The sequence below is a fragment of the Eulemur rufifrons genome, chromosome 12 (assembly GCF_041146395.1).
Source record: "Eulemur rufifrons isolate Redbay chromosome 12, OSU_ERuf_1, whole genome shotgun sequence".
Lineage (NCBI taxonomy): Eukaryota > Metazoa > Chordata > Mammalia > Primates > Lemuridae > Eulemur > Eulemur rufifrons.
Genome location: NC_090994.1, coordinates 25,546,496 through 25,834,853, shown reverse-complemented (window position 1 = coordinate 25,834,853; position 288,358 = coordinate 25,546,496). Strand labels below are relative to the sequence as shown.

The following is a 288,358-nucleotide window of genomic DNA, read 5'->3' as shown; positions in this document are numbered from 1 at the left end:
ACTTTGTTTTCTCCCAGGCCTGCAGAGACAGGACTCTGCAGGTCAGGACTTGCTCCCTCAACAAACAAAAGCTCCTCTGCCAGAAAAGTTTGGAAAAACTAGTTTAGTTGGAGGACATGGAGAGGTCTACCTTTGTTCTGGAGGGTTGCTGGGAGGAAGGGGTGGCTGGTGGAGACTGTGCAACGTGGAGCTGGCTGCAGAGGAGGAAGGAAAGAAAAATGCGGCCGTCTGTCTCTGTGACTCGACCTGGGCCAGTGGTCAAACTTCTAGCGGAGCAGGGCCCGCCAGGCCATCGTGCCTGGTACTTTGGCGGAAACACTGACAGCCCAGGATTTGAGGCTCTGAGTCACTCTCCCTGGAGGAATGAGAGCCCGGGGACGAAATCACTTTACGAGTGCCCTTTACTTTTACACACACAGTTGTATTCCAGTAAATTCGAATTAGAGAGGAAGAAGTCGCTGAAGGGCAGCTATCCCCCGCAGGGCTTGGTGACGGGAAGGCCCGGACAGGGGCTGGGTGTTTCCCAGGTCACCTTAGCTCGGAGCTCCTGCTTTTGCTCCCTAGGAACAAAGCTTTTGTTCACCGTGGCATCCCCAGTGCCTGGTCCATTGCCCGTGCTCAGTAAGAGTCTTACCATAGGGACGAGGGAATTGGCTGGCACACACTGGCCATACTGCACTCTTCAGCCCTGGGTTCGATATATTGTCTCTGCAGTCTGAGAGATACGGGTTCCGATCCTGGCTCTGCCTTTCCTTGGCTTTGTAAACTCAGGCAGTTTACTGAACCTCCCTGAGCCTCAGTTTTCTCTTCTGTGAAGTGGGGGTGAATACAGCCTTCTCCTCATGATTATATGGTATAACTGAGATAACACATATACAAGTGGAGAGCCTGTTGCTTATTAAACCCTCTTTGAATAGGAGTTATTAATGCTGGGTTTTTTTTTGAATGCAGTAACCCAAAAGTCAGCTGAGCTCCCTATCCTTTGTGATTCAAGAGAAATGAGCTCAGGGCTCCAAGCCCACCCCCTTGCAGCACAAGGCCCCCGTCCTTTCACCTTCCCTGTCTCCCCAGGAACTTGGTGTCAGAGGGGGTGGTGAGCGAAGGCGGTGAGGCAGGTGGGATGTTTCTTGGCTGCCTGACTCTGACCTCCTGCTTTTGCTAAATTCTCCTCCCCACTCCAACTGGTCACTTTGCCACTGCACTCTGTTCTAATCACGCGTAGCACTTGTCAGTAATTCAATATAACATTTGTTTATAGTTTACTGCCTGCCTGCCTGCCTCCCCCCTCCTGGCAGCTCCCCGCCGGTGTTTTGTGCCCTGTCCAAGCATCACCTCACACTGGCCACAACCAAGTAGTAACCACAGCAGCAAACATTTATCGGCCACACACTGGGTGTTCTGTAATGATCCATCAGGGGGATTTGACCAGTTTACGGATCATTTTGCCCTCCTGGGCTTGTCAATCCTATTCCTTATCCAGACACAGGAATCAGTCCCTTCCCTTGATTTTCTCCAGTGATCGTTCCTAGAAGAATGTGGTGTTTGACAGATTTCATCAAAGATTTGGAGAGGCAGAAGGATTTACATTATAGTGCCGCAAAAAATTTAAAAGTAAACATCAGGGCAGTGCGGTGGCTCACACCTGTGATCCTGGCACTCCAGGAGGCTGAGGCGGGAGGATCGCTTGAGGACAGGAGTTCAGCAACCAGCCTGAGCAAGGGCGAGACCCCTCTACAAAAAATAGAAATAATTAGCCAGGTGTAGTCGTACCTGTCTGTAGTCCCAGCCACTCAAGAGGCAGAAGAATAACTTGAGCCCAGAAGTTGGAGGCTGCCGTGAGCTATGATGACACCACTACATTCCAGCTCGAGTGACAGAGCAAGACTCTGTCTCAAAAAAAAAGAAAAGTGAAAATCAGACAACTTCTCTTCCAAAGTCCCTGTCTCCATAAGCTGGTCCTCACCCCCATCCCAGCCCTCAGCTCTCCTGCTCCTGAACAAACAACCAGAGCCCTCCCAATTTCCCGTGCAGGGCAGCCACGAAGCCCAACCTCACCTAGAGCTAGGATGTGAGCTTGCACCCAGGGTGTCTAACATGGCCAGGGCAGCCGCTGAACTTGGATTTGGCTGCCGGGCTATGTGCCCAAAGCCAGTCCTGTCTACAGGCTGACTGCCCCATGCTCTGGGCAAGGCTGCTGCTCAAGTTGACGTTCCCTACCCCAGGCCCTGCAGACCAAAGTCCTGGGCTGAGCAAGGGCCACCTCCACGACATCTAGCTTCTTTCTCTGTCTCTGCCCTAGCCACCACCCTCTGCAAGAAAAAGGGACCCGCAGTGACATGATTCGAATTATGCCTCCCCTTGGAAGACAGAAACATCGGACAGTTGGTTTTTGCTACTGAATAACATTTTTTTCTTCTCTGCTCTTGCTACTTCCAGCCACTAACTGCCAATTGGTGTTGATTTGTACTGGTCGAGTGGATGTGTCAGCAAAGCAGACAGAATATGGCAGGACCCAGAGCGATAATTCTTAGGGGGAAAAAATTATAGACCCCTACTCATGTTATTACTGGAGGATGTTAGATAATTGAAATACATAGATAATCTCTCTACTTCATTTTGGTCATTTTTAAAAATCCGATTTGTAGAGGAATAGTTTGCATGTCATAAAATTTACCAATGTTAAGTGTACAATTTAATAGTTTTCTTACAACTTCACACAGCCTTGTAACTGCCACAAGAATCCATGTGTAGAACATCACGTCAAAACGTTCCTTCCCGCCTCTTTGCCACCTAAACCCCAGCCCCCGGCAACCCCGGATCTGCAGTCACTATAGTTTTGCAGTTTGGCCGACTTTTTTTTTGTAGCGCAAACGCAGTCCCCACCCCCACAGATGGCGCGGTCCCACCCCCGCAGATGGCAGGGTCCCCACCCCCGCAGATTGCACGGTCCCACATTTCAGGAAGTCACAGGGGTTAGCATATCAAGAGCCCTCGCCTTGGGAAAACCACCTTCATGATCCTGGAAAAACCCTGCCAGGTAGGACAAAGGCAATTTTAATTTAACTTCTTACTACAATTTCTAAAAAACTTCTAAGGTGTGGCCAGACTGCTGGGGTGGGCTGGATTTCTCATACCAGGGAGTCAGAGGCCAGAGATGACCAGTGGCTGACCCGGCTGGGCAAAGCCTGGATCAGTGTCCTGCATCACTCTGCGGGGGCCTGGGAGAGGACTGCTAATCACTGAGACGGCAGAGCCCACGCCAAGAATGAGGAAGAAACGGCACAAAAAAAGAGGGTGGCCTTGGAGGGAGGAGGTTCCCTTTGTAGAAAAGGCCACAAAGCCGGCAGAGTTGGGAACTTTATTTGAAGGCCTGAGCTCTGTGTCGCAATTCAACTGTCAGACCCAAATCCCTCCTGAGCCCAGGCTTCTCTCGGCACTTCCCGTTGTCAGTGGTGTCTGTCCCTGCTACCTGTCAGTCCCAACTTCTCCTTTCTGCAGGAGGCTGCTGGTGACTCTCAGGGAGGCCGGATCACCCCAAAATATGCCTCTTTGGCATGGGGATTATTTTGAAAAACAGCAGCCAAAGAAGAAGCTCTTAAAACAAAGTAGAAGGTACCTTCTTGCAAGGGAAATTTACATCTATTAAAAAATCCCTCAAACAGATGAGAGGGCTGAAAAGGAAATAAAAATAAGAAAAAGCAAATAGTATGAAGAAAGACAAATATGCAAAAAAGGCCAAGCTCGGTGGCTCACACTTACAATCCCAACACTGTGGGAGGCTGAGGCAGGAGGATCACTTGAGGCCAGGAGTCCTAGACCAGCCTGGGCAACATAGGGATACCCCGTCTCTACAAAAAGTAAGAAAAATTAGCCAGGTGGGGTGGTGTGCACCTGTAGTCCCAGCCACTCGGGAGGCGGAGGAAGACAGTTTGAGCTCAGGATTTGGAGGCTGCAGTGAGCTATGATGGCACCACTGTGCTCCAGCCTGGGCAACAGAGAAAGACCCTGCCTCTAAAAAAATATATACACACACATCACAAAAAAAAAAAAAAGGAAGAAACAATCTCTATCTGCAAGGGAGTCTCCTCTCTACACCAGGAAGAGGAGTAACACTGGACACGCTAACAAATGGAGAAGACACTGACACACACGTGCACGGCACACCTTACCCTCACTTCCAAGCCTTGCCCGGACAACTGCCCACGCTGCCCACCTGACACCCTTCTGTCTTTGTCTCAACTGGAGGTAGTGTTTAAGCCTGAATTCTAAGCCTCCTCTCTAGAATTTACTCACTCGCTGGCTGTCTGCTATGTATACATGTGATTAAACTTGTTTGTTTTTCTCTTATTAATCTGTCTTTGCCAGGAACACAAAAAGGATAGAGGGAAAATTATTTTTCCGCCCCTACACTTCTGGCCATCCATATGGGACCTCTAGGATGCCCCACTTGCTTTGGAGCCTGTGAGTGGAACCCCGAGAAAGCTGGCAGAATCTGGTGAAAGGCAAGAGTGTGTAGCGGGCTCAGCTCTCCTGAATCTCTGTCTGTTAGTGCCCTGTCAAGCGAGGAGGCAAAAATGTCTCCTTGCCTCTTCCATTTCAAATCCACGTTAGCAACAGAAAAACATTTGTAAGAATCAGTTTTTTGGATTGTGACTCTGGTTAAATTTGGTTTGGGGGTAACCATTGGTTATTGCCTCTGTTATTCCCCAGAGTGGCTATTGCATTCCTTTGCGACCTAAATACTTAGCTTGGCTTTCAGACTGTTGGGGTGCCCAAGTAGCTGGCCTGCCTGTGCAGGCAGCCCCCCGTTAGCCTGGGGACGCCCAAGAGCATGGTGACAGAAATGTGGGTTGCACCCCATTTGTGACCAGCGTCTGTCAACCTAAAATAATTAAAAAGGTCAGAATGTAATTTAAAGAGTTAATTCACGCCCAAAGACTGAGGACTGCAGCCCGAGGACACACTCAAGCTGCCTGGGGAGTGCTCCAGAGAACAACAGAGAGGCTCAGCTTTTTATTTATTTATTTATTTATTTTAAGTGGGGGTTTTTTTTTTTTTTTTTTTTTTTTTTTTTTTGTTGAGACAGAGTCTCACTTTGTTGCCCAGGCTAGAGTGAGTGCCGTGGCGTCAGCTTAGCTCACAGCAACCTCAGATACTCCTCGGCTTAAGCGATCCTACTGCCTCAGCCTCCCGAGTAGCTGGGACTACAGGCATGCGCCACTATGCCCGGCTAATTTTTTCTATATAGATTTTTAGTTGTCCATATAATGTCTTTCTATTTTTAGTAGAGACGGGGTCTCGCTCAGGCTGGTCTCGAACTCCTGACCTTGAGCAATCCACCCGCCTCGGCCTCCCAGAGTGCTAGGATTACAGGCGTGAGCCACCGCGCCCGGCCTAAGTGGGGGTTTTTTTTTTGGTTTTTTTTTTTTTTTTTTTTTTTTTTGACAGAGTCTCACTCTGTTGCCCGGGCTGGAGTACGGTGGCGTCAGCCTAGCTCACAGCAACCTCAAACTCCTGGGCTCAAGCGATCCTCCTATCTCAGCCTCCCAAGGAGCTGGGACTACAGGCATGTGCCACCATGCCCAGCTAATTTTTTCTATATATATTTTTATTTGTCCAGCTAATTTCTTTCTATTTTTAGTAGAGACGGGGTCTTGCTCTTGCTCAGGCTGGTCTAGAACTCCTGAGCTCAAAGGATCCACCCGCCTGGGTGTCCCAGAGTGCTAGGATTATAGGCGTGAGCCACCGCGCCCGGCCGAGGCTCAGCTTTTTAAAGCGGAAAAAGGACAAATCAAGAGAATGGTGAGGACAAAAGTTGTTCCTCAAGAATTCTCATTGTCTGCAGAAATAATGTAGGTCGGTGATCGGCTGTACGCTGCTGGACTATAGGGTCTGTGGCATTGTGTGGCTTCGTGGCCTCAGTCTAAAGCCCACGTTGCAAATGGCTCCAAGAGGTAAGGGTTTAGCTCTGGGGAGTGAGCCCTGATGGCTGGTACGTTTTAAATGCCTTTCTGGGCCTGATGATTTAAAGGGGCTCACATTCCTTAGATAAAATGCTTTGCTCTTTCTCAGGGTGTTGAGACTTCCTTCCTTCTGGCTGCTGGGGCCGGGGCTCTGGGTCTCCGGAGATCGGTACCTTTGCGTCGTCCTTGGGGACACCTCTTGCATCTGCAGTTAAGCCATAAAAGGCTTATTGGTTTTAAGGCATATGAAGCTTATTGCTTTTGGTCTTCATTCGGTAAGTATACCTTTGGTGTAAAAGAAAAAGGAGAAAAAAACAAAACAAAACACTTAAAAGAAGTTCAATACTGCCAGGAATATTTACTGTTTGTCCCAGCTGAACTCGATAATAAGATTTTGTACAGGAGCTCCACGATCAGAAGTTGGTCTGATTGGAAGCCAACGTGCAGACCCTGAGAGGAGTTAGTGTCGTCGTAAGGCCTCTCTGTTCTCTGTGTCTGATCCTGCTGCTCCCGTGGGAGCCTCTCAGTCACCCGAAATCCTCTCCTTGAGCCCCTGCGGACTGTGCTCTGCCTGCTCTGTCCCCTTGCTGCTGGCCTGCAGTGCGGGGGACAATGTGCAACCTCCCTGGCTTCTCCGGGGACTCTCCCCACACTGGCTCCGCTGGCAGCTCTTCCTTCCGTTGCTCCGGCTTCTCCCTCCTCCTTTGGCACCCTCCCTCTCCACTCCCGTTCTCTCAAATCGTGACATGTCCCCTGCAAACCCCACCTCCTCCAGCCCTCTGTCCGCCCTGCAGGTCTCTCCCTCATGTGAACATGAGGCCCCCGATCTCAAGGGTCTCAGGGTCTCTCAAAAGCAGCCACCTGAGGCCGAAAACGAAAGAGTAATTGGAAACAGACTGGCTCTTTCATCCACTCAGATGGGCTCTGGAAACACTCACATGGCGCCTGGATGTCTCCTCAGGCACTCGCCTAAAATTTAGTGGACAGCTTCTACAGACTGACCTCAGATCACAGCAAATATGCCCCCAAGCCCTTTCCGGGGAAAAGTGTACACCCTTTCTCGGTGCCTGCAAGATGTATGTTTTCTACCCTGCCTTCTCCAGGATCTGAGAGCCATCTCTTTGCAAGGCAAACTTCAGGGAGATGACTTTCTACAGAAAGAATAAAGAGCTACAGGCGCGGTGGCTCACGCCTGTAATCCTAGCACTCTGGGAGGCCGAGGTGGGCGTGATCCTTTGAGCTCAGGAGTTCCAGACCAGCCTGAGCAAGAGCGAGACCCCATCTCTACTAAAAATAGAAAGAAATTATCTGGACAGCTAAAAAATATATATATAGAAAAAAATTAGCTGGGCATGGTGGCACATGCCTGTAGTCCCAGCTACTCGGGAGGCTGAGGCAGGAGGATCGCTTAAGCCCAGGAGGTTGAGGTTGCTATGAGCTGGGCTGACACCATGGCACTCTAGCCCAGGCAACAGAGCGAGACTGTCTCAAAAAAAAAAAAAAAATCTTTGAGAAACAATTTGAATCCAGCCACTCTTTAATAAATTAGTGAGTTTTGTATTATCATGCCTGGCCCATGGCTAAAATTTCAAAACAACAGCAAGAGGATCTGTTTCTCTGTATGTTTAGATTACCAAAGAGATTTGGGAAACTGTTTTTAAGTAGAAATAAATAATAATTACTGTGGAAAAACTCATTTATAAACATAAAATATGTTTGTCTATGTATGTTTTGGATATGTAATGTTTTTTGACTTCTGTATGCTATTGCCAAAATTAATTCATAAAAGAGCTCTATTTAATTGGACTAAAGAATAATCAAGTGTTCATATAAATTATTCTCTCAGACCAGTAGGAATGGCCCCAAATGCTTTATAATTCACATGACTTGAATAACCTTTGGTAAATGAGAATAATATTGGTTTAGTGAATGGATATGCTTTCAGAGTGGTAAGTATTAAATATAATGAAGACATACAACTTTTACTCTACCTAGGTTTACCAGTCAAATAAGCTCATGTTATCTCTATGTTAAAGAATTTGTCAACAAGAAAAATAACTTAACATTATGGGTAGGTGTTTAATGTGTCATGAAATCTTCATAAGTAATCCACACATAATTGTTAGGAGCAAATGAATTGATATAAATAGGATAAAAGTTTATAAATGAATTTTTCAACAGTTATTATTATTTATAATATGTCTTCTTAAAAATAGTTTCCCAAATCTCTTTGGTAACCTAAACTCTTAGAGTTTTGCTAAGTTGAGTTAAATTATGGTATTCATTGGATATCTAGATCTTTTCCAAACGAGATAAATTACTGAGCCATGAATTGCTGAACGTAAGTTTATTCTAGTTTTTACTAGAAATGAAAGTTACTAAGAGTTAAGGCCAGATGCAGTTCTCCTGCCTATAATCCCAGTACTGTGGGGGCTAAGGAGAAAAAAAAAAGAGGAAGGAAATTCTGACACATGCTACAATGTGGATGAACCTTAAGAACTTTGTGTTCTGTGGTTCACCTTTTGATGTAAAGAGTCAGTTTTCACTACATTTTAATGCTAAAGCCCCACCCCAAAGTGAACATGAGATGTATGTTACACATGTTTACCCACTGTGCATGCACTCAACTCCCCTCGTAAATATGCATTGCTTTCTCCCCAAACCTGCTGAATACATATGATTCTATTGTGTGAGGTGTAAAACCCAACCTGTCCTGTCCCTCTTCAGAAAGAAAGCACTTTTAGTACAGACCAGAGACTGCCTCTTCCTGGTTTGCAAGCTGATGTCACCAACAGAGCTCCCCTTTCTACTATTTAGCCACCCTGGTGGCTTGTGGGCTACACTTACATGCTAGAACTGCTCCTGCTACTGCCCAGGAAGCAGCCATTTGTGATTTTTTGGTCTCGTTATAAATATAGCCCACACAGGGAGTATTAAAAATGGGTAGATTCTTCTGCTTTGGGGAAGATGGAGTAGATGCGCTTTTCCCCATTTCTCCTCCCAAGTAGAACCAGAAACCCTGGACATTTTATATAACACAAACATAAAGACTCTGAAAGGTGGATGGAAGGAGACCAACTGGTCAGGGACCTCAAGCCCAGGGAACAACATGGTGGTGAGTTCCCTGAGTTTTCTTCCCGGAGTTAAGAAGTGAGCCACTCAGAAATGCCAGTGGGCACAGACAAAACAAAAACAAAACAAAAACCATCTTGCTTTCTCTAGCCGAAGGACCAGGGAAGGGGCAGCCCAGCAAGACACTATTGCTCTGCCCTAGCCAGAAATCACAGAGAAAACTCTGAACTAACACCCCGCTACTCCAGTAAAGGCCAAGGGGGAGCCCAGACTTCCGCCCTCCCCAGGCTATGATGAGGTTCACCTGCTCTTGTCTTCCAGGGGCTGACAGAAGAGCCCAGTGAAGAATAAGGGCTTTTACCACCACCAGGTGACAACAAGGCCACCCCCAACTCAGTGTTGGATGAAACCAACCGGGAGCAACAACTAGGAATCCCTACCCCTGCCAGCCAGAGAGTATCTGTCGGTGGACAGCACTGACCCCTCAGCAGTAATGAAACCCACCCTTGGGTAGCGACAGTGGTCTACACTCTTCCCACCCGGCTGTAATGAGGCAGCTCCCTCCTCCATCAGAGTGGTCAGAGGAAGCAAGCCAGAGTACAAGGTTTAAATAAGACGCAGTGGCTGCTGGCAGTGGCTCACGTCAGTAATCCTAGCACGCTGGGAGGCATAGGCGGGAGGATTGCTTCAGGTCAGGAGTTCGAGACCAGCCTGGGCAAGAGCGAGACCCCATCTCTACTAAAAATAGAAAAAACTAGTCAGGCATGGTGGCGCATGCCTGTAGTCCCAGCTACTCCGGAGGCTGAGGCAGGAGGATCACTTGAGCCCAGATGTTTGAGGTTGCTGTGAGCGAGGCTGATACCACTGCACTGTAGCCTGGGCAACAGAGTGAGACTCTGTCTCAAAAAATTAAAGAAAAATAAAAAAATAAAATAATAAGACCCAGAGTCTCATAATATAATGCCCAAAATGTCCAGGTCTCAATAAAAGAATCACGAAAAGCTCAAACTGCATGAAAAAGATGATACACAGATGCCAGCACAGAGAGATATTAGACTTATCTGACAAAGATTTTAAAGCAGCCATTGTAAAAATGCTGCCCTGAGCAATTCCAGACACACCAGAAACAAACGAAGAAACAGGTCTTGGCCCTTCGTGGTAGAATACGGTGGAATTAACAGTGAACTGTAAGCTCACGTGCTTATAAGAAGCGGTAAAAGTCACGCTGCACTCGCTGGCGGGAACAGGAGGAGGACCGGCAGACTGCGCAGTGTGGCGCTCAGGCTTCGTCAGAGACGGGGAGAAAGGCCGATGACATCACAAAAGGTGTCATTAGCGGGAAGACAGCCTGGGCATCACGCTGGGGTTGGAACAAAGATTCCTAGCATGGAAAACCCGGACTTTGCACAGAACCAATGCTGTGGGGGTCAGATGCTGTCATTTGCAGGCCTCACACCTTACAGCAGCAGTTCACACTGAAACCGGAAGGAGACTGGCGACGGCACGGAGGAGCTGCAAAGCGCATGTGCGAAGGAAGCGGGCCTATGGTGGGTAGCGGCAAGGAGGAGCTGCAGAGCGCATGTGCGAAGGAGGCGGGCCTATGGTGGGTAGTGGCAAGGAGGAGCTGCAGAGCGCATGTGCGAAGGAGGCGGGCCTATGGTGGGTAGCGAAGGCTCAGGGAGCACAGGGTCCCCGAATTCACTGCGGCTGAGTCTGGCGGGGGTGGGGAGCGCTCTGCTCCACGTGACCTTTGCACAGCGACTCCCCCATTCTGCCTGGTCACTGGTCAGCGACCTCACTCCCTTCCACGGCCTCTGCCTTATAAAGCCAGGACCTCATCTGCTGAGGGTGTCCTTTCATCCATGGTGGGACACTCCTGCCAGTACTCTGAGCCGCTCCCACTCCCTTCTGAGGGACACTGGCCAGTGGACACACCCAATCGCCACTTCCACGTGGCTGCCACGGAGCCAGCTTGCCGCAACAAGCAGGTCACTCGGGACAAAGGCACAGGTCTTCTGTGCTCTCAGAACCTCAGAACGTCCCTGGGGGGTTTTATGTCCCACCACTTCCCTGAGTTGTGGTTAGGATAAATAATAATAATGACTTTTTTTCTTTTTTCTTTAAAAAAAATAAACTTTTTTTTTTCTAGAAGCAGGGTCTTGCTGTATTGCCCAGGTTGGACCCAAACTCCTGGGTTCAAGTGATCCTTCTGACTCAACCTCCTGAGTGACTGGGTCTGCAGGTGTGCGACACCACACCCGGCTAATAATGACTATTAATAACCACCACAGACAAGAGAAGAAGATAGCACAGCTGGTGCTACTGCTTGTAGCATTCCATAAGGCCACTTCAGTTTGATCAGTAAGATCATAAAATGGAGTTTAATTTAGGCAGACAGTACTTGCAGGAACCAAGTTTGTGACTGCACATGAGTAAGGCGATGGTGTTCAGAACATCAAAATAAGAATAAACAGTCCTGGAATTTTGGCTAATAATTTTAAGAGCCTCTGCATTTGGACACAGGGCCACATAATATTTGAGCTTTTAGAATTGCTTGTGGTCTAGAATTTTGTTCATACTGGAAAAATTAGAATATAGGTAGAAACTGGGCTGAACTCAGATGATATAGGATCATTTGAATAGATGTGGATTTACGAATCCATTAGGGAATTCTAATCTGACTTGAAGCCTGTATGTCCAATTGTCTACATAAGCTCCAAAGAAGTTCCCTGTTATCCTTGGGGTAACTGTTTCTGGAAATCAAGCTTTGGTTCCCTTGATTGTATTTATGAAAACTTTCCACAAAATGTATTCATCATTTTCTTTGGAAGTTTTGTCATGCTTCGAGGTCATCCAACCAAAATGTGAAAAACCAGGCCCATGCATTTGTCACATGGGTGGGGTAATTTTATTTGAACGGATTAATCATTTTTATAGTATCTTCAGAGTCTTCTAGTCTTACCCCCATTTGGCACAAGGTAGTCGATTTCCCTGATTGTCAGAAGAAGAGAGTAAAACAGAGCCCATTCTGTTTCCTTTTAAAGTAGGAGAGGAAGCTTCCTGGACAGTCCCAGCACCGTGTTGTGGCTGGATGGACGCGGATGGCGCACTGGTTTCGTCTTGGGTAAACAGGCCTAATTTAAGCTTGCAAGTCCCTTTTAACTTCTTTCAGCTTCCTTTAATGTATTGCTGTGCTGATGAGCAATGATCTGAAACGGGAATTTATAATTTAACTTTGTTGTTAAGCTGTTAGCTACCAGCAGATCACCCAGCCGCACCGGGTCGTTTCCTAGGATCAGATCAGGGTTGGAAGACCGGAAGTGCAGACAGGACAGGAAGTAAGGACGGTTCCCGCAGCGCAGGAGGCGGGGCTGCGCGTGCGTGCTGGCTTTGTCCTGTTCGCAGCCTGCTAAAGGTCTCCTGTTGATCCGAGAGACGGGTCTGAGTGTGCTGTTGCCAAGGTGATTTACTTTCGAAGTTCTGAGATAATTTTTATTTGCATACTACCTTAAAACAGAGTTTGTATGTATTTGTTATTCCATCCTCACGCCAAACTAGTGAGGCGGCTCTTACTTCCCCAGTTTAGGGGTGTGGAGAGGATGCGCTCACGTGAGAACCGAGACTGGGTCTCAGGGCCGGCGAGCGAGGCCCGCTGTCAGGATGCACTGACCGTGCGTGAGCGGGTGTGGGCAGGAGCTTCCGTCCGCACACTGTGCCCGCGGGGCCAAAGCAGGGGGATGCTGGTGTTTGTCTTGTTTCAAAGCCCTTGGTTTTCCGGTGCAGACAGGTGTGTGGTGGAAAGCCTCGTGTTCCCCAGGTTGTTCGCGTGGTTCTCGAGAACAGGTTCTCAAACTCTGGTGGGGGCCGGCCTGTCATCCTAGCCCTCTGGGAGGCCGAGGTGGGAGGATCGCTCGAGGTCAGGAGTTCGAGACCAGCCTGAGCAAGAGCGAGACCCCGTCTCTACTAAAAAAAATAGAAAGACATTATCTGGACAGCTAAAAATACATATATAGAAAAAAAATTAGCCGGGCATGGTGGTGCATGGCTGTAGTCCCAGCTACTTGGGAGGCTGAGGCAGGAGGATCGGTTAAGCCCAGGAGTTTGAGGTTGCTGTGAGCGAGGCTGACGCCACGGCACTCTGGCCCAGGTGACAGAGCAAGACTGTCTCAAAAAAAAACAACAAAAAAAACTCTGGTGGGCTCAGGAATCATCTGGATGTGTTAAAAGGCGGAATACTGGGCACCCCTTCTTGATTCTGACTCCACGGCTTGGGGTGAGGCCCATGAATCTGAGCTTTTAAGAAACTGATGGTCTATGGGGCACACTATTGAAAAACAATGTAGGCCCTACCTTGTAGGGGAACTCCCATAGGCTTTTTAAAAGAAATTCAATAGTGGTGAAATACATAATATAAAACTTACCATCTTAGCCATTTTTAAGTGTACAGCTCAGTGGCGTTAAGTACATTCACATTTCCATCTTTCCAAACTGAAACTCTATAGTTGTTCAACCATAACTTTCCATTTCTTCCTCCCCCGTGCCCCTGCAGCCTTTGTTCTACTCTTTGTCTTTATGGGTTTGACTACTCTGGGTCAAACAATCACCTCTGTCTTGCTCCTCTCTCGCCATGTGAGCTCTGCACACCAGCTCCCTTCACCTTCTGCCAGGAGTGGGAGCAGCCTGGGGCCCTCCCCAGAGGCAGATGTACAGCCTTGAACTTTCCAGCCATCAGAATTGTGAGCCAAAGAAACCTTTCATCTTTATAAATTACCCACTCTCAGTCATTCCTCTATAGCAGCACAAAACAAAGTAAGACAGGGGAAAAATGATTTTGTGTCTTATCAAAATAATTTCCTGTTTGATGTTGTATTTATCAGGTCTGTAATTTTTTTATATAACTATGTAACTTTCTATATTTGCCTTTGAAATCTTTTATCGCTTTGGTTAAACAGATAACTAAGTATTGTTCCATAGTGATCTGTGACTTTTTTAATTAAGAGTTTTAAACCTTTTGACAGTTTTGACAACTTTCCCAAATCAAAATCTGAATGAATTTTTTTTACCTCAAACTAATTTTGTGATTATCCAGAGAGATGTTAAGCTAATTAGGCTTATTTGATATGTTAAATTACATGGGGAAGCATTGTCCAAAAAAAAGTTCAACCTTTTAAAAGTTATATTTGTGTTGATACATGTTATTAATATAAATGTTCTAGAAATTATATGACATTCCTAGAGATCTGATATGTCCTGGTATAGTGCTATCAGCCATAATTCTAGTTATTGTCTTAAAATATTGTATGTCACCAAAATAATCAAATTTCCTTGTCGATGAGACTATAATGACTTCTCATCAGATCTTTAACCATGGCTATTTTAAGCCTTTTATCATCCAGTTAATTGCTTTACTCTGATGCTTTCATGAAAGCTTTCGTAAGCAGCTATAATCTGAAAATGATTTGTCTTTGGGGAGATTCATGGAAATTACTCTGACAAATGCAGCTTTCTGATAACTTTAAGATCATATTATTGGATTGGGTAAAAATTTCCAGACCTTTAATGAAGAAACTAGTGGGTTCTTAAAGCTGCTACCCAAGGTCAAGCGGAACAAGAATTAATTACAGAGGACTCAGTAAACCAATGGGGGTGATTATAGTTTTTATGACTTCTGGTTTGAAACATTGCTGGTTTTTCAATGTTTTGTTTTTCTGGATTTAAGGGAACTTTTTTTTCTCTTTTTGTCTTGAGCTAGCTGTAACTTGCAGCAATCTGGTAAATTATACCTTTGCAAACAGAATTGAAGGATTTATCTTTTCCTCCCTGCCTGATCCCTCTAGAATTCAGAAGTCTTCTTGAGCATTCTTATTTTCATGGCAATATAGTTATTTGCATAGGTTCAATTAGCATCTGTTCTCTTTATGACAGAACACAACTGGAAATGTGGGTTATGTTACCAAGTCTTTGGCTGGAGTCACATTTGAGAACAATGTGCATAGAATCAGATATGATCTAACAGTTTTAAGGAACTGAGGTTGACTTTACGGACCCAATAAAGCCCTTTGGAAAAATTGCCCTGGTACCTGGCTTGAGCCTTACAGGTGAGTAAGGAATGTCATTTCCTGGTAGGCTCAGGACCCTCAGGATATCTTGGGGAATTTGAGAAGACAGAAATTCACCGAAATCTATAGGTATTACAGGCAAAGTCTGACAGCAAGTCCTTGGCTTCCTAGCTTGCAAATGCTGTAAAAGTCTCATTTGAGATTCCTTATTAAAAGTTCCAGCAAAGCTGATTTAAAAAGAGCCTGTATGATTAATCACTATTCTTGTTTCACTTATGTAAATAATGAGGCCATGTTTAATAAGACTAGATTTATTTTGAAAACAAATTTGTTATATTGTAATTTTAATTGGTAGAAATGGGGGTTATTCCAGAGAGAAAAATTATGTTTCAGGAGAAAACTACAGTGCACATGTTCTTAGTTTCTAGTTTTGTTCATTGTCTTGGAGGTTTTGTTATCTAACTGCAAACTGGACTGGATCCTGAAGTCTAGTTTCCTCCAGTATCTGGCTACAACTCATCAAACTAACATTTCAGTGTTTTTCCCCACCCTTCTGACTTAAAACCACTACGAACAAAACTACTCTTTCCCCAAAGCCTTGTAAGCTGAAGCTGGAAGACGTGATGTAAACTTCAGAGGAATGACCACAATAGCTCGTGAATGGACAACCTTCATGTCTGTTGCTGTGGGGCCGCCTGGAGAGTTCACCACAACTCCCGGTGACATCACCAAAGACGTTCAAACTGGAAGAAACACTTCAGGCCCAACATCTGGAAATCTTCTCAACTGGCTGCCATCTGAACTCAGAAACTAAGGTCACAGTCAGCTCCAACTATGACTCTTTGTCTTTCTTTTGTTTCCGTAGAAATGCCTCTTGTGAAACACGAGATTGCTCCAGACAGAGGCCTGACTTAGGTAGAAGCCCACCTGTGACACCTCTCCTCAAATGAGCCTTGATTGTTTAACAGAACGGGTCTCCCGACAGTCCTGCTTTGGGGCGCACAGTCTGGTCTCCTACACCAGAATACACAGACCTACACTGCCACCCCAAAAGATGCGTCTTTAGCATAAGGGTTATTTTGAGCTGATTATTTTGAGAAACTGCTCTAAGAAGAGAAGCTCTGAAAATAGTAGAAATTATCCTTTTGTGAGGGAGTCTCCCTTAGTACCAGGAAGAGAGGAATGGCTTTCAATTGCTAAAAACTCTTATCAGTAGAGAAGACACAGACTTTAGTCTCCACCATAAACCTTCCCCTTGTGTCCTGGGCGTTTCCTGGTCACCTCCCCATTGCTGGTCCCCTCAACACCCTTCTTTCTTCACTCTGGCTGAAGGTGACGTGGAGCCTGATCTCAAGACGCCTCTTTGTAATGTACTCATTTTTCTAGACTCCTCCTGTGTGTACATGAGGTGTACGTGTAATCAAACTTCTGTTTCTTTTTCTCTGGTTCATCTGTCTTTTGTTACAAGGGTCTACCCCAGCTAATACCTTTGAAAAATAGAGAGAAAAAATTATTTTTCCTGTTCTATGTAAGCATTACTGCTTTATTGATAGGTCTTAAGTAATTACAGCTCATTCTAATATAGAATCATTATAAGAGAATGTAGCAAATGCATACATCATTTTAATTGCATTAAACCATCTTTTATATATAAACATACCCACATAAATTTATATGTAATCTCTCTTCTGCTTCTGTTATTTAACCCTAAAATTTCCTTGGGTTCAAATACTGTAAATACAATTTAAATTTAAACCTTAGATTGTGATTCTACTAAGAGAAGCTAATTACTTATTTACTAAGAAAGATTTTAAGAACTTTTTTTTTTTTCAAGATGGGGTTTCTGAAAGCTATCACGGAGGCAGGTCTTGAACTCCTGGCTCAAGTAATCCTCCCACCTCAGCCTCTGAGTGGCTGGGACTACAGGAGAGAGCCGCATGCATGGCAAGATTTTAAGAACTTTTAATTCCTGTTGCTTTATGTGACAGTGTAGCTTTTTTTTAGCTAATGGTAGTTATTTTTCAGTCTTTGGAGCCAAAAACTGGGTGATGCTCCAAGTTAAAATTATTAGTATAGTTAACACTTTAATACTTGTGATGATCCCTTTTCCTACATTATTCACACATCCACACATGTCATATCAATATTCAAATTATCTTCAAATAGATATTCTACATGTCTGTATTACCAGTCTTGTCTTTGGTCTTAAATTTACTATTGCAGATCCAATGACTGCATTTCAAGACTTCATTGATCAATAATATAAATATTTATGCTGATCACAAATGTTTGAAGAAAACCAAAATATTTCTCTCCAATATATCGAGGATTGTTAGGTTAAAGACATTGAAGATGCAGGGGAGACGGTGCCGCAGCTCTGTCTGCCCGCCGGCGGGACGGAAATCCCTCTTGGCTGGAGCCAGCACTTGCCCATCCGCCCAGGGAGGGCACCGGCAGGAACCAGAGGAATCTGCGAACGGATTTTACTACCTTCCCACATTTTTCGGCCTTTTAAAAGACTAGAACTGCTCTCTCCTTTGTCTTGTCACTATGTAGGATTTGTGGGTCTTTGTTACAATACTATTAATATTTAAGCAAAGCCCCTAAGCCATTGCCTTGAGAGAGACATATTAATACTTTTGAACTGAGCCCCCCCCCACATGTGTTAATAAACTTCTGCTTGTTTTTCTTTTGTTAATCACACTTTTGTTTTCAAGACAGTGTCTCAACGAAGAACCTAAAAAGGGGGGAAAATTATTTTCTCCTATACATGTTAAACTTGGGTATATTTCAGTAATCTTTATTCTTATTGCCTTTTTAATAACATGGTCAATTCTGAAATCCTCAAAAATTTAAAAAATGAGTGCATGCTTACTCAAACATTGATCAGTTACTTAAAAAATATATCCTCACTTATGCTTACAATATTACATTACCCCAGCAATATCGTCAAGCTTTTTATTGGGTCAGAAGCAAATAAAGCATAGAAATCATGTCATATGATTAATTAATTAATGATATGGCCAAACAGATGTAGATAGCACCCCCTTGTAAGCAGTTCTCTGTCATGGCGTTGAAAAAAATCAGCTTTGAATTGTGTTTGAAAAATTTATAGCTAACTCTAATTCATAAGTTTTTAGCTAATTTTTATAATCAACCCGACTTGGCTACCCATTTTAGGATTACTCAAAGCACCTGGGAACTCACCCCAGGTGGCCTCTGGCCATGACTGCCTTGTATAGCAGAAGCCTTCCATACCTGCCTGACCTCCAGGAAAGGGTAGGCACAGGGCTTGTTTACACTAATCTGAATCTGCCGTCTCCTAGAGAAAACAAACCAAAATGAAACAACATACTTAAACCCTAAACCTCTGTTCAGGAGCCCAGACAATACTATTTATGGCAATCTAAGCCTATGAAAAAATTATATTTTAAAAATTGTTATTTTTTTCAATGTTCAATCTACTAGGACTAATAAAAGTACCAATTGGAATCAATCAAACCTACTTAAGAAATATACAAAGAACTCTTAAAATTCCACAATAAGAAAACAAACAGCCCAAATAAAACATGGGCCAAAGACTTGAATGGACACTCATCAAAGAAGACAAAGAAGCACATGAAGGATGCTTAACACCACGTGTCATCGGGAAAAGCAAAGTAAAACAATAATGAGATGCCCCTACACACCTATTGGAGTGCCCAAAATCCGAGATACGATGCCACCAAGTGCTGACAAGCACATGGAGCAACTGAACTCTCCCCGACTGCTGGTGGGCCACGTGGTGCGGCCACGTGGGCAGGCAGTTCAGAGGTTTCTTACTAAATGGAACAGTCTTATCACATGGTCCAGCAACTGTGCTCCATGGTATTTCTCCAAATGAGTTTAAAACTTATGTCCATACAAAAACCTACACATAGATGTTTATTCATAATTGCCAGAACTTGGAAGCAACCAAGGAACCAACACATCCTTCAGTAGGTGAACGATAAACTGTGATACATCCAGACCGTGGAAATCTGTTCAGCACTAAAAAGAAATGAGCTATCAAGTTCATTCCTCCATGAAAAGGTATGGAGGTAGCTTAAATGCATATTACTAAGTGAAAGAAGCCAATCTGAGAAGGCTACGTACTGTATGATTCTAACTAGATGAAAATCTGGAAAAGGCAAAACTGAGGAGACAGTAAAAATATCGGTGGTGGCTTGGGATTAGGGGAGTGAGGGATGAACAGGTGGAGCACAGCAGATTTTTAAGGCAGGGAAACTCTTCATGACAGAGCGATGGTGGATGCATCTGTCTGAACCCATGGGATGTGCAGCCCCAAGAGCGAACCCTCATGTAAACTGTGGACTTTGGGCAATAATGATGTGTCACTGTGGGTTCATCAATTGTAACACGTGTGCCCTTCTGTTGGGGGGCACCGGTAGTGGGGGAGGCTGTGTGGGCAGGGGAAGGGCGTGTGTGGGAACTCTGCCTCTTCTCAACTTTGCTTTCAGCCTAAAACTGTTCTAAAAAATAAAGTCTGTTTTTAAAAAAATTTTTAATTGTTGCTTTTTCAACTTCTGGCCTATTAGGAGTAATAATACCAATTGGAATTTTACTCAAAAATCCTTTCCATCTAAACACATATTTTTTTCAAAGCAATTTTTTTTATGTGCTTTGGTTCTACTAATCCCAGCTTTAACAATAAACAAGGTATTTGTAAGACGGCATATTCTCATCCTTCCCTTTTATTCTGTCATCTTTAGTAACGGAAAGCCTCTCTTTAGTTGAATGCTCCTCCTAATATATTTAAAAAATTTTTAAATCATTAAATATTTCACCTTTACAAAAGTAGAGAAAATAATAGACAACCACATATCCAGCACTACTTTAAAAATAGATGGTAACATTTTGCCCTATTTGCTTCATTAGATTTTTTTTTTTTTTTTTTTTTTTTTTGACATGGTCTCACTCTGTTGCCCAGGCTTAAGTGCAGTGCTATTGTCATAGCTCACTGTAACCTCCTGGGCTCAAGAGATCCTCCTGGCTCAGCCTCTCAAGTAGCTGGGACTACAAGCGCATACTGCCACGCCTGGCCAATTTTTTCAATTCTTTATAGAGACGGAGTCTCACTGTGTTGCCCAGGCTGGGCTCGAACTCCTGGCCTTAAGTGATCCCCCTTGCCTCTCAGCTCCCAAAGTGCTGGGATTACAGACATGAGCCACCAGGTCTGGCTGATTAGCATTTTTAAAAGACAAGGAACAGCCGGGCGTGGTGGCTCATGCCTGTAATTCTAGCACTCTGGGAGGCCGAGGCGGGTGGATCGTTTGAGCTCAGGAGTTCTAGACCAGCCTGAGCAAGACCAAGACCCCATCTCTACTAAAAATAGAAAGAAATTATATGGACAGCTAAAAATATATATAGAAAAATTAGCCAGGCATGGTGGCGCATGCCTGTAGTCCCAGCTACCCGGGAGGCTTAGGCAGGAGGATTGCTTGAGCCCAGGAGTTTGAGGTTGCTGTGAGCTAGGCTGACACCACGGCACTCACTCTAGCCTGGGCATCAGAGTGAGACTCTGTCTTGGGGGGTGGGGGAGGGGAGATTAGTATATATAACACCAATGGCTATTATCCTGTATCAAAAGACTAACTGTTAAGTATAAATAATGTTAAAATTAATAATGGTCCTATAAAACTTTGAACTTGGATTTACACTTATGTAAATTAAGATATTGTGCTTTAACACAGATGCAGCACAGAAAGCCTCCTGAGTTAGTCTGGCCCACGTGGAAGCTGGGCCCGGCTCCACGGCTGGCGGCCGCAGGGCTGGCGGCGGGTGAGCACACCGTGGGGAGGGCCCCTCGCTCCCCAGAAGCTGAAAGGCCCCAGGGCCGAGCGTACCACGTCTTGTCTGATCGTGGCCCCACAGAGTCAGTGAGATTTTTAAAAATCAAGCAAGAAACGAGGGTTTGACTAAGCTACCCTCAGAACGGTAAATCTCCTCTTAGCAACTGAGTTCATATCATTGGCTTAAACCAATAGTCCCCAGTCTAAAATATGTCTAGGATTTAAAAAGTGAAGTTAAGTTTCAACTAAATTGTGACTCGCCCCAGCTGAAATAAAAATGAAGATAAAAACTGTTTTTCCATTTTTGGAGGGGGTGGTTTCAAACACACATAAATGGTGAAAGATTGGTGCAAGGAAAAGCCATACACCTTCCACCCAGATTAAATAATTGCTGGCATTTTGCCATATTTGTGCACGCTCTCTCTTTCTCTCTCAATCTCTTTCTGTCTCTGTTGGATAGATAGATGATAGATAGATAGATAGATAGATAGATGGATGTAGATGGATACAAAATTTCTGTTTATATTTATGTCATTTGAAAATAAGTTGTAGACGTTATAACAGATGACAGGGTGTCCCTAAATATTCCAGCATGAGTCTTGTAAGAATAAGGACAATCTCCTCTATAACTACAGAACTACTATCAGACCTAGAAGGGCTGATCATAATTCCACAAGAGCATCTACATATAATCCATATTCAGATTTCCAACATTGTCTCCAAATGTCTTTTTTATAGCTGCTTTTGCCTTGCAAATGCTTGCTACGTGTTGTCCTGCCCCCGTTGGCTTAGCAGTACTTCCAGCCTTTTTTTTCCCTCAATGACCTTGATTTTTGGATGAGTCCAGGACAGCACTGGTCCTGTGGAATGTTCCACATGTTGGGTGTGCCTAGATTTGTTTAATTGGTTTCTTGATGCCATTTAACTTTTTCTCTGTCTCCTGTACTTCCGGGCAACTGGAAGTTAAGTTTACAGTCTTGATTGGACTCGGGTTAAACATTTTGGCTGAGAAATATTTTGTAGATGACATGGTGGACTTTTTGCATCACATTAGGAGAAACACCCAGTGAGGCTGTCCCACTCTTTGTGAGGCTGATCTTCATCACGCAATCAAAGTGGTGACCGCCAGGCTGCTCCGTTACAAAGGTACCTTTCCTCTTTGCAATTCAGTTAATCTGTGACTGATTTTTTGGTACCATGAGAATTTCACCATAACCTTTCACCTGATGATTTTAGCATTTATTGATAATCCTTGACTGAATAAATTATGACATTGAGGGTTGTAAATTGGTGGTTTTAAGAAAATGACTTTACTATCAAAGAACACAGAAGTCAAGACCCTGACAAGAAATAGATACCTCACCATGCTTTATCCTAAACACAGCCAAAGCATTTTTGCCAGAGAAGGGCTAGTCATGGCTTAAAACTCAAATAATGTGTGGTGCTCATGTCTCTCGAGTCTGTTCCGTAACTGGTATTCTATCAATCTCAGCTTATTGACCCACCGTATCAGCAAACCTCAATTGCATAGAAGAGTAAACACAGGTGTGGTTATAAAACTGTTAGGAAAAGGTACAGCACTGTTACCAAAAACTTGGCACTTGTCCACGAGGCCAAATAACGAGGACAAGCGGTTTGAGGAGGAAGGAAAGAGAGAGTCTACTTTGCCCGGAAAGGAGGAAACATGGCGGATCTCGTCTCAAAAAAACCCAAATTTCCTGAACATTCGCAGAAACAAAGAGCTTTTAAAGGATGAGTTCGCAGGCAATTACAGGCAATTACAGCTGATAATTCTGATCACCCATCTCGCTGAAGACACTCTCCTGACCTCCACCCAGGATTTCCCTTTACCCAGCCATCTCCTGTTGCACAAACAGACAAAAAGATTGATCCTGCCCTCCCAACCGCTGGCCTGAGCCAGGATGCAGCTTTAGAGACAGAAAATACTTTTGCCATTTTTTCCAGGCCATTCCCTCTGTTACAGCATGTCAATAGAAAAGAAGCCAAATGCTGTAGAATAATTTAAAGAGGTTTATTCTGAGTCAAATTTGAGGATCTTGGCCCAGAGCCACGCACAAGAAGTCTTGAGCAAGTGGACTCGCTGTGGCTGGGTTACAGTTTGGTTTTATACATTTCAGGGAGGCAGGGGTTACAGGTAAAGTCATAAATCAATACGTGGGACTCATACATTGGTTTGGCCCAAAAAGGTGGGCCATCTTGAAGGGGGGGAGCTTACAGGTGATAGGTGGGTTTAAACATTCTTTGACTTGTAATTGGTTGAAGACATGAAGCTTTGTCTAAAAGCTTGGAATGTCAAGAATAAAGGGTCTGTTAATCAGAGACAAACCACCAGACATATATTTATTGTTTAAATTGAGGACCTGCAGGTGTGTCTTGCATACCCTTAGGCCTATTAATGAATTACAAAGGATATCTACAAGAAGGGAGGGGGCATAATGAGGCATGTCTGACTTCCCTCCTCCTGGCAGGCAATTTAGTTTTAGGATATTTCTTTGGCCACGAGGGGGTCCATTCAGTCAGCCTGTGGGGAGTGAGCCTTAAAATTTTATTTTAGTTCACAATTCCCTGCTTTTGGCCAAGATCTCCCAGAGGCAGCATCTATGGCTAAACTCTAATTTTGTCCCATCAGTTGGGGGCTGGTGTGGCTACCTGTCCCGGGTCCATCCAGGCCCTCAGTGGGACCCTTGTGGCCAAGAGGACTTGTTAGGTAAACAGCGAGGGATTCCAGGTGTCCTAGGGATGAAAGTGGGTGCTGTTGCCCCCATCTTGGTCCTGCCCAAGCCTAACTCTCCATGCCTGGGGAGGAGGGAACACCCTACGAATCTGCCAATCAGAACTTGGCACGCCAGCTGCAAAAGAATGCGGAGGACTCTCTAGCTCACAGGCCAAGCACCATGGGTACCATAAAGTCTGGAACATGACCTAGAACCCACATGCGTAGTTAAGGCTCAGGTCATGTGACTCCCAACTGTCCAATCAAAGTGGTTCCATGGTGACCTCTGAACCACAGGGGAGGTCCCTATGCAGGCACTATAAAATAAGACGCCGACCACAGCCAAGCTCTCTCTCTTTGCGTCGTTCCTTTGGCTCTCCCTCTGCTGCGACAGTGGGTCTGGTCATCATCTGTGGCATATGTACCACGCTCTGTAAACCTATACCTTGCTCTGGCCCTATAATCCTATCTCTCTCTGCTCAATAAACCTCATTTTCATGCTTGTCTAACTTTGGTGTGTCTGGTCATTCTACGGCCATGAGCGCACCAAGAACCAACAGTTTCAGACTAAAACCTGACAGACTGAGTAGCCAAAAGGGCTTACAACCAATTAATGTTTTAGGCCAGACAGGACTGGAGGTAGACAGGCACTCATCAACCCTTTAAAACCTTCTAGACAACAGTAGAGTAAAAACCAAAATGTCAAAGGCAAGGCCACAAAATTAATTCATCTACAAGTCTCTTTAGTAATTTATACTAAGGTGGCTCATACGTTACCTATTACATCTCCTTTTGCATAACCCCGTAACTAAGAACAATTATGCTCAGGAAGTTCTAAGTCTGCAGGAAGCAGGGAAAATTTTTTCATGATTGGGATGGATATCTGCACCATGTGGCCTGAAAAGACAAAGTTTTTCTGTTAGTGTTTGTTTAGGCTTCTGTGTGTCCCTCCTTGATCTGGAGGGTTTTAACTAATTCCGTTCCTTCGAATCGGCCCTTACAGTCTCACACAGCCCCTCTTTCGAGATAGTCTGTGGGCCTAGAGGGAGGATGTTTGAAAAGGGTGTTGATAGATTCAATAATTTTAGGTCCTGGAGATATCAGGTAAACTTGTTCTTTACTTAAAACTTGTCAGGACTCTGGAAAACAAAACAAGAGAATCAGTAATGTTTTAAATAAAAGGTCTTTTTTACAAACGTGGTTCGGTCTCATGAGGTTAAGTTAGCAATACTCACGGACATATCCACTTTCTAGTGAAAGCCCTGGCAGCTTGTTTTGTGTCAGTCCAGTGGTATATAATCTCCAAGTTATCAGAAGCCTGTGTTCAAGAGAGCTTGTCAGTCCTTTCTGTGACTTTCCTTGAAGTAAACTTTGGACTTAGCCAGTTTAAAAAAAACACTTTCTGAGATGAATCAAAGTAAAATAAGTCTTAGACTAGCCATGGTTAAAGAGACAATTGACAAAGCTGGTTATTTTTTTGGCACACAGCAATTTAACATAATAACCATAATTATTACTGATAGCCTACACCAAGAAATATCAATATTTTACAATATTGAAACATATATCAATAACGTACTTATACAAATATAACCCAAAGAGGCCAGGTGCGGTGGCTCACGCCTGTAATCCTAGCACCCTGGGAGGCCAAGGCAGGCGGATCCTCTGAGCTCAGGAGTTCGAGACCAGCCTGAGCAAGAATGAGACCACATCTCTACTAAAAAAAATGGAAAGAAATTAGTTGGACAACTAAAAATATATAGAAAAAATTAGCTGAGCGTGGTGGCGCATGCCTATAGTCCCAGCTCCTCAGGAGGCTGAGGCAGGAGGATTGCTTAAGCCCAGGGGTTTGAGGTTGCTGTGAGTTAGGCTGACGCCATGGCACTCTAGCCCAGGCAACAGAGTGAGACTTTGTCTCAAAAAAAATAAAAAATATATATATAACCCAAAGAAAGTTAAACACCATTTCATATTTGACAATGATTCCTATATGGTTTTAATGCACCAAATAAACCTAATATGTTTGTCTTAGACTTTCAGTTGGCTTTAATATATAAAAAGCTACTGTAAGGTCAAAAGGCTGGATTTAGAATTTGGGTTTTGGAAAGTTTGTCAGATATCAAAGGCTTATAACATTTGTTCAAATACAATCACAAGTCACTATAAAATACGGGTCATTTATTTAACTGAGAGAGACAGTCATCAAAAGATTCTAAAGGTGATAAAGGAAGTTATATGGGTGTAAACTATAACCCTTTTAAAATTTAGTTTTTCTGGTTAGTCAAAACCTAATAAAGAGAGCACAGGGATTATCTTGACAAGTATAAAATCTTTGTTTCTTTTTAGGCCAATTATGGAAAAGTGAAGAAAAACTTTCTGTACTGTGATTTTATTTTAATTAAAAGGAAACAGGTTATATTGTTACAGCCAGTGTTACAGTGGGTGGTCCCGAGGACAAACCGAGCGGCACACGGAGAGTCGGAGAATCCAGGTTTATTCCCCAGCAGGCTCAGAGGGGTCTCGCCACCAAATTCTGAGCCACGTCCACCCAATTTTTCCCACTTTTATTAGGTTGGGGTGGTCCGAGGGGTGGGGTCTCAGGTGGCTAATGCGCCAGGTAACAGGTTAGTATTAAGGTGATGAGGGTCTTCCGAGGGGTGGGGGGTCTCAGGGGGCTGATGAGCCAGGTAATAGATGAGGGTCTTCTTTATCAATAGAATCAAAATGACTACACCATGTAATTTCATTAAGAGCAAATTAATATCTACAGAAAACTTTTTTTAACCAAAATTTCTTAATAAATTTGTTATGAACTTTATCCCAACCTACATAGACCATAGACTATCTACAAAACATGCCTAAAAACTTTCTGTTTAGCCTTTCTTATCAAAAAAATGTATTTCTATATTCATTGCCTTTTTACATCTTTCTCTTACTCTCAATTTACTTTCTATTTTGTTTTTATTTTCTTTCTAAATCCACATTTTGATTCAACCTTTAACCTCTGAATTAGAAAAAATTATATATATTTTAATAAGAACACATTTCACACTTCTTTTTTTTTTTTTTTTTTTTTTTTTTTTGAGGCAGAGTCTCACTCTGGTGCCCGGGCTAGAGTGCCATGGCATCAGCCTAGCTCACAGCAACCTCAAACTCCTGGACTCAAGAGATCCTCCTGTCTCAGCCTCCCAAGTAGCTGGGACTACAGGCATGTGTCACCATGCCCGGCTAATTTTTTCTATATATTTTTAGTTGTCCAGCTAATTTATTTCTATCTTTAGTAGAGACAGGGGTCTCGCTCTTGCTCAGGCTGGTCTCGAACTCCTGAGCTCAAGTGATCCTCCCGCCTCAGCCTCCCAGAGTGCTAGGATTACAGGCATGAGCCACCACGCCTGGCCCACACTTCTTTTATGATTTCTTTGAACTGTTATCACTCACCAATTTTATTAGCATTCTTAAATATATTTAAAAATAAAATATCAAGGTTTATAAACTTAAACTTATGTTTGAAATATTTTAGTATTTTGTAAATGATTCAGATATTTCATGATCATCTTAACTTTATGATTCTAAATAATGTGAAAATTTCATTTGTGTTTTTCCCATTGATATTTACCTAATCTAATTTGTTTATTTATCTTAGCAGTTCACTTAGATTCCAGTTATTGCTTTAAGTTATTTTTTGCTAACTATTTTCATACCCTGTAAATTTGATATATAACACAGAACAGGGATCAATATAGTTTCAATTGTTTTTATTCCAAACTCATAAATATTAACCATGAAAAACATGAGTATTTTAATAAGACTTGTTATTTTAAACAATGTAACATCATTTCTAAATTTTATAAACATAGTAGACATTTTAGAATATATCTTGTTTAAAAGGTATTAGTTAATTAGATCCTTCCAAAACACCACATCCCAAAACAAAATCTATTGGCATCGTAGGGATCAGTGTCCCTGGCCCCCAAAGTTTAGTCAAACTGTTAGGAGCAAAGGCCACTCTTCCCATAAAGATTTGCTGAAAATTTTACTGACATGAAGATTAATAGGACAAAACTAAAAACTTACACATGGACGCCTTCAGGATCAACACTCAAAGATGCAGGGGAAAGTGTCCATTTTTATGTTTAAAGTATGGACAGCCATGTAGAAATATGATTGGACAAAAAGGCCATGAGCTAATTCTAACAGGCTGAGTGGGAACTCAGCAAGGCCAGTCTGTCTAGTCTGTTTGGCCTGAGTGTGCACTCCTTCCTTCTGGGTGGGGGGCAGGACACTTTCTGGAATGGGGATTTTATAGTAAAACAAATTAGATCAGATCATTACTTTATGGCCAGTTTTTCCATAGAATGATTTTAAGTTTTATGGGTAGCTTTCAGAAAAAGGGCTTCTGGCCTTTGTGACCTGCCTTGGGGAAGCAGGGTTCTGATTTCTGTGGCTAGCTTCAGGGAAGAATTGGAAGAAGAGGGAGGCAGACAAGGCAAGGTTAGAGAATTTTTGCTTGTGAAGCCTTCATTTTAGGATAGTTTTCTCAGCCCCATCAACATGGTATCACTTGACTTTAGACTGAAAAAAACCTTCGGCATCAATCCGTAACACCTCAAACAACGACACAAAGTTGTAACACTTTTTTTTATATGAGGATCAAGATTAAACTATTTTAAAAGCAATGTAAATAGTCTCAAAACATTTTTTCTCAACTTGGGTGTAAATTTGAATACATGCACTATTTACAAAGAGTAAGACTGTTTTGAGATTCTCTTTGGATTTGAATAATCATTTACTTTTTTTCTTAAAATAAATTACTACATAAAAATTAACAGTTTAGGAATTTCTTCCTAGGCAAAAACTTTGTTATAGCCACATAATGTACATGTAACTGGCTAGCTAGTAAAGAGTAGACAAAAATGGACAAGACCAGGTCAGGCGTGGTGGCTCACACCTGTAATCCTAGCACTCCGGGAGGCTGAGGCAGGTGGACCTCAGAGTTCGAGGCCAGTCTGAGCAAGAGCAAGACCCCGTCTCTACTAAAAATAGAAAGAAATTATATGGACAACTAAAAATATATACAAAAAAAATTAGCTGGGCATGGTGGCATATGCCTGTAGTCCCAGCTACTTGGGAGGCTGAGGCAGGAGGATCCCTTGAGCCCAGGAGTGTGAGGTTGCTGTGAGCTAGGCTGACACCACGGCACTCTAGCCCAGGCAACAGAGTGAGACTCTGTCTCAAAAAAAAAAGACAAGACCAAGGGAAAACTAAAGCTTCCAATTTAAGCTCTTGTAACTACAACTTCTAGGACAGCTTTGAATCCTTAACAGCACTGTTACTGTCAGGTGGAAGTGAGTTAGAAACATGCTGACATTGAAATCAGTGGACATAACTATATCTGCAGTTAGGATTAAAAGACCAAAACCAAAATATTTTCATAAACCTTTGACCATAAGTTTCTGCTTTTGTGCTTTCTCTACTTGGTGTTTTATTGATTCTCATTTGCTGACATGCACATCTACATTTTTACCTTAAAGTTAAACACACAGGTATTTTTTTGGTAACTCAGGAGACTCAGCTATTGTCAACGGAAAAAAGCCAAACTCTGTAAAATGATTATATATATATATATATGTGTGTGTATATATATATATATATATTTTGAGACAGAGTCTCACTGTGTTGTCCAGGCTAGAGTGCCGTGGTGTCAGCTTAGCTCACAGCAACCTCACACTCCTGGGCTCAAGCGATCCTCCTGCCTCAGCCTCCCGAGTAGCTGGGACTACAGGCATGCACCACCATGCCCGGCCTGTAAAATAATTTTAAAGAGATTTATTCTGAGCCAAATTTTAGGATCATGACCTGGAGCCACGCCTAAGAGGCCTTGAGCAAGTGGACTCAGTGTGGCTGGGTTACAGCTTGGTTTTATACATTTCAGGGAGACAGGGGTTACAGGTAAAGTCATAAATCAATACGTGGGACTCATACATTGGTTTGGCCCGAAAAGGTGGGCCATCTGGAAGGGGGGGCTTGCAGGTTATAGGTGTGTTTAAAGATTCTTTGGCTTGTAATTGGTTAAAGACATGAAGCTTTGTCTAAAGGCTTGGAATGTTTTAACATAGTTGCTGTTTATCAGAGATAAGCCACTGGGACATAGATTTGTTGTGTAAATTGAGGGCCTGTAGGTTTGTCTTGCATACCCTTAGGCTTGTTAATGGGTTACAAAGGATGTCCCCAAGAAGGGAGAGGGGCATGATGAGGCATGTCTGACCTCCCTCTTCCTGGCAGGCAATTTAGCTTAGGATATTCCTTTGGCCACGAGGGGGTCCATTCAGTCAGCCGGTTGGGGGGTGGTTAGCCTTAAAATTTTATTTTAGTTCACACTATTATTAGGCCAACAATATTAAATTTACCTTACTTATCAAAAATCATATAAACAGATCATTTTGTTTTGGGCTGAGTTTGTAGTTTTATAACCTTTATGTTAAATCTCAACACCTCAAGAACATAAAAATGTTCAGTAAAACCCAGGCAAAAACAATGTATGCGGACAATTTGAAAACATTTTTACTCTTACTTAAATGATAAGGCAAACCCCCATCTATTACTTGGCACAGCAGCCCCCTGAGACCCCCACCCCTCACGGAGGACCCACATTAGCATATGACTAACCTAACACTTGGCACATTAGCATCCCACTAACCTAACATCTAGCACATCAGCATAACACTAAGCCTAATTACCTGGTGCAAGACACTAACCTAACACCTGGTACATTAGCATAGCACTAACCTAACTTGGCACGTCAGCATAACACTAATCCTATTGCCTGTGCAGACACTAAACTTATTACCTGGCAGGCATTAGTCACCTGAGACCCCTTCCCTTGGATCACCCCAACTTAATAAAAATGGCAAAAATTGGGTAGACGGGGCTCAGAATTTGGTGGCGAGACCCCTCTGAGCGCGCCGGCGAACAAACATTGATTCTCCGACTCTCTGTGTGCCGCTCGGTTTGTCCTCGGGACCACCCGCTGTAACACTTGCCGTAACATACCAATAATACCCTTTTTAAAAATAATAATGTCCCAGCTTATTTACCAAAGATTACTAAATTCACGTGAATCTTTTGGGTTTGTTTAAATAATTTATGAATGCTCCCTTATTTTTAAGCCAGTCCAGAACCACGTAAGCACAAACATGTAATACATGAACATACACAAAACACACTTAAGCGCACACACACACACACACACACACACACAAAATTCTAATAGGTTTTACCCTAGAACTCTAGCCATGAGATGGTAACACAACTCACCAGTCTGTAAAAAAGACAACTGGACCCAAATTCCTTCTGACAAAACTGGAACTTGTTTTGTCGGACTTTGGTTGCGCGGATAGGTAACCTAATTAGGCCTGTGGACTAAAGTTTTGGGTAAAGCAGTTTCCATGGCAGTTTGATTTTAAAAAACCTCTTTACCCGCCCTTTTTTTCCTTTTGTTCAAAATGAGTTTTCAGTTTGCATTTTAGCTAGAACTGGGCAGGATCTCCAGGTAGCCTTTCAATTGCAAATACCACAAACAATGAGTTATCTTAACACCAATAGAAGAAGTTAGCAGGTTTTAGAGTAGCCAGAAAAGAAAAGAGACATGTGAGAGACATTTTAACTCCATAGTGGTAGGTCGACCATTTGAGCTCTGAATTTTCCATGATGTAATTTGCCGTTTAGTAAAAACTTGCGCACAAGAATTGGCCATAACCAGCTGGAGCCCTAGAAATCCCGGCGTGTCTTTGAATCTGTCCATTCACACAACTACTTGCAAGTAGAGGAGCCATAAACCAACTGGGGTGCCTGAAGGGCGTCATTCTCCTTGTCTTTCCTCATTTTTAAAGCATTTGTTTCCCATTTTTCTTTAAAAGAAGCAACCGAACTGTAGTCCAGGGTTTAGTGTCATGGATGAGAGTGTGCTGCTTGTGGGTGGGGCTCCTCCATGTTTGACTACTGAGTCGGTCCCACCCCCTTATGTGTCTCAGTTTCTCTCTTTGGGGGTCTAGTACCTTCAAGAGGGCTCAAAATGAGGAGTGATCAGCTCTTATATGTGTCTCCTGGACGAGCCTTCTTTTAATTAATTTGTTCCTTATTGGGCCACTCTTGCCTTGATGAATTGCCCCAGGCAACTCCCACTCGGGACCCCAGTCACCCAAGGGTGCCTTTCAGGGGGGAGGAGTAAAATGCCCTTCCTCTTCGGAGCTGAGGAACTCAGTCTCTCACTTACCTACAAACAAGACAGTTCAGTTTTCTCTTTAACAAATGCGCAGAAAAGCCAACTGAGATTAATTTTACGATGAAAATGCAATGGAGAAAACCCTTTAGAATGCACCTCCAAATCTAAGTTAGGATCTCAAACAACAATTCCTAGGAAAAGAACCAGCTCAGAGTAAACGGAGACCATCAACCAAAAACAGGAGGTCCGGAGCTCAGGAGGGCTTACCGGTTCCACCAAAGGAAAAGCTCGGAGTGGAGTTGGGGAGGGGGGGCCAAAAGGGCCATGCCGGTACCTGGTGCCCAGTTCGGGCTTCTCCTTCAGGAGTCCTGAGTCTACTCTGAGCTCCATGTCTGGGCACCAATCTTGTTAACAGAAAAGAAGCCAAACTCTGTAAAATAATTTAAAGAGGTTTATTCTGAGTCAAATTTGAGGATCATGACCTTGAGCCACACCCAAGAAGTCTTGAGCAAGTGGACTCACTGTGGCTGGGTTACAGTTTGGTTTTATACATTTCAGGGAGGCAGGGGTTACAGGTAAAGTCATAAATCAATACATGGAGGGCTACACTGGTTTGGCCCAAAAAGGTGGACCGTCTGGAAGGGGGGGTGCTTACAGATTATAGGTGAGTTTAAAGACTCTTTAACTTGTAATTGGTTCAAGACGTGAAGCTTTGTCTAAAGGCTTGGAATGTTAAGATTAAGGGGTCTGTTAATCAGAGACAAACCGCCACACATATGTTTGTTGTGTAGATTGAGGAGCTGCAGGTGTGTCTTGCACAGCCTGAGGCCTGTTACTGGGCTACAAAGGATGTCCCCAAGAAGGGAGGGGGCACGATGAGGCATGTCTGACCTCCCTCCTCGTGGTGTCAACTCAGCTTTAGGGTATTTCTGGGGTCCCTTTGGCCAAGAGGGGGGTCCATTCAGTCAGCTTCGGGGGGCCTTAAGATTTTATTTTAGTTCACAGAGAGTGGGGAGCAGAGGAGGTAGAAAGGGGACACAGTGGCCTCTGCACCTGCAGCTTCATGGGACTGGGTTCCGGCGCGGGAGCCATCCCTCTGTGCTGGGGGGTTGGCAGTGGGGCGCGGGAGCCATCCCTCTGTGCTGGGGGGTTGGCAGTGGGGGGCTGCAGGGTGGGGGTCCACAGTGCAGGGAGCAAAAGGGCTGAACTGCACCATGTCCCCAAGCCCTCTGGCTGCTAAACAGGACGTGGTGCCTGAGTGCTGAATTCCCCGATGATTCAAGGTAAAGCACTGAGCAAACACATCCCAAGTGGTCCTGCCAGCTGGGAGTCGGGCGGAAAGTCAAACACAGCTGTTTACTCCCGTGCTGACGCCACTGCCCTCCCGGCTGCGGAGAACGTGTTTCCCTGAGCTGCTCCGGGAGACGTGGAGGGACTGTGGGCACGCACGGGCCCGTCCCGCCGGGGAGACCACTTCGGGAACCAGAGGTGGCGAGCGCAGGGCTCCGTGACTCTCTGGGGACCTGCCTCCCGCTGGAACCAGCAGAGCGACCCCCGCTGCTGTTTCCACCTTCAAACATTCCACCATCGCCGGCTCCCTTGACGTAACGTGAAAAACACTTTTTATAGTTTTAGTAAAAGGCGATTCAGGTTACCCGGAGAATATTAGCAGCCACCGCCTCTCGGACAGCGCTGCCCTGGGGTTACTTCGCACGTGTTCAGTCCGCAGAGGCAGACGCCACGACTGTCCCCGTTTTGCAGAGGAGGAAACAGAGGCACGGAGAGGTGGTGTCATCCGCCCAGTGTCACAGGACTGCGAAGCAGCAGAGCCAGGACTCGGTCCAGCCTGACCGCGGAGTCCTCCTCCGTGAGCAGGAGGCGGCAGCGCCTGTGTCCACAGAAAAGAAGCCAAACTCCGTTAATTTAAAGAGATTTACTCTGAGCCAAATTTGGGACCAGGACTCAGAGCCACGCCCAAGAAGTCTTGAGCAGGTGGGCTCGCTGTGGCTGGGCCACAATTTGGTTTTCCACATGTCAGGGAGACAGGGGTTACAGGTAAAGTCACAAATCAATACGTGGCAGGCATACATTGGTTTGGCCCGAAAAGGAGAGCCACCACGAAGGAGGGGCTTACAGGTGATAGGTGGGTTTATAGACTCTTTGACTTGTAATTGTTGAAGGAAGGAACAAAGCTTTGGCTAAAAGCTTGGAATGTTTTAAGTTCAGATAAGGAGCCCTTTATCAGAGACGAGCCAGGGATTTGTACACAGACTCAGTGATTTGCCTTGGAGATTGAGGACCCGCGGGTCTGTGCTGCCAGCCTTGGCCTGTCAAGGAGCTACAGAGGATGTCCCTAGAAGGGAGGGGTGTGAGGAGCAGGTCTGACCTCCCTTCCCATGGCAGGAAAGTCAGCTTTGGGGTCTCCCCCTGGCCAAGAGGGCGTCCACTCAGTCAGCCGGTGGGCGGAGCCTTAGGATTTTACTTTAGTTCACACCTGGTAAAGACAGATGAGCTCCCAGATGAGACTGTCCTGGAGAGAACTGAGGGCATTGAAAAGGGAGGCGCTTTGGGCCCAAGGTGGGCAGGGGCTGTGCCAAGGCTGGGACTCCTGCAGGTGCTGGTGGCAGGTGCCACGTGAGCTACCTTTAGCAGAGAAGGGTCTTGCTGGGCTGGGTAACCAGGAGGCTGCTCTGACGGGTAGCAGACCTGGGTCTTTGCGCTGCGCCTGTCCCCTCCTCTCTGACCGTGATCAAGATGTTCATGGCCCAGCCAACCTGCTGTATTCCACTGTCTCACTCTGGTCTTGTCTGGGGCCCAGGAAACCTCGTCTCAACTGAACAGATCCTGTGCCTCCAATTCAGGTGACACAGTGGCTCCTCGCCCCCAGAAGTAGGGGCAGGGAAGAGAACACACGCGACATTACTTACGTGTCGTCCTTCACGCCCGCAGAGCGCCGTGAGCGACGCCCACTCTCTGCTCCCGAGTAGCCCCCGTCTAGTGCGGGGGGACGAGCCCGTGCCAGGGCACGTGGTGAGCAGAGCTTCCTGCAAAGGGCCAGCAGGGGAACAGTTTGGACCTCAGGCTTTACAAACTGCACAGCCTCCATCAGAACTGCCCTGCCGACAGCCGCGGACCCAGGGCGGCTGCGTTCCGAGCGGCTGCATCCACCGAGTGAGGACGGGGCTGGATTCAGCGCCGGGCGCAGTTTGCCACCCCCACCCTAGGACGTAGATGCACAGGCCAGGGGCTGGCACCTGGGACAGCAAACGGGGGGCCGGGCACTTCAGCTGAGGATGGGCTTGGGATGGAAGAGGCAGCTCTTGCTGAGTTGACCCAGAGAAGCACAGATGTGCCCAGCGGGCGGGGGCAAGGGGGCCCTGCTGCGGAGGGCTGGGCCAGGGCCCTGCCGAGGGCACCGCTGGGCAGCCACCGCCCACCAGTGTGACCGGAGCCGGCGACCACGGAGGAGGCTAGACGGGAGGCAGGGCCGGCTCGGGGAGGCGCTTTGGCCCTGCTGGGGACTTTGGTCCTTGTCCTCAGAGCGGGGCAGTGGAGCAAACGTGCGCTGAGCCTGTGTTCCAGCTGCCGTTCCAGACAGTTTACATAAACGACCTCATTTTCATTCTCCCGCCATTATGAATCCCGTTTTGTGACAGTGACACTTGCTCAAGGTTCGTTACTTCCCTAGGGGGCAGAGTCACGCTCCCACCCAGATCGGCCGGCACCAGAGCCCCGCTCTCTCCACGCTGCCGCTCCTGTTGGGCCCACGCCCCGGGAAAGGAGCCTTTTTGTCCTTTTCCTCCCTTGTCCCGCCGGTGGCCTCCCCTGCCCACCAGGAGGGTTTAGAGCTTGCCAGCGTCCCCCTGAGTTGGACGGGGCTTCAGCGGTTGTGAGGAAGAAAGTTGAACGCTGGCCCTGGGTGGCGCAGGGAGGGGACCCGAGGGCGTTGGCCGGTCACCGCTCGCAGCTGCCGGTTCCCCTGCGGGAGAAGGGAGGGCCTCCGTGGTGTGGTGCCGCCTGCTCCCTCTCCTCCCTGAGGCCCGCCTGGCTCGCACACAGGGGCCGTGGCTCTGCTGATAGCTGAGGTCACCCAGAGGGAGGAATTCCAGACTCCTGCCCGGGAGTCCCCCTGGCTCATCCCCTCCCTGCGCCTAGGTGACTTGGTTGCTTACTTGCAGAACATTTGGGTTCCTTGAGCCCACCCTTAAAGCTGGAGTCATTCACAAGAGCAGGTCTCTCTTCCCTCTGTCGTACGTGCCAGGCGTCGGTAGGTTCCGAGCAAATACTTGCTGAGTCGAACAATGAATATCCAAGTGCACCGTCTGCACGGACGCCTCTTATTTAGCTCTTCACATTTGCGTCACACCAAGCCAGACCTGCTGTGGCCACTTTCCAGGAATTTGCCCTCTCAGAAGTGTGGCTCCATGCTCCTCAGAGCCCAGCCGAGGACCAGCCACCCCAGCACGGGGGGCTTGCTGGACACGCGGGGTCTCAGGCCCTCCCAGACCCGCCGAGTCAGAATCGTTACTACAGTAAGATCCTCAGGCGGTTCACGGACACATGAGAGACTGACAAACACTGGGACGTGATCTCGCAATTGTACCCAATTCCATGCCTTAGGTAACTTCCCATATATTCTTTTTTTTTTTTTTTTTGAGACAGGGTCTTGCTCTGTCACCTGGGCTAGAGTGCCATGGTGTCATCACAGCTCACTGCAGCCTCCAACTCCTGGGCTCAAGCCATCCTCCTGCCTCAGCCTCCCGAGTAGCTGGGACTACAGGCGAGCGTCACCACACCTGGCTAATTTTTCTATTTTTTGTAGAGACGGGGTCTCCTCTTGCTCAGGGTAGTCTTGAACTCCTCCTGGCCTCAAGCGATCCTCCCGCCTCCACCTCCCAGAGTGCTGGGATCCAGGCCTGAGCCACCACGCCCGTTCTAACATATTCTTTATATGTTCTGAATCCAGCTATATTCTGAGTCCAGTAAACATAATTAGGCCCTACAAATTCTTCCCCTTGAGTGTCTCTGCCCGACTACTGGTTTTAGCAGCAATGGAAGTTTTCAACAGGTAAGAAGGAGCGAGAGTAGAGAACCGTTTAAATGACGCATTGAGAATGAGAACCAAACACCTCACCCGTGCCATTGCTGTCCTGCGCAGGCTGTGTGCACCCTGTGCCTTGCGCCTGCGTTCCTCTGCCAAGCCTTTAGGGCTGCAGAGTGAAGATAGGGTGACTTTTCCAAGGCCTCACACTTTTTTTTTTTTTTTTTGAGACAGAGTCTCTCTCGGTTGCCCGGGCTAGAGTGCCGTGGCGTCAGCCTAGCTCACAGCAACCTCCAACTCCTGGGCTCAAGGGATCCTCCTGCCTCAGCCTCTCCAGTAGCTGGGACTACAGGCATGCGCCACCATGCCCGGCTAATTTTTTCTATATATAATTTTAGTTGGCCAGATAATTTCTTTCTATTTTTAGTAGAGACGGGGTCTCGCTCTTGCTCAGGCTGGTCTCGAACTCCTGAGCTCAAAGGGTCTGCCTGTCTCGGCCTCTCAGAGTGCTAGGATTACAGGCGTGAGCCACCGCGCCCGGCCCCAAGGCCCCACATTTTACACAGCTAGTAAATTAGGGGTGGGTGGAGAGGAGAGGGATGCGTAGGCCCAGAGGACACCCCAGTTGTGCCCCTGTGGGGTCTGCAGTGTCGGGCACATACCAGATGCTCAAAAGTTAGTAGTTACCATTTCTCAGAGAGCTGCTCCCAACTGTGCCCTCTTCGCGCTGCTGCCTTGCTCCGGGACAATCACTGACTCCCTGCTACCCAGGGGAGAAGGTGCGGAACCTTTAGAACTCAAGTCCTCCCGCATCTGGTCCCCATCCCACCTTTCCAGCCTTCCATCCTACTGATCCTTTAAATGCAAGTATGCCCAGAAATTGGATTTTCTTATTTCCGACTTATATAATGTTATTTCTTCTACAAACATTTAGATTAGTCCAGTCGGTTGTTAAGGGCTGGTTGATTACAGGAATTAAGCCTCTTAACTGACGCCATCTCTTATGCCTCCTAGAGGTTTTTGGTATTTTTATTTATTAACAAAGAATATTTCCTGTTTCAAAAGAAGCTGTACTTCCTTCTATTAAAATAAGCTTAAGGTTATTATTGCTAAATGTGTATTTAAAGTTTAACCTAAGTTTCATTTAGACAACTATCTCTGGGCAGAGCTGGCCTCCCCTCTACCAATAAACCCTCTCCCTATTTTGCAACATAGATGACTTCATTGTTACTAATTATTCATGAGTTGTTCCTTTAGTTACGGGATTTTAAGCTGATAAGATTTTGGGTATACAGTTCTAGTGAACTTCTTGTGCTGAAGATGTAACTGTTAGTCTTTGCTAACTTTTATAATTACTTTGTTATTTTCACATAGCACTTTGTTTATGTCAGACGGATAACGTGCTGACATTGACATTGTAACAAGATTTGGGGAGGCGCAGCACACCCGTGCAGGTGAAAACCCAATCGTCACACTTAGGAACTACAACAGGATCATAAAGCACTTTTTCTAAATCCCCAGCGTTTTTTACTTCAATGATTGAACATGAATATTTTGGGAAATGTTAAACACAGTTTCATTAGACCTAGGAAAGGACTAGGATGAATTCAGAGTGACCAGGTGTCCCCACAACTGGCCCTAGTAAATTGGTTTCTTGGACTGAGCTAAATTTTGATTCATCCGGGTATACCCTTTAGTGTCTTTCCCGTGTTCTGACTCATCTCCTCTAAAAGTTCCAAAGAAAGTCATCGAATTATGAATTACGGATTTTTCACTGAGAGGAAGTAGAGGCGGCACATACATAAGTGCTTTGTAGACTGTTTTGTTAATAATTAAGTCCTCCTTTGGACTACTTACCCATGGAGAATTTCATAAACATCATGCTCCGAGCAGGAGAGCGTGGTGTATCTACTTTTAATCCAGATGCTTGTGAGTGCAAATAAAATCTTAAGGCTCCGCACACCGGCCCACTGAATGGACCCCCTCTTGGCCAAGGGGTATCTTAAAACTAAACTGCCTGCCAGGAGGAGGGAGGTCAGACATGCCTCATCGTGCCCCCTCCCTTCTTGGGGACATCCTTTGTCACCCAGTAAAGGCCTCAGGCTGTGCAAGACACACCTGCAGCTCCTCAATCTACACAACAAACATATGTCTGGCGGTTTGTCTCTGATTAACAGACCGCTTAATCTTAACATTCCAAGCCTTTAAAAGACAAAGCTTCACGTCTTTAACCAATTACAAGTCAAAGAGTCTTTAAAGCCACCTATCACCTATAAGCCTCCCCAACTTTGAGATGTCCCACCTTTTTGGGGGAAACCAGGGTAGCCCTCCATGTACTGATTTATGACTTTACATGTAATTCCTGTCTCCCTGAAATGTATAAAACCAAACTGTAGGCTGGGCACGGTGGCTCACGCCTGTAATCCTAACACTCTGGGAGGCCGAGTCAGGCGGATCCTTTGAGCTCAGGAGTTTGAGACCAGCCTGAGCAAGAGCGAGACCCCATCCCTACTAAAAAAAATAGAGAAAGAAATTATCTGGACAGCTAAAATATATATAGAAAAATTAGCCAGGCATGGTGGCGCATGCCTGTAGTCCTAGCTCCTCGGGAGGCTGAGGCAGGAGGATCGCTTAAGCCCAGGAGTCTGAGGTTGCTGTGAGCGAGGCTGACACCACGGCACTCACTCTAGCCCGGACAACAGAGGAGACTCCGTCTCAAAAAAAAAAAAAAAAAATTGTGCTTGCATAGCAATGTCCCATAAATGATCATTTGATCCCCAAGACCCCTCTGGAAGTCCATCTCTTCAGGTTGCGTCACCGTCTTACAGACGGGGAAACTGGCTCCCGGAAGATAGGTGGCTCGCTCGGTAGCCCGTGGCAGATGACCTCGGCCTGGTTTGACCGCTGGATTGTGCCAGTGCTAATACAGGATTCCAGAGCCCTTGGGCAGATGTGTTCCAGATGTGGACCCCTCCTGGCTCGCTCAGCTGGAGAGCGGCTTCCCCGGCGGCCCTGTGAGCGGGCAGCCTGCTCCCCCCAAGCACCCCGCCCTCCCGCTCTGACACCCTGACGCCGAACTCAGGCCAGGAGGCTCCCGGGCTCCGGCCAGGGGACACTCTCGGCGCGTCTGAGGATGTGCCTGCCCGACAGAGCGGAGGCAGCTGCAGTTTCCCGGTCGATGCCCGCCCTCCGAGCAGGAGGCTGCGGCTGCTTGCCCTGCGCCCGGTCTGGGGGATCCTGGCTGGCGTGAGAGCTGAGAGGCCCATGAGGAGACATGTGGCAGTTGCAGGAGTCGGGAGGGGTCTTCTGTTCCCACCAGGGAGTAAGGCAAGCAGGAAGAAACATCATACAAAGACTCAGGAACGTTCTGCAGAGACAAGAGCCCTGCTGGCTGGGCTCGCAGACGACAGGGGTGGCATGTGCTCCAGGATACCACACGCACGCCCCCTGCCACAACAGGAACCAGCGAGTTTCTAACGTGGTGTGGGGTCGGTGGGCAGCAAGGCAGACAAAAATCAACAAACTGCCTTCCCTGGAGCCTCCTCCTGGCGGAGCCCGCCTTGGCCCTTTGTGCCGCCGGCAGGGGGCTGCAAGGCGGAGAGCACCCTGCTTCGCAGCACCCTGGCTGGAGCCCAAATCCTTTTTTTTTTTTTTTTTGATATGGGTCTTGCTCTCTTGTCCAGGCTGGAGTACAGTGACACAATCCTAGCTCACAGCAGCCTTTAACGCCTGGGCTCAAGCAATCCTCCCACCTCGGCGTCCGCAAGTGCTGGGACTACAGGCGTGGGCCACCGCGCCCGGCCTGGAGCCCAGATCCTATTTTGGTTGACACTGTTGGGTCCCCTGATGTGCTAGTGAGCAAAGCTGTGGCCACAGGCAGGCCAGCGGACCTCTCCGGGACTCTGTTTCCTGTTCTGTGAATCGGTCTGACCCTGTCCCTGTCCCTTTCACAGGATATGATATATATATACATATTTTTTGAGACAGAGTCTCACTCTGTTGCCCGGGCTAGAGTGTCGTGGTGTCAGCCTAGCTCACAGCAACCTCACACTCCTGGGCTCAAGCGATCCTCCTGCCTGAGCCTCCCGAGTAGCTGGGACTACAGGCATGTGCCACCATGCCCAGCTCATTTTCTCTATGTATTTTTAGTTGTCCAGCCAATTTCTTTCTATTTTTTTTTTTTTGTTTGTTTGTTTGTTTGTTTTTTAGTAGAGACAGGGTCTGGCTCTTGCTCAGGCTGGTCTCGAACTCCTGACCTTGAGCGATCCTCCTAGCCTCCCAGAGTGCTAGGATTACAGGCATGAGCCACCGCGCCCTGCCAGGATATGACATTTGTGAAGCACGGACGTGAGGTGTCTATGAAAGAGCTTTGTAAAGACAGCGTGCCGCATAAAGGCCGTCGTGAGCCGCAGCCGTGTGGTTTTCCTTCCTCTCTCCAAATGCTGACTGTCCTCTAGGCTTCCTAGCAGTGGTGTGGCCACTTGGAGGACCACGCCATCAAGAATTAGGAATAATCTCCACCTTCCTCGATGACTCAGAACACCACCGCTGCCCTCCTGCCCAGCGTGGAGTCACAGCTGCCCCTCCCCCAGCCCGGCTTCCCTTTCTGTGGTTTCAGTTACCTGTGGTATGGGACAATGACATATTTTTTTTTTTTTTTTTTGAGACAGAGTCTTGCTTTGTTGCCCAGGCTAGAGTGAGTGCCATGGTGTCAGTCTAGCTCACAGCAACCTCAAACTCCTGGGCTCAAGCGATCCTCCTGCCTCAGCCTCCTGGGTAGCTGGGACTACAGGCATGCACCACCATGCCCGGCTAATTTTTTTTCTATATATAATTTAGTTGGCCAGATAATTTCTTTCTATTTTTAGTAGAGACGGGGTCTCGCTCTTGCTCAGGCTGGTCTCAAACTCCTGACCTCGAGCGATCCACCCGCCTCGGCCTCCCAGAGTGCTAGGATTACAGGCGTGAGCCACCGCGCCCGGCCAATGACATATTTTGAAAGAGAGAGAGTGACCACATTCACATAACTTTTGTAACAGTATATTGTTATAATTGTTCTATTTTATTATTAGTTGTTATCGTTAATCTCTTATTATGCCTGACTTTTAAATTACTCTTTATCACAAGAATGTGTGTGCAGGAAAAACCACAGTGTAAATAGGGTTTGGTGCTATCCATGGTTTCAGGCATTCACTGGGGGTGGTCGGATGCATCCCCCATGGCTGGGGCGATGACTGTGTGTGACAGGCTCCTCCTCGTGTCCTCCCAGCACCGCTCCTCTTACGTCCTTTGCCAGCCTGGACTCAATGACCCATTTTAATGCACTAGAAACTCAAACCCTCTTATTCTAAACCCAAGACCTGCCAAGCCTGGCGGCTCAAGCCTGTAATCCCAGCACTTCTGGAAGCTGAGGCGGGAGGATCACTTGAGGCCAGGAGTTCAATACCAGCCTGGGCAACATAGCAAGATCCCATCTCTACAAAGTAATTAAAAGATTAGCGGGATGTGGTGGCATGTACCTGTAGTCCCAGCTACTCAGGTGGCTGAGGCAGGAGGATCACCTGAGCCCAGGTGTTTGAGGCTGCAGTGAGCTGTGATTGGGCCACTGCACCCCAGTCAGCCTGGGTGACACAGTGAGACCCGTTTCAATAAAATGAGTAAATAAATCAATCCAGGGCTCTCCCAGTGCTCTTTCCTGGGGGAGTGCACCTGCTGCCTTGGTTTTAAGTACTATTGCGGAGCAATTGCCTTTCAAACCTTCAGCTACAACCTCTCTTATACTCTTAACCCTTGGGGGAATGTGCATTTTTTAAAAGTTGGCATCAAAGTGTTTTGTAGCCTGATCTGTTTCTTCACATTACAAAATAATTTCCGGGCCGGGCGCGGTGGCTCACGCCTGTAATCCTAGCACTCTGGGAGGCCGAGGTGGGCGGATCGTTTGAGCTCAGGAGTTCGAGACCAGCCTGAGCAAGAGCGAGACCCCATCTCTACTAAAAATAGAAAGAAATTATATGGACAGCTAAAAATATATATAGAAAAAATTAGCCGGGCATGGTGGCGCATGCCTGTAGTCCCAGCTACTCAGGAGGCTGAGGCAGGAGGATCCCTTGAGCTCAGGAGTTTGAGGTTGCTGTGAGCTAGGCTGACGCCACGGCACTCACTCTAGCCTGGGCAACAGAGAGAGACTCTGTCTCAAAAAAAAAAATAAAATAAAATAATAATAATTTCCGTATGGGCCCCTACACATCAAATGCTAACTTAATTTCCATATAACGCCCCCAGCAAATGGTAAATTTAGAACAGGTGGGTCTGCGCGGCTGACCCGGCACAACTGTGCGGGTGATGGCGGGCAGGGTTGGGGTTGGGGCTGGGGTTGGGGTTGGGGGAAGCAGTTGCTCACAAAGGGCCTTTCTTCCAAGGTGGAGGTCAGGTCCGATGATTCAGGTCCACCGTGCTCACTCAGCCCTCTGCGTCCGGGGGCTCCCCCTCATTTCTAATAAAAGCTGTGGACCGAGCCGCCCCTGCACACACAGTGCCATAGGACAGGGGACATCTGAGATGTGACTAAGCCCATCAGTCCAGTCGGTGACCAGAATCAGACAGGAAGCCCTGTGCCCTTAGATAAAGGAAGGGCTGGGGGACAGTGAGCTCAGGTCCGTTTGGATTGGCGCAGATACCTCACTGGGAAAAAATGCACAGTTCAGTTGGAGCCAGCGTCTCTGTGACATTCGCATCGCTTCCCTGGGCGCAGGCGGGAGCGGTGGGGAGCTGTGCTCACTGGGCAAAACTGCCTGACTCCAGAAGGACGGGGCGGGGAGCCCTGTGGCGCTGTGGCCGGGAGGCAGGCCCACTGGGGACACCACGTCACCCGGAGCACGTGCTGTCCCCCCGTGGTGATCAGAACTGATAGCGGAGTCTGCGTAAGTCACAGCGCTTGCCAGGTACACACCCCGCTGGGTTCTGGATGACCTCACTGCGGAGACGAGGTCCCTCCCCAGAGCCCGTCCCAGACACAGCCACGGCCGGGCACTCTGGGGTCACCCTGGAGTCAGAAGGGATTGGGTTGTCTGTGTCCACTGGCTTTGGTTATTGTTGGCATGGTTTTAATACAGCAGCAAAAAAGAAATGACCAGAAAGGCTGAAAGGAAACAAGCAGAGTCCCCCATATGAGGCCACACGGTTTGGTGGCCCAGCAGAACAGGGGCCCACGCAAGCAGGGGGCCAGCGCTCTGCACCAGCCCCGGGGCCCCTGGCTGCGACTCAAGGCAGCCACTCCTCAGTGTCCTCAAATTTAAAATAAAGGAACTAGAATAGCTCAATTTTCCTAAACTTAATTGACCACAGATACCCTTAAAATTATGAGATGCTGACAGAATCCCTGTAGATTAGACACAATATCCTTGGATATAGTTAGTGAATAACAGTGAATGGTCTCACAAGCCAATTAATCTGTGCAAAGAATATTAAATTCTTATGTATAATATACACACATAAATATATTGTACATATAATTTTATAATATCAGAAATGGTCATATTTTGCCTTTTTTTTTTTTTTTTTTTGGGAGACAGAGTCTTGCTCTGTTGCCCAGGCTAGAGTGCCGTGGCATCAGCCTAGCTCACAGCAACCTCAAACTCCTGGGCTCAAGCGATCCTCCTGCCTCAGCCTCCCAAGTAGCTGGGACTACAGGCATGCGCCACCATGCCTGGCTAATTTTTTCTGTGTATTTTTAGTTGTCCAGCTAATTTTTTTCTATTTTTTTTTTTTAGTAGAGATGGGGGTCTCGCTCTTGCTCAGGCTGGTCCCGAACTCCTGACCTTGAGTGGTCCTCCCACCTCGGTCTTCTAGAGTGCTGGGATTACAGGCATGAGACATCGCGCCAGGCCAAGTAAATATATTTTTAATTAAGAGACATTCCTTTGAGCAGTTTTAGGTTTACAGAAAAACTGAGCAGAAAGCACAGCGTTCCCACATACCCTTCTCTTCCCCTCCAGTTTCCCATGTTATGATCTCGCATCTAGTGTGGTAATATTGTTTTTAAAAGAAAAGATATTATTAGCTTTGATTTTTGTTCATGTGTGTGATGCTAAATGTTGCTTAGAAGACAGTTTCGAAAATTCAAGGTGGATGCTCCTTAAAGTCCTTTTTTGCTTCTCTGAAAAAAAAATAAGGGTCTGAGGCTCCCTAGGTTCCCATGTGAAGTTAGATCTAGGCAAAGGACAAAGGCACAAAACATGTTTGTAAGACGGTGTATGAATCACTAGTAGCATGACATTTGTCTCAAAGTATTTTCCTTCCCGTGTTATCCTGTTTGAGTCAGATAATAATCCCGTGAGTTTCTTGTTCTCACCTGAGACACAAGGAAGCCCCACAGCTAAGCGCAGGCAAACGGACTGGCCCATAGCCACGCACCAACTTCAGAGAAAAGGAAGGAAACTTCCTGATTTCCAGCCCCAGGCACCCTAGGGGGCATGCCCAGGTGGACACCTGCTTATCTGGAGATTGAAACCAGGGTTATACGTGGAGGCTGGAAAGAGGTAGCTTCAGGACCAAGGAAAGGAAAGTTCTGCTTTAGAGAACCAGTAAACCAATCTAAGAAACTCAATTCCCTCCACAAAGGAACTGATAAAAAATGAGATGTGTTTAAAAATAATTTGAATAAATTCATAGATGGCTCCATAATAAGTTATTAAGGAAGATTCCTAGTCTTCTGATGTGCTCCCATGGACAATCGCGCCCTCCCAGCGCAGCGGAGCGGCCCCCGGGCTGGACACACCCAGCCTTGCCTGCATCCAGCGTAGGAAAGCAGTTTAGAAGCATCCCAAAAGGAATTGACACAAAATTCACTAACAATGACAGCACTCAATTACTTAATTTTCTCTTGATCTTTATCCACATATCTATGTAGTATTTGCATAGTTTATATCATGGTTCATATACAGATTGTTTCTTGCTTCTTTTGGGCAAGATAATTTTATGATTGATTTTGATGTCTATATAATTATGTTATTAAGCATCACAATGGCTCCACAATTTTGTACTATACTAACGTGTCCCATTATACTATTCCTCTACTTTTAGCCATCTATTTTCAGTTCTTAGATAGTCAAAACAATTCTTTAGACCTATCTTTATCTCATATGGGAATTTAAAAAATATATTTTATTGGGCTCAATATTCAAAAGAATTACGGCTCCAAGAGAATTTCAAACTGACCCAATAGTTTCAAGAATAATGCAAAGGCCAATCGTGGCGGCTCACACCTGTAATCCTAGCACTCTGGGAGGCTGAGGTGGGAAGACCTGTTGAGGTCAGTGGTTCGAGACCAGCCTGAGCAAGAGTGAGACCCCCCCCCCCCACTAAAAGTATAAAAACTTAGCTGGGCATGGTGGGGTGCACTTGTAGTCCCAGCTACTCGGGAGGCTGGGGCAGGAGGATCGCTTGAGCCCAGGAGTGTGAGGTTGCTGTGAGTTCGGCTGATCCTGTTAGGTCGGAGCCGACAGGGAGACACACGGAGCCTCATGTGTAGCAAATGCTGTTTTATTTTGAGCATCTGGGTGCAGATGGGTGGAGGCCAAAGAGTGTCCACCCCGAGGGAGGGGAGAGCCTTGGGTTTTGCAGAGGGTTTTGTGGGGTGAGTGAGTAGCACATGCAGAGATGGGGAGCAGGCAGCTTCGTCCTTTGGGGGGGACAGGAATGCCGGCTGCTGCACAGTGGCTGCAGCTGTCTGTGGCCGGAGTTAGGTTTATAACCTTGGAATCTCCTGACTCCTATGGCTTTTGTTTCACAGACTTTAGGGTATTTTGGGGTTCCCACTGGAACAAACCTAACAACGCTATGGCACTCTAGCCCGAGCAACAGAGCAAGACTCTGTCCCCCCCCCCCCAAAAAAAAAAAAAGGAATAGTACAAAGACCGCCCCGTACAACCTGGCAAACAATTCTTAACAAGAGTGGCCGTTGTTAGGGGCTCTTCCCTTTCCTTCAAGCTAGTCCGCTTTGGTGTTTCTCGGTGTTTGTGTGGCATTAGCACAACTGGTGGGAGTCTCTGGTCTAGACGAAGGTGGCATGCCACAGTAACGACTGCGAGCCCATCATGATAGTTAACCCATTCCCTGAAAAGCCAGATGGCTTCCAAAGTTAAACCTTCTTAGTTTGTGTACAAACCTTTTGCCTTCTGGTCCTAAACCCCCTCGTCGTAAGCCTCTTGCCCACTTCTCCTTTCCCCGGGTTTCCGCAGACAACACACCAATTCCTACTCTGCTGATCAGGGTCTCAGCGTGGTCCTTGTCCTGCCGCATCCCGCCGTCTGCCCAGTGACGGGTCCCGGCACCGCCACCGCCACCGCCACCGCCACCGCCACCGGGGACCCAGGCCTCCTGCTGCAGAAACAGCGCTGGGAGAGCCCCGCAGGAATTCTTCTGCCACTTCCCTGTGCCCACTGTGTCTCCGTGTCACCGCGGCCTGGATTTTATTTCTCTTTCTTTAAAATAAAGGGCTTTGATGCAATGTTCCCAGGAGATGCTGTCACCAAGATCTATTTTCCTTTCTTTTTTTCCCCTTGACTAAAATTAAGGCTCCCATTGTCACTGTGTCGGCCTCTGGGCACCCTCCACCAGGGGCTGGGCTCCCCCGGAGCCTATCAGAGGAAACCAATGGCACAGTCAGCAGGGACACAAAGGCCCCAGCTTCTGGAGCATTCGCTGGTCTGAGTCATCCTGGTGTATTTCCGCCAAGCTCAGGGCACCTGGTGGGGACCGGCAAACCCTCTACTCTCCACCTCCTGCCCTGTGTCTGCCCCGCCCTCGCTCAAAACCAGCAGGTGCCCCGCCCCCCGCCCCCCGCCCCCCCCCCAGGTTCTATGTGGAAGGTGAAACTGATCAAGTTTGCATTTTCATCGCTAAAAACCTGAAGGGGCATTGTGGGCATCCGGCAGGCTGTGGGGACAGCCTGATTCTCCCCCGCCTCCAGTCGCTAGTTATCTCAACGTCCTGCCCCTGGGTGTCCCTGCCAGGCTGCAGGAGCCAACGTCCAAACTGCGGGCTCTGCCGGGTGTAGGATTAGATGTGCCCATTCAGTGGAAACCGTGGTCTCCAGGAGCTGACGTTTCCTGGTTCCCCGCCTCCACCTCTGCCCCGCCAAGCCTCGGCCCTCATTGCAGACCACCCCGCCCCCCAGGCAGGGCCACCACCGCGGGGGCTCAACTGCGTCCCGCCTCCGGGCTCTGCGCCGACTCACCCCCATCGCCCCTTTTCTGTGGCCGCCATCGGCGGGCCCCGGCTGGATAAAAATGTGAAAAAGCGGTTTGGCCAGGTGGCATTATCCTCCAACCGGAAAATCAGCTCTCACGCTCGACAAACATGGCTCTATTCAGGGTCATAGCACATGAAATGTGGCCTCCCCTGCAATAGCGGGTCACCCGCCATCTCCTCCAGCGACCTCCTCTTCCCTCCGCGCCTTCTTTCTCTCAGCCCTCTCTCGCTTCCCGCCTGTGCTGACGACGCCACTCCGAGCCCCGGCCACGTGCCGGGGACACCTGCTCCTCTCTGCCCCCCGCCCCGGCCACGTGCCGGGGACACCTGCTCCTCTCTGTCCCCCCCCCCCTCCGCCCCGGCCACGTGCCGGGGACACCTGCTCCTCTCTGCCCCCCGCGGCCCGCAGAGCAGGGCGCAGGGCTCCGCGCATCGGAACCTGACTGCGGTCAGCCCCCAGTCACCGGCAGAGCGGGGTTCAAACTAAGACTTTCCCTGCACCCCGCCTGATCTTCCTCCTCGGTCCCTGCGAAAGCTGTCAGCAAGGCGGACAGTCTGTCTATTTCCAGAAGCATTTGCACACTGCAGCCAGGGGCGCCCCGAGGGACCGCTCCTTGAGGCTGACCCAGGCGCTCCGGGCCTGCCTCTGCCGCGGCCACTCGGTGCTCAGGGGCCGCTGGTGCAGCCTGCACTGCACAGCGCGGGGAACTGGCTCTCCCTAAGCTTCTGGAGCGGGCGGTGGCAGGGCAGAAACCCAAGCCTGGTTCCCACTGGAGCAGCCCACTCACCGCTGCAGGTGAGGCCGGCCCTCCACCCCCAGGTGTGCTGGTCCCCCCAGCCTCCGTCCCCAGGGGCGATCGACAGCCGGCGGCCTCCCAGCCCCTCCCAGGGTGTGCTTGTTCAGAACTGCAGACATGATTGTCATCCTGTCCTAACAGGCGCTCGGAGCCAGCTGGTCCTGAGAGCCCCTTTTAGGCCTTTGAGATTAGGCCTGTCCAACTCCCAGATTCCTGTGATCCGATGACATCAGGACTGTGAATAATCGGCCTGGCCCAGGGCCAGGATGGCTGTGCTGCTTCCCCCGTGAACTTCCTCCCCCTTCGGGAAACAGGCCCGCCCGGCCCTCGCGGCCTGTCCACTGGGCATCCTCCCCCGGCGGAACCGCCCCCAGCGCCACGACCCCACCCCCTGCCTTGGGACTTAAAGGAGGCGGGAGCCGGTCAGGGACACTGCAGCTGAGCTCCCGGAGCCCAGGGCCGGAGCGAGCAGCCAGCGGGCCAGAGGTAGGTGGGGTCCCTGTGCCTGTCTGTCTCCTTCTCTCTCCCCAAAGCCCTCCGGCAGATGCCGTCATTGAAGGGTGCCTGAGTGAAAGGCCCACTGCGTAATTCAGGCAGCAGGAGGATCCGCTAGAATCCGCTCCAAAGGGAGCTTTCTTCTGGTATCTGCGTGGAACTGGGGCGGACCGCAGTGCTTTGGAGGGGCCGGGGGTGCAGGGGAGAGGACGGGAAGGGACGCCTGTCTTGGAGAAGGGGGGTGCAGGGGAGAGGACGGGAAGGGACGCCTGTCTTGGAGAAGGCTGTGCTTGCCGGGTGGAGGGAAAGTGAAAAGGATCACACAGCAATGCTCTGAATAGACAATGGCAGCAGCTGGTGACTACAGGGCAGCAAATGTAAAGTCAGCTGCCTCGGGACACATGGCAGGGAGAGCAGGGGGTCCTCTGGGGTCCTCCCTCCCACAGTGAACCCAGCAAGAGACTGAGGCTGCCGGTGGGTGGGCCGGGGTGACCTGTCTCCAGGGATGGCGACCTGGTGGGAGGCCCTGGGAAGGTGCAGGGGCCTCACTTTTGCCCCAGGGAGCCGGGCCCAGAAACGCTTTGATCTCAGCAGGCCCCTCCACGCTCGGTAACCTCTGGCTTTTTGCCTGGAGGACATCAATCAGGTGGGCAGTCCTCTTTGAGGACTTTTCAGTTACAGGGGGGAAAATGACATCAATGTCTTTCATCCCTAAAGCACTCTGCAGGAAGCTCTCTAGGCTCTCTAGACTTTCACTGTCATTATCTTTATTTTCTTAACCTCCCGGGGAGGGGGGGAAGGAAGAAGGGAGAGAAGGAGGGAAGGGGAACAAGCTGAGCTCCCAGGTAACTAATGACAAACTCAAGCGCAAAGAACTGTGACAACAATGAGTTATTCAGTGGCCAATTTGGAATAATATGGTGGTCTCCTGCAGTAACTGATGACAGACAAAAATTGTGTGTGCACGCAGGTGTGCATGTGGGTGTTTGTGTGTGCATATACATATGTATGTGCATGTGTGTGGGGTGTGTGTGCATGTGCACGTGTGTGCGTGTGTGCATGTATTCATGCATGGGCGTGTGTATGTATATGTATGTGCGCGTGTGTGCATGTGTGTGTGCATGGGTGTGTGCACGTGGGGGTGTGTGTGCATGTGGGGGTGTGTGTGCATGCGTGTGTGCGTGGGGAGGGTGTGTGCATGCCTGTGTGTGTGCGTGTGGGTGGGTGTGTGCATGCGTGCGTGCGTGGGGAGGGTGTGTGCATGCCTGTGTGTGTGCGTGTGGGTGTGTGTGTGCAGGGGGTTGTGCGTGCCTGTGTGTGTGCATCTGTGCGTGTGGGTGGGTGTGTACATGTGTCTGTGGGGGGGGTGCATGCCTGTGTGTGCGTGTGTGCGTGTGGGTGGGTGTGTACATGTGTGTGTGCGTGGGGGGGTGCATGCCTGTGTGTGCGTGTGTGCGTGTGGGTGGGTGTGTACATGTGTCTGTGGGGGGGGTGCATGCCTGTGTGTGCGTGTGTGCGTGTGGGTGGGTGTGTACATGTGTGTGTTGCGTGGGGGGGGTGCATGCCTGTGTGTGCGTGTGTGCGTGTGGGTGAGTGGGTGTGCGCCTGCAATCCCAGCAGGAGACCCTGCAGATACAACTGTCACACGGGGCTCCCCCGCAGGTGACTTCCCAGCACTGCTGGCCCGTGGGTGGGAGGATTCATCCTGAGATGGAGACACTGGCTCGTCTGGTCCGGAATCAACACATGACGGCGACAGGAGCTGCCGGGGGCGCGTTTCCTGCAGGGCAGCGTCAGACCCCGCAGGCAGGGGCGCCGTGAATATTGAGATATAAATAGCTCCATCCTACCCATCAATTTATTCTCCCGAATGTTCTCAGAGACGCCAGCCTCCAATCTCTGGATCACGTCAGGAGCAAATGATAGCTGCCCTCTCTTGAGGCGGCTCCTTCTCCATCTCAGTTTACTTCGCAACGCCGAGTATCACAGTCCCATCTGTGCCGCTCTCGGCGAGTCCCTGCGGGCCCCACGCGTCCTGGAAGCAGCTGAGGAATAACGGTTAGGCGTGCGCTGCTGTGTAGGCTCATCGAGGCAGGACTGTGGCTTCATTTGCCCAGGGCCTGACGTGTTGACGAGCACAGCTATGACCAGTTTCAGACTCGCGTTCCAAGCAGCCCCGGTGCCCCTTTGGTGGTGCCATTTGAGGCCACCGTAACCAGCCAGGCTCCATTCTGGTAAACGAGCAGCCGGCAGGACGCAGCGCACCGGGGAGCTCGCTGTCCAGGGGAGGCCTCGTCTGCCAAGAGGCGTTTCTCAGTCACAGGGTTTTAGAGCAGCCGCAGGTGGGTTCGGTTTGGGAGGAGCGGCTTGAGCTCCGGGCGTCCCAGCTTCAGGAACGTGTGCGCTTGTTCTCAGCCAGCCCGGGGGCGACGCGGCTCCCAGGCCGTGGTAGTGGCCCTCACTCCACTCGGAATTCAAGGTCCATAGACTTCTCTGAGCTGCCGAGCATCTGGCAATGAGAATTTTGAATTTTTGGTTGGAACGTTGAGTTTTCATTTGATTATTTGGCATTGTGCATCTGTAGTCTCAGAATGCAATTTTTATTTTCGGTGAGTAGTTTTGGCTCTGTTTTGATAACATGATCAGCACAGGCAGTGAGGGACAGGCACGTTCTGCTCATTCCTTCCTGGGGCCATTCACTGTGTGCAGGAGAGAAACTGCGCACGGCCCCAAGCGCTCAGCCTCGTCCTGGCCGAGCGGCTCACGGAGCCACGTGGGGGCCTCAAGCCAAACCGAGCAAGAGGGAAGACGGTTCAGACTCGCACAAAATTAGAGCTAGAGAAAGTTACCTGTGGGGTACAGTGTGCTCTGCTTGGGTGAGAGGGACCCCAAAGCCCAGACTCCATCACTAGACAATGTATATGGAATGGAATTCGTAACTCTATTAAAATTTTAAAAAATTGAAAAACAACAAAATATCTTAAGGGGCTAGTGTCTATCTTTAGTGAGGTCAGTAAAATTTGATTGTGATTCTTTGAGTTTTCAAATGTTAAAATGATGTTCATGTTTAAAAGCAAACAAACAAGAATCTTAAAGGTCACCTGCCTGGCGACCAACCAGCCCTGAATCAAGCCGCACGGGCTGCTGAACGCGACTCCGCTGTCTGCTTACATATAAGAACAGCACGTCCTCTTTGTGATGCTTTGAGGATTTTGTGTCCTATCGCCCTGCCTGTGAAACGGGCTTCTCTAGAAGCGGGTGGGACAGATAAACTCAGTTCTCCATCACCTGAGAAATAACACCTGTGACGGGGAGAACGAACCCGGTGCTGGTGCAGAGCAAGCATTTCAGAAACACTTTTGAGGGGACAACTCAGGTTGTCAAACTTACCCAACTGGGAGTCTCGGCAGCTGCCCAGCTGTGGGTCACACCGCCCGGGGCCACGGCCCGGAGGCTGCCTCTCCGCCAGCGACTGTGAGCTCGGGCGACCGTGCCATGCTCCGGACACGTGCGCCGGGGGTGGGGGAGTCTTTGTGGGGAGCAACCTAGAAGACCTGAGTCCACCTGGAGCTTCCGGGGTGGTCACTTCAGGGGCAGCTGAGCGCAGAGACTGGGGGACCTTCATATTAAGAGCCTTTTCTGTTTATTACATAGTCACAAATATTCGATTCACTTACGACTAGGCTTTAGAGAATCCACACTGAACTCCCTTGAAGGTCCCTGTATCCTTAGGACTCTCAGAGATTCCAAACCACACGTCCTCCTGGGGCCGCCCTTGAAGGGAGAGCCTTGGGGTGCGAATCTCACCCCTGTGCCCGCTGAAAGGTGTTTGCTCGGAAGAGCGAGGGGCCCTGGCTGCCGCTGCCGCTGCCCTGGGCCCCAAGCCATGGTGCTGCGCTCTGTAGGGAGACCCCTCGTCCCGGCTAAGTCCTACTCTTGCTCAGTGCACAGCGTGTACGTTACGCATTCCAGAAAGATTGCCTTGACCACCCCCGCCGCACCAAGACTGAAGCAGGCACCCTCCTCCACATTCCTCACCGTGCCACCCCGCCTCCGGCCCTGATCTCACCGTGCTGTGTCCAGTTATCCGTCCCCTTCCTAAACTATGAGTTCTCTGGGGACAGCGTGAGGTGCCTTTAGGTCCCCGGGCTGTGCTGCTGCCTGGCCGGCCTCGGGGGACACTGGGTGGTGCAGAGGTAGCAGGAGTAGATCATCACCTGTGAGGCAGGGAAAGAGGTGCTGAGGCTTGAGGTCTGCGGGGGTCTTCTAGGTGCTGGAGGATGTCGCCCTTGGAGCTTCTCGAGCCCTTTTCGCAGAGATCTTTAATGAGCAGTTTGATGTCAGCCGAGTTTCCCAAAGGCAGGGGAGGGGGGCTTCGTGGGGGCGCTAAACCCAGCGACCCACCATGAATAATCTAAAAGAGAGAAATTACCGTCGCCTTGGTCTCTGCTGGCTAGTCGCGTCTTGTCATGTCCACAGAAAAGAGAAGCTTGTTTTATTTTTGCCTTGTTGGCGCAAGAGCCGTGTCTACACCTGGGCTGCTGAGACAAAGGGAAGGGTCTTTTGTTCTGGGACGCTCCCGTTTCCTTATTTCTCCCGAGTGGTGCCTCTGGTTTCCAGATACGTTTCCAGATACCTACGTGGGTGCCTGTCACGTGGCCTGGTGTCCATCTGTCCCAGCTTCCCTGGAGAGTCCAGAGCGGCCCTGGCATGAGCAGTGTAGACAGGCCCGAGAAGCGCAAATAGAAAAACAGATTACAGATGGGATAAAAGTCACACCCTTTGTACAGGAAATAACGGGTCCTGTTACTGCTCCTCCACGAACACAGGTGACGGGCACGGCATTTTATTTCCACCGTCGAGATTCCAGTTCCAGGTTATCTCAAGGCGTCCAGATGGTCTGGGAAACAGGACTCGGTATTAGCCCGTGAACACGATGGGGACCCGCCGAGCTCTGGGCGTCTCCTCTGCCTCGGCAGCTGCACGTGGATCCAGGGCAGCGTCGCCACTGAAGGACGTCAGGACAGTAAACGCAGCCGCCCCCGCTGCGCAGCAGGCTGGGCGTAGGGGCTCCACCCGCTTCCCCTCTAATTGCCAGAACAATTTAGCGAGGTGCAAATGATCAGCCCCGGAGACAACTCAGGAAACTGAGGCTCAGAGAGGCTAAGTGGCCCCCACGCAATCTGTAAGTGGGGTTCCAGGCTGGGGATCCGGAAGTCATGCCCCGTGTGCGCTGGAGCACATTAAGAGTTGCAATCGAGTGTCCCAGAGAGAGGTGCAAGGGTGTCGGGTTTGGGTGGAGGAGCCGGGTGAGTCCTGATGCCAGCCCTCACGGGGTGTGCCAGCTTCGGGTGGATCCCTCATACTTTTCTGCAGTTCAGTTCCCTCCTCTGTACAAATGAGATAATAATATTGCCTTAAGTGATTTAACAGATGTGAAAGGGCTTTGTAAACTCTGTGCCTGGAAAGTGGCAGGTACTGAAATACCTGTCGGGTGGGCGGCAGTACCCAGAGCGCATTTCTCACGCACGATGACGTCACTTGCACGTCAGCCAGTAGGATGCAGAGAAACTCATGGAACGACACCATGAAAGCTTCTGATCGTCATTTCCTGCTTCAGTTGTGTTGGAATCCAGAGGTGGACCGAAGAGCTATCAAATTACTGCATGCTAAGTTACCTTGTCATGATGCTTGCTTCAGGGAGTGGCAGGAACACAAGGAACTTAACAGGACACCTGTTTAGATTAATGTTAGTTTCAGGGCTTGTTTAGATTCAGACTTTGGGGCTAGCATTTTATTGCACTGACTAATTGAGTTAGCATTTGCCAGCTGAACCTTGTTTTCTTTCTTTAGAAGAATCTAAGTTCATTAGGAAAGGGTTTCTCCTGTTTCTATTGCAGGAGGAGCAGGACAGATTTCCATTCTCCTAGACCCACAACGAGCACTCCCTTAGTTCCTCCAAATAACCAGGATTTCCTGGCAGACGGTGGAGTGTTGAGATGACACCTGAACATACTCAGTGTAGCTTTTTATGAGTTTGATTTCATACAGCTTAGACACAGGCCATATGGCTATATTTTGAAGATGATTTGGAGAAAATTCTACCCTGATGGGGGGAGGTAGGGTGTGCCAGGAAAGAAGTCTATTCTACTCACCTCATCGGAATTGATCAAATTAGATAAGAAACAGGTTGTTTTTCTCTTCTCTCCTAGTTATAAAAGAGTTCTGTTCAAGAAAGAGGAAATAATCATCTGGCCTATAGAAAATCCTCATTTTGAAAAGTTCAGAATTGCTTATGTAGTTTTTTTGTTTCTTGAGACTGAGTCTGGCTCTGTTGCCTGGGCTAGGGTGCCGTGACGTCAGCCTAGCTCACAGCAACCTCAAACTCCTGGGCTCAAGCGATCCTCCTGTCTCAGCCTCCCGAGTAGCTGGGACTACAGGCATGTGCCACCATGCCCGGCTAATTTTTTCTATATATATTTTTAGTTGTCCAGCTAATTTCTTTCTATTTTTTTTTTTTTTTTTTTAGTAGAGACGGGGTCTCGCTCTTGCTCAGGCTGGTCTTGAACTCCTGAGCTCAAACGATCTGCCTTCCTTGGCCTCCCAGAGTGCTAGGATTACAGGCGTGAGCCACCGCGCCCAGCTGCTTATGTAGTTTTGAGAATGGTTTTTGCTCTGAGAGTGTGGCGTCTTTAACGGTCAGGACCTGCCACCAGGCTGTGACTCTGGCCTGAGCAAAGGGGAGCTTTTGTGAGCACTCACCACCCTGTGCGAGGCCAGGTCCTCCTCCCCCCATCTCACCTGACTTGTCCTGACTCTACAAACATGCCTTTGCCATTCCAAGGGGTTCTGACCATTTCTTCTCTAGTTTGTCGGCATCCATTCTGGCCTACGGTGGTTGAGGGCAGGGGTGTGTGTTGGGGGGAGCGTGTTGTTTGTCTTAAAGCCGTGAGTCATTTCAGGGTATTGGTACTCCTGGAGAATGACTCTCTCTTACTCAGCTTTCCAGAGAGAAGTTTTACAAAGCACTAATAGAAGAATCTCCTCGACCAAAGATAAATGCAGCAAACCTTGCACATGGTGCAAAATTTGATAATTTACTTTTGTCTTTCCCTTGCAATTTCTACCCTCCTCTAGCTTGCTCTTGTTTCTGCCTCCTCTTGCTGGCAAGAGCACAAACTACCAGCGCTGCCGTTCACTAATACCTGGGGCAGTTGCATTGTTTGCAGTTTGATGGATTGACTGCATGTGTATAGTTCCTTTATTGCAAATCACTTTCCTATAATCTAAGAAACAGAACTCCAGTGCCATGTATACGAGTTTCACAGTCTACATAGCAGGCCCACGCATTTTAGCATTTGTTCTCACAACAACAGAAACCACAGGATGTTAGCCCCGGAGGAAACTTGGGAGCATCCAGCCCACTTGCTTTTGCGTTGCTGGGAGCAGATTTTATGTCTCCAAACATAGATGCTTCTTGGAAGGACAGCACATTAATTTGTGTTCAGCCATTTTTTTATCTTATGTGCATGAGTTTATCAGTTCCTTTTCTGAGAGCAGATTGTTATGGGGGGAATGTGGAGAAGGTGGGGACCCTGAGAACACCACTTCACTTGCTGTTTCCCAGGGCCTTCCGCTAGCTGGCTCACGGCCTCTCCAGCGGCTTTGTTCATCTAGAGCCAAAGAATTATTAACGGGCTCTCATCAATCCTCATCCTCCTCTGTGACCACTGCAGAAATCAACACCGAGTTTCTCAGCCAGAAGGGCACACGTCCTCGGCTCTGGGAAACCGCACATCTCCCAGGAGAGCAGCTGTGGCAAGGTTCCTCTCTCCCTGGCCACCAGACCATGGTTCCCATTCCCCCTAGAGCAGCCATCATGCACAGGTTGTTTAGAGGGGCCGGTGAACAGAGTCGCCTGTCACTGTGGCCAGCAGGACCGAACACCGCTTCCAGGCAGGAAGGTCAGAACTGGGGTTGCACACGTATGTGGGAAGCAGACAGGGCCTGCCGAGCACAGATGTGCATGCTGTGTACTGCACAAGGGTGCCTGCCTGCCCATGCATCTTTGAAACCCAGGTGCCACTTAATTTGCCAAGCCACGTCTCCTGTTTTTTCTAATTTGCACAGATTCTTTGTTAACTTGCCAAACTCTGGCCCTGCCGAACCCCATCCACCAGAGAGGATGCCTTTTGCAAATCTGTAAAAATCAACTTTGTGTGCTGGGGTGGGCCTGCCAGGGCTGGGGTCCTGGGGGCTTGGGGACCACGGGCCTTATGGCCATTGCACCACTTCTCATACAGTGATTCAGGGGTTCCAGCCCAGCGAAAGTCAGCCCCCTCGGGGCCTGCCTTCCCCCTTCCTTCCCTCCCTCGCTCCCTCCCTCCCCCCTCTTACTTGCCTGCCTTTTTAGTTCTTTGATGATTCTGGGAAACTATTAAATATAGCAAAAGAAGGAAAGCTCAGACTGTCTCTATAAAGTGGGCCTCTGAAGGCTTCTCACGCCTACCCCTCCAGTCTCCTCTCCCACCCTGGCCTCCCCGAGCGCTCGTGGGTGTCCCTGTGGCGGGGCCTGTGGCCTGCTCCTGTGGCCCCGCCAGCCCCGGTCTGCGTCCGCGCCCTGGGTTCACTTCGCTCTCTGCCGTCACTGCCCCCGACCTCCACACCCACCTCTTTGAAGGCAAAAAAACAAGGACCGTTTTCCCTCCCTCTCTTCTCTCTCCGTCGTCTTCAGACTGCACTGTTTTCCTGCTGGCCGGATGACTAATTTCCTTGTCATCTCCCACCCGACTTGGCCTGTCCAGCCGCCCAGCTGGCCTCTGTGCGGTGCAGGCGGAGCTGTCACGCTCACACTGGATCAGCTCACGGCCCACGAAGGCCCAAAGCGGCCAAGGACAAGTCTCTAACTCTCCCCACAGTAGAAGACAAAAACAGGGTCCTGCCCTCTTGTGCAGATTGTTCAGCTGCCAAAGGGCTGGCCCTGGGCAGTTGCGGGGTCTGCGCACAGCCCCAGGCCACTCCCCAACCCCCCACCGCCCGGCTGGGCCAGGGGCTGCTCCCTCGAGGACAGGAAGGACCGTGCAAATACCTCGCTTTTCACTTTGCAGCCTTCCAGGAGGGCCTTGGAACCAGGCAGTAACTCAGCAGGCGTCTGGGGAAAAAACTAAATTGACCCCCAGGCTCGGTACGTGAGCGCGTTGCGAGGGCCGGGTGGTTCGGTGCAGGGTGGAGGAGAGCGAAGCTGCCCGTCCTGCGGAGGTTCCTTCACCGGTTCCTTCACGCTCGATCGCTGTCGCGTTCCGGACCCTGGGGAAGTCCCCAGGGCCGGCCTCAGAGAGCTGAGGGGACAACCTGCCCCCGTGGGCATCAGGAAGGAAGAGGGGAATCAGGTTAAGAAGATCTATTTTAAGAGGTTGTAAGTAATGGGGTAAAATTAAGAGGGGAATGGAAGAGCAATTTGGGGAAATTCTGAGAAAGGGGCAATTTGAGGGAGGCTGAGAAGGGAAAGCCCGGAGAGGTTCCCTGTGTCCAGGAGGCTCCACCGGGCGCTCCTGCTCTGGGCTGTGGGCGGCCTCGCCCTGCTTCCTCCGCCCTGGAACCGCCAGCCAGCGGTGGCAGACGCCCCGGGCGTGGCAAGGGCACTGAGGACAAAGGCCCGAGGCTGCCCCGCTGTTTCCTTCAGGAGGGGCCGGGGCAGCTGCTTCTGGAGCACAGGACTCCCCTGAGCGTTCTCAGGCTGGAGCCGCTGTGGCCCCGGCTCCCCGTGGCCCCTGCCCACCCTCTGCCCCCCAGCAGCCCAGGCAGGACCACCAGGCACATCGCGTCTCCCGCCTCAGCCTCCCGTTCTGTTTGAGGCATGGGAGGATGAACCACACTCCCAACAGGGGCGTCCCTGTCAGAGGCACAATCGGGAAGCCAGAGCCGACCCAGGCGGGGGTGGAAAGCCCGGAAGCCCCTGCGCCAGGAGGCCCGGGGACCCTGGGGATGGGGGAGGGCTGGGATCAAAAGTTGCTGTGGCCTCAGGGCAGTGAGTCAGGGGCAGAAGCACCCTGCCTGACGCCGTGACAGCCACAGAACAACACCCGACCCACTAACCTACTTTACGCTGCCGAGGGCAAGATCTCCGGGAAGGGCAGATGGAAACTGGGAAGTCCGGGTCCAGGAAGACGTGAGTCTAAGGACCCCAGATGCCCGCCTCCCTCCATGGTGCAGATCTGCGTTTTACTGGACCCGGTCGCAGGCTATAAAAAAGGAGACAGGCACCAGGAGGAGCAGTGGGGAGGGCAGGGTGGAGGGAGCCTCTCCTGTGCTGGGCACGGACCCTCAGACCCCGCTGCGTCCCCAGAGCACACCCAGTCTAGGCAGGCTGGCTCTGCCGTGCGCCGGCAACGATGTCACCACAGCTTCCTCTGGAAACTCCGGAGAGGACATCACTGTGGCTCCATGGAGTCAAGCCCAGGGCAGGAGTTCCCTCCCAGGAGACCACGCCAGGGCACTGTGGCCCCCAAGTGCCAAGCAGGGCCAGAAACGGTCCACCCTTCCGCCCACGGAAACCTGGGGCCAGATCATCGGCCAGCAGCCCGAGCGCCCGCTGGCGACGAGCAGATACACGAAACGGGCTCTGTGCAGACAGGGGTGCCGTGCGCAGGGAGGACCTTCTGGCATGAGCCGCGGCCCGGGGGAAGCTCAGTGAGATCAGCCAGTCGCAAAGGGACACACACTGTGTGATTCCACCTCTGTGAGCCGTGTAGAGTAGGCGGATTCGCAGTGACAGGAAGTGGGAGGGCAGGTCCCAGGGGCCGCGCAGAGGGAGGCAGGAGTTAGCGTCGCCCCGGGACAGTTTGAGCTGGGGAAGAAGAAACGTCCCGGGGTGGAAGGTGGTGACGGTGGCACAACAATGGGAAGGGACGTAATGCCACAGAACAGCACACTCACAAGTGGTTGGAGTGGTACATTTTATGTCACGTACACTTCACCACAGTAAGAATATTAAATACACACACACACACACACACACACACACACATTCTTCAAAAATCCCCCTGCAGGCGCCGCCCTGGCGCTTCTCCCTGCGGGACCCGGCCGTGATAAAGTGGCAGATCCGTGGTCTTCATTGTACTCTGACCTCTCACGTCACACGATTACGCTCTTTTTTCTCTTCTTCCAGGATTTAGGGGACACTGAAGAAACGACGGCTAAGATGAAGACAGAGCTCTTGTGCGCGCTGCTGCTTTGTGGAGCAGTCTTCGCTTCGCCCAGCCAGGTGGGTGTCCGGCGTGTCCTGCGAGCCCCCTCGAGGCTGCCAGTCGCCCCTGGTGCAGCCCGAGTCTGTGTCCAGCCAAGCCCCCGCGGCGGGGATGGCGTCCCGGCGCGGAGGGCGTGGGGACAAGGGTCGGTGTGGCTGCAGCGCGCAGGCGTGCACACGCCTCTCTGCACAGGAGACTCCGGACCCAGGGCCCCGCGCAGCCCTGGGGCTCGGTCTGACTGAGGGAACGGTTCTCAGTCCACTGCCTGGGTCTGCCTTCTGCGGAGCTGCTTTTAATCCACAAAGTGCAGTCGTCCCTCAGCATTTGTGGGGATCGGTCCCAGGACCCCTCAGATGCCAAAAGCCAAGGATCGCCAGGCACAGTGGCTCATGCCCCTAATCCCAGCACTCTGGGAGGCCAAGCCGGGAGGATCCTTTGAGGCCGGAAGTTCAAGACCAGCCTGGGCAACATAGCAAGACCCCGTATCTACAAAATAATTAAAAAATTAGCTGGGTGTGGTGGCATGTACCTGTAGTCCCAGCTCCTCAGTAACTGAGGCAGGAGGATGGCTTGAGCCCAGGAGTTCAAGGCTGCAGTGAGCTATGATGATGCCACTGCACTCCAGCCTGGGTGACAGAGTGAGACCCTGTCTCAAAAAAAAAAAAATTCGCAAATGTTCAAGTCCCTGATATAAAATGGCATGAGTATTTGGTTATAACATATGCACATCGTCCCCTATCCTTTAAATCATGTCTAGGTCACTTACAATATCTAATATAAAGTAAATGCTATTTAAACAGCTGTTATAATGTATTTTTAATTTTATTGTTTTTTATTGTTGTGTTATTATTTATTGTCTTTTCCCCAATATTTTCAATCCATTGGCTCCCCGAGGGCCAGCCGTATTTATAAAAGACAGTGCCGGCACGGGGACCCCCAGAGGCCAGCAAGCTGCCCTCACGCTGCTCGCAGATAAGCCAGGCCTGGGCTGGACTCACCCTCTGAGAGGGGCTGGCGGTGAAGGGGATCTGCTGAGGCCAAACGAGCCGCCCCTCTGTGTAAGACTTCAGGGAAGGGACAGCCAGGATGGAGGAGACACACACTCCGCTGCCCAGCATGGTGGCCGCTAGCCACATGGAGCTCTTTCAGTATAAAATTAATTAAGATGAGAGAAAATTAAAAATTCGGTTTCCCAGTCACACTGGCCACATTCGAAGGCTCAGTGGCCACATGTGACCTGTGCTGTGTTGGACAGCACAGATAGAAAACATTTCTGTCGTGCAGAAAGTTCTGGACAGCACTGGTCCAGAAGTCGAGGAAGAACTAGACCAGGAGGCAGGGAATGGCCTCCCCCCGGGCCGGTTCCTGAGGCGGCTCTGGGCAGGGGCGCCTGACGGGCAGGTGCACGGGTGGCTTCTGGCCCGGCCCCGTGTCCTCAGGACGCCCGGCCTGTGCCGACCTGCCTCCACGCCCGCTCTGTTTGCAGGACGTCCGCGCCCGGATCCGAAGAGGAGCCAGGTCTTCCCAAGGTAAGGCGAGGCGGCAGACGTGGGTCCGCAGAGGTGGGGCTCAGGGTGCTGGGGGTGCTGCGGGGCCGGGCGCTCATCCTCTGCCCGTGCCCTGCTCCCTCTGCGCGGGCGAAATCTTTCAGGGCAACTCGGGAGGACGCCTGCCCGTTCGCCATCCAGCAGGCAGCCGAGGCTAGACAGGCTCTGAGAGGAGTAGGAGCCCTTGTCCTCTCGAGGGACAGGCGATCAGGGGTCACAAAGCTGGGGGGAGCCTGCCAGCTCAGTGGCCCCAAGTCCTGGTTATACAGATGAGAAAACGGAGCCCGGAGAGAGAGCGACTTGCCCGGGGCCACACAGGGGCCAGCAGCTACCACGACAGCACTGGCATGGCCGTGGGTCCCGGGTCTTTTCCTGGGCTCAGCGCCTCTGCTAACACACCCGTGTGTCTGCGCTGCCTTCTGCTGGCCAAGGAGGGACAACTAAGCGGGGCCGCCCCACAGATGGGTGTGGCCTGTGAGCCACCTCTGGCGTGGACTGGAGGAGGCTGAGGACCGTCCCATCGGGGTTCCGACAAGATAAACACGCTGACAGCGGCTGCCTTGACCCCGACGTGGAGAACTCTAGGCCCAGCTTCAGGCCCCAAAGCACCCCTGGGCCCCCACCTGTCCTCCCTCGTGACCTAGTTCCCCTGGGTCTGGAAGGCTTTTCAACCCCCTTTTTTTGGTGGAGGTTTCCCCAGACTGAGTCACAGCTTAAGCGTGACGCTTGTTTGCTGGCGGGCTCGGCGTTTCCTACAAGGGTCTCCCGTCCTCAACAGACCTTCAGAAGCAGCAGGGACATTATTTACAGCGAGCATACGGTTACTTCTTTAAGTAGGTAAAAGTAAAAACTTTTTTTTATTAAGTTGGCGTTTTGGTTGGAAAACAGAAAACTGGCAAGAGAATATTGGGGGGGTGCTTCAACTTTTCATGATGCCAGAGACACGAACGAAAGCGGCACATTTCTGCAGAGCCTGAAGTGCCAGTTTCCTTTGTTTGGCCCCAGATGTGGCATCTCTGCGCGGTGATGCTCACGCAGACCGAAAGCTCTGATGGGCAGTTAGGAACAGACGGATATTTTTGATGAATTAAAGTGAAAAATTAGAGAACCGCTTAATAAATGTATTTTGATAGATAGATTTTTTTAAAAAAACAAGGGCCCATCAGAGGAAAAACAATCAAAGGGGTCTTTGGTGACAAAATATTCAGTATTTGCTGACTTCCAGTTGCGAGGGATCCACGACGGCATGCAGGGAAGGCGAGAGAGTTGTTTCTCGGCAGGTCCGGGGCAGCAATCTGGGTGAGTTTTTGGGTCGTGTTCTAAAGAGGCCAGCCTGCCTGTCGTTGTAGTGACCTGCAGAGACGAGAAAACACAGACGCTGCACCAGCAACACGAGTCGTGGCTGCGGCCCGTGCTCAGGAGCAACCGGGTGGAATACTGCAGGTGCAGCGGCGGCAGGGCACAGTGCCACTCGGTGCCCGTCAAGGGTAGGTATGCACGCCGGGCTGGGTCCCGTCCCCCGGCCCGCACTGCTGCGGGGCGCCAGCACGTTCCAGTCTTCACAGGGACATTCCAGGCACGTTCTGCCACAAGCAAAGCTGAAGGTGCAGAGCCAAAGAGGAGACTAAGTGACCGTAGGCAAAAGCCTCCACTCACTGGGCCTCAGTTTCCTCATCTGTAAAACAGGGAGAACAATGGTACATACTCTGTGGTTTGCTGAGAGGAGTAAATGAGTTAATTTTCTAAACTGTGTAGAATAGGGCCCGGCAGGTAGAGAGCACTCTTAAATTTTTAAGCCATGGCCGGGCGCGGTGGCTCACGCCTGTAATCCCAGCACTCTGGGAGGCCGAGGCTGGAGGATCACTTGGGGTCAGGAGTTTGAGACCAGCCTGAGCAAGAGCAAGACCCCGTCTCTACTAAAAATAGAAATATCAGCCGGGCATGGTGGTGCATGCCTGTAGTCCCAGCTACTCAGGAGGCTGAGGCAGGAGGATCGCTTGAGCCCAGGAGTTTGAGGTTGCTGTGAGCTAGGCTGATGCCACGGCACTCTAGTTGGGGCAACAGAGTGAGACTCTGTCTCAAAAAAATTATTTTAGCTCACATTATTCTTGGAGCTGCTTTGAAAGTCCAATTGATCTTTGAACAACACGTTTTTTGAACTGTGCAGTCCACTTTTGTGGATTTTTCCAACCAAAGGTGGATGGAAATGCAGTATTGATGGGGCGTGAAGCCCACGTCCGTGGGTTCTGCAGGCTGCCCGTGGGCCTCGAGCGCGCTGATTTGGTAAATGGGTCCTGGGACCAATGCCCGAGGGTACCGAGGGACAACTGTAACTCAAGGTTTCCTTGTCCGTACTTGACAGGTTGCAGCGAACCGAAGTGCTTCAACAGGGGGACGTGTCTGCAGGCTTTGTATTTCTCAGATTTTGTCTGCCAGTGCCCTGAAGGCTTTGCTGGAAAACGCTGTGAAATTGGTGAGTGGGTGGGCGGGCTGTGTGAGAGAGGGGCTGAAATCCCGACTCCCGCATCTGCCCAGAAAGGAGAGCAGGTGTGGCGGGGGCAGGGTGGGCCGGGGACTGGGCCGCTCGTCTGCTGTGGGTTAGGAACCACAGTGCCAGGCCCGGTGGGCAGAGCTCGATGCGACCCTGGGGTGTGGCCGGCACCCCTTGTGCCCAGTCTGCCTCTGGACCCCTGCGGCTTCCGCAGCCAGCCCGCCTCGCTGTTGGGGGTGACAGGGCAGAGGTGGGAGCCTTTTGAAAGGCTGAATGAAAGAGGATTCCCACGAGATGTCCTGTTCCCCCTCAGATGCCAGGGCCACATGCTACGAGGACCAGGGTGTCACCTACAGGGGCATGTGGAGCACGGCAGAGAGTGGCGCCGAGTGTGTCAGCTGGAACAGCAGCGCGCTGGCCCAGAAGCCCTACAGCGCGCGGAGGCCAGACGCCATCAGGCTGGGCCTGGGGAACCACAACTACTGCAGGTGAGAGGTGGCCGGAGCCGCCACAGCCGGGGAGGCCTGTGCCAGACCAGTCCGGGCTCTCCACCGGGACAGAACCAGGACGACACGGGTGTCTACAGACACAGACACACATAGGTTTATTTTAAGGAATTGGCTCGTGTGATTTTGGGGACTGGCAGGTCTGAAACCTGTGGGTGGCAGCAGGCTGCGTCCCCCACGCAGAACTGCTTTCCAGTGTTTGCCTGTAAGGCCGCCCGCGGATGGGACGAGGCCGCCCACTGCCCAGGATAGTCTCCTTTACTGAAAGCCTACTGACTGCAAATGTTAACCACACCTGCAAAACACCTTCACAACACTGGCATGAGTGCTGCATTAATAACCGGGTACTGTAGCCACGCCAAGCGGACACGTGAGACTGTCACAGCCCTTGTCAAATTGGCACCCACACACATCGCCTTAAACCACACTCAGTCTCCAAGCACAGACGGTAACTGGGTCTGCTTCTGCCCAACGCGATACAACTATCCAGCGCACAGCCCCCAGCGCACTAACCCTTTCCCTGTGTGTACAGCCCGTGGGTCCATGAGGGAGGCTCCACTTTGACCTCCCCTGCCTCTCCCTGGCTGATTTTTCAGAAACCCGGACCAAGACTCAAAGCCCTGGTGCTATGTCTTCAAGGCAGGGAAGTACAGCTCGGAGTTCTGCAGCACACCCCCCTGCTCCAAGCGTAAGTGGCAGCCCTCCCACCCCACCCCACCCCACCCCTCCCCACCTTCCCTCAGTGTCCTTGCCGGAGAGGGTCTGGGAGGACAAGGCTGCCTGTCCTGCAGCTGAGGAGAGACACAGGCAGGCAGGAGTTGGTTCTTTGACCACAGAGGGAAGAAAGTCAGGAGACTTAGGTCTGCGCCCCACTTCACCTCTAACTGCTGTTTGACCTTCACCTCTCTGACCCTCAGTCTCCTCATCTTACAGAGGAGAGGATGGGACTGAATCAGTGGTTTCCAGCCCTTCTGAGAATGGATGGAGATTTTCACTTTTTTGATAAATGGGCCCTTCTCTCTCTCTCCCTCTGAAGACTTTTTTTTTTTTTTTTTTTTTAAGACAGAGTCTCACTCTGTTGCCCTGAGCAGTGTGCCGTGGCATCAGCCTAGCTCACAGCAACGTCACACTCCTGGGCTCAAACTCCTGCCTCAGCCTCCAGAGTAGCTGGGACTACAGGTGCACGCTACCACCACTGGCTAATTTTCCATTTTTAGTAGAGACAGGGTCTCGCTCTTGCTCAGGCTGGTCTTGAACTCCTGACCTCTAGTGATCCTCCTGTCCCCGCCTCCGAGAGTGCTGGGATTACAGGCGTGAGCCACTGTGCCCGACCCCTTCTCAAGCCTTTTGATGAGAAAAATCTTCCGAGATTGAAAAAAATACTAAGTAACAAAAAGGGACTATGAATTCAGTGGTGCTTTTACAACTAATTACGCTATGCATCACAACAGTATGAAAGATATTGTTTTAAGTTTAAATATGTGCACACAGAAGTCGTGTGCATTCAGTGTCGGGTCTCCCAGTAGCGCCTGTGCACCGTGAGCTTGGGGACTGCAGTGCCAGGAGCTGGTCTAAGTCAGGATCTGCTGACCTAGAGTGTCTTAAACATCCCTTCCAGCTGGGGTCTCCATGCACAGAGATCAGCTTCACGTGGGGAGGAAAGAAATGGGGGATCAATGAAAGCAGGCAGTGTTCTAAGGCTTCTACTCCCTCTTCCTTCCAAGCCCAGCAAACCCCTCAGCACTCCGGCACCCCAAACCTGAGAGGTCAGGGCCCCGACACGCCCGCCCCCAGTGCAGCGCCTCGGTTCGCTGTGGCCTGGCAGAATAAACAAGGACACTGCTGCTAACTCTCAAAGCAGCTCCCGAAGTAGCCTCCACTGATGGCCCGTGGCACCCCTCCTGCTGGCCCTCTCCGCACAGCCACCTGGAGGCCACAGCCAGGGGTGGAAGTCAGAACCGGAGATGAAATCGTGCTCCGTGTCCGTGTGACCGGGCTTGAGGAGGGCGGGGGGAGGCGGAGCTGCCGCGCCCCTCTGGGTGCCAGGCTGGCCACCGCCGGCTTCCCTGGCCGGACTTTTGCCTGCTGCCGCATCTGGTTGGTTCAGTCTCAGCTTGAGGTTTCTTTTCCTCCAGGAGAAAATGGGGACTGCTACTTTGGAAAAGGGTCAGCGTACCGCGGCAGCCATAGCCTCACCACGTCCGGGGCCTCCTGCCTCCCGTGGAATTCCGCGAGCCTGATAGGCAAGGTTTACACGGCCTGGAAGAGGAGCGCCCAGGCCCTGGGCCTGGGCCAACACAACTACTGCCGGTACCAGGACGGGGTCCGAGGCACTGGGCCTGGCCGAGGGCGGGGCTGGGCCGTCGGGTGGGACAGGCTCAGTGCCTGCAGTCCGGCAGACCCGGGCTGGGGACCACGGGTGCTGTCTAGCCCGACCCACTGGTTCGCTAGAATCCCAGCCACCGTGAGAAGCAGGTGCGCAGCGTTCCGGCCAAACCCCCAAGTCAGGGTCCTGTCCTGCAGCCACTCAGCCCTCCTCCGCTGCGCGCACATGGCACCTCTGTTCCTCCCGGCAGCCGGGCAGGGCAGAGCACCGTGGGGACTAACCGACAGGAAGGCAGAGCGAAGTCGCTGTCCCGGGGGGTCTGCCGCAGAGCCGCCCGAGCAGCGCTTTGCCGCGGGGCCTCCCTGCGCTCCCACGCAGCCTGTGACGCCACCGGAATGTGACCGAAACCTTCACCTCCTTCCCCCTTTAGGAACCCAGACGGGGATGTCAAGCCCTGGTGCCACGTGATGAAGGACGGCAAGCTGACGTGGGAGTACTGTGACATGCCCCAGTGCTGTAAGGGCTGGTCCTGCCTCCCGCCTGTGGCTGGTGTCCCTTCTTAGCGGTCTCCTCGCCACTTGCTGTGTCTTCACCGCTGTCTGTGCGGACGGTGCTCACTGCCGGCTTCGGGGCCTCGGTGGGGCGGGGGCTGCGGGGGTCCGCGACTCAAGCAGCGGTGGGCGGCGACACTCGGCGGGCGGGTGTCCCCTCCTGGGGTGGGGGGAGGGGAAAAGAAGCAAAGGAGTGCGCCAGCTTCTCTTAGAATCCTGCAGGCTCGAAAGCTTTCTGGACGCCGCTGGTGACGATTGTGGCGGCTCCTTAGACAACCTATAACGTGGGGGGCGGGGGGGGTCGTCTTCCTGTCCGCAGTCACCGAGCAGAAAGGATCGCTCGGCACTCGCGTGGCCAGCCCAAGTCACCGGGCCTGCTCCCCTGTCCTCCGCCTGTGGCCTCTGTCACATCTCCCACCGCGCCCACGGGTCGCAGGGGAACCGGGTTAATGACGGGTGCCGAGAGACAGAACATGCGAGTTGGTGCACATTGGGGAAAAGTGAAATTTTAGTTTGAAAGTTGTCACTCGGTTCCTGTGAACGCGTAGTTCAGCCAGAATGTTCCTCAAGGAACACAGAGCCTTACCGGGAAGGGTGGGAGGGAACCACCAGTTAAGGCGCAAGCAAGGTCGCTGGCTCAGAGCGGCAGGCTGCGTGGACGGAGCCACCGGCAGACGTCGCTCGGGAGGAGGCTGTAAGGCTTCCTTATTCCTGAAGCCAGGAAATGGCTGCGGGGAAAAAATCAGGAGGAGGGAAGCATCGCAGAAAGACCCCCAGACTGGGAGTCAAACAGAGCGGGGTTCTAATCCAGGTGCCACCGTAACCACGGGCACAATGTCTCAGCCTCCCGGAAACGCAGCGTCGTGAGAGTTAGAAAGTGGTGTGCGATACTCGGCGTGTTGTACCCAACAGACCAAGTTGCGGTCTTTGTCACCGTGGAGACTGTGCTGCTGCCCTGCAGCCACGCGGGTGCAGTGAGCCCGCGGGAACTCGGGGTTCCACGAGGGGAAACGGGGCGAGAGCCCGAGGGCCGCACCCAGGGCCGCGGGTCTCACCCGGCCTGTCTGTCCCCCCAGCCACCTGCGGCCTGAGGCAGCGCAGGCAGCCGCAGTTCCGCATCAAGGGCGGACTCTTCGCAGACATCGCCTCCCACCCGTGGCAGGCCGCCATCTTTGTCAGGAGCAGGCGGGCCCCGGGGGAGCGGTTCCTGTGCGGGGGCGTCCTGATCGACTCCTGCTGGATCCTGTCTGCCGCGCACTGCTTCCAGGACAGGTGGGGCTCGGAACCCGCGCTTCTCTGCCCGCTGCGGCCGACCCAGGCCCGCGAGGGGCGGCAGCGAGCCGGCGTTCGAAGGCTGCTTCTCCCGCAGGTTTCCTCCGCACCACCTCGCGGTGGTCCTGGGCAGGACGTACCGCGTGGTCCCCGGAGGGGAGGAGCAGAGGTTTGAAGTGGAAAAATACATCGTCCACCAGGAGTTTGATGATGACACTTACGACAATGACATCGGTAAGAGCTCGTCCTTCTGCGCTCGGGTCCACGCTCCATGTGCGTGACGCACACGCACGCGCCCGCACTCGCCCAGCCGCGGTGACACCCGCGGGACCCCTCCTCCCAGACTCTCGCCCCCTCCTCTCGCGCCGGAAGCCGCGCCTCACCCTGGGCGTGTCCCCTCCCTCCCCGTCGCAGCCCTGCTGCAGCTGAGGTCCGACGCGCCGCGCTGCGTGCGGGAGAGCAGCTCCGTGCGCGCCGTGTGTCTGCCCGAGGCCGGCCTGCGGCTGCCCGACTGGACGGAGTGCGAGCTGTCCGGCTACGGCAAGCACGAGGCGTGTAAGTGGGGGACGGCGCGGCCCGCCCGCCTGTCTGTTGACCAGACAGAGGCAAACTGGGTCACGAGAGTGGGTTCCAGCTCCCCGCCCCCCTCAGTCGCCAGGACCATCTCTGCCTCGCAGGCCACTGCGCGCAGGGCGAGGGTCCCAATGGTCCAAGTGCTTCAAAGGCCTTGAGGATTCAGGAAGGTTTCTGTATAAGAAGCGGAGTGCAGAGGCTAAGGGTGCGAGTTCTGGGATGCTGGAGGGGTGTAGACCTGACTTCAAATCCTGCTTGCTTAGCTGTGTGACCCTGGACATGGGGTTTTACTTTGAAAGGCTCCAAGCCTCGGTTTCCCTGTTGGTAAAGTAGAGAAAGAACCTAATTAGAGTATGACGATTAAATGAGATAATATTAGATTAAACTAGTGGTTGTCAACTGGGGCGATGTTGCCCCCCAGGAAACATCTGGCAAGTCTAGAGACATTTTGGTGTTACAACTCAGGGCGGAGGTGGGAACGAGCACTTAGGGACGCTGCCGAATGCCCACAGCGCACAGGACTGTCCCCCACTGTAAGGAACCATCTGGTCCAAAATGTCAACAGTGCTGCTACTGAGACCCTGGGTCAAGTCCTGTAGAACTGCTGGTTTTATGGGTCAAAATGATAAAATATTGGCAATGTCATAGGATTCAACCTAGTAACACATGTAAAATCTTGATAAATGTTAGCTATCAGAAAATTTGGCCTTCTCCTTCTGAAAGGTTTACCAACAGCTTCCCCTCAAACCATAAGATGTCCCCCTTCTCTTTCAGCTTCTCTTTCCTATTCGGAGCGGCTGAAGGAGGCTCATGTCAGGCTGTACCCGTCCAGCCGCTGCACGTCACAGTACTTGTTCAACAGAACCGTCACCAGCAACATGCTGTGTGCGGGAGACACTCGGAGCGGAGGGAACCAAGCCAACCTGCATGACGCCTGCCAGGTAAACGCGACACCTCCGCAGACTCTGGGCACACCGGGGACGAAGATGCCCCTTGGCCAACAGGTCCTTAGCGCAGGGAAACCGGTGCAGCCAGCAGGCAGCGATTTCGTCTCAGCGAGGCCCTGGGGGTCCCCGACGGGGCCTCAGAGAGCAAAGCAGTGGGAGAATGATCACAGTCACCTAAACTGCAGGAAACCTCCCCAACATCTGCACAGGAAGCTCCGCCTGGCACAGGGTTTCCTTTAAGTGCAGGCGGTATTGACTAGTGAAGTGACAGATAAAGCAACACAATTAAGAAATCCTCGACTTCTGTAGGTGCCAGAGCACTGGCGTCTGCCACGTCGCAGGAGGAGGAAGGCGCCGCACTGGGAAAGAGGCCGTGGTAATAGGTGGTTTGTGAGAAATGAGTTTTAGAAACTCGCTTTCAGCCCTAATGTCCTAGGAAAGGAAACCCTTTTGGGTTCTCTGTGTGGCATTCTCGTCAGGGTTGGCCCGTACATTTCGTGATTAACAAGATACTGGGGTCTGGGGGACAGACCGACCTGCTGGTATTGAGACCTAAATAGAGCCAGTCCAGGCTCTTCCGCTGCAGACTGTGCGGGCTTCGTTCTTAATCGCATCAGTGATTTTTTCCCCCCTTGGTTCCTTGACAGTATTTGGTTTCTTTTTGAATGGTCTCTTCAGAAACCTCAACTGTACCACGTACCTCACAGTCAAAAACAGGTTGTATCAAAGTGAAACTGTTCTATCTGCATGCTCGAAGTTAAAAACAAAAAGTCATTTTGATCCAATATGGCAGCAGCCCCCCCATGATCCAGTTTGGCTAGACGGCGTGCGGTGTTGCTGGCACTCGCCCGGTTGGTTCCCGTAACCACCTGCGAGAGGGCTAGTGGCGTCCCCGTCTCACAGATAAGGAAAGCCCCACACAGCCAGCTGAGGCCACACGGCTAGTAAACGGCAGAGTTCAAAGTAGGGTTTTCGAGGCCTGAAGTGTCTGGGCGATTATCTCAATTCTACTTTACTACAGTAGAAACAGCCTAATCCTCTAGAGGATCAAGATAATTGAGATATAAGATTTTTCCTTTCTGAACTAGATACAGTAAGTCTGCACTTAACATCGTATCTGGGAAAAATAAGTTCTTAGAAACTGCGACGTTAAGAGAAACAAGTATAACGGAACCAATTTTACCGTCAGCTAATTGATACAAACAAGAGTTAAGTTCCCAGGGCGAGTTTCTGGTCACAAAAACATCACCAAACTTCTAAAGACCCCAAACACTTAATATTAAACATTGACATGAAGTGTATACATACATTTAAGAAAGACGAACACCAGCAAGGCAAGCATTTACCAATGTTTCCAGTTCTGGGTCTCAGGAGGCGGGGGCCTGTCCCGGAAGCTCAGGGTGCCAGGCGGGCGCCAGCCCTGGCCGGGCCGGATCCCTGTGCAGAGCACTCACACCCGACACGCACTCGGCCGGGACCGTGTAGACACGCCAATTCACCTGCCGCGCACAGGTTTGGGGTGGGAGGAGACTCGAGCAGACGTGGAGCACGTGCACACTCCAGACAGTGGCCTCGGTCAGGAATCAACTTCTTTTTCTCATCAACATTACAGCAAACGACATTAAATATTTATCAAGGACCTGCTGTACTTTGAAGGATACAATGTTCACACTACAAATACTAACCCTAACTTTCCCCCCAAATCGTCTGCCTTTTTGCAAACAACTCACCTGTTCCCTCCTTTGCAGGGTGACTCCGGGGGCCCCTTGGTGTGTTTGAAGGACAACCGTATGACATTGGTGGGCATAATCAGCTGGGGCCTTGGCTGTGGGCAGAAGGACATCCCGGGGGTGTACACCAAGGTCACTAGCTACCTAGACTGGATCCGAGACAATACGCGACTGTGACCAAGAACACCAGCTCCCTGAAACCACACGAGGTCCTGCCTTCCTCCCCCCGAGAGGCTGCTGCAGACGTGCTTCTCTGCACGGACTTCTCCGCAAACCGCCGTGCGGTGCAAGCGGGAGAGAACCCACAGAAGGAGAGGGAGAGTGTATGTTTTCACAGGCGCTTCCCATTTGGGAAGTTTTCAGGGCTAAGGTCTGACTTCAGAATGTGTTCTGTCAGACAAGAAGACGGATATGTAAATGCCAACCCCTCCAGGAATGCCACCATCTGGAGCAGAAACTGGGTGAGCCAACCCGTGTTCAGCCAAAAGCCCAACCTCTTGATCTGTCGCCGTGAGCAGCTTTGGAAATGGGACCCCAAAGATAGAAGCATGTTTCAATAGTAAAAAACTGTAATAACAATAACTAGATGCTTCAGGAAAGACTTGCGTTAGAAACAGACGTGTATTTATAGTCACAAGAGCCCGGCAGGACCTCCAGAGAAGTGGGCTGGCCAAGCAGGTCCTGGTTCTCAAAACCACCCTTCACACTAAGTCCCCTTCCCCTCCCCACGGCCCCTGGCAGCTACTCCCTGTGTGCAGCGTAACCTGTCCTTACAAGCTTTACAGCAGAATGGAGAGTCGTGCCATTGTAACAGCTAGGCCTCAGCACATTTATAGCAATCCATCTCGGTTCTTACTTACCATAACCCTGTATTATACTGTACTTAAATAATAAATCCAGATATATTTTTCACAAAAGCAGAGTGGAGTGGTTTTGTTACACATGTGGCGTCCCAGTGTTTGTTTTTATCCGTGTTGTTCACGTTCACGTTTTTTAATCATTTGGAATATTTGCTTCATTCCCTCGACCTATGTGGAATCGCGGCTGCCCGCAAAGCCCCGGGGACACCAAAACGCGTGGGGCGGGGAGGCCGGGTGTGGCGGGAAGATGAGTGACAGGCAGAATGGGGACGGCCACACCATGGCAGAAACTTGTAGTGGAATCAGGGGCAGGAGGGGGGGGACCCGGAGGAGCACCCTGAATGAGGGAGGTGTGCGCAGGCGGGCAGGTGTGGGCGTGGGCCGTGCGGAAAGGCGGTCCTGACTGACACAGTGTCCCTGCACGGAAAGGCAGTCCTGACACAGAGCGTCCCTGCACAGAAAGACGGTCCTGACTGACACGGAGCGTCCCTGCACGGAAAGGCGGTCCTGACTGACACAGTGTCCCTGCACGGAAAGACGGTCCTGACTGACACGGAGCGTCCCTGCACGGAAAGATGGTCCTGACTGACACGGAGCGTCCCTGCACGGAAAGACGGTCCTGACTGACACGGAGCGTCCCTGCACGGAAAGGCGGTCCTGACTGACACGGAGCGTCCCTGCACGGAAAGGCGGTCCTGACTGACACGGAGCGTCCCTGCACGGAAAGACGGTCCTGACTGACACGGAGCGTCCCTGCACGGAAAGGCGGTCCTGACTGACACGGAGCGTCCCTGCACGGAAAGACGGTCCTGACTGACACAGAGCGTCCCTGCACAGAGGCATAAACACCCGGAGGCGCAAGACAGAGCCAACGGAGGCCGGTCTGCAGCGAGCCTCGTGGGCGGCGTGGGGGCTTTGAGAGCCGCGCCGGCCCTGGATTCCGCAGCACTGGGCCACCGAGAGCCTTGCTGGGGCCCCGGGAAAACCACCCACGCGGGGGCGAGCGGGCGGACGGGCGGGGAGGCCCCTCAGACAGCCACCGCGCAGGAGAGAGCAAAGACAGCGGAGGAGGAGGACCTGGCACCGCCTTGCCCGCACGGCCAAGTCCCCCGTGGCAGTTCACACCAGAAGCTAGTGCTAGGGACACCTGTTTCCCATCGTGTCACTTTGCTGCGCATCAGCAGAATCAAACCGCAGAGCAGCGCACACAAGTACGTCACTAACGTCAGCAGCTCTCTGCGTCTCTGAACCACTTTCCTGCTCCTGCCTGCTGCCCGGCAGCTTTGGTTGTCGCCGACACCCGAGTTCCAAGAACCAACCCGGTGGCGCACTGCCGCGCTTGGCTATGTGCCGACAGTTTCCCAGAGAGGGGAGAGGTGGTCCTGGTCATCTCTGTTTCTTGAGGGGTTGCCAGAACTGCTCGGTTCAGAGGTTCTTGGAAGAAAAGTAGTTTAAACTCACCACATAAAGAGATTCTCTAAAGCCTAATAGCTGGACTTAGGGGGAGGGGAGCGTCCCTGAAATGCTCAAGTCCCTGTGTCAGTTAAATAAATGCAGGTCACAGAGACTTCACAGATTTCTTTTCTTTTCTTTTTTGAGACAGAGTCTCGCTTTGTTGCCCGGGCTAGAGTGAGTGCCGTGGCATCAGCCTAGCTCACAGCAACCTCAAACTCCTGGGCTCAAGCAATCCTCCTGCCTCAGCCTCCCAAGTAGCTGGGACTATAGGCATGCGCCACCATGCCTGGCTAATTTTTTTCTATATATATTTTTAGCTGTCCAGATCATTTCTTTCTATTTTTTTTTTTTAGTAGAGACGAGGTCTCGCTCTTGCTCAGGCTGGTCTCGAACTCCTGACCTCAAGCGATCCTCCCACCTTGGCCTTCCAGAGTGCTACGATTACAAGCGTGAGCCACTGCGCCCGGCCTTCACAGATTTCTTGACTTCAGACTGCTGGCTTATGAGTTCTAACATTTTATTCTAGACAGCTGTATACCTCAGCCATTCCAGGGGAACGTGGAGGACAGCTCTAACCAGGGAGCCCGGCTACTGCACCAGGCCGAAGCTCGGCTGGTCTCAACCCCTCCCCCCCGCACGCCAAGCTTTTCTCCAGACAGGCAGGGTACTGAAGTGCACCGCAGCAGCCAGGCCCCCTGGGTTCGGAAACTGCACAGTTTGGCCCCGGCATTCCTCTGAGTGGAGTCCTGGAAACCACAGATAGATGGAGATGACTCTCAGAAGAGGCCAAGGAGGGACAGGGCGGAGTCCCGCCGCTGCAGGACAGATTCACTCGATTTATACTGAAATGTGCTGGAAGAGCAACACATTCCTCAGTATGGGACAGGAAACCCAGGACCAGATGTCTGGAACTTGTTGGGGAAAGGAATGGATAAAGGGGGAATGAAACGTGATTTCCTCATTATCCCCAGCTGTTTAATAAAACAAATAGATGCTAAAAGACCTGCAGAACAAGAGAGATTCCCAGGCAACTTGTGCAACTCATCTTGGTGAAGACCCCGAGAAACACAAGGGGGAAACTGCATCCTTCCAGAGCCCAAACATGTCAGTCTATCAAAGAGTGCACAGACTTATGGTTCCCCCATTAACTTCAAAAACCAAAGACTCACACAATCCCCAGTACTTAGCAGCTGGGAGGAGGTTAAGAGTTTCTAATTAAATTCCCTTTTTAAAAGTCTTAACAATTAAAAACAAAATGAGTATTGATAGCACGGAGTCGCCACCTGCTGGCCACAGAGGAAAGCACAGGTATACAACAAGCTGGCTGACACTCCCAGGGACAACACCCCCACCAAGCCCACAGTCACGGCTAAGAGGCAGACAGGGCTAAGCACTAACGCTAACACTTGCGGTTAGCAAACAGAAGGCTTACAGTCTTTTCACAGAGTAACAATCAGCGTCTACCCTTTACAGACTCCCGATGCCTTACCTTCCAAGAAACCTCTGCTGCAAGAAAGACTTCTAGTGACTTGAAGCCCCTTTTGTGCCTAAATTAACCAACCTGAGAAGCAGGTCAAGACAAAGGGGAAAGCACTAGAATAGACACCTGTGGCTTTAATGGTTTTGTCTTTTACACCTCAGGGAAAAATTTCATTGATCTGGAACTTAGTTCTTACAACCTTAAAAATGACGTTACTGGCCGAGCACAGTGGCTCACGCCTGTAATCCTAGCACTCTGGGAGGCCAAGGCAGGAGGATCGCTCGAGGTCAGGAGTTCAAGACCAGCCTGAGCAAGAGTGAGACCCCGTCTCTACTAAAAATAGAAAGAAATGATCTGGACAGCTAAAAATATACATAGAAAAAAATTAGCCAGGCATGTTGGCACATGCCTGCAGTCCCAGCTACTTGGGAGGCCGAGGCAGGAGGATTGCTTGAGCCCAGGAGTTTGAGGTTGCTGTGAGCTAGGCTGATGCCACGGCACTCTAGCTTGGGGGACAGAGCGAGACTCTGTCTCAAAAAAAAAAACAAAAAACAAAGATGTTCCTATCAACACCCCCTCTCTTCTAGAGGTGACTAGAGAATCAGTCACACTCCACGCGTGGCTCCAGATCTCCCGGCTGAAGAGGACCGACGCAGTGAGACCCTCCCGAGTAGACCAGCTCCGTGCTGGTGGCTCCCATAAGGCATGCGCGGCGTCGCATTACTCTTAGTCCTGTTAACAAAACACTCTGGACACAGGACTGGTAAAACTCAACTTTACTGCAGTTTAAACAGACACGCTACTTCTGCACATGTTAAAATAACACACAAGGAACTGACCAGCTTGCGGAGACCCCTGCACTCCTCAGGCCGGTCCACCTGCTGCAGGGTGGTGGTGGCAAGGTCTGCAGCACACGCAACGTGACGGTTACTGCGTATATGCTTAGACGCGCAGGCCCCTCACTCTATAAACATTTTATTTCTTCCTACATACTTCCCTTGAAATAGGATGAGCTGACCAAGAGGAAATACAACAGCTGCACTTATAAAGCCCAAAATATTCAGGAATCGAGATTAGTTGTTTCCTGTGACCTAGGAAACCTTAAAATCCTCCAGAGCCCACAGAAGTGATTCCAAGTGCGCGGGAGTCCACAGCAGAGATGTTTCCCTACCACGGCAGGGGTGCACCAGGGCCACAGTAGCCCAGGACCAATTCTGGAGGGACGGAGCGTGCAACACCTCTGGTTGTATACAGCAGTTTATCCCAGAGGGAAATCACAAAGCAACACTATTCTGCAGCAAAAACTAGTCCCACATATAGCAAAAAATTCACACAAGCGTTTGGAAACAGGGCTTTAGAGAAAGGTTCTAAGGTTTGGAGAGTATAGGTCTTCCTTTTTCTCCATGCATGAAGCAGAGCACAATATCATTCCCTAAGCTATAATTTCTTATAAAACATTTAACGTTAATATTTAAATAGTAATAGACACACTGAACTAGAATAAAAATTAGCCATTGGGAAAGCTTGAGGTATTCCTTCAGTTGCCATGTTTCTTAGACTGGCTTGGTTACACTCACAACCAACATAGCCCATCTGCCTACATTAATTTCGTTCAAGGATTTAAGGGATTTTTTTTTGGTCTTGAAAAGGGACTGGTAGATATCTATTGTTAATAAATACATAAGGGCCAGGCGTGGTGACTCACACCAGTAATCCTAGTACTTTCAGAGGCCGAGACAGGAGGATCACTTGAGGCCAGGAGTTCGAGACCAGCCTGGGCAACATAGTGAGACCCTGTCTCTAAAAAAATAGAAAAAGCAGCCAGCCATGGTGGTACACACCTACAGTCCCAGCTACTCGGGAGGCTGAGACAGGATCACTTGAGCCCAGGAGTTTGAGGTTGCAGAGAGCTATGAAGACATCACTGCACTCCAGCGTGGGTGACAGAGCAAGACCCTGTCTCAAAAATAAATAAATACATGATGGAGTACAAAACAAAAGACTGTGAGGAAATGATAACATTACCAAGCAGCTTCAAGGATCAACCATACCCTCAAAGGTAAGCGTTCTTTTTACTCAGGGCTACTGATGGAAGTTTCGGACAGGATCATTTAGGATCCAGGACTAGGCCAGCACTGACAAATGTTAAGTATGAGATCACCGTGATCGCTGTGATCTGCCTTCATGGGAAATGAGTCGGCCACCTCTACTCCAAACTATGACACACGAAATCTGGCTGCACTGGGGGTTATGGGATTGGCTTTTCTGAAACTCTCCTACTTTTTAGAAAATCCTGTGGAAGGATCAGGTAACAGGAAAAAGGCAGGTGAAATCTGCCAAGTGAGTAGAATTGTTTTGGGTTAGGGAAAAAAGGATTTTAGACCACCACCATGGGAAGAAAGCAGGTCACCTTTCACTGAAGATGAGACCCAGTGCTAAGCACCAGCCGACGGTACCTAAGAGCTGGTCAGATATCATCACGGTCTTCAAGGGAAAACCTGATTCTACTGGGCTTTCCATATCAATAGTGGCTGTGAATTTAAGAAGTCTCCAGCTCATTTCTAGAAGTACAGATTGTTTTTTATGTAAGAGTAGAGGGATCAGAAAGAAACCAACTCAACTCTGTTCTCCCCAACCCTCCCCAGTGTAGTCTGATCACCCTCCCTGCCAGTCTGTCACGTGAGTCTCCTCCCAGCTCTTCTCTGCTCCTCTCCCTCGTCCCTCCTAGATCAGATCCTCAGCCAGCCTTTCTCTAACATTCATTGTTTCTCCCAATCTTTCTTCTTTCTGATCTTTCTACCTTAGGAAAAAATCAATAAGTCTTTCAGTGGCTTTCGATAATTAAAGCCAACCAAGCAGCAAGTTGTCTTTTTCTATGGTAACTGTGTTAAAAATAGTTCAATATGGCATCAAGCAGCTCCACCTCCATCGCACGCCACTTCTTGGAGAACTGAGCTGGCGCTGACTGAGTTCCGGTTCTGTCCAGTTCTCACGGGTGACCCTTCCTCCCTTGATCGTTCCTCGGCACTGCAGGTTAAGGAAAAAAGGGAGCGGGCAGGGCCAGGAAGGGACTGACCTAGGGGACAGGCTGGTATGTTTTACTTTTAATCAAGTAAGAAATTAAAGTGTTCATGACTTTTGCCTCTGTAAAACTCTCCCTTCAGGTTCGAACTTGGAATTTTCCAGCTTTGGTCATGTATTTTATGCCCTTAAAGGGTTTGTACTTTTCTCCATACATATCCAGACGATTCACTTTGAGTCCTGGAAGGCAGGGAGGGAGGAAAAATAAGATGTATTATTTAAAAGAAGTAGGTAGCGTAACTGTTTCCATTTGTTTCAATTTACAGAGATCCGTGGGACAGAGATCACTGTGACAGGGGACAGCTTATTCAGAAGTGATGGATTCTCCACTCTTGGGACAAACACTGACAGCAAAAAACGGCTCCAGGACAGGTGTGGTGGCTCACACCTGCAATCCCAGCACTGTGGGAGGCCGAGGCAGGAGGATCGCTTGAGGTCAGGAGTTCAAGACCAGCCTCAGCAAAAGAAAGACCCCATCTCTACTAAAAACAGAAAAATTAGCCGGGCATGGTGGCGCATGCCTGTAGTCCCAGCTACTCGGGAGGCTGAGGCAGGATTGCTTGACCCAAGAGTTTGAGGATGCTATGAGCTAGGCTGACGCCACGGCACTCTGGCCCAGGCAACAGAGCAAGACTCTGTCTCAAGAAAAAACAATGGCACCAACAGAAAAGCTATCCTATGAGAAAACTCGTCCCTAGAATGGAAAGAGCAGAAAGTGATGTGCAGACTTAAAACAAAGATAAGGAAAAAATAGGGCCATTGTAATTTTCTCAAGTTATTGAACTGAATAAGTGAATTAATAACAAAGTATATGAATTAATAATGAAGTAAATTATAACTAAATGAATAATGAAAAGTAATGAATTAATAAATATCTAATGATATTGTTTCCTTCTCATTTGTGTCTTAGACACTTTTATTCAGGTTACTTACTTGAGTCAACTTCAAAATAAGGATTGCAAACTGTCCCCAGAAATGTGCAGGAAAAGATTTTACTAAAGATTACATATCAGGTAACGAAACCAAACTTTGTAAATAGGGAATGACAGGAAGGCTTTCTGATTTCTGTGCCTTCTGTGACAAAGCCATTTCTGTTCCCTTCAAAGCCCCTGAGCTCCGGTCACTTACCAGAAATGGCGAGCTGCTGGATCTTAAACTGTAGGTTAATCGTGGGGTTTTCATCTGGTTTGGAAGCGCCAGCCTGAAGACTCATGGTCCCCTTCAAACTTGGTAGCTTTTGGGGATTTATTTTGCCTACATCCCAAGTCAGCATCTGCAAAGAAAATGACATGGAGAAGTGGTCATTCCAATAAAATAATTAATTACAGCGGAACCCTTCATTTGAGGTGGCTGGGCTCTAACCTCGGGGCATCTGTCACAATATTATAAGCTGCCTCGAGGGTGTTTTTCAATAGAGAATCCTACTTGTCACCCTAAGTTATCTCAAAGGAGAAAACAACGTCCCTTCGATCAGCCTCCCCCGTGGAGAGCCCTGCTAAGTTACTTCTGCGTGATGTCTGCTCGTCCCTCACCTTTGTGACGGGGTCGAACGTGTGCGTCCCCTGAGACGGAGTGAGGCTCATATTCAGGACCCCTTTGGGCATCTGGCTGGTGACCATCACGCCCTCTATGGTCTTGCCCATAGTCTGCTTGGGTCCCACTGTTATTTCAAAGCGTCCAAGGGAACTACTGTCCCGGAAACTGATGTTATGTTTGACGTACACTGGAATTGCCACCAGGCTGGAAGAGAGAGAGGCGGAAAGCCCGCTGCGTCAGTGTACCGGACAATGGCAGAAGTTCCTCCTGCACACGGCGCTTTGCCTGCCCTGTTGGCAGCTTCTCTCTTACCTCTGTCCTTACTCTTTATCTTAAAAAATAAAGAAAAAAAAAACCCCTCAGTAATCTTTTTCCTTTTTGAAAAGCTACGATGCTATTAAGTAATTTAACTCTTCTAATGACTCTCTGAATAATACAAACAAAATCAAAGAGTATATGAAGCTTACTATGAGAAAGGCATAATGAACAAAAGTGAAGAGCCACTAAGTAAGTCTCTATGTTCTAATTTGTGACATGTGACCAATCATGATTTGTACTGGGGACAGTGATACTCATACCTCATGGACCTTTTATAATTTCCTGAGGGTGCTTTTATCTGACTCACTGGTCCTCATGAAAACCCTGTGAGCCAGGGGAGGCTGTCATGATTTCACAGGGGAGGAAGAAGTCACAAAATGACCCTGAAGTAGTAACAGTTCCCTCACATCTACCGAGTGCTTCCTGTGTGCCAGCCACCGTGCCAGATGCCATCTGTCCCACTTAACCTGGTGTGACGCAGGTACTGCTACCATATGCTACTGCAGAAGGATGAAGTAGATACTAATTTTATGGATGGATAGCGAAGTCCTACTTAACTGAGGTCAAGGAACCTGCCCAAGGTCACAGAAGTACTAAGGTTGGGGTTTAAGTCCAGGCAGTTGAATTCAGGGGCTTTGATGTCAAGCACTCAGATATATTCCTAAATGATTTACTCCAAATCACACAGGAAGGTTCTGGTGGCTCTGAGGTCCCTGGCTCTCTTCAGTCTACATACCTCTACCACACAATAGTGCTTCCAAAGCCGTTAGCCCCCAAATTAAAGAGAATGTTCAAGATCAAAAATTTTATACTTTTCAAAGTATCATTTAATGCTTCTTTTGGGTTGGGGCTATTAATACAGGTATGCTCAGATTCTAATTTGAGAAAAGAATGTTCTTGTTTAGGCATGTAACAACAAAAACAGCAGTGAACTTAATGAGCACTTATTTGTGTTAAGCACTAGATTCTCTTACGCAATCCTCGTAACAAGGTACTTCTATGATTTTCAATCTACAGATAGGAAAACAGAAACAGAGAGGTCAAGCAACTCACCCGAGGTTACCGAATTAGTAACTATAGACGCTGGAATTTGAACCTAGGAAACTCTAGAGCCTCAGTTCTTATCACTACAGATACTGTTTCCACACGCACATGTAAACACAGATTCCAGCCGTAAGTGTAAGTGCGCTTACTTCTGCGCGCTGACGTGGTAGGAGAGCAGGCGGAAGCTCCCGTCAGCAGGGATGAAGGACAGGGTGCGCTCGGATTCCCAGCGTTTGAACCGGACACAAGGGTGAAAGCTGACGTCATCCAACAACCTGGGGTTCTAGAGTCACCAGGCGAGGAAAACCAAAAGGCAGAGATTAAACACCCGTATTTCTTTCATGAAAGTAATTTAGATGCTGTTTTCATTAAAACACACACACACAGCAATTCTGTAGTTACTTATAGAAAATCCAAGCCTGATACAAGCTTTGTTGCGGTCCTATTTCTTCTTGCTCTACTCCACTCTCACCACTCTGTCTTTCCAGAAGCATTTAATTTCTCAGCCCAAGAACTCAAGCTCTGCCCGGGATTTACCATGAAGGAAAGCGTGAGGTCCGGCATGCCAGTCAGCTTCACACAGGCGTCAATCACCCCCTGGATCTCAGCCGTGATTGTGGACCCTGAGACAGGAAACGCACAAAAAGAATATTGGAGATCACCGAAGGCTTCTCTGCCCTTCCCGACTCACTCACTTCCTCTGTCCTGTCCTCCTCCTTTCCCTCCCTTCCGTCTTTTCTTCCTTCCTCCTTCCCTCTCCCCCTTTCTTCTGTCCATCCATCCATTCATACAACCCATCTGTCCTTCCTTCCAGACATTTATCAACTGCATATCAAGTATGAGGCACTATGATCAAGTAATGGGATAAAGACATGAATGATAGTTATTAGCCTAAAGTTTTCAATCTAGTGCCAGAATTAAACAGAGCATCGTTATCTTAGCCAATGGTTCAGAAAATTTCCTCTCAGCAGCTGCTCTCCCTGAGGTCACCAGTGAGCTGTGCTGCTAAATCAAATGGACACTCCTGGTCTCTATCCTGCAGGCGCTCTCTGCAGTGTCTGTCGCCGCTCCTCACTTCTCCTTGTCAAATCCTCTGCTACTTCCTCCAGCTCCTCTTCCTCGGTGTCTTCTGCAGGCTTCTCTTTCTTTGCACATCCCTTAAATGCTTTTTCACAGGTCCAAACTTCTCTTCCTTTCACTCTACACACTCTCCTGGGGTTATTTTATCTTCAGTGTTCATTTATGGCCAATTATTTCCTACTCTTTTTTTTCTTTTTCTTTTTGAGACAGAGTCTCACTCTGTTGCCCAGGCTAGAGTGCTGTGGCGTCAGCCTAGCTCACAGCAACCTCAGACTCCTGGGCTCAAGCGATCCTCCTGTCTCAGCCTCCCGAGTAGCTGGGACTACAGGTGCAGGCTACCACCACTAGCTAATTATTCTATTTTTAGTAGAGATGGGGTCTCGCTCCTGCTCAGGCTGGGATTTCCCTCTCTCTTTTCAAGTTCAGCCCCACGCTTGCCTGATGGACATCTCCACGTGGATGTCACCGAGGCACCTCCAACTCCGTATGTCAAAAGTGAATTCGCTGTCTCACTCCCTGCACCTGCTCCTCCTGTTCTCCATGTCTGTGTGACGACACCATCTATCCTGCTGCCTGAGCCAGAAACAGACGCATCGTGACTGGTTCTGCTTCCTCAGTCCCCACAGCCAGCCAATACTCAGTTCCCGTCCTGTCTGGGACTCACGTCTCTCACCTCCGTGCATTCCTCTCCCCGCTGCGCTACGGACGTCTGTGTTCTGGACTGCAGTGGCCTCCTCCTGCCCCCGCCCTCAGCCTGAGCCCAAGTCACACTTCACGTGGCAGCTGGACTGATTGCTCTAAACGCCACGTTTGACCAAGTTACCCTCCAACTTAAAACTCTTCGATCGCTCCCAACTGCCCTCCTTAAAATGGCATGCAAGGCTCTTCGTGATCTGGCTATCAATTTTCTTTCTGTAACTTTTTCATTGACATAAAACAGTAAAATGCAAAAACCTTAAGTGTACAGCTCAGTGAATTTTTAAATATGCAGCCGTGTATGCAAATACCACCCACAGCAAGATGGGGAGCCTTTCCAGCATCCCAGGATGCTCCCTCTTGCACATCCCAACTAATCTGCATTCCTGAAATTCTGACTTCTATTCCCTTGGATTAACTGCACCTGTTTTCGAACTTTGTATAAACGTATCACACTGTATGTAAGCTTATGCGTCTAACGTCATGGCTCAATGTTGCAAGAGTCATCCCTGCTGCGGGATGAACCGGAAGTCCATTTGCTCACGACTGCAGAGGACTCCACTGTACAACCACACCAGCATTTATTTAGCCTTCCTGTCGCCACTTGACACTCGCGCTATTTCCAGTCTGGGCCAATGTGAAAGGCCGCTATGCCTGCTTAGTTTTGAAGCCTCATCACCTACTTGTCTCTTAATCCTGTCAGACTGAACTTTATTTCCCAACAGTATTTCTCTCATTTGAGAGTGTCCGTATTTTGCTCCCAAAGCCGTGCAAGTCATAGTAACTTCCATTCATCCCACTGATGAAGCATACACACTGTCACCTCTGTACCTGTGCTCAGGATGAGTGGGGTGCCTCCCAGGTGCTCCACCTTTTGACCTTTCTCTCACCCCACTAGACTTTAATTAAGCTTTCTGCAGCCACAGACTACATTTTATTCATCATCAAATGCCCACTATCCAGCACTGTGTCATAACGCAAGTTTTCAATAAACATTTGTTGAATGAATAAGTTCATGTTAGAGACGGGGTCTTGCTGTGTGCCCAGGCTGGAGTGCAGTCGCTATTCACAGGTGTGATCATTGTGCACTGCAGCCTGGAATTCCTTGGCTCAAGTGACTCTCCTGCCTCAGCCTTGCAAGCAGCTGGGACGAAGATGCGTGCCACCAGGGCTGGCTTCTGCAAATTCCTAAGCTCTAGGACTTCTAGTCTTATTTACCTAATTCAGAATAGACAGAATAAAAGGCTCTCTGAAATTTAGTGATGACAACTTTAGTTCTGCCATCAGAATTAGGCATCAAATACTCTCAAAAAGGAAACCTAATCAACAAGAGATCAGTTTGTTACTTCTCTTTTTCATTCAAGAGGATAAGATTTATAAAACAAGTAAAAGTGTGAGACAAACACTGCTCTGCATGACATTAAAGTCCATTCCCACTGCCTCCCTGGCACAGTACCTGACACAAAGCAGGCACTAAATTAAAACGAACACTCTTGAAAGGAGGATAATTCTGATACTAGCAAGCATTATATGAAAGGGGCCTCTTTCTATTTTCACATTGCTGAGAACATATTAAAAGCACCTACCTGACTTATCAATAATGGCATCAATCTCTTCGATCACATCAAAATAGGCCTCATTGTTGGTGTACTTCACCCCAGTCCGTCGCCAAGGCACCACTGACAGCTGCCCAGTGGGAAGTTGGTCACCCACATTGGTGCTTCCTGAGACAATATGATTGTACTTTAATAACTAATTTGATTGTAATAACCACCGAACACTTCCTTGGAAGTTTCTATGCTCCCACTATTCATGCATTGGATGGAAGAGTTTTTCAAACAGAAGATGAGAGTTTTCCCTACTTCTATATATAGGGTAACCTAGTCTATTTTAAAAACTCCTTGCCGCCATCTGGTCTGCCTCCTCAAGCAGAATAAAGGTTAAGAAAAGTCACCTGAGAAACAGATATCATATTTTGGTTTTGAAAGTAACCTGAACTTAGTATCTCAAATTCCACAATAGCTTGCAACTTAAATAATGTATTGGCTTTCAGTAGGGTTGGTGATCTACATATAGATACTAAATTTTCATGGGTTAAAAGACAGTATTCTGGTTTGAGGTAGGTTCTTAGGTAGGTTTATGGCAAGTATTAAAATGTATATATCAATATGATGTCTCATACCAATTCTGAAACTTAGGAAAATAATACAAATTTGATCTTTCCCTGTCCTTAAGAGTTATAGATCAATTCCTTCACTTGTTTTTCCCTCCACAGGCATCAAAAATTTATTAATTCAAAGGTTTTATACTGAAATAATAAAATACTACAATTAATTTAAATTCTATTTTCTCCTTCCATTGCCTGGATCTTTTTAATCTAAGGAAACACTAAACATACATATATTTAGCATGTTTACAAAACATTTCAGCTTTTCAAAAGTGGTCCTCAGATACCTTTTTCTAGATTGGACTGAAATACAGACTTAATTAACTTCATAGTATTCATAAATGATTTAGGTACCAACAAAGCTTTTAAGGCTTAAAATGAGCTCAGAATATGGAAAAACCCACGAAATTTGTTTTCTTAAAAAGAGGTACTATGTATTAAAACATATCACCAAGATAGAATAATTAAAGCCATGTTGTGACAAGGCAGGAAAGTCTAAAAACAGATCAAGAACCCATAATTACGGTATGAGATAAAACTCTCTTTTTTTTAATGTACTTGGTTTGAGAAAAAAACTATGATTTTAAAATAGGGACAAAGAACAAATTATTCAATAAATGGTACGAAGAAAACTAACAACTTTGGAGAAATAAACATAGAGCCTTACCTTGTTTTGTACACCAAGATAATTTTCAAATGGACTAAGAAATTAAATCCAAAAATCAAACCATAAAAGAACTAGAAGAAAATACATCTTTAAAAAAGATGACTTTCCCTTTTCTGAGATCAAAAAGACATTCTCCTGTATTTTCCTCTAATAATTATAGGGTTTGTTTCTGTTTAACTCCTTAATCTAGATGGAACTTATTTTATGCATCATATGAAGGGGAGGAACTTAATTTTTTTTCCATAGTGAAGTTTACTATCCAATACAATATATTTAACAATTGGCTCCTGGTCCACTGATTTGATAGATGACCACTTCTATCTATACCAGATTCCTATAAAATCAAGAGTCTGTTTCTGGACTTTCTATTTTATTCCAATGATCTATTTTTCCATTATTGGACCAATATCATATTTTTGAAATTACCAAAACTTCATACAGGTTGAGTACCCCTTAGCTGAAGTGCTTGAGACCAGAAGTGTTTCAAATTTCAGATTTTTGAATATTTGCCTCATACCAGTTGAGCATCCCAAATCTGAAAATCTGAAATCTGAAATGCTCCAGTGAGCATTTCCTTTGAGCATCATGTTGGTGCTCAAAAAGTTTTGGATTTTTGGCTGGGCACAGTGGCTCACGGCTGTAATCCTAGCACTCTGGGAGGCCAAGGCGGGAGGATCACTTGAGGTCAGGAGTTCGAGACCAGCTCTCAGCAAGAGCGAGACCCCGTCTTTACTAAAAACAGAAAGAAATGATCTGGACAGCTAAAATTATATATATACAAAAAAATTAGCCAGGCATGGTGGCGCATGCCTGTAGTCCCAGCTACTCGGTAGGCTGAGACAGGAGGATTGCTTAAGCCCGGGAGTTTGAGGTTTCTGTGAGCTTGATGCCACAGCACTCTAGCCCAGGCAACAGAGCGAGACTCTATCTCAAAAAAAAAAAAAAAAAAAAAAAAGTTTTGGATTTTGGAGCATTTTGGATTTGGGATTTGGGATGCTCAACTTGTAATATATCTTGCATCTGGTAGGACACATTTTCTTTCTTGCTCTTTCTAAAAAATTTATTTTCAAAACTGTCTTTGCTCTTCTAGTATGTCTACTCCATGAACTTTTGTCGTGTGTACTATATAAACTTAACATGTCTTGATATCTGACAGGCCAAATCCTTCCAACTCCTTTGTAATTCTTTTCCAAAACTGTCCTGGCTATTCTTGTTTATTTATACTTTTTTAAATGTATTTTTCAATCAGTTTGTAAAACTCCATGAAAACCCTTGTTTATGCATTAAATAAGACCCCAAATGTAAAACCTTAATGAAGCAGAATGATTAATTTGACTAAATCAAAACATTACAACTGTGGCCAAACAACACCATGAACAACATTAAATGACAAGTGACAGATTGTGACAAAATATCTGCAACACAATATTCAAAATATATAAAAACTCCTACAAACTATCATGTTTATTTCCAATATACACGATAGTTTAAGATCTTAAATGAAAGGAATTCTTTTAAATCAATGTGAAAAAAGAAAAACATTTCAACCAAAAAAAAAAAAAAATGAACAAAGGACACGAAAAGGTAATTCACGATAGAGAAAAAAACACTTGACCGGGTTTTAATCTCCTTAGTCACAAACATTGAGTGTGTAAATAACAAGGTATCGATAAGCTATCAAATTGCCAAAGTTTCTAAAACATTAATAACAATAGGGTTGGCTCTAGTGCATAGAAAGGACTTGCTACTCAAAGGGCAAACTGGTGCAACTCTCTGGAGGGCACCTTGGCACAATGCATTAAAATGTACCCAGCCCTTGACGCGGCACCTCCATTTCTAGTATCATACTGAAAAGAAATCACTCTAGATGTTAACCCCTTGTTATTTAAAAAGACAAAAAAATCAGAAACATCATAAACAGGGATTGAGTAAATAACTTAGGGTAATTCCACATGGAAGAAAACTATAAAGTCATTAAAAATGATACAGAAGAATATCATAATGGGGTAATGTTCATAAAATATTGATAAAAGGTAAGTCTAAAGAAATATGAGAGTTGTTTAGGCTGGGCACTGGGGCTCACGCCTGTAATCCTAGCACCCTAGGAGGCCGAGGCGGGAGGATTGCTTGAGTTTAGGAGTTCGAGACTAGCCTGAGCAAGAGCAAGCCTCCGTCGCCACTAAAAATAGAAAGAAATTAGCTGGGCAATTAAAAATAGAAAAAATTAGCTGGGCACGGTGGCGCACGCCTGTAGTCCCAGCTACTCGGGAGGCTGAGGCATGAAAGATCACTTGAGCCCAGGAGTTCGAGGTTGCTGTGAGCTGTGATGACACCACGGCACTCTAGCCTGGGCAACAGAGCAAGACTCTGTCTCAAAAAAAAAAAAGAAAAAAAAGTTATTTAAAAAAATTCTATCCACCCATCCATCCTTGATCCAACTAAAAAAGAGAAATATATACAACAGTACGTTCAAAGTGTGGTGGGATTAAGAGTGATTTTGACGTTATTCATTGTGCTTTTCTGTACAATAATCATGTGTTTCTTCTGTAATCAGGAAACAATTATTTTTAAAGGAGAACACTTCATTTTGTCATTAAAGTCGGGCCATTTTCTACATAACAAAAATATTATTTCAGGTTATACTCAAAGACTGCAAAGAGCAAAATTAAGGCACCTGGACGCTTGAGATCCCCAAAGACAAACACTCAAAACAACGCCCAACAGCAGACTAAGCCACACCCAGGACGGCAGCAGCTTTCTGTGGGTTCACCCCCTCTGCCATACCTGTGATGGTGTTGACAACTGTGCGAAGGATAGTGGGAGGCTTTATCAGTTCTTTGAGGATGTTCGACTCGGTAGCCAATGGAAACCCATTGTCAAGCATCTCTTCTAATACCTCATAAACCACAACCACATTGTCTTTGATCACTGGCTCTGAACACACTCCAAAATAATCCTGATGAAGATATAACATACACATTTATCACTCAGACTGTAAAAAAATAAAAGGATGTTCCTAGAGAAAAAAGATCTGGTTGGTCCCCATGTGTTTACACAGTGTTTCTGGGGTGCTCTTTTATAATAAGGGAGTGCCCCTAGTTCTCTTAGGCAGCCTGGTTTGGTAGAGGACACAGGACTAGCTTATGGTACTAACGCCATTACTAGCTTTTTCTATAAACTAGAGGAATTCAGTTAATCTCTTTGGGTCAATTTCCTGAACTTGATAAAATACATAGAATAGAAACTTGTATCTTTATTATACATGTTTATGAATAAGAATCTGAAAGAATTATGCAAAATAACACTATGATATGGCATAGAGTTGTACATGAAAATTTTAACCGCTACTGTTTTGCTATTGCTTTCTTTTTTTTTTTTTTTGGTAGAGATAAGGTCTTGCTATGTTGCCCAGGCTGGTCTCAAACTCCTGGACTCAAGTGATCCCCTCACCTCAGTCTTCCAAAGTGCTGGGATTACAGGTTGAGTCACTAGGTCTGGCCAATTGTGCTATTTCTTAATATTCATGCAGTGCATGAGGGAAAAAAATGAAATGAGAGGGATGAAGGAACACACCCCAAAATCTCTTTCGATCATCCCCAAGATGCTAGGATTCTATGAACTCTTTGTCCTGTTATTAAAAAGGCTAAACTTCAGGTGCTAAATTACCTGGATTGTGGAAAAAGTACTGGATTTAAAACCAGAAGACCTGGATTATAATCTTACTTGTCACCTGCTAGATAAGTCATGGTAACTAATTTGGGTCTTGATTTCTTTAGTGGTATAGTCAGGATAATGGCACTGGAGGCACAGGGACGTGAGAACTAAGCATGATTGATGAGATGATAATGTGTGTGAAAGTACTTTGCAGGCACTATGTCAAATGGAATGCCTGACGATAATGATTTGAAAAGAAATGTTTGTGGTCATTCAATGTTCCCTTCAAGCAATGTCAGTCACATCTTTTATGGGACCTCTACGAGGGCCATACAACCTCTGGAATTTATCCAATGAAGGGAAATTTACCCCTTTGGAGAAAGCCCATTCTACTAAACAGCTCTGATTATTACAAAGTTCTTTCTTTTGCTAAGCTGAAATTTCCCTCCTAGCTCTGCCTTACAGAACGAGTTTAAATAACAGCACTGTCATTATTTGAAGACAACTACAAGCTTTCACTTCAAGTTTTTTTCTTCTCAGGGCCAAACTCCCGAGATCCTTCCATTGTTCATGCTATAGTATAGTTTCCAGATCATTTCACCTTCTTTCACTGACATCCAAACTTGAATGGACTCTACTGGATGTGACCTAAATTACATCAGATAACGTCAATTCTCAGTGAGATTCCAATATCCAAGTCACTGAGGAGTCAGGGGTGTATTCCTAAAAGATTTCCTCCTAAAAAATGAGGATGTAAGGAGAAAAAAAATCACACATTTCCTTTCCAGGAGTGATTTTATTTAAAAAAAAAAAAAAAAAAACAGGCCGGGCACAGCAGCTCACACCTATAATCCTAGCACTCTGGCAGACCGAGGCGGGAGGATTGCTTGAGGTCAGGATTTTGAAACCAGTAAGAGTGAGACCCCCTCTCTACTAAAAAATAGAAAAAAAAAATTATCCGGGCAACTAAAAATAGAAAAAATTAGCTGGTGTGGTGGTACGAGACTGTAGTCCCAGCTTCTCAGGAGGCTGCAGCAGGAGGATCGCTTGAGCCCGAGAGTTTGAGGTTGCTGTGAGCTAGGCCGATGCCACGGCACTAGCCCAGGCAACAGAGTGAGACTCTGTCTCAAAACAAACAAACAAACAAACAAAACAAACAAAACACTCCATTAGGTTTTATAAACCGGGCATAACGTGAAAGGAGCAGTTAGAAAGGAGACGTGCAATCTGACAAAGAGCCACAGTGAAAGTCTCTGTGATTCTAGAGCTGGACCTCTTCTGGCATAGTCTAGTACTGGGGGGAAAATGCTGCCAGAGAGGGCACACATCAAATGAGACATTAAAATCAGGATATGTCCTTTACTTTTAACAACTGTTTCAAAAATGACAAGCTCTGAAGTCCCATACTTCCAAATTAGCAACTATAGTCTGCTTTCCCAAATTGCTCTGTGGTTTCAACTACATTAAACAACTTTTCTTACTTCCTGTCTCACAGTAAGTTATGTGATATTGGTTTGGCTATACAAAGTAGCTGTGGAGTTTCACCAGTGGGACTCTTAATCTCAGAATAGGTAAAGTATCATATGCAGAAATACTACAAGATCCAGTTAAAGTGGTTTAAGATCTTAACTACTGGGTTCTTCTACTTCTAGTTCTTCCACGTTCTGGAACTTGTAATGCTTGGGTTTTCACCATGCAGAGGAGCTAGTAAGCCCCACGAGAACTGGAATCCCAGGCAGCACTACCAGAGAGTATTTGTGGGGAAAAACTTATGTAACACATTTTAATTCTCTTGGGAATGAAAGCTGCTCTAAACATGTGATGTAGACATGAGTGCAAATGAAAGGACTCTTTAGTGTGCTTTTTAATTTTTATCATAATGTCTGGGTCCTTGTTCTCTTCTCCAATTCCACAATTCATGTGACTAATTCCAGACTTCACATGACATAGAAGTTAAACCAAACTAGGGTCCTTCTAGCAAAGGGCCCTTACTTCTCATTTATCATTTGAGTTATGCAAATAACCACAAGAGTTAGAAGTTGAATGATTCTGTTAGGGAGAGGATTCCATTGTTTAAATTCAGAGTTTGGGCAGTCTAAGATTCTGTGTTACAAATGATGTTCATATCCTAGTATAACTTACATCTCCCATACCCCACTCCCCTAAGATCTTTGAATCTATTTCCAAAAAACAAAAACAAAAAAAACCCTCAAAATGAAACTGTACCTTGTAAAATGTGTCACTTAAATTCTTATGGGTACAGGAGATTTCCCAATCTTATGTTTGCAATGAGAGCTCATCACGAGCACTCATATGCTATGGATAACTACCCCAAACTCAAGAGGAAGTATAGCTTCACAAACTGTCCCAGCCAGGGACAATTAAAGCATTACTTACCTTTTTCTACCTCTTCTATAAAACGTTACAGACATCACTTTTTGATGCAACTCAAAGCAATGTAGCTAACAACGGCTAGCATTTAGTCCACTACACAAAAACGATCTAAACTCCTCTAATTTATGAGCAAAAAGTTTTACATAGAACTAAAAAGACTACATAGTTGTACCAAGTAGGATAGTTTTCCCATGTAAGAGGTTCAAAAGTATTCCATTTGTCATTTTGGATGCAGCCAATCCAATAAACACACACAGGAATCTTATGGTCAAATGGGAGAAGTAGTGAGCAGTATCAGATTTTTTTAAAAAGTTTCTTAACTGAGGCTGAATACAACAGAAACAGGACTATAAAGACACCTTACAGCTTACATATATGAACCTTCCCACATTCACCAACCTGAAATGTGTCCACTACTCGGTGAAGAAACTCAATGACAAACAGAGGTGGGACCTCCGTCTGGATCACAGCCACAAAAAAGATCTTGTGGCGATAAACACTTAGGAGGTAATGGTGAGGGGTAGGGATGACCGGAGGCACATTTTCTGCCTCAGTAGCTCTCTCTTGCGCCTCAAAAAAGTAATCACAAACAGAACGGCTGACCACACTTTTCCAATGTTTCTCCAGGAAAATATCTCCAGAGGAGTTGATCAAGAAAAGACTATGAATCATGGTGGAGACTGTCAGTGAGAGAGGAAAGCCTTTTCACTCTGAATGCTTCAGGACTCTGCAAGTTGCCAACCCTAAAAACAAAAGAAGCCATATTCAGTTCCACTGCACCCAAACGCCCTCCCCATCTTTTCTAGCAGCCCAAGACTTACGCATGTTTCAAGACCAGGCCCAAGTTTTCCTCTACTGGATGAGTCTGAAGTATCCCCTGAATTCCTAGGCATAATTATCAGCCGTTTCATTTGTCAGTCAATCATACATTCCCCCTTACCTTTAGTACTGCTTTACTATTATGTCCACTTAAAACACTACTCAGCCTTTGGATGTCTATATTCTCAACTGAACTGTAAGCTCCTTGAAGAAAAGGACGATGCCTCCTGTTTTTTGTTGTTTCTTTGCACAGTACCTACTTGCACACAGGAGGGCTGAAAGAATACTGAAGTTGATGTCACGTTTCGGCCACAGCTCATACATATACTAGACATGCGCAGCTTCTTACGGTACCCCCTAGCCAAACGAGGCCAGCTAGCATTGAAAGGTGGTTGGTGACAGTGAGATGTACTAAGTGCAAGATACATGACAGACTTGGAAGACTGTGTATGAAATAAATAGAATTTCAAATACCTCACCAATATCTTAATATTGAATGTGTTATAATATTTTAGATATATTAGGCTAAATCAAATATATTAAAATTAACTTAACCTGATTTGTTATTTTAATGTGGTTATCAGAAAATGTGCCATTATGTACGTGGTTCACCTTCTATTTCCGTTGGACAGAGCTGGTCCATGCAATGGAACAGACGCCCCTGTGGTCCTCATTCACCCGGGCAGACCCCAATCTCTGAGCGCCTGTTGTGCACAAGGCCCGTCGGTGGGTGCCTTTAAGCAACAATCCCTCTGGGCGACACCCCACGTCCCTCAGGCGGCGGCGTCTCTACGGTGCCAGGTGCGGCAACTCGACCTGGCCCAGGTGGTCCAACCGCAAAGGCCTGTGGCACCCAGCGCGCCGGGCGACAGCAATGCTCCGCAGGAGCAGAGCGGCGGGGAGGGTGGCTGCGACGTGCGGGAGGACAGGCCCGCGACGACGGAGGCCGACCCGGCGCGGGTGGGCACCGGAGGGTTTGGGGCGCACACGTCCGGGGTGCGGGGGTGGAAGGCGCAGGGGCGCCGGCCCGGCCGGGTCGCGCCCACGTGTTGCCATGGCAACAGCGTACCCTCCTCCCTCCGGAGACCACCTCCCCGAACCCCACACTCGGTCCCTCACATCTCCCCGCAGCATCCCGCAGCTCCCAGGGTCTGTCTGGCGGCATCCCGCGCCCCGCCCTGGGCCTCGCGCGGCCCCACCCCCACCCAGCCCCGGGCCGGGGTCGCCAGCCCCCTCACCCGGCCTCGCTCCGCGCAGCGCCCACCGCTCCGCCGCGCACACAGGCCCAGCCCGCCGGCCCCCGCGCGCTCCGGCCGCCGCACGCCCGCTGATTGGCCGCCCTGGGCCCCGCCCCGCGCCGTCCGCAACTCGGGCCTGAAGGCCGCTGATTGGCCCTTGGGGAGCCGCTCCTGCCCTCGGATGGATCACTGTTGTCGGCTCGCCTTGTTGTCGGGCTCGAGCCCCCGATTGGCCCTGGTGAGACTCCGGCAATCTCTGATTGGTGTAGCCCTGAGGCCCCGAGCCCTGATTGGAGGCCGAGGACGGTCTGCGGGCCGCTCTGGCCCCAGCGGTCCAATCGCAGTGGGCTGGGGCGGTAGTGGCGGGGCGTGCAGTGTGTGTGGGCGGCGGGGATTTCTCCAACGGCACGTCGCGGACAGTGAGTCCCGAGGGTGACAACTGCCCGATTAGATAAGTGCGCCGGAGAAGGGACGCGGCGGTCCGTGTGCGCGCTGGGCCTGGGGCCGCCTACGCACAGCCCCCGCGGGGGCTTCCCCTGTCGGAATCTCAGCCCCCCAGGCCTGGAAACGAAGGGGCCGGGCAGGTCTCCCTGCAGGTTGCTGTGGCGCGTTCGTGACTCTGACACTGGGTTTGTGTGGTTCGAGGCTCTGTGATCCAGAGGAGCGTGGAGAAGTCGGAAGACAAGGTAGGTTCGCCGCAGGCAGACCCGCCAGGTTGGGCTCAGGTTGAAGGAGCCGAGGCGTGGGAGGCTTTGCCGGTGCCTGGCGCGCTGCAAGTGCCGGGTAGAACGGGAAGCTGCGGTGGCGCAGGCACTACTGGGAACTGCGGCGTGGGTGGCAGCTCCTCCACGCACAAGAGCTTTGTTGAAGGTGGCGTGGGTTGTTCTTGGTCACACTTGCTAAGGGCAGGTATTCGGCTAGTTTTGAACTAAGTAGAGGGGAAAACCCAAAAGCAAAATGGCTGAACGACTAGCACGGGATGGATACCTTCGGGGCTCCTGGGTCTGAACCTGCTCTCCAGCACTCGCCACCTGTGTGACCTTGAGAAGATACTTAATTTCTCTAAAACTTCAGATTCCTCACTTCTCAAGTAAGGAGACTCACAGTACCTAATTATGTCATAGGGTTGTGAGGATGGCCTAAGAAAAGTGTTAGCAATTGTTACTACCTAAGAAACCTCACAAGCTACAATTACACATGGTTGCTAAGTCATGTCTATCTAAGGTGCAGAGGGGCAATCACTGCTGTGGGCATTTCTCCTTCATTCACTAAATTAACATTAACTGAAAGCTTCCCATGTGCCAAGCCCTGTGCTGGCTGCTGCAGGTGCTGCCATGACAGGCATACTCCCTGTGGCCACGGAAGGGAGCAGGAAAGACAAATGAGAAGCAAGTGATTGCAATACAGTGTAATGAACAAGGAGCAGGAAAGACAAATGAGAAGCAAGTGATTGCAATACAGTGTAATGAACAAGGAGCCCGGGGGGTGGGAGGCGTGCTGGTGAGGAGGCTGCTGAAACCTGGAAGTATGGATTCCTCAAATGAAGGCATGGAAAGACAGAGAAAAAAGTATGTTTGGAAAGCTCTAGAAATGAGAGAGTTAAGTATAGTTGAGCCAGAACAGGAGAAAGAGTGTAGGGAGATGAGCTTAGGAAGGTAGGTAGGAGCCAGATGGTTGTGAGCCTTGTACTAGTTGTTAATATTTGTAAACACTGTGTGCCATGCACTGTCCATTTGTTCCATAAATACTTAGTGAGGACTACTATGTACCAGGTGCTGTTCCAGGGCTTGGATACACAACACTAGTAAACAGAATGCAAAAATCCCTGCCCTAGTGGAGCTTATATTCTAGTGGGGGGAGACAGAAAAATAACCAATAAACGTAAGTAAAGTATATAGTATGTTAGAAGGTGGTAAGTGCAATAAAAACAAACAAACAAACAAAAACAGAAGGGAGATCAGGAGTATCATGAGATTGGAGGGAGAGTTATAATTTTCCAGAGGGTAGTGAGAGTTAACCTCATTGAGAAAAGACATAAGAGCAAAGACTTGAAGAAAGTGAAGGAGTTAGCTATAGAGATGTCTGGAGGAGGAGCATTCCAGTAAAGGGAATAGGCATTACAAAGCCTTAAGGTCAGCACATGCCTGGTGAGTCCCAGGAGCAGGAAGGATGACAGCGTGGCTGGAGCAGAATGAGCAAAGGATACCCGAGGAGATGAGGTTATAGTGTGGGGGGCTGATTACACAGAGTCTTGAAAGAGATTTTAAAGATTTTGGCTTGTGGTTGTGAAAGGGAGAGCCAATGGAGGGTTTGAACAGAAGAGTGGCAGGATGTGATTCATCGGTCTACCAGGTTGAGAAGAGATGGTGGGATAGAAGGAGACCAGTCAGGAGGCCACTGCAGTAGCCTAGGTAAGAGGTGACAGTGCTTGGACCTGGCTGTGGCCGGAGGCGGTGAGGAGTGTCAGACTGTGTGCAGAGGAGGAACCTGCAGGAATCCCAGGTGGATGGGATGTGGGAATGAGAACGAGAGAGAAGTGGCAGGCTGAACCGGAGCTTCTGGAAGGACAGTTCCGTCATCTGTAGCTAGGAAGATGATGGGTGGAGCAGTTTGAGGGGGAACATCAGGAGCTCAGTTTTGGATGTGTTCAGTGTGTCTGTTGGCTCCGTTAGCTATGCAAGTGGGGCGCTGAGAAGGCAGCTGGATGCCTGAGTCTAGGGTTCAGGAGAAAGGTCTGAGCTGGAGGTGAAAATTTGGGTGTTTTCCATTTACGGTTATTTAAAGCCATGGAACCCATCCAGATGGAGAAAGTGAGTGTGGAGAGAGGAGAGGAACAGAGTCCAGGGACACTCCAAATTTAAGAGTCCACGGACAAGAGGAAGATCCAGAATCATACGATCCTCCCAACCACTCTAAGATGAATTAGTTATGATCCCTTTTTATAGATGAGAAAATTGCAAGGACTGCTTAAGTGACATGTCCAAGGTCAAATAGCAGAGCTGTGATTCAAGGACAGGCAGATCTAAGCAGTCTGGCTCAGAATCTACACCTCCTACCTCTCCTATAAGCCCTGGATCCCATTGAAGAAGTGGGAAGAAGAGAGTGACATGGTTTCAGATTTCCATTTCAGAAAGACCATGGCTGGATCAGAGCAGGCCAAGCTTGGGGATTGAAAGGTCGTTTAGACCATCGCAGCAACCCACAGGAGAGATGCCAGTGACTGCAACCAGGAGTGGGGATTGGAGAGGTGGGCAGATTCCGGAGGTATTCTACTGGCGGTGCAACCATGGGGATTGGGGGTTAACTGAGTGTGAGGGCTGGGGGTGGGGGGCAGTGAGAAATCAAAGATTATTCATACATTTCTGATTTGGGCAACAGTTTGGATGGAATTACCATTTGTCAAGATGGGGATCCCTAAAAGAAAGGTACCTGGATAGTGCGTGATTCTAGTCACAGCAATGCCCAGAGTCCCATACACAGTTGATTCTCAACTACTTCTTGAATTGAATCAACGTGGAATTTGGAAGCTTGTATAGTACAGTCCCATGATTTTAAGACAGGCCACAGGAAATCATTGATAAATGATAAGTCTATTTTATCCACAAAAATCTCTAGGGAAAGATTTTCTAAAGCTGCCACTGACAAACCACTCTAGTGTTTAACTGCTCTCACTGAGAAATTTTTCTACCATAAAAAAATTAATCCCAGCTATCAGGGTTCACTGGGAATGATTTATATGTTTATTTATTTGTTTGTTTATATTTTTATTTTTGTTCCAAGACAAGAGAGGCCTTGCCCACTGAGAAAGACGTTTTTTTTTTTTGGGCTCTGCAGTGGGGCTCCAGCACCCCTCTCTGGCATTGACTCTTTGTCCTCTGAAATCCTTGCAACAGGCCTCACTGCTGGTCATGCATTGAAGAGACAGAATGCCTCCCCCCGCGCCTCTGTTCTCACTGACCCCTCTACCTGGCACATATTTCTCTCTTACTCATCCTATTTGTGGAAATTCTCTCTAGCCTTGGAGGCCCAGCCATATGTTTCCTCCCCCATGAAGTCTGTTCCAAGCTTAATGCTCCCACGCTGGAAGAAATTTCTCCCTCCTCTGTGATCAAATAGCATGTCACAGCTCTTTCATGTAACCCTATAGTGCTTTTGACACTCTGCCATGCTTTTGTGTATGCATCTGATCGTCGTGTCTGGATTGCAAACTCCCTGAGGAACCAGCGTGTGTCTTGCATACGTTCAGTCATCTTTTAAACTACCATTGATGGGTGCCTACTATCTCCTGGACACTGTGGGTACAAAGACAAAATCCTGTGTGTTACTTCAGGGAGCGTACAATCAAATTGGGGGGGGGGTGGGCTGTAAAGAAATACCAGCTCCCTTTAAGAAATCAAAACCAGCTCCTTTAAGCCGAGCCATGGAAGGAGCCTGGCCACATGGAGAGGACAGACTGATGTCCCTGCCCTCGAAACAGAGACCCACCTGTAACTACCAACTGCTGCTTCCGCCATGCTGGACTTGGGAGGCTCTCAGTATCCCTTTAACTCTTCTACGCCAGTGTAGACATACTACTTTTTTGTTTAATTTCCCATAGTAGAGCAGAGACCAGGAATGGACACTTATACACAGCTTGTCTGGCAACTTGAAGATGACAAAAGAGAAATGGACAGAAAGAGTAACATGCAATTAATAATATTAGCTCTCAAAATGTGATGTAGGCCGGGTGCAATGGCCCACGCCTATAATCCCAGCACTTTGGGAGGCCGAGGTAGGAGAATTACTTGAGGCCAGAAGTTCAAGACCAGCCTGGGTAACATAGCAAGACCCCGTCTCCACAAATAAATAAATTAGCTGGGCATGGTACCTTGCACCTATAGTCCCAGCTACTCAGGAGGCTGAGGCGGAAGGATTGCTTGAGCCCAGGAGTTCAAGCTATGATTGTGCCACTGCACTCAGCCTGGGTGACAGAATGAGACCCCATCTCCAAAAAAAAAAAAAAAAAAAGATGTAATCAGGGTCCCCTAGGTCTCTGTGGGCTGCACACCTGTTTCCACGTGGCAGAGGTTCTCTGTAAGTCCCCTCACCCTGAAGCCCCAGCAAGCCATCTCAAGTTCCTGAAATCCAAACCCTGTCTGACAAGGAGACAGCACCATCCCTCTCCTGGCAGCCTTGGCCTGGCCTTCTGGTGCCAGTCTCCCAAGTGAAGAAACTATTGTACCCAGTGGCTCCTTCCCCACATGACGGACCCCAGGAATATCCAACTGTGAGGTCCTGCCACACCCCAGGGGCATGGCATTACTTGGTGCCTGTTATTAGAACACCTCCATTCTTTCTCCACACTCTGACCGGTGACCTCAGGAGTGGAAGGACTCTCAATGTCTTATCTCCAACCCGAGCTTCTTCATAGATGTCCAGACCCACATATCCAATTACTTATTTGACATCTCCACTTAGATGCCTCACAGACATCTTTTGGACCTTAACAGGTCCAAAAGGGACTTGCGTTTCCTTCCCAAATCTGTCCCTCCCTCCAGTCCCTCTCACCTCCAGTTTGCCCCATCTTAGTAAACGATACCTCTGTCTATCCAATTACTCAAACCTGTGAATTGTCCGCTAGGCCCCCGTCACCCTCGTTCCTCTGATCTGGTGTCAGCTCCGCTGATGCTATCTAACATGCCTCAGGGATCCGGCCTCTCTCCAGCTCATTGCTGCTGCTCCCCCAGGCCACCGTCGCATCTTGTCTGAAGGGCAGTCACCACCTCCATACTGGTCTCCCAGTTCCACCCTTGCCCTCCAGTCCATCTTCTATACAGCAGCAGAGGTGAGCTTTTAAGTCTACAAACAGTTATTTGCAGCTTGGAACCTTCAGTGCATTCCCCTGGTAGTCAATCCCAAAATGCCTTTTCCACCTCTTCTCTTTCCTCTTCCATCTCTCCAGTTGAATCTCTTGCCACCCCCTTCTACCCCCTCATCCCCACTCCAGCTTCCAGGCCTAGAATATTCTATTTCCTCTGCTTGGAAAGCTGCTGTTCTTCCTTTAGTCTTCCTGCTATGTTACCTTTTCAGGGAGTCCGCCATTGCCACCTTGTCTAAATCTGTCCCCCATCTTCCTCTGCCACCCCAGGTGCTTACTCTTTACAACACCCATCGCAGCTTGTAAGCACTGTGTCTGTCTGTCTCTGGTTGTCCCCAGTAGGCTATGCGCTCCTTGAGCCCAGGCACTGCATCTGCCCTGCTCACCATCATAGCCACTGTCTAGCACAGTGTCTGGCACCCACGGGACCGCGATAATGTTTGTTGAGTACATGAACTGTGCTGATTGATCGCCTCCTGTTCACCTCTCGGTGAAGGTCAGATCGCTGCCCTGGAAAGTATGGGCACAGGATACCTGGCACTGCACAGATGAGATTGACAGCATTATCAGGGACATGAACCCACCGCCTGGAGGAGGAGGACACCGACCGCCAAGCCGAGGCACACGGGGGCTGCACTGCGGAGTAGAGGAAACCATCAGACGCCATGGGAGGGTGACAAGAGGGTGGGACAGCCCTTGGTTCCTGCTGGAGCATGCGCTTGGCTTGTTTGAGTAATTTCACGGGCTGACAGGATGGTGAAGCCCTTTAGGTTGGGAGCTGCCTGGGGTGCAGCTAGTCCAGCGGAGGGGAGCTAGCAGGCGGTGAGCTTTCTTGCTGGGTGAGTATCTGGTGAGAGTAGGGGATCTTAAAGTTAGGCCTTTGGGCCCTGTGATGTTCAAGGGTGTCAGGCAGCACTTGAAAGTTTAGGTCTTACAATGTATGGATCTAGCGTCTGGACAAGAGACACACACATACAGTAGCCAGCGATAGGGAGTGAGGGGAAGAAATTGTTCCATACACGACTAAAGGAATGAAGTATTAAATATAAGACCTGTGATATATGAGTAGCTGGTAAGTGTTAAAAAAATATCATTAAATAAAACTGAATCCTAACCCACTTTGTTCTCATCCTAAATGGGAGCCAGTGGGGATTATGGTCAGCTGCATATAACAAGAAAGCCAAATAACACTGGCCACAGGACAGGGGTTTATTTTTCTGTCACATCACAGGAAGTCAAGAGGTCAGAAAGCCAGGGCTGGAATGGCAGTTTCCATCAAGGACTCAGGCTTCTCTTAGCTTGTCCTTCCACCCCTCCTGTGACAGAACTGTCCCTCTCATGCTCACAGCATTGTTGCTGTGGCTCCAGTCATCAAGCCAGATTCCAGGCAGAAAAAAGACAAACTGCAAACGGCCATGAGCCAACTAGCTCCCTTGGTGAGCTTTCCCTGAAGTCCCACTGGTACTCTGTTGTTCAGAATTGAGCTAAAAGAGGTCCTGGTGTTGTTTTTAGCTGGGCACATTACTATCCCCACCCTCACCCCCAAATGGGACTCTGTGAATAAGGAAGACGGGAGAATGGATATTGGATAGGCACCCAACAGGCCGGCCACAGCCGGTGGGAGTGAACAGGGCAACTGCATCAATGAATAGACTGAATGTTTTCAGTAAGGTCTGGAATTGGAGGGCTTTGGGAAAGCAGATTGGAAGACGAGAACATGTCCATAGTACAAAGGTCTGGTACATGGGGATGACAAGCAGTGACAGGGCCATGGGCACAAACTGAGGGTGTCATCTCCAGCAGGTTATCTAGAGAAATTCCTTAGGTCTCAGTGGCCTCATCTGTAAAATGAGAGGATTGGACTAAATTATCTCTAAGATCTTTTTCAACTCTAAAGTTCTATTATAACAGTGGTCCTTTTTTAATTAAGTGAAATCTTTTAGACAGATGAAGGCTCATATAGAAAGCAGATGAAGCAGAGATGCTCTAGGTGACGTACGGATCAGAATCCTGGAGTTCCGCCTACTGGACCTCAAACTTAATTCCCTGGTGGCCGGAGCTCCATGGAGCACACTTCTACCTGGTCCCATATGTAACCTCAATAAACTAAAACAACGCATTTATTGGTAAATATCAGACTACAGCTATAACTGCATATTGCTGTCAGAAATGGAATATTGCTTTTACTTGGTAATAACAATCTTAAGCACTTTTAAAAAGCTATCAAATAACTAGAGTTTCAAATTGTGACACTGCATTGTAACTCCCATTTGAAATGACTGGAGAAATATTCATCAGATCTCACAGAATGACAGAATTTTCTCCAGACTGTACTGGGGAGGAAAAGAGCTTGGATGTGAAGACGGGAGTTTTCAGAGTAACATACTTATTAGTTTCTAGATAGCGATTTAGATAAAAACTGTTCTCAGAGGGGGAAAAACCCTTTGCTTTGCAAACACTTGTTTCCTGCTTGCCAGACTAAGCTGCTTCCTGTTTATCAGATGTGATTGTCAGTAATTGGAAGCAAAGACCAGAAAAATTTACTTCTCATCAGTCACCTGCTGAACTGGCTTTTGTTTGTCATACTTTTAGCATTCCCAAAGTTTTTTAAATGTCCTTTTTATTATTTAATAATAATTTTCAACTTTAAAAATTAAGCACAGATTCAATGAGATCTGAACCAATTATCCTCAAATTTCTTCCTCTAGCATCTACCCTTTTGAGTATTAGTAAAATTTTATGAATATTCTATTTTTCCCACCCACATAGCATCTAAAGTATGTCTTTATCTTCAGGATAGTTCCATGACCCTGGCTTTACGTTCCTTTCTCTGTGCACTGCTGTAGCGACACCCTCCTGCACTTCTCTCCCCGCAGCGCGGTGCCGCCGCCGCCTCGATTCCGCCTTTTCTCTCAGCACTGTGACCCTTTTTATTTCCAGATAGTCTTGAAAACGCCATCTGTTTCAATTTTAGGATATCTGGGGCAGATTATAGGTGCAGGGGCTATATTCTTTGAACCCTAATCCCAGACATATGGCAACAAAAGATTTTTTTCTGACTTTTTAAATTTGGTTGTTAGTTGTTCTTCCACAAAGTAAAGTGAAATCATATTTAGGTATTCCTGAAAGGTAATGCAAAACTTTAAGACGCGTGATAGTACATCTGCGGTGAGGACTGTCCGGGAAGCGCACGGGTCGTGCAGTCCACACGGTTCGCCCGGAAGCGCGTGGCCGCGCGGGACGGACGGCAGCGACATCGCGACGGTGAGCGCCCCGCCGCGGAAGGTGGTGCCGTCGGCTCTGCCGGGTCGGGGAAAGCCCGCGGTTTCTAAAGCGAGTCCCCCAGCGTGGACGCCGCCTCCGAGTGACCCGAGTCCGAGGTGAGCGCGGAAGCGCGTCCGCGGGGCGGGCGGGGGCGGCGAGCTGGGGCGCCCCGCGGCACGAAACCTGGGGGTGCGGGGCCGCGCGGGTGGCTGCAGGACGCCGGGTGGCTTCCGCCCCGAGACAAAGCGGAGCCGCGTAGGCCCGCGGCCGCCGGAGCCCGCGCCGCGCGGCGGGGGCGGGGCGGTGGTTGCCGTGGCGACGCGCCGCCGCCCGAGCGCGGCTGAAAGGACCATTGTTCCCGCGGCCGCGGTCGCGCCGGCTCCGGGGACACCTGGAAGCAGCGCCTCCCCGGGGCCGCGGAGCTGCGCGCGGCGAGGAGTCTCCCGGGAGGGCCGCGCCGGACCGCGAGGAGAGCAGGAACCGGGCGGGACACGGCGGACTCGGGGAGCCCCGCGGAATCTGGCGTCGCGGTGCGCGGAGCGGCGGGAGCAGCCGTGAGAGCAAGCGGCGGGACAGCCCGAAAGTGCGTCCCTCGGCTGGTGGTTAAACGCGGGGCGTCCCCTGGTGGAAAACTGAACTGCCGCCGGGAACCCCAGGCCGCTGCCGGCGACTCTGGGTGACAGGCGGGGGGGCGGGGGGCGCAGCAGCGCGTGGCTCGCGTCTCCGGAGGGCTCGCCCCTTGGAAGGGCGACCGTGGGCCGCAGTGTGGCGTCGGGCGGTGGAGAAAACCTCCGCTCCCCGTGCCGTCATCGCTGGTACCGCGTCGCTTTTGCCATGGCTACTACGTATTACCTGTGAATTAAAAAAAAAAAAAAAAAAAAACTTGGAAAAGAACTTTAACATGAAATGGCACTTGCTTGGACATTAGTGAGATGCGGAACTCCCCTTAAGGCGTCTGAACTTTTTTCAAATGCTTTAATAAATATTTTAAAGCTATACACGCACAAGCAGTGGGAAGTCAAAGATGGAAATACACCAACTCCCTTCTTGCCTTCTGCTGCAGAGGTGGAAGGAACCGACTGGCATTGGAGTGCACTGTATAACCCATCTGTTACTATTATTCTGTGAAATTAATCGCAGGGCCCCCAAACTAAACAAATATGGCATCATATTAGGACAGTTTTCCTAATTACAAAATGGTATCTAATCAAGGAACCGGGCGATCGAGCCACAATATCGTGGATGATCTTTCTACACAGCTAAAAATCAGGGCGGGACGGTGGCTCGCCCCTGAAATCCGAGCACCTTGAGGCCAGGAGTTGGAGACCAGCCTGGGCAACATGGCAAGACCCCGTCCGGTACCTAGCAATGACTTAACTGAATAATGATAATGAGTTAACATCTATTGGGCATTGCCTTGTTGAACACTGTTAAGAGTTTGATATGCGTTATTTCTTTTAATCTTCAAAGCAAGCTATTTCTCTATTGTACAAATGAAGGAACATGTAGAAATATTCTTCCATTTGCCCACTATCACATAGCTAAGAAAGCTTCAGAGTGTGGATTTGATTCGCAATTGACTCACTCTAAAACCTACGTTTTTAACCTCTGCGTGTTACTTTTTTTTTTTTTTTTTTAATATTACTGCCAAGCTACTGTTTATTCTTGAAGTGGAGCGTCTGGTTTGAATTATTGCTAAACTTCCGTAGAAAATTCTTTACGGTGTTAGACAAACAATATGTAGTCATTTTAGATGAGAAAGTGCTTGTACCATGAAAGAACTGTCTTGTTGAATGTATATATATCATTTGCCCAACAGGTACGTACAATTAAGGAAGAAAATGAATTACACGATAGCTTAGGCCTTTGCAATAGTACTTTCCAAAAGAATGTTTCTTTAATAAACTGAATACTATAATTATTTCAAAAGAGTTACTTTTTAAATTATGGTGAAAATCTTGGCTCAATATGACTCTCCCTAATCCTGTGGTTCACAAATTGAATAAAAGGTGTCTAAAAATTGAGAACTAGATTACGTTTGAGTAAACAGTTGCAAAGAGTGTAGCAGGACCTGTAAGTTTTAACTCATGTTACAGCTTGGTTGTGCAGAGTAAATATGAGGGCTTTGTTTTGTATATGGCTAATGTTGTCTTTATTTCAGTGTCCATAAATAAAGTTTTATTGGAATACAGCCAAGCTCATTTGTGTAAGTATTGTCTGTCTGCTTTTCTGCTGCTCTGGCAGAGTAGAGTGTTTACAAGTAGACGGTGTGGCCCGCAATGACAGCAGTATTTACTAGCTGGCCCTTTACCAAAATACTTGCTGACCCTTGATCTAGAGTGATGGTCATATATTCAGAAAGGCAAAAGAGGGAGGACTTTCATAATTTAAAAATACCAATCCCATTCTAAAAGTGTTATTTTCATATTCACCCAAGTGCTCCACCCCTGTTCAAAACTGTACATTTAGTGCTATCCCAGAGGGCTTTAGCATTGAGAAAATGGCATCGGTTTATACAGCATATTGCCATAGGTCTCATTCAGTTGTTTGCTTTTTTCTGTGAGAGGAAGCCGGCTTACTGATGAGCACACATCCTTCTCTCTGGATGCTGTTCTTAAGCAAGACCTTCCAGGAAGAGAAAGAAGCCAAGGGGAGAGAATGCTGTGCCAAAGTGAAGCAATTATTATGAGTTGAAATACGTAGCTTCTGACATCACATGTGGCAGTTGGAACCAGCGTGGAGAGATGGTTGCCATTGTTTCCCTTGGATTTCAGGGAATTATGTTCCCCTTTTAACAGCTTTAGTGGCTCTGGAAAACAGATGGTTGTATGAATTTGTAGAAGAGACACGTGGGGAACCAGCTATCTGTGGGGACAGTGGCCACGGCCACAGGGTAGACCTTTTAGGAAAATTGGTGTTGAGGGGCTATGAATCCCAGCCACCCCCTCCTCTTCATCAAGGTCTCTGTTGCTCCTTGTTGCACAACCAGAAAGTTCTAGGTTATGCCTATGGACATCAGCTGCTTCTAAGAGTCAAAAGCTGTAGGTGTCTTTAGGCAGCAAGCCAGATAACTTTGAAATGTTGTTTATTTAAGCTGGGAAGAACTCTCCAGAAGCTCCTCCACCCAGCAACAGCTGACCTGTATTGGCTTGTTTAGAGCACTTTGGCCACAGTACAGAACTCTCAGGAAGCACTGGACTTGCCAGTGGGAACAGAATACTTCCCTGTAATTACGGTAGAGCTGTCACTCTATTCAACATCACTTGTAGGTTTAGGCAAATGCTAATTCTAGCTAATAAAAATTAAATTCTGATTATAGAATCTAGGTGGTGGGTATATGGGTATTTATGTTTTGCTCAAATTTTCTGTATGTTTGAAGTTTTTTCTAACCAGATGTTGGGAAAAATTAGATTCAGATCTGAAAGCTCCATTTTCTCCAATTTTCTGAGGAACAAAACAAGACTGATATTTGAGAAAATATTAGAACTTCTCATTTAAAAACATTATCCTCTTCCTGAAAAAAAACCTCAATTAAGATCATAAAGATACCATGAAAAATAAAAATGCAGGATGGGATTCAGAAGCTGTAATGATTTCAGGGATCTTTTCCTAAGGCTTGAAAACTTTTTTTTTTTTTTTTTTTTTTTTTTTTTTGAGACAGAATCTCACTCTGTTGCCCGGGCTAGAGCGAGTGCCGTGGCGTCAGCCTAGCTCACAGCAACCTCAAACTCCTGAGCTCAAGGGATCCTCCTGTCTCAGCCTCCCGAGTAGCTGGGACTACAGGCATGCGCCACCATGCCCGGCTAATTTTTTCTATATATATTTTTAGCTGTCCATATAATTTCTTTCTATTTTTAGTAGAGATGGGGTCTCGCTCTTGCTCAGGCTGGTCTCGAACTCCTGAGCTCAAACGATCCGCCCACCTCGGCCTCCCAGAGTGCTAGGATTACAGGCGTGAGCCACCGCGCCCGGCCTTGAAAACTCTTTTGGAAAAATACTTGGACATTTTCTCATAAAATAATTCCCAGTATTATCTTAAAATTATCAGCGAATGGAAATAACACTAGTTATGTGCATGAGTGGAATGTTCTCTGCCCTCTTTCAAATTTAAATTGCCATTACTTGTTTCTAACTCTCCAATTGCCCTTTGAACACTTTTAGCTGTCAGAAGTTCCCAGAGAGCCTCAAGACAATGCAGTTGTCAGGGTCCTCTCTGCCATTTTCTCTCATCTCCTTCAGAAGCATCTGTTGCGGCCTCTCCCCGAGCTGCCGGAGCGCTCTCTAGCTCCACTCAGTCCACCTCGCAGCCCTCAGCACAGACAGAAAAGAACAGAAAGTGACTAATGAACGTTGTGCATTTAGCTAATTAGACTTAATGAATTTTCTTAGCTTACTATTTAATGTTTCCATATTAGTATACTGATATAGCACCCTAACCCCAATCTCCCACGCCACAAAGAGTTTCTTGATTAAGTACATAGGGAGCTAAGTATTTATCTTACTAAATTAGAAAAAAGAAAGAAATTGAAGAAGAGAAAATGAAAATAACAATGAGATGAAACTGAAAACCGATCAAGAAAAAAAAAAGTAAAAATAGAAAAGAACAAGAAAGATATAATCATGAATACAGGAGAGATTTTAAAATAAAAGTTTTCCTCTTGAAATTATGGGACAGCAAATGTGCAAATCTAGATAAAATGGATAATTTCCAAGTAGAATGTTAATTACCAAAAGCAGGCCAAGAAAAAGTGGAAAATCTGAATGGTCCCTAATCACAGAAGAAATTGGAAAGGTAATTAGACATCTTCCCTTACAAGAAGAGGAAAATAAAAACTATTATTGGTAACTTTAGAGAGAGCTCTGTGGAATGAGAACAGGATACTATGAAAAAGCAGCAGAGGACAGAGAATAAGAAAGAACTCTCAGAAACTTAAAATGTCTATCTACGTAAAAGATTCAGTAACACATTTGGGAGAATAAGTCTAGGAAATCTCCCAGAAAGCATAGAAAAGACGACAAAATATAGGAAACATAAGAGAAAATATAGGAGACATAGAGGACCACTCCAGAAAGTCTAATATTTTACTACTAAGGATGCTATTATGGACAGAGAAGATGGAGAAAAGGAAGTTATTTTTTTATTTTATTTTATTTTTTTTATTTATTTATTTATTTTTTTTTTGAGACAGAGTCTCTCTCTGTTGCCCAGGCTAGAGTGAGTGCCGTGGCGTCAGCCTAGCTCACAGCAACCTCAAACTCCTGGGCTCAAGGGATCCTCCTGTCTCAGCCTCCCGAGTAGCTGGGACTACAGGCATGCGCCACCATGCCCGGCTAATTTTTTCTATATATATTTTTAGCTGTCCATATAATTTCTTTCTATTTTTAGTAGAGATGGGGTCTCGCTCTTGCTCAGGCTGGTCTCGAACTCCTGAGCTCAAACGATCCGCCCACCTCGGCCTCCCAGAGTGCTAGGATTACAGGCGTGAGCCACCGCGCCCGGCCGGAAGTTATTTTTTTAATCTAGTAAATTTCCCAGTACTGAAAGAAAAGAAATCACCGAGTGCCAGTCAAACAATGAAAACCAACACACGGTAAAAAAAAAAAAGAAATATCTAAAACTTAACATGGATTCAAACTTTTTAAAATGGAGAAAAGGGAAGAGGAGGAATAGAGGAATTGAGAGGTTACTGGTAGGGAGAGAAGCTATATGCTATAGTTCTATAAGAGTGAAAGAAGAATGATTTAGGTACATAGAAACCCGAGCCAACAAGAAACAAAAAGTAATTATCAGCTTTGGGAAAAACAGCAAGTAGGACCAGAAAGAAAGTGCTGTCCTCGTATGTTACTTGGCTCCTCAGTGAACATATTTTAATGAACCGTTACAAACGCCATCAACGCTGGGACTTTGTTTTGATTACTAAGGAATCTCCAGCACCTATGAAAGTGCCTGGCACATAGTATGCCCTCAACAAATATTTGACGAAAAATGAATACTGAATAACAACTTAACATTGACTGTGGTATAACTAGACTCGAAGGACGGCGGAGGAGAAAGCTTGGGAGGGTGAAAGAGTATGCAGCCTTCATCCTCCATGATAGAAAGTCCATAAAGTTTAAAAAAATCGATGAGTCAAGAAAGAGCAGTGAAAGAATAGGGAAGTATAATCCTGGAACAAATAGCTAAAATAGTTGCAAGTAGTTGACCTTGTGGGTTTGGGATTCTGGGAATGTGGATGGGCAGAAAATCATGGTTTTTCATTATAATCTTTATAATATAAAGAGAGGCAAATCGGAATGGCCCTGGGGCTTCCGTCCCCCACCTCTGCACCCCTTGGGTAATTTATTAAGACGCTAGCTGAGCAGGTCTAAGCGCAGCAGAAGAACGAGAGGCCTCTGGCTTATCCCAGGAGCTCAGCCCAGAGGCTCCCCATTCTCTCCCCCGGCAGGTTCCCACTGTTACCTAAGTGACTTGCCACTTTCTCACTCCCCTGGAAACATGTAAAACAGCACAGGTTGGAATCCTTCTCCTGGAGCCCTTCCCGCACTGGGAATTGCTGTGCCCAGCCCGAGCACACCTCTGGATGGGAAATGAGAGTTGAGGCAATCAGTCGGGTGAGCACTGAAGGTTCTCAGCCTGACAGTGTACCAGTGAGCCTTAAATGTATATATGGTGTGGCACTGGTAGTGTGGGTCACTCTGTGCCCCTTAGGACACCATTGCACTGTTTTACTTTGTAGGCTCAATACATTGTATTAATATTACTTTAAGAATAAAATTAACTTATATTGGAAAAGCTTCGTACACATGCAAAAGAATGAAGTTGGACCCTTACCTTACATCATATACAAAAATTAACTGAAAAAAAAGTCTTTCAAAGACCTAAATGTGAGATAGAAACTATAAAATGTGTAGAAGAAAACATAATAAGTGAAAAGCTTTGTGTCATTGGATTTAGCAAGGATTTCCTGGGTATGACACCCAAAGCACAGGCAAAAAAGAAAAAAGATAAATAGGACAACATGAAAATTAAAACTTGCGTGCATCAAAGAATACAGTCAACAGAATGAAAAGGCAACCCATGGAATAGAAAATATTTACATATCATATGTCTGATAAGGAGTTAATATCCAGAGTACATACAGAACATTTACAACTCAACAACAAGAAAACAAACAACCCAATTAATAAATGGGCAAAGGACTTGAATAGATGTTTCTCCAAACAAGATATACAAATGGCCAATAAGCACATGAAAAGATGCTCATCACTAATCATTAGGGAAATGCAAATCAAAACCACAATGAGATACCATCTCATATCCATTAAGATGGCTACTATTTAAAAAAACACAGAAAATAACAAGCGTTGATGAAGAGAAATTGGAAGTTTTGTGCATTTTTGGTCAGATGTATTAAATAAAATGGCTCCGCCACTATGGAAAAACAGTATGGTAGTTTCTAGAAAAATTGAAAATAGAATTACTATATGATCCAGCAATTCTACTTCTGGATATATACCCAAAAGAATTGAAAGCAGGGACTTGAAGAGATATTTGTACACCTGTGTTCATAGCAGCACTGTTTACACTAGGCAAGGTGGGAGCCACACACCGGCCCATCAGCGATGAAGGGATGAACACAATGTGGTACAGACATACAGTCAGATCTTATTCAGCCTTAAAAAGGGAGGAAATTCTGACAAATGCTATAAAATGGCTAAAGTTTGAGAACATTATGCTAAATGAAAGAGGCCAGTCACAAAAGACAAATACTGTCTGATTCCACTTCTGTAAGGTATTTAGAGTAGCCAATTCATGGAGACAGGAAGTAGAATGACACTTGCCTGAAGGTGGGAGGAGGGGAAAGTGGGGAATTATTTAATATAGTTATAAAATTTCAGTTTTGCAAGAGGAAAAAGTTCTGGAGCTTGGTTGTACAATGATGTGAATATATTTAACACTAGTGAATTGTACACTTAAAAATCATTAAGATGGCAATTTTATGTTATGTGTACCTTTCCATAATTAATTTTTTTTTTTTTTTTTTTTGAGACAGAGTCTCACTTTGTTGCCCAGGTTAAGTGAGTGCCGTGGCGTCAGCTTAGCTCACAGCAACCTCAAACTCCCGGGCTCAAGAAATCCTCCTGCCTCAGCTTCCCAAGTAGTTGAGACTATGGGCATGAACCACCATGCCCGGCTAATTTTTTCTATATATTTTTAGTTGGCCAGATAATTTCTTTCTATTTTTTTGGTAGAGACAGGGTCTCGCTCTTGCTCAAGCTGGTCTCGAACTCCTGAGCTCAAACAATCCACCTGCCTCAGCCTCCTAGAGTGCTAGGATTACAGGCCTGAGCCACCGCGCCCGGCCCATAATTAAAATTTTAAAAAATTAACTCAAAATAGATCAAAAATCTTAATGTAAAAGCCAAAACTATGAAACTCTTAGAAGGAAACATAGACGTAAATCTGTGTGACTTTGGATTAGGCAATAATTTCTCAGGTATGACACCAAAAGCACAAAGAACAAAGAAAAAATAGATAAATTGGACCTCATTAAAAAATACAGACACTGGTTGGGCACAGTGGCTCAGGCCTGTAATCCTAGCACTCTGGAAGGCCGAGGCAGGAGGATTGCTTGAGGTGGGGCGTTCGAGACCAGCCTGAGTGAGAGTGAGACCCTGTCTCTACTAAAAATAAAAAAATCAGCCAGGCATTGTGGCACATGCCTGTATTCCCAGCTACTCAAGAGGCTGAGGCAGGAAGATCACACTGCACTCTAGCTGAGGTGACGAAGTGAGACTCTGTCTCCAAAAAAAAAAAAAAAAGACACTATCAAGACACTGAAAAGATAACCCAAAAAATGGGAAATAATATTTACAAATCACAGATAAGAGACTGGTATCTAGACTATACAAATATAAAGAACATTTGCAATCCAACAAGAAAAAAGATAACACAATTTTAAAATGTGCAAAGGATTTGTATAGACATTTCTCCAAGGAAAATATTCAATGGCCAGTAAGCACACGAAAAGATGTGTCAAATCGTTGGTCAGTGGGGAAATGCCAATCAAAGCCGCAATGAGATACCATTTGACACCCACTTGGAAAGCTATCATCATAAAAAGAAAGGAAAAAATAGCAAGTGTTGGTGAGAATGTGGAGAAATTGAACGTTCATATATTGCTGGTGGGACTGTAAAATGCTGCGGCGCTTTGAAATCAGTAATCCCAGCACTTTGGGAGGCTGAGGTGGGAGGATCCCTTGAGACCAGGAGTTTGAGACCAGCCTGAGCAACATATTGAGACCACCCTATCTCTACAAAAAACTTTAAAAATTAGTGGGTATGGTGGCGCACCCTGGGACTAGCTATTCAGGAGGCTGAGGCTGGAGGATCGCTTGATTGGAGGCTGGGAACTTTGGTCTGGCCTTCCCTCGGTAGAGGGCAGAGTGGCTGGAGATTGAGTTCAATCATGTGGTGACCACAAACCAATAAAGACTCTGGACACCAAGGTTTAGAGGAGTTTCCTGGTGGGTGAACGCACTGACGTGCAGGAGAGGGCACGGACGCCCTGGACTCCCTCCAGGATCGCACCCATGGGTCTCCTTTGTAATAAACCCATAACACTAGTAAGCACGGCACCTGTGGGGAGCTCTGTCAGTCATTTGAGCCAATTATGGAGCCTGAGGGGGTCATGGGAACCCCCAGATTTATAGCCAGCAGGTAAGAACTGCAGGTGGCCTGGGGACCCTATTTATGGCTGGTGTCTGAAGTCAGGGACAATCCCTTTAACTCATGGAGTCTGACACTAACACCGCGGTTAGCTTCAGAGATGAATGGTATTGCAGTACTCCCAGTCACTGTAGGACCAGGTGGGGTCGGAATGGGCCAGGTAGGTAGTTGGCATTTAACTCGGGGGTCCACGGAAGTAGTCAGAGCTGGAGAGAAACCTGTGAGCTATGAGGACATAGATAGTATTTAAGGCCAGGACGGGATGAAGTTATCTAAGGAGTGAGGACAGACAGAAAGACAAGGCCAGGCCAACACTGAGAAGTGAGGAGGATGAGGAGGAAGCAGCAAAGGAGACTGAGAGAGAGTGGGGCGGGGAAGGGGGGCAGGAAAACCAGACAGGTGTGGCTCCTGAAGAAGGTACACTGTACCCACGGCCAAGGTCAACTGAGATGGGAACTGAAGATTTTTCATTCGATTTAACAATGTGGAGGTTATAGGAGACCAAGGTCAGAGAGGTTTCGGTGGAGTGATGAATTTCAGGAAAGAACAGGTAGTGAAAAATTAGAGCAGCTCCGGCGATGGTTTTGCTATAAAGAGAGGAAGAGAAAGAAGGCACAGGCCGGAGGCGGCTTCGGTCTGTTTTCTAAAGAAGAGAATCAGCAATAGGTTCCTAGGCTGATGGAGACGAACCAGTAGAAAGGAAACATTTACACAGAGGGGACTGTAGCAGGGCCAGCTAGGTGGGTGTCAGGTGCAAGGGGAAGCCAGCCCTAGGGAGACCCAGCCACGGTTCACCCGTCGTAGCAGAAGACAAGGTGCCGTGCAAGGGCGGGCCGGAGGCAGCTAGGGGGGCGTGGTGCCAGGTGCCGTCCCAGATGGGCTCGCCCAGAGGCGGACACCGAGACAGGGGTGCTTGGTAGTGCTCCGCACCTACGGACGGAAGGCGGAGGAAGCAGGATGAGGCAGAGGAAGAAGGTGAACTGGAGCCAGGCCCCGCTCAACCTTGGCCAACCCGGTGGGTGCTCCGGAGGACAGAGGCCCCCAGAGTCGTCCGCTGTGGGCTGTCCTCTGAGCACCACCTGCCTCGCCCCGCCTGCAGCCTGGGTGTGGTGGGATCCTCCCGGCTGTCCCAGCAAAGGCTGTCATCCAGGTGGGGCCGTGCATGGTGCAGGCTGTGACCCCCAGGGCGGTTCTGACGACCGTGCCTGCCCCAGTCCTCTAGGTATTGTGTCTGGCCTCAGGGACTGTGAGTCCAGGGCCAGTACCTCGGATCCAGGGAGAGGGATGTGTGGTGTGCAGGCTGGGGATCTGGCGGGCCACATGCAGGAAGAGCAGAGGAAAGACAGAAGATAGAAGGTGGAACAAATTGGATGAACCACTCCACATACTAAGAACAGCCTCGAGACTGCAAGTGAGATCATTCCCAGTTCTCCATCCGAGTGGCCCCTTTCAGGGTGGATTTGGCCGCTGTCCGCAGCGTGGAGTGCTCATCGGGTCGCCTGGTGGGCCGTGTGTGTGGGAAACCGCTCCCCGGCGCTGTGCGTCTCGTCTCGGGCCCTCCCAACCCACTCTGCGCTCGTCCCTGCCTGGGAGGCTGCCCTGGATCATTGAGCCGACTCCCTGTCTCCTCTGGTCGGGCTCAGTTCAAGGAGGAGAATGAAGCCAGAGTTTCTGTCTGTCCTGCTGGCCCCCCCGTGCCGCCGCCTTTGACAGCAGGTCGCAGGTCCTGTCACAGCAGCTTGTGTAATCACAGGCCTCTCCTTGCGGCTACAGCCCCCTTTTGGGCTGCATGCCTCGGGGTCCTGTCTGGTCTCCTGTGGTTTGCTTGTACTCTCCCACATCTTGGAAATTAGTTGCTTTAAGAATAAACCCTTCTCAAATCTTGCATTTCTTGTCCCGAGCGAATCCACCCAAGTCTTGTTCTGCTGCCGGAGCAGCCGGGAGTGGAGGACGGAGAGGACCAGGCACAGGCCCTACAGTCAGAGAAGAGTGTGCACCGGTGAGGACCCTTCTAGGTGCGGTGGGCTAAACCCAGGCCCTGACCCAGGCGGGAGAGGGAAGCCACCGACAAGCACAGAAGCACGTCCTCAGGACTCCAGCTCTCGCTTCACCGACTGCTCCTGCTTGCCTTGGCGTTCTTTTCATCTGGACAAGCTCTGTCTTCCAGGAGCCAAAGACAGCCAAAGGCAACGCTGTGTTCAGATCACGCGTCAGCTGCTGGTCCCGCAGAAAGGAAGCACCTCTCTGCTGCCAACACCAGCAGAAGTCCCAAGTCTTTTGCTCATTGGCCTGGTTTGGGTCACGCTCATTTCTGAGCCAGTTGTGACGGCCAGGGGATGGCGTCCTAGAATTCTCCAGACCTGGTTCATCTGCCCTGCCCTGTGGTGGAAGATGGCGGAGGCCAACGACCCTTGAAACAGTATGAGTTCTTCACAAGAAAGAAGAGCTCTGTCACCAGCAGAGGGGGCGGGAAAATCGTCTGGGCAGCAGAAGCTAAACTGTTCCATGGGAGTGACTTCAGGCTCGAGGTACAGATAGCAGCTATGGAGAATCCCGCGGTGAGGACCCGCTGGCCCTCTGCTGGGGCTGGGAGGTGCAGCCTCTCGGCGCCCCAGCACTTGGCGAGCCTCATGTCGTCACACTGGGGAGGTAGACACTAGGGGATTGCTTCGAAGTTTGACCATCTCCTGCGATGAAAGGGACCTGGGCCTCCAGGTCCGTTTGGAGAGCTCATGGGCAATGCTCCGGACAGGGCGAGGTTCTGAGGGCCGCGGCCAGGGAGAGCTGAGTTGTGCGCACCCTCAGCCGAGCAAGGAGAGCCGGGCCGAGAACTGCGAGGCTTGGGGGGCTGACGCCAGCCTCCACCAGGCAGGAGCTAGTGGTCCAATTGAATGTAGCTCTCCAGTTTTCCTAGCACCGTCTGTTGAAAAGACTATTCTGTCCATTTCCCTATTGAACTGTCTTACCACCTTTGTCAAAAAACAATTAACCTTAAATTTGTGGGTTTATTTCTAGATTCCCAAGTCTGTTCCATTGATCTAAATGTTTATTCTTATGCCAGGACCACACTGTCTTGATTACTGTAGCTTTATAGAAAGTTTTAAAATCAGAACACATGAGTCTTCCTACTTTGTTCTTTTTAAAGATTGTTTTGGCTATTCTGGGTGCATTGCAATTCCATGTATTTTAGGATCAGTTTGTCAATTTTTGCAAAGAAGCCAGCTAAAATTTCGATAGGGATTGCACTGAATCTGTAAATCAATTTGGGGAATATTGTCATTTTTAAAATATTCAGTCTTCTGATCCATAAACATAGGATTTCTTTCCATTTATTCAGTTCTTCTTTAATTTCTTTGAATAATGTTTTGTAGTTTTCCGAGTATACGTTTTGCACTTTTTTGTTAAATTTATTTCTAAATATTTTATTTTACTTTCTCGGCTTTACGTTCATATCCATCACAAGTACATGGAAATATAAATTTTTTAATATATTGATTTTGTATCCTGTAACCTTGTTGAATTTATTAGTTCTAATAGATTTTTTAATGGATTCCTCATCAATTTTTACATTCAAGACCATGTCATCTGCAAATAGAGATACATCTACAAATAGAAATAGTTTCACTTCTTTCCTTGTGATCTGGATGCCTTTTATTTCATGTATTGCCTAATTTTCAACCTCTACTACAGGTGAGAAGGGAGGTCCTTGTCTTATTCCTGATCTTAGGGTGAAAATATTCATTCTTTTATTTTATTTATTTATTTATTTATTTTGAGACAGAGTCTCGCTCTGTCACCCAGGCTGGAGTGCCATGGCATCAGCATAGCTCACAGCAACCTCAGACTCCTGACCTCAAGTGATCCTCCCGCCTCGGCCTCCCACAGAGCTAGAATTACAGGCGTCAGCCACCTCACCCGGCCCCCAAATAGTCATTCTTTCACCCTTAAGTATGAAATTAGTTGTGGAGTTTTTGTAGCTTTCCTTTATCAGCGTGGGGACCCACGTGCTTTTCTGCACTCTAATGTGTCATAACCCGTGGAGAGAGGCAGAGGTGACTGACTTCAGTGACTTGCTTATGACCAACAGAATGAGGTGGAAATGAAACTGCCTGGCTTTGGTGGTGAGATCAGCCTCTCCAGGACGCATGCTCTGCAGAATTGCTTTCTCAGGATACTCACTTTTGAAACCCAGATCCTACGTGTGATAAGCCCAAGTGAGGCGGTTGACCGTCCCAGCTGAGCCCAAGCACCAGACGTGTAAATGAGGGAGCTGCCGAATTACTCCGGCCCTCAGCCACTCAACTCCTCCCGCCAAGGTCCCAGACGTGGTAGAGCAGCATCCCCACCGTACCTTGGCTGAATGCCTGACCCACACAATCTGTGAGCATGATAAAATGGGGGTTATTTTAGACCTGAGCCCTGGGAGGGTGAAAAACATGTATTTCAAGCTTTGTGGGAACAGTGGAGGCTGGATCAATTGCTCTAGAACCATCTGAATGGATTGGTTGTCGACATGGATTTAGATATTGTCCCCTAAATGTGGACTGGAAGTGTAGCTCCTGTGGTCTGAATGTTTGTGTCCCCCCAAAATTCATGTTGAAGCTCAATCCCCAATGCAGCAGTGTAGAGAGGTGGGCCCTTTAAGGATGATTAGTCCATGAGGGTTTTTAGTGTCCTCATAAAGGGCTTCAGGGAGTGAGTCTGGTCCTTCATTCCTTCCTCCATGTGAGGTCAGAGCAACAAGAAGGAAGCAGAGAGCAGCCTTCACCAGACACTGCATCTGTCAGCGTCTTATTCTTGGACTTCCCAGCCTCCAGAACTGTGAGAGAAAAAGTCCATTATTGATAAATTAGCCAGTCTGCAGTACTGTGTTGTGGCCACAGGAATAGATTAGGACACCAGCGTTCCATTCGGCATTTAATGGAGCCTCACCAGATTGAAGGTCTTTGCGGCAGCCTTTGGACCAGCCCAGGCTCCCAAAGTAGGCCTAGGAGGTTGGGGAACACCACTGGCAGGGGCAGACCCCCACTGAGCACTGCAAAACATGCACAGAGTTCCTAGGATCTTCACCAATAAGATGGTAGCCCGGGCAGGCAAAGTGATTAAGAAGATACATCCGACTATAGAGTTTTTCCTCAAGGAGTGCTTGTAGGATTTGTGTTCTTAGATCTACTAGGAAGAGATCTGTGGCCCCAGGAATTGGGGGGACACCCAGGCCGGAACGAGCACATTAAAGTGATCCTGAGGAGGTACTTATGCCATCTTGACGTAACAGGTGTTTGAAGCAAGATTGTAAATCAAGCACATACAGAAGGTGTCGGGGTAGAAGGCAGGGCAAGGGGCCTCCAGAGATCCGCAGGGCAGGATAAGCAACTCTGGCCAACAAAAGCAGGGCAACCGAGTGAATGAGAGGGAGTTCCTGCAACTCTCCCGTCCTGCGACCTGGGCGCTTCTGGTAGAGATGAAATACCCACAAAGAAATTGGCCAGGGCCCAGTGGGTTCCCCAAAGTGGGGGCTGAAGAGCTCACTGGCAAACTCACAGGAAGGATGGCCTGTGGGAGGAGATAGGACCTCTGGGTAGAATAAAGAGAGTTCCCAGAAGCTTCCACAAGTTGATGCCTAGAGTGGAATCCTGGAATTGCCTGGAGGTTTGAACATAGAATTCAGAACCACTCAACGTTTCTCATGTCCATTTAGGAAGGGAACTCAGGTTGTCTGTGTCTAAGTCGAGCAACTTAACCTCAGGTGTATGTGTCTTAAAGTATTTTCCATTGATTAAAACTATTTGTGGTCACTTGGTCCCATAATTTGTAATTGCATGTGGGATTTCATGAGAAATGGATTAAGGTGCTACATAAGTGCGGAAATAAGGCCCTTGGGAGGAAGTTCGGGGTTTTCAAAAGGGGCTTTCGGATGCCACCCAACAGGCTGACGGCAAACCACGGAGGTGGCAATTGGCCACCGTCGCTGTGGAGTTGCAAGAGGCATCCACATCTGGAAGGCCGGTTTTCTTTAGATGAGAAGGGACCGCACCTCTTTGAACCTGGTTGCGCAGGTTGCGTTGCTTCCGTGGGTCCCCTGCGGCTTGCTGCGGTTCACTCGGAGCCGGCTACGCTAGGGTTAGGGTGCGCGCGGACCCCACTTCTGCGCTGCAGTCAGGTCTAACGAACAACTCGGGCGCATCTGAAGGATTTCACCCTTCATGAAGATTAGTTGGCTCAGGAATGCTAAATTTCATGGGATCTCCAACAATTACAGTGGAAACCCAAAAAAGGCGCTGTGGGGACATGATGAAGACGGGCAGGTACTTGACAGGCTCTTACGTGGCTCCGTTTCCCGGCGCCACCGAGCAGTCGGGGTCAGAGTTGCTTCCGGTGCCACGTGATGGCTTCCGGAGCCACGTGATGACTTCCGGTGCCACGTGATGGCTTCCGGAGCCCAGTCGGTGGCGATCACGGCGTCCGCGCTCCAGAGAGCGGCAGGGGAGCGGCGCGGAGGCCGGAGAATGCTCTCAAGGGCTCATTCTTGCCCATGTCCTTCCCCATGTCACGTGGCCCAGGCGGGTGACTAACTCCTAAACGCTTTTTGCGTCTGTCCTTTCCTCTCCATCCCCGCCACCAATGGCCCCGTCATTTCTCCTCTGCTCTGTTGCAAACGTCAGCTTAACGGATCGCTCTGCCTCCGTTTTTACCCCACGCGAGTTAATCCTCAGCGTTGGTCCGGTCACTCCGCCCCCGGAAATCCTTCAGGAAAGCTCCATTGGGTACCTACAGTACGATAAAATTCAAACTCTTGTTTTTCACTGAAATATTTTTTTAATCAAGAATTTTTTCTGATTATATGCTTATTATAAAAACTGGGCAATGTAGATAAGCACAAAGAAAAAGCTGAATCACCCGTAATTATAGCATACACAGGTAACAACCTCAAGTATTTTGTGATCGAATATGAATGTGCTGTGGGAACAACGCACATCACTGCGACACGAATGCCTAGACACGGCACCTGGCAGACTCATCTCACGGCTGTAGGGCGTCTGTCTCCATCCTTCCCTCAAAGGCTCCCCCAGTTATTTCTGCGAGGCCAGGAGATGCCCCACGTGCTCAGGAACAAGTCAGCTCTGGGCCTTCTACATTAGTCTCCTCCTGGGAATTCCACTGCGTCCCAGCCCTCTGGGAGGGGCCCTCAGCTACAGGTGTGCACCGTAAGGACAGTCTGCTATTGCTTGCCCCGGGCTCACCTGGCCCCACTGCCCGGGTGCCGACACAGAGTAGAGAGAACCTTCTTCCCCTCTCCTCTGGGAGGACTTGCTCACTGGATCTTAAAGAGGCATTGCTTGTATTCAGAGTCTTAAAGTTTGGCAAGAAGGGACAGACCACATCATTTCCCCATATTCATCTATTTTCTAAACTCCTCTCAGGCACCCAGAGCTCACATGAACAGGGAGGAAAATAAAACCACTGTATGCCAGGTGCGGTGGCTCATGCCTGTAATCCCAGCACTTTGGGAGGCTAGGGTGGGAGGATTGCTTGAGGCCAAGAATTCAAGACTAGCCTGGCAACATAGCAAGATCCCATCTCACAAAAAATAGAAAAATTAGCCAGGTGCAGTGGCACATGCCTGTAGCCCCGGCTACTCAGGAGGCTGAGGCAGGAGGATCACTTGAGCACAGGAGTTTGAGGCTGCAGTGAGTGAGCTGTGATGATGCCACTGCACTGTAGCCTGGGCAACAGAGCGAGACCCTGCCTCTAAAAAAAAAAAAAAAAGCAAAAAGCCCACTATAACAACAACAACAAAAATACCTTCCTCCCTCAGGAAAAGGCCCACAAAAATCTCCCTAGCATATAGCAGCAGTGACAACAAACACCTACATTGAGCTCTCTATATGGTAGGCATCATTCTGAACCCTTTCCATATAATAGTTTATTTAATCCACGACAATCCTACACGATTGGTATTGTTGTACCATCATTTTACATATGAGAAAATTGAGGCACAGAGAGGTTAAGTAACTTTCCCAAACTCTCAGAGCTGGGACTTGAACCCAGGCAGGGAGGCTTGAGTGTCCGTGATCAAAGGGGTCTCGCCCACCAGTTCTGATAACAGCAATCCAGTTCGACCCTTACTGGGCACCATGTTACAGGTGTATATCCTAGTTTTTTCCCAGCGTATATATTCGCGACCATAAATCCAAACTTCTCAACATTGCACCCCAGGCTGAGATGACACCGACTCCCTACAGCCATTGGATTCTGGCTCATTGGGCACGTCTCGGTCTTGGTCCAGGTACTTTGTGTTCTCAGGCCCACCCTGATTTCCCCAGGCAGATGGAAGCTTCTTCCTCCTGCTCTCACGCCCACAAACCTCCGTTGGAGGACCTCCCCGGGACACTGAGTGCTCCGTGTGGACGTCTGACTTCCCGTGGGGCTGTGAGCTCCCCACGGGCAGGTGCTTTGTTTTATTTACTGGACCCCTGGTCCCTGCTGTAGCATTAAGTAATTCATTTTAAGAAACTCTCTAACTTTTACAAATGAACATTTATTGCATTTTTTAATAGTTTCTAGGAAAGGTGATTTCCTTGCTTTTCTAGCATTGATTCTAGTCTCTAACACCTTCTACCTAGGCCTTTCTAGTTAAATCTGTATACTCTCTTTTCTGTCTCCACAACAGTGACCACAACCTTAAATTCCTCCCCTTGGCAGAATTTTTGTGGAGTATACAGACCCCAAACGACAGGACGTCATAAATATCCGTAAATACCGACGTGCCAAGACACAGCGATCGAGAAATGCTGCCCAATCCCACTCCGCCCTCTGGAAGGAGGACCAAGTTCTGCGTTTTATGATGAACAGTACAGCTAATTTTAAGTCCTCACTGATCTGAGGGTGGAGTCTTTGGACCTGCAGTGTCTTTTAAACTCTACTGCACAGACGACATCATGGAAACACTTCTGATTAGACTCAAAGAAGAATTAGTCCAAAAATCTTGACTCTCTGAGATTTTGGGCAGGAGGTATGAGATCATTCTCTGTATGGTATTTTTTTATATGCTTAATCATTTGAGTGGGAGGGAGGTTATTGCCTTCAATCTTTTTATCATTAAATAATTCCAGTTCCTTTAGCCTTTTTGGACCCATATATGTTTTTCCTAACACGTGTTGTTTCCCTGAGTCTGAGCCCGTCTCACGATGTGGATTTGTCAGCCCCACCTGGGAGCTGCCTGTCGGGACCTTCCCACCCGGTGGGTGCTGGGGAGGTGATGCGCCCAGGGAGTTCACAGGCGCAGAACTTGTGTTCGTGTTAGCAATAGTTCCTCACTCTTAAATACACCCCATCAAGCAACAACAAAACGCAGCATTCACTTGCGAAACCAAGGGCAGCAGGAAGCCTCCTGACCTGGACATGGCACAATCTAATGAGCGACTCCTCTAAGCCAGAGGCTGCTCTCTGTGCAGAGATATCCAGACATAGGACGGTCTAGTGGGCTATAAACCATGCATGCGAGTCTGTGCTACGGAATAATGACCAAATTCTGTGGCCTGGTTTCGCTTTGTATCGAAACCCTGCACGACCTGGCACAGCCAGCCTGGACATCCTCACTTCCCACAGACTCCTAGTACCGGCCCAGCGCGGGCACTGCCTGCACAGCCCCTGCTGCTGCCCGCCTTGGGGTTTTGCTCCTACCCTCCCTGCCGCTGGAATGTCTTCCTCCTCTGGCCATATCCTATTATAAATAATCTGTCATCTAAATTAATTGATACTTTCTGCTTTCATGCCTTTGCTGTCCCTTGTCTCCTTTACCCCATTTAACTAAAATATGAAAAACCCACCCAGGCCGGCCGGGTGCTGTAATCCTAGCACTCTGGGAGACCAAGGCGGGAGGATCGCTTGAGCCTGGGAGTTCAAGACCAGCCCGAGCAAGAACGAGACCCCGTCTATACAAAAAATAGAAAAATTAGCCGGGTGTGGTGGTGTGTGTCTGTAGTCCCAGCCACTGGGGAGGCTGAGGCGGGAGGATCACTTGAGCCCAGGAGTTTGAGGCTGCAGTGAGCTGTGATAAAGCCACTGCACTCAAGCCCGGCAACAAGAGCGAGACTGTCTCAGAAAAAAAGAAAAAGAAAAACCCACCAAACGTACGCCACACACAGATGTGCCAGTAACCATCATTTGCTGGGCGTTTATTTTATCCAGGCACCATGGGTATCTGCACACTCTAATAACACAAACCTTAAAGAGTAAGTATATTTATTTTATATTTGAGGAGACTGAGGTTCAGAGAGATCACATGATTCCCAGAGTCACAAAATTAGCAAGTGTTAGAGCTAAGACTGGATGCCAAGACTAACTCAAAGCCTATACTTATTTTTCTATTATTTTTCTGTGCAATAAATAAGCTAGTGTCTATAAAATAATTTTTGAATGTAGAAATGTAGTGTTTATCGACATGCTTAATTTGTCTTTACGACTTGTAAATATTAAGGTTACATTCTTTGAGGAAAAGCTGCCCAAGTCACCAAGTTATAACCGGATCTGAAGCTTTTCCTCTGTGGACACATCTCTTCTCCGATCTCTCATCAGAGGGGTCGCCACGGTGTCAGGGTGCGGCGTCCCCAGACCTTCTCGGTGGACAGAGCTGGGGAGCGTGCGTGCCTGCGCGCATGCGCATCGACATCTGCGTTCATTTCATCGTCCGTCTACACACACTGAAAACCGCGAGTTGACGCCAGTACCGCTAATGCATTCTCATTTTCTCCCTTGTCATGTTGTAACTCCCTTTTCCAGCCGAGAGAAAGCTGGCTCCTGTTTTCCCCAATAGGTATGTTTATTAATACCTTCTGAATCCACCCCCACCCCAGTGTGTGTTCAGTTTCCTGTGACTCACCCCGCCCCCCAGCCTGCCGGAGCTTGGGGACCAGCCCAGCCCCTACACCGTGGGGAAGCCAAGAAGTGTCCGGGCTGGGGCTCGAACCCAGGCAGACGGGCTTCAGCGTCTGTGACCTTAGTTTGTGCAGTGAAGGAAAAGAAAAAAGGTAACTATGTCTCTACTTGACTTTTGGAACATATGGAATGCAGATATCATAACTGTAATAATAAATGTCTTTGTCTGCTAATTCTGGCTTTTGTGTCGGTTTTGATTGATTGATTTATCTCCTGATTATAGGTCTTGTTTTCCTTCTTTGCATGATGTGATATTTTGCTGCATGTCAGACACAGTGGGTTTTACTTCGTCGGGTGCAGGGCATTTCTGTATTCGTATAAATATTCTCGAACTTTGTTGGGGGATGCAGGTAAGTTTGTTGGAAACAGTTTGATCCTCCGGGGTCTCAATCCCGGCGCTGTTGGAGGGCGCGGAGCTGTGCTCAGCCCGGGGCTGGCTGCGGTGCGATCTCCGGAGTTCTCGCTCCGTCTCTCTGTGCGGCCCTCTCCGCTTTGGCACTTTGCCTTGAGCACTCAGTCGCCTGGGCCTCTCCTCTCTCTCAGCGCCAGCCCCGCCGGCCAGGGCGCCTGGGCTCGGCTTGGGCTCTCCCGCCTGTGCCAGGCCGGGGACTCTCCCAAGGCAGCGACGCGCGACCCCGCTCCCTCCCATCTCGCCGTGTCACTGTCCTCACTGCCTGAGGCCCAGCGTCTTGGAAAGCGATGTTTCATGTCTCTCGCTTGTTGTGTTACTGCTGTTTCAGACAGAGGTAGACCATCAGGTCCCGTCACTCCATGCGGACTGGAAACGAGGTGACAGCAGGACTATTTCAGACAAAGACAAAGTTTTCGTTCTTAAACTCTTAACCCTCCATATATTTCTCAGTTCAGATTCCCGACAACCAGCATGTTAAAGGTCCCCTGCTGCTTCCAAGTCATGAGATCATAAAATGGTCCTACAAAAGGGCCTCTGAGATCCTGGCTGGAGCACTTCTGACTCTGTTTCTCACAGTTAGTTAGACTTACTTTTAAAGAATGCTTAATGATTCTTACTGAATATCCCCAAGATGCGCAAGCATTATGGGAGTACACAGTCCGTCCTTAAAGAACCTGCTGCTTCCCAGGGAGACGAGACATGTACACGTGTGACGTGAAATCGCAGGGTGGCATTGCTGATGTTTAGACGACCAGTTAAGACGATGAGCATAAAATCCCATGTGCCAGAATCTATCTTCTTCCTGACAATGGACACTGGCAGCGTGTTCTGTCCCTCCCGCCTTTCTTTTCAAAGCGCTTCCACTCAAATAGATTAACATCCCTTCCTTGCCTGCTTCATTTGACAAGAACAAAAAGTTTGCATGCTATAGCAGAAACAGGAGATTGGTTCTCTCAGTGCTTATTTCATCCTCTTTCTAGGGTACCTTCTTGCACTGCCAAAACCCAGAAAAGCTGAAAATGACTCTCCCCAGACTCCCTTGCAGCTGGGGGGTCTGGATATGATTTAGGTTCCCCAATCAGATGCCTTCAAGAAGTGAATCTGGGCCGGGCGCGGTGGCTCACGCCTGTAATCCTAGCTCTCTGGGAGGCCGAGGCGGGTGGATCGCTTGAGGTCAGGAGTTCGAGACCAGCCTGAGCAAGAGCGAGACCCCGTCTCTACTAAAAATAGAAAGAAATTATATGGACAACTAAAAATCTATATAGAAAAAAAATTAGCCGGGCATGGTGGCGCATGCCTGTAGTCCCAGCTACTCAGGAGGCTGAGGCGGGAGGATCACTTAAGCCGAGGAGTCTGAGGTTGCTGTGAGCTAAGCTGACGCCACGGCACTCACTCTAGCCTGGGCAACAAAGTGAGACTCTGTCTCAACAAAAAAAAAAAAAAAAAAAAAGAAGTGAATCTGAAACTGGATCGACTGGGAAGAGAGGCACAAGGCTCTGGCTTTGCTGATTCAGATGGCGGCAGGTGCGGCGGGCTCTGGGGCTGCCTGCGCAGTGGTGTCGCCGACGCGCAGAGCACAGCCCGGGCAGATTGCTCCTGCCGATTGCAGAATACGTGGAAGCAACAGGGCGGCAGCCGCGGGGACCCGACAGGCTACGGTTATGATATGCTAGAGCAGCGCTTCTCCGGCCGGGGCTATTTGGCTTCCAGGAGGGCATTTAGCAAAGTCTGGAGATATTTCTTATTGTCATGACCGAGGCCATGCTATTGGCATCTAGTGGATGTTGTGAGACATCGTGCAATGCACAGGACAGCCCCCTCCACAAAGAATTATCCTATCCAAAATGTCAACTGTGTCTGTCCTAGAGCCTGCATTTTGGGTGGTTGTGTCCAGATTCCTGAAGGTCCCAGTAATAGCAAAGTGGCTATGCTCTCAGAGGGTCTTTTGTCTTTTTTTTTTCCTTTTCCTTTTTGTTTGTTTGTTTGTTTTCTGACACAGGGTCTCACTCTGTCGCCCCAGGTAGAGTGCAGTGGTGCGATCACAGCTCACAGCAACCTCAAACTTCTGGGCTCAAGCCATCCTCCTGCCTCAGCCTCCCGAGTGGCAGAGACTACAGGTGCACATCGCCATGCCCGGCTAATTTTTCTATTTTTGGTAGAGACGGGTTCTCACTCTTGCTCAGGCTGGTCTCGAACTCCTGACCTCAAGTGATCCTCCTGCCTCAGTCTCCCAGAGTGCTAGGATTACAAGGCATGAGCCCTGTGCCCAGCCTTTTGCTTTTACTTTTATTTGTATTTACTTAATGCTGGATATATTCCTAAACCATAACTTTTTGTTTCTTCAGTTTCTTTCGGGATATCTTTTTCTTCTGTGCAACCTCCTCTTCTTGTTTAGGAACAATTTGTTCTTTTTCAGTAAGGACCATCTCAAAGTGTCCAGGGGAGCGCGTGTGTGGGTAAGTCTGACTGTGCGCTAAGTACGACGGCGCACCTTGGTGCGTGTTCACCTGGACGTGCTCAATGACTCGAGAATCTGCGTCTGAACCCTCCGGTCGGCATTATGCTCTGCATTTTTAAGCATGTGCAGCAAAAATTTAGCACTCTTTTTGGGCCACCCACCTGGTATCAGCCCCAGTTTGGCCTGGGCACACCTACCAACTCCACCCTCGTGACATCGGAATGGAACATGCTGCTTCTGGAAAGTGACATCTTTCAGATACTTGGCGGCTTTTCGTATTTGCACAGCCCTGATGGCCTAGGCAGTTTCACAGGTGTTCTGGCAGTAAACATGAAGATTTGAAACTCTTGATTTGCACAATTTTGTGGGGTTTTCTTGGTCAAGTGAGTAGTGAACCATTTTCAGAGATCACCTCGGGCCACATATGGGAAACACAGAGGGTCACTTCTGCGCTGTCATTCTGAGACTCGTTCCTGAAGGTCCAACCTAAAGCCTGCTTTTCCAGCCATCAAACATTTTTATAAGCACCTAATTCCTTGGATTAAATTCCTTTTCTGTTTAAGATACCCAGGGCAGTTTCTAATCTGCTATTGAATCTGCACGTGCCATTGCACAAACAGATCCTACATGATCCCTCCATTGGAAAAATGCAGAAAATGTAGTTTTGTGCTAATGAGCCATGAGAAGCGTTAAGCGCGTGTATCCTTTTTTTGTTTTTCTTCTTTTACCCACGGAGACGTCTGTCAATCTGTATATAGAATCATGTGTAACATGCTTGCTCCAAGGATTTTAAGATACAACAAAATGAAGATGCCCAGAAAGTAAAAAGAGAATTGGCCTGGCTCAGTGGCCCACACCTGTAATCCCAGCACTTTGGGAGGCTGAGGCAGGAGGATCGCTTGAGGCCAGGAGTTCGAGATCAGCCTGGGCAACATAGCAAGATCCCATCTCTACTTAAAAAAAAAATTTTTAAAAAAGAAAGAAGAGGATGAAAGGGACTTTCATGACATGTCAGGAAGTAAATACCTGCAAGTTATTCTTAATATAAACAAAAGGATAGACAAGAACCCACTGTGGCCTGCAGTGGGTGTGAAGGCTTGCTAGACACACGCTGGGGGCACAGATTGGATCAAGAGCAGCTGTGTGGGTTCAGACCCTGGCTCTGTGCCCTGGGAAGTGGGCTGACTCCACCCGGAGGGCGGCAGTTGGTAACTGTATTCATGTTGCAGGGACGTCGTGCAGATTGACACAGTCACACACATAAAGTACTTAAATAATGCTTGCTGCATAGTCATGCTACCGAAATGTGTATTAAATAAAATAGAAACAGACGCAGAACTTCAGTTGGATGGGATGAGCGTTACTAAGGGAGTGAAGAGATTTCCGAGGTGGGTAAAAGGGTAGCAAGGCTGGAGGACAGGGAGGAAACTGGCTTGACTGCTGTACCAGCTGCTATTGAGGAACAGTGATATCCAGTGTCGGCACAGCAAGGCAAGGGCGAGGGTGGTGGGTCCTGAACAGCTTCCTAACCTGTAAAAATTGGGACACTACGGAAGGGTGTTCTGCAGGCACAGGACGTGGAGACAGTGATGTTCTAGAAAGAGAGCTCAGGGTGATTTTTTGGTTGTAATCTGACACCTTCATGCCAACCTGACGCACCCATGAGCCTCCTGCCAGCTGGCACATAAAAGGACGCTCTGACACCCACAAGTATTCTGCAGCCTGAAATTTCTGTCCTGCCCAAGACAGCTTCCATGGCCCCTGCAGTCGGTGGAGGAACATTTGGAATTTAGTCATTAACTGATCAATGGTAGTCTTAAAAATGCCATAGTTATTCTGTAAGATTATGTTTCAGTTAAAAATTATTGATATCCCTTGGCTGGTCCTTCCCTCCCTTCCTCCCTCCCTCCCCTCCTCCCTCCCTCCCTTCCAGGTCCCGAGTGCTCCCTGGCCACGGCTGGTCTTGCAGACATTCACAGGGTTCTTGGACAATGTCTCCCGAGGTCACCCATCTGATGTCATTCCCATAACCAGTCACCTGAAATGACGGACTAAGCAGAACTGTTGTTTGTTTCTTTTCTATACGATGAAAAAAAGTTCTTTTGGGTGGTTTAATCATAAATGGGATAATTTTAAATTTCCTTTAGGCTCTGAACTGAGCTCATGGCATTTGGAAACAAAGATGCTGAAATGTCTAGAAAATGAACTGTAGCGTTCTGGAGTGGGGGGTGGGATACAAGAGGAGGAAGAGGCAAGGATAACTCCCGGGCTTGGCATTGGTGACTGGACTGCTGGTGTCATTGGCTGAGGGAAGGAAAGAGGTGGAGGCGTCAGGGCCACCTATATTATTTACATGGTCCAATGCAAAATAAAATGCAGGGCTGGGCACAGTGGCGCATGCCTGTAATCCCAGCACTTTGGGAGGCTGAGGTGGGAGGATCACTTGAGGCCAGGAGTTCATGACAAGACCCTGTCTCTACAAAAAGTAAAGTAAAAAAATTAGCCAGATGTGGCGGCGCATGCCTGTAGTCCCAGCTACTCGGGAGGCTGAGGCAGGAGGATCGCTTGAGCCCAGGAATTTGAGGTTGCTGTGAGCTAGGCTGACGCCACGGCACTCTAGCCCGGGAGACAGAGGGAGACCTGAGTCTCTAAAATAAATAAATAAAAATGAAATTAAAATGCAGGACCCTTTGTTGAAAATGCAGGAAGAACTCTTTTTCCTTTCGTCCATGATCTCTTTCTCAAGGTGGTTTCTAATTCCCATTTAAGATCACGCTCCCTTGAGCACAGAGATGTGCGTAGGGTGAATGAAGACCCTACAGCCCCCAGGCGCCTACCCCATGACCGGGCACAGAGCTGCCAGGCTCCCAGCTTCTGCGAACCAGGGACTGGCACTTTTGTACATCAAGCCAGATATCCCCTTCCCCAGGGCCCACAGTCCTGACACACAGCAGACGGGTGACCCCCCCCCCCCCCCCCCAGGAATCTTGTTACTTCTGTGCCAGGACAACACTGGGAACCTGGATTGGGACGGACAGGAGGCTTGCCCCTGCTGAGCTGCCCCCGAATGTGCCATGGCACTGCCACCCGGGGCCGGGGCAGCCACTGCTACGCCCTGCCCTGCCATACCACGGTGGGAGTAGGCCCAGCCCATGCCCTGGACCCCACCACTGGGAACAGAGGTGGCAGTGATCACAGGGGATGAGAGGAGGTGGTGTGCTGGGGGTAGGAGTGGTAGGCTGAATGCCTGTCCCAAGGTGCGGGGAGGCCTTGAGAGGCGGGTTGGGATAGGAACCAACGCCCCAAGCATCCAGCACACACTCCGTGGTCCCACAGGACATCACGTCACTGATGAAACATAAATTCAAAGATAAGGAAGTATTAAGAATTTCAAAAGAGTGATCAAGGAGCATTACAGTGCGCGCACAGGGCCCTGTGCAACTGCGCTGGTTGCACACTCCTGTTGTGGACTCAGTCCATGTCCCCCAGAATTCACACGTCGAAGCCTAACCTCCCATGTGACTGTATTTGGAGACAGGTCATAAGGGTGGGGCCCTAATCCAACAGGACTGGTGTCCTTATAAGAAGAGAGAGAGGCGCAGACTTCCCCCTGCCACCCCCTCCAGGAGCATGCACCGAGGAGAGGCCGCGTGAGCACACGAGGAGGCGGCTGTCTACAAGCCGGGAAGGAGCCCTCACCAGAGCCCAGGCACGCTGGCACCCTGATCTCAGGCTTCCAGCCTCCAGGATTGTGAGAAAACAAATTCTGGGGTTTAAGCCACCCAGTGGCATTTTGTGATGGCAGCCTGAGCAGGCTAACACCTGTGGTGAAGCCAGACCTGGCAGCAGTTGTCTGAGCAAGGTCATGAATTCCATTACGGACCTGGTGAGTTAAGGGACCTAAGTGATACTCAACTGGCGATTCCTCCTGTATGAACTTAGAGATCCAGAAGCCAAGAGAAGCTAGAAATACCAGTTTGGGTGTCATTCCTACATAAACAGTAATTAGATCTGTGGGAGGGGAGGGGATCACCCAGGCGCAGTGTCCACAGTGAGCAGAGAGTGAGCTTAGAAACCAAGGTGGGGAGGGCCAATGCGTGGGAGGTGGCTGGAGGCTGACAAGACAGACAAGGAGAAGGAAAGATTAGAAAGAAGGAGGGAAGCCAAGAGTAGGGTCTGGGGCTCTGGAAACCAAAGAAAGTTAGAAATTAGTCAGCCTGTCAAGTGCTGTCAAGAAATCAAGCAAGATAAAGATTAGAAAGTGCCTGGTGGATCTAGCCATGGGGAGGTCTCGGGAGCAATTTTTGAGGGGTGAGACTCTAAGCCAGATGGGGATGAGCGGAGGAAGGTGTGGGTGAGAGACAGTGGGGTGCCCTGTGCCCACGTGGCCGGGTTGACTCACGAGGGAGCTCTCCGCATACAGGTTCCCGGGCTCTTCGTCAGGAGAGCAGGATATGGTAGGACCTAAGAATCTGTATTTCTTAAAGTCTCTAGATGTTGGGAAATAGGCTGAGAGATGTGAAAAGATTTCAGGGGGTTTGCAGGGCTTTGCCTTGAAGGAGTCTGTGGACGTGTTAGTTCACAGAATAGAAGCTGCTTCCAACAAGGGGGGGATTGTCAGAGGACGTTTGCAAAGCAACATTTCTTCTTTGCCGCCGGCCATTGCCTTGAGCTTTTTTGCAAGGCAGAAGCTCGGTTTGGGTCCTTGGCGGAGAAGCTTATTAAAATGCCTGCCCAGCAGATAACGTGCAGCTGGAACTATCCTAGACTTCAGGGCTGTTCTTACTTCACTCCTGACTAGAAAAAGTAGAGTAGAGTAGTACAAAGACTCAGTGTTCTCATTTTATACGTTTTATCTTTAATTTGTAGGCTCAGCTAGGTCTGTTTCTAACTTAGGGCTTAACATGCTTATCTTAGAAAAATTGTGTAACTCTCTATTCTTGTAGACAGAATTAGGTAAAGTTCCCCTGGAAGCCTCAAAAAATGTACTGTCGGCTGGCTGTGGTGGCTCACACCTGTAATCCTAGCACTCTGGGAGGCTGAGGCAGGTGGATTGTTTGAGCTCAGGAGTTCGAGACCAGCCTGAGCAAGAGTGAGACCCCGTCTCTACTAAAAATAGAAAGAAATTATCTGGCCAACTAAAAATACATAGAAAAAATTAGCCAGGCATGGTGGCACATGCCTGTAGTCCCAGCCACTCGGGAGGCTGAGGCAGGAGGATCGCTTGAGCCCAAGAGTTTGAGGTTGCTGTGAGCTAGGCTGACGCCACGGCACTCACTCTAGCTCGGGCAACACAGTGAGACTCTGTCTCAAAAAAAAAAAAAAAAAATGAACTGTACACATAACTCTCTAACAAAAGACAACTATTTGGAGTAACAATACTGATGCGGGACTTCACTTGTGGCTTCACAGCTCACAGGAATGCTGGAGGACCCCTGACTCCCCCATCATTTAAACTGCACTTTGTCTCCGTCTTAATCATTTCTCTGTCTATATTCTTTCTTTTTTTATTTCCTATTATTTCCAAATCCTTTGTGACGATCCTGCCTTGGGACCTGTTTTGCTGGGAGAGTAGCTAACTCCCGGCATCCAGATGATTCTGATACCTTGGCAGTTTGGGGAATTCACGCAAATGACATGAGTTGTGTTCAGAGAGGCCCAGGTTCCAATCCCAATTCTGTCATATTTTAGCTGTTTGAACCAGAACAGGATACTCAGATCTCTTTGAGCCTCCACACCTCATTTACAGAAATGGCAGTGATAGTTCTATTTTGTGTTATTGATTTGGAGATTAGAAATCATATATATTAGAGAATATAAATGTATGGTTCTTAAGTATGAAATGTCCAGTTTCTTTAAGTACTAAATTTGACAGTTGATATCTCTGACACTTCATTTTGACAGCTCTTGTTTTATGTTTATTCTGAAGGTACCTCCTCAGTCTTTTAAATGCACACTTTGGCTTATGAATATCTTTCAAAAATTTTTTAGAGCAATTTTTTGAAACCATGGATAAGTCAAAAATGCGTGTTATTTTCAAATATGAGTTCCATTGTGGAGCCAATACAGGACAGACAGCTCAAAATATCAATAAAGTGTTTGGGAAGGATGTGGCTATGAACACAGAGTACATCAATGGTTTGAGAAGTTGATTTCTGGTGATTTTAATCTTGAAAATTAGTCACGTGGGCGACCTGAGACCAAGGTGAATAATGATGAGCCTCTCAACATATGTGTGAATTAGCAGCAAGGTTTGACGTTACTAGTCCAACAATATTGGACCATTTGAAACAAATCAGCAACGTACAGAAGCTGGATAGATGGGTACCACATTAATTAAATGAGCATCAGAAGAGAAATCATCTCAAAGTTTGTCTTTCTTTGCTTTCAGGACAAGGCGAACCATTTCTACACTGTAGTGTTACATGTGATGAAAAAGGGATTCTTTTTGATAATCGCAACAGTTTGGCACAGTGTTTGGATAAAGATGAAGTGCCAAAACACAGTCCAAAACTGAATATTCATCAGAAAAAGCTAGTGGTGTCTGTTTGGTGGTCCAGGGTTGGTATTATCCACTACAGCTTCATGAAACCTGGTGAACTGATTACAGAGATGTCTACTTCAGCCAGTTGGACGAAACGATGAGGACGCTTGTGGTGAAGCAGTCGAGATGGGTCAATAGAGACAGGCCAATCCTCTTGCAAAACAACAAACATGCTTGATCACATGTCACACAAACAAGGCTGCTCAAACTACGGAGGCTGGACTTGGACACTCTCTGTCACCCACAGTATTGACCAGACCTTGCACCAACTGACTACCCCTTCTTCCAGACTTTGGACCACTTCTTGCAGGGAAAAATATTCAATTCTCAACAAGCCGTGGAAAACGCTTTCACGATTTCATCACCACTCGTTCTCCAGGCTTTTTCACTGCTGGCATAAACAAGCTACCGTTAAGATGGCAAAACTGTCGATAGTTTAGGTGTATACTTTGATTAGCTGTACTGATTCTTGTTTGAGATATGATAAATGATACTTCTAATTTGAATCGGACATTTCATATTTAATGACCTTATATACGTACATAAAATTGGGCACAGAGTAAATGTTTAGTAAACAGTAGCCAATATTACTGGCAGTGGATATAGTGCATGTAGACTATTCTCTTAATAAAGAGGTTGGCTGTGAGGGGCAGGAGAAAGAAGGGTCGATACCTCCAAATGTATTAAGGCTCAAGGATGGATGGTGTTTGTCTTTTCTTGATTTTTGTAAGACAGCAGAGATATGAGCACGTCTGTAAACTGAGAGGCAAGAGAGGGAGATAGGGTACCATGGTCTGATCCCAGATCTCTGAGCTGGTGAGAGGACTGTGGTGACCCACCTGGACGGGGGGCTGAAGAGAAGGCACTGAGCAGATAGAGCCAACGTGAAATCTATAATCACTAATTGTATTTTCAGTCTATTTACATATATTATTAGTCATATATTTTGATTTATTTCTTTATCTACAAAAAGAGAATCAATCAAATTTTTTAAAATAAAAGGTTTCCGATTTTTTGCCCTTTACTGGTTTTAAATATGTGCATTATAATTGTTTTCTTAGAGTACTTATCCTTGGAATTTTAACTACCTACCTTAACAAAAGCTAAAGATAATTTATGTCTTTGGCTTTATACCAAATAATACTATAACTCCAATAACCTGCCTTCTAGGTTTGCATTGCTATTGTGATCCAACCAGTTTGTTCTATCTTGCTTTTTTATTATTTTAAATACTTTATTTTTTTTTAGAGCAGTTTCAGGTTCACAGTGAAATTGAGAGGAAGGTGTGGAAAGTCTCCATGTACCCCCGACCACACATCCGCAGCCTCCTCCGGTACAGACTCCCCCCAGCGGAGTGGTGCCTTTGTCATTATGACATTATGGACGGACCTACGCTGCCACATCCTTATCACCCCAGGTCCGTAGTTTACATGAGGATTCACTCTTGGTGTCGTACAGTCTGTGAGTTTGGACAAATGTATAATGACACGTACCCGCAATCATATTAACAGTTTCATACAGGGTATGCCCGCTGCCTTAAAAACCCTCCGTCCTCTGCCTGCTCATCCCTCCCTAGCCCTGACAGCCAGCGAACTTTCTACTGTCTCCTTAATTTTGCCTTTTCCAGAACGTTGCAGAGTTGGAACCATACAGTACGTAAGCTTTTCAGACTGGCTACTTCCCCCCAGGAATACGTGCTGGAGGTTCCTCCGTGGTTTCGGGGGCTGAAAGCCCCTAAACTTTCACTGCCGACCAACGCCCCGCCTGGCTGTGTCACGGTTTGTGTGTTCACCTTCAGAAGCTGCTCCTGCTACTGTTTCAACCCCACAGGTTAAAATTAGTATTACCACCACTGTTTGTTTAGAATTACCCACAGCTCAGATCATTTTTACCAAGATCATTTTCTTTCTTTGTGAAACACATCCTTTGGAAATTCCACTAGTGCAAAGCAAATTTCTTTTTATTTATCCTTCTTGGAGTTTATTGGAATTTCTGAATCTGTGGGTAGTTACTGTCTTTCATCAGTTACGAAGAATTCTCAGCCACTCTGACTTCAACACTGCCTCTCCCTCGTTCTTACCTTCCTCGAGAACTCTGTCAGGACGCGCATGGCAACTTCTGACTTCACGGGCACTTAGCCTTAGTGCCTTGGTCTGTCTGGTCCGCTATAACAGAGACACCACACGCGGGGTGGCTTATAAATAGCAGAAATTGATTTCTCACCGTTCTGGAGGTTGGAAGTGGCCAGTTCTGGCGAGGGCCCTGTCCTGGCACATAGACGCCGTCTTCTCCCTGTGTCCTCGCGGGGCAGAAGGCGGAGCGAGCTCTCCGTGGCCTGTCCCAGGGGCACTAATCCCAGCCATCTGCCCTCCCAAAGACCCCCTCCCAACACCACCGCCTGGGGGCTAGGGTTTCACCATACGCACTTGTGGGGTACACGAGCCTTCAGACCACAGCAACCAGTCTTCCATAGTGTCCATCTCTTCGTTTCTGGGTTGCATTCTTTGAAATTCCTCCAGACTCTACATCAGTAGTTAAACTTTTTCCATTATGCTGTTTAACTTTTCTATTTTTTCCCAACATTTTATTATGATAATTTTCAAGATACAGATAAACTGAAACAATGTGACACCAAACGCCCAGATATCACCCGAAGATACTGTCGTCAACGCTGTGCTGCCCTTGCTGCATCTTGTCACGTATCTGTCCAGCTGTCTGTGCCTCCAGCCATCCAAGCTTCCTGTGCATGTCAAAGTCGGGTGCGGCGTCAGCGCACCTACCCCGACACTTCCAGTTATTTATTGTTAATTTGTAAGTTTCCCATTTCTAAAGGGCCCATTTTCTCCTCTTTCGAGTGTGCCCATCCTCCGTGGCGGCCGCCTGCTCGCCCCTGTCTTTGTGATCCCGTCTTCCGGCTCTCGGCGACGTCCCATTTACTTTATAGTCTGGGCCTGAGGTCATCAGAGTTAGCAATTAAAAACACAGAATGCCAAATTAAAATTGAATTTCAGGTAAACAACGGATGATTTTTCTGGAACATGCAAAGAGCGAACATTTGGGCCAGAAACCCTCAGAAAGGCCAGTAACCGCAAAGTGTCGGGGGCGGCCTTTTCTTTCTTTCTTAAAACTTCTGCCCAAAGACAACGTGGAAACAATTTTCCTTGCTGCCTGCCTCTTCCAGGCTTCTATTTTTCTAGTTCATTCTTTCCCCCGAGTCTTACCGATGCTGAATCCTGGCTGTACTGTTTTGGGGAGTGGGACAGGGTCTACACAGACTCAGCCTTTAGCACTTTCCCGACAGCGAGTGCTCACCTGGTGTCTCTGTGTCACTTGTGGAAACTTTCACGATACAGTCGACCCTTGAACGATACGTTTGAACAACGCAGGTCCACTTATATGTGGGTTTTTCAATAAAAGTTACGCCGCATGTGCCTGCCTCTCCTGCCGCCCCTGCCACCTCCTCCCCCTCTTCTGCCTCTGCCACCCCTGAGCCAGCAAAACCAGCCCCTCCTCTCCCTCCTCCTGTCAGCCTGCTCCACGTGAGGATGACGAGGATGAAGGCCTTCATGATCCACTTCCACTTAATGAACAGTAAATATATTTATTTTCTCTTCCTTACGATTTTCTTAATAATATTTTCTTTTCTCTAGCTTACTTTATTGTAAGAATACAGTATGTAATACATCTAACATATGGAACATGTGTTAATAGACTATGTTATCAGTAAGTCTTCTGATCAATAGTAGGCTATTAGTAGCTACATTTTTGAGAAGTCAAAAGTTATATGTGGATTTTCAGCTGGGCAGGGGCTTGGCACCCCTAACCCCTGCATTGTTCAAGGGTCAACTGTATTTCAAACATTTTTATTATTATCATGTGTGTTATGGTGATCTGTGATGGCAACATTGTAACTGTTTTGGAATGCTACAAACTGCACCTATAATACATGGTGAACCTAATCGATATATGTGTGTGTCTTGACTGTTCCACCAACTAGCCATTCCGCCATCTTTCCTCCTGTCCTCAGGACTCTTTATTTCCTGAGACACAACGATATTGAAATTAGACCTAAAATGGCCTCTAAATGTTTAATTGAAAGGAAGACTTGTATGTCTCTCACTTTAAATCAAAAGCTAGAAATGATTAAGCTTAGTTAGGAAGACACGTTGAAAGCCAAGACAAGCCAAAAGCTGGGCCTCTTGTGCCAAACAGCCAGGTTGTGAATGCAAAAGAAAAGTTCTTGAAGGGCATTGGAAGTGCTTCTCCAGTGAACACAAATGATAACAAAAAGAAACATTCTCGTGGCTGACAGAGAGAAAGTTTGAGTGGTCTGGATAGAAGATCAAACCAGCCACAACATTCCCTTAAGCTACAGCCTAATCCAGAGCAAGGACCTAACTCTCTTCAATTCTACGAAGGCTGAGAGAGGGGAGGGAGCTGCAGAAGAAAAAGTTTGCAGCCAGCAGAGGCTTGTTCACGAGGTTTAAGGAAAGAGCCGTCTCCATAACGTAAAGTGCAAGGTGCAGCACAGGTGCTGATGGAGAAGCTGCGGCAGGTGACCCAGAAGATTCAGCTGAGACCATGGCCGACGGCGGCTGCACTAAACAACAGATTTTCATTGTAGATGAAACAGCCTCCTATTGGAAGAAGATGCCATCTAAGACTTTCATAGCTAAAAAGAAGTCAGTGCTTGACTTCAAAGCTTTAAAAGACAGGCGGACTCTCTTGTTAGGGGCTAATGCAGCTGGTGACTTTAAGTTGAAGCCAATGTTCATTCACCATTTCAAAAATCCTAGGACCCTTAAGAATGACGCTAAATCTACTCTGCCTGTGCTGTATAAATGGAACAACAAAGCCTGGATGACAGCACATCTGTTTATAGCATGATTTATTGAATACTTTAAGCCTTCAGTTGAGACCTACTGCTGAGAAAAAAAGATTCCTTTCAAAATATTACTGCTCACTGACAGTGTCCCTGGTCACCCTGAAGCTCCGATGGAGACGTGCAAGATGAATGTTGTTTTTATGCTGCTGACACAACATCCATTCCATAGCCCAAGGATCAAGGAGTACTTTTGACTTTCAAGTAAGGCTATAGCTCTCAGAGATAGTGATTCCTCTGATGGATCTGGGCAAAGTATTATAAATTGAAAACCTTCTGGAAAGGATTGGCCATTTTTGATGCCATTAAGAACATTCATGATTCATGAGAGGAGGTCAAATTATCAACATTAACACCAGTTTGGAGGCAGTAGATTCCAACCCTCATGGGTGACTTTGAGGGGTTCATGACTTCAGTGGCAGAAGTACCTGCAGATGTGGTGGAAATTGCAAAAGAACTAGACTCAGAAGTGGAGCCTGAGGATGGGACTGATGGCTGCAGCCTCGTGATAAAACTTGAACAGCTGCTTCTCACGGATGAGCAAGGCGATTTCTTCAGATGGTTGAACTGACAACCAAGGGTTTAGAATATTCTATAAACTTAGTTGGTAAAGCAGCGGCAGGGTCTGAGAGGACTGATTCCAATTTTGAAAGAAGTCCTGCTGTGGGGAAAGTGCTACCAAACAGCATCTCATGCTGGAGAGAAATCTTTCACGAAAGGAAGAGTCAATCAGTGAGGCAGACTTCCTTGCGGCCTTATTTTAGGAAATTGGCACAGCCGCCCCAGCCTTCCAAAGCCACCGCCCTGATCCGTCAGCATCGAGGCCAGACCCTCCACCAGCAAAAGATTATGATTCGCTGAAGGCTCGGGTGATTGTTAGCCTTTTTTAGCAATAAAGTATTTTTTAATTAAGGTATGTACATTTTTACGATATAATGCTATTGTGCATTTAATAGACTACAGTGTAGTGTAAACAAAAGTTTTATAGGTACTGGGAAACAAAACAAATTGTGTGACTCATGGTATGGTGATATTTGCTTTATTGAGGTGGTCTGGACTGAAACCACAGTGTCTCTGGCGCTGCCTGCCCTGGAGCCCCGGGCGGAGGCTCGGGCCGCTCGGGAGCCCCTTCCACGTTTACTTCCTCCCCCCCCCACCCCAGCACTTCTGTGCCGGTTTGTCCCTGGCAACAGCGGAATTCCACCTGAGTCCTTCAGATGCACCCATGTATTTAATTGAGTGATTTTATTATTTTGGTTGGCTTTTTAGATCTTTCGCAGACCGTCCGGCTAGCCTTATTCCTGGAAACCGATGTCCTGTATTCATCAAAAGATCTTATGACTTTGTAAAGTTAAAGCGTTGCTTCAGGAGTTGTTAGAAATGGAGATCTAAACCAGGCAGACCGTATCTGATTATGAATATTTGTAAAACAAAGTAAGTAGAATTCTTTTGCGAATTCCACCTTACCTTAAGCAGCTAATCTTTTTCTGGGGGTGCCATGTGCTATAAAAGTAAATCAATTAAAGTAGCCACATTAAAAGAAAAACCAAGACAGTGCAGCGGAATGACCAGCTCCGCCAGTTCAGAACACCACAAAGTCATATCCCTCTGCCGTTCAAAGTCACCCACCCTATCGGAGAGAGGACGAGGGACCCTAATCAGCCCGCAGTGCCTCCTACCTACCTGGGGTCCCCAGGGGCAGGGTCTGCGCCGCACGCAAGGGTGCTCTGCCCGCTCCTCCAGGGCTGCGTCGCCTGGGTCTCGCTCAGATTCCTCTTTCCTCAGAATGAGCTGCCTGGGGACACTTGGGGTCTCTTCCTGACACAGGACCTCAGCCGGGCCTGACTCAACACAGCTGGAATATTCTAGTAACATTGTACCTCAAAAGGAAGAAATGTGTGCACAAGGGCCTCAATTCCATAATAACCTGAATAAATACCGGCCTATATGCAGAATTTCCTTCCCCTGCACAGCGCAGCAAGGAATGTGGGCAATGGTAGCTTTTGTCAAATCATTTAAAAATGGGCTGGATGGGCTGGGCATGGCAGCTCACGCCTGTAATCCCAGCACTTTGGAAGGCGAGGAGGGAGGATCGCCTGAGGCCAGGAGTTCCAGGCCAGCCTGGACAATATATTGAGACCCCATCTCTACAAAAAAAAAAAAAAAAAAAAAAAAAAAAAAAAAAATCATTAGCTGGGCGTGGAGGTGCACACCTGCAGTCCCAGCTACTCGGGAGACTGAGGCAGGAGGATCGCCGGAGCCCAGGAGTTCCAGGTTGCAGTGAGCTATGATCGTGCCACTGCACTCCAGTCTGGACAACAGATTGAAACTCTGTCTCAAACAAAAAGAAAAGATCACGCTACATCCTTATCCTGGGGCAATAAATGGTTAATTAAGAAGGGCAAGTGATTTTTTTCAGGAAAAAAAATTTTACTCCCAAGATGGGGTACCTTTTAATCTCCAAAACTAGGCAAAAGCAGATGGAAACTTACAATTGACAGCTTATGGCTTAAAAAAAAATGTACAACTGTTACCTAACCAGAAAACCACTACAGGAGAGTTTGGAGAAGTGTCTCCCCATAGACTGATTATTAGTTACAAGGAGAAAAACAGTAACTCTATAGTAGTGAGACCAGACAATAATTTGACCAGGCAGTCAAAGTTGACTTCTGCAACTAGGTATATCTATATTAAAAATGAACAAAGATTTCAAATCAATAACTTAACTTTCCATCTTAAGAAACTAGGGGGAAAAGAGCAAATTGAACCCAAAGCAAGCAGAAGGAGGGAAGTAATAAAGACTAGCATGGAAATAAATGAAATAGAGAACAGAAAATCAACCAAACAAAACATTGTTTCTTTCAAGGGATCAACAAAATTGATAAGCACTTAGCTAGACCAAGGGATGAAAAAGAGAGAAGACTACTAAACTGCTAAATTAGGACTGAAACAGGGGACAGCGGACAAGAGAAAATATTATGAACAACTGTATGCCAACAAATTAGACAATTCAGATGAAATGGACAAATTCCTAGAAATACACAAAGTACAAAAACTGACTCAAGAAAAAATCAGAAAATTCAAATAGGCCTATAACAAGTTAGGAGATTGAATTAGTGATTTTAAAACTTCCCACAAAGAAAAACTCAGACCCAGACGACTGCAGGGTGAATTCTACCAAACGCTTACAGGAGCTATACCAACGCTTCACAAACTCTTCCAAAAAGTAGAAGAGGAGGTAACATGTCCCGGTTCATTCAGTGAGGGCAGTCCTACTCTGATTCCCAAACCAGACAAAGACAACACAAGGGAAAAAATACACCCTGCAGCCCAGTAGCCTTTGTGAATATAGATATGAAAATCCTCAGTAAAACACCAGCAAACTGGACGCAGCACACATAGAAAGGACCATACACTGTGCCCAAGTGGGAACTGTCCCAGGAAGGCAAGGGTGGTTTAGGATCTGAAAAATCAATTAATATTCCAAATCACTAGAATGAAGGACAAAAACCATTTGATCATCCCAATAAATGCAAAGAATTTGGGAAAATTTGACAGCTTTTCATGATAAAAATGCTCAGCACAAAAAGAAAGGTACTTCCTCAACCTGATAAAGGGCATCTATAAAAAACCCAGTGGTGACTGAATGTTTTCCCCCTAGGATTAGGAAGAAGACAAGGACATCTGCTCTTATCACTTCTTTTTAACACTGCACTGGAGGTTCTAGCCAGGTCAGTTAGGCAAGACAAAAAAAAATAAATAAATAAAAGGCATCCAGCTGGAAAAGAAGCAAAACTATCGCTATTTACAGATGACATGATCTTGTACATAGAAAATCCAAAGGAATCCATTAAAAACCATAAGAGCTAATGAAGTTCAGCGGGTTTGCAGGATACAAGATCAATATACAAAAATCAGTTGCGGCCAGGCATTGATTGTGGCACACACCTGATATCCTAGAACTTTGGGAGGCCAAGGGAGGAAGACCTCTTGAGCCCAGGAGCTTGAGGCTGCAGTGAGCTATGATTGTGCCACTGCACTCCAGCCTGGGTGACAGAGCGAGACCCTGTCTCTGAAAAAAAAAAAAAAATCAATTGTATTTTTATACATTTGCAATGAACATTCCTAAAATGAAGTTAAGAAATCAATTCCATTTGCAATAGCATCAAAAAGAATAAAATAATTAGGTATAAATTTAATAACAGAGGTGCAAGACTTATACACTGAAAACTATAAAATGTTGTTGAAAGAAATTTAGGCCAGGTGCAGCAGCTCATGCCTGTAATCCCAACACTTTGGGAGGTCAAGGCAAGAAGATTGCTGGAGGCCAGGAGTTCAAGACCAACCTGGGCAACATAGTGAGAACCCATCTTTACAAAACATTTAAAAATTAGCCAGGTGTGGCTATAGGCATGAGCCTATAGTTCTAGCTACTCAGGAGACTGAGACAGGAGGATCACTTGAGCCCAGGAATTGGAGGTTGCAGTAAGCTGTGATCGTGCCATTGCACTTCAGACTGGGTAACCGAGTGAGACCCTGTCTCAAAAAAAGAGAAAAGAATAAATAAATTTAATAAATGAAAAGACCTCCCGTGTTGACAGATGGGAAGACCAAATATTGTTAAGATGGCAATACTCCCAGAATTGATCTACAGATTCAATGCAATCTTCATCAAAATCTCAGTTGCCTTTTTTTGCAGAAATGGACAAACTGACCCTAAAATTCTTGTGGAAATCAAGGGACAGGACCCAGAAGAGCCAAAACAATTTTGAAAAAGAACAAAGTCAGGAGCCAGGCACAATGGCACGTGCCTGTAGTCTCAGCTACTCAGGAGGCTAAGGCAGGAGGATCGCTTGAGCCCAGGAGTTTGAGACCAGATGTCTAAAAAAACAAAAAGAAAGAAAGAAGGAAGGGAGAGAGGAAGTCAGAGGACTCACAATTTCCAACTTCAACACGTTACCAAGCTTCAGTAGTCAAAGTGGTTAAGTATTAGCACACAGGTAGACATATGAATCTATGGAACAAAACTGAGAGTCCAGAAATAAACTCTTACATTTATGGTCAATTGATTTTGGACAAGGGTCCCAAAACAATTTAATGGGGAACGAATAGTCTTTTTAACAAATGGTGCTGGATAAACTGGATATCCTCACGTGAAAGAATGAAGCTGGATCCCTACCTTCATACTAGCCACAAAAAATAACTTACAATGGACCAAAGACCTAAATATAAGAGGTAAAATTATAAATTATAAATTTATAAAATCATAAATTATTATAAAACTCTTAGAAGAAAACATAGGAGTAAATCTTCATGTCCTTGTGTTAGGCAGTGGTTTCTTGGATACAACATTGAAAGCGGAAGCAATAAAAGAAAAAACAAATAATTTGGACTTCATGAGAATTAAAAACTTTTGTGCTACAAATGATACCATCAAGAGAATGAAAAGACAGCCCACAGAATGGGAGAAAATATTGGCAAATCATACTGATGATGGACTTGTACCCAAAAATAAAAAGACAAATAATCCAACTTAAAATGAGAAAAAGATTTGACTAGCCAAGTCTCTAAAGAAGATACACGAATGGTCAAATAAGCACATGAGAAGATGCTCAATATCATTACTCAGGAGCAAAATCGAAACCACAGCACAAGTCTACCCACTGTGACTATACCCGCTAGTGTGACCGCGATAAAAAGATGGACAAGTTCTAGGAATGACGTAAGAAACTGCAACCCTCACAGGTTGGTGGTGGGAATTTAAAACTGTGTAGACACTTTGAGAAACAGTGTGGCAGTTCCTCAAAAGGTTAAACATGGAGTTGTCACACGACCCAGAGATTTCTCTCCTAGGTACATACCCAGAGAAATGAAAACAGACATTCACATAAAAACTTGTACACGAATGTGAGTAGCACCGTTATTCATGGTATCCCAAACTGGAAACAACCCAAATGTCCACCAACTGATAAATGGACAAATAAAATGTGGTCTATCCATGCAACCGATACTGGTCAGCTGTCAAAAGAAGTGAAGAGCTGATACACGCTTCGGCGCACGTGACCCTGGACACCATCACGCCGGGGGGACAGTGGGCAGTCGCCAGAGACCGCACCCTGATGACTCGCTCTGCATGGAATGCCCAGAACAGGAGAAGCTAGAGAGACAAAGTGGATTAATGGTTGTTAACACCTGGTGGTACTGTCAGGGCGGGGGGGAGATGGGGAGTCACAGCTAATGGGTGTGGGGTTTTCTTTGGGGGCATGAAAATGTTCTAGATTGTGGTGATAGTTGCACAACCCTGGGAATTTCATAAAAATCATTAAGTTGTATACTTTAAATGGGTAAATTTTATGGTATGTGAATTAAATCTCAAGAAAGTTGGTTGTTAAAAAGATAGCCTCATCAATGAGGAACAAATGAACTCACATACCTCCAGCGATGGCACCGTGAGAAAGATACAATATTGCTTTTGTGGTATTCGGGTTAGGGGTGAATAACCTGAATCTGTTATGAGGAAACAGAAAAGAAATTTCGGACCTTTCTATAACATAATTGATCTGTATTCTTCACCAATGTCAGCGTTGTGAAGGACAGACAGGTGGAGGAAATTTGTCCGATTAGAAACTAAGAGACATGCAATGTGTGACCCTGGAGTGCGTCCTGGAGAGAGAAGTGTCTTGGAGGATATATTTGGGACAAGTAACAAAATTAGAATATGGGTTGTAGATTAGATTGAATGATTATATCAATGTGACATTTCCTGAACTTCATAACCATACTATGGTTTGGTAAGAAAATACCTTTGTTATAAGGAAACAACCATAAAGGAAGAGGCATGATGTATGCAGTCTACTCACCACAGAGAGATTCAACATCAACATAGAAGGAATATATATGTTTTATATCAGATATTATATATTATTATATATACATATAAACGTATGTGTGTATATATAATATGAAAGACACCTTCTCTGCCTACTGAATTAAAAAAATAAGTATGAATTCTGGATGGTGAGTCAATAGACATTTGTTCCATTCTCTAAATTTCTGGGATTTTTCCTCCAAATAAAATACAATAAAATCAAAAAGTGCATGCCTGATTCTGCCTTTAAAAAAACTTCCCAGAGTCACGATGAGGATGGTTTGTCAGTGTGCGGCTGACAATCACGTTTTCCTGGGTTTGTCCCTGACCACTTTTCTGGCCTTGAGCGTATCACGGACCAGTCACTGGCTTCGTGGTCACTGGCTGTACGCTTAAACGGTCTGCTTTCCATGTTCTCTGTTAAAGTAGGACATGGAATCTACCCAGTCATTTTGTTAGGGTATAATGTTCTTTCAGGGAAGTTACTCATTTTGAAAATCACCATGAAAAGAATGCTATGTGGCCTAGATTTAAAGAACCTGCCAATTTAAAGCTTTAAGCTTTTTGAGGAAGGAAGGAAGGGAGGGAGGAAGGGGAAGGGAAAGGAAAGGAGGGAAGGAGGGAGGGAAAAGAAAGAAAAAAGAAGAGAAAGTAAAATGATCACCATACTGCATTTACAGATCCTCCCCAAAGTGCATCACGATATCGAGAAAATACAGTAATTATCACCCTTCCGCCAGGATCATGTCATCTTGGCCTGACTCTTTGCCCATCATGCCAGAGGACTGGAGAAGCCGTCTTCCCGGCGTTTCTCTTTCCGTGTAGAGATCCTCGGTCTCCATCCCATGTGACAGGTGGCACGGCAGTTGCTGGGGACTTGGGAAAGCAGTAGATACAGTTACACCAAGACAAGGGGTTAATACAGCAGATCAAACACATGCGTCCAATTTTGTTCCCTCCTGAAAGTTTACTGAAACTAGAATAAGAGGATGCTTTCTAAAAAGACATAACAATACTGGGGAGAATAGGGAAGGACACAAAAACTTGACAATTAGACGCAAGTAGACAGGTGGTGCTCACTTAGAAGACTTCAGGAAGCTGCAGTCCGCAGGCGGCAGTGGAGGAAGCTCAGAATTAACCCAAATTACACTGAAGAATCCTGAAAAAAGCAAAGGAACACCGGCAGCCCCAGCTGCCTCTGGAGTTGGGGATCAAGGGCAGGGATAAGAGGAGGCCTGGGTGCCAGCGTGTGCTTCAGGGAAAATGTCTAGATCCTCCTCCGCAACTGTGTACCTCTGGGCCACTGTTCTTCACCTACAGATGAGAGAAAAAATTAGGTTTATCCTCCAGAGAGGGTAAAACAGGAAGTCTCCCTATTGGTGAATACCAAGCACATTCGAGGGTGTAGATAACATATCCAAAACCAGGAGGATTAAGAGACAGTACGTGAGAATAGTTTCATTCTCAGGAAATACACACGGAAGTACTAAGAGGTTAATGGGCATGATGTACCAAGTTCTGTTCTCAAGTGGTTCAGAAAAAATGAATACTAATTTATATATTCATGTTGAGGGGCGAAATGGTAAATGGAGCAACATGCTAAAAATTGGTAAATCTAGATAAAGAATATGTGGACATTCTCAGTATTATGCTTGCAACTTTTCTCTAAATTTGAAATTACTTCAAAATAAAAAAGTTTTTTTAAAAAGAGAGAGAGACAGCCAGGTGCAGTGGCTCACGCCTATAATCCTAGCACTCTGGGAGGCCGAGGTGAGTGAATTGTTTGAGCTTAGGGGTTTGAGACCAGCCTGAGCAAGAGCAAGACCCCATCTCTACTAAAAATATAAAAAATTAGCCAGGCGTGGTGGTGCGTATCTGTAGTCCCAGCTACTTGGGAGGCTGAGGCAGGAGGATCACTTGAGCCCAGGAGTTTGAGGTTGCTGTGAGCTACAATGACACCAAGGCGCTCCAGCCTGGGCTACAGAGTAAGACTCTGTCTCAAAAAAGAAAGAGAGCAAGACAATATGCATACTAAATGCTGAATGCAAAGAACACCAGACCTTTTTTTGCCTCTTCCCATTGGCTGTAAAAAGCCTGTAGCCAGCCCTTACCCTACAGAAAGGAGATTTGAATACCCCTTTCTACAGAGTTTGAGCAGCTTAAGAAGGACCTAGGATATTTGATTGGGGGTTTCTCCCTAGCAGCCCCCTGAGAATGCCCTCCTGAAGCTAAAGGCATAGGCACCCGTGCACATGGTCAGATCTTGCAATTATCTTTCTAGTACCCCACATAAACTGTTACACATAAACAGACAGCAGACAGGCAAGATTGATAAAAAAGCAAACAGAAAAAGCCCAATTTATAGAATCAGAGAGTATGCAAGGAGAAAAACCTGGGGGGAGAAACTGTCATTGATATCCTCAGAGAGATAAGATGAGGCGTTACATTTGTGAAACAAGAAGGGGATACTATTAAAAAAGACATTAAGAGAATAAAAAAAAAAGAGCCCTTAGAAATTTTTTTAAATGTTAGTGGAAATGAAGAACTCAATAAAATACCGGAAAAAATAAATTTTGGAATGTCCCAGAAAGTAGAGAAAAAAGACATAGAGATAGAAAATTAGAGAGAAAAGGGAAGGAAATAAAGGGATCTGTCCAGTGGGTCCAAAACCCAAACAATAGGGGGTCCACAAAGGAGAAAATGGGAATCAGAAATCAGCAATGAAATAATTCAAGAAAATGTATTTGAACCAAAGAACAAGTTTTCAAATTGAAAGCCCCAGTGAGTGTCTGGCACAAGGGGTTAAAAAGATTTACACTCAGGTACATCACCATGAATTTTCAGAACATTTGGAAAAAGACAAGTTTCTACAAGCTTCTTGAGAGGGGAAAAAATTAGTTAAAAAAGAAAGGGGTATAATCTGGAATCTGAATGCTTTTGGATTTTTCCTTAGAAACTCTCAAAGCAAAAATACTACAGAGCATTGCCTTTAAGGGTTTAAAAGAAAATTATTTTCTTACATAATTTTATTTTATACCCAGCTCACTTATCATATTTCTGTATGAAGATGGATTAAAAATATTTTCAGACTTTCAAAATCCCCCAAAATTTGCCTCCCATGTACTGTTTCCTCAAAAAGCACTCTCTCTCTCCCTTTTTCTCTCTCTCTCTGTCAAAAAAGAAAAAAAAAGACTTAGTCAAGAACCAGGAAAGATATGAGTAAAAAAGAAGATTCTAGACAGGAGATGGACAGAAGAAATAGAAAAAGGACCATGAAACCTGTGGTTCTAGGACCACAGCTACATGGCAGATGTAGAAGGCAACCTGTCCATTGTATTCAAAAGATTAACATATTAAAGGCTATAATTTCCAAGATCCCTGTTGTCACTGTACCACATTTTAAACTTGAGGACAGAGGGAGCCTGGCACTGATCTTATCTAACCCTGGCTTGGCTGGATCATATGCTAATGCATTTCTGCTCTTCTCTCTCTGTCTTGCTGCCTGAGTCAACTGAGGACACTACTTCACCCCACAGAAGTGTTCTGCTTTGATCTATTCATGAGCATTGGAGCTGGGCCACAAACGACTCACATTTTCTTGCACATTTCTGCCGTGTATCCAACATCTGGTCTCATTTGCTCCAGCCCTGCCTGAGGCCTCGCCATGGTGAGCCTGTGATGCCCAGCCCCATTCATGACTTCACCACTGACCCTCACACTACAGCAGCTCCTTTTTTTACACAACTAAGTTTTTACTTGTTACTCACATTTTAAACATAAACAATGTCCTCTGAGCTAGGACAGTCAGCCCCCAAAATAAAAAAAATAATAATAATAAACAATAGATTATTTTGATAAAAGCCATTCTCACTGGAGATAAGTGATATCTCATTGTGGTTTTGATTTGCATTTCCCTGATGATTAGTGATGTTGAGCATTTTTTCAGTTGTTTAGTGGTCATTAGTCTATCTTCTTTGGAAAATCTTCTGTTCATGTCTTTTGCCCACTTCTTAATGGGGTTGTTTGATTTTCCCTTGCTGATTTGCTTGAGTTCTTTATAGATTCTAGTTATCAGCCCTTTATTGGATGTTTAGTATGCAAATGTTTTCTCCCATTCTGTAGGTTGTCTATTCACTCTAATGATCATTTCCTTGGCTCCTGCTTTTTAATTTGATCAGGTCCCATTTATTTATTTTTGTTGTTGTGGTGATTACCTTTGCAGTCTTCTTCATAAATTCTTTGCCTAGGCTGATGTCTATAAGAGTTTTTCTAACATTTTATTATAGAATTCCTATAGTTTCATGCTTTAGGTTTAAGTCTGTTTCCTATCATGAGATGATTTTTGTGAAAGGTGTGGATTCTGTTTTAGTCTTCTACATGTGGCTACCCAATTTTCCCAGCACCATTTATTTACTTATTTATTTATTTTTTTGAGACAGAATCTCTCTCTGTTGGCTGGGCTAGAGTGCCGTGGTGTCAGCCTAACTCACAGCAACCTCAAACTCCTGGGCTCAAGCAATCCTCCTGCCTCAGCCTCCTGAGTAGCTGAGACTACAGGCATGTGCCACCAAGCCCGGCTAATTTTTTCTATATATATTTTTAGTTGTCCAGATAATTTCTATTTTTAGTAGAGACGGGGTCTTGCTCTTGCTCAGGCTGGCTCAGGCTGTTCTTGAACTCCTGAACTCAAGCAATCCTCCCGCCTCGGCCTCCCAGAGTGCCAGGATTACCGGCCTGAGGCACTGCCCCTGGCCACAGTACCATTTATTGAATAGGGATTCTTTTCCCCCATTTATGTTTTTGTCTACTTCGTCAAAGATGAGATGGCAAAGTGAGGATGGTTTTATATCTGTGTTCTCAGTCCTGTTCCACTGGTCTATGTATATGTCTCTGTTCTTGTTTTGGTTACTATAGCCCTATATTATAGTATAGCTTGAAATCTGGTAAATTGAGGCCTCCCAATTTGTTCTTTTTGCTCAGGGTTGCTTTGGCTATATAGGGTCTTCTTTAGTTCCATAGGAAGAGTAGAATTATTTTTCTAGATCTCTGAAAAGTGATGTTGGTATTTTAATAGGATTGCATTGAATCAGTAGATCACTTTGGGTAGTATAGACATTTTAACACTGTTGATTCTGCTGATCCATGAGCATGGTATGTTTTTCCATCTGTTTACGTCCCCAAGCAACAAATGCTGGCATGGATGTGGAGAGATAGGAACATTCATACACTGTTGGTGGAACTGAAAACTAGCACAACCTTTATGAAAAGAAATATGGAGATACCTCAAAGAACTAAAAGCAGAACTACTATTTGATCCAGCAATCCCCCTACTAGGGATTTACACAAAGGAAAAAAAGATACTCTACAAAAAAAGACATCTGCACTCAAATGTTTATAGCAGCACTTTCACAATTGCAAAGATGTGGAAACAACCCAAGTGTCCATCAATACATGAATGGATTAATAAAATGTGGTCTATGTATACCATGGAGTACTACTCAGCCATAAAAAATTGGTGAACTATTACCTCTTGTATTAACCTGGATGGAACTGGAGACCATTCTTCTGAGTGAAGTATCACAAGAGTGGAAAAACAAACACCACATGTACTCACCATTAAACTGGTACTAATCAATCAACACTTTATGTGCACATATGGAAATAACATTCATCATAAATCAAGCAGGCAGCGGGGGGAGGAGAGGATGGATAAATTCACACTTAACAGGTACAATGCACATTATCTGGGGGATGGACACACTTAAAACTTCAACTCAAATGGTACAAAAGCAATTCATGTAACCAAAATGTTTGTACTCCCATAATATTCTGAAATAAAATTTTTAAAAAAAGATTATTTTGTTCAGGAATACAAGCACAGATGGAAAGCTATAAAGAAAAGCAAGGAAATTATTAACATAGAATTGTGGTTACTTGGAAGTGGGAGCGGGGAAATGGGGGGAAATGGAGACAAATGCAATTGGCGGGAACATGTTGTAGGTACCAGTAATAGTCTATTTATCAAGCTGAGAGAGAGAGAGTGTGTGTGTGTGTGTGCGCGTGTGTGTGAGGTGGGGGAAGGAGGTAGCTATGTGGATGTTCATTATATTCTTAGTCCATAAATTAATTACACATTTTATATATTTGTGCATTATATTTGCATTCCGATATTTCAAAACAAAAAATCATTTTAAAAGAGATTAAACAAAATCATTGGCATTTTGCTTAAAAATTCTTTTCCCCTAACCAAAGACTTACAGATACTGGCAGACTAAAGTGTTCTGTTCCTCAAGGAACTTCATTGGTCCTTCTTTTTTTCTTTTATATGAAAAGACATTTTATTATTGCTATTTTACTGTATAAGATATTAGTGAACACACCAGATTACATTTTCTCAAATGGCAAATGAGGCACATTTCTCTCTGATTCCGTGGAGAACCTCAATATTATCTGTCCTTTGGAGGATTCAGTTTCTTACAATGAGCATGACACTGTCCACAAGGATACCAACGGTGCTTAGCAGTAAAGAACGTTTTGCTAAGTTGTTCTATCACGGGTCCTTGCTCAAGGTTTTCACTTTTTCTGCTAATCTGTTTTTCAGCACATGATCATGCGTTTCTTCATTACTGTGCACAGGATCTCGTGGAGGGACAGGTTTTGTGTGTTCGCGTGGCATGTCCACAGAAGGGGGGTAGCATACTATCGTCCTGCCATCAGATGTCAAAGCAAGCTTGACTTTGTAATTATAGTCATCTGGTAGAGGAGAATATGTAGATTTATGACAAACACAATATAAAGCTCTGTTTTGGATTGGAAATAAACATTTCTTTTTTTTTTTTTTTTTTTTGAGACAGAGTCTCACTCTGGTGCCCAGGCTAGAGTGAGTGCCGTGGCGTCAGCCTAGCTCACAGCAACCTCAAACTCCTGGGCTCAAGCGATCCTCCTGTCTCAGCCTCCCGAGTAGCTGGGACTACAGGCATGCACCACCATGCCCGGCTAATTTTTTCTATATATATTTTTAGCTGTCCATATAATTTCTTTCTATTTTTAGTAGAGATGGGGTCTTGCTCTTGCTCAGGCTGGTCTCGAACTCCTGAGCTCAAACGATCCGCCCACCTCGGCCTCCCAGAGTGCTAGGATTACAGGCGTGAGCCACCACGCCCGGCCAAGATAGTTCTCTTTGATATCACCCATTTTACTGCTGCTATGGCCATGGTGTTCAAGATGCTTGTCAGGTGGTATGAAAAAAGATGTTTTGAAGAAAAATCTGCTTCTAGGCACACCAATTTTCATCCCTTGACAGCTCCTCACTGTGAGCCTGCCATCTTGTTTCCCATCGATCCTTCTAAAATCCATTTTAAAATGCTCAAGCAGTTCCGTAAAGTTAGAGGAAAGTTGGGTCTAACAGTGCAGGAGATGAATTGCTAGGGGCAGACAATGCCAGGTCACGAAGGGCCTTGTATGCTAAGACAACCCTGCACTGCAGGGAGGTCCCTACCTAAGCCTGGACAGAGACCAGCTATGTGCTGTCGGTGACTTCTCCACCACCCACCAACTGTCTGGCCGGGTCAGAATACACTGGAGCTCTAGTAACGTGCGATATGCAAGCCTTGCAGAAAATGCCCTAGGTTCTTAAAGCAGGTAAGTATTTTTTTTTGAGAAATAGCTCTTGGCTTGCCACTGGGCTTTTGTAGAGATTGAACACCTAGCCATCGGACACCAAGGCGCCAGGTAACCTAAGCTGCCTTCCATGAATCAGGTGTCAGCTGATCCCATCAGCCATCCCACCGCTCCTGCCCACAGGCACTACGTCATCAAAAGGAACAGGTATGTATATTAATAACAAGGACTGTGCCCGAACAGGTCCTGAGAGACAATTATTTCCAGAGCAGATGGGTCATATTTGCAGTGTGTCTATTCATGGTGCACTCTGGCCCCTGCTCATATGTGAATATTACTGAGCCCTCATGGGGAATTCCCTAAATCCAGTTGAATGAAGAGTAACTATTTGGAGCCAGGCTCACTGATGGTGTTTGTGGCGTTGCAGCCTTGCTCAGAAGTTGTCCTGAAGGATGGTGAAGCAGAAGAATCTCCCCAGCAGGTGGAACATCAAGCAGTGCCTCTCCTTGTGCACGACACCTGGAAGAGATTCGCCTGAATCAAGAACCTACATCGATTCATGGGCAAAGGCTAGTGGCTGGACTGGGTGATCAGTGACTTGGAACCACCATGACTGGGAGGGAGATTGCTGACCCAGAGCTTTGGGGATGAGGTTTGAGGACAGACCTTTCAGAATGGGCCAAGAATGTACAACTCCTTGTGCCCAGATAGACGTCCATCCACACTACTATCTTTGCAGCTTTTCTGTAAATATGAAATTATTTCAAAATAAATGTTTAAAAAATGATTTCAAAGTAAAAAATTAAAAAGGGGAGGGGAATAATGACTTTGCTTCCAAAAGATCACCACTAAAGGGTTTTTAAAGGCTATATTTCAAGCAGAGTGAAAGTGATCCTACATGGAAGGACTGAGATTCAAGAAGGAATGATGAGCAAGGAAACGCTAAGCATTCGGGTAACTACAAAAAATCATTGACCATACAAACAGTAAAGGAAATAAAAATCTCAGGATCCCCCCAACTCCTTGTGCAAAAGGGAAGGTCAAGCCTGGAGGCTGAGTCATGCAACACCCCCTTCCAAATGAACAGCTGTTGCCGACACCGTGCATCAGCCAGCTCCCCAAGGGAGGTACAAGGCCTGAGGCACTGACAAGGGCAGCCCCCACAGATCATTCATAAGGAAGTTCTTCACCGGCCTCCCATAAACAAGGACATGCACACAGTAACTTCGGGTGTGCAGGCTAAGCCGAGCTCCTAAAACCAGGATTCCACGCTAGTAATGTTATTACAAGTTTATCTTCCCGGGTGCAGGAGAGAGACAGCACAAGATCATTCCTCCTCCCACCCAGGGACATCTGCATAATTCATTCTTTACTTCCTTTTTCTCTTCAAACACTCACCTTATCTTTATGTAAAACACAGATTTCCTAGACACTAACTGTCTCACCAGAATGTCACCATTTGCCTCACTCTCCACCTCTCCTCCCCTTTCTTCTTTTTGTATGCCCCTTCCCCTGAAATTCTGAGTCCTCAAAGTCCTTTTTGGAGAGCACAGGTCACAAATCTTTCTGTGGTTTGTGATTTTCCAGGACACGTCCTGAAACTTCACCTTAATAAACCTCCATTGATCGAGATCTTTGCCTCATTTACTTATTTTGGGTTCTCGAAACTATAATGTTTCAAGAGTTTAAAAAAGAGAAACAATATGTATGACAAGAATACCAAGTATGTCAAGAGGGGGGTATCACAGTTAAAATGTTCTAGGATTCTTGTGGCATTCAAGATGATGATAAAGATATTAATTTTAGACTTTGGTAAGTAGATATATTAAAATTTCTGCTGCATTTTTAATATGAAATAAAAAGAGATAAAAATTCTGGGGTTACCATTAAAAGAAGGATATTTATTATCCAAATAAGTAAAGTTTTTAAAAAATCTTTTAAAAAAATGCAAAATAAGGCAAGAAAATAGCTAAAAATAAATATGGAAAAGAGAATAATGGAAACCACAAAATAACATAGAAGTAATACAAATAAAAATAGACTAATTGTTCTAATTGAACAATATATATTAAACTGTATTTTTATTATAAAAATCAAGATGTAAGATACTTTTCAAGAGACATTTCTAAAACATAAGGATAGAGAAAGTTGAAAGTAAAACAGAAAAAGATGTAGGATGCAAATACTAACTAAAAGAGAGCTAGGACCAGACCAAATGAGCTTTAAGGCAAAAGGCATTATTAGAGTTTAAAAATTATGACAATATAATGTTAAAAAGGTTCAATTCTCCAGAATGATTTCATAATTCTAAATGTTTTTGCATCTAATAACATAGCCTTATAAAATATATATATTTTTTAAATTTGGAGAGAATTTCAAGATGAAATAGTCAAATCCATCATCATAATGGAGGATTTTACAATACTACTCTTGATAATGGATAAATCAAACAGAAGAAAAACATCAGAAGCAAACAGAAGGCCAGGCGCGGTGGCTCACACCTATAATCCTAGCATTCTGGGAGGCCGAGGCAGGCCGATTGTTTGAACTCAGGAGTTCGAGACCAGCCTGAGCAAGAGCGAGACCCCATCTCTACTTAAAAAAAAAAATAGGCCGGGCGCGGTGGCTCATGCCTGTAATCCTAGCACTCTGGGAGGCCGAGGTGGGCGGATCGTTTGAGCTCAGGAGTTCGAGACCAGCCTGAGCAAGAGCGAGACCCCATCTCTACTAAAAAAAATAGAAAGAAATTATATAGACAGCTAAATATATACAGAAAAAATTAGCCGGGCATGGTGGCACATGCCTGTAGTCCCAGCTACTCGGGAGGCTGAGGCAGTAGGATTGCTTGAGCCCAGGAGTTTGAGGTTGCTGTGAGCAAGGCTGACGCCACGGCACTCACTCTAGCCCGGGCAACAGAGCGAGACTCTGTCTCAAAAAAAAAAAAATAGAAATTAACTAGCCAACTAAAAATATATAGAAAAAATTAGCTGGGCATGGTGGCACATGCCTGTAGTCACAGCTACTCGGGAGGCTGAGGCAGAAGGATTGCTTGAGCCCAGGAGTTTGAGGTTGTTGTGAGCTAGGCTGATGCCACGGCACTCACTCTAGCCTGGGCAACAGAAAGAGACTCTGTCAAAAAAAAAGAAGGAAACAGAAGAGCTGAGCAACACAATTAAGAAGCTTGCCCCAATAGCCACACATAGAATATTGCTTTAGAATATCACTTTTTTTCAAGCACAGCCAAATATTTATGAAATATTGCACTAGGCCATAAAGCAATTCTCAACACAATTTCAAAAAAATTAATTTCCTGCAGATTATGTTCTTTAATGATAGCTCAATTAAGTTAGGAATAAATGATAAAAAGATAAACAGAAAAATTCCTGTTTGGAAATTAACAAACATAAGTATAAATAACTCAAAAAAATTTTAGAGTTTGAAAATGATAAAAACACCACATATCAAAACTTGAAAGAAGTGTTAAATTCTTATATTAGAAAAGGAGAAAAGGTGAACATAAATGTGCTAAGTACCCATTCTAGAACTCAGAAAGGGCGGGCGAGGTGGCTCACACCTGTAATCCCAGCTACTGGGGAAGCTGAGGCAGGAGGATCACTTGATTCCAGGAGTTTGAGGTTGCTGTGAGCTGGGCTGACGCCACGGCACTCTAGCCCATGTGACAGAGTGAGACTCTGTCTCAAAAAAAAAAAAAAAAAACTTAGAAAAATAACAAAAGAACAAACAGAAGAAAAATAGAAGGAAAGAAATATTAAAGACAAAGATGAAAATTAAGAGGGGAAAAGACATACAACCGAGAAGATCAACAAAGCCAGTTGTTTCTTTGACAAGACTCATAGCACTGACAGACTTCTGTCAATGATGTTCAATAAAAAGGAGGTGAGAAAGCAAAACTATATTCAGAGTGACAGAAACATAATTACACATGTACAGAAATTACATTGCCTATAAAAAGACATTATAAACAACTCTCTGAAAACCAAAACGAAATGGACAAATTCTTAGAAAAATATTTTATCAAAACTTATTAAAGAAAATAGAAAACCATAATAATCTTACAACCATTAAGAAATTGAGTCAGTATGCAAACATTTTCCTACAAAGAAAACACCAGGTCTGGGATTTCACTGGTGAATTTTCCCAAATGTTTAAAGAACAAATAATTCCATTTTATAAAACTTTCTAGAGTATAGAAAAAGAAGGAACTCTCCTTTTTCATTTTATGAAGAAAGAATAACTTTGCTATGAAACCAGCAAGAATAGTTCAAGACAGGAACATTTTAGATCAGCTTTACTCATGGACACAATCACACAAATCCTCAACCAATTACTGGCAGATGGAATCCTGCTATTTATAAAATGGATAATACAACATGACCAAGTTGGATTTGTCCCAGGAATGCAAGGTTGACTTAAAGTTACAAAACAATCGTTGCCGTTCATTACTTGCAGAGATAAAGAAGAAAACCATCAAGCATGTTGTCAGTTGAAGATAAGCATTTGGCAAAATTTAACATCTGCTCATGTTAAAAACTCTTAGCAATGTGGAAATAGAATGTAAGTTCTTCAGCCTCATAAAGGACATGTTCAAAATACCTACAGCAAACATCCTTAATTTGAAAGCATTCCTTGTAAGGTTAAAAGCAAGACAGGGGTACCATCAGCACAGAAATTACAAGAGAAAGGATTGATAACTTTATGTAAATTAATAGTAGGAGCTTCTGTTCACCAAAAGACACCACTAAAAAAGATGAAAAGAGCAAGACCCCCGTCTCTACTAAAAATAGAAAGAAATTATCTGGACAACTAAAAATATACAGAAAAAATTAGCTAGGCATCGTGGTACATGTCTGTAGTCTCAGGTACTTGGAAGGCTGAGGCAGGAGGATCGCTTGATCCCAGGAGTTTGAGGTTGCTGTAAGCTAGGCTGACGCCACAGCACTCTAGCCTGGGCAACAGAGTGAGACTCTGTCTCGAAAATAAATAAATAAATAAATAAAAATAAAATAAAATTAAATTAAAAAAAGGTGAAAATAAGGCCGGGCACGGAGGCTCACGCCTGTAATCCTAGCACTCTGGGAGGCCGAGGCAGGAGGATCGCTCAAGGTCAGGAGTTCGAGACCAGCCTGAGCAAGAGCGAGACCCCGTCTCTACTAAAAATAGAAAGAAATGATCTGGCCAACTAAAAATATATATAGAAAAAATTAGCTGGGCATGGTGGCGCATGCCTGTAGTCCCAGATACTGGGGAGGCTGAGGCAGGAGGATCGCTTAAGCCCAGGAGTTTGAGGTTGCTGTGAGCTAGGCTGACGCCATGGCACTCACTCTACCCCGGGCAACAGAGCGAGACTTTGTCTCAAAAAAAAAAAAAAAAGAAAGTGAAAATAAAATCTTAAAACTGGAAGAAATAATATGCAATATATATAACTGACATGTATCAGTACCTGGAATATATAATGAACCAATAAAATATAAATAATAGAAAAATAGGCAAAAGACTAGATAAACAAGAGCTTCACAGAAAAGAAAATTCAAATGGCTAATAAACATACGGAGGGGGAAAAAAAGGTCAACTTCACTAGCAATCAGGGAAATGCAAATTAAAATACTACAGATGATAACAACACTAATAAGAATTAACACTCATGGTGTGCTTACTATGTAACATAGACTGTTTTTAGTGATATAACTGTAGTAACTTAAAAAATTTTCACAACAATCCTATGTGATAGTATGTTCATTTTTTTTTTTTTTTTTGACACAGAGTCTCACTCTGTTTCCGGGGCTAGAGTGCTGTGGCGTCAGCTTAGCTCACAGCAACCTCAGACTCCTGGGCTCAAGCAATCCTCCTGCCTCAGCCTCCCGAGTAGCTGGGATTACAGGTACGTGCCACCATGCCTGGTTAATTTTTTCTATATATATATATTTTAGCTGTCCATATAATTTATTTCTATTTTTAGTAGAGACAGAGTCTCGCTCTTGCTCAGGCTGGTCTCGAACTCCTGAGCTCAAACGATCCGCCCGCCTCGGCCTCCCAGAGTGCTAGGATTACAGACGTGAGCCACTGCGCCCGGCCTTGATAGTATGTTAAGTCTTAAAATCAGGTAGTTTAAATCCTCCAACTTTGTTCTTTTTCAAAGTTATACAACAATCTTGTCTTTTGTATTTCCCTAAGAATTTTAGAATCTGCTTGTCAGCTTCTACAAACAAAGCCTGCTGGGATTATGCTTGCAATTGCATTGAATCTATAGATCAATTTGGGAATAATTGATATCTTAACAACATGGAGTTTTCCAACCCCCAAACAAGGTCTATCTTTCCATTTTCTTAGGTCTTATTTAATCTCTCTTGGCAATATTTTGTAGTGCTCAATGAACAGATCTTGAACATCTTTTGTCAGATTTACCCCTGAATCTTGCTAATTGTTTAAATATTGTAAAAAATATTGTTTTTGACATTTTAAACTCCAATTGTTTGTTGTTAGTAGTAGAAATACATCTGATTTTCTAAAAACATTCCGGTAAACTACACATAACATAAAATTTACCAGCTTCACCATTTTTAAGTGTACAGTTCAGTGATATTAAGTACATTGATATTGTTTTGAAATAATCACCACTATCCATCTCCAAAACTCTTTCACCTTGAAAAACTAAATCTTATAAATCCTGTTTTCTCCGCCAGGTCCTGACAACCACCACCCTACTTTCTGTCGCTGTCAATTTGACTACTCTGTAGAAGTGAAACCATACAGTATTTGCCTTTGTGTGACTGGCTTATTTCACTTAGCACAATGTCCTCAAAGTTCATCCATGTTGTAGCATGTATCAGAATGTCCTTCCTTTTTAAAGGTTGAATAACAGTCCATTGTATGTATAGACCACATTTTACGTATCTGTTCATCTGCTGATGGACACTGGGATGCTTCCATGTCTTGGCTACCATGAATATGCTGCTGTGTACACACAGGTGTACAAATATCTCTTCAAGATTCTGCTTTCAATTCTTTCAGATGTATATCCAGAAATGGGATTGCTAGATCATTTGGTATTTCTATTTTTAATTTTTTGAGGAATCTCCATACTGTTTTCCACAGTGGCTGCATCATTTTACATTCTTACCAACTGTGTACAAGGCCTTCAATTTTTTCACCTCCTCACCAATGCTTATTATTTCGTGTTTTTTCATAGTAGCCATCCTAATGGGCAGGAGGTGGTATCTCATTATGGTTTTGATTTTGGATTTCCCTAACGATTTGTAAGGTTGGGCATCTTTTCTTGTGCTTGTTGGCCATTTGTATATCTTATTTGGAGAAAGGTCTGTTCAGCTCATTTGCTCATTTTTTAATTGGGTTGTTTGTTTTTACACTTGATTATTGTATATTGATTTAATATCCTGCAAACCTGATAAACTTATTAATTCTAGTAGCTGTTTGTAGGATTTTCTAGATAGACAATCATCTCATCTATGAATAAAGAGAGTTTTCTTCCTTCCCAATCTGGATGCCTTTTTATTTTCCTGCCTTATTGCTCCAGCTAGAACCCACAGTACCATGTTGACTAGAAGTGGTGACAATAGACATCTTTGCCGTGATCACGTCTTAAGAGGGAAAGTATTTGTTGTGTGCCATTTCATGTTAATTGTAGGCTTTTCAGAGATGCCCTTTATCAGTGTAAGGAAATTCCCTTCTATTCCTTATTTGCTGAGAGATTTTTTTATCAGGAGTGGATGAATTTTGTCTAATGCCTTTCCCTCCATCTATTGAGATAATCATATGATTTTTCTTTCTTAGTCTGTTAATGTGGTGAATTACACTGATTGATTTCCAAGTGTTAAAGTAGCCTTGCATTCCTAGGATAAAGCCAGTTGGTCATGTTCCTGAAGGATATCCCTTTTCTTGTAATGCCTTTGGTTTTGGAACCAGAGTAATGCTGTCTTCATGAAATGAGTTAGGGAATATTCCCTCTTCAAATTTCTACAAGAATTTGTATAAAATTGGTTTTATTTAGCAAATGCTTGGTAGAATTTATCAGTGAAAACATCTGTGCCTTCAGTTTCTTTGTGGAAGGTTTTTAGTTATAAATTACAAAACTTCAATAGATTATTCAAATCTTATTTTTCTTCTTGTGTGACCTTTAGTAGATTATGTCTTCCAAGGAATTTTTCCATCTAATCTAAGTCGTTAAATGTATTGACATAAAGTTGTTCATCATATGCCTTGTTCTTTTAATGCATGTAGGATCTACAGTTGTGTCTCCTTTTTCATTCTTCATATTGTTAATTTATGTCTTTGTTTTCCTGGTGGATCTTCTTAGAGCTTTATCAATTTTATTAGTCTTTTCAATGAACAGTCTTGTGGTCTCATTGATTTTCTCTATTGCTTTTCTGCTTTCCATCACATTGATTGATGCTCTTTATCGGTTCCACCCTCGGACCTCCTGTGGGGATTATTTGTTCTTCTTTTTCTAATTTTTTTAAAGTAGTTGCTTAGTTAATTGATTTGAGGCTCTTTTCTTCTAATTTAACCATTTAAGTTTCTCTCTAAGCAGTGACTTAGCTGTGTTCCACAAATTCTGACATTTCTTTCATTTTCAGTGTTTTCTAATTTCTCTTGTAATTTCTTTTTTGATTCATGTGTTGTTTGATTTGCAAATGTCTGTTAATTTTCTAGATAAATTTCTGTATTTAATTTCATTTTGATCAGGAATCATAATTCACATAATCTCAATCCTCTTAAATTTACTGAAACTTATTTTACAACCCAGAATATAGTCTACCTTTGTGAATATTTTGTGTGCACTTGTAGAGTACATGGATTCCTCTGCTGTGGGGTACAATGTTCTATAGACAATAGGTTCAGGTTTACCGACAATGTCGTTCAAGTATTTTGTAGATTTGTCTATTTCTCCTTTTGGTTCTCAATTTTCATTCAGTATTTTGAAGATCTGTTATCAGTTCCATGAACATTTAGGGTTATTATTGCCATTTGATAAGTTGACTCTCTCATCATTCTGAAATATCTATTTATTCCTGGTAATATTCCCTGTTCTGAACTGTATCTTGTTTAGTAGTCCTATAGCCACTCCATCATTCTTTTGATTAGTGTTCACTTGGTGTATATTTTTTCATTCTTTAACTTTTAACCTATTTGTGTCTTTTTATCTAAAATGTATTCTTGTACACAGCACATAGTTGGTTCTTGCTATCTCTGACTTTTAATTGGATGTTTAGGTCACTTATATTTAATATAATTTTCAATATGGTTGAGTTTAAGCATATCATCTTGCTATAGTTGTCTATTTGTCTCACCCATTCTTTGCTCCTTTTTTCTTCTTTTCCTGTTTTCTTTTCAATTGAGAATAAAACAAGAACTCACTCATTATTGTGGGAAAGGCACAAAGCCATTCATGAGGGATTCGCCCCCATGACTCAAACACCTCCCATCCGGCCCCACCTCCAACAGTGGGGATCAGATTAATATGAGATTTGGAGGGGCCAAATAGCCAAACTATATCATCCCCATTGTCCATTTTATTTCTATGTAAGTTTTAAATCCCATAACACATTGTTATCAATTTGCCTTAAACAATGATAAAAAATTATACTTACCCACACATTTCACATTTATAGTGTTCTTATTGTCTATCTATAAATCTAAATTTCAATATAGTATCTTCTCCCCTTCTTTCTGAAGAAATTTATCAACATTTCTGGCAGTTCAGGTCTGCTAGTGATAAACCGTCACTGCTTTTTCTGTCTAAAAAATGTTTATTTCACCTCCATTTCTGGAAGACATTTTTGTTGAGCAAAAGAATTCTAAGTTGATTTTTTAAAATCTTTCAGTAATCTGAAGACATTTATTTTCTTCTCGGTTGCACAGTTCCTAATGAGAAGTCTGATGTAATTCCTATCTTTCTTCCTTTGTATCAATATGTTTCTTTTTTCTCTGGCTCATATTAAAATTTTTCACTGATTTTCAGGAATTTTACCATTACATGCCTTGGTATGGTTACAATTTTTTATCCTATTTGGTATTCACTGAACTTGAATTTGTGGGTTTACAGTATTTATTAAATTTGGGACTATTTCAGTCATTATTTCTTCAAATTTCCTCCAATCACTTTAATATAGGGTGGATTCATTTTCAGGACTAAAATGACACCTTCCTGAGGACTAAGGTCTAAAGTACTGAAAGGTCCTTCCATGACAGCTGGGAGAAACAGGCATCATTTCCATTCATATGGGAGCTCTGGGAATTGTCTTGCGTACCCTTTTTTGGTGGTTCTTTTCCCCAACTAGTTTCCAGTTAGTTTCTCAAATATGTGCAAACCAATACCCATCCAAAGAATCAAGAGGACCCCTCTGTGAATCTCTGGAGTTCTGTAGGTATCGCTTTCCCCTTTCTGGTTCTCTGCCGCACCAACTTCAGCTACCTTGGCCTGCTGGGATCCTGTTTGTCTTTCCAAGTCAGCAAGACTGCGGGCTCTGAGTTCCCCGCTCCTTGTCCTGTGGCCTGGAAAACTATCTCAAGGCAGTAGGCTGCAGCAATTAGAAGGCCAAACTTGCCAGGCACGAGGTGGCTCACGCCTATAATCGTAGCACTCTGGGAGGCTGAGGCGGGAGGATCACTTGAGCTCAAGAGTTTGATTCCAGCCTGAACAAGAGTGAGACCCCATCTCTACTAAAAATAGAAAAAATTAGCTGGGCATGGTGGCGCATGCCTGTAGTCCCAGCTACTGGGGAGGCTGAGGCAGGAGGATCGCTTGAGCCCAGGAGTTTGAGGTTGCTGTGAGCTAGGCTGATGCCACGGCACTCTAGCCCGGGCCACAGAGTGAGACTTTGTCTCAAAAAAAAAGGTTAAACTCAGTTACTTCTCTTATTTCAGTGATCATTGTCCTACACTGTCTATTATCCAATGTCTGAAAACTATTGTTTCATACATTTTGTCAGATTTTCAAGTTAAGAGGGGAGGATAAATTCAGTCCCCATTACTCAATCATGGTTGAAGTAGATGTTCTTACCTGGAGAGATTTTAAAAATACAGAGTCAGATTCATTTCACTCTCATTCAGATTAAGCAGGTGTGGTGTGAAATCCTAAACTCCTTACTTACTAAAAAGTACTGCAGTGTTGAGGTATCTTGATACCTCAGTCAGAGCCTTGTTAAGACATTTTCCTCTTAAGAAGGAAGTCCAGACCATTTCATTTTCAAAATTTTTCCTTGTTTTCAATATGATAGTGTACTTACAGCCAACCGATGATCCAGCTGAAAAGAAGAAAGAGAATGTATAAAATATAAAGCATGTTTGAAGGCATCAGAGAGCAACCAGGACTCGTGAGGACACAATCTCAGAGAAGGGACACTATGCCTAGAGGTGAGGTGACATTCAGCAGTACCTTTGTCCCTTGGAGAGATTTGGGGCATAAGGCCAGAGTCTAAGTTTTGATTGTGATCACAGAAAGAGGCCCTAAAAGACAAAGACATCACAAAGGATGATTTTGTCAGGTTGGCAGGTTTGGAGAGACAAAACTTAAAGATGAGAGGGACCAGATTCCCGTGAGAAGGGAGGAGTGAGTAACTGAGCCCAATACCCTGTCCGTTTCCCTCAGATCATCTGACAAACTCTGAAGAGGCACGTGGCAGAAGACTAAGAAGCTAAGCAGAAAGCCTTTGAAAAGCAGTTTTTGACAGTCTCGTGGTTGTGAGGAAATAAGAATTAGAGTTCAGCAGCCACTGGGATAAAGTGTCCTAGGGAACACACAACACTCTCAGTTGGAACCCCTGGAGGGTTATGCTACAGTAGCAGCAACAACAGAGGTCAACAAAGCCTTGCCAAAATCCAACCTTGAGTTAGCTCAGTCTCTGATTAATTAAGGTGATTAGCCCTCTCACTAAATGCTTTGCAAAAGACAGTGTGTGCCCTCACTGAAGATAATACTATCCAGAGCCTCTACAATTTTTCATACTTAATGTGTGGCATTCTTTTTAAAATTACCAGGCAATTCACATGGCTTAAGAGAGAAGGAAAAAAAATTATTAGGTTAGCCAAGAGCCAAGAAAAAAAAAAGATGACCCAAACCAATGGAAAGAATATACAATAGAAATAGACCCACAGAAGATCCAGCTATTGTAATAATCAGAAAGAACATTAAAATAGCTAGGATTGGTATGTTCGAGAAAATACAGGCAAAGGTGGGGAAAATATATAAATAGATGGAAAATTTCTCCAAGTAAATCTGAGTTTATTTTAAAAGCCATATGAAAATTCTAGAACTTAAAAATACAATGGCCAAAATTAAGAACTCATAAGTGGGTTTAAAAGTACGCAGTTGGATAGGAAACATACAGACACATGCACAAAGTGAGAAAAAGATGATAGCAAATAGAAACGGTAAACAATGAAAAATTCTGACATTGTGTAATTAAAATCCTAAAAGGAAAAAAGAGACTAGAAGAGATGATTTCCTAAAAGATATCAAGCCACAAATTCAAAGGATTCCATGACCAGCACCCATTCCACTCATGAACCCAAGTGGAATGAAAACAAAGAAAAGCACATCCAGACACATCATAGAAAAACTGTTGAAAACCAGAGACAAAAAATCCTAAAAGGAGTCAGAGGAAAAAAGACATTACTTTTAAAGAAGTAAAAGGGAATGATAGAAACCAGAAAATAATGGAAGAATGTCTTTAAAGTGCTGAAAAAAGTGCCATACTAGAATGCTATACCTAGCAAAATATGAATTTTAATAAGGATAATAATGTCAGTGTCAGTTTTTAGGTGAAAAAAAAAACAAAAACAAAAACAAGAAAACACCTCAAACAACCTTGGAGAGAACTCATCACCGGCAGATCTGTTGCAAAGCAGAGGAATTATTCAAATGGAGGAAAAAAATTCAGACAGGGGCACAGAAATGCATAATGGAATGAAGAGCAATATAAAGGGTAAATATGTAGGTAAATGAATATCGATTGTACAGAACAATAATTATAAAATCTTGTATGGCTTAAAATATATCTACAATTAAAATCCATGACAACAATAAAAACAAAAGGGGGAGGGGCAAGTGGAGGCAAAGTACAGTATTCTAATGGCAGCATTACTGAGGAAGCAGTATAACTAATGTACTACTTATACTACTACTGATAATTTATTAGAGGGTAATAATTCAAAAAAGAATGTTATAATCTCTAAAACTAGCAACAGAATGTATAATTAATAATTTAATAGAGGGGGTTAATGGTATAATTAAAATATTTTAATTAATTCAAAAGAAAGAAGAAAACAAGAGATAAGAATAAGGGAGCCACAGGAAAATAAATAGTAAGATGGTAGGCATAAATCCAAATATACCAGTGATTATATTAAATGTAAATGGACAAAAAAACTTTTCTTGTTGAAACCAGAACAGAGTAATCTTCCAATTTTAGGCTGACCTGGACTCTGTATAAAACATAGTTACCAAGTATAACGGAAAAGGCAGGGGGAATCCTAAAGCAAAATATGAAAGAAAGAAGTAAACTTTAGATGCCAGCCCAGCAGAGCTGAATTCTGAGTAAAGGTTGAGCTAAGAAAAACTGTCCTTTCATAGTGCAGATTGTTTTTTAACTTGCAAATGATGAGGACTTTAATCTTTGTGGCAAAATTTTTATTTTAAGACCACCTCCTGAATGTGCCATTTAGTTATGCAAATGTAAAGCAGAGACTTTCTGGAAGCTGTTTGAAAAGCTCAACTGTGCTTTGTTGTTGTAAATCGTTTTAAATTCTTGCTACTGTATGCTTTATCCCCCGTTTGGTCTTTTCACAGGGACGTCTGTGGCTAGTTTTCCTCCAAATTACCCAAAAGCAAACACAACTCAGGTCTGTATTATTTTTCTTCTGAAGACCACATACTCTAGTCTCACATGAAGAACTCATTTTCTTCTTATTAGTATGACTTTATCTGTCCTCTTTGGGAAATAAAAACCTCGCCTATTCTCCTAAAAGAGAATTTGCCCTTTTTATTTTTTCTGGATGTGTTTTCATTACAGAAAGGACCCGTTTTACCTGAGAATGCATCTGTCTGAGTCACCTAGGATGGAACTCGTCCTTTCTAGCAGATTATCTTGTGTCCCCAAATTTTCTCTACTAATTTGGAGATGAAGCTTGGAAAGTGGTAATAAAGGGTTATTCAATAACTTCACCATACCACATTTATGGTATCAATGTCAGTGTCAGGATATTGAGTTGGCTGGACCACCATCTGAAAATAAAAGTTTTATGTTGTTATTATTGAATGGTCTAGACAATCTGTGGTACAGAATGATAATGCCAAGGATTAGAATAGAGAAAAAATACGGAGGTAGGAAAGGATGGGCAGAGGTGTAACGAGACAGGGCATGACGTGGCTCAGTCTCTCTTAGGGGCATAAAAAATGTTCATTCACTAGAATGTTTTTAGTGACTCTACTACAGTACCAGCACAAAACCATGCGGCCACCGGAGATGCAAAGAGGCATCACAGAGCATTTATATGGGAATATATTAATAAAATTATATAAAGCCCGCACATTAAGTGCAAAATGAATACAGCAAGTGATCACTACTACAGAAGTTCAGAAAAGGAAGTAAACATGGAAGTTAAGGCAGTGAGTGAGAGGGTGGGAGGTTTTGGGGAGGACAGTTTAGGCACAAGGCAGATAAAGGACAGGTAGTAGGGATACACCTCCACATAAATTTATTGAGCACTTAGCATGTCTTTTCACTGTCATTTACTGCCTTTCCAGTGAATGCAGGAAAAAACAAAAGTACGACTGAAGCCCTGCACCGAAGAGTTTAAAGTGGATGAAAGACAAGACAAAGAAACACATGTGCAGCAGCAGAGGACAGAGAGGCCGTGGAAAAGTGCCTGCCCGCCGTTCGGCCGTAAACACTGGCGCAATTCCGCCCGGGGCGTGGCGAGGAGACCTCGGCCGAGACCGTCCGGGCTCCGAAGGCGCGGCCCGCGCGAGCCACACAGCCGTGGGCTGCTGCCTCCCACAGACGGGGCCCCGGGCAGGCCTCGGGCAGCTCTGCCGGCCCCGTGGGAAGGCGGGCCGGAGTCACCGCGGTGGGCGCGCGGCAGAAGGGCGTCTCAGTCTGCACCCTCTCCCCGCCTCGCACCTGCTCCTCCCGCCGGGGAGACGCCGTCGGGAGCCGCGGAGAGCGGCGAGGGGAGCGGCGTCCTCGGCGCCCCAGGCCCGCGGCCGCAGGGAGGGGCGACGGCGGATTCGCGGGGAGGGGATCTGCCGACGGCAGACACCGACGCCCCCGAGAGCCCACCGCCTGGTGCCGGACTTCCGTGCCATACTGAAGCCACCCCACCCTCGCGCCCGCCCTCAGTCTCCCCAGCTGTGGAGTGGGGGCACACCGCCCCATTCGCTCCCCGGTAGCTGCCCGACCCCGGCGCGTGAGAAAGGACAGCGGGAGCCCCGTCGCCGGCCTCCGGCCCCACCAAGTCCTCCTCCCCCTTTGGCTTTGGCCTTTTGTACCGGCCCACGTGACCCGGCGGCGGCTCTTCCCTCCTGCCCCGCCCCGCCCTCCGGCCTTTCCCGGCTCTCGGCCCAGCTCTTCCCGCTCCTCGGCCGCCCCCCTCCCTTGCTCCCCTTCCTCCTCCTCCCCCTCGCCTCCCGCCCGGGCTGTTCCCGCTCCCTCCCCCAGGCAGCCGTTCCCTCGCGACGCTTCCCCTCCCCCCGCGGCTGTTCCGCCGCCTCGCCGCCCCTCCCCCCGGCCGGAGCTCACTGTCTCCAAGATGGCGGCCGTGTCAGTTTGGGGCATCTCCGCGGTCCGGCCCGGCGCCCCGGGATCCCGGCTCTCTTTCTTCCCGGTAAGTAGCCGAAGGGCCACCGCCGGCCGCCCCCGGCCGCCCCGCCCGAGGCTGCGCCGCTCCGGGGCCCGCTCGGCCGCCTCGCGGGGTCGGCGGGCCGCTGCAGGCCCCGCCGCGGCCTGCGCCGCCTCCCGCTGCTCTGCGCCAGGCCTCGGGCTGGGGCGCCGTGGCCGCCCCCTCGCGCCCGGCCGGCGCCGCTCCCCGCCCGTGGCCGCGCGCCGCCGCCCGGCCCCGCGCTCGCGGCCCGGCGCTCCCGCCCCCCGGCGGCCGGCCCAGCCCCGGGGAGCCGGCGGGCGGCCCAGGCCGCGGAGCCTCTGGCTGGGCTGTGCCCGCGAGCCCGCTCTCCCCCGGGGCGCGCCCACCGCCCAGCCCCACCTGCGCCCGGCCGCTCGCCGCCCGGGCCGGGCGCTTCTCCCGCGCTCGGGGCGCCCGCTCTCCGGCCCGGGCCGGGGGCGCGGGCATCCGCGCCGAGCTGAGGCGGCGAGCGGGGGTGACAGGCTGGCGGGTGTTGTGGTGCGGAGGCGGCAGCACGTGTGGTGTTGTGTCTGTCGGGCTGTCAGTCCCGGCGCGGGCGGGGAGGCGGCGGGCCGCCTGTCAACACCCGCGGTTCGGGCGGGAACTGCCGGACCTGTCAGGCTCCCGGCCGCCCGCGCCCCGCGCCCCGCGCCCCCCGCGCCCGGCCGCCGGGGCTTGGCGTTCGGAGGAGCTGGGTCCGGGGCTGCGCCGCTCGGAACTCCTTCACGTGATTTTATTGTTAACTTACTCGTCGGTTCCGTTTCCACCTAATGGGAACGGCGGAGCACCCCGTTGGCAAACTGCAGGGTTGTGCCGATTCAAGTTTTTAAAGTTTCTCGCTCTTTAAAAAGAGAGCGCGAAGATGTGTTTGGGGGTGGGGAATGGAGCCGGGGAAGGACTGTCGGGATCGAGTCGCGCGCTCTCTAGCCGCCGGTGTACTTTCCGGAGTTCAGACTCGGGTCTGCAGGCGCTTCGCCTTCTGAAGACCCGCAGACTGGTGAAAATCCGGCCAGGGAGACAATGAGTAACTGTCATTCCTTCTCTTCCCTTCGCGCTCAATCAGTCCGGACGTTCCCAGCTTTTTAAGCTTAGGTAGTAGCTTCTCGTTCAGTTGAGCCTTTAATGTCTGTATAATGAACTTTCTTGGGGTAATAATGCTCTGATTTCTGTTCCCTGGAGACCCTCACCAAAATGAGGCATAGCTCTCTCTGGGTGCTTCTCTTTAGTCAGCTCATTTTAAAATAAATCTTGGCTCAGGTTTGAGTGTTCGCTTCCCCCTTTTCTTTCCCATCAGAGTTAATAGTGATATCTCTTTCTTAATATCTATTAGTTTTTCTTTTGATTTTAATGTCACTACTAAGATTAGTTGCTGTGGGAGCCATTTTTCTAGCATTGTTTATATTGTAATGTAAATGATCCCCAACTAAAAAAAACATTTCAGTTAAACCTATTTTTGGAGGCAAAGGAATTATTTAGATTCAGAATTCACTATTTTAGTAATTTTAAAAAATTTGTATCTGCCAGATTCTTTTCTATGAAAGAATATTAACTTTGATCTAGAGAGGCAATATATTTCTGTTTGTGTTTTATTTATTAATGTTCATTTCAGGATAGCAGTCTTGAATTAATATCTTTATTAGATCGACTTCTCTTTAGACTCACAAATAGCATACACATTACTGTGCATTTGACATGTGGTATGTGCATTTGACCCTAGTGATTCTGGGCCTTTCTCATTTCTAGTTTCTCTACCTGTAGATTGCTTATACACAATTTGACAGTTGTTACTCTCTCTAGTATGTGGATATTAATATCTTAGTTTGGGTTAGGAGAAGCTATCAGCATGTAATTCTTGAAATTGGATTATTTTAAAATCCTTTAAGCACTTTCCACATTAGGCTGTTTTCAATGTTTTGTTTTCTGTTTTGAAAACTTAAGGTAATATTGTACTTAAATTATAAACTGGGTCTGTGTAAATTGTATTTGTTGTTTCTTTTGATATGTGAAATAGTTAACGTTTTCTTATTTTCTACCTATCTTATTGACTGTTTTTATCTATTCTGAATGTCTGGAAAGATGGAAGATTCACTCTTACTTTCATTGCAGGATTCTTTCTACTAATCCAGATACTTGTTGAAGTGCTGAATAGTTTCTTGGGGAAAGATGTCAAGGAAGAGTTGAAATTCATAGACTGGTGAGCAGAGATTATGGAGTACAGAATAGCCAGCACTCCTCTGGTTAGTTGTAGTTTAGGTCATTCATAGCACATCTCATCTTGTTTCTTTATTGTATCCTAATCACCCATCTTTTTTTTCTTTTCTTTTTTATCCCAGTGGTTTATACACATGATTGTTTTGGAATGTTAATAGAAATGTGTTAAAACTTATGGGTGCTCAATAAACACTTGCTACTTGGTTGCTTTAAAAGATTAGAATACTTGTTTTCAAAATGGGTTTTGATAGAGAACTAACCTTGTTTTAATTGTTTTTCAGGCATAAGAAGCACATTTTTCTGCTCTGAAGCTGGGAATGAGATATTCTTGAGTTCCTACAACTTTATGAAGAGACCCATGTGTGGTGCTACTGAGAAATTTATTGGAAAGTTTGAAGACATTTCAAATAAAAGGTTATTTTGGTTTCTAAAGTAAAAGCAGGGAGGAATTCTGTTTTGTGAAAGGAGGAAGGACTCAGGCCAGAAAACTTGTATGCTATGGTTAACTGGTTCCCAGCCTCCGAGAATCTTGTTTTCCATGGTGTAAAACTTACTCAGCATCAGGATAAAGGATAACGACTCTATGGATATACAGAATCCTTCACCATGGTAAAACTCGCTAACCCGCTGTATACTGAGTGGATTTTGGAGGCCATTAAAAAAGTAAAGAAGCAGAAACAGCGTCCTTCAGAAGAAAGGATATGCAATGCAGTGTCTTCCTCCCATGGCTTGGATCGTAAAACTGTTTTAGAACAATTGGAGTTGAGCGTTAAAGATGGAACAATTTTAAAAGTTTCAAATAAAGGACTCAATTCCTATAAAGATCCTGATAATCCTGGGCGAATAGCACTTCCTAAACCTCGAAACCATGGAAAATTGGATAACAAACAAAGTGTGGATTGGAATAAACTGATCAAACGGGCAGTTGATGGCTTGGCAGAGTCCGGTGGCTCAACTTTGAAAAGTATTGAACGTTTTTTGAAAGGTCAGAAGGATGTGTCTGCATTATTTGGAGGCAGTGCTGCCTCTGGCTTTCACCAGCAGTTACGATTGGCTATCAAACGTGCCATTGGCCACGGCAGACTCCTCAAAGATGGACCTCTTTATCGGCTCAACACTAAAGCAACCAGTGTGGATGGGAGAGAGAGTAGTGAGTCTCTTTCCTGTTTACCTCCAGTGTCACTTCTTCCACATGAAAAGGATAAGGTAAGAATTGTGTATGCAACAGTGTTCATCGAGCTGATGGTACAGGATGCTACAAATTCACCTGTCTAGGAAGTTACATAGAAGTTGCATTCAAGTTTTGTGTTTGGGGGCTTTTGTGGAGTAACCATCTCTGGTTTATTATTGGTGATTTCTAGCTATCTCAATCAGAGCTTGAGAGATGTTGATTGTTCTGATACTGTGAAATATTTGAAGGCTAAGATTAAAAGTGTAGAATGTTGATCTACCTAAAAGAAAATATTAAGATTAGAATTAAAAAATGACATACAACTTTTTTTTCTTTCTAGAGACAGGGTCTCACTCTGTCACCCAGGCTGGAGTGCAGTGGCATGATCACAGCTCACTGCATCCTCAAACTCCTGGGCTCAAGCAGTTCTCCTGCCTCAGCTCCCTAGTAGCTGGGACTACAGGTGCATGCCCCACACCTGGCCAGTTTTTAAATTTTTTGTAGACACAGGGTCTCACTGTGTTGCCCAGGTTGGTCTCAAATCCCTGGCCTCAAGTGATCCTCCTGCCTCAGCCTCCCAAAGTACTGGGATTATAGGTGCGTGCCACAGTGCCCGGCCTACAACTTTAAAACTTTTTAAAGTAAAGGTTCTTATGATACCTTGCTGCTGGAAGTTGATGAGCAGCCAGATGCTGGAGACTTGAATTCGAAACAAGCAGATGACTCTAAGAACCTGCCTTTTTTTCTTTTTTCCATGTTGTTGCAGGTTATCATTAGATGGGAATGAGACAGATTCTTATGACCCATAGTTGTAGCTAAGCAAACTCAGCCATTCTTCTTTTTGCTGTTTGTGTTATAGCTTTCTATCATGTATTATGGCTTTGCATTTGATGAAGTCCTAAATGTTATTTTTTTGTGACAGCTGTAGTTACATGGGACAGGAATGCAGCATCCTGTATTGGAAAAGTTCTGGAGAGTTGAGTTTTGATGCATGACTATATTCCTTACCTGTTGTGTGTTTTATGCCGTTATTTCATGTAGTTGAAAGTATGTCTTCTTAACAGTAAATTATAGCACTTAGATATTTGGGGATGAGGAGAATTTTGTTAGGATCTGTTTTTTACATTGACCCAGTATCTTAGCTGTACATTTATTTCAAGTGCCTTGAATTGTAGTTCTTTGGAGAGTAGTAGCGCTTTCAGTAGCTTCACACCTTAGTATATATTGGTTAGCAAAGTAATCTTCATTTTGCTTAAAATCATGGAGGCTTCTTCTAGGATGAGAGGATTGTAATGTTAACATTGAATGTATTTTAAAACTTTGAGATTTGATCTAAATTTATTGTAGTTATTAACAGCCCACTGAATGAACTACCTGTAGATTTTTCTTTAACAATTGAAAACCAGCAGTATTTTTCTTTGATGAAATTTTTAGAGAACTATTTTAGGGTACAGTTTTCCCTGTGAACTTTAAAATAGACACGTTGTACTGTTATTACCCTTAAAATGATTCCCATAGAGTCATGAATTGCTAGAGAATCCCACTCAAAATAGTTCTATATTATTTAAGCATTTAAGAGTATTTAAAAATTGAAGGTGGACAAGTAACTAAAATGTTTTATTCTGTAATTCAGTGCTATAAGAACTCTTGCCTGTAAGAGTTGATCACATGTGGCTGAAGTTAAAATATGGTTAGATTTCTACAATTATTATAAAATGATCTAACAGGTTGACTGCATGGAAACAGGAAATGATTTATAATTAGATCAATTCAGGGCCATACCTGTGAATTGGGTATTAAGTTCTTGTTAGAACACCTGGGTGTTTGCTTTTGTGATAATTTGCCTTGCTTAAATTAGATATTTTAATTTTTAAAAGTATTATTAACTATACATAAAATGTCAGTTGTCTGTATTTTTAAAAGGTATCCAGTGTGGTACAGTGCAGGACAAATCCAAATCCTAGAACCCTGGGATTTACTTTTGAAAGGGACTGTGAGAACCATCTAATCCAACAATCTTTATTTTGTAGCTGAACTGAGGACCTTTGCTGAGGCCATTTCATGGCACCTTTACGTTAAGAAATGTTTTATTCCGTAGAGATCTGCTGGTTTGCTTTGGTTAGAAATACCTGGTTGGTTACATAGCTTTAATATATAGTGTTATTAACTGAAGTCACTAAATTTGGAGTATACATGTGGGAAAATCAAGTTTCTTTGAACAGACTTCTATGTGTGCTGATCTCATTGGAAACCAATTTCATGATAATATCTATGAAATTAGAGTTGATGGGATCAGTTCTATATTTTTAAGTGCAGTCTTATTTTCGGTAGTGAATTTCCTAAGTGACTTTCCCCAAAGATATGAAAAGCTCACATTCAGAATCATAGTACAGCCAACTCTAGGATAAGGAATTATTCCCCCCTCTTATCAGATTATATGTCTACTACACCTTTTATTGCATTTTAACTACTTTCATTCCTCTTTTACAAACTACCCAGTCAATTCCTATGCAGAATTAATGGCTTGCTGTTATCAACCTAGATTTTCTCCAAAAAAAAAAAAAAAAATTATCCAGAGTTTGACAGTGATGGAGAAAGGAAGGTGTAGGCCAGAAGTGATCTATTTTAGGCTTTAATTAAATCAGCATATAGTTATTGAACATCTGCTGTGGGCCAGGCACTCTGCTTGGATCTGAAATGGCTTTATCTTCTCTGGAATGGTAATACAGGTGTATCTATTGACCTGGTCAACTGTGGGGTAAGAGAGGAAATTTGAGGACTATATGGAGTGACCTGAGCAAGTTCCTCTTTTTCCTCTATCAGTTATAACTTTTTATTTATTTTTATGATATTAACCTTGGAAGGAACTATGGAACTGTATGTTAAATTTTCAGCTGAGTGTTTTTGGTTCTTTCTTGGGGAATTCAACTGTGTAGAAATATTTTTAGGAGAAGTTTTTGTGAAGTCCCTTCAACTTCAGTGTGTTATTTTCACATGGATGAGTAGTGAGGAGAATCTGTGGGTTACTGTGATTTAAAAGTTTTATCCATGTTAAAAGGGAAATTTCTAAACTAGCTTTTAGGTGTGGTAGTGTGTGGTAGAGTTTATTTATTTAACTTAAATAAGTGTTTAGTATGCGCCAGGCATTACTTTAATGCTATACATGTATTAACTTATTTAATCCTCACACGACTAACATAACAGTACCAGCAATGAAGTAGGTACAGATGAAGAAACCAATGCATAAAAGAGATTTAGTAACTTGCCCAAGTTACACAAACATTAGGTGACAGAGCTGGGATTTGAATTTGGGCAGTCTGGCTCCAGAGACTTCCTAACAGCTATACTTACTCCCTCTTGGGAGTTGTGATGTATAATGGCTATCACTGCACTCAAGTACAAAGTTGTCATTGTCCTTGGTGTTACTTCATAGCACATTCCCTAATTGTAAAAGGTTGCATTTCCCCCACACCCTTTCACTGTTTGTGTCTCTTTTTTTTTCTTCCATGGAAAAAATTTCAAAACTGACTTTGGACCACTGATAAGAATGTTTTAGGAACCAAAGATCTTATGAATGATCTAGTTTTCTATACCTGAGTTCCATTACAAAAACAAAGTTTCATCTATATGACATTTTGCTTTATCTTTTTTTCTTAAAAATAATTTCTGTGCTTACTAATTTTCAGTTGTCACTGAAGTTTTCTGATTGCAGGTTAGGGATCAATTGCATAGCTGTTAACAGAGGGTTTTAATTGGGGGCAAAATATTGCTGTCCTTGAATGTAGGATTATAGGTGAGGAGGATTTTGTGTAACTGGTTTAAATAGCAACTTCCTCCTTGTAAATTTCTTTCTTTTTGAAATATAGATATTTCTGTAAGGTAATTTGTTCATTTATTTCTCTTGTTCATTGTTTATTCAGCAAACATTTGAGTGTCTACTGTGTACAAGTGTATTTAGGATTTAGGTCCTGTGGGGTATTAAGGCACACAGAATAGAGATATAAATTTTTTTGAAACCCTTTTTTAGTTTAGGAGATATAACTTTTTGTTACATTGTATTTTTTCATAACAGTTAAGCATCATAAATCTTTGAGAAATATGTTTCTTAGGTGAGGCTTGTTACTATTTGAGATGGTCCATTTAAAATACTATCTTTATATACTGAGTCTTGGAAGGACACATGTTCCTTTCAGGAATAATTTTCACCTTGATTTCAAACTTCTGGTTTCATTTTACATACAGAAATTTACTTGAATATATATAGTTTGTGTTCTATATTGCTAGTCCAGAAAAGTATGCTCTTTCATAGTAATCGGCCAAATCATTGAAATTTTGCCATTCTGTGGAGTAGTATTTTGAACAGAATTATAATTTGCTGAAGCATTCAATTGGAAAGGGAAGAGAAGGAATTGTCAACTAATGTTACTGTTCAGCTTGTTACCTAGCTGGTAACTTGGAGCAGAAAGATGGAGTGATAAATCTCTTTCCTTCTACTATGAGTTGTATCTCAATACAGTAAACTGGTAGTAGAGTCCAAATTATTTGGTTTTACTAGAATTGATACTTTAAATTGATAGAATAAATGGGATTTTGATAGGAACTTAGATTTTTGATGTATAGGTACTGATTAGAATGGAAATATGTTTTCATGTTACTGAAAGTTAGAGTGGTAAAGTTTTGATTTAGCTATTTGGAAATGGGTTATTTTGTTTTTGTTTTTGTTTTTTTGAGGCAGAGTCTCCCTCTGTCACCCAGGCTAGACAGAGTTCAGTGGGATCATCATCATTGTAGCTCACTGCAACTTCAAACTCCTGAGCTCAAGCTATCCTCTTGGTTCAGCCTCCTAAGCAGCTGGGACTACAGGTGTGTGCCACCACATCTGGGTAATTTTTCTGTTTTTTGTAGAGACAGGGTCTCTTGCTTAGGCTGGTCTCAAACTCCTGGCCTCAAAGCCATCCTCCTACCTTGGCCTCCCAGAGTGCTAGGATTATAGGCTCAAGCCACTGCACCCGGCCTGGAAATGGTCTTTATAGTAAAACTGCTTGACATTTTATATGTTAGAACAGTGGTATTCTGTAAGAAAATAGATTGTAAATGTAGGCTTGGTAATTGCAATTTCAGACATCCCGTTGCTATGATACTTTATTAAAAAGGCAATGAGTAGTAGTTGTCCATGCTATTAAATTCAGAAACATGTGGCCTGCTTGTCAGAATGATTGTCACTTTGAAAAAAACCAAAAAACCTCCTGAAAGCGAAAGATAAAAAGTTGAGGATATAGTGACATGGATAATATAGATTTTGTAATATTATCAAATGTGAAATTTGATAATATTGTGGTCTCAATAATTTTTATGCAATACATTTAATAATTTTTATACAATACATTTTTTTAAAATTTTATTTTATTTTTATTTTTTATTTTTTTTGAGACAGAGTCTCACTCTATTGCCTAGGCTAGAGTGCCATGGCATCAGCCTAGCTCACAGCAACCTCAAACTCCTGGACTCAAGCCATCCTTCTGCCTCAGCCTCCCCAGTAGCTGGGACTACAGGCATGTGCCACCATACCCAGCTAATTTTTCTATATATATATTTTTTAGCTGTCCATATAATTTCTTTCTATTTTTAGTAGAGACGGTGTCTCACTCTTGGTCAGGCTGGTCTCGAACTTCTGAGCTCAAACAATCTGCCCGCCTCGGCTTCCCAGAGTGCTAGGATTATAGGTGTGAGCCACCGTGCCCAGCCTACAATACATTTTTTACATCATTTATACCTTTTTTTGTGACTCTGTATGTGCTGGGCCCCAAGAAGTAAAAATTTGTTATTAAGTCATTGAGGTGGATTAATTGTAAATGTGGTTAGGAATTGACTTTGTCTCAGCAGACTTGCTCATATTTTTTAAAAAACCCAGAAATTTAAAAATAACTCGGGTAGAGATATGTTTTCAATACAATATTTGTTTAAACACAATTAACTTTTCAGGTAGTTTTTGGTCTTCTAGTTAGCCTCTGAGTGGTAATTTTTAGCCCATGACATACCCTGAAAGGAAACTTGAGTTACTAAAGCTTGGGTTAGCCATTCTTAATCAAAACTTCTGTATCCAACCACTTTTTCATATACTTACACAACCTAGACATTTTTCTTATACTTACAGTTTACTAGCACTTTATTCTTTCTTGGCCTACCTTTTAATTGATGAAATAAAGGGAAGAAATTAATGAAGATATCAGATACCACAGATTGCTTTGGGAGTAGAAGTTTAAAGGATCTCACCATCTTGGCCCCTTTTTTCTTTGTTTTCTGTCAATAGGCTAAGGGAACGTAAACAGTTGCTTATAGAAACTTATTAATAGCTAACATTTGTTGAGAGCTAATGATGTATTGGGCACTGTTCTAAGTGGTTTAACGTGTTCTTTCTTATTGAAGTCTCAAAAGAATTCTACATGGTTAAGTTTTATAAGTATAATACTTATATAGTAGGTATTTAATAATGTTTAAGAATACAAGTTTTTATGGTTTCATATTAAAAAATGGAAAATGAATGTAAAGAAATGTAAAATACATTACATTTCTTTTTATCCTTGCTGCCTGTTTTTTATTTAGTTCATCCTGGACATATGGGCCAGTAATTCTTTTATATTATGCATATCTTTAATACTATGAAAGCAAATATATAGGAACTGTTTGACAAATATGGAAAAAAAAAAATCGTATCATTCTAGGCCTCTTGAGGTGTATGAATCTCTTTGACATCTTTTAGATTTGCTTTTTCTTTTTCCATTTAAAATTTTGGAAAAAATATATTTTTACACTGATTTGGTTCTTAGCTATGTAGGAGAAATGAACCCAGGCACCAGGTTTGCTGGTTAAAGTAGAATTAAGAATATGGTTTTTTTTTTTTTTCCAGGAGAGTCTTTCTTAAAATTACAATAATAAATACTTTTCATGCTCCAATTTAAACTTTTTGTAGAGAAACAAATACATGTTACTTATCGGAATTATTAAGAGCTTCGTTCTAGTAAGGTTGTTTACCAATTGGCTACTCAGGGGTGGAGTCATTTCACAAAGGATCTGCAGCGGATGAATTAGGATGAATTAGACCGGTAGTAACTTCACCCTTCTGCTTGTCCCAGCTGGAGCAGGATTAGGCCTCATTCAACTGCAGCTGGTTCCCAGGAAAATGAAGGCTGTTCCTTCTGGTTTTTTCCTTTGACAGGAAAGTCATAGTTCCCAACAGATGGCTTTCATCAGCTCTGTACATAACTCTAAATTCAAGGCCAGAGAATTACTTTCAACTTCATTAGGGAACAGGTGAAGAAACAGTTTGTAGTATGGCACTAGTTTGTTAAGGGTTGAAATGAAGCATAGACATTTCAGTAGTATAGCATTTAGCTCTGCAGAATATCATTCTAAGTTAAAATAGTTGCTAACTGCCAGCAATTAAAAAAAGACTAATAGGAAAAAATGTCTGGCTGTAGTGGTGATTGACGTGTATTTTGTTATTAAATTATGCATACAATGTATTAAAAAACAATTGAATCTTCTGCATTTTGTAGAATTTTGAGGCAGTAGTAATCTTGGATCACAGTGATTCTAATCTTATTTCACAAATAGGGAAACTGACAGCCAAAGAGATTGAAGTGTCTTGTCCAGTGCCACACAAGTTAAAAACGTCTTGGGAGAATTGGTCAGGCCTTTCTCTGTTCTGTGCTTTTTTTCATTATGCTGTAGTACTGCTTTATTACTGTTACAGAGCAATGAATATAAAATAATGTAGGTAGAACTCTCTTCCTTAATGGAAAGTATAGAATAAACCCTGGTCTAGAAAAATCTTGATGATCTTGTAAACCACAGGTATGTAAATCTGCTTGTTTCAGTGTTTGAAAATACCTGTACACTCTTGTTAGAGAGTTGAAAGAACTTTTGGGGAAAAGACTGCTTTCTGATGACCCAAATTAGAGTAATTAGAAAGTTTTCTTATGTTTTTAGCTAAATATTAGAAGAATAATGTTGAGCTACCTTAGTGCTGGAAGAAAAAGTACTTGAGTTTGAAAAAAATTGTCTACTTAAAGATAAGTCTGATTTCAATAAGTCTGCAACACAGATGACCTTGGAGTGACTTGGATAATTGCTTAGAATTTAAAGTTCTTGAGACTGAGGTTTCTGTTAATTAATGAAGTAATATTTATCAAAGGTACTAAATATGGATGGACTGAGATGCAGTTGAGCACTAGTTATATATACAAAATATCTGGGAGGCGCTTGAGAAGTTTGTAATACTATCAGTAAACAAACTGTATAGGAAAGGCTGCAGACAATAAATCATTTTTGTCTTTATTGGTTTTTATGACTAACAGCTCATCTCTGCATTACTTCTACTTTGTCATAAAACTTAGCAAATATGTTAAGTTAGTGGCAAGTAAAAGTTAAGATTGGGGACAGTTGCTTATAAAATAATTGGGCAATTTTAAGATTACTGATATAAACTGTTAAAACATTTTTAGCTGCGAGACTTTTTTCAGTTATTTTCTTATTTTTTAAATATTTATTTAAAAAATTTTATTTTTACAAGCGTTAAAGAAGATAGATGGTTTATTTGCCATTTACCTTTTGTGCAGAGTGGGTGATTCTCTGTATGTAGGGGTGTTCTCAGACTTGTGCTAGAGGCCACTTTCTCCTCCAGGGAATTGTGAACTGTAGTTGACCTAGAGAGCTGCTGTTAAGTGGTTTTCAATTCTTTCAGCTTAGTAGAGTCTAGGTTCCTTTTTCTTAGTCGTTGGCTATAGTAAAGCATTTAACTCCTCCTGAGTTTTCTAGAACCTGTAACAGAACTCTTAAAAACATTACTATTATTTTTAGGTGTTGAGTGTGATGCTATACTTCACTAGTTTCCCAATTTTTCTATTCAGGGCATCTTTAAATATCTGACTTAGTGTTTAGATCCTCTTTCACCGTTTTCGTGCCTTATTTCTTTTCATGCCAGTTAGCTTTTCTGTAATTCTATAAAATAAATCCATGGCTCTGTTCTTGACACTAAATCCACTATAGAATTACTTGACAAGACTTAAAAACAAACAAACAAAAAAAACATCAAACCAATTAGACTAGCAGTGGGGCCCAGGTTTCAGGGTTTTTTGTTTGTTTGTTGCTGTTTTTTTTTTTTTTTTTTTTTTTTTTTTTTGTTGAGACAGAGTCTCACTTTGTTGCCCAGGCTAGAGTGAGTGCCGTGGCGTCAGCTTAGCTCACAGCAACCTCAGACTCCTCGGCTTAAGCGATCCTACTGCCTCAGCCTCCCGAGTAGCTGGGACTACAGGCATGCGCCACTATGCCCGGCTAATTTTTTCTATATAGATTTTTAGTTGTCCATATAATGTCTTTCCATTTTTAGTAGAGACGGGGTCTCGCTCAGGCTGGTCTCGAACTCCTGACCTTGAGCAATCCACCCGCCTCGGCCTCCCAGAGTGCTAGGATTACAGGCGTGAGCCACCGCGCCCGGCCTGTTGCTGTTGTTTTTTAATGTGCATCTATAATCTGCAGCTGGGGTTGAGAACTATTGCTCTGATGCTTAGAAACAATCCCTGTAGTGGGAACTGGCTGAGGGAGTCAGGGGACAGAAGAAGCAGGTACTTTTTACCTAATAATTGACTTTCAGACAAAATAGATGAAATAACTTCATACCCACTCTTAACGAGCACTCCCTGGACCCAGGACAGTGTACTCTGGATACCTAAATTGTTTTATCTTATTCCCTGGCCATAACTGCCCTAATCTTCTTCTGTTTCCTCTCCTTACTGTCACTGCACCTGCTCTTTGATCTTATCAAGGTCTCAAGGTATATGGTTTGCAGAGAGTTACCTACATGATTCCAGTGGGTGCCCCTCCTGTCATTCTGATGTTGTTCTCATCACTTGGTCTTTTGGCTCATTGTCAGTTACATGCTGTACTCCTAAGTCACATTGGCAAACCTTAGCTTGAATTTAAGCCAACCATTTTCCCTCCCTGTTCCTACATGGGACTGTTTTCATTTTGGAGAAAATCATGCAACCATGAGGTGGGATGCCACTTACAAATTTGTGGCCTCTAATCTCAGCTCTGTCCTCTGCTTGAGAATGTATGTCTGTGTAGTCTGTTCTCTCTGCAGCAATTCAGTAATTCCTCCAACTCATTTTCTTTCTCATTTTCAGTAGATACTTCCATATGCTACTTCACGGAGAATAGAATCTATCCATTCAAATGAGCTCATTCAGTTTATACTCCTCTCATAGCAACCTAAATACATCTGTGCTTATTTTTACCCCCTTTGCTACTTTCTCAGAGGACAGTGAAAGAAGTGTCAAAGGCTAATCTCTCCATTTATGTGCAGGATCCTATTCTCTCCTGCCTCAGGGGCCTTGTTCCATCAATAATGTTCCCCAGTTTTTCTACTCTGCCATCTTTCTCTCTGACATCTTAACCCTTAGCTTGCTGAAGTCTCTCCCATCCGTGTAAAAAACAAACGAAAAACCTCTCCTTCTCTCCGTGTATACTCTGTCTCCTTCCCGTCATTTTAAAACTTCTTGAAGAAAGATTGTCTTCATTCCAAATTTGCTGCAGTCTGGGTTTTGGCCCTAGAGTTACTATTCGAAACTGTTCTTGTAGACAATTTTACCTGACTTCTCAGCAGCATTTAGCATTTGTTGACCATTCTTTCCTCCCTTGACCTCTGGGATGACCCTTAGGTGTCTCCCCCCTGCTCCCATCTTTCTGGTAATTCCTTTTCAGTTGACTGGCATTTTATCTTTTGCATGTATCTTAGATGTTGGTATTCCCTAAGGTTCTGTTTGTCACTCATTTCTTATTGTTTCAACCTTCCTGAGTTATCTTTAGACCTCTCTCCTCTATGCCCATGACTGTAATTTCATATCTAATTCAAGACCTCTTTTCTGATCTCTGGACTTGTATATCCCCCTGTGTAGTGTTTTATGTCAGTCACTTCAAATTCATGATGACCCAGATGGAATTTATCACCTTCCCCTCAACTTGCTCTTCTCATTTCTTACTGTGGTAAAAGGCATTGCCATTGACTCTTATGCTTAAAACAGAAACTTTGGCGTCATCTTCCACACCTCCCTTGTACATCTTTTGGATTCAGTTCAGTCCCTTCCCCATCATCTCTCTTATACTTTTTAAACATCTTTTAATTAATTTCTGCATCCCAGGTGCTCCTCCTTCAGAGGAGGTCCTCATCATTTCTCTACTGATTATCTTAGTAACTTCCTTATTGGTTTTCCCTTCTCTTGTATCTTCTTCCTCTAGTCCACGTTATTGCCAAGAAAGATCTTATTAAGAAGTGATTAAGAACACAGGCTCAAGGACGAGACCATCTGGGTTTGCCTCCCACACTGGCACTACTTACTTGTTCTATAATCATTCTTTGCCACAGTTCTATCTACAAAATGGGGCCAATACGGTGCTTATCTCATAATGGAGTTGTGAGGATTTAATGAGTTAATATTCTCAGGGCTAACAGAGCTTTGTGTAATGATAGAAATGTTCTGTTTCTGTACTGTTCTCCAGTAGCCATAGCCACATGTAGCTGTTGAGCCCTTGAAATGTGGCTAATTGACTAAGGAGCCAAATTCTTAATTTTATTTTTAATTATAATTTAATTGAAATAGCTACATATGGCAAGTAGTTACTGTATTAGTACAGAATATATGAGGTCCTTAGAATAGTGTTTAGCACATAAGTGCTCAATAAATATTAGCTATGATTACTATCTTTCTAAAATTAAGCTTATTCCTCTGCTTAAAATCCTTCAGTGCCAAATTCTATGGTATAGTTTATGTGATTCATAGCCCCTTGCCCTGCTTTGTTCCAAACTTGTCTACTGCGACTTTTTCATATGCCCTCTGTGTTCCACTGTACTAGTGGTTCTCAGAGCATGGTCCTTGGACTGGCACCAGTGGTAGTGTCCTCTGAAAACTTGTTTGAAATGCAAAGTCTTGAGCCATAGTATAGGCGTATTGAATCAGAAACTGGGGTTAGGGCTCTACATCCTATAGGTTAGGAAGTCTTCCAGGTGATTCTGATGCATGCTAAAGTTTGAGAACTGCACTTACATCAGACTTCGTACAGGTCCTTAGATCTACCTTGTTTACTCTTGCTCCTATATTTTTCTTCTGTCTGGAATGATTATCCCTTTTCTGTTCATCACCTAGCTCTTATTTAACCTTGCAAATTTGGTTTAGGTGTATCTTCTTTCTTTCTTCCCTCTTTATCACCCTGTTCCCAGGCTGACTTGGAGAACTTTCTTCATCTCCATCCTGTACATACCTGTATACACCTCCATCATAGCCCATTTTACATTGTAGTCTTTCAGCCTGCCTTTCGTTAGTGAACTTAGGTCCTTGTTTTTCATCTTTATATCCCCATCTATCTGGCACAGTGTCTGGTTGCTTTGCATGTATTTATTGAACATCTTCCAGGTGCCAGCACAGTGATTAGGTACTAGGTGAAGGAGATACAGTCTCTGTAATTCACACACAGTGATGAGTGCTCTGATGGGGCGAAACAGAGTGCTGTGAAAACAAGGGGAGGGGTGGGGGAGGGTGAAGTCAAGGGACGTCTTTTCAGAGGAAGTCACATGTGTGAGGTTAGTGAAGTGGGGAAGCAAATGGGTGGGGTGGGAAGGAGAGTGGTTCCTGCAGAGGAAACAGCATGTACAAAGGCCTAGAAGCAAAACATTGTAGGCACATAAGTGTTTCATTGGATATGAATTTTTAAAAATCACGTTTAACTTTTAGATCTCAGTTTTGAAGTTACCATCTTCCCCAGCACACACTGCATTTTATTTGCTCCTGTAGTTTTTAAGCAGCTTTTATACTTGATATCATGATTTCTTTGAGTGGATGGTTAAGGTGTGGTAAGATAGGGTAACCTCCAAGCCAACAGGATACATTTATTTACTTATTTATTGCCTTTTAAAGCAGAAAAAAGGATCTGTTTATCTGACAGTTATTCTACAGGGTGAGGAACACATCAGTGGTGGCAAAGGCAAACAAATTCCTCTCATTGCACAAAAATGGGCCAAGATTTTAAACAAGCAACTTTAAACTTGGACCTTTGAGAGAGCATATCTTTTAGAAGGGTGACAGGTGGCCCCCACGCCAACCACCTCTGTTGTCACTTTTGTAGCCCCACTCTGTATTGGCTCTTTTTGCCCTTGTTCCTGCCCTCCTGCATTTCCTGTTGCTCTCATTAACCCTCCGTTGTAAGAGTAACAAGGTAATGTGCTATGCAAGTCCCAACTTTTAGTTTGCTGATGAATACCTGCTTTTGTCTGTTTGGAACTTATATATGTAATTTTCAGTAAACACTTAATTTTTACTCACTTTGCATGCTTTATAAGCAGGTTGGCTTCATCACTTATTAACTTTGAAAGAAGACTAATAAAAATTCAAAGTTTTGTTTCTCAACTTCAGCTAAGCAGGGCAAACCTAGGGGAGATGGAAAGAGGGAAATAAAATCGTTTCCCTCAAAACTATATATGGGTGGTAATATCATGTTTCTGAAGTATTTCAGATATTAAAGAATTTTGTTTTTGCATATATTTTCTTTTGATGTAACACTTTTGTAGTAAAGTAGGCAGTTCAGGTGCTATGACCAAGTTTTACTTATGCAGAATTATGTGGTTAGTTAAGGGACCAAAGGAACTAGAGCCCAGGTCTCTTCAAGTCCGGTACTCCTTCAGCCATATCAAGCTGCCTCTTGTGAAAGACTGTAGTTTATGAAAATGCAAACATTAAAAAAAAAGTGAGTACTTCTTTAGCATTTGTTTCATACATCTGTTAAACCATTTATCAAATCATATGTATTATTAATCTTTGGATTCAGCTCCTGGCATTTTGTCAGATACTCATAAAGTGTTTTTAGAATTGACACTATCATGTTTGAGTTGGAAAGGGGAATAATAGAAATTAGGTGGGTTTTTTAAAAAATATTATTTAACTCTCTTATTAAGCTTAGAAGCGGAACCATTTATCCTCTCAAAATTTATAGCCTCTGTGGATTACAAGGAGATAACAGATTTTCAGATGTATTCTAGAAATGTTTGATTCCTCAGGTAAAAAGTACCATTTGCTACTTATTTCAAGATATTATTTATTCTTTATTACCCAGAGAGGAGTATTAAAAGTTAAAAAAAAATTATTTTCCCAATAGATAATATATTCATCATTATACAAAATTCAAAAAGCTTTTATAAAAGAGTATTCTGTGAAAGAGTATTCTTCTAACTCCTATTCCCTAGCTACCTGATTCCCCTCCTGGGAGACAGCCAGTTAGTTTTATAAGTTTCTTTTGTACCTTTCAGAGAGATTCATTGGATATACAAGTGATCATTTTATATATACATCACCCTTTTTTCACAGTTGGTAGTATATCTTAATGTATTGTTCAGCACCTTAACTTTCTTTTTCCTCCCCATTTAATGATACATGGTATGGGCCACATAACGTTTCAGTCAACACTGGACCACATATACGACGGTGGTCCCATGAGATTATAATGGAAAGAAGTGAAATTACAGGGGCTTCAAGATGGCTGACTAGGGGAACCCAGCACTTGCCTCCTCCACAAAGAAGGACCAAAACAGCAAGTATATAATCACGTTGAATAGAGTGTCTAAGAGAGAACACTGGAATTCAGCAGGGAGTGATAGGGAATAACAGAAAGGGAAGTGAAACAGCTGGCCCAGCTGGAATTGGCTTAGAGCCAGGAGAAACTCCCCAGTGTGGGGAAAAAGGTAAGAGAGATATTCCCTAGTAGTCTATATTCCTACCATGTGTTCCTGCAGTCCGAGCTTCAGAAGAGCCCCTTGGCCCTTGTGGGCCCTGACATTAGAATATGAAGTTGTCTGGGGTCCACGTGATGGCATTATGCTGGAGAGGGAATTTGCACTGAGACCTGCACACCTCTGAGACCCGAGCAGCTGCAGCATTGTGCTCTCTTGAGAACTCAGCCCCCACTAGACTGCATCCTGCTCTGGGCCCTGACAGCCTCTGTATCTCCACATCCCTGGAGCCCTCCTGATATCCCCCCATGTCAACCTAGAAGGCTGCAGTATTGCAACCCCAGCTGGACCCAGTGGGGCAGCTGGGTTCCTAGTACTCTAGCCCGTGCAGTACCCTACACCCTGGGTAATGGGTGGTATAGCACACTGGGGAGGCTAGGCTGTACTCAACACAAAGGGAGACAAAGCATGTGACTGACAGCAACCCCAGCACCCACCTCATCTGCAGCAGGACCACCATGCACTTGCATGTGTCTTTGGGGGGCCTGGAGACTGGCCTGCCTGGATAATGTCTGGGGCCTGAAGACAGGTTTACATCAACCACCACTGCTGCTGGAGTGTGCTTTCTGGGGTTGGGGGATCAGCCTGTCCCACTCTCCACAGCTGGTTCATGTGCTCCACTAGAGGGCCTAAGGACAGTCCCATCTACCTGCTGCTGCTACCAGTACCTACATGCGTAGTCTGGGGGCCAGGAGATCAACCCACTCTGCCTGCTGCCACTGGTATCTCTGTACACCATCAGGGAGGCTGAGGACAGGTCCACCCTGCTCACTGGCACGGCTGCTAGTGCCCAAGCGTGCTGTTCAGAGGCCTGGAGATCAGTCTGCCCACTGGCACCTGCTTGTGTGCACTCATGCTTTCCAGGGGCCTGAGGACAAGCACACCCAGCCTCCCTCCACCCCCCACTAGCACCTACTCACATGCACCACCTGTAGGCCTGGGGACTGGCCTGCCCAATGTGTCACAACCACAGCTGGCATCTACGTGTGCCACCTAGGGGTCTGAGGATTGCCTATCACTGCTACTGCCATTGCCAACACTATCCATGCTGCTCCGGAGCCCAGGGATCTGCCTGGCTGCCTGGCCTAATGCTAGCTACCACTGCCAGCACCTGGCCTACTGCTGCCACTGTCAATACTGGAGCAAGCCACATAGAGACCCAAGGCTCAGCCTGCCCAGACCCGCTGCCACCAGTGCCCACATACACTGTGAAGGGACCCAAGGACCAGCATGCCCAGCCCACTCCTGCCACCACTGGTGTCTAGGACTGGCCTGCCTGGTGTCCCTGTCTACAGCAAAACTTCACCACAGCCTCCACTAACAACCACAGCCCAAGCCACTGAGAAACTCACAGATGCCACTGACGCCGAGTATAGCTGAAGAAATCATATGGAGACTACACTACTATGCCCACCCAGAATCAAAGCCAAAGCACCCTTTCCAACCAACACTGTGGGAAAAAGTCTTTTCCTATAAAAGCCAATCCATAAAATTGGAAGAAATGACATTAAACCAGATGTGCAGATATCAGTATAAGGACACAGGAAACATGAAAAAGCAAGGAAATGTGACACCCCCAAAGGAACATAATAATTTACGGATTCCAGTGAAAAATCTACAAAACGCCTGAAAAACAGTTCAAAATAATATTAAAGAAGCACAGTGAGACAAGAGAACACAGATAAACAATGAAAAGAAATCAGAAAAACAATTTGTGATCTGAATGAGAAATTCAACAGAGATAGATGTAATAAAGAACCAAACAAATCCTAGAACTGAAGAATTCAATGTGAAATAACAACTACAACTGAGAATTTCAACAATAGACTAGATCAAGCAGAAGAAAGAATTTCTGAATTTGAAGATAGGTCTTTTGAAATAATTCAGTCAGACAAAAAAAAAAAGGGAATAAAAAGAATGAAGAAAGCCTATGTGACATATGGGACAGCATAAAGAAACCAAGTATTTGAATTTTGAGTGTTCCAGAAGGAAAAGAGGTGGGAAAAGGCATCGAAAACCTATTTATCAAAATAATAACTGAAAACTTCCTACGTCTTACAAAAGAGATAGACATACAGATACAGAAAGCTCAAAGATTCCCAAATAGGTTCAACCTAAGGAGGCCTTTTCCAAGGTACATTATAGTAAAGCTGTCAAAAGTCAACCAACATCATACTAACAGTGGATTTCTCAGTAGAAACCTTACAGGTTAGGAGAGAATGAAACAATATATTCAAAGTGCTGAGGGGAAAGAAAAACCCCTGTCAGTCCAAAATACTATACCCATCAAAACTATCCTTCAGAAATGAAGGAGAAATAAAGCCTTTCCCAGATAAGCAAAAACTAAGGGAATTCATCACACTTCAGACTGTCCTTAAAAGAAACGATTAAGAGAATCCTAAATCTGGAAGCAAAAAGATGATATCTACCATCGTGAAATCACACAAAAGTATAAAACTCACTAGTAGAGCAGACATACAAATGAGAAATAACTCAAATGTTACCATTACAGGAAACCACCAAACTGCAATGAAAAATAATAAGAGAGGAAGAAAGGAACAAGAATACATAAAACAATTAACAAAATGACAGGAATAAGTCCTCATCTATCAACAATAACCTTGAATGTAAATGGATTAAATTCCCCACTTAAAAGAGAGACTGGCTAAATGGATTAAAAAACACAACCTACCTATATGCTGCCTACAGGAAACTCACCTCACCTGTAAAGACACATAGGCTGAAAGTGAAGGGATGTAAAAACATATTCAATGCAAATAGAAACCAAAAGTGAACAGGAGTAGCTATACTTAGATAAAACAGACTTTAAGTCAAAAACTGTAAAAAGAGACAAGGTCATTACATAATGATAAAGTATCAATCCTGCAAGAGGATATAACAGTTATATATGCACCCAACACCATAGCACCCAGATATATAAAGCAAATATTATTATATCTAAAGGAAGAGATAGATTCCGATACAATAATAGTTGGGGACTCCAGTACTCCACTCTCAGAATTGGACATATCTAGACAAAATCAACAAAGAAACATTGGATTTAAATTGCACTTTAAACCAAATGGACCTAACTGACATTTACAGAACATTTATTTCATCCAGCTGCTACAGAATACACATTCTTTTCAGCAGCATATGTAACATTCTCCAGGATAGACCACATGTTAGGCCACAAAACAAGTCTCAGCAAAATTTTATAAAATCAAAATCATATCAAGTATCTTCTCAGACCACAATGGAATAAAACTAGAAATCAATAAAATGAGGAACTTGGAACCTGTATAAATACATGGAAATTCAGCAGCGTGCTCCTGAATGATCATTGGGTTAATGAAGAAATTGAGAAGGAAATAACAAAATTTATTGAAACAAATGAAAATGAAAACATAGCAAACATGATGGGATACAGTAAAAGCAGTGGTAAGAGGGAAGTTTATAGCAGCAGTAAATACCTACATCAAAAAAGTAGGAAGATTCAGGCCAGGCGCAGTGGCTCACACCTGTAACCCTAGCATTCTGGGTGGCCAAGGTGGGCAGATCGTTTGAGCTCAGGAGTTCCAGACCAGCCTGAGCAAGAGCAAGACCCTGTCTCTACTAAAAAACAGAAATTAGCTGGACAACTAAAAATACATAGAAAAAATTAGCCGGGCATGGTGGCACATGCCTGTAGTCCCAGCTACTCAGGAGGCTGAGACAGAAGGATTGCTTAAGCCCAGGAATTTGAGGTTGCTGTGAGCTGGGCTGACAGCCCAGCACTCTAGCCTGGGCAAAAAAGTGAGACTCTGTCTCAAAAAAAAGCAAAGAAACAAAAAAACATAGTGATGTGAATTGAGTATTTGCAAACTATTCATCCAACAAGGGATGACTGTAAAAGGAACTCAAACAACAGCAAAGAAATCCAAATCATCCCATTAAAATGTGGGCAAATGATCTGAGTAGGCATTTGTTGAAAGAAGACATACAAATAGCCAACAGGTGCCCCAGCTACAGCTGGGGACAACTTTCTTCAGATTACCTGGTGGTGAATTTAACCCAGGAGAAGATTAAGTTGAATGACTAAAACGCTTAATGACAGAGATAATGGTTCATCAAGATGGAGTTCTGCAAGACCGGGTCATTGGTAACTGGTGGAGACCGAATTTTGAACCTCCTCAGCATCCATATAGTCCTGCACATATTACAAAGCTTAAGGAACATAAGAAGTTGTTTCTGGTTCAGCTTTAAAAGAAAGCCTTGTTTGCATTCTCTAAAAATCACAGGTGGGTAGCTGCACCATTGTTTGAATTGTATGACAATACACCAGAGTATGGACCCATCATTCCTAGTCTCCCTTAGCTGTTCAGCAGGTTCAATTTTATATACAACCGAATTCCTATGCAATGGAGAAGTAAAAGAAGCTGTGTGTGTGAGCACAGCTATACACAGTGTAGAAGAATAAATGTGGTAGAAAAGTTTTTTGGTTTTATCTCTTTCCTGATCTCTAAATTGCCGCCTACTTTCTATTGTTTGAATAGTAAAGTGAGCATGAAGAACTAACTAGATAGTTCTGTAAGCAAATGTGATAATGGTTATTTACTTTTGGTTCTACTCATTACTTTTTTGTACAACATTAAAGAAAATGGCCGGTCACGGTGGCTCACGCCTGTGATCCTAACACTCTGGGAGGCTGAGGCGGGCGGATTGTTTGAGCTCAGGAGTTAGAGACCAGCCTGAGCAAGAGCGAGACCTCGTCTCTACTAAAAATAGAAATACATTATCTGGACAGCTAAAAATATATATATATATTTTTTTTTTTTTTTTTTTTTTTTTTTTGAGACAGAGTCTCACTCTGTTGCCCGGGCTAGAGTGAGTGCCGTGGCGTCAGTCTAGCTCACAGCAACCTCAAACTCCTGGGCTTAAGCGATCCTACTGCCTCAGCCTCCCGAGTAGCTGGGACTACAGGCATGCACCACCATGCCCGGCTAATTTTTTGTATATATATATTTTTTTTAGTTGTCCATATAATTTCTTTCTATTTTTAGTAGAGACGGGGTCTCACTCTTGCTCAGGCTGGTCTCGAACTCCTGACCTCGAGCGATCCACCCGCCTCGGCCTCCCAGAGTGCTAGGATTACAGGCGTGAGCCACCACGCCCGGCCCTAAAAATATATATAGAAAAAATTAGCCGGACATGGTGGTGCATGCCTGTAGTCCCAGCTACTCGGGAGGCTGAGGCAGGAGGATTGCTTGAGTCCAGGAGTTTGAGGTTGCTGTGAGCTAGGCTAACGCCACAGCACTCACTCTAGCCTGGGCAACAGAGTGAGACTCTGTCTCAAAAAAAAAAAAAAAAAAAAAATTAAAGAAAATGGACTTCTTTCAGGAAAAAAAAAAAAAAAGATAAATAGCCAACAGGTATATGAAAAAATGCTCAGCATCACTAATCCTCAGAGAAATGCAAATCAAAACAACAATGCGATATCATCTTACCCAAGTTGGAATGACTATTGTAAAAAACAAAACAAAACAGAACAAAACAAAAACCAGAAACAAATGCTGGCAAGGATGCTGAGAAAGAGAACTCTTATACATTGTTGGTGGGAATGTAAATGAGTACAGCCATTATGGAAAACAGTATGGAGGTTTCTCAAAAAACTAAAAATAGAACTACCATATGATCCAGCAATCCTACTAGTGAATATTTAATGAAAGGAAAGCTAATCAAGATATCACAGGGATACCTGCCTCTCCATGTAGCATTATTCACAACAGCCAAGATATGGAATTAACTTAAGTGTCCATCAGGGGATGAATAGATAAAATGTGGACACCATGGAAGAAGAAAGAATGAAATCTTGTCCTTTGTAGGAACATGGGTGGAAATGAAAGTCATTATGTTAAGTGAAATAAGTCAGGCACAGAAAGACAAATGTCACATCTTCTAATTTATGTGTGGGAGCTAAAAACATTGGTGTCATGGTAGTAGACACTAGAAGATGGTTATCGGAGGCTGGGAATGGTGGTGGGGGCTGGCGGTTGAAGAGAGGTTGGTTAATGGGTACAAACATAGATAGAAGGAATAAATTCTAATGTTCAGTAGTAGCACAGTAGGGTGACTACAGTTAACAATGTATTGTATGTTTCAAAATAGTTAGATCTGAAATGTTCCCAACACAAAGAAATGATAAATATTCAAGGTGATGGGTATCCTAAATACCCTAATTTGATCATTACACATTGTATGCATGTGTCAGAACATCACATATACTCCATAAATACGTACAATTATTTTGGATAAATAAACTTCAAAAAGATTATAATGGAGCTGAAAAATTTCTATCATCTAGACATTGTGATACGATAGGCTTTATAACATTGTAGTGCAGTGCATTACTCATGTTTGTGGTGACGACGGTATAAATAAACTTGCACTGCCAGTCATATAAACATCTGGCACATACAGTTGTGTATTGTATATAATATTTGATAATGAAAATAAATGATTTACTGGTTAATGTATTTACTATGCTATACTTTTTATCCTTATTTTAGAGTATACTCCTTCTACTTATAAGGAAAAAAGTTAACTTGTAAAACAGCCTCAGCCAGGTATTTCAGAAGTTGTTATTATCATAGGAGATGATGGCTCCATGTGTGTTCTTGCCCCTGAAGATCTTACAGTGGGAGAAGATGTGGAGGTGGAACACAATGATAGTGATGATCCTGGCCCTGTGTAGGCCTAGGCTAATGTGTGTGTTTGTATTAGTGCTTAACAAAAAAGTTAAAAAAATTTTTTAATAGAAAAAAACTTACAGAATAAGGTTATAAAGAAAGTAAATGTTTTCATATAGCTGTACAGTATGTTTATTTAAAGCTAAGTGTTACTACAAAAGAGTTAAAAAGTTTATAAAGCAAAAAAGTTTTTGTACACTAAGGTTAATTTATTGAAGAAAGAAATATTTTAAAATAAATTTAGCATAACCTAAGTGTACAGCGTCTATAAAGTCTATCTTAGTGCACAGTATTGTCCTGGGCCTTCGTGTTCACACACCACTCGCTCACTGACTCACCCAGAGCAACTTCCAGTCCTGCAAGCTCTAGTCATGGTAAGTGCCCTTCAAGTGTACCATTTTAAAAATCTTTTATACCTTATTTTTACTGTGCTTTATCTATGTTTAGATACCCAGAGTCTTACCGTTGTGTTACAATTGCCTACAGTATTTAGTACAGTAACATTCTGTACAGGGTTGTAGGCTAGTAGCAGTATACTATGCCATACAGCCTAGGTATTTAGTAAACTATACCATCTAGATTTGGGTAAGTACATTCTGTGATATTTGCACAAATTCGAACTCGCCTAATGACACATTTCTCAGAACAAATCCCTGCTAAGCAACACATGGCTCTGTCTTAAAGCATGTTCCATATGAGTACATAAGGCTTAGTGGTGTTCCATTGTTAGTGGACATTTGTTTCTGATTTTTTGTGATTACAAACAGCACTGCACTAAATAACCTCATTTGTACATCATTTCACTTGTAAGTCCCTAAAAGTGGAATTATTGGGTCAAAGATCATTATGGCATTATAATTTTGATATTTCTAAGTTTCTCCCTAGAGATTCATCAGCAGTATATGAGAATAACTGTTTTCCTTACACCTTTTGCAGCATACTGTGAACTTTTTGACCTTTGCAGTCTGATAAGTGAAAAAAAAAAAAATCGTTACCCATTTTTTACCCCATTCTTTTATTCACATGGGTTTGCTCTCCCAACCTAGTGACCAGAGAAAACGTCTGATTTGTGTTTCTAGGCAGTTTTAAGCCTGCTTATTTAAAATTTATAGCTCTTATAGGTAATCAGAACTTTGTTGTTTCTTTTAAAAAGAAGTTATTATGTTGCTTTAGAAATATCTAGGTGTTTTGCTGGGTCTCTTTTGTAAGCAGTGACCTATACTGATAGATTTCTATCCTGTAGAATGCATTTCTACTCTACACAAATAAAAGTTTTGGCCTGTTGCTTTTCTGCTTATGTCAAGGAAATCCTATTTAGCAGATGCTTTCGTATGTCATAGTTTGCAGTCTTTTCAAGTGCAGATTATATAGTATTGTATTTGAAAACCTGTATAATGTTGAATAAATATTATGTGCTAGGTTTTATATTTGGGTTGCAGCGATCCTTTAAGGAAGATTGTCTATTTTCTAGATGAAGCACGGGCTCATAGAAGTCAAGCAATTTGCCCAAGGTTATATAGGTGAGGTATAGCATGTTCGAGTGTAGAGGGTAGTAGAGTGCTCAAGAGCAAAAAACTGCAAATTCAGAGTTGAGATAAACTGAAATTCTGGTTCACTTTAAACTTAGTGCAGCAGTTTAAAGTACTTTCTGAATCATTACAACACTAGTTCTGATTAGTTTAGGGCTTACATAACAGTATTAAAGACTGTAGATCCCAACCTCAACATTTACTTGTTATTTGATCTTTAAGTTGCTTAACTCTCTGAGTTTCACTTTTCTTTTCTGTAAAAGAAGCAAAGTCATAGTACCTAAATTACCAAACTCATAAAGCCACCACCTTTTTAAAGATTGTTTTTAGCCCTAGCCCATTATAGCACTAATGGTTTTTTCGCCTTTACTTTCAAAATTAAAGAATAGGAAGTACTGCCGACTTCTTTCTCCTTTATCCAATAAAACAAAAAAACATCTGTTTATTGGCTCACAAAATTCTGCCATTGCATTTTAAGACCATGTGAAATTTTCATGAACACGTGTAAATTTTAACAGGATGTAGAAATAGACATCTACATAGTTTTAAAAGCATTTGTCACATATTCTATAATTTATTTAAACTAAGATGGATGTTTCTGGTTATGTTTTTTGGAAAAGGCAAAATATTTGAACAACTCCCTGCTGTCCCCCAATTTGGCCCTTTTTTTAGTATTTGGAAGTAACAGTATATCTCTCTTTCCCTAATAAAAGAACAACAGAAAATCTCCTTCATAAACAGAAAACAAGCAGAGTACCTCCTTGTTAAAGTTGTTAAAATAGGTTTTTATTTTGTATCCTGAAGCTCAAGATTAGGGTAAGGACCTCCCACCTGCTCCGACTCCATGCAGAGTAACCTGGCCTATATTAGGAATCAAAGTAATGACTTTAGTATAATTAACTGTTGTATAGCACTGCTTCTCAAATTTTTACTTGAGGTTTCATATTTTTGAGGAGGCCTGAGATTTTGCATTTCTAAAAAGCTCCCATGTATTCCACTGTTGTACAAAACATGGTTTCAGTAGCAAGGTTCTGTAGGACTAATCTCTCTTTTACTCTTGGCTGAGTATCATAAATCATATGCTAAATTTCAGACATTCAGATGTGCCTGTCCCAGGCACTGTGCAGGTACTGAGGTTATAACAGGGATGCTAGGTAGATGAGCAAGTGGGGAAGCCAAGGAAGTAACAATTATGTATATGTAAGTGGTGGTGCAGAAGGCCAGGGAACTCTGAGAATCTTAAGTACAGGTTTATGAAGATATTAAACCTAGTTTGTCTGATATCTTGACATCTAGGTTCCTAGTAGGTATAGGATGGAGCTTTGACTAAATCATTTATCAGTCTGTAACAGTTGTTGGCAAGCTTTTCCTGCAAATAGCCAGATAGTAAATGTTCTAGGCTTTGCTTTGGTCTGACTACTCAAGTCTGAAAAGTAGCCGTACAGGTACTGTGTGTGATTGTGTGCTCCAGTATGACTTTGCATATACAAGTAGTGGGCTGGATTTGGCCTACAGGCTCTAGTTTGCCAGCCCCTGCTCTAGAACAGCAGTGTATTACTGTCAGTTGTAAGATATGTTGAGAACAATTTAAAGTAAGGAATGATTTATTTAAAAAATTTACATCTACAGTAAAATTCATTTGCATTTGAATGTGCTGTCTTGGAACATGAGTTTATAGACATAGGGGTAACCCTGAGAATATATCATGCATGTGATTGTCATTTGTACATCACTGGGGGCAGAGGGTCAAGATCTACTCTAGAATTTTAGTTAGCACTTCTACAGGGCCGCACAGATGCCCATTTCCCCCTTTGTAATAAAAGGGAGAAAGAAGCCATGACAGGTGGCAGGAGTTAGAGAATCTCAGTATAGCTATGCATTGAACCATTTCTGTAAATTGCTTTTTCTGACAACATTGAAAAATATGTGATTTCTAGGCCAGAAGAGAACATCTCTGGGTACCCAGTTACCATCATTTAGGGTAATGAATAAAATTTGGGCTCTGGAGTTTGTTTTCCGGTTTTACCACTTGTTGTGTGAACTTTGGCAAAGTATTTAACCTCTTTGCCCTCAGTTTCTTCATGGGGTAATGATACTGTGCACAGTTTTGGAGACCATAAGAAACACCATCTGATAGTACCTGATACAGCACTGGTAAATAGTAAGCCCTCAGTAGATGTTACCTTCTTCTCTTCTGATCTGTCTGCAGAGCAGTTTCTTAATATACTGAAGGAAACTGAGGAGAAAAAAATGTTCCTGGCACATAAGAATCTTAACATTTTCTTGAAGGTATAAAAAGTAAAACAGGAACACTTTCAAAATAACATGCAAACCAGTTAGAGAGAGAGTACCTCAGATAGAGAAAAGTGTCATTTCATTGTAGAACTAAAAGTCTCAGGACTTCTTTGAATTCAGACTCATATTTTTACAGATGAGAAGAGATGAAATGATTTCCCCTAAATGTTTATATGTTGTCTTTATGTGTAGAAAAGGAGATTCTCTAACATTTGTCGATTAACCAGATGTTATTGCCTCTTGATTAGGAATTTCTTTATCTCTAAGCTAAATTCATCTGTTTCAGTTTAAGCATCTAGTAACTTGTTCTACATGTTTTGAACATTTGATAAATGTTAACTCATATACTCTTCTGACCTCAACAGAGATGTAGAGTAACTTCATAGTCTTGGCTATAAATTAAATAATTTTGATTTCTTCCATAATGCCACTAGGAACTTTTTTTTTTTTTTTTTGAGACAAGGTCTCGCTCTGTCACCCAGACTGTAGTGCAGTGGTGTAATCATAGCTTACTGACTGCAGCCTCAAACTCCTGGGGTCAAGTGATCCTCCTACTTCAGCCTCCTGGGTAGCTGGGACTAGAGGCAGCTGGTGCATGCCACCATGCCTAGCTAATTTTCAAATTTTTTGTAAAGACAGAGGCTCACTATGTTGCCCAGGCTGATCTCGAACTCCTGTCCTTAGGAGATCTTCCTGCCTTGGCCTCCCAGACTGCTGGGATTACAGGTGTGAGCAACCGTGTCATTTTGGTAACTTTGTAGTAAACTAACTTGAATTTTTTTTGCAGAGCTTAGAATTTATAATACTATTGGTCTGTTTGAGCTGCATTAGTAGAAGGGAAAGGTGCAATTGGACACTGACAAGCAAAAAGTGTAAAGTAATGGCTATTGAGAAGCTTTAGTTGTGCCTCCTGTATATATCATCCTCCTTTGCCTTAGTTCAGGCTCTTTTCTTTCTTGGGTTATTGTAGTTGTCTTTTAGATGGTTTCCCTTTATTTTTTCAATAAGTATGTAATGATACTTGACACATGATAGGTACTTTTAAATGCTGGGGGTTTAGCAGTGAACCAAATGTATACAAATCCCTGCTCTCATGGAGCTTACATTATCCAGTAGATTCCAGCTCTAAACTTACAGAGTTTACTGCTGTACTTTTGTCTGAGCGCTCTCTGTAAAATAGGTCCTCCCCTTGTTTAGAATCCTCAAGTCTACAGGGTCTATAGGGTTTCCATTGCCTCTGGACTAGGTTCAGGCTCCTGAACCTTTATGCAACTTCATCTCTTACCATGCTCTTAACCTCTGCCTTCCAGCATTTTGTAAGTCCTTGGTGGACCCATGCTCTCTTACCTTTCAGTTTTTATACATATATTTCTGCCTCAGACATCTGCCTTTTAGACACCTCTCCCCCAACAAACAAACAAAACCCAAAATAGCTGATACACATCTTTTAAGCCTCCTAGACTTACCCACTGCCACTTCTCCACCTCGGTGCAATGACTCTTCCTTAATAAACAAACATTCTCATGGGACCTTGGGCATACTGATGGTGTGACATTTTCTTCCCTGAATTATGATAGTCTGCTTATTTATATGCCTGTCCTGCTAGAATTAAAGGCAAGAGCTGCTTTTTTTGTTTCTTAATTCTCCATGTCTGTCAAGGGGTCTGGGTTATAGTAGGTCTGAAATACTCATTGAACAGATGAATGAATGGCCCAAACTTCCACCATCTCAGCACTATCAACTGACTGGAGAATGTTTGGAGTTCCTTCAGTGAACCCTTGAATTAGTGGAGTGCTTATTACTGTGTGCCGAGCAATAGAGATAAGTGGATAACCTGTCCTCAGATGAGTCCACAGATGGGCTGACAACTTTCTTATTTTCACAATGGATTACCGTTTTTATTTTATATATATTTATAAAGAACAGATAGCCCCTGTCAAGTATCTAAACTAGAGGTGGGGAACATTTTCATGTTGGAAGGCTGCATTAATTTAGCTATAATCAAATAAGGCCACACTCAAACTTCAATTAGATGTATGTAAAAATATAAACTAGTTTGTAACAATCTACTATGTACCTAATAATTTCAAAAAATGAAAACTGTTTGTTAATTTTAAAGTTAACTAACCTTTTAATGACTTTGTGGTGTCTGCTTTTTGTTGGAAAACATTTGAATATTTGGTTGCAGCATGGTAGTCCACAGTTTTAGTTGATCCTTTAGATGGGTATCAGCCATTTGAGACCTTAAGGGTGTCTTGATCTGGGTTAGGTAGGAGGATGTAGATTTGTAGCAATAAGTGGTTGAAAAAGCAAGAAAGCATTTTTCAGGCATGTTGCCAAAGGCGTGGGTATTCTACATTTTTCCATATTTCATTTGGATCTTTCTTAGCATCAAACAATGACTTTAAAATGTTGTCTACCGAGAACTCAATCAGTTCCATCTGTCTTGGTGATATCAACTAGGTGAGGCTGAAATGCTAATTTGAGTGTGACGTTATGATTCTCAAAGTCAGTGAATCTTTCGTTGTATTCTCCACTTAATAGGTCTGTAACAGCCACTGTTCTTTAAATGATTCACATGTATCATCAGTGACCTTTGCTAACTGGGGAAAATGTCCATCGGGAATTTCCTTTTGAAGAAGAAGTGTTTTGATAAAAGATAGCTTTATTTGAAATGCTTGGATTTTTTTGCCACATATCATATATAGACTTAGTTTTACCTTGCAAAGAAATATTCAAGTCATTTTGATTTGACATGATATCACAAAGAAATGCCACATTCCTATATAGAAATCTTTCAATAATTCATATTGCTGATTGTATTCTTCATAAAAGTAAACTATCTGTTCTCGCAGAGATAAAATTTTGGCTAACACCTGTCCCTATCATAGCCAAGACACTTTAGAATTATAAGGCAAAACCACACTGAATACCTCATTGTTCAACTTTAGCATGTTATGAAGTTGAGATACTGTGTTGCATTTGCAGCAATATAGTTAAACAGTACTTACAACTTGTTGCAAAGTGTCACCTAAAATAGTAGAGGTTTTGCTGATGCAAGATACAATGAAAAGAAATGAGAGCATCTGGATCTGTAAGTACTTCTTTTTTATCTGTTCAATAAATTCTTCATGTTTTCCTGTCATGCAAGGTGCACCGTCTGTACATAATGCTCACTAAATTTACCAAATTGAGCCCAACCTCATGACATTTATCTTGAAAGTTGTTGAAGATACTATTCCCTGTGTTCTGTTCACAAGAATGCCCGAAGCAAAAAAATCTTCAACCTGAATGAAGTATAAAACGTGCATTGAGTCAGTAGTATCAGTTGATTCACCCAAAGTGATTGAATAATATATATTTTCTTTTTGAAGCATTGCATGGAATTGTGCTATTAAGTTGAATGCTAATTCATGCTGCTGATGAGTTATGGTTATCCATGAAAGAGGCAGTTGTTTTGGACTTTGAAATGTTACTGATGTTATTGGGCTCTAGCATACTACAACTTCCACAATACATTCTTTCACAATTTCTATGTCACTGAGTGGCTTCCCTTTCTTTCCGAGTATATAAGCTACTTTATAAGTTGCTTCAGTGGCATTATTTCCAGATCTTATTGCTGTTGAAAGAATTGTCTTTGCTTTTGCTTTTCATCTTTTAATTTCTGCAGTACAACCTTTCATACCCCTCCCTCTAATTTAAAATATTTGTGGTCTTTATGAGTGTTATTATATAATGCTGATAAGCACTGAATTTCTTTAATGTTGATATTGCAGTATCACAAAGCAAGCAAATCATCTTATCTTTAGCAGAAACAAGATAATATTGCAATTCCCAATATTCACTAAAAAATCTATTCCTTCAGTGTTCTCTTGGTCTTCTTTGACATGATGGGCTGCTGAGCAGACAGAACTAAAAAATACTATTGCGGTGTGCAACTATTCACAAATTCCACTTCAAACAGAAACACAGTGCACTGTTTTCAAAAGCTGGTAACAGACTGGTGTATTTGACCCCTATAAACTCTCACCAACCAGCCAGTATGGTAGTGTCCCCAGTCAGGCGGGGAAAGTTAGAACTAAATCATGAGTGTAGCAGCTGTCAATTTAGCCTTATGGCTTACTAATGTTCTAATTATGCTGGCCAATCTGGGAGGATGTTTTCACTGAAACTTATTTTATTCTTTGGTATTTTAAATATGTTCATTTTAAAAATAAAATAAAAATATAAAAGACAAACTGTATTAACAAAAATAAAAGGATTTGTTCTGCAAAATTTGGATTCAGTCAAAAGACTGCACTTAAGGACCTAGAAGGCCACAGGTTCCCCACCCCTGATCTAAACAGTGCTGAGAGTATCTTTTTATTGAAGCAGTATTTTTAAACTTTTGAAGAGATACTGATAAAAATTTGAGGAAGATGAAAGTGTGTGTAATGCTAACTTTTTTTACACTACTCAGAGATCCAGAGTCGTTTGCATAGTTTAATAATGTATAAAATGTATTTTGAACAACTGTGTTTGCTCATTAAATAGTTTTTACCATCTTTAAAAATGTGAGGCTTGCAAAAAAATTTTTTTCCAATTGAGAACAAAATTTTTACCTTTTAATGCTACCCTGGGAGAAAAATGTCTTGCATCTCCCTCCTCCCTTTATAGTAGAGCTACCTGCTTTTCTATCTCTGTATTTCACTAGCATCCTCTTTTCTTAAACAGTAGATTTAATCATTTTCATATTGCAATTTTCTTTGACACTTACTTTATGGATATTACACTTTGACCTTTGATTTTATAACCATTAATCTCTCCATCTGTTTTATGTTTATAGAGATATTAAGCATTTTGTATACTTAATGCTGTTTTTTCAAAGATATACGTATGTAAATTTATTATTTTGAAAAAAGTTCTTAAACTATACTTTGTGTGCAGATTCATTTTAAAGAAAACGTTTACTCTTTGACTAAATAGCTTTGCTGTTAATTTTGTTTTTTGAGACAGAGTCTCACTCTGTTGCCCGGGCTAGAGTGCTGTGTCGTCAGTCTAGCTCACAGCAACCTCAAACAAACTCCTGGGCTTAAGCTATCCTTCTGCCTCAGCCTCCCCAGTAGCTGGGACTACAGGCATGCGCCACCATGCCCGGCTAATTTTTTCTATATATTTTTAGTTGTCTAGCTAATTTCTATTTTTTTTTTTTTTTTTTTTTTTAGTAGAGATGGTGTCTTGCTCTTGCTCAGGCTGGTCTCGAACTCCTGAGCTCAAACGATCCTCCCGCCTCGGCCTCCCAAAGTGCTAGGATTACAGACATGAGTCAATGAGCTGGCCATGCTGTTAATTTTTATAGCGCTCACATTTAATACTAATTTTAAAATAATGAGTAGAATAGAGTTGTGTTTCTCAAATTGCCTCTTTGGTACCCAGTTCCTGAATATGTGTTTGGGGAACAGAGGATTCCAAGGTAGAGTAAACTTGGCAAATGGTGCACGTTCATAGTTCACATAAACGTATTGAAGGTATTGTGGATCTCGCATTTCTACACTGGTTTAACTTTGCTAACAGCTTCTTTGTATAAGGGAAGACAACCTCCCTTCCCTCATTTCTTACAGCCCTTAAAGACTTGTTTGGGTAAGAAACAGAAACAAAAGGCATTCAAATCAGAAATGAAGAAGTAACATTCTCTCTGCTTGCAGATCAACTGATCATATATATAGAAAACCATAAAGACTGTATCAAGAAACTAAGAGCTGGCCGGGCGTGGTGGCTCACGCCTGTAATCCTAGCACTCTGGGAGGCCGAGGCAGGCGGATCGCTCAAGGTCAGGAGTTCGAGACCAGCCTGAGCAAGAGCGAGACCCCGTCTCTACTAAAAATAGAAAGAAATCAGGCCGGGTGCGGTGGCTCACGCCTGTAATCCTAGCACTCTGGGAGGCCGAGGTGGGCGGATCGTTTGAGCTCAGGAGTTCGAGACCAGCCTGAGCAAGAGCGAGACCCCACCTCTACTGAAAATAGAAAGAAATTATATGGACAGCTAAAAATATATATAGAAAAAATTAGCCGGGCATGGTGGCGCATGCCTGTAGTCCCAGCTACTCGGGAGGCTGAGACAGGAGGATCGCTTGAGCTCAGGAGTTTGAGGTTGCTGTGAGCTAGGCTGACGCCACGGCACTCACTCTAGCCTGGGCAACAGAGTGAGACTCTGTCTCAAAAAAAAAAAAAAAAAAAAATCATATGGACAACTAAAAATATATATATAGAAAAATTAGCCGGGCATAGTGGCGCATGCCTGTAGTCCCAGCTACTCGGGAGGCTGAGGCAGGAGGATCGCTTGAGCCCAGGAGTTTGAGGTTGCTGTGAGCTAGGCTGACGCCACGGCACTCACTCTAGCCTGGGCAACAAAGTGAGACTCTGTCTCAAAAAAAAAAAAAAAAAAAAAAAAGAAACTAAGAGCTAATAAACCCATTCGCTAAAGTTACCTAATTGCTCTGGTTTGTTCTTTTAGTATTATGTTCAATAAAAGTAGTGAGATTGGGTATCTTTGTCTTGTTTCTGATACTAGAGAAAGAACTTCTAGTATTTCACTGTTGAATATAATGGTACCTGAGGGCTTATTATATATGACCTTTATTATGTTCAAATATGTTTGTATATTGTCTCAAGTTTTTATAATGATGTGTATTAAAATTTTCAAATGCTTTTAATACATTTTTTGATATGATTATAAAAAAAAACTTGTTTGGGAAGCACTGGCTCTAATGTCCTTTTGGAATTTTGCCCTTTGGTGGTTTAATAGGAGTCAGAATCCTTGCACTCGTCTGCATTTGCAGGAAATTATCTGTGGGAGTTACTTCAAGGGGAAAAAAGAACCAGTCTCTTCAATTGGAAAAGCCTATCTGTATGTATCCATGAGCAAACTTCTTTGCTATTTTAAATTCCTGTGTGAACACCAGACTTGTTAGCTGTTTTCAATTATTGGACTAGGACTAGATAAATAACTAGGACTAGATAAATAGATGTTTAACGCAGCTGTTCATGGCATTAGAAGAGACAAAAGGTTAGTACAAAATTATGAGTAAATCAAAATGCTTTGTTTTTTGAAAAAAACTAAACCTTCCAGTGAAGAAAAATACCCTTGAACACATGTAGTTAGCTAATGCTTTTTTAAGTTATCTGTTTCTCTGCTGATAGTATAGAATAATAAATATACCAAGAGTTGAAATGCATTTATAAAACTGTACAGAGCTGGACTTGGTGGCGGGTGCCTGTAATCCCAGCTACTCAGAAAGCTGAGGTAGAAGGATCACTTGAGCCCAAGACCAGCCTGGGCAATGTAGTGAGACCCCATCTAAAAAAAAAAATCTGTACAGAGGGTTGTGGGTTGATAGTGAAAGCTTTCCAGATCTCTAATTTGTAATCATCTTGAAGGTAAAGTGTTCTACGTCTTTTACGTCTTTGTATTGCCCACAGGCAATAAATATTGTTTTATGAATGATAATAATTTACGTTCTCAATTTAAGGGAAGAGAGACTTTGTATAGGATCCACTATTATATGCTATCGTGGTATCTGGAAAGTTGTTTGTGTAGTTACCTACTGATTTATCTGTCCTTCTGGCTTCCCGGCTCTGCTTTCCCCCAGCTCATATGTGCCGAAAGGATCTGGCTGTAGATTGCAGTCCTGTTTCCTTCCAGCTTGGAAGTGAGGATTCTCCTTAGTACAGAAGGGACATGAGACCATGGCCCTGACCTTACTGGACAGATTATTTGCATACTCTGATGTGTTTTTGTGGACATCGGTATAGCACCTCTGACTCTGACATTTTAGCCTACTTTATTATGTTGTTCTCCTCTCTGCCTTAGTATCTCCCTTTATGCACTGGTTATCCCATTTGAAATAGAGTTTCTGGGCTTGTGGATAAGAAGTTGTTGAATTATGAACAATGATTCCTCAGAAAGACCTGAACCTATAATCTAACCTGACCTAACGTAATCCTGAACCTGTAACTAAATGTAATAACTGCATGTACCAAAGTATTTTATTGGATGACATACTGCTTCAGCTTCTACTTCAGTTTCTGTCTCCCTTATATATGAGGTTGCTTATTCTAAATGAGTAACATCTCTGGGTTTCTTCGTTTTTTAAAAAAATATCTGCTGATCTGCTGTCTTCCCTGGTCCATTTTATCTTTTTCCATTTTGTTAACTTTCCTTGCTTCTCTTTTGTTTCCCCCACTGCCTGTCCGTGTCTTACTGCTGTAATTCCTCCTCACCTCCAATTGATCATGCAATGAACTGAAGTATATTTGTTGATTTAATTTTATGTGTGTGTGTATATATGTGTGTGTGTGTATGTGTATACTTTTAAAACTGGTAGCTGGCCAGGCGTGGTGGCTCATGCCTATAATCCTAGCATATTGGGAGGCTGAAGCAAGCAGATTACTTGAGGCCAAGAGTTCAGGAACAGCCTGAGCAAGAGTGAGATCCCATCTCTACATAAAATAGAGAAATTAGCTGGGTGTGGTGGTGCACACCAGTAGTCCCAGCTACTTGAGAGGCTGAGGCAGGAGGATTGCCTGAGCCCAGGAGTTTGAGGTTGCCTTGAAAAATGATGACACCACTGCACTCTAGCCCAGGTGACAGAACGAGACCATATCTTCAAAAAAACACAAAAATACAACCAAAAAACCCTGGTAGCTTGAGACATTTGTGTGTGTGTGTGTGTGTGTGTGTGTGTATGTGTGTGTCTTTTAAGAAAGAACATAATCCCTTAATCTGAAGCCACAATTGTGGTTCATTTAACTGGTTTATTGCTTTCAGCTGATTTTTTTTGTGGATTTTTTTGGCCCTGGGTATATATAGCATTGGTATAGGTGATCATGAATGGTGTATAATAGCTGATTACGGAATTATGGTCCAGAAATTGTTTCGCTTTGTATTGTGTATGTCCATAAATAAAGTTCTAGTGGAGCACAGCCACACTCGATGGTTTCTGTATTGCCCATGGCTTCTTTCATGCGACAACAGCAGTTGAGTAGTTGTAACAGAGTCCTTATGACCTGCAAAGCTTAAAATATTTATTGTCTGGCCCTTTAAAGAGTTTGCCAAACCTTGCTCTAGAGTATGTATTCAGAATCCATCCACTTTTTACTTCCTCTACTGCTACTATGTCTGGTCCAAACTTCTTGACTAAGCTATTGCTCTTGCCTCCCAAATGATCTTCTTGCTGTTGTCCTTGTCGTCTTACATCTACACAGCCAATGGAGTGATCTTTTAAAAAGGTAAACCATATATTAGTGTTAATAACTAAGTAAATATCAAGCATAGTTTTGAGTGAAAGAAAGTCACAAAAGGACTAACAATCTCAGTTAAGTTAGGAATAAGGAATCATATATCTGGTATTTAAAAGTTACTGAATAAAGGAGTGAACATTTTTTTCTGTGAGTGAACAGTTTTTAAAAAATTGAAAAATGATAGAGCCACTTCCTGTAATGCTACATTAATTTATCTATAAATTTACATATAGTAATACTTTCTTTTCTGTGTATCATTTTATGAGTTTTAATAAATGCATAAGGTTGTATAACCACCACCACCTAGTCAAGAGACAGAAAAGTTACATTATTCACTCAAAAAAAATTCCCTAATGGTACCTTTACCTTCCCTCCCCCAACACACACTCTCTGGCAAACCACTGAGCTATTATTGTCCCTTTAGTATTGCATTTTCCAAACTATCATATAAATAGAATCATGTATAGCCTTTTGAGTCTGGCTTCCTTCATTTAACATAATGAATTTGAGATCCATCCATGTTGTTGTATGTATCAATAGTTTGTTCTTTCCATTATATGGATGGTATATATTCCATTATATGGATGTACCACAGTTTGTTTATCTACTTTCCCTGTTGAGAGACATTTGGTTTCAGTTTTTGGCAATTACGAATAAGGCTACATTTATATACAGGTTTCTGTGTGACCATAGATGTATTAGTTTCCTGTGGCTGCTTAACAAATTCCTAGACTGGATAGGTTTAAAACAATAGAAATTTATTCTGTCACTATCCTGGGGGTGAGAAGTCTGAAATCAGTATTACTGGGCTGAAAGCAGGGTGTCAGCAGGGGGTATTCCCTCTGTAGGCATTTTCAGCTTCTGGTGGCACCTGGTAGTTCTTGGCTCATGGCAGGCAGCGTCACTCCAGTCTCCGCCTTTGTCTTCACACCATGCCGTCTCTGTGTGTGTTCACCTTTCCTTGTGCTTCCCCAAGGACACTTGGGATGGCACATAGGGCCCACCTGGATAATCCAGGATAGTCTCCCAATCACAAAACTCTTATTTTAATCCCATCTGCAAAGACCCTTTGCCAAATAACATTTACAGGTTCGAGGAATTAGGACCTGATGTCTGTGGGGGGCATTATTTAGCCTACTATTAATACAATATGTTTTCATTTCACCTGGGTAAATACTTAGAGGGGGTATTGCTGGGTTATACAGTAAGGGTATGTTTAACTTTTATAAGAAACTGCCACACTGTTTCCATAATGACTGTACTGTTGTGCATTCTTGCCAGCAATGTATGAGAGTTTCATTTATTCTGACTCCTCCTCACTGGCACTTGTTACTGTCATTTTTAAAAGCCATTTAATAGGTGTATAGTGGTATTTCATTGTGATTTTGATTTGTATTTCTCTAATGATTAGTTATGGGAGCATCTTTTCATGTGCTTAATTTGTATTTCTGTTCAAATATTTTGCCTGTTTTTTTATTGGATTATTTTCTCTTTGTTGTTTGTTCTGTTTTTTCCACATCTCTGTTCTCCCCACAGTCCTGGGCCCCAGGGAATTAAGAAGGGAGATATTTGTGCTTTTATAATCCTTGATATGTCTTATGTTCTCTTGCCACACACTTGTTTCCTTTTTGAGTTTCTAAAACGAGATATATTAGATTTGAGTTCTTTTCTTACTCCTGATAGATTCACTCAGAAAAGGAAATAGAATCTAAATTAGCATGTAGTGAGTATGTTAGTCAGGTCTGGGGTTGCAAGTGACTAAAACTCTTAAGTAAAAACAGTTGGTTTATTATTACATAGGACCAAAGTGTGAGGAATGATAGGAACAGAATTGGCTTTGGGGACAGCAGATCTGGGAATTAGATTATTGCCTAGAGTATATCCTCTCATCTCTGCCCTCTGAATTGATTACATCATCTGCTACCTTAGGTTTTGCCCAAATGATTGGGATCACGATTGCAGGTGTCTTAGGAATCATATCCTTCTACCTTAGTGACCCCAAAGGAAAAAAAGGGATATTTTTTGCAAACTTTGCTCAGGAAACTCCTGAGGAAGCACTGTTGTTGGCTTAGCATGGAGCCACATGTAGATCCCTAGAGCAGTCACTCGGACCTAGTTGAGCATCTTAACTCACACTTAACTGTGAACAAAACAAGCTCTTCATTTCTCTTCCCTTTTTTTCCCTGTAGTTTTCTCCGTATCAGTAAATTTACCCCTTTATTCAAGCCAGAAAACAAGGAGTCCTCCGTGATTCCTCCCTGGTTTCCTGTAAGGACTAGCTCTTTTCTTCCACATCCTTACCATCGCCCTTGCTCACTGTTCTGTAACCACACAGTCTGTTTCTCCTCTTGAGACCTTTGCACATGCTGTTCCTTCTGCACAGAGTGTCTTACCTCTCTGGCCTTTGCAAGGCCAGTCTCTTCTCGTCTGTTAGGTCTCTGCTTAAATGTCACCTCCTCAGAGAGGTCCTCTTTTTTTTTTTTTTTTGAGACAGAGCCTCTGTCAACCAGGCTAGAGTGCTGTGGCGTCAGACTAGCCCACAGCAACCTCAAACTCCTGGGCTCAAGTGATCCGGGGACTACAGGCACACACCACCACACCCGGCTAATTTTTTCTATTTTTAGTAGAGATGGGGGTCTCACTGTTGCTCAGGCTGGTCTCGAGTTCCTGAGTTCAAGTGATCCTCCTGCCTTGGCCTCCCAGAGTGCTAGGATTTCAGGCATGAGCCACTGCGCCGGCTGAGAGGTCCTCTTTCTAAAGCATGTAGCTCCTCCTTCACTCCCATCTCCTCTTCAGTGCTTTGTTTATTTGCTTCACGGTGCTATTTGTTGCAACTAAGCATCATTTTATCCATCTCTTTACTTTTTTTTTTCTTTTTCCTGCTAGACTATAAACTGCACGAATTTATGGACATTATCTTGTTTATTTTTGTTTCTCTGGTTCTGTACAGTATGGGGCACATGGTTTTGAATGAATGAATGAATCAGGAAGATGCATTTTTACTGTTGGCCCAACCTAGTTAAGTGCCCTTGTGAGGTGGGGGTCGGTGGATCAACAGGAACACAATAGCCACTGCAGTAGGCGTCCAGTGCACCTACATTAAAATGCAACACGTAATGCTTTTTTAGTTTTTGAAAATAATGGTGATTAATTCTGCCATTAATCATTATACTTATTAATATTTTTGTCCAAATAGAAATCTCTAAGAGGTATCTGTAGACACAGATCTAAACTAATAGTTTCCCGAGATAACAGCGTTAAAAATATTTTAAAATTTTGTTTTTATATAAAGTAACAGTAATGTCTTTTTATGTTTTAATTCAAATTGTGGTTCCCATCTTATTTTATTTAATCAAGTCAGACAGATCTAGTTACTGTTATCCCCGTTTTATGGACAAGGAAAGAGACCCAGTGTAGTTAACTAGCTGATTTTCTCAGTTATGTAGCTGGTTACTTATATGCAATGCTCCCGTTAATGTATTTTCAGCAACTGATTAAACTAAAACCTGAGAGCATTATATTAAAAAGGGAAGGATGATACATAATGTGGCATTTGGTGTAAAAGCCAGCCTTGCACAGGGGGCTGTGTATGCAGTCTTACTGTAGTGTCTATGTTAAAAATTGATTTTCAAGGTAAAAACCTGCTGTATTCATCTTTTATATTACTTTATTCATCAACTTTTAAATTGCAATTTAAAAATGTCTTCCATCTACATAGACTTTCTAGAACTGTATCAAGACTTTCTAGAACTGTATCAATATAATTGCCATTATCCACATGTAGCTATTTAAATTTAAATTGAATAAAGTTAAAATAAATTAAGGGTAACCACTAGCCATGTTTAAGTACCTGTTAGCTGACATATGGCTAGTGGTTACTGTATCGGACAGCACTGATATAGAACATCTTATCATCCCAGAAAGTTCTAGTTAGCACTGTTCTTAAGGACAGTATTAAAATATTACTTTGGGACAGGGTTTCATTTTCATTTATTAGGATTTTGGATTTTTGGAGTTAAATATGTGAGCTTTAGGTTATCCTAATGAGGGAGCTTTGAGATTTACTATCTATGGATCAGTCTTGTCCTGTTCACAATCTGCCTAATCTTTTATTGTCTCTCTGGCTCTGCATAAATCAACCATACTACGCTGAGAAGAGAGGGTATTTTTTTCTAAGTAGTACAGAATTTGCAAATATGTGTTTTATGTAGTTAAAGCCTTAATGCTTAATATCTTTTCCTTATCAGTAAAATGAGGATGATGAACTACTGAATACATGGAATTTGAATTAATTGATTGGGGTTACAAAGTTATCAATTAAAATCCTAATGAACCTTCCAGTCCCAGTTTTGAAGCTGTCTTAAGTTCAGCTCTCCTTCTCTAGACTCTAAGCCTTAAAGCTCAGTTTAGTGCCTCATAGAACTCAGTCCAAACACTTGTGAAGTAACTACTCTGGACCAGTCACTGTCTTTCCGTTATTTACTAATTCATTTATGATTACCCTTTATGATTACTGAAAGTCAGAAACCCTGTTGTATGGTTAAAATACTTAAAAAGTTCAGAAATTAAGAATTAAAAGAGCCTTTGGAGATAATCATATCAAATAGTTTCATGTTAACAAATGAAAAACACTTGTGACAGGTTGTGTCACTTCCCCATAGTGGGAGATCCAGGCCTAGAGAACTAGCCTTTCATTAGTCAGGCTAATCTCCTTGACGGATTGATTTGAATTAATCTGAAGGAAGTCCTAAGCACTACTCTGAGTTGAGGCTACTATATTGTGTGTATAAACTGTGTCAGTGTAGAATAAAGTTATTTATAACTCCTGATTTCAGCACACAACATTTCCTGTGTATATATTTCATGACACATTCCTAGGGGCAGAATATATGAGATACAGTATTATGATCTTGAATAAACACTTTTGGTTTTAGACTAGAATAGATTGACTGGTTTCTTAGGTTAAATAAATACTCCAGATTTGTATTTTCATGTGTTATATTTGGTATATGAGCATCCCAAATCTGAAAAGTGCTAAAATCTGAAAGTTTTTGAGCACTGACATGACACTCAAACAAGTTTGTTGGATTTCAGATATTCAGATTTGGGATGTTCAACCAGTAAGTATAATGCAAATATTCCAAAGTCAAAAAAAATGCAAAATGCCTCTGGTCCTAAGCATTTCGAATAAGGGATACTCAGCCTATAGTCTATAATGTGTTATGGGGTTGAAGTGTCCATTTATAGAAACTAATAGACCCGACTGTTTCTATCAGCTGTGAGTTCTGATTTCTAGTTTTATATTCCAGTTATAGTTTTGGTTTTGATATTACTATTGTGTGTACACACGTGAACTTGCACATGTGCACGCACACACAGTCCCCGATACCCACTCACGGGAGTGCTAAGAACAAAAAACTGTCCTAGATTCAGACACAAGACTATATAGTTCTAGGGTACCTGAACTGTTTCTTAAAATTTATTTTTATTTCCCACAGTCCTTGGCAAAGTGGTGGATATGCATTACGCATTTATAAGGTGATTGTTATTTGACAAGCTACTTTTGCTTCTTGGAAACATTATTTGTTTATTTCTGTGGCAGTGTATGCTTGTAGTTGGCATGGACCAGACAAGGTCAGTTTTTTTTGGTTTTGTTTTTGTTTTTACAGAATACAAGTTATTTCTCCATAGGGTGAGACTCCCACTCCCTTTCCCCAAGAACTAAAATCAATTTCAGAAAGGAGTCTTTGCTTCTGAAGCAAGATTTTTAATTATAGGCTTTTCTTTTTTCCAAAGGCAGTTCCCTTTTCTGCAGTTGTTCTTTGGGTGAAGTGTGCATGCGCGCGCGCGTGTGTGTATGTGTGTGTGTGTGTGTGAGAGAGAGAGAGAGAAAGAGAGAGAGAGTATGTGTGAGGGGGTCTGCTTGCAGCATTTGAATCTGTGCAGCACATTGGCTTTCTAGACATCCTTTGTATAGTAACAGCATGTGCGGAGGGGCTGGCAGCCTGTAAAACAGTTTTACTCCTCTTCCCCCTCCTTTCAGCCTCACTCCCTCCCTAGATCTAGTGAGATTACATAGATAAATGTGCTGGCTAGGGAAACAGCAGAAGGAGTTGAATGTCTGCCAGAAATTTGCAGCATGAAACCAAGCTGGCTGCTTCCGCCTCGCTTTCCTGGTCTCTCTCTTATTGTGTGTGTGCAGTCTGCACTTGTCAGGGCTGTGCTTGTTGAGCATTACGCCACTCACCATGTTCTCCACCCTTAGCACACTGTCTTCTTCTGAAAGCTACTGTCCTCAGGTTTCACACTTGTTAAACAAATACGGCTTTATTTATACTGTTACGGAAGTAGGATTGAAGATGAAATATATTTAAGTCTGAAGGAGAAATTTTAATTTGATGTAATATCGACTTAGGGTATGTTTGTGTGTGTGTGTGTGTGCGCGCATGTGTGTGTGTGTGTGCGCGCGCATGTGTGCGTGTGGGGGCATGTGTTTCTGGGCAATATTAGGGTAGCATAGAGAAGATAAATACTGGTAACCACCTGAAATATTAGATTGCTTTTGTCGAACCATTTTTTTGTTGTTCAAAGAGGTGTACCTTCTCAAAGGGCTTTGGAGACAGCTTAGAAAAAAGTACTGATACTTTTAAAATGTGACTATTTATAGTGGCTTTATGTATAAGAATCAAAATCTGGAAACAACTCAAATGTTCCTCAACTGAGGAATGGATAAATGGACTGTGTGGCCTGTCCATACAATGGAATGTTAATAGCGACAGAAAGGAACAAACTGATACAGCCACCGACATGAATGAATCTCAGATGTACTATGCTAAGTGAATGGACGTAGACTCAGAAGGCTACCTACTGTATGATTCCATTTATTTGTAGAAGTAATGATTTTTCACTATTAGTCAGCATTGCAAATAGTCATTTCTAGAATAGAAGTGATTTCATTTATTTACTGTCTGTTGTTGGGGTTCTTATTTTCAAGGCTTTTTATAAAAATGTTGAGTATCTAGACTGTGCAAACTGTGTCAGTGATTTTAAAGGGAAAAATGAGCCTTTTTTATTCTTTTGCAGAGTTTGTTGAGACTGCTTGAATCCATGTCTAAAAAAAAGGCTTTGCCTATCAATTTTATAATGCTTTAAAAAATAAGATGAGATCCAAACTTTCTTCTGTATCCTTTAGGCTTACACAGTTTAGGAAAGCATTATCTTGGCCGGGCACAGTGGCTAACGCCTGTAATCCTAGCACTCTGGGAGGCCAAGGCGGGTGGATTGCTTGAGTCAGGAGTTCGAGACCACCCTGAGCAAGAGTGAGACTCCATCTCTACTAAAAATAGAAAGAAATTAGCTGGACAACTAAAAATATATAGAAAAAATTAGCCGGGCATGGTGGCGCATGCCTGTAGTCCCAGCTACTCGGGAGACTGAGGCAGAAGGATTGCTTAAGCCGAGGAGTTTGAGGTTGCTGTGAGCTGGGGTGACGCCACGGCACTCTAGTCTGGGCAACAGAGTGAGACTCTGTCTCAAAAAAAAAAGGAAAGCATTATCTTGAGTAGGTTCATTTGGCCACCTTTATGGTGTTTTCATTTCATTTGTTCTTAAGCATATGCTATCCTGTATTGTAATCTACCTTTAATGCTTATGTCCTGTTTCTGCAACTAGATTGTAAGACCCAGCAGTAGGGAAGCTAGCTAGTTTTGTTATATCTTTGTTTCTCTAGCACCTAACCTAGTATCCTCATACATAATAAATATTATGGATAATGGCATGTGGAGATAACATTGAAGATGAGAGTAGTATGGGGTGATATCACCAGCTGAATACATAATATATAAGTCTGCTGGGCTGTCATAATGGAGTACCACAGACTAGTTAGCTTAACAGAAATTTGTTTTCTCACAGTTCTGGAAGTTGGACGTCCAAATCAAGTGCCAGCAAGGTTGGGTTCTGGTGAGGCCTTTTTCCTTATCTTGTAGATGGCTGCCTTCTTGCTGTGTCCTCACATGCCTTTCTCTCCATGCACACTCCTAGTGTCTCTTCCTTTTCTTATAAGGACTTCAGTCCTATTGGATTGGGGTCGCTCCTTTATGACCTCATTGAACCTTAATTACCTTCTGGCCCTATCTCCAAATACAGTCATATTGAGGGTTAGGGCTTCAACATGCAAGTTTGGGGGAGAGGAGAGGACAGTTTAGTCCATAACACTGACCTTCTGTAGATAGATGGTTATGCCAAGTTATTAACATATTAAATAGGAACCACGTTAGATATTTGAATAGAATAGATAAAGCGGATATTGGAGAAGTGAAATGCAAAATAGGAACACTGAAGTACGGCGGCAATAATTTCCTGAAGCAGCTCCCACCCCTTGGTCTGGAGGAACGAAAGAAAGGTTTGGGTTATTAGAAGCTTGGTGGAGGGAGCTCCACAGAGCTGGGAGTCAGACCTGTGAAGAGGGCCCACTGCCTGGCTGCTTTCAAAGGCTTGGGCCGGGGGCCCCACAAAGTTGGGCCTGAGACCTCCGAGGAGGATACACTTGCGCTGCTGCTGACTGGTATTTTTGAGGGAGCATGGTAAGTCTAGTTTTGAGAGCGCCAACACAAGCTGAAGGCTGGAAATGACTGTTTCTACTAGGAGAGGGCCAATGCTAGGGTGACAATGGCAAGAACAGGAGACAGACTGGAAGGAACAAGTGTGTTCTTTTTTCACCTTTACCTTCTAGTCTTCCTCTAGTGTTCCCTGTTGGTGAAGCCTAACCGGAAGCCAGCTGACAGAGGAGAGATGAGGTGTGCATTGTCAGAGCCCGGCATCCTAAAGCAGAGTCTAGAAGAGTGAGCTTGGAATTGAGAGACAACAAACAGCTTAATAGCTGGCAGCACAGATATTATTGACGGAAGTGTAGCCTCTCTGAAATTCAGTTTGGCAGCATGTATCAAAAATCTTAGAACTATGCATACCTCTTGACCCAGTAATCCCAGTTCAAGAAATATATGCTGAAGAAATAATCCAAAAAGTGACCAAAAATGTATGTATTAATACAAGGTTGTTTGATTAGCAATATTGCATGTAATAAAAAAGTAATTTAAATGTTTATCAATATAGGATTGGTTAAATTATTTCAGAACATGTAGTAAAATGTTCTATAGCCATTAGAAGGTGATACTGATTTGGATTTATTGATATGGAAATAGAAATTTAACAGAAAAGCACATTGTACACCATTCTACTATGAACTTAATCTATTTGTAGAAAAAGCTGAGAACAATGTACACGAAAAGAGACAGTACAGTGTCAGGTTGAAGAGTATAGGCTCTGGAGCCAGTCTGCCTGGGTTCCTGTCTAGGCTCTGCCACTTACCTTTGTGCCCTTGGGTAATTAATCTTTCCAGGGATCTGTTTTCCCGTCTGGGAAATGGTGATAATAGTTCCTACCCCATAGGGTGGTGGTGAGGTCTAAAGGTGTTAATACCTGTAAAGCATATAGAACAGCGCTTGTGGGTAATTAAATATTCAGTATATTAAGTAGCTATTTCAGAGGAGAAAGATTATAATGAGAGCATTTTATTGTATTTTCTCCGTTTCTTTATCTAAAATTTTTAATAGAATATCATGATTTTATAATTAGGATCAACAATAAAGCTTTTCTATTAAATTAAAAACAATGAAGCAAAGGTGTATTAAGTATTCTTTGCTTACTTGCAGACGACCTAGAACTCCAAGATGCTCTGTTTGTAGGTAGAAAAGCATTTACCACTACAGCCAAGATGCAGCTGACGACCCCCGTTCCTTGTAGGGAAATTTCATTCTTCCAAAATCTACACAGATGCTCAGGGACTTGGATTATTTTGGTTGCTTCTGGCGCGGTTCCCAAAGCCGCCTTCTTACTTTTGCCTTAGCGCCATGGGTGATTCTCTTCCCTCTTCTCTGCTTTGCTCAGAACCAAACTTAAGCCCCTTTGCCTTTTTTTTTTTTTTTTTTTAATTGCTGAAAAATTACTTACCTGTTTTTCCTGTGGACTGCAAGTTTCAAGATTTTTATTGTAGCCAAGAAAAAAATTTAGAACTGAGTCTTACACAGTTCTTAACAGTCCCTTGACCACCTTGCCTCTAGGAATTTGTCACTGGCCACCTCTTTCTTCACATTTCAACGTTCTACCACTTTTCTTGACCCTCTCAATGCCCTCTCTTAGCTTCTTAGACAGAACAGTTTTTGCCTTACTCATTTACAGAGATGCTAATCTGCTATGCTAAAATAAGAAGTCTTATTACCCTTTCAGTTACATTTAGAAACCTGCTGTAGATTTCCCATTTTTGTCTTTGTTTTCTCCTTAATAATTCTCTAAGAGTGGAAAAAAGGGGTAAAAAGTGGATTTCTTTTTGCTATGAATAATGCTACTCTTTGAAGAAGGCAGGAGAGCCTCTGGTCAGTTTTAGTTTTAAGTATTAATATCTAAGTTTAAATCGTTTTACACCATATTATTTTAGTATCACTACTTACTTTACCAATAATAGAAAACCAACATTTTCCACTTGCAAAGCCCTTCCTTCCTTCCTTTCTTCCTTTCTTTTCTTTCTTTTGTTTCTTTTCTCTCTCTTTCTCTCTGTTTCTTTCTTTTGTCTTGGAAGGAATTATTTTACCTATAGGTTGTTTAGTTGAAACTGCATAATATATTTAGAGTTATGAACTTGGGAATCAGAATATCTACCTGACTTTGAATACCACCGTAATCACTTTGCTGATCACATGTAGCCTTTGATAGTAATTTTATCTTTGGTAAAATGAGGAGTGTATAGTGGTTTTTGAAGATCGCTTCCAGTTCCAAACACCATGATTCTGTTCTGCATCCTATCAGATAAATATCAATAAAATTATTCTTGGTAGGTCTTGAAGAAAATGATACTGTTTGTTTAAGTGTCACTTAAACCTTAGTTTGGCTGGAGTAAATGCCTACAATTACGGTATTTTAAAAATACAATAACGAGCATGAAAGCCTTGTTGAGCATCTTGCTCCTTCTAAACCATCACTTTTAATATATATTTTAGCATAGAAAATATTCTTTTGCTAATGTTCTTGTACTCACATACCACTAAAGAACTTTTTTAAAGTAATACGCAGTTTAGTAAATGTATGTGTACAAAAAGACTTTAAAAATCTTAATGCAATTGTGTAAGTAAATACCCATATATAGAAAGTTTATTAGTCCATAGGAAATTTTAATCACCTTGCCGATTTTAGGAAGTTAAAATAGAACAAAAACTTGTCCTGAGTTAAGAAGTGGCAATCAGTTAATAAAAATAAACTTTGAAGAATAGGTACAGTTTGGAAAAAGTATATAGGAAACCAGCGTTTATTATGTTTGAGTTATATTTTTGTAACTTTATCTCATTTAATCTTCACAATAACTTGAAAAGTATGTATGGTGTACCTTTTTATACTAAAGGGTTAAGTAACTTGCCCAAAATGATGCCATAGTGGCAGAACCTGATCTGTCTCTAAATGCTGTGGAGGTGATTCTTGTAGGCAGAGGGCTACAAGAAACTTTGAGGTACAGGGCAAAATAACCTGGAGAGAGAGCATAAAGTATGATCTCTGAAGACAAGTAGAGTTGGAATAGAGGAAGGTAGAGTGAGAAGGGTAGTTTGGTGTATAGAGGAAGTGCCTATAGGAGTTGACATAATTTGGGATATGTTGTATAAGTTTTGAGCCAGGCAAGTAACTAGGTAAAACTAATCTGGTAGCAATATGCAAAAAAAAAAAAAAAAGAAAAGAAAAGAAAAAAAATCAAAGGAAAGAAAGACTAGAAGGAGTCAGTCCATGTGGGAGATTGGATATGGAGATATAATTCTGAGTTAGGGGAGAGCTGTAGGCATATAAAATAAAGTAGAAAGAAAAGGACCACAAAGGAAAGGATAGGTAATAATAATTTAAAAGTATCATCCAGTATTTGGATGAATGAGGAAAATGGTGTATCACTGACAAACAGAAAGTGGAACTTTCAAATAACCACTAAGCATGTGAAAGGAAGATAACTCTTTACAGTCTCTTACCGTAGAATTTAAATTCAGCAAATATGCATATTGTCATTTTTTATGTCACTTCTGATTAGGAAATAGAAAATTGTTACAGTATCTTAACAGATGATTGCTTTCCCATCTAAATTTACAGTAATCTACATATGTAGCAGAAGTGCAAATTGAACTTGATCATTACTGATCTAATTGTATCATGAACTTTTTTCTTTTTACCAATAATCTTATTATTGTGCCTAATTGTAGAAGTCATTGAATGAACTCATCATAATAAAAATGAATTCAATTTAGTATCCCATTAAAGCTTTGTAATGGATAATGGTTATGGTGGAACTGATTAAAATTATATAAGGTTATCTTATTATAGATTATAAATAATGGAAAATAGACTCTTAGGGGCCTTTGTTTTTATTATTATGTATCTTTTGCAACTGTATACTTTTGAGGAAAATATTATCCTAAAAATGTTTAATAAGCAGTCATAAAGTGCTTGATATAATATATGGGGTGGTGAAGAATTTAGAAATTAAGTGACACAAAGCACACTTTTCCCTCAAGATTATATTAGAATAGAATCTAGGAGGAAAAGCTTTGAGTAAGTAACTGATAAACCTATTTGGAGCTAAGCATGTTTTGTTGCACTACTTTAATTTCAACAGATGCTTATTTAATACATATTGTGTATAAGAAACTTAAGCGGTCTAGGGTGATATCTGCTTATCTAGGACTGTCTTTCTGGAAAAGATGAAGAAAAATGGAGTTCTAAACTATCAGAAAGGATTTGGGAGGATCATGAGTTCATGAAAGGTTATTAGTAGTAAAGAAATGAAAAATTTGGTAAAACTGAGGTGGAGGGCTTGCCTAGACTGGAAGAGAACCATATGTTGTAGAATGCTCAGCTTTCTCAACAAAATATAAACACCTTCCAACAAAGTATGAATTTCCTAAAGTGAACTCTATGTGCCAGTTTGTTTCCCTTATAATACTGGAAATAACTATTAATATTTGTGCAAAGATTCTCTCAAAAGGCTTACTTGTGAATGTTTTGATGTATTAGTGGCTAATGTGAATGGTACCTAATTGGTTCCTACTTATTTTGTGTGGATTTTGTTTTGTATTGACTGATGTTTACAAGTGCTTTGAAAATGTGAATACTGCCTTTTGTTTGGTCTTCTCAAATTTTTATGTTATGTTACAGTATTCACTAAACATCTTGTGCATTGGAGAATATTTTGAAAATCTAGCAACGCTTGTTTTCCTAGTGCTTGGTCATTGAGCATGATTTTGGTTTCCTTCACTGTACCATGCCTAAGAGTAGTCCAGTTTCCCACTCTCTAAGCAACACTTCCTCCTCTGTATCCTGTAGGTATTAGGTACGATGCCTGATAGATATGATAAATTTGTATGTAATGTCTCTGCTGAAAATTATTACATTTCAAGTTTTGTGAAATATCCATGAATAAAATTAATTTGAAGTTAAATTTACTGGATTGTAATTGTGGAAGAAGAAAGGGACAGGATAAACAAATACCTCAGAACTCAAAGACGACTCAAACAGGTAGTCTGGGCTGTAGCTGTAGGTGGGTGGATTTGAGAGAAGCTTGTGGTAGTTTATGCACAGAGTAATCTGGCTGGTAAGATGTATGGTGGTCATAAAGAGTTTTTAGTTAGAAAGTGAGAAATGCTTGACTGATAGTTTTAGTTCTTGGACTTATCTTACAAGAAAACTGGTAAGGCATAAGGGCGAGTTGTTTTTATGTAATTGGATTAAAAGATAACCAATTTCCATGTAGGTACAGTGAGAATAAATGGTTAAAATTTAAAGTCAGTAGCCAAAAGTTAGTTGTTTTTAGTAACTGAAATTCTTTTTCATGTTTTGAGGGTGCTACAACTATATTTTTATATCCAGTTACTGTACACAAGATTAACAGATTAAGAGGGTTCCACAGGAACAGTTAAATATACAAATTTCAAGGTGAGGACATATTACAGTAGTTGCTTTTCATTGCATGAGTTTTGTCCTGTTACTTAAGTCATCTGACTTGTGTTGTGAGAATATGAAAAACCTATACCACTTGATTTTTGTTCATTTTTTTGTGATAAAAATTATATAACACAAAATTTGTCATTTTAACCATTTTTTAGTGTACAATTCAGTGGCATTGAATACATTCATACTGTTGTGAAGCCATCACCACTATCCATTTCCAAAACTTTTTTTTTTTATCATCTAAAACAAGCTCTCTACCCATTAAGCAGTAACTTACCATTCTTCCCTTCCTCCTGCCTCTGAAACCTTGATTCTGGTTTCTTTCTCTATGAATGAATTTGCTTATTTTAGGTACTTCATATAAATGGAATCATACAATATATGCCCTTTTGTGGTATACCACTTACTTTTAAAAATGAGTTATAGTAATTATAGTTGAACATAAGTTTTGTGTATGCTTGTCTTTGTCCATTTTCTGCTGCTATAACAGAAATGCCACGGACCGGGTAATTTATAAAGAAAAGTTTATTCAGCTCGTGTTTCTGGCAGCTGGGAAGTCCACGATCGAGGGGCTGCACCTGCTGACGGCCTTCTTACAGCGTCGTAACATGGTGGAAAGACAGAAGGTGGAAGGGAGCACGTGAGAACAAGAGGGAAAAGGGGCTGAACCCCCACAATAACTAACCCACTTCCATGTTAACAGCATTAATCTGTTTATGAGGATGGAGCCCCCATGCCCAGTTAGCTCTCTAAGGTCTTTCCTCTTAACACTGCCACAGTGGCACCATGAGATTTGGAGGGATGTTCAAACCATAGCAATGCATTGTAGATATTTTGGATTCCACGATGTGCCCACTGTTCCTTTATTGCTTAGTGCCTGTTTGACTGTCATAGGGACTCTTACTTCTTCCACACTCTTTTAATATTGGCTTTGCTAACTTATCTAAGTGTTTCCAGTGGCTATAAAACTTGAAAAATTTTGTAGCTTTTAAGAAATCACATGTCTTTATTGCCTGATAGCTTATGAAATGATCTCTTGGAGGATTTTGAAGTCATAAGTCTGAGTTTACAAGTGTAATTTTTTTCTTTGAAAATTCTGGTGGTGACAAATTCTAGAATTTATAATTCAGTTTAGTCCTGAAAGAACTAGAAACAATTGCATATAACAAAATAGATTTTTGACTGTCCTTTATGTCAGTGTTTAAAAACAGAGAGGAAAGGAAAAAACAGAGACAACATAAAGGTGGATTTGAGTTCTTCAGTAGATATTAGAAAATAGAGATAATTACAAGTTTATAAAGGCTTTTAAAAAAATTAAAGACAAGTCTTGAGAAGGAAATGAAAATTGGATGTTAAGGTGGGAATATCTCAGATGATGTATTTAGATAGAAATATTATTTAAGATATCTGAAATGATTATGTTGAAAAATTCTTCTATGATTTCTCAAGTAACAGAAATCACTGGGCAAAAAAAAAAAAAAAAAAAAAACAGTTCCTGTTTTTAAAAGTTATTTCCAAAAGCTCAAGTCACAATGTCTACGCAGGTTATCGGAGCATCTACCATGGCAGCTTGTCTCAATGCTGCCATCTGGTGATTGTTACGGTGATCTCAGTATGGTACTTAAGGTGATGTAGGGCAGCTGATGACATGAGGTACAATCTGAGTGCGCTCTGCCACAAGTCTTCCCTACTTTTGAGAAACTGAGTGGAGATGAGTTGCTATGGCAGAAATCTTATTTATACATGGCCAGGAAATCACTTTGTGAGATTGCTTTTGAACAGTTGAGCATTTATATATTATTATGATTATTATTGAGCTACACATAGATTTATCAGGCTCATACCCAACTCATTCTATGTAAATTTCTACTTATCTTATTTCTAGTTCTACAAGGTAATTTAATAAATTGTTCAACAGCACTCATCGAGTGGGTACCAAATGCTAGGCACTGTTGTCAGTGCTAGTAATATAGTCCTAAACACACAGATAAAAAACAAATAATAAGATATGCATACACGTTAATTAGTGGAGAGGGTTGACCGGGAAAAGTAAAGCAGGGAAGGGGGCTATGAATTATTGTAGTTGGCAGGTTGCTTTGAAATGTTAGATGGGACATTCAAAGAAAGCCTGATTGAGAAGAGCCTTTTGAGTAGAGATCTGAGGGATCTGGGGAAGAACGTTCTAGATAGAAGGAAAGCAAATGCAAAGGTCCTGTGCCTGTGACATCTGATTTGTTGAGGAAAACGCAAGCAAGGACACTGGAGTAGGATGCAGGGGGCAGAGAGCAATAGAAGATGAGGTTGGGGAGGCAATTTTATGTCGGGGTGGGAGCTACAGATCGCACAGGGCCTTGTAGTTCATGTGGCATTTAATCCCTGATGGGACCATCTGGACTGGAGGGTTTGGGGCAGCCGAATGGTATGCTTTGATTTACCTTTTACCAGGTTCAGTATGGCTGCTGTGTTTAATGGTGTGTAAAGTCATTTGCTACAACCCTTTTTTCTTGTTTTATTAGCTGCAGAAACAGGTTTATACAGATCATGGAAACAGTAATAAGGTAAGGAGGAAGCTTGGACAGGTCTGGGAGCAGTGATTATGTGACATTGTCTCTCTCTCTACAGATTTTTAAAAATTGTATTCAGAGATCATCAATTGCTTGGAAAATGTCATAAACCTCTCCTGTCTGTTCTTTCACCACCTCAGTTCATTTTAGATTCAGATCTTATCCTGAACCCAGTGTAGTTCTAGCCCTTTCTCACTATGCACATTAATAGTTTGGAAACGAGAATGATCTAGAGTTGTAATTTTTTATGCTTTTAACAGTATATATAGTTCGATTTGATCAACAAATTAAAGAAGACTCAGAGACTATGTCTTAACCCAGATGATGTATTTAAACCATTTTTTTGCTTGCAGCTCATCAGCTAAAATGACATAACTCCCAAAGTATAGTTACTCTTTCCCAAATTGCACTTAAAAGGAAAAAACAAACTGAAGTTATCACTTAGTTAAGCTGTCATGATCATTGTCAGTAATACTCTTTCTCTGTGGATTTAATTTTGTTTTGGTAGCTGAAAATTTTGTCATTTTTATGCTTGGTCCTGTGGTGTCAGAGTGAGTCTGTATCTTCAGTGGGAAGTGTGTGGGTCAAGGAGATTATGGCTGCACTGCCATGATCAGTCAGACTGCCTTGTTTGACTGAAAACTGTGTGTTTTTATACACTCTGAGTCTGTTTGGAACAATGCCTCTGTTTGACGTAACAAATTGCTTTTCAGCCATATTTTCACATTGTGAATATCAATACTGTTTAGACTTAAGTTATCATTACAGGGACGAATCAGCAAATTGTTCTGTGTGGTGGGTAGGCAAGGTCTAAGATTATGGTCATTTCATAAGTGCCAGAATAATTTAGTGAAACTGCCTGCACAGCTCTAAGCAACCAGGCAGCCAGTTTGTCTGAATCACTATGTCTCCATACCTCACTTTAATGAATAGGTTGGAATGGCCTCAGTTAATTTGGTTTGGGATAGATAAAGTCTAACAGTGTGAAGCATTGATCATATATAAAAGAAATACTGACAGCAGTAATACTACAGGGGATATATAGGGACAGTTTTGCTAGGGGTTTCTTAGGTATGGTTTTAAGTACCATTTTTTGCTGTTAGAAATTTTGCTGGTTCTAGATGATAAAAATACATATTTGAAGACTCGGATTACTACAGTTTTAATTTTTTAAGACTGTATTTACTGCGTTGAAGAACAACAATAATTTGTTTTTCAAACTTTTTCTTTATCCTTGTATGTTTGCTCTCTTTAGTAGTAAAAGGATCTAATCTGTTCCTCAGAAGTAGTAGCAGATTAATGAAGTACCGTGTTGTACTTAAATATGTTAATTTTGGTAATTTAGTTTGAGTTGTGATCCTGTTTCCAGTCTGCCCTGTAGCTTCCTATCCTAATGTAGGCTTCTCTGACCTTTCAATTGGAGTTACTCGGTCTTCGGGAACTTGCAGGTTACACAGGATTCTTTATCTAAATCCAACTTTGTTCCTTTTTTATCCAGATGGCTGAAGTGAGATAATGTGCTTTATGTGGGAATGTGGTACTGTGACCTCCCGTTAGTAGGTTGTGACGTGGAATTGTGTCCATACACCCCAGGAGAGCTACTTTTCTATACTGTCACCATGGTTTTACAAGGAGACTCAGGAAAAAGAACTGACACATTCCTTGATCTTCCCTGCCTCTAAAGATGATTGTTGTTCCACACTGAACAAACTTTTCTGACTTTTAAGATTCTTTCTATATACTAATACCCTGATCTCAACTTTTGTGGGGTTGGGGACAGAGGGCTGTTATTTACCAATATTCTTTTCCTTGTTTTTATCTTTGTAAAATTTCCTTTCCTATCTTGAGCACAGTCATCATTTTCACTTACTTGAGCACATTTATGTGATTCTTCTAAATTCATGCTTTCTCAGCTTGACTTCCTAACTCCATTATGTTCGTTTTTACTTTCTTCAGCACTGAGCTAGAATGTAAGCTCCGTAAGAATAGGAGCTTTGTCCACCTTGTTACCACTGTACCCTCAGTGTCTAGAAGAGTGCTTACGTAATAGTAATACTAAAGAGTTCATGCAAATTTGCCCTTTGGGGTTTCCTTCATTAGCTAGAACTTCATACTTAAGAAATCACAAACTCTACTGTGCGCCCGTAGTCCCAGCTACTCAGCGGATCACTTGAGGCGAGGAGTTCAAGGCTGGTAGTGTGCCATAATTGCATCTCTGAATAGCCACCGCACTCCAGCCTGGGCAACACAGTGAGACCCTGTCTCTTAAGAAAAGAAAAATAGAAATTGTAGAGTCTGAAGTTCCTGTACTGACCACAGACCTTAATCCTTCTGCTTTTCCAATTCTTCCACCTCCTATTGAACCTTTATCAGCTTAATCTGGATTCTTATGGTACATTAGCTCCTCCTACTTCTTGTTTGTTCTCCCTCTTCTGCTCATGATGCCCATCCTCTGCTTCGTGATGCCCCATTTTAAAAGTGTCTGCAGCCGGGCGTGGTGGCTCACGCCTGTAATCCTAGCACTCTGGGAGGCCGAGGCGGGTGGATTGCTCAAGGTCAGGAGTTCGAAACCAGCCTGAGCGAGACCCCGTCTCTACTAAAAATAGAAAGACATTATATGGACAACTAAAAATCTATATAGAAAAAATTAGCCGGGCATAGTGGCGCATGCCTGTAGTCCCAGCTACTCGGGAGGCTGAGGCAGTAGGATCGCTTAAGCCGAGGAGTCTGAGGTTGCTGTGAGCTAAGCTGACGCCACGGCACTCACTCTAGCCTTGGCAACAAAGTGAGACGCTGTCTCAACCAAAAAAAATAAAAATAAAAATAAAAAAAATAAAAGTGTCTGCATTTGCATTTTAGGGGCCCTTACCCTTTGACTTACCTTGTCTCCAGCTCTCTGTTTTTGTCAGTCTAAGGCTTCACGGGAGATAAAAAAAAGTTGTATACCATTTTGATTAGATCCAGTACAAATTGATTCTGTTGAATCTTAGCTTCATGGTTAGGGCTGATTGACAGTTATTTTCTGTCACCAATTGATTCCCTAGTACCTTCCACACAGAGACTTTTAGAACTTTTCTGCTAACTCTAAATGCCCAAACCCATGCCTATTAGGTTATTAAATATGAAATGTCCGATTTCCTTAGATTTCCTGAAGTACTAAGTTTGACAGTTGATATATCTGGTATTTCACTTTGACACTTCTTGTTTTATTTTTATTGTGAAGGTACATCCTCATTCTTTCAAACACGCACTTTGGCTTGTGATTATCTTTCAAATTTTTGTAGAGCAATTTTTGTGAAACCATAGATAAGTCAAAAATCTGTGTTATTTTCGAACACGAGTTCCATTGTGGAACCAGTGGTGCACAGACAGCTCGAAATATCAATGAAGTGTTTGGGAAGGATGTGGCTAATGGAACGCACAGTACGTTGATGGTTTGAGAAGTTCTGGTCTGGTGATTTTAATCTTGAAAATGAGCCACATGGGCAACCTGAGACCAAGGTGAAACCTGTAGTGGAAGCAAATCCATGTCAGCCTATGCGTGAATTAGCAGCAAAGTTTGATGTTAGTAGTCCAACAATATTGGACCATTTGAAACAAATGGGCAAGGTAAGGAAGCTGGATAGATGGGTTCTGCGTGAATTAAATGAGCATCAGAAGAGAAATTGTTTTGAAGGTTGCCTTTCTTTGCTGTCACGACATAAAGGCAAACCATTTCTACACCATATTGTCACGTGTGATGAAAAAGGAATTCTTTTTGATAATTGCAAGCATTTGGCACAATGGTTGGATAAAGATGAAGTGCCAAAACACAGTCCAAAATTGGATATTCTTCAAAGAAAGCTAATGTTGTCTGTTTGGTGGTCCAGCACCGGTATTATCCACTACGGCTTCATAAAACCTGGGCAGTCAATTACAGCGGATGTCTCCTGCACCCAATTGGATGAAAAGATAAGGATGCTTGTGATTAAGCAGCTGAGATTGGTCTATAGAGACAGGCCAATCCTCTTGTAAGACAACACTCAGCCACACGTCACACAAACAATGCTGCTCAAACTACAGAGGCTGGACTTGGAAACTCTCTGTCATCCACTGTATTCACCAGACCTTGCACCAACTGACTACCAATTCTTCCAGGCTTTGGGCCATTTCTTGTGAGGAAAAATATTCAATTCTCAACAAGCCATGGAAAACGCCTCTCATAATGTCACTGCCACTTGGTCTCCAGGCTTCTTCGCTGCTGGTATAAAAAAGCTACTGTTAAGATGGCAAGACTGTGTTGTTAGATTAGGCACACACTGTGATTAATTGTACTGCTTCTTGTGTGAGATACAATAAACTAATCTTTTGATTTGAAATCAGACATTTCCTATTTAGTGACCTAATACTTCTTTTGTAGCAAGTGATGTTACCTTCTTTTTAGCACAAAGATAGAGGCCATTTTGCAGGGGCTTCTTCAACTTTTCTCTTTTATATCTTGAATTTATTCTCTGTTAATACATGTTTTTCTGATTTTGTTTTTACCGAGGAATGTTTGTCTGCATACAGGGAGTGTTTCTGTTATCTTTGTTCTTGGACCCAGCCAGTTTCACCTCTCAGTTTTCTTGGTTAGTTATCACTTTTTCATGTTCTGTCTGACCAATCCCTGCCCCACTTTTAGAAGGTAATTTTATTTCCTATTTTTTAGAAATAATGGAAGTTATCAGAAATGGGTACCCTCAACTTTTCCCTATTTCTACCATTCCACCCGCAAATAATATATATCTACTAAAGCCCGTCTCTTTTTCCATGCTGTAAATCCATCCTCTTTTCTAAACCACTGCTGTTCAGTAAACTTTCTGTAATAATGAAATTGTTCTGTGTTGGTGCTGCCTGGTACTGTCAGTCACTATCCACATATGGCTATTGAGCACTTGAAATGTAGTTACTGTGACTGAGGAACTAAATTCGTTTTAATTAATTTAAATTTAAGTAACCACATGCTATTGTGGCTATCATATTGAACAGTATAGCTCTAGACCTTACTACATAGTATGTTCCTGTTATGTCTTGTTTCTTGGGTCTCTTTGACCACATTTGTCTTCTTTTCCACATTTAAATTGTTCCAATCTTTCTTATCTTGAACACTTGCCATACATTAAAACTCTTTGCCATTTCTTTTTAGCTGTCTCTTGTCTGCTCTCTGCCCCTTCATGGCAGTTTGGTTCCTGTGACTTTAGTTCTTATCCTGTTACTTTAAAAGGGCTCTCTTGTAGTGATGTCTTTAACTATTCTCAGCTGCAGAATCCAGTAGATACTTTATCTTTCCAGAATTGATTGTTGATTGCCCTCTGCTTCTTGAAATTCTTGTGTTACTACTTCTTGTGGGGTTTTTTTTTTTTTTTTGGTCTCAGACTGCTCCTTTTTGGTCTCCTTTTTTTTTTTCTCTGTTACTCCTAAATGTTGGTATTCTATCTCAGACTTCATCCCATTTCTCTTCTCCTCTCACTTTTAAACCCTTTTCTATATATTCCACCTTCTCACTGAGTGCTGTCAGTTATCATCTGCATGTTCATATCTTTTAACTCTATCTTAAGTTTGTTCTTCTCTTCTAAGTTCCAAACTACAGTGTCCAAGTCACCATTGGTGTTTCTTACAGAATATTCCAAAGGCACCACAGTCCTAATCCATATTTATTCATTAATTTAAATTTTACTCTCATTAAAATATACATATGGAAAATTGTACAGATTGTTAAGGGTACACCTTAATTCCACACAACTAACGTCCGTGTCATGAAAAAGAACATTGCCGGCACTTCAGAATTCCCTTTACAATTCACTACCTCTTCCTTCCTTCCCAAAGGTAAGCACTGTCCTGACTTAACAATACAGAACTGAACCTGAACATTACTTAAATAAAATCTTACAGTGTGTATTCTTTTGTGTCGTCAGTTCTTTTAAGTATTGCTGGTGACATTCATCCAAGTTATTGACTATTATTTGTTTATTTTGTGTTTAACATTCTACCGTATGGGTATAGCACCATTTATCTGTTCAGCCATCACTAATTATGTGGGTAACTTTTGAGTAAAGTTTGTTATGAATAATGCTGTTCTGAACATTTTTGTGTATGTTTTCCTGTATGTGTGTATGTACTTCAGTTGGATATATAACTAGGAATGTGTGTACTGGATCACGTGGTATGCATATGTTTAATTTTATTAATAGTAGATAATATCAGTTTTCAAAGTAGTCTTTTATCAATTTATATTTATATTCCTGTTAGCAGTGTATGAGTTGTTTTATTTTCTTATCAACATTTAATGTTGCCAGTCTTGCCCTGGCTCAGTGACTCACACCTGTAATCCCAGCATTTTGGGAGGCCGAGGCAGGAGGATTGCTTGAGGCCTAGAGTTTGACATCAGCTTGGGAAAGATAGCAAGACCTTGTCTCTACCAAAAAAAAATTTTTTAAATTAGGCAGGCATGGCGGCATGCACCTGTAGTCCCAGCTACTGGGGAGGTTGAGGTGGGAGGTATCGCTTAAGCCCAGGAGCTTGAGGTTACAAAGAGCTATGATCACACCATTGTACTCCAGCCTGGGTGATAGAGTAAGTCCCTGTCTCTAAAAAGAAAAAAATACCAGGCTTTATAATTTTAGCTATTCTTGAATGTCTTTTTCTTTGGTGACTAATGATATTGAACATCTTTTCCTATGTGTGTTGGCCATCCATGTTATTCATGCATTTTCTGTTCGGAACTACCTGTGGAAGTCTTTACAGTCTTTTCTGTTGTGTTGTCTGCCGTTTCCTTACTGTGATGTAAGAGTTCTTTATATATTGTGGTTATGAGCTTTTTGTTGGTTAAACATATTGTTAACATTTTAGGTTTTGTGGCTTGCCTCTTCATTTTCTTAATGGTGTCTTCCTGGTCTTCCGTCTTCCTTGCTTTCCTTCCCACTCCAAGTCAGTTAGCCATCAGGTCCTGTCAATTTTTTCTTTTAAATATCTATTTATCTTCTTTTCTCCATTCCTTTGGCCAGTACCTTAATACAGGCCCTCACAACTCATGGCTTGGATTACAGATCATATCCCTTCCAATCCATCTTTAGCTGCTTATAGAATGACTTTTCTAAAATTTAAATCTTGGTCATACCATTCCTCTGCTTAATCATCCAGTGGTACCTTAGAGGCTACAGCATAAAGCTGAAGAGGCGCCTGTCAAATACTTGTGGAAGAACTTAAGTCACATGGTACTTCTGTGAAGCTTTTTCCGACACCCCGATCATTTCTACGTTTGTTCCCCATTGCTTTCTCTCATGGTACCTACAAACGCGCTGTTGTTCTTTGTCTGTTCTCCCCAGTAGACTAAAAGTATCTTGAGAGCTTTCTATTATATCACCATTCTGCACAAAGTCTAGCATAAATACATAGTTGAGAGGTGACTGATTTAAAATTGAACTCATCATCTCTTTGCTTTCCTCCTCATTTTCTGCTTTAAAATGACTTACCTTTCACAGTTGGTGGCATCAGTCTTTTCAGTTACCTTAGTCATATTTAACTCATTTCCTTTTCTAATACTCCCACAAGTACTTGGTTTATAATCCATTACTAATTAATATTTCCTCTATTCCATTTCCTTAGCTTTGGTTCAGGTTCTCATCTTGTCTTCACCAGACTGTTGTAATCACTGTTCATATGTTCTACTCATCTTTTGGCTTTCCCCCATTTGTCTTTGATGTTGCTGCTGGAATTATTTTTCTCAAATGTCGGTGGTTATTTCCTGGTTCAGTAAGCTGCTTTTGCTCTTTTTTAACTGTAGGAAAAGTTTAACTTATTTGTTAATCAGAAATTTTTATTTTTAATCTTTATTTAGGTGTAATGTAATGTACATATTTTGATCAATTTGAAAGTTCATCCTCTTAACAAGACATTCAGTGGCAGTCTTCATGAACTGATCTAGCTTCTTCCTTTTTTTTTCTTTTCCTCCTTTATCACAGAAATTATGTACTTTAAGCACTGGGCTTAGCTGACCACATACCTGAGTTCATCCTGTTTAGACTATTTCTCTTCCCTTTCTCTCCGTTACTCTTAGGGGGAGGCAGTGCTATGGAGGAACATAGATACCTCGGCTTAAACCTGCTTCTAACATTTACTGTTGTCCTTGGACAAGCTTCTTAACATACCATAACATAGTTCTGGCACTTAATACATGTTGTCTTCCTCTTTCACCTTGCCTCTCCTCCAAACAACAATTGGAATTTATCTCCACTACTACAGAACACTTACTGTTTCTCACCGCATTGAATGTCTTCTGCCTGCCATTGTGTTTACTGGTATGCATTTTATTGCTCTTACACTAGTTCACATGCCCACTCAGGGCTGATACTGTGTCTTCTAGCACTTAACTCCAGTTGATTTTTCAATCTTAAGTGAAAGATTTGCTTTGTTAATCTACATGCATCATTTAGTTTCTAAGTGACAAACATGATTGGGATATGATTTTTTTGGAATCTCTAAATGGTAACCACAAGGACCATTTGTAAAGGCCCAGCCAAAGCAGGCTTTGTAAAAACTCATCTACTTAGTTGGAATTTAGGAGAATGATACAGTTGTCTTAAAGTTACTCTTTAGGAATTTAAAGCTGTAATTTTAGTGTCGTTATACTAATACTAAAAAAAAAAAAGTATTAGTACTGGAATAAATTGTGTTTTTCTTTACAGCCGGTTGCTGAACCAATTCCCATCTGTAGTTTCTGTCTTGGTACAAAAGAACAAAACCGAGAAAAGAAGCCAGAGGAACTCATCTCGTGTGCCGACTGTGGCAACAGTGGTATGTGACTTCCCTCCATTTTCCTTCTAAAACATGTATCAAGGCAAGAGAAAAGTATGTTTCACTGAGTTTGTGTCCTTGATCCTTATGAAATTAATACAGTCATGTGGCCCTTAACGACAGAGATACATTCTGAGAAATACGCCCATAGAGTGCACTTACACGAACCTAGGTGGCACAGTCTGTTACTCCCAGGCTACAGACCTGTATAGCATGTTACTGTGCTGAGTGCTTAAGCAGTTCGAACGTAGTGGTAAGGGTTTGTGTAGTTAAATGTATCTAATCATCGAAAGCTTCAGTAAAAATACAGTATGATAATCTCATGGGACCACTGTTGTATATGTGGTCCATTGACTGAAATGTTATGTGACACATGACTGTATTTTAATTTGATACTGGTTTTAGGTAACAGAGATGAGCTGCTACACTAGGGAGGGATTTGAATGTATAGCTGAAATGTTTAATTATGTCAATTTAAATCGGGTCTTAGTTTTTTTTTAATAAAAAACTTTTTGTGGGCATATTTTTCCTGTTGATCTTTATATTTCACGATTGAACATCTGCTTAAATCATGGCAATCAGTTTGGAGTTATTGCTGCTTTCTTTAATATTCACTACTTATCTTTCTTGATTTATGCCTTAGGCTTGATGAATAGAAGCAGGATGATAACAGATTTGTTTTTCTGATGGAAACTTACACATGTCACATCAGGAAATAGAGGGCTGGCACTGTGGTCGAGTAAGCAGTGTGGAATTCTGAGCCTAGAGAAAGATTTTGCAGAGTCTCCTAATTTGCCAGTTCCAGAGATATTTTTGTTGTGTATTTTAAGAACTCACAAGACCTTACAGGAAGGCCTTAGTAAACCAGCATTATCTTGGCTCATTGGCTTAATTTTCAGTGTTTTATATTGGTAACAATTAGGATTTAGTCCAGAAAACAGAAACCACATTCAATCTAGAGGAAAGGAATTTAGTACTGGAATTAGGTATTTGTGAAACTGTTGGACGGGCTGGAGAGGCAAGCTCTAGACTGGGCTTTAGGGGCCAGTGTCTCCTGGGACACTGCAGAACTGACCCGTCAGAAGAGTCACTATGTCTGCCTCCATCTGGAAGAGGTGGAACAGGAGGGAGGCTACTGCAGAACCATTGAGCCCTGTCGCTGAAATGCTGAGTTTGGCCATCATCATAATAGCTATGGCTAGTTGTGAAGGAGGAGGGTAGACACTGTTGTTTCCATGACTTTGCTTGTCATTAGAAAGCCGTCAGTTCTAGGAGGAAGAGGATCTTTGTTTCATTTTTGCCTTTGAAATATCCCTAGAACACATTCAGTTGGTAGAACTGAATTCATATCGAGAGCCTAGCTGTAAAAGAGTCCAGAAAGTATGGTTTGGAGCTTTTCAGTTTTTATATATTGAAGGCATTAGAAGGAGGTGGAAATAGATCTTGAGTGCTAGGTGACCATATCCAGCATGATATCAAAAACCAAAATGAATTCTGAATGGATTTCACAGTTGTAAATAAACCATAAAAATATAATGGCTTGCCATACAATGCAGTGATTTCCAAACTAGCTTAGTAATGGAACCCTTTCCCCAAATAAAATCCTATAGGAACTCAAATACATAAAACATAAAAATGAATTTGTTTTACACAAGATGGGCATGAAATGGGGGGGGAGGGTGTTGTGTTATAGCCCTACCTTCTAAGAAGCATTATGTTTGAGGTGGTGTTTCTCTAAGCTAGGGAAGAGCACAACTTGAAAACTATTACTGTAGAGGTAACTTTTTAAAGAAAGAGTAGCTGCAGAAATAAATCACTCCAAAATATAGCAGCTTAAAGCAGTAACAAACATATTTTTTATTTCATACTGTTTCTGTGGGTCAGGAATTTGAAAGTGGCTTATCTGGGTGGTTTTAACTTGGTATCTTTCATGAGATTGCAGTCAAGATTTTAACGGGTGCTGCGGCCCTCTGTAGGCTTCCATGATGGCTCACTTACCTGGCTGGCAAGTTGATGTTGCTGCCTATTGACAAGAAGCTTCAGTTCTTTGCCATGTGAACCTCTCCATAGGGCTGCACGAGTGTCTGCTACATGGTAGCTGGCTTCTCTGAGCAAGTATCCAAGAGAGAGCAAGGTGGAATCTGTAGTATCTTCTAAAACCTAGCCTTAGACGTCACACTGTGTCGTTTAAACAATACCTTATTGGTTATGCAGATCAACCCAATTCAGTGTGGGAGGGAGCTGCCTGACGATGTGATTATCAGGAAGCAAGAATGATCGGAGAGCAGCTTGGAGGCTGGCGGTCACAATAACCAAGGAAGAAAAGCATGAATGTAGTCAAATATATGAATGTTGATATTTTCTGAATTGAAAACTATTATCACATTTTTTCTGTGAGAAAAAAATAAAAAAGCAAACTAACATACTCAAAATAAAAACAGCAAGAATAATTTAGGAAAAATAATTGTGTTAAATATGGCAAAAGGCCAAAGGCTATAAAAGTATAAAAAGAACATGTTTTCATGAGCCTATGAACAGGCACTTTATATGAGAGAAAATAAATAGTTGAGCATATAAAAAACATTTTACCCCAGTAATAATAGGAATGCACACCAAAGCAACAGTGAAATATCATTTTGTAGCTTTTATAATCGTCAAAATTGAAAGATAACAGAGCCCAAACCTAGAGCTGATGAAATTGTGGTAAAACATTTGTTCTTTGCTAGTAGCACTGGGTATTGTGTCATAGTTTTTGGAAAATGTTTTGACAGTGCATATCAACCTATCAAGCTGTAAAAAATGTTTAATTCATTTCACTTGCCAATCCCACTTTCAGGAATTTATTCTAAAGAATTAATTTAAAAGAAGGAAATAATTTATAAATGAAATAATTCATTTTAGTGTTCTCTAACTTATAGGTAATAGTCTAAATATTTAACAATAGGGAAATGGTCACATAGGTTACAGTGTCTCGAATCAGTGGAAATAATCAGTTTAAGCAATATAAATATAAAGTTTACTTAAAATAAATATAGAAAAGCAAAGCAAAAACTGTATATATGCTATAATTAAAACCATGCAAGGGCTTTCAGCTAGTCTAAAAAGGAAAAGTAGAACATGAAATTGGCTATTATTCTAGGATGATGGGATTATGGATGAAATTTTCATACCGCTTCCATTTTCCTTCAGTGCTAGTGATGTTTTGATGATAAACTTACAGTCTTATAAAAGAGAGAATTCTTTTGGAACAAAAAAGAGAGGAGAAAAGATGATTTAACCAGTCCTTTTTCTCATCAAAGAAAAATAAACATAGCCAACTTTTGGAGGAGGAGGACAAATCTTTTCAGAGTTGAGTGCAAATTGGCTACCATAAATTTTCGAGAATCAAACTGATAACTAACTTTGGAAGAGGAAGCATTTTTTCTGTTGCTGTTAATTGTGAACACAGTAAAAATATTGCTTTTGGTTTTAGCTTGAGTGCCTTAAATCAAGAGCAGATAATTCACTTTAAATGATGAGATTTTTATTATATACAGTAGGCTCCCCCTTATCTGAGGGGAACATGTTCCAAGACCTTCAGCAGATACCTGAAATCTCAGGTAATGCCTAACTCTACATACACAGTACTATGTTTTTCCTGTACATATATACCTATGATAAAGTTTAATTTACAAATTAGGCACAGTGAGACATTAACAACAGTAGCTAATAGTAAAATAGAACAATTGTAACAATATGCCAGCATCACCACTCTTGAGCTTTGGGACCATTGTGAAGTAAAATAAGGGTTACTTGGACACAAGTATGGCAGTACCTCTGCAGTCAGCCTGAGAACCGAGATGGCTACTGATCTGATAAACTGAGTGCCCAGCGGGTGGGTAGCACATACAGCAGGGATGATTCACACCCCAGGTGGGGCATGGCAAGATTTCGTCTTGTTATGCAAAACAGCACACAGCTTAAAAGTTAAAAGTTGTTCATTTCAGGAATTTTCCATTTAATATTCTCAGACTGTGGTTGACTGTAGGTAACCGAAACCTTGGAAATCGAAACCTCAGATAAGGGGGCACTACTGTATTTTCAAATTATAAAAGTAACGTATTATTGTTAAAAAATGAGAGCACAAAAGGATATAAAATGAAATGTAAAATCCTTCTGCTTTAAAATGTTTATAAGTCCATTTTCTAACTTTTCTTGTGTTCTTCCAAAAATAGCCTGGGCATGTTATATATTCACGTACATAGCAGCCTGTGCATAAACATAATGCTTTGATGCAGGCCTAATAAAAGTTTAAAGTCTGTCAGGTTTTTAATAATCAAATTGGGGGTGTGTGTTCTAAATTCTATTTAATATTCATAAAACTGAATTGGGGTACTAAGTCCTGATGAGACATGTATGCCAAGCTTCCAGCATCTTGGTTTTTTTGATATATATTTTGTATTTAAGATAATTGCGTTTTCCTACTTCATTTCTTTAGAATGGTAACAAAATGTTTCATTTGTGAATTTTTCCCCTCTTACTAGGTCATCCATCCTGTTTAAAGTTTTCCCCAGAACTAACGGTTAGAGTGAAGGCCTTACGGTGGCAGTGCATCGAGTGTAAAACGTGCAGCTCCTGTCGAGATCAAGGCAAAAATGCAGTGAGTATCTGCCTTCCAGCGTGAGCCTTTCATTTAGAAGTAGAACGTACAGCTGGCATTTCTATCTAGGTACAACTGGTTATTTTTCAGTCACTTGATCCAATAGAATTTATAACAGTAGCTACTTCAAATTATATGTAATTAGCTTAGAATACTTGCTCATTTAGACTTTGGTTATCTCTAGATAATTTAAAGTACCTTAATGATATATTTGCAGAGATACTATGGTACATTAAGGAAACACTCATGAAATTTCTTTGAGCAATATGGAGGCATTCATTTAGAAGGGTCATTTGGTATTATAAATTGTCCCTTTCTTTTTTAAAAACATACCAAGGTTAGCTTATTTCTGGTTATTGGATATACTTGCAAGTAATGAAGTTGTAGTTCTTTATGAAAGATTGGATGAAGCACAACTTTTTGCTAAGTTGGACTATCCATATATGTAGTTAATACAAATGAAGGAAACTTAAATTTATGGTAACTCATATCTTTTTTGAGATCTTTGAAAGTTCGTATGTTTTATGAGGTTATGATCCTGACATGTTTCTGCTTCATAAGGTTAAGCAGAATTGTCCTGTCCTTTCTTTTTCTTTTTTTTTTTTAAGGATAACATGCTCTTTTGTGATTCGTGTGACCGGGGTTTTCACATGGAATGTTGTGATCCACCACTCACCCGGATGCCAAAAGGTGAGAAATACTTTCTGAAATCAAACTAGGAATATAGGCCAGGCGCGGTGGCTCACACCTGTAATCCTAGCACTCTGGGAGGCCGAGGCGGGTGGATCGCTCGAGGTCAGGAGTTCGAGACCAGCCTGAGCAAGAGCGAGACCTCGTCTCTACTAAAAATAGAAAGAAATTATCTGGCCAACTAAAAATACATATAGAAAAAATTAGCCAGGTGTGGTGGCGCATGCCTGTAGTCCCAGCTACTCGGGAGGCTGAGGCAGTAGGATCGCTTAAGTCCAGGAATTTGAGGTTGCTGTGAGCTAGGCTGACGCCACGGCACTCCCTCTAGCCCGAGCAACAGAGCGAGACTCTGTCTCAAAAATAAATAAATAAATAAATTAAAACTGGGAATATATAGGAATATGTTAGTGAAAACATATTTTATCTACTTTGTTAAAATGAAAGAATAATTGCTCTTTCTTTTGGGGGGTTGTGTAAGTAGGAAGAGCGCTATCACCTTAAAAGGTGGGAGTAGTCTTTCTCTTTAGGCATCCTAACATTCTTATGTTGTATGGACTTATTATTTTCCTCTATTTTCAATATTTAGGCATCCATGACGGGTGAAGTGGTTCATTTATAAATATTTGCCAATCTCTAGCTAGAAGATAAAATGCTTGCCTTATGTAATATCTTGAAATATCTCTTTCTTTAAAGGGGGAAATGAAATGGTATTAGGTCACATTGATTATATCACTGCTTAGCACTTTTGAGGAACCTAGAGCTGTAGAAATATGTTTATTCAAAACTTTAACAAAAATTTTATAATATAAGTTTTGAACAAATAAATATCCCAATCATAAGGGTACAGCATAATGTTACTCTATTCTTTTGACTCCTGTGCATTGAAAGGTATTTAGTTGGGTTATAATTGCCTATTGGTTAAACTTCCATGGAATACCCATCTTATTGCATGTTGATAGTTTCTTTTTTAAAAAGTTGAGTTAGTCACCCCTGTTTTGTCCTATCATAAATTCCATTTCGACTCTGATTTTGTAATTATAGGTTTCTTAAGTAAAATGCCTATAGGATATTTGATAATGTCTCTTTGGAGAAAGTTTTCCTGTTGATGGAAAAGGATTCAACCACAGGTTTTAGCCGAGTTATCCACTTCAGGATCTTACTTGAATTACTCTTATGCCATTTATTGATTATTACCTTTTGAAAAGTCTTAAATTTATATGTATTAGAAGAATAAATAACCACCTTTCCCTACTTTTTCCATTTATTTCAAGTCCGGACAAGAGGCCTTCTGAGAATCCTTCAAGATAAGAAAGACTTTCTTAGCATTGCTTTCCTGTGTATGGAACTTCTACAAAAGAGACTTTGTGGCAGCTTACAGCAGGAAACATTGTATTTTGAAATTATTTCAGACTTACAGAAAAATGGCAAAAATAGTGCAGAGAACTCTCCTTATGTCCTTTCACCCTGCTTCCCTAATGGTGTCATCTTACAAAACCATTGTACCATTACTGAAACCAGGAAATTCATGTTGATAGGATATGATTAACTAACTATAGACCTTATTTGAATTTCGGGTCCAGGATCCAGTCCGAAATCTCACATTACATTTAGCTGTCATATTTCCTTAGTCTTCTCCAGTCTGTTATAATTCCTCAGACTTTGTCTTTCCTGACCGTAACACTTTAGAAGAGTGCCTGTTAGTTATTTTGTAGAAAGCCCCTCAGTTTGGGTATGTTTGCTGGCTTTCTCATAATTAGATTGACAGTAAGAATTTTGGCAAGAATACCACAGAAGTGATGTTGTGCCCTCTTCTTAGGGCATCATAACAGGTATATAACAGTGTTGTGTCTCATCACTAGTAATGTTAACTTTGATCTCTTGATTATAGTTAAGAAACCTGACAGCCACCTTAAAGTTACTCTTTTTCCCCCTTGGCCACTAACTTTAGCATCTGTTAATGATTCTTGCCTGCACCAATTATTAACTATGATTTTTGCATAGTTTGTATACTTTCATTATCCTTTGTACATTTATTAATTGGAATTCTGCTATGAGGAAGAGCTAGCCCTTTCTCCTGTTTATTCATTCAATAACCTATATCACTGTGGGTATTCTATAATTTATAATCCATTGCTGTGATTATTTTTTTTGCCCAAATTGTGCTAGATTTGGGTATTGGGAACTCCTTCAAGACCTGTGTCCTTTTGACGTGCCTTTAATCATTTTTTGAGCACTTCTTTATTTTCTGCCACTACAAGATGTTTCAGGTTATCCTGTGTTTTCTCTTCCCTGACCTGGAATCAACTATTTCTCTGTGGAAACCTGGCTTTTTTTTTTTTTTTTTTTTTTGAGGATGGTAGTTATACACCAGCATCTGTGTTGGGTGTAGATCAGGGTTTTCTAACTGAGGATCGGTGGACTTAATCCATGCGCGGGCTTCAGGGTGGATGTGAATGAATCCCTTCCAATTATCTGTAGAATTTTGTGTGTATGTGTTTTCACGTTTATGGGGAGGGAGGCTTTTTATCAGGTTTTCAAATGACAGTTCTTTATCTGAAAGAGGTTAAGATCCTGACTTAGGCTATCTGAAATCTTTCGGTGTGTTTATGTCTATCATACTTTTATGTGGAATTTTTTTTTTTATAGGCATGTGGATATGTCAAATATGTCGACCTAGGAAAAAAGGACGAAAACTTCTACAAAAGAAGGCAGCACAGATAAAACGGCGTTATGCTAATCCAATAGGACGTCCAAAAAACAGGTTAAAGAAACAAAACACGGTGTAAGTTGTACTTTTGGCAAGGTGAGGGGAGAAAAGGATAGGGTCTTCTCTACAGAGTAGGGTTCACTTGTTTTCTTTATGAAAAAAATATTTTCCGTTGTTGTAACTGGCACTTTCCTATAATAATAAGGGCTAACACTTAGTAAGCCCTTAATAAAGTGCCAGGCACTGTTCTAAGTTCTTTACATGTACTAAATTGTTTAATTCTCCCAACCATCCAGTGAAGTGTAGGTACTGTTGTTACTTCTGTTTTTCAAAGGAGGAAACTAAGGCATAGAGAGATTAAATTGCACTAGTTTATATAGTAAGTTTTAAACTGGGTTTAAAATCTAGGTAGTCTGGCACCAAAGTCTGACTCCTAACCATTATATCGCTTCTCTTAGATTAAAAACAGGGAAAAAAATTTATGTTACCATAGCATTTCAGAGGTTCCTCTCCTGATCTATTCTGAGATATTTGTATCTATTAGGTATACAAACCACTGGGGAGGTTCTTCCTCGTGAGGTGATGGCTAAGTCCCATTTTTGTGTTCTCTTGATGTAAAATAATTCGCAGAAATCAGAAATTATGGACTAGGAAACTGGGCTATGTCTGGAGGAGGTAGGGCAAGATTCAGTAGCTAATTCTGTCTTTTTTTGAATATCTTTATAGTAATTCACCTTTGATGATGGGTAAAATATCTTCAAGCTTTTCAACCTCTTTACTCTCAAAAATTTTACCCACCTTTTTTATACTTAAGTCTATGTTGTAGGTTATATAACTGAAATGAATGGGCAATTAGCAGCCTGAAATATATAGAAGTAGTGTTGTAGTCTGTATTTTCAATGTTAAATCAAGCTGTAATTTTCCTATAAAATGACCTTTTGAGTCCTGGCTTTCAGAGAGTAACCCATCCTTGTGTTTAGAGGTAAAAGTATGACCCTGAGTTGGTACAGAGATCACAGTGTTACAGCTTTATACCTTGAAGGACCTTAGTTGTTCTCTGGTCCAGCTCTCATTTTATAGATGAAAATGCTGATGTTTAGAGAAAATGTGATTTGTCCAAGATGTACAGCTAGTAAGTGGTAGAATTATGACTTGAGCTCATCTTCTGACTCTTGGCTTAGTGTTCTTTTCACTATAAATAACTAGGCTTCCCGGAAATAGATGTATCTAATAACAATATTACTTCTCATTCATATAGTACTATTATAGTTTACAGAACATTCTTAACAATATAGATTTTTTTTTTGTGAATCTGTAGGCTGTTTACTAATTGTATGTTATATATTAACATAACCTTATAAAGATTTCTTTTTAATAGTTACCTTTTTTCCCTGTTTAATTCTTCAGATCAAAAAGTCCCTTCAGCAAAGTTCGAACTGGCCCTGGAAGGGGTCGCAAACGTAAAATCACGCTCTCCAGCCAATCAGCATCATCATCGTCAGAAGAAGGATATTTAGAGCGAATAGATGGCTTGGACTTCTGCAGAGATGGCAGTGTCCCACTGAAATTCAACAAGAAAACCAAAGGGCTCATTGATGGCCTTACCAAATTCTTCACCCCTTCCCCCGATGGGCGGAAAGCTCGAGGGGAAGTGGTGGACTACTCTGAGCAATACAGAATCAGGAAAAAGGGCAACAGAAAATCAAGCACTTCAGATTGGCCCACAGGTAAAAATTTGAAACAAATTTGGAAACAAAGTATTCCATAAGTGTATTATTTGGAATAACACTAATCTAGACTAGATTTATATTTGATTATAAAAATTGGTTATGAAATATAAAAACATTAAAAATACATATTTAGGTGATGCTAACATGATAACTCTGTCAGGAATTTAGAGGCTGGAGATGAAGTTGCAGAGTGGATCAGTGGGAGCTCTTGGGCAAAAGGAAGCTGCATTTTTGGTAGAACCACAAAGAATATACCTACAGAAATTTGAGGTGTAACCTTGAATCAAGGATAATTTTACATTTCATAAATTGTTAAGTAAATCGTGTGATGAGTATCATGATACTTGTTTTATTCCCAGAAGGAAATTGGAAAGAGTAGAGGTGAGTAAAATGCTGCTGTTCTAAACATAAAGACCAAAATACATGCAAATGTGATAAGGTCATTGATTTTTCTACTTCAAATCTTGGCAGATATAGTTTTAAGTTTTCATGGATTATACTTAAAAAGAGAGAGAGAGAACCACAGCCCCAGACTGTTTGCTTATGTGTCACCCTAAGTTCCCTGGTTTGCAAAGTAGAAAACATCTGTGGAGAGGACTTAATAGTGTCGCAGATAATTCAAGTCAGAAGAGAAGAATTTGATTGGCTTCCAGATAATTAAAGCTTAAAATAGTCTTGTTGCTGACCCTTGAGTTTAGGAAAACTAACCCTGTGAAGGAAGCAGAAAGGGCTCTGGGGAAAGCAGAAGGAAAAGGAACTCTTTGGATCACAAGGGCCAAAGTTATAGTGTCTCATCTACTGCAAAAGAATTTCTTAACTTTGATTTCCTCCCGAGTATGCCAGTGGCGAATGAGTGTGTTCACTGCTCCTTCACGTTCCTGCTGACACAAGTTGCTGAGTGCTCCGTTACAGGAGAGAAAGTCCTCCTCGTTGTCGGATTCCCTGTTCATGCTCTATCAATTGGCTTTTCAGCAGGGTGGCAGCCAGCTAATTACTCTTTAAGCGTTTAAGACTTTTCATGTCTTTATCAGCCATGTAGACTGTAGATAAACTCCAGTCTGAGAGTGTTTATCTAAGAAACATTCTAAGAAAATATGCAATCCATTTAGATTGGACTTGGAAAGAATCTCAAAGCAAATCCTAATGAAAGACATATTTGAATTAACCATTTGCAGTGGTTTATTAGAAGAATCTACTAGAAACTTTTAGAAATAGAAATAGAGCAAAGTATAAAGTATATGGAGAAGAGAACCAATATTGAGCTTTAGGCATTGGTTTCTAAGCTCTGTCATCTTCTGTACAGTTTAAGGAACAGTTTTGCATCTTGTGATGCAGTGCTGTCAAACGCTGTACATCTGTGCCTGCATCCATCATGCACTAGGGGGCATTAAAGTCACTTACTACCTTGAGATTGTACTTTTTTTTTTTTCAGTTTGGGAATGTTGTTACCAGTGAGTCCTTGTCCTTTTTTTTTTGGTATTAAATGAATAATAGCCTGTATGTGCAGTTGATTTGAAAAGAACTGTCACTGACTGGTCTTTTTATCCATACTCATGCAAAGAGGAAATGAGGCCACAGCATTGTCGTCCTCAAATACAAAGAATAATGATCTACATAATTTTCAAATATTCCCTTCACTAGTTTTTTTTCCCAGTTGAGGAAGATCCATCATTTAGTAGATAATTGTCATTAATTTTTCATACTTAACCAGAGGATTATCATCTGTGATCCTCAGGTTTGTGGAGTTTGTGTCTTAAAAGGGCACCCAGGTACGTGCAGTGGCTCACGCCTGTAATCCTAGCACTTTGGGAGACAGAGGCAGGAGGATTGCTCGAGCTCAGGAGTTCAAGACCAGCCTGGGCAAGATAATGAGACTCCTGTCTCTGCCAAAATTAAAAAAAATTAGCCGGGTGTGTTGGCACACACCTGTAGTCCTAGCTGCTTGGGAGCCTGAGATAGGAAGATCACTTGAGCCCAGGAGTTTGAGGCTGCAGTGAGCTATGATTGCACCATTGCATTCCAGCTTGGGCAACAGAGGGAGATCTTGTCTCAAGAAAGTAAAAATAAATAAAAGGGCACCCAGAATGTGGTGGGAGTTAGGACTTCCTAACGTAAGTTAAGGTAGCTATTTCAAAGATTATCTTTTTGAACCTTGATGTGTTTAAACTCATACTAAAAGTGTCATATTCATACTATTTCAAAGTAAATTCATACCCTTTAGGCCCTTTTCCTGTTCTGCCTTTGTGTGTATTAAAATATAATTTCTTTTAATGAAGTTTATATTTAGTTATGTGATATTTTTAGGAAGCTTTAAGACAGTTCAGGATTTTTACTATAAGGCAGATATAATATGTAAATATTCTTTATTGAATAGTATCCATCTAGGAGTCAATTTAGTGCTATCTTCTTCTCTGTTTATAAATAATATTAAGGTCTTTTAGTGGAAATAAAGACTTCTGAAATTTTTTCTAGTTCATATATTAACAGAGGATAGTACAGATAACATGTGAGTGAGCCTTTTCTTTATATGCAGACAATCAGGATGGCTGGGATGGCAAACAAGAAAGTGAGGAACGGCTCTTTGGGAGCCAGGAAATCATGACTGAGAAAGATATGGAATTATTTCGTGATATCCAAGAACAAGCACTGCAGGTAAAGTTGGATATTCGGGTTGGGCAATCAAGCAACTTATTTCTGGATGAGAAACAGAGGATGACATTGTAGGTAAAGCAGCAATTTGTCTGTTTAATCTAGAATATTTGTGGTTTGTGTGTATACAGTTCTGCTGGTTACGATATTCTTTTCAAACCCAAGATAACTGCTTTGGTTTTGCAGATAAACACATTGCATTGATTACCAGTATTATTTTGTGAAGAAGTTTGGTATTTGACCAAAAAACAAACAAAAACCAAGCTTCTCAAGAGTGATGAAGCACCCATTCATTAATTGAAGACATACTTGTTAAACACTTCTGCCTTGATCCTTTGTGACACATGGCAAGATATAAATGTATAGACAAAGAATCTGCGTAAGTGCCAGATGCCAGAGATGCCAACACGAATGACAGAGTTCTTTCCCTTAAATGTAGTTTAGAAGAGACGTGTAAATAAATAATATTATTAATGTGAAAAGTTCAATTATAAAATACATTGTGTTTTGGAAGAATAGGGAAGCAAGCATCCAACTCTGCCTGGGGACGTCACAGGATTCATTGAGGGGTCTTAAAGGACATGTGGAGATTTATCAGGCTGATGGGATAGGGTCCTGTATCACCCAGAGGAGCAGAGTGAAGATGGAGCAGACTTGAATTGGGGGAAGCACGCTTAATTGTGGGAATTAAAATGGCTTAGGATAAAGAACACAGGGTGTAGAGAATGGCAGGAGATGAGGTTAGAAAAGTCTGTAGGGACTAGATCATAAACGCTCTTTGCAACCAACCAGTTTACCATGTAAGCCAAGTTGAGTTCTCAATCTCTTATCCTGAAAGAAAGAATTTATAAGGCTAATGCCGGGGATTCCAGTTGTGTAGGTAAAACTCTCTGGATTTAAGATACCGATTGGTGAATAGACTGTTTATGTCTGTTTAAGACAGTTTTGAAAATAAAAAATATATATATAAATACTTAGCAAGAATTTACTCAGCCTTCTACCGAATTATGATTTAATAAAGTATTGGCTTTTAGTCAGATAGACCTGGGTTCAAGTCTTGGTGTGTCAGTTACTAACTTCTACTTTGGGCAAGTTGCTTAATCTCCCAAGGCCTGTTTCCTTTCCTACTAATAACTAAAATAAAGTATTATAGGTACTATAGTAGAAATCTACATGAAGTTCATTGAGAACTCCAAGGGGGCATAGTTATGTTCTTCCTGACTGGAAGAACTGGTTTTTTCCCAAGTAAGTTGAAGACATAATGCTAATATCCCTTTACTCCTAATTTATTTATGTGTATTTCCTAAAACAAGGATGTTCTCATACATGACCATGATCTAATCATCAGATCAGGAGTTTAGCACATAAAGTACTATTGTCTAATTTAGTTGTCATGTCTCTTTAGTTTCCTCCTAACCTGAACAGTTCCTCAGGCTGGGCGTGGTGGCTCACACCTGTAATTCCAGTACTTTGGGGTTATCGCAGGAGGATCGCAGTTCAAGATGAGTCTGAGCAAGAGTGAAACCCTGTCTCTACCAAAAAAAAAAAATTAAAATTTAGTTGTCATGGTGGCATGCACCTTTAGTCCAAGCTGCTTGGGAGGTTGAGGCAGGAAGATCACTTGAGCCCAGGAGTTGCAGTGGGCCATGATCCCACCTCTGCACTCTAGCGTGGGCAACAGAGGAAGACCCTGTCTTAAGAAATAAAAAAAGGAATGGTTCCTTGGTCTTTATCTTTCATGACCATGACAGTTTTTATTCCGTAGAATGTCCTTCACTTTGAGCGTGTTTTATTTTTCATCCTGATTAGAAAATACCACAGGGGTAATGTGTCCTCCTCAGTACATCATACCAGAAGGCATGTAGTATCTATTTGTCTCTTTACAGGTGATGCTAACTTTGATTACTTGCTTAAGATGATGTTCTGTCATGTTTCTTCTTTGTAAAAATTGTTATTTTCTACCTATAATTAAGTATCTTGTGAGGACATACTTTGAGGTAAATATGTAAATGCCCTGTTTCTCATCAAACTTTCACCGACTAGATTTAACATCCAGAGAGGATTCTTGCTTGAAATAGTTACTTTTTTGATCACCAAACATGATTTTCTAATTTTACCATTTCTTTTTTGATTTATTGATTGATATTCTGAGAAAGAACTATTTCTTCTTCCCACTTTTTTTTTTCATTTAGACTCATAGATTCTTATTTTATGGGTTATAATCAATTGCTTTTAGTATTTATTTTGATGGTTAAATTGATCCAAATTTGGGCAGGAGGAAGCTTCTTTAAGCTGGCTCCTGTGTCCTTTCTGGCTCCTGTGTCCTTTCATCATTTTATTTACTTCTGGCCACAGCCAGATGTTCTAGGCTCTTGTTCTAGCCATAGATCCCTGGCTCCTTTTAGTGGAGAATGGAAGTAAACGCTAGTTCTATTGTTATACTTCCTTAGAAGGCCCGAACAGGTGTCATCCTTATTTTCTCTCTCTCTGTCGTATTCCACAGTCAGTCCATCAGCAAATCCTAATGGTTCGAATGTATTCAGAATATGTCTAGTTCTTAACTGCTTCCAAGCTATGGTCATCTCTGGCTTGGGCTATTATGATAGTCTCCTGACTACTCTCCTTGCTTCTACTTTTGCTCCCCACTCTGATCTCTACCCAGGGGCCAGAGTAATTATTTTCAAACTTAAGTTGGATCATATCACTCTTTTGCAGAGAAAATCTCCTGTCTTTCAGTCTTGCTGAGAACTTTTAAAAACTCAGAGCCTTTATTCTCCGCTCCAAGGCTCAGTGTGGTCTTGTGTCAGCTCCTATTTGTCTGCTCTCATTCCACTCTTGCCCTTATCACTCTGCGCCAGCTGCGGTCACCTCTTCCTCAGACACACCCGGTGCACCTGCCTGGAGCCTGCACTTGCCGTGCCTCTGGGTTGCCCTGCCCTAGAGTCGATGCTGCTCAGTGTGCCCTCTGGTCAGAGAGGCTTCCCTGCCTCCCAGACTGTTAAGAAGATAGCTTACCTGCCTGCTTTTTCTACATGGCACTTACCACCTTTTGAATTTAAATATTTGCTTCTAGAATGTAAGCACCTAGAGAGCAGGGACTTTCTTTTTGGTCACTGCTGTATACTGAGTACTTGGAATATAGTAAAAGCTAGGTAAATATTTGTTTAATGAATTGGTATTTGAATGAAATTTGCTGCTAGGAGAAGTGGGGCAGTAGTTGGAATGAGAGGAATATGGAGAGAGAGATGACCAGAGAGAGTTAAAAGAGGGGTGGTGAGCTCTGCTGAGGCTCAGTGGAGACAGTGTAAATTCATATTGACAATAATCTGGCTAATTGTGTGTTTCTTCCAGCATGTTATTAAACTTGTGATTGTCCCCATATGTATCTGGCATCAAAGAAATAAATAGATATTAGAAGTCTAATTCATGGTTATTTTCATTGGCAATGCACTAAAATTCTGTTGGTGGTGATATTTCTCCATGGGGTTTATTCATTTCGTATTCATATGCTTGTTACTAGAGCTACAGGGTAAACAAAAAAAACATAGACTCTGCCTTCATGAAGATTTTGGTCTCATGAGTGAGACATTAAACAGCCATAAAAGTAATTACAAACTAACAGGAGGAAGAAAATAAGAATGCAGTGAGAGATTATAACAGGAGCCTCCTGATGTACATTGCTGAGGGTTGAGATTAGAGGGAGTGTGAGAAGGGAAGACTTCTTTGAAGAAGTAACAATTTATACAGCGTTCTAAAAGCTAAGTCCAAAGCCAGCAAGGGAGTAGAGCTAGAGAGAAGAATATTCAAAATGCAAGTAGACTGCCTGTGTAAACATCTTGAGACATGAAAGAAGCTGATAAATTTGAGGAACTAAAGTTCAGCGTAAATAGAATACAATGAATAAAAAGTTTCACAAGATGTGATGCTGGAGAGAGAGACTGAAGCCAGAATTCGGGATTTGGGGTTTTATCATAATTGGAATGGGAAGCCATTGAATGGTTTTTAGCAAGGAAATAGCAAGATCAGAGTTTTATTAAATACTGGGGTTTTTGGCCATTGCATGAAGAATGGATTGGAATTAAGCAGGATTGGAAGCAGGGGGACCACTTCATAGGCCTTTTCCGGTGATCGGGATGAAAGTAGATGGTAGGTTGGCCTAGAGAGGTGATAGTGGAAATGAAAAGGAAGTGGTTGGATTTAGAATATATTTTAAAGAATATATATTTCTGCTGATTCAAAACTTGATGATAGATTTGATGTGAAGTTTGAGGGAACAAGAGATTATCAAAGATGACTTCCACATGTTCTCTGACTTAATGAAGTGATTTGAAGCCAATTGGGAAAGTTAATGTTGATTAGATAAGAGGATGTTTTGAATAATAAAAGGATTTATAAAGATAATACAGAAAGTCATTTTTGATAGCATAGATATGACTTAGTAAAAGTGCTTCAACCTGAGTTTCAAAAATTTTGTAAGAAGATTTTATTACAGTGTCTTTGATAGTCTTACAGCAGTACCAACAAAAGCCAGATGATAAAGAGTTAATGTTGGAATCCATCCAACCAGCAGCACATCATTTATTGAGTGCCTACAGTGTTCTAAACTGTGCTAGTGTAGGGGCTATCAGGAAGACATGGTTTCTATTCCCTCAGACTTTACAGTCTAGAAGGAAACTTAACGCAAAAAAGCAAATCCAGTATTTGCTCATAGTGATTATTTTGACTAGTTAAACTTTATGTAGAACATTAAGTCAAGAATTATTGAAATGTTTACCAAGATTTTTTTCAAAAAAGGTCAGCCATTGATTTTTATTTTTAAAATTATTGCAGGCAGTAGGTGAAGTAGGGATATAGTTCGCCCAGTACTGTGTTCTGTCATGGGCTATACAATGTGCACTTCCATAAAAAAGAGCTGCCTCTGAAAAGTGGAAGCATGAAAAAATTAATAGTATAGGTTTTTGTTCTAGAATTTTATTTCAACTGTGATTGTATAAGCTTGAAGGAAATGATTTTTCCTGAAAGATCTATCAGCAGAAAGAAGCATTTATATTCAACTCATTCCATTGCAACATAAACAGCCTTCCTGAAATATATAGGATGATTTTTACTTAAAATTTCACCAAGGAGAACATTATATTTTTATGCTAATTTTAATGCTTTCTGATTTTGAAGGATTCCTTTGGTTTTGTGTGGTTCTAAAAAAGTTACAGAGCATTTTTGAAATCTGTGTGGGCTATTAAAATATTTTGCTGCCTTGCATAAAGAGTTAGTTATTAAATTAAAATAGAGTAAACTAGGTTCGACAACTTTATTAACCATATGAGGTAGGGATTATTATCCCCATTTTACATAGGAGGAAATTGATACTTCTAGTTGAGTGACTTCCCCTAAGTTATATAACTAGTAATAGCAGAGCTGGAATTAACACTTCGGCCTATGTGACTTCAAATTCTGTGCCCTTAATCATGGTTACATCCGGCATTACGCTATGAAAAAATGTTACGGATGCAGCAAAATCATTAGGCATGTACTAGGTGCAAACAGGTAGAGGTGCCTAGGAAGATAAACAGCAAACAGTGGCGCAGAGCACCCAGTAAGCATCCTTCATGAATGTGTTCGATGATATATAGACTCTTCCACATGTTCACAGATGTTCATGGTTTGCTGTGGCAAGAATTTGTGTGATCACAAAGTAGTCACAAAAGAAGCAGGGCTCAAGAATGATCAGATTTAGGTAAAGTGAGAGGATTAGGGCTTACCAGTTAGAGTATCAGCTTTAAGGAAGAAATGACTGCTTTACTGTCTTCCTCCTTCATTCACTAGGGATACATTCTAAGACCCCCAGTGGATGCCTGAAATCATGGATAGTAGTGAATCCTGTATACACTATGCTATGTTTTTTCCTGTACATACATACCTGTGATAAAGTTTAATTTATAAATTAGGCACAGTAAGAGATTAACAACAATAATAAGATAGAACAATTATAATAATATAATAAAAATTATGTGAATGTGGTCTTTGTCTCTCTCAGAGTATCTTATTGTACTGTACGTACCCCCGCTTCTTGTGATGATGTAAGATGGTAACATTTGTACCGAAGCTGACCACAGGCAACTGAAACCATGGAAAGCAAAACCTCAGATAAGGTAGTACTACTGTAAATATCTCCAGCTGGAGGCAAAGACACATTTTTTTATTTACCTGTGTCTTCCTAGAACCTGCCACTAAGAGAGCAAGCAGAAGCTCACATTTATCCAGTGCTTACTACATGAATGATGTAGTGCTTTAAGCGCTTTGCAAGTATCAACTCATTTAATCCCTTCAACAAAGCTAGGAACTAACTATTAATAGCTCAACCAAGGTTCCACGGCAGAGATATTAATAGGATTTGAACCGTGCTGGCTATTTCTAGTATCTAGACTCTTAACTGCTATCTTAATAAGTACTATAAATTTGGGCTAAATTGTCAAATGAACGAACTCAAAGTACATCTAAGCGGCCTTTAATATGTGACTTATGTGAATAATTAATGGGTAAATGCCTTAACACTGCGGTCCCCAATCCCTGCTCCCTGGCCTGTTAGGGAGCAAGCTGTGCATCACCACCTGAGCTCCACTCTCCTTCCCCCACGCCCATCCATGGAAAATTGTCTTCCGTGAAACTTAGGAACCGGGCCACACAACGGGGTGAGCAGTGGGCAGGCAAGTGAGGGAAGCTGCATCTGTATTTACAGCCACTTCCCTGGCTCGCATCACTGCCTGAGCTCTGCCTTCCCCCTCACCCCACCCCGTGAAAAAATTATCTTCCATGAAACTGGTCCCTGGTGCCAAAAAGGTTGGGGACCACTGCCTTAACACACTAAATAGCCCCCATTCCCCATTCCTATTAATAACTTCACCAGTATCAAGGAGAAATCACTTCAGCAACAACAAAAAATGTCGTGTGGGTATGTTGAAATCCTGTCATGCCACAACTAATATCCTCATGCTAACTTTGAAAACCCTCCAAAATTCAGCTCTATACTGGTAATTCAATTTATTTCTTACCATTGCCCAACAAGTGTTTCACTTATTTTATCTCAAAGTAAACTATAGGCGTCCTCAATTTGCATGATGCAATGTTAACTGAAACCCATGCATGTCAGAACTGAGATCAGATCTGTTGCCTCAGAAATGAGGACACAATTCTGATGTGCACATGTTTCCATTAACATGGTGCCATAGAAAGCAAGCACTGCCTTTTTGGGCAGGTATTGTGTTCTGTATGTCTTTTCCACATTGTGACTGCACATAGTAGGTCCTCAAATATTTGTTGACCTGATGGGCCAGTAATCACACTGTCTTCTGTATTTATAGTAGTACCCCTCTTATCTGAGGTTTCACTTTCTGTGGTTTTGGTTACCCATGGTCTGAATGTTATCTCACATCATCACCACAAGAAGGATGAGTACAGTACAGTAAGATATTTTGAGAAACAGAGACCACCTTCACATAACTTTTATTATAGTATATTATTATAATTGTTCTATTTTATTATTAATCTCTTACTGTGCCTAATTTATAAATAAGTATGTATGTATAGGAAACAACATAGTAAATACAGGTCCTTATCTGGAATGCTTGGAACCAAGAGATGTGTCAAATTTTTTGGGGGTCCTAGGATAGTTGCATTATATATTTACTGGTTGAGCATCCTAAATCTGAAATCAGTGCTACAATGAGCATCATGTTCATGTTCAAAAAGTTTCAGATTTTGGATTTGCAGATTGGGGATGCTCAACCTATATAAGATTTGATACTATCTGTAGTTTCTGGCATTCACTGGGGGTCTTGGAATGTACCTCCTGTATAAACAAATAATTAAAATCATGTGCTTAGTAATAGGTACCTTTCTACTACGTGCCAAGTATTGTATTCAGCATTATATACCAATTTGTTGCAGTTGATTCAACCCTGTTTTTAACTACTTGCCCCCATTTTGCAGATGAAGACATTGAAACTTTAGAAGGATTATTTTACCTAGAGTTATACAGTTGTTAAATACCAGAGTCAGTATTTGAACTTACATAATATGACTCCACAGCCTTAACTCTTAACTGCTAATTTATGGTATAATGTTACCATAGAGATATGCAGAAGATCCTATAAGAATGAATAGGAAGGCATCTGACTAGGGATGTTAGGGAAGTCTTCCTAGAGGAGGTGCCATTTGACCAGGGTCTTGAAGGGATGAGTAAGAGTTTACTATTGGGTAAGACAAAGAAGTTATTTCCAATAGGACAGGTTCCGTGTGAGAAAGCTTATTGAACTCTTGGAGCTACATGTAGTTTGTTTGGCTGGAATTCAAGTGAGAGATGAGATTGGAAAGGTACTAGATAATGAAGATCCTGTGTTTCATGTCAAAGAGTTTGTGCTTTATCTTGTAGGTAAATAGCCCTTGAAGAACTACTAAAGAATTTTAAAAAATTGGGTGACATCTGTTTGCACTTCAGAAACTCAGAAAACCTGAACAAGGACATTTATCTACCAGTCAGATGATTATAGCAGTCAGAATGAGACGTGACTGGGGCCTAAATGAAGGCAAGGGAGACAGGTAGTAGGCAGAGATAATCTCACAGATAATCTTTCTGAGAAAAATTCAAGATAGAATGGAAAACGTCTAGTGTTGAGTTGGGACTGAGGGAGACGGTAGAACCAAGTAGGTTTTCTTGTGTTCTGTTTTGAGTAGGTGGTGATACTAAATGTAGGAATATAAGAAGAAGAGCTTATTTGGATGGAGAGGGAGACCGTGCTTGCATAAGCTGTGGGATTGTGTGAAATCTAAATTGGAGAACTTTGGCAGACTGGTTGTAGATAGAGATATACAGGAGGGCTTTGGGTAGATTTGCCATATTACCAGCACACAGATGATAGTTGAAACCACATAGATAATAACCATAGTTGTTCTCATAGATAACATTCATCTAGTAATAAATATTACTGAGTTCTGGTTACTATGTTCTAAGCACCTGAGACAGAGCAGTGAAAAAAACAGATTTGTTAAGGAATCCTTCCTCTTGGGAGCTTACAGTTGAGCTTATGGTGGAATGGAGTGAAGTAGGTGGTGTACCGTGTGGTAGTGTCACAGAAAAAAGTCAGAGGTGGAAGAGAGAATTCAGAGGGAGAGGATGGATGTGTGCAGTGTTGAATTGGTGGGTTGGGGGCTCTCTCTCTGACATTTAACAGAAACCTGAGGAGATGAACCATGTAGCTATCAGGAAGAGCATTCCAGGCAGAGGAGCAGGAAATGCAGAGGCCCTGAGTCAGGATTTGTGCTTGGCATGATCAAGGAAACACGAGGAGACCAGCGTGGTTAGAGCTGAGTAAGTATGGGGAAGCAGTAGTTAACAAGGTCAGAAACGTAATGGGAAGCCAGATTTCGCAGGGTCTTCTGGGCCATTGTCAGGACTGACTTTTACTCTGAATGAAATAGGAACCCTTGGAGGGTTTTGAGCAGAAGAGTGACGTGATGAAGTTAGGTTTTAACAGGATTGCTTTGGCTTCCGTTTAGATTGAGGGGGCAGTACAGAAGGAGGAAAAACTCGAGGAGACTTAAAATTATCTAAGTAAGAGACACGGTGGTTTGGATGCTAGTGATCGTGGCAGAATTGGAACTCTGACCATGTCTGAAGGTAGAGCTTTAGGATATGCTGATGGTTTGGATGGTTGTGAAAGCAAGGGGTCAAAGATGATGCCAGAACACAGTTGAAGGATGCAGTTGCCATTTACTGAGATGAGGGAGCATACAGGAAGAGGATGTTTAGGGAAAAGAAGATCAGGAGTTTGATTTTGGATGAGTTAAACTTGAGATGCTTAGAAGACAATTCAAGAGAGGGGATATCAAGTAGACAGTAGGATATATATCTCTAGAGTTCAAAGAACAGGTCTAAACTAAAAATTTAAATTTAGGACTCATCAGCAAGTAGGGAATATTTAAAAGAATGAGACTAGGTGTGATCACCGAAGGAGAAGAGAACGCTGAGGAGTCCTGAGGTAATCCAATGTTTAGAGATTAGAGAAACTGAGAAGGAATGGCCAATGAAGGAGAAAAACCATGGAGATTGTGGTTCCTTAGAAGCCAAGTGAAGAATATGTTTCAAGAAGGAAGTAAGGATCAGCTGTAAAATTCTGCAAATAGGTCAGGTAAAATGAAGGCTGAAAATTAATGGTCCGATTTAGCAACATGGAGGTAATCTTGGGGGCAGGGTAGGGTGAAAAGATATTTGGAGGGGGTTCAAGAAATACTAGAAGGGCTGGGCACGGTGGCTCACACCTGTAATCCTAGCACCCTGGGAGTCAGAGACGGAGGATCACCTGAGGTCAGGAGTTCGAGACCAGCCTGAGCAAGAGTGAGACCCCATCTCTACTAAAAATAGAAAAAAAAAAAAAAAATTAGCTGGACATGGTGGTTCACACCTATAGTCTCAGCTACTCGGGAGGCTGAGGCAGTTGCTTGAGCCCAGGAGTTTGAGGCTGCTGTGAGCTAGGCTTGATGCCACGGCACTCTAGCCCAGGCAACAGAGCGAGACCCTGTCTCAAAAAGAAAAGAAAAGAAAGAATAGAGGAAGAGAATTGATTATAGTAGTACTCTCTGGCCACTGTTTTGAGGTATTTTACAATGAATGGGAACAGAGAAAGAGATAGTAGTTGGATAGAGATGTGAGGGCAAAAAAAGATATACATTTTTTTTTTTTTGGCCGGGCGCAGTGACTCACGCCTGTAATCCTAGCACTCTGGGAGGCTGAGGCGGGAGGATCGCTTGAGCTCAGGAGTTCGAGACCAGCCTGAGCAAGAGCAAGACCCTGTCTTGACTAAAAATAGAAAAATTAGGCGGGTGTGGTGGCACATGCCTGTAGTCCCAGCTACTCGGGAGGCTGAGGCAGGAAGATTACTTGAGCCCAGGAGTTTGAGGTTGCAGTGAGCTATGATGATGTCACTGCACTCTACCTGGGGTAACAGAGCAAGACTTTGTCTCCAAAAATATAAATATATACCTTTTATGGAAGGAATAATTTATATGCCGATGGGAATGACCTAGTAGAGGGAAACTTGTTGATACAAAAAAGAGGGGAAACTGTTGGAATGATGTCTTTGAGTAGGCAGGAGAGGATGTCATCAGCACAAAGGTGGAGACCTTGGCCTTAGACCAGGAGCACAGTTAGTTTACCACAGCAGCAGGGAAAGGTAGGGTGTATGGCACAAAGGCTAGGCATGTACCGATGTGGTTAAGGAAAGCTATGGAAGTTCTCTTTTGATTGCTTCTAGTTTTTTAGTTGAGTAGGAAGCAAAGGCATTGGCTGAAAGCGCAGATGGAGTAAGAGGTATTGGAGGCTTGAGGAGACAGGAGAAAGTATGAAATTATCTTTTAGGAGAACGGGAGAGTGAGTAGAGTAGGGCCCGTTCGTGGTTATGAAGTATAATTAGAGGCTAGTTGGCACGATTCTGTGTTTTTCTCCAACCATGTTCAAATGTGAGGGTGATGACTTGGATTATGTGGAGAATTGAATTTAATGAGAGTTGGGATTTTGTTGTTGAGTCAGGAGAGAAGGAAGGAAGTTAAGGATGTATGCAAAGATGGAGTTACGCTGAAAGACTTCAGAGTCTAAGCCATCCGGAGAGAAAGGAGGGCGTGAGCAGAGTGAACGGCTGGTGGGACCACTGGATTACAGTTCCTCTGGAGGGAAAAGATAAAAAGAGGGTGGAGGACAGAATTCTAGATTTTATCAATATCTAGTGGTAAAAGTACCAGCAATGAGATGGAAAAGGAAATACCTGGTTGTAGAACAGAAGGATCAGGAGGAGAGAGCGGGAGGAAGTCGTTTATCCTGTGAGCTTTTTGGCTTAGCTGTCAGCGCTCTTCATACAGGCCACAGTTCTCTGTGCACAACTCTGAAATCCAGAGTCCTGAAAACTTAAAACTAAATTATGGTGATAGATATATATACCATAACATTTACCATTTTAACCATTTTTAAATGCACAGTTCACTGGCATTAAATATATTCGTATTGTTGTGCAACCATCACCACCGCCTGTCTCCAGAACTTTTTCATCTTGCAAAACTGAAACTCGGTGCCCATTAAGCAGTAACTACCCATCCTCCCAGCCCCTAGCAACCACCATTTTATTTCGTGTCTTTATTAATTTGACTATTCTAGGGATCTCATATAAGTGGAATTATACAATATTTGTCCTTTTGTGTCTGGCTTATTTCACTTAGCATAATGTCCCTGGGTTCATCCATAATATAGTATGTGTCAAAATGGCCTTTCTTAAGGCTGAAAAATATATACCACATTTTGTTTATCCATTCAGCCATCAAGGGACACTTGCATTGTTTCCACCTTTTGGCTGTTGTGAATAATGCTGCTATGGGCGTTGGTGTATGAATATCTGTTCTGGTACCTGCTTTCAGTTCTTTGGGGTGTGTTCCTAGAAGTGGACTTGCTAGATCATGTAATTCTGTTTAATTTTTTGAAGAACTACCATACTGTTTTCCACAGCACCTGTACCATTTTACATTCCCACCAGCAGTAGGACAAGGGTTACAGTTTCTCCACATCCTCATGAACACTTGATATTTTTTGGTGTTTTGTTTTGTTTTTTAAATAACAACCATCTTAATGGGTATGAACTAGTATCTCATTGTGGTTTGATTCGCATTTCCACAGTGATTAATGATGTTGAACTTCTTTTCATGTGCCTGTGGGCCATCTGTATATTTTCGTTGTGGAATGAAAAGGATTTTTTTATAACTCATTTTGCAGTAAGATCCCACTTTACCTCAACTGAATTGTTGGCAAAGCATGATCTGAACTAACTTGAGACTATTAATAATTCTTTACTTATCCCATTTAGTGTGCATACTCATGTTTTGCTAAAGATATATTAATGTGCCTGATTCTGGAGTGCTGCTCCAAATTCTGCTGGGGCTGTTGATTTAATACACTTGTTATGTACTATAATAATACTTCTCTAAAATCAGAAAAATTCAGAATTCAAAGCACATTCTACTCCAGTCCAAGGGTTTGGGATAAGAGTTTGTGGACTTGTAGAATCATTTCTTTGGAAAACTAAATTCCAGTGTAAAAAAACTTACAAACTTTTAGAATTTAGGGAGAAATTAATTGAGGGCTATTTATACTTTACTCATTTTGTTCTTTTCTGTCTTTATGCTTCACTCTTACTATTCCTACCCTGGTGTTTTTGCCTCTTCACCTCTTTGGGCCTTGTTTTTTCCATCTGTAAAGTGGGCATGTTGTTTTCTACTTTAAGGAATGGATTGAGACAAGAGTATAAAGCTCAGGGTGTGGCACCATTGTTGCTCCACAAACCCAATTGTCTTTATTCCTTCAGTTCATGCTCTCTCCATCTTGGGGCATGTAAACTCATTCTTACATAGCTCTTTCATCATGTGACTTTCAATCCCAAATGAATGGAATTGCTCACTCTAGTGTTCCGTGGGAAAATAGGCAAATAACCAGAAAGACAACTCTTCTCCCCACATTTCACAGTCTCGTACTGATAATAGAGGGGCCGTCCACCCTCTCCTGTCACCTCAGAATGTCATTCCCTGGTGGGGAAGGTGGAGGGGAGCTATCTAATGGACACATAGGGAAAAGGAGCAGGGCTGTAGTTACATAAATTGGTAAATTATTTACAGAATTTTGGCGTTTGTACCAGATCCAGAGTTGAGGCAGGAGTGGCATTTTTTATATTAGAAATTGTAATTCGATAAATCCTTTAATGTAAGCTAAGAGTTTTGTTTCTAGTAGGCATATTTACAGAGTTTTCTTTTGGTTTTGCCCAGTTACTAGTACGTTTAGTGGTCCCTCTTAGTTATCTTAGATTAAAAGACCAATTGTGACCTGGAATATATGTCATCTTATAAAGAATTGGATATATTCAAATGAGAATGGGGATATGAAATTGCAGAACTTGAGTTAAATGTTTAAAAACTATATTTTTATGCCCTTGATTATATTGGATATCTGCTGCTTTGGAAAGTCACATGTTTAATGAAAAAGGAATTTAGGCAAAAATTTTAAAATGACCTAGAAAATGTGACCTTGTAATTGAGATATTAACATTTGATTCTGGCCAGGACTGGGTTAGTGAGTGGTGTAGATGCAGCTGTTGCTTCCTCCCTGTGTGGCACAAGAGCCTTTGTAACTTCTAAATCTCGTACGCAGGAGCACCCTCACTCCGGAGGCTTGCTCCAGGGAGTTGGGAGCGGTGGCGGGCTGGATGAGCGCATGTGCGGGAGCCTGCCAAGGTTGGGTGGAGCGGGCAGAGGGGAACCTGCTGCGAGTCCAGTTCCGTACAGACTCTCTTAGTTGCGGTGATGTGCAAACAGTTGTACTGGAACTGGATATCTACTTTCACTTCAGGCATCCGCCTGGAAGAGCGGCGGGCAGCTGATGGGAAACCTCACAAAGAACAGGCAGTGCCACAGCAGGTGCATGTCTTCAACTTTTGGGCTTCCTATTTGGTTCTTGCCGTGGAAAGTTAGATTTGATCTGTGATGTTTGATTATTCTGAAATTTTTCTATATTGCCATTCTTATTTTGAGCTGCGATGATAGATGAAAAGATACACTTTATGAGCTAGAATACGTGGTTCTGGCATGTAGTTTAAAGAACAGCTTTTTAAAAATCTTTTTACAAAGTTCTGTTTTGGTTTTGAGAAATGAAAAAAATCTTATTTTAACCCTGCTTTGTATATTTCTTCACTTTTTTTTTTTTTTTTTGGAGGAGCCCCAGGACTTGGTGTTACAACACAATTTATCCAATTAATAGATGTTTGTCTTTTGTTTTGAGGCATCCAAGGAAGAGCTTCAGGTTTCACTTGGCTGTATTCCAGTATGAAACCTGAGATAAATCCCTTGGCCTTTTATAAAAGAACAGTGGAAAGACCAGGAAGAGTTTTGAAATGCGTTGTAGTGAAGAGACTTCTTTCTTATAAATGAATTTATATAAAACCAGCGAATAAAAATCTCTGATCATTTTAGTTTTGTTAGAAGATACGTGTGTTATGTGTGTGTGTGTCTGTAGGCTCCAACAGGGAACTTTTAATAATCTCTTAGTGGTCTCTAAAGCATAAATTTGAAGGATAATTTTGGTGGTTCTTTTGATGAAGAGTTATTAATACTTGTATTTGATTAAGCTAAATTCTAGTTTTGTCAGTTAATATTCATGGAGCTTCTGTGATGCACACACACACACACACACACACACATTTATATATGAATCTGTTGCTAGATTAGGTACAGAGCAAAACAAATTGCCCTTGAATTTAAGGTCTTAAAACCCAGTCTTTGTTGTCTTTAGCAATGGCTTATGTTTGAATTGCTGGTATAGAAATCAAACAAGTCATAAAAGCTTTAAAACCTTATTCTTTTTTTTCAGTATAGTTGTTCAGATGTTTGCAGGGATAAAGGGCATAGAGATTGTTTTCATTATAAACAGAAGGTAGAAAAAAGGGGTAATCTATGTATAACAAAGTATCCTTTGGTCAAATCTGTGCAGAACTACTAATAAAGGGAATTTTAGGTATAATGTGAAATGAAGACTCTCTTGATATTTGTTTTGTCTTATTCTTTTCATACTGTTCTTGAACATCTATTCCCCTAAACCATAAAATCATCCTTTTCTATATGTGTTTACATGTTCAGTAGGTCATCTCCTTTGTTGCCAGCTGAGGTGGTATATGTATGACTTTGGCAGTGTTTCCCCCAAGACATACTTTTAAAAAAATTATATCACCAAATGCCAGCAGTTTCTATTTAATAAGTAAGTCATTGAGTGAGTTTAGTTGAGGAAAATGTTTTCAGCATTATTATATATAGAAAGTGCGATGGTACCAACTGCATTTGGTTCTAAGGGATTTAATAACATTTTTATTCTTTATTTGGTCCTCTGTTTAAAGAATAATACAGCTATTTCAAATAAACTTGTTAGCTTGTTCTTGGCTTTTTTGTTGTTGTTGTTCTGTGGAATCCTGAGACTCAAGATGACGTTTAGATTCAGATCCTCTTGTTATCTCAGTGTATCTAATTTAGCTAACTTTTCAATGTATTTCTTGACTGCACAGAAAGTTGGAGTGACTGGTCCCCCTGACCCACAAGTCCGTTGTCCTTCTGTCATAGAATTTGGGAAGTATGAAATTCACACCTGGTACTCCTCCCCGTATCCTCAAGAATACTCAAGGTATGTTTTGAGAGACCCTTTACCTTCTGTTTTTTAGATTCTTAGAACCCTTGAACAAGAAGGATCTTGAAGATGTTTACTTCAGTTTATTGTTTTACATTTACATTTGAGAAAACTGGGGGCTTTTAAATGTCCATAATAGCAATATGCTTTGGCAGCCACTTAATCCCAGTTGAGTTTAGATTTTCTCTTCTGTAACCTGTCCGAAAGCTGTTAAGATTAGAAACCTGACACATATTCAGAATAAAAGGGGAATGTCTTCACTCCTTACACTAATAATTTTTTTTAAGCAAAAGAACCATATATATATGTTAAAATAACGTTTTACTTGAGTAGCCTTTGATCTGAGTTTTTATAATTTAACAAACTTAGTGAATGGTTTGTTTTCCCAGGAATAATTGCACAAATGGTATAAAACTATAATTAAATAGTTTGGGTTTCCAGATATAAAAATTGATCGCTCACCAGCTTTTTGGGATAAGGCAGCATGCTTGGTGGAGCCAATTTGGTTTCGTGACTCAGCTCCGAAATTTATAAACTGTGTAACGTTAGAAGTTACCCAACTACTCTGTGCCTGAGTTTCCTCATCTGTAAAATGGGGATACTAATAGTGCCTGCTTCATAGGGTTATTATGAACATTAAATGAGTTAAAACATGTAGATCACTTAGAAACTGATAAGTGTTCAATGTCACTTATTATATTTTTTTCTTTAGGGTTGAAATTAAAAGAGATAAAATGTGATCAAAAATTAAACATTGGTTTATTTGAAGTACAACAGTTGTATTAATGCTCTCTAACCTGTAAACTACTTATGCCTCAGTTTTCCATCTGGCGGGGTGTTGTAAGGAGTAATAAATTACGGTGCTTTGTGGGTTAAACACATCGTCAAAGTATTCTCATCATGTAACTTTTTACCTATCGAGTAACATTGCCTGTCTAAAACATTAGCAAAATTAATTATGACAGCATTTGTTTAGTGCTCTACAAGAAGTAGAGTGCTTTAACGTGGGTTATTTCCAAGAAGCTGAGAGTAAGCCAGCATAGTTATCAGAAGGGCCATCCTGTAAAACTCAGTGTCTTTTTATTTTTCTTACTTCCATACAATGTAATAACTGCTTATCTGGTTTCCAAGTCTGTAGCAGAAGTAGAAAAATAGAAGAATGCCATTATAGACATTGAGCTCCATGAAGTAATAGCTAACGAAAAAAGAGGAAAAAACAAAACTCCAGGAAACTAATTGAGAGCCATTTACTGTAGGGTCAGTTAGCGCAAAGCACTGTGGTATATCTTTAAGGCAGCACTCTGTATCAGGGAATAACAGTCAGACTTTAAAAGAAGTTTAAATTATACTTATTTCTACGTTATTATATATTTAGATGATACATATATGCTAAAAGAAGGCAGGAAATTTCTCAACTACCTATAGAACTTAGGTGTTCAAGATAACTCATTTCTTGGGAGTTCTGGATAGCCAAGATCTTGTACGATCAAGAAGAAATATGCTGAGGAATTAATTTTCTTCATCAGGCTTAAAATAACATTATTCGATCATTTTTTTAGTGAGCTTTTTGCAAGCTGTCCAAATCACAAGAATGCTCAAGTTAGGAAAGAAAGCTATTCAAGGTGTCTGTCCACTGTTCCAGGGATTGTGGTACACATAGATTGAAACCACAGGCCCCTTGTCTCTTCTACTGAAGGAGAGGAAAGGAAATTAATAGGTTCAAGAATGGAAATAGAGAGCCAGCCTCAGCATTCACTTTTCGGAGAATGATGAGAATGGAACCATGAACTGTGGTCTTTTAAGATACCGAAAGCATTCCTTGAAAATGTTGCTTTTGTTTTGATGAGAGTGTCACTAGAACCAGGTGTGAGGGAACCTGGTTATCAGTGAGGGAGGAAGCAGTGCCAGCGGAAAAAAAGTTACCAAAAAGTATAACAGGGATCATAGTGGAAAGCAGGAGTAGGATGGGAACTGTAAATTTTATCCCCTTCCTTAAGCAGAGTTTTAGACATTTCCTATACATTTCCTAATGCATTGTGGAGGATTTCTTGAGTTTTCCATTAGAAAATATTCTGTAATTTAGTAGATTCTTTAGTAATTATGAGTTTCTTGTGTCTCTATATTCAAAGTTCTCTTAATTTTTTGGAAACTACATATATCTATTTAAATGAGTTTAAGCTGTTTTACTTCTGAGTTCTTTTAAACTTTAGTTAACTAAATATGTTTATAGATCTTATATTTTCCAAATAGTAAACCTCTATCCTTAATTTTGGTAATACCTATTTATGCTAAATTACTTCTAAATTATTTTATTTTTCTCTTCCTTTTTTTTTTTTTTTGCTCCTATTCTGTTCAGAGATAAATTATTATTAAAGCTTTTAAACATTTTTTAAAACATTCCAAATTCCAGAGCATGCAAAAACAGGACAATTGGAGCAAGAAAAATAGAAAAGATCACGAGAGGAAGGCTCTTTTCGGAAGTGGGATTATGCTTTAGGAAATGTCCCATAATATTCAGATATTTGTGTGTGCATCGTATATTAAGTAATCTTGCATCCCTGACTTGAAAAAACAAAACAAAAACAATGAAGCAGTAATACTGCTTCATTTGGAGCTGTCTGAGTAAGTCTCAGACATTGAAGAATGTAAAACAGAGTTTAAACCATAAGTTCTTCCAACAGAGCCATGTGCTACCCACACCTTGGAGAGACAGGCTCATAGAGAACCCTACTCCTGCCATTAAAAACATGACTTAGATGGACTGAGAGTAAAAGAAATTGTGATCATGGGATGCCCTCTGCTCCTGGGCTGCTTACAGTTTAGCTTCATTGTAACTTCTTTGCTATGAGATCATTTTGAGATCCTAAGAAGGCAGATTGCTATGTAATAGAGTAATTCAGGAAGCCTCCTCTACCTTTTGATTCTCTTCCTTACTTGATTTGATGCATAGATTGTCACTAGAACCAAGTTGGATTATTTTCGTAATCCCAGTTGTTGAAGAAGAAACCAAATAGAATCCTGAATGCCTTCGGCTATTAAATGATTAAGTAAAATGGATGAAAGAATAACAACAATAATAATCATAAATAATGGCAGCTGTAATCTCTGTTCATTGAGCTTGGTAGTGGACTGAGCATCCCTGGAGTGCTTCTGTGAGGTAGATATTACTATCATTGTTTTACAGACCAGGGCCTAGCAAATACATTCAAGACATATAGCTTGTAATACGCAGACCAGATGTAAGCTCACTTCTCTCTTACCACATAGCCGTAACTTTTGTGCTACTCCATGTAGCATGGGTATTTAGATTTATCTGACTTGGCTTGTACCACAATCTTTGATTCAAGTAGTATTTGGTATAATTTTTATTGTTAAAATTTTACTACAAGTTGACCTACTGTAAAGGCCACACAAACTGCTACTATCTTGGCCAGTGTTCAAAAGCTAGAAGGTACTGTAGGAATTCCTGAGAAGAACGTTTACATCACCCTAGAAATAGGGGAAGCATACCTGGCTGCGGCCCAGCCCTCATTTCCCAGGCTGAGGTGTCAGCATGGTGGCAGACTTTCAAGTAAACTTCCAGTACGCAGGCAACGCCCCATGATGCAGCTGATCACGGTGACCACACAGCTGCCCATTTGATAGTCAAGACGTAGTTGCTGTCGGGAACAAGGCCTCCAAAAGCAGCCACGAGCGATATTCTCTAAGGCTAGGAGTATTCATAATCTCCATAACTGCATTTCATTTCATGTAGTCTAATGTTTCTTTCTATGTGATATGCTTTTTCAATGAGAGAACTGCAGCTATTTATGCTATTACTAGAAAGAAATGTTTTGTTTTACCAGGAGCTTTTTCAGATTGATTCCCTTTAGATTAACAGTGTCATCCCAGTGGGCTTGGTGGGCTTAGTTCTAATAAAGTAAGGGATTTTTGAAACGTTTTGAGCAAAAACTAGATTAGAATAAAGTGAATCATAATGCTTGCTTTTACTTTTTTGTTTTTCATATAATAAGGTTAACTAAAGTTTTTTTTTTTAATCATCAATAAGATGCCATAGATCTTGATATTCTAAGGAAATGGCATGAGTTCGTAATTTATCAGATGAGATGGCAGTAATTTTCTCAGAGATTTCATTTCTTCTGATGTTTTCTGGAGCAACTGGATTACTGCTAGAGCTTTAAAAAGATTTGGCCTTTTCTTATAGGCCTTAAGAAATAAAGTTTTCTTTTCCCCTTCTTCCCTTCCTTCCTCTGTCCCTCCCTCTCTCTCTCCCTCCCTTCTTTTCTTCTTCCCTTCCTCCTTTCCTCCAGAAAAATAATTAGCACTTATTGTATGTTTATTATTTTTTTAATTGACAGATAAAATTGTATGTATTTATCATGTATAACATGTTTTGAAATATGTAGATATTGTGGAATGACTAAATCTGCCTAATTAACATAAATGTACTTTATTTTCATGTCTCTGTACTGAGATCTAACAGTTGGATTGAATGCTCTTAAAGTTGGCATTTATCTTTACCATAATTTGGAAAACTTAGTGGTCTGTCACTGTGTCTTTTTTTCTTTGATTTTTTTTTTTTTTCTAATACTTTAAAAAGCACAGAATTTTATTTGGATTTCTCAGATTCACATTATAGGAAATATTTTTGTTAATATTTAGACTGTACTCAGGTTGTTTTACTTCTGTATCTTCATGTTGTGACAAGTTAAAATTGCTCGTTGAGATTTAGCACAGATAAGTAAAGGTAAGTAATAGAATAGTTAGGGAGAGGTGTGCCATCCATTACATTTACTCAGGGAGAACTCATTCTTCTGCCTTCATTTTAAGGAGAAATTATTCAAATTCCAGATATTCAGGCAGACAGTCTGGTAGTTGTGGGTCACCTATAAGACTCAGTTTAGGCTGAACATGCTGGCTTGCGCCTGTAATCCTAGCACTTTGGGAGGTGGAGGCGGGAGGCTCACTTGAGATCAGGAGTTCAATACCAGCTTGAACAAGAGTGAGACCCCTTCTCTACAAAAAATAGAAAAATTAGCCAGGCGCGATTATGCGTGCCTGTGGTCCCAGTTACTTGGGAGGCTGAGGTGGGAGGATCACTTGAGCCCAGGAGTTTGAGGTTGCTGTGCACTATGATGATGCCACTGCACTCTAGTGGGATGACAGAGCAAGACCCTGTCTCAAAAAAAAAAAAAAAAACTTAGTTCATAGATTTAGTGCGTGTGTTAGATGATGAAGTTTATAGTTGGCACCATTTCGAGGTTTGTAGCTTTGATGGTAAAGAAGGAAGAAGCTATTTATCTCACTGCCATTCCTCCTCTGAACAGTGGGGTTTGCGGCGGGACGCCAAGGAAATGCAGAGTAGCCTAGCGTTCATCTCTTTCCCTGTTCTTGCCTCCTGCTTCTTGACATCAGTTTATGTCACTCACTGTTCCACTCAGTACTTCATTTTGGAATGCTTGCACCAGTGATACAATTTCGAGTTGTATTAATGTGGCTAATATTAGAGATTTTGAAAAAAATATTGTATATTATAGACGTTTAAAAATATGCCACAACAGTGCCTTGGAAGCTGTATTCAGTGTGCTGAATGGCAGTTTTAAAAATAAGATTGAGGGTTATTTGAGAAGAATTAAAGCACATTGTGAATCCCCAAGGAGAAAGAAAAAAAAAAATCATATGCCCTAACTCACCCTTATTTGAGCATGAAATCCTTAGTGCATACAGGACTAGTGTTCTGTAATATACCTTAAGAAAAGCTTTAGTAGAATGTTAGGTATTTTCAGATAAGTTATAATTATGTTTCAAAAGCTGCTTCCAAAGTAGGAACTTGAAAAAGTAGATGTGGTCTTTACCCTTTAACAAATCAGACATTTTCTTGTGTTAATCTGTTTAGCAAATACTATTTTCTTTAATGAGAAAAGATACAGCAATGTATTTGAATTATATGTTTTATCATTTTTGTCAAATACTGTCTAGTATTCTTTTTTTTTTTTTTTTTTGAGACAGAGTCTCACTCTGTTGCCCAGGCTAGAGTGAGTGCCGTGGCGTCAGCCTAGCTCACAGCAACCTCAAACTCCTGGGCTCAAGCGATCCTCCTGCCTCAGCCTCCCGAGTAGCTGGGACTACAGGCATGCACCACCATGCCCGGCTAATTTTTTGTATATATATATTTTAGTTGTCCATACAATTTCTTTCTATTTTTAGTAGAGACGGGGTCTCACTCTTGCTCAGGCTGGTCTCGAACTCCTGACCTCGAGCGATCCACCCGCCTCGGCCTCCCAGAGTGCTAGGATTACAGGCGTGAGCCACCACGCCCGGCCTAGTATTCTTGCATATGCAATTTTAATGATTGTGTCAGATCTCAGATTACCAAGGGATGGCAGTACTGGTTATAGTTCAGGGTAGAGAGAAGCCAGCTCTGTGCTGAGGGTACAGGGGGTGTGTATATTCCAGCAGAAGGGTCATGTGGTCTTACGGATTCAGGCTAAAACAGGTATAAAAGCCACATGTTTAATTTAGGTTATGTTCTTTCTGTTACCTTGTGGACTGGTCTAATCACTTAATTTTATTGCCTAAGTCCTCATAAAAGGGACATTATGAGGAAGAAGTCCCGTTAAACTACCACCAAAATAGCAAGACTATTGAATAAATACAAATTAACAACTTAGAACATCTGAAATAATAATTTGAGTCATCATTTTACTTGTTGAGTAGTAGTTTTGACTTACATGATTTCACATGGTGATACTTGGCCAGGGGAGAGGCAGGATTTCAGGGGTAGAAGGAATAAGGTAGGATAGTGTGCTCTGACCTGCCAAAACTATGCAGTGTTGGAATCTCATACTTAGAAACACATGCAGAGTCTGTCTTGGAGGGTACACTGTGTGTCCATTTTATTCAGCACCGTATACCCAGTGTACCTAGCACAGACCTGACACACAGTGAGTATTCAGCAAATATTTATTTTCTAAAATTAATGAATGAATGAACAAATAAACAAAAGAAGTCACAAATAAATAACAAAGGAAGAATAATATATAGCTTGACAAAATCATTCTTATTAGTGTGTTCTGAAGGTAGACTTTATTTTGTGATTATTGGGGATTCTCAAGGAGGGAATGTGAGATTTTTTGTGTCTATTAATTGTGGGTAGCTTGAAAGACTGGGAATTGTTACTTATTAATCTAACAGGTATCTAAATGAGTTTGGGGTTTTTTTCCTTTCTTTTATTCATTAGTGGAGATAATGACACATTCTCTACATTTTTTGCCTGGGTAGTAAGGAGAGGCAGGAAAGATAATAGTTGTGAAAGTTTGAAGTCCTATAAAATATAAAGCCCTGTCCTTTTTTGTTTAATTATTGTTTACAGGCTGCCCAAATTATATCTTTGTGAATTCTGTCTAAAATACATGAAAAGTAGAACTATTCTGCAGCAGCACATGAAGAAATGTGGTTGGTTCCATCCTCCTGCCAATGAGATTTACCGAAAGAATAATATTTCTGTCTTTGAGGTAAGGTAGATGTTTTGTAGTTGCCATCCATCCATTTCAAAAACAGTGCCACCTGTTCTGCATCTAATTGTGGAAATTGATTTTTTGGGGGGGAAATGTTATTTTACTGTTGTGCACTCAACTACTGAATCAGATAATCAGCTTTATGAGAAGCAGAATTGGGCCATCCCAGGTGGTACCAAGTTCACAAGCTTGACCGCAAAATAAATTATTCTGTATTTCATTGAATCAAAGACATCAATTATAATATGCCTTACTATTTTCTTGACCGCAAAATAAATTATTCTGTATTTCATTGAATCAAAGACATCAATTATAATATGCCTTACTATTTTATGTGCTGTTAAAAAGGAAAAGGTATTACCAATTATAATTTTTTAAAACTTCATTTGGTTATTTAATAGTTTTGTATATGTTAAGATGTGATAAAAGTACATCTTGGAATCTATGAAATATGGCATTTAAATGAAAGGAATTCTATTTATTTAAAAGGAATGTCTCATAGAGATGTGTTTAATGGCATTAGTAAATCTTATTATGATGATATGACTTTTGCCATGTCTGTGATTCTGTGCTGCTGTTAGTAGTGGTCCTTAATTTCTTGATCCTGAGTTCTGTGGTTTGAGTGCCAAGTATTAATTAGTTGCTGTGTTCCCTGTTAATTACTACAACAGTAGAATTTCAGATTGTCAGGTCCATTCAGTCTCTCACTTTCCTGGTCTTCCCTAAGACTTGACTTTAGGTGATTAATTGAGGAGCTCTTTACCTTGGGAGAAGGGGGGGCGGGTGTGGTATACAGTACTGTTTCAGAACACCCAAAAGCAAATTGCTTCTCAACTTAAGCATATATTGGTGGGTATTTTAAAAAGTAATATTAATTTACTTAGATTGTTGAGGAATTCAGTTAGTATGCCAGACAGTGTCTTGGGAGCTAATATGGACTTCCTTTGGCATTTTTCATAAAAGAGCAAGCTCTAGCAACTCCAAGAACACAGGGCTGTCAGGAGCAGTAGAGCGTAGTGCTCCTGAGCTTGGCCAACCTGAGTTTCATTTGCCAGGTTGTTACCTAGGAAACGTACTTGGTGCTACTGCTTGGCAGTAGTTAATACTCCCTCAAGTAGCTTAATTTGGGGGTAAACCTGATCATGGTAGTCAGACTATATTGCTTCAGGCTGCTGTGGGAGAATAGGTTACAGTTATATCTTGTTTTACCTAATAAATGTATTTTAGAAAGATTACGTTTAGATCTTTTGTTGAATTAAATACTTTTGAAAATTAAGCTTGCCATCCCAAGGATTTCTATGATTAATCTTTTTATAAAAGCAAAAAATGCTATTTTAAAGCCAGATTATCACCTCCATATCTAGCTATTCCTGCTTTGTTGAAGTACACTACTTTATGTATTTGATTATCTTAAAACAGCAGGTACCATATTACTACCATTTATTTCACAGGGTAACTTCTAGGTTCCAGTGTGTCCTGGTCACTGGCAGCTTCTCTTCCATAGGACTGTGGATACCTAGAGATGCTTGGAACTGATACGTGTTATTCTAGAACTAAAGAGACACTCTAGTGACCATTTTGTTCTGTTTTTTCCCTCTAGGTTGATGGGAACGTGAGTACCATTTATTGTCAAAACCTGTGTCTCTTGGCAAAGTTGTTTCTTGACCACAAAACACTCTATTATGATGTGGAGCCATTTCTTTTTTATGTTCTAACACAGAATGATGTCAAGGGCTGCCACCTTGTTGGCTACTTTTCTAAAGTAAGTATGTCAGCTTAAAATTTGTTTGAATTCATATGGAAATCTGAAACAATCTTTGTTGGTTCTCACTAGACAGCACTACAGGTGTCATCCAGCTTTTTGGAAAGGAAAATAGAAGGAACATTCAGAAACTTACCAAGTGCTGGAAGATGCCTAGTAACATTCAGCAGCCTATATTCTCCTAGGAACATGAACTGCTGGCAATACTCAAGAGGAAAAGTTTCTAAATGACTTCGATTCCCATGGTGATAATAGATAGAACTTGTGAAATAAACAGTCTTTACCACTGAGTTCTTTCTCAGCTTAAACCTTCTCTTCCTAATTTGAATTTTAGGCATAGAAATAAGAGTAAGAAGCCGTTTTTATTAAAGGATGTTTTCTCCTCCTTTAATCTTTCATTCCCTTGGCAGGGGGAGTTTCTTTTCTAGTCAAACAGCATAAAAGTTTAATTTTATTTAAACAAGCCGTGGTAAAATCTAACCCTATAATACAGTTAAATGGAAAGTACTAGCTTTATTTAGAGCTCTTTAAGTAGGCTCTACTTCATTAGCTAAATATGATTTAAAATATATTGACTAATTTATAACAATGTGTTTGTACCCAAATCCAGGACTTTTGTGTAAAGTTAGGTGCAGCTACTGTTGGATGGCATTGCTTTATTTTATATTTTTACTCTCCTGGGATGGTTGCTTTGTAGGTAATGGCAGTGACTAAACATTGTCCTATCTTCTCCCAGTGGGGTGTTTTTTTCTTGACATACACTGCTATTCCCAAAGGACCAGGGCGCTGTGGTTTTGGCTGTTGGTCTTTGTTTCTTGGTAATTGGCATTAGCATTACTATTCAGTTTTACCAGCCTGTTGTTTTAAAACTTGGCTTCTATTCTATTTCTCACAGGAAAAGCACTGCCAACAGAAATACAACGTTTCCTGTATAATGATTCTTCCCCAATACCAGCGTAAGGGCTATGGCAGGTTTCTCATCGATTTCAGTAAGAATTATATTAATTTCTCATTATCTCTTCCTGTGGACTTTCTGTGTATATATTTATATATATATTTTAAAGATTTGTAGATGATTTGTTGGCTGCTGGTATCTTTTATCATATTGTTGTATGGATCTTTAAAACCTAAAGCTACAAGTTCCTTTTCTTTTGATTGGACATGGAATATTTTTAAACAGCCAACATTGAATACAATTTTGTGTGATTTGTAACAAACACCTTTAGTTTGCCACTGTCCATTTACAATGGAACTTAATTTTATGTAGTAATACTAACAATACTTAAAAACATCATATAACTAAAATTAGTATTAATGAAGAAGTACAATGCCTACCCTATTTTTGTTACCCAATTATCTGAAAAAAAAAAAGTGTGCATTTTTTAGTTAGGCTCTACCTAGTGGTTAAAAATATGCAACACATCTTTAAAGTCTTTAAAAGTGAATGATATAGGAAAGAATTTAATCTGAGTTAAAAAGTGAGAGCTAACAGTTCTAAAGAGATCATTGTGGAACTTGAGTTTTGTTTCACACGTTGATAATCTTGGCTTAGAAAGTTAAATGTATGTTTGTATTAAATGTTACAATGATTATAAAATAGTGATTTGAGAGAGTATTTTCCCTCAGATATTGCTGTAAAATATTTACAGGAATATATGTAGAAATAATAGTTCAAACTAAGGATTTTGATTCTAGTCTTGAGAAGTTAATTCTTATCTGGATCAATTAAGCTTATTCTCCTTGGCTTTAAAGTATATTTTTTTTACCATGTTTTATTGAAAATATATGTTACTGGTTATTTTGTACATTTTCTGGCTTTTTTGGATTAACAGTATTGGGCGTAACTCAGATTATTTCCTTTAATACCTTGTTTTGAAATAGGACTCATGATTGGACATGTTATATATGCCATTAAATAGCAAAGTTAGGAAAAATCTTTTATTTATGGTGGTTAGTATTTTTGAGGTATATAAACAACAATCTGTGTGCTTACAGTATTTGTTTTTATTTACTTTTCTTCATATATTTTTCCAGATTACCATTCTGAGACTGCTTTTAAGTTTTCTTTAATGACCCAGAATACCACATTTTTCTGCCATCTCTGTTTTGGATTCTTTGCCCTTAGAATTTATGTCTTTCTTTTCCAGTTCTTGAGAGTTATACACTAGACAAGAGGACAGAGTGAGACCACCATACACTCCCAGTGACACTTGCACACATGTGGGCAGTCTTGCTTGCCAAGAATTAGTGTGATAGGTAAAATTGTGAGGAAAGCTTTGGTTAAAGTGAGAAACTACTATCTAATTTGCTCACAGAAGAACTGTAGTATTAATAGGATTACATAAAAATTAAGGCATCTTTTGTATTTCTCAATTTAGATATAACAGTTGCCATCTAGTGGTCCAAATAAACCAAGGGTGGTGTTCCTCCCAGTGCATTGAACTAAAGAGTAGTGTCGCCCTGATCTTAGTAATGCAGCCTGTTAGTATAATAGAAGTCCTATTTTTTAACAGTTTGAATATTTTAACAAGGTAATTTATATTAACTGTAGACAAACTAATACTTACCTAATCTTCATTACGTGCAAATTTATGTAGCCTTTCATGCAATTTGTTTTAAAGTGGTCTTTGCACTTTTGCACTTTTTTTTGAAATAATTTACCTTTGAAATTATACTTGGATTGATTGTAGAAGAGCGGATTGCTATTTTGGTGACTCTAACTTTTTTAGGGTCTCTGACATATTTGTTATTTGGGGGTTTCTTTAGGTTATTTGTTATCAAAGCGTGAAGGCCAAGCAGGATCTCCAGAGAAACCATTATCTGACCTAGGTCGTCTTTCCTACATGGCTTACTGGAAAAGTGTAATATTGGAGTGCCTTTATCACCAAAATGACAAACAAATCAGCATTAAGAAGTTGAGCAAGTTGACTGGAATCTGCCCTCAAGACATCACTTCCACACTCCACCACCTCCGGATGCTGGACTTCCGAAGTGACCAGTGAGTATCGCATCCCTTTGTAGCCTTTGAAAGGAAATCAAGGGGAAGTTTTTGGATCAGGCAGTCAGATTATTGATGAAAGGGCATTGAGTGGTATCACTTGGTGATGATGAGACATCATTTTCCTTTCTACGATACTTGATTTGATTCACTGTGTATATATATTTTTTAACTTTTTCTGGTCTTCCTCCTAACCTTAGGACCTAAGCTACTGAATATTTCATCTTCTAGTATTGGTAGCTCTTTCATAATAGAAGAAGTAACAACTCTGGAAACAGTGACATTAAGTAAAATATGCCCACGATTAATTTTCATGTAAATGGCGCAAAGTGAAATATAGATCGAAAGGAAGAACATTTCACCCTTGCCTGAAGTGGTCCAAAAAAGCTCACAAAGAAAAGAGGCATTTGAGCTAAACAGAGAATAGGAAAGAGTGCAGCCAAACTTCGGAGGGGAAAGAATGAGACAATAAATGGTTAAAATAACCCATTGCTATGGTAGACAGTGAAGCATCTGGCCAACTTCTTACTTATTAGCTCTCTCACCTGGCGGCATGTTTCCATATTTCATCTTCCCACACAGGCTATCTTTGAAGCATTCATTGTCTCCTTCAGGCTTTTCCAGGGGTTATACCTCCTTATTCATTTATGTACATCCTGTACCTTGTTGATTGCTATAAACTTTTCCCTGGTTCTAGATTTGTGATTATCCGCCGGGAAAAACTGATCCAGGATCACATGGCAAAGCTTCAGCTGAATTTGCGGCCTGTAGATGTAGATCCGGAGTGTTTGCGCTGGACGCCTGTCATAGTGTCCAACTCTGTTGTCTCAGAGGAGGAAGAAGAGGAGGCTGAGGAAGGAGAAAACGAAGAGCCGCAGTGCCGGGAAAGAGAATTGGAGACCAGTGTAAGGGCTTGAATAGTTTCTAGTTTTGATGACAGAAGATGAATTTTTGGTTTTCATGAGTATTTGTGATAAGTATTACAATATCTTACCAACAAAGTAAATTCACATTAGAATCTCAGTTTTATTTCAACGGTAGAAATTTCAGGAAGACGGAATCTGGTTTATTTGTGTATTTTTAAGCCTTGGACCATTAGGGAGATCGTGGAATTTCTTATAATGTGTTACTTATGATTAAGTATTTCTTAACAGAGTGCTAATAAGCAGTTCAATTTAAGCTGTATGATAATTGAGGAATCTGAATTGAATCTAAATCTAACAGTTGTTAAAAATGAAGATACATTTTCCTTAAAATACAACATTAAGGAATTAAACATTTATGTTTTCTAATAATGCTAAAAAGTTCCATGGATACACAAATGTTTTAAGCCATTAAAAGGTTGATGATAGACTGTGCTGCATTGTATGGTTTTCAGTATTTTTCTTCATGTGATACCTTTTTGGTTATTTTTAAAGCATTGCTTCATCCCTTAAATATTTGTGTCCTTCTTTGATAAACGTAAAAGAAAAAACTCATGTCCCTCTTTAGTGCAATTTAATTTTCAAAATGAAATTAAATATTCAGAATAAAAATAAGTTATATAATTTCATAAATTTTCTTTCATATTTCTCCAATGCCTCGTTCCTCTTGCCCATGCCCCAAGATCTGGGTCTTTCCTGTTTGTGAATTTTTATTTCTGAGAAATTTCATAAATAATCTCATTTAACATTTAAAAGAACACTAATGTTCGCTTGGCTTGTTGAAGATGGTATTTGGTAGTTGTCAAGAGCACAAGCCGTGGAGCCAGACCACCGGGGTCGGGGCCCCGGCTGCTCCGGTCACCATCGTGTGGCCTGCTGCACTTGCTTACTGTCTCGTGTGTGTGCCTTGGTTACCTCATCTGTGAAATGAGGATATAGTGATAATTCTTCATGTGATCATTGGGAGAATTAAATGAATAATACAGATAAAGCATTGAAACAGTGCCTAAATGTAGGAAATTATCACATTAGCTATTTTTTTTTTTTTTTTTTTGAGACAGAGTCTCGCTCTGTTGCCCGGGCTAGAGTGCCGTGGCGTCAGCCTAGCTCACAGCAACCTCCAACTCCTGGGTTCAAGTGATCCTCCTACCTCAGGCTCCTGAGGAGCTGGGACTGCAGCCATGCGCCACCATGCCCGGCTAATTTTTTCTATATATTTTTAGTTGTCTGGCTGATTTCTTTCTATTTTTAGTGGAGACAGGGTCTCGTTCTTGCTCAGGCTGGCCTCGAACTCCTGATCTCAAGCGATCCTCCTGCCTCGGCCTCCCAGAGTGCTAGGATTACAGGCGTGAGCCACCAAGCCCAGCCCACATTAGCTATTAAATAATTGTTCATTTTCTTTTTAAAGCTCAGTTTCGCTTACTTGTCTCACTATTTAAGGTAGATATAATAGGTAGGTAGGTAGATATAACCAAATAAGACTGAAAAATTAACCAGCATTGTTTCATTTTCTAAAATCAGGTGGGAAAGTCTGTGTCTCGGGAGGACAAAGAACATGATTCTTATTCTTCAGTAGAAAGTGAAAAAAAATCGGAAGTTATGGCTCCAGTCAGTTCGACACGTTTGAACAAACAGGTGCTTCCCCGTGACAGTCTTCCCGCAAACAGCCAGCCGCCTCGGAGGGGCCGCTGGGGGAGGAAGAACAGGAAAACCCAGGAACGTTTCAGTGATAAAGATTCTAAACTGCTCTTGGAAGAGACCTCGTCAGCTCCTCAGGAACACTATGGAGAATGTGAGGAAAAATCGGAAACCTCCCAAGAACAGTACAGGGAAAGTGAGGAGCAGTCGGGAGCCTCCCAGGAGCAGCCCAGCCAGGACGGGCAGCCAGACCTGCCCACAAGGAGACTCAGCGAGGGGGGTGAGCCCTGGCGAGGGCCCCTGCGGAAGAGCCCCGAGGCTCTGCAGTGCCGGCTGCCAGAAGGAAACGACAGGCTGCCTCGGCGCTACAGTGACGGCGACAGGGCACTCCTCAGGGGCTTCAGTGAGAGCAGTGAGGAAGAGGAAGAGCCAGAAAGCCCTCGGTCAAGCTCGCCACCAGTTCTCACAAAGCCCACACTGAAGCGAAAGGTAACGCGTTTATTTTTGCATCGTCTTCCTCCAGTTGCAATTTATTGTACACATTTGTTCTGTCTTACAGTTCTGAAGGAGTAAAGTTAGAAATTCCTAGTGTGTCATTTTATAAACTTTAAGCCTCAATGTACTGTAGCTTATGATCTTTCCAGTGAGCATTGGAAAGTGTGTATCAGGGACTTCTTCGATTCGTGGCAATGGACTTGGAAATCATAAGCTTATTTAAGGACTGACAAACTTTTTCAGCTTGATGGTTTGATGTTCAAATCATGACTTTCAGGGACTTTAAAAATATTTTAAAAGTATGTACAGATTAGGAGTGTTCATATTAGAAAAGAAAAGCCTTTATTACAGACAGATGGAAAGTGAGCATGGTGGTGCCCTGTATTTTGGGGCACTCAGAGTGCAGTCGCTCATCTTACCTTCAGTGGTGCCGTTTGCCCTGTTCTCTCCCTCCTTCCATGGCCCTCCAGTGGTTTGACCTGATCTTGTAAAAATATTTTCTAGATTACATTTCATCATCTTGCAGTGTTTGAATGACAGCCAATTATTAATAGTTAATAAATAATGTAAATTATGATAATGAATTCTGTTAAACTATGTACAGAAATATCCCAGGCTGGGAGTGGACTTTGAGCACTGCCACAGGGCAGCCAGACTAAAGTGTGACAGCCCCCCCCCCCCACAAGCCCCACTCTGTGGTAGCAGGTGACAGCTTTCATCCAAAGCAATTAAGTCATTCTTTTCCTTAGCAAAACATAAGGCAGAACCATTTTTTTTTAAATAAGCTTTTTAGAACAGTTGAGGGTTTACAGAATTATTGCAAAGAAAGTAGAGAGAATTCCCATGTACCCGACATCCAGTCTCCCCTGTTACTAACCCTCCGACGCGGGGTGGTGCATCCGTCACAGTCAGTGAGCCATGTGGATCCTTAGTAACCAGACTTCATACTCGGTTCAGAGTTCCGGTTTTCCCTAATGTCCTTTTTCTGCCCCAGGGTCCCATCCAGCATACCACGTAACGTTTGGTAGTCATGTGTCTTTAGGCTCTTCTTGGTTGTGACCGTTTCTCAGAGTGTCCTTGTTTTTGATGGCCTTGACAGTTTTGAGGGTGACTGGTCAGGTATTTTGTAGGATATCTCTCATGATACTAGAATCAGGTAGTGTATTTTTGAGAGGAAGACCATAGCGGTAAAGTGCCATTCTCATATCATATAAAGGGTATCTGCCAGTATATCTCTGTGTATCACTATGTATCAGTATATCTCTGTGTATCACTATGTATCAAATACAAGGTATTTACTATCAGTGTGACTTTTCACTGTTGAAGTTAACCTTGATCACTTGGATTAACAAGATAGTGTTTGTCAGGTTTCTCCACTGTCAAGTTACTCCTTTTCCCCCCTTTCCATACTGTACTAGAAGGAAATTGCTGTGCACAGCCCACACTTAAGATACGGAGAGTTGCTTTCCCTCCTAAGAGCAGAGTATCTGCATACATTATTTGGAATTCTGCTTGGGTGATTCGTACTTTCTCCCCCATCTCTTTATTTATCCAAGCATTTATTTATATCAGTATGGACCCAGATATTTACTTGATACTTCAATTTATAATCCAATACTACTTTTTAAAATTTGTTGCTCAGACTGGGCGCGGTGGCTTGTGCCTGAAATCCTAGCACTTTGGGAGGCTGAGGCAGGAGGATCACTTGAAGCCAGGAGTTCAAGAGTAGCCTGGGCAACATAGCGAGACCCTGTCTCTAAAAAAAAAAAAAAAAAAATAGAAAAATTAGCTGGGCATGGTGGCGTGCACTTGTAGTCCCAGCTACTCAGGAGGCTGAGGCAGGAGAATCACTTGAACCCAGGAATTTGAGCTTGTTTTGAGCTGTGATGATGCCACTGCATTCTACCTGGGGCAACAGAGTGAGACCCTGCCTCAAAAAAAAAAAAAAAATTCTAATTGTTCAAGCTTTGGCCATTAGGAGCTTTTTCAGTTTTGCTCCTATGTCCCTTTAACATATATAACGTCATCATTGTGGGGTTTTTTTGTTTGTTTTGTCTTGAGCACTTTCTTACTTTGTGGGCACTATAAGATGCTCCAGGTTCATCTTGTGTGTTTCACACCCCCGTCCTCAAATCAGCCATTTCTCCAAGGAGCTGGGATGTTTTTCATCTAATTTGAAAATTATATTCTCAATTAGAACTAGTAAATTTGAAGTAGGGAAAAATTAAATGTTGAATAGCTCTACTGTTCATTCCATGATCATGAGGAATAAACCTTTGCCATCCTAGGGCTCATGTTGCCTGTTTATAAAGTAAAGCAGATTATGCTGTCTTCTTGTATGAATAAAAGAATACTATAGCAGTCAGTGAGATTATGTGCAGAGTACTTTGAAAGTTCTTGAAGAAATCCACCTGACTGGGGATCAGCGGACTGTGTGTTACAACCGTTTCTCTGCCAAGTAGAAACGTGACCCTAAGCAAGTCCTAGAGCCTCCCTGGCCCCTCTAGAATGAGGGGGTGGGGTTAGATGATCTCTAGGGTGTTGGCTCTTATTTTGTGATATCAGTGTGTAATTTAAGATATCAGGTCAACCCAGAGCAAAACTGTGCCAACTGTGCCAAATTCCAATATCCGATTTATTTGACTTTTGAAATGCTTCACTAGCACCAAGCAAATACAGTACAGCTCTGTGTCTCTGTGTTCCATTGCAACTTTGTATGGGTGGCTCATGAAAGTGGCAGATAGCTCGGATAGTTCTGCTAGCCTTCGGAGTAGTGCTACGAGGCAAATAAAGTGTTTTTAATCCTTTTTTGCTCTTAAAGAAAAGAGAAATTTAAGGGACCAGCCTCTGGGTCATTGCAATATTGAAGTAAGCAACTCCCTTGGATGTTAAATTTAACTGAACTATTAACAAGAGAATGATATTATCTGCTATATGGACATGCCTGCCTGTTTTGTTTTTGTTTTCTTACAAAGTTACATTGAATTACCCAACATCTTTGTGTCCATAATACTTTATGTAGAGTGTCCTACTATAGTATTTTGAAATAACTTTCAAAATGTCTTTTGGCAAACAACATCCTCACTTTGTATGTGTTAATTCTATTAGGTTTTAAAACTGTTCTCATGTTATTAACAGAAAAGATAGCATTCATTACTGTAAATAAAATACTTGCTTTCTCTATTAAATAGAAACCAATTCTTCACCGAAGAAGGAGAGTCCGAAAGCGCAAACACCACAATAGCAGTGTAGTCACAGAAACCATTTCTGAGACTACAGAGGTGTTAGATGAACCTTTTGAAGACTCTGACTCTGAGAGGCCAATGCCACGGTTAGAACCCACGTTTGAGATAGATGAGGAAGAGGAGGAAGAGGATGAAAGTGAACTCTTCCCTAGAGGATACTTCCATCGTTTGTCCTCGCAGGATGTTCTCAGGTGTCGATCCTCTTCTAAGAGGAAGTCTGAAGATGAAGAATCAGATGATGCTGATGGTATGTTGTGCAGAACTTACTTACTGTGATTTTCTGGTCTTTAAGTGTACAGCAGTAATGCAACAGGCCCTTCAGCAAAAAGGCTGAAAAATGAACACAACCAACTAAGCAAAAAAAGGAAGGCTTGGCAATCGCTAAAAAGCTGTATTAAGTATCCATCCCCGTTTTTCACATGTTTCCCCTTCAACTCAGGGGAAAATGTCCTCTGGAGAAAATATCTTACTGTTAAGAAACTGTTCTTTTTTGCCTTAAGTTTTTCCCAGCCTTTATCAAAATCTTTAGTTAATGGCTGACTGGGACTTAACATCAGGAAGATGTAATAACCGTGCACTAGAATGTGCGCTCTCTAGACTTAGCCTCTTTAGTTCATTGCCATGTGTTGAGTGCTCACGGTAGGCACTCAGTGAGTGTTGTTAAATGAGGAATACTAAAAGGCACTTCTTCAGTAAGAACAGAGTCACACAAAGTGGAACTTGGTTCAGATCAGTTGAGGAATCCTTCCAGAATCACATCTAATATGTAGATTTTTAATAAATAGTAACAGTAACTCAAAATAAGTTAAATTTTATGGTGTAGATAGAAATTTAATTATTTACTTTAAAATAGCCTTGTTGTCATTTCCTCTTTAAAGATAGAGAAACTAGGGCTCATGTAGATGAGCCACATCAAAAACTAGTCTTGTTTATCCTAACCTAAAGTTTTTGCAGGTTTTTCATGCTGCCCACATTCATAGTATGTTTGTCTTGCATGGGCTCCAAATGAGCTTTTCTTACTTCGCTATGTAAATCTGAGGAAGTCTAGTTGTCCACCCTTGGTACATAAACCTTTAGCTTTTATGCATTAACTAGTTGAGCTTTTTATTCTACTTTTTAAAATAAATTCACTTGATTTCAAATCTAGTAGATAACTTGCATTTTCTCCATTCTCATATTTTTATGTAACACATGCTTTTAATACAGTGATAAGATGACTGAGTTCTTTGCTTTAGTGTGAATAATTCTCCAAGGTTTTACTCATATATTTTGAGATATATAACTAGGAAATTAAAATTTTATTTTGTGAATTTGGCACTTTACATTCTGTCTTGGATAATGATACACTAAAATAGTATCCCCTCCTTAGGTGCCTGTTGCCTTGGACGGATTTTCTGTGATTCAGCCGTTTGCCCTTGTTGACTGTCAAGTTTTTCCTGCTAACTGTACCTTTTTAGCTCTCTTCCCCCCAATCTTATTCTTGCCTTAGTGTTCTTATCCTTTAAAAATTAATGGGGATTGTAAATGCACTTAATGCCAGGGTACACTTAAAAATGGTTAAAATTGTAAGTTTTATGTTGTGTATATTTTACCATAATTAAAAAAATAATGGGGACAAAATAATCCTAATATCAAATTTATTTCTAATAAACATAATTGGTGCTTTAACGTTTTCTTATTTGTCTAGGACTAAATGCCTTGCAGCTGTTCCCATGCAGACACAGCATTGATGGAACAGTTGTCCACACAGGACGGCTCATTTGGGGCCTGGAGCAGTAGGCTCATGGCACTGCTAAAGTCACGATTTTGAGGAAACTAAGAAAATCAGAGAACATACGTCCCAAACGGGGAGAGGGGGGAAATAAGCAAATAAGCTGATTTGTAGCTTTCAGTAGATACAACTTGATAAAAGCACTACTTACTATTTTATTATCTTTATAAAGCTCATCTCCATTTTATAGATGATGAGACTGAAACTTAGATAACTTTCCAAAGCCATACAGCTGGCGATGATGAGCCTGAACTGGTTTTAACTAGTGCCTGGTAACATAATGTTGACCACGATTCTTTCTGCCAATTCACTGCATGACTTTAAAAGATGTCATTAATTAGGTTTATCCATACCTTTAAAATGAAGATAATCAGGAGTTAATAAAAGTGATGATTAATAAAATCATTTCTGTGGTACCTGCTGCTCTCAGAAGGCGGCACTGGAAAATGTAAGATCTTTTAACCTGTCTTTATTATTTTTTATCCTTCCTGTGTAGACACTCCTGTCCTAAAGCCCGTATCTCTGTTGAGAAAATGTGATGTGAAGAATTCCCCACTTGAGCCAGATACATCCACACCTATGAAAAAGAAAAAGGGGTGGCCCAAAGGCAAGAGCCGCAAACCAACCCACTGGAAGAAAAGACCTGGGCGAAAGCCAGGGTTTAGGCTGAACCGGGAAATCATGCCCATTTGTACACAAGAGTGCGTTGTTGGGTCCATGGTCCCCACTCCCAAATCTGGGCGTAAACCCGAGATTCAAGAGAGTGAAGAAACTGCTGAACCGAAGGAAGACTTGCCCTTATGTGAAGAAAGGAAGGAAGAGGAGATGCCTGTGGAAGCAGAAGAGGTTGAGGAGGGAGAGGAAGAGGATGCAGCCAGCAGCGAAGTCAGAGCGGCTTCTCCGGTGGACAGCAGCAATAGTCCCGGGACCGAAACTAAAGAGCCCGAGGTGGAGGAGGAGGAAGAGAAACCCCGCCTCACGGGAGAGCAGAGGCAGGCAGAGGAAGAGCAGCAAGAATTGGGAGAACAGGAGCAAGAGGAAGAAGATGAAGCAACTGCAGAGACAAACCAGAATGAAGACCATGATGCAGATGACGAAGACGACGGCCATCTGGAGTCGACACAGACAAAGGAGCTGGGGGAGCAGCCTGTTGGGGAAGAAGTCAAGGAGGAGCCCAGTGGCCAGGAGTCTTTTTTAGGTACTAACATGCAGAACAGGGAGAATACAAAGGATAAGGATGAAACAGAGCCAGATTCTGAAGAGGAGCAGCCTTCCCATGAGACATCGGTAGTGTCAGAGCACATGCCGGGGTCTGAGGATGATCATGAAGAAGAGTCACATACTAAGGAAGACTTGATTGAATTAAAAGAGGAAGAAGAGATTCCTCATAGTGAACTGGATCTGGAAACTGTCCAAGCAGTGCAGTCTTTGACTCAAGAAGAAAGCAATGAGCACGAGGGCGCCTACCAGGACTGCGAAGAAACTCTCGCGGCTTGTCAGACCCTGCAGAGCTTCACCCAGGCTGATGAAGACCCTCAGATGTCCATGGTGGAAGACTGTCATGCTTCAGAACATAACAGCCCGATCTCCTCTGTTCAGTCTCATCCCAGCCAGTCAGTCCGTTCGGTCAGCAGTCCCAACGTGCCTGCGCTTGAGAGTGGTTACACCCAGATCAGCCCGGAACAAGGATCCTTGTCCGCACCCTCTATGCAGAACATGGAGACCAGCCCCATGATGGATGTGCCTTCCGTATCAGACCACTCTCAGCAGGTGGTGGACAGTGGCTTCAGTGATCTGGGCAGCATTGAGAGCACCACAGAAAACTATGAGAACCCCAGCAGTTACGATTCCACGATGGGCGGCAGCATCTGTGGGAATAACTCTTCCCAGAGCAGCTGCTCCTATGGTGGACTGTCGTCCTCCAGCAGCCTCACCCAGAGCAGCTGTGTGGTCACCCAGCCAATGGCAAACGTGGGCAACAGCTGCAGCATGATGCAGCAGAACAATGTCCAGCCTGCTGCGAACTGCAATATCAAGTCACCTCAGAGCTGCGTGGTGGAGAGGCCTCCCAGTAACCAGCAGCAGCCGCCGCCACCACCGCCACCCCAGCAGCAGCCGCAGCAGCAGCAGCCAGCACCACAGCCTCCACCACCCCAGCAGCAGCAGCAGCAGCAGCAGCCTCAGCCCCCGCAGCCTCAGCCCCCGCCCCCTCCCCAGCAGCAGCCCCCGCTGTCACAGTGCAGCATGAATAACAGTTTCACTCCCGCCCCGATGATCATGGAGATACCGGAATCTGGAAGCACTGGGAACATCAGTATCTATGAGAGGATTCCAGGGGATTTTGGGGCCGGCAGCTACTCTCAACCGTCAGCTACCTTCAGTCTGGCCAAGCTGCAGCAGCTGACGAACACCATCATGGACCCTCATGCCATGCCTTATAGCCATTCTCCTGCTGTGACTTCCTATGCAACCAGTGTTTCTCTGTCCAATACAGGACTGGCTCAGCTGGCTCCGTCTCATCCATTAGCCGGGGCTCCTCAAGCACAAGCCACCATGACGCCGCCCCCAAACTTGGCATCCACTACCATGAACCTCACGTCACCTCTTCTCCAGTGCAACATGTCTGCCACCAACATTGGCATTCCTCACACTCAGCGGTTGCAAGGGCAAATGCCAGTTAAGGGGCACATTTCCATCCGCTCCAAATCCGCACCACTGCCCTCTGCGGCTGCCCACCAGCAGCAGCTGTACGGCCGCAGCCCATCCGCGGTTGCCATGCAGGCCGGCCCTCGGGCATTGGCTGTTCAGCGTGGCATGAACATGGGGGTTAATTTAATGCCAACCCCCGCCTATAATGTCAATTCCATGAATATGAACACCTTGAATGCCATGAACAGCTATCGAATGACACAGCCCATGATGAACAGCAGTTACCATAGTAACCCTGCCTACATGAACCAGACAGCACAGTATCCTATGCAGATGCAGATGGGGATGATGGGGGGCCAGGCCTATGCCCAGCAGCCTATGCAGCCAAACCCTCACGGGAACATGATGTACACGGGGCCCTCCCATCACAGCTACATGAATGCCGCCGGTGTACCCAAGCAGTCGCTCAACGGACCTTACATGAGAAGATGAGCAAGAGGAACTCGCAGTTAAAAACTTAAATATATATAAATAAAGGAACCTTTTATACTGACAAACCAGAGAAAAATGGACCTTTTTTCCAGTTAAAATATTGCTGTAGATTTAGAGGAATTTTTCTTTGGTTTATTTTATTTTTTAGAAACTCTGATCTCTTTTTTTGGGTTCATTTTGTTCTGGGTTTTGGTTTTCTTCACAATCTTGAACATTTTACAGTAGAACTCATCTAAAAAGGATTTGGGGTTAGGGGAAACATGCACAAAATCTTTTCATAATTAAAAGAGCCTTACTTTCTTTACATACCACATGGACAGAATTTGTGTAAAAGTGAATTACTTTATTTTAAAATGTATGTTTCCCCTCACTGTTTGCAGCTCCCAATGTTGTCATTTTTAAATGTTATATATACATCTCAAGGGTTAACCAGACCCTTTCCTCCAAACCCGACCTTTCCTTTCCTACTTCATTCCAGCAGGAGGCACTTAGGGGAGACTCGGATGGGGACATGGAGAACAACCCAAGCTCCTTAAACTTATTATTATTGTTAATATTATTATTATTATTAATAAAGTGAGGCAGGAACGTGCTTCTCCTTTTAAAAATCCCCTCCACTCCCTACACGCACACACACACACACCCCCCTCTTGAAACCTTTCCCTAAGAATGTTTCTTTATAAACGGACTTAATCGAAATCTTTGTTTTTCTTGAATCAAGTGTAATATAATTTTTTTCTTTCTCTTTTTTAAATATTCCCACTCTGCACTCAGAGACACAAATATACTGTAAGTCTCAATTAACAGCAGAATCTCAGAGGAAAGCTCTTTGCAATCCTAATCCAGCCTTTGGAGGAATAGAGACGGTCAGTTAACAATCAAGAAGGGGAAATTAACCTCTTGTTTTTTACCACCTGGTGAATCAGCCATAACGCACATGCGCCACCCACACGCACCACCCGGCCTCTGTTCCTAGTATGTACTTTGAAATGCTAAGGGTCTTGATTCCCGAGCCTTTGACTCTTAACAAACTCAAGTAGCATCCCCAGTGATTTGCCTCTACAGTCTTTCGTAAAGTGTTGGTGGACGACTGTACATTTCAGTGATTTAAAAAATACCTGACAAACCTTTGACACTGTTTATGTTGGAAGAGATGACGCAGAGTTTGTGTCAGAAGGGAGATTATGGTGTGAGTTTTATGGCTACTTAATGATACATACCTCTAGTTTTCATTTGTCTTTTGAGATACTGAGTTCATCCCCTGTGAATGCGAGCGCACAAGCCCCTCTCTGCAAGTGGCTGATAAGAAGAGGGACAGACTGACCACCAGCACAGTAGGGCAGGTCTGGACGGCGGGAATTCAGCGGTGCCTACGTTGCTCCCAACTTCATTCTCTTCTCTTGTGCAGCCAGTTCGCCCATTCTCTTTTTATTACTACTCCAGGGATAGGTAAAAAAAAAATATATATATATATATATATATATATATATTCATTCCATCATTAGAAGATGGAAACTATTATACCACTTGGTATGTGCAGTCAAATATCCAAAAGGGGAGAGTACTGCTTAAAGAAATACCTGTAAGCATTAAATTCTCTCCTTTATTTGTACATTTTATATAGATAAATTTTTAAAGTACTAATTAGGCATTCAATTTTTTCAAATGCACAGGTTTGTTGGTTTTTTTATACATTTTAATTGACTTTCTCAATTGAGTGTGCTAGATAGAAAAAGGCAGAATTCCACGTCTTAACCGCTGTCCACTCTGAGCATGTGCAAGGCTGTGTGGGACCCAGTTTCTCTGTATATACTGTTGCAGCTCCCAGTCATCTGTGTAGAACGTGCACTGTGCTGCCCTCCCCGACATCTGCAGCGGCGCCATTGCTTCCTGGTTGGGGTGGGGATGGGGGGCGGGAGGGAGGTTTACTGGGAGGAGGGTGGGGCAAGGCAGAAGGAGAAGCTGTTGAAATGAGGGCCGTGAATTCAGTTTCTGTTGGTTTGCGGTTGTCTTTGGTTTTGTTTGTTTCTTTAAAAAAAAAAAAATTCAATCGGGCAGCTCCCTTTTCCACAAGCCTCTTTGTGACTGTAGAACTATTGTAGAAAAAAATGTTCTTTTCTATATTATAAAAGAAATTATCCAACACAATAATATTGGTACCTGTCATTTTTTCACTTCTGTTTTAAAAAAATGTATTTTTAGCAAGATAACTTGGGTAATCTTCTAAAAAATAAATTTAAAAACTCACTGTTAGCGACTTTGATGCCTTTTAAAATAAGAGCTTTTTCATTTCATTCCATCTTTAAAATTTTTTATCTTTGTTGTAGAATATTAAAAACTATTTTAAGAAAGATAAAAATTCTCTTTAAAGAGATCTCTAGAGTGTGTGAATAGAGCTCCAGATGCCTCTAAAAGCCGCATGTACAAATGAAGCTAAGTCTATTCCTGTCTGTTTATATTTGCTTTTCCTGTTTTGTAACCTCTTTGTACTTGGTTCCTGGTGACTTGTAAGCTAAGGGGAAGGGGTGCCTAGGCGCCTTCACACTTCTCCATGTCGCGCGCTCCTGGGCCAGTTGGCCTCCCTTCCTCTACTTGGATGTAATATCTTTTTTTCCCCCTTTCTAGCAAGTACTTTCAAAAGAACTCTGTACATTTTAACATAAAAAAAATAAATTATGTTGAGCCATTTTGGATGTCTGTCTTGCATGTGGAATTTTTCTCCCTTCCAAATATTTCAAATTCTTCAGTTCTTATTCCACACAGAGCTATGAATGTTAGCCTTTTCGTATTCCTCTTTATTATTATAGCAAATACAGGTTCATGGCCTTTGAAATTTCAGTTTTCATTCATGTATATGTTTAAATGCCAACAATAGAGATGGTTTTCCAAAAACCATTTAAAGAGGTACGATAACCTCACTTTGAATTTTTTAAGGAACTCTGTATGAAAAGGATTGTAATTCACCCAACCGAAAAAAGAAACGGAATTGCAATAACTTCTAGACTTGTAATAAATTAGAGGAATATCTTTATCAGCCTTATTTTTATAATACAACTCAAATGTTTTTAAGGAAAGCATTGTGGTTTTTTCTAATCTCATTTTACCTGATAGTGTAATCTAGGAAGATTTGTCATTCTCCTTTTGCCAGAATTTGTAAGAGTCT

General features: G+C 43.4%; 3 protein-coding genes, 1 non-coding gene and 2 pseudogenes across 6 annotated transcripts; 2 read left to right on the top strand and 4 right to left on the bottom strand.

Annotated features, from left to right (window-relative positions):
- Positions 1 to 38,306: 38,306 nt before the first annotated feature.
- Positions 38,307 to 38,415, bottom strand: LOC138393858 (small nucleolar RNA U13). Its single transcript, XR_011235265.1, has one exon. It is a non-coding gene; the product is annotated as a small nucleolar RNA U13 (small nucleolar RNA).
- An 11,007-nt stretch (positions 38,416 to 49,422) lies between these two features.
- Positions 49,423 to 73,524, top strand: PLAT (plasminogen activator, tissue type). Its single transcript, XM_069485297.1, has 14 exons — positions 49,423 to 49,454; positions 60,631 to 60,726; positions 62,196 to 62,238; positions 63,606 to 63,743; positions 64,619 to 64,729; positions 65,061 to 65,235; positions 65,850 to 65,941; positions 67,389 to 67,563; positions 68,010 to 68,095; positions 69,207 to 69,402; positions 69,500 to 69,636; positions 69,817 to 69,957; positions 70,750 to 70,916; positions 72,671 to 73,524. The coding sequence occupies exons 2-14, from the start codon at positions 60,664 to 60,666 to the stop codon at positions 72,827 to 72,829; spliced, it is 1,683 nt and encodes a 560-aa protein (XP_069341398.1). The 5' UTR covers positions 49,423 to 49,454; positions 60,631 to 60,663; the 3' UTR covers positions 72,830 to 73,524.
- Positions 73,525 to 79,607: 6,083 nt separating this feature from the next.
- On the bottom strand, positions 79,608 to 93,756 carry AP3M2 (adaptor related protein complex 3 subunit mu 2). 2 transcript variants are annotated; one of them, XM_069485295.1, is made up of 8 exons: positions 93,484 to 93,756; positions 89,821 to 89,992; positions 85,789 to 85,926; positions 82,964 to 83,049; positions 82,576 to 82,709; positions 81,061 to 81,268; positions 80,657 to 80,801; positions 79,608 to 79,708 (listed from the first exon to the last, which is right to left on the bottom strand). In XM_069485295.1, exons 1-8 carry the CDS (start codon positions 93,754 to 93,756, stop codon positions 79,608 to 79,610), a joined length of 1,257 nt encoding a protein of 418 aa, XP_069341396.1. The 2 variants fall into 2 exon arrangements, with proteins under 2 accessions (XP_069341396.1, XP_069341397.1); XM_069485296.1 differs by having other exon boundaries at positions 85,789 to 85,922; positions 89,979 to 89,992.
- Positions 93,757 to 127,660: 33,904 nt separating this feature from the next.
- LOC138393676 (large ribosomal subunit protein uL22 pseudogene) lies at positions 127,661 to 128,199 on the bottom strand (annotated as a pseudogene).
- Positions 128,200 to 152,484: 24,285 nt separating this feature from the next.
- LOC138393808 (large ribosomal subunit protein mL42-like) lies at positions 152,485 to 153,616 on the bottom strand (annotated as a pseudogene).
- A 15,872-nt stretch (positions 153,617 to 169,488) lies between these two features.
- Positions 169,489 to 286,620, top strand: KAT6A (lysine acetyltransferase 6A). 2 transcript variants are annotated; one of them, XM_069485007.1, is made up of 16 exons: positions 172,194 to 173,007; positions 232,930 to 233,038; positions 237,562 to 237,677; positions 238,286 to 238,367; positions 241,014 to 241,149; positions 242,482 to 242,801; positions 245,338 to 245,456; positions 261,587 to 261,702; positions 269,078 to 269,219; positions 270,823 to 270,984; positions 271,880 to 271,973; positions 273,751 to 273,982; positions 274,680 to 274,887; positions 276,427 to 277,032; positions 280,230 to 280,530; positions 282,551 to 286,620. In XM_069485007.1, the coding sequence occupies exons 1-16, from the start codon at positions 172,408 to 172,410 to the stop codon at positions 285,193 to 285,195; spliced, it is 5,988 nt and encodes a 1,995-aa protein (XP_069341108.1). In that variant the 5' UTR covers positions 172,194 to 172,407; the 3' UTR covers positions 285,196 to 286,620. The 2 variants fall into 2 exon arrangements, with proteins under 2 accessions (XP_069341109.1, XP_069341108.1); XM_069485008.1 differs by lacking the exons at positions 276,427 to 277,032; positions 280,230 to 280,530; positions 282,551 to 286,620 and adding an exon at positions 169,489 to 169,575 and having other exon boundaries at positions 172,083 to 173,007; positions 274,680 to 275,220.
- Positions 286,621 to 288,358: the final 1,738 nt, after the last annotated feature.

Coding starts and splice junctions, on each gene's coding strand:
- KAT6A (XM_069485007.1), top strand. CDS start 172,408: ATGGTAAAACTCGCTAACCCGCTGTATACTGAGTGGATTTTGGAGGCC. Junction 233,039..237,561: donor TGCCGACTGTGGCAACAGTG/GTATGTGACTTC, acceptor CCCTCTTACTAG/GTCATCCATCCTGTTTAAAG. Junction 271,974..273,750: donor CAGGTTTCTCATCGATTTCA/GTAAGAATTATA, acceptor GGGTTTCTTTAG/GTTATTTGTTATCAAAGCGT.
- AP3M2 (XM_069485295.1), bottom strand. CDS start 93,756: ATGATTCATAGTCTTTTCTTGATCAACTCCTCTGGAGATATTTTCCTG. Junction 85,927..89,820: donor AGTTGTCAACACCATCACAG/GTATGGCAGAGG, acceptor ATATTGTCTCAG/GAAGCACCAATGTGGGTGAC. Junction 82,710..82,963: donor ACCTCACGCTTTCCTTCATG/GTAAATCCCGGG, acceptor TGGTGACTCTAG/AACCCCAGGTTGTTGGATGA.
- PLAT (XM_069485297.1), top strand. CDS start 60,664: ATGAAGACAGAGCTCTTGTGCGCGCTGCTGCTTTGTGGAGCAGTCTTC. Junction 69,403..69,499: donor GCGCACTGCTTCCAGGACAG/GTGGGGCTCGGA, acceptor CTTCTCCCGCAG/GTTTCCTCCGCACCACCTCG. Junction 69,637..69,816: donor CACTTACGACAATGACATCG/GTAAGAGCTCGT, acceptor TCCCCGTCGCAG/CCCTGCTGCAGCTGAGGTCC.